The sequence below is a fragment of the Lampetra planeri genome, chromosome 9, assembly GCF_965212315.1.
Source record: "Lampetra planeri chromosome 9, kcLamPlan1.2.h2, whole genome shotgun sequence".
NCBI classification, from domain to species: Eukaryota; Metazoa; Chordata; class Hyperoartia; order Petromyzontiformes; family Petromyzontidae; genus Lampetra; species Lampetra planeri.
This window is the reverse complement of record NC_136115.1, coordinates 7437765-7726122: the sequence shown is the minus strand read 5'-3', so window position 1 is coordinate 7726122 and position 288358 is coordinate 7437765. Positions and strand designations below refer to the sequence as shown.

The following is a 288358-nucleotide window of genomic DNA, read 5'->3' as shown; positions in this document are numbered from 1 at the left end:
CTGAAAAATAGGTAAATTTCAAAATATCACTGTCCTGGTCCCAAAAGCAAAGTTTGTGGGGAATAATAGCCATTTTTTGTACTTTTGAGGCATACGAAATTAGGAAATAAAACTTACTACCCAGGATAAAAAATATATTTAAAAAATGGTTACACAGTGTTATCTCCCAGAGGGCTTTGCAGTTGCTCCCTCACACACATATATAAAAGCCAATCAAGTGCACCATGAAGTCAACATCAATTCCAGTTTATGAAACATACTTCAACGTGATAGCATTGTACTTTATTGCTTAGTATACCGTACATAAGCGAATATAATGTTTCATTTGTTAGAATTTAGTGAGACGTCTTTGTGGAGTACTTTATTTAAACTTCATTCATTTTTTTCAAGCATGAAAATTAAAAACGTTTGTACTTTTGACACCTGTCAATGAAGTTGCACGCAAGTTTAACATTTGTCTTGTCCCGTTGTTCGTGTTGATGATTCGCCATCTAGGTGACCATTTAACTGGGCCGTCCTCAACAAATGGACGGCTAGATGCATCTATGTAGTGTCGTAGGTCTCTTCTCCCTGGTCGAGGCTTGTGTGTGTGCGGATGGTGTGCGGCGCACACACTCAGTCGGAGACGAGGTAGTCGCAGGGGCTCCGTCCTTCCTTCATTACTTTCCACACCACCAACTCCAGCCCCCTCTCTCTCACGACCAAGCTGCCATACGACCCTGTCCACGTTGCACCGACAGCGTCGACCGGGACAGCCAACTACCCGGAGCTCTCGCTCTCCGCTACTTCTATTCCCCTTTGGCGCGGCTTGACTCCGCCCTAGCCGCGCCTCCCTTCTCGAACCCACCAGAGGGTTCCAGGGGCCTCTCCACGAGGTCTACCGTGACCCTTGCCCCAGTTCCTCTGCCCTGCCCGCACACACACCGTGTATATGCTCAACGGTGTGTGCGCTAAGTGTCTACCTGCAGTTGCAGCTGCTGTACAGCAGTCAGCGCTGTGTCACTACACATGAGATAATAAGTAAACGTGCAGTTGTGCATATCGGGTGTTACATTATCACCCAAAAACATACGCAAACAGATATGTAAATGCATCGTCTGCACAGTCGATTCATTCACACCTTCCAATGGATGCAGCACTCTCACTACGCTACTTTTGCCATGAGAATGTGTTCGATAAAGCCGCGTTGGGCTAGGTTTGCTTGTATTTATAAACTGTCAAGTACAATTGATAAATAACTTAGTTGCCCAGTGATCACTGATTTGACTTTCTTGCAACCCCGTAGCTTCACTTTACTTGTTAAACGCATGAACAGAATGAGTAATGACACAATCTGCTTTTGTCTATTGTGCATTCTGCTGTGGCTCTCACCCGCTGCGTATGAGGAAAGGCTTTGGTGCCTCTATCGTTTCATTGTACGACTACAGACGAGCCTTTAGGCAGGCATATGCTGTTCCTCAACTGAAGCAGACATGCAACAGGCACGTTCGTTTTATGGTTATGGCATGGTTGCTAAACTGGCAAAGGAGGCGGAGGGGGCTCTTACTCCAGAACGGGGCTCTTACTCCAGAAGGGAGGCTGTTACTCCAGAATAGGGGGCTCTTACTCCAGAAGAGGGGCTCTTACTCCAACAGAGGGGGCTCTTACTCCAGAATGGGGGCTCTTACTCCAGCAGAGGGGGCTCTTACTCCAGAAGGAAGGGCGGGGGGGGGTCGGCCCCCTCCAGCCCCCCACCACCCCGACCCCCCTCCTCATGATACAGGGCCGCTTCCTGGGATAAATATGCAAAGGAGAAAGGGATTTAATACAGCGAGTGGCCTTATCTCTCCTGCTGTCTGTTCTAGAGGCAATTAAACCAACCTCCGTGATTTTTGTCAGGTATACTTCAGAAACTAGCTGTGTTTTTGGTAATTACTTTTTAGCTCAAAATCATCACGATGTTATTTTTAAAAATGTATTTTTATTAATTACCTTGTAAAACTCATACATTTTGATTTATTCATACACCATTACCGGTGTTTACAATGCAGTCCAGTGTATGAGCACACACACATATATATACAGTACTGGATATGCATTACCCTTTGGCCACTCTTGACATTTTTAGATATTTCATGATCATGATGTCATGTGGGATTACTCTACAAACCAAAGTTAAAGGTCAAGATCACAATGCGCTCTTGAGCTGTCACAAGGAAAGGGGTTATAGAGGTTATGAAGCTGCTTCTGCCACTTCTCTCTCTCTGTTGTTCAACTCAATTACTCCTTCGTTGTTTGCCTCAATGCGAACAACTACAAGAATGAGCCGAGTGGCACAGAGGGTTATGGGCACCGAGGGATATGAGGGTTATGAATGAATACACATGGAATTACTATCTGCGTTTAGATTTACGTTTTGTCATTTTGTTTCACAAAATGGTCAGTGTTGGATTGCTGCATCGCAGGAAGGGAAGGCATGCGGAGGCCTTTATCCAGCAGTGGATTGTTCACGGCTTGATGATAGCCAGTGCTCGTCTTAAGTCAATAAACAAATGTAACTTCTTTTTTACTTACTGCGTGTCAATTTAAAAAGGAAGAGTCATGGTCACATATATTTCCTTTAGCAAAGTGGTATATGTTTTTCAATGTCATAATTATCCATAATTTATGGACACGCTATCGTTTGATAATTATTCCTACAAAACAACCCATTGTGAAACATTATTTGTACACAGTTATAAATTAATATAAAAACAGTAATGTAATGACTAAATTACATCCCGTTGTCAATACACTGCTGGATAACGGCCTCCCCACACAGTTTGAGTCATGGGGGTTGTTTGACCATACTTCACCACGCTAGTCAGTGTGACTTTGTGAAACGGGTGTCCAAGCAGGGTTCAGATATCTCTTGCCACTGATTTCAGCAAATGTCTGGAAATTGAGCTCGGCACATCAGATGCACAGTGCAGTGTGCAAACCAGAGTGCCACCGTTCCACCTCCAGTAAAGCAGTACGTTTGAATCATTATTCAAAACACCCACTACAGAATGTATACAACAAATCTCCCATACGCAGCATTGTTTTTACGTAGCTGCTTTTTAATGGCAGCGGCATTTGTTACTCCTACATTATGATGCCGAATTAACTATCCATATGCGGCCTCAGCACTCTTGCGGTTGACATCCTCTTTGTTTCATGATTTGTGCAATCGGCCCTCAGGGAATGGTGTGTGTTATTGTCCTGGGGCCATCGCGAGACACCATTGCACCTGCGATCATCAGTCTGGCAACTGCTGATGCATGGATGAAACAAAGGGCACTGACGGATGGCTTGTCCTCCGGTCGAGTGCTGGATACCTTGAACAGGGGGAATGCCACTGCAAGTCGATACACCCAGTGCAATGAGGTCATACGATGAGTAGATTGGCATTGTCATGACAGTCATCAGCATGCGTGACATTGCTGGTGAGGGAAGATACCCGATGTGATGCCAACCTCACCATCACTAACTCTCCCGGCAATGTCATCCGATGTCGTAGAAGCTAGTTGTAATTATTGGTAAAACGTCGTACTCAGATTGTAATTCTTGTGGCTTGGCTGTCCAACACACCGGTGTGCTGTACTAGTAACTAATTGGCACGTTCTGTTTACGTGACAAACCTTACTAATGGGCTGTGTCGGATGGTGGCGGGTTTAACGGCACATTAATATATTTACGCGATCTAACCCAAAAAAAACCCTGTATTATGGATGATATTTGTCGCAAAAGCCTACGTGTTAAAAATATGCTATATTCCAGTTAAGTTCAGCCACAACCTGTGCGAACTCTAGCGAGACGATGTTTTCTGCTGTCTATGTTATTATTTGCCACCCAGAGTATAGTCACGTAGATAGAAAATAATAAAAACCATGACGTTTCGATCGCAACACAAGCAATGGTCTTCAGGTGAGAAATACAGCAGGCGAACTGCTGAGGCAGGAGAAATATCGCGGGAGAGCTGCTGCAACGAGAGGTTATATAGGTTTGAGATGGGTACAACCCAAGGGTAAGTGGGCGGGGCTAGAGATGTAATTTGCATGTAAATGTAAGATCGGAGCCTTATATCCCTCACGACTACGGTGCTGAAGAGACGGTCATTGTATTGCTAGAGATTAGAGATTGGCATGTCAATGTGAGACGGCTCCCGCAGCAGCGGCTGTGTTAATGAGAAGATTGGCATGTCAGTGTCAGAGAACCGGACACAATGCCACCTCGTGGGCAACAAAAGCTGCGGCGTTGGCCGCTCCACTGTGAGAGACCAGCATCTCAATGCAAGAGAACCACCGCAGCCTATTAAACAACGAGAGCCACCGCCACATCGAGGAAAAGGGAGCAGCGGCTATGTTAGTGAGACATTTAGCCTGTTAATGTAAAGACAATCTTGATTTGAAACTTTCGTGACTGCAGGAATCCATACTCACCTGATGACGGTTGCGATCGAAAAGTCGTGATCTAATAATTTTCTATCTACGTGACTTTACTGAAAAAAACAAAGAGAATGTAAAGACATTTAACAAGGTAATGTAACTCAAACAGTCGGAAATAACTGTTAACATCGGCTGATAGGATGGAAGCCAGTTATGACTTTATCTGGTTAATAACGTCCTTCCAATGATTTCTCAGTTTGTACCCATCTTCTCGGTTGAAATTGTGTCTGTGTTTATATATCTGGATGGCTTCATGAACAAATCTTTGTTGATAACCAGTAGGTTTATATAGTACCTTCGTCTTGGAGAAATTAATTTCATGTGTACCTACAGCGTTAAAACAATGATCAGCCACGGGCGAGGTACTGGTCCTACCGTGTTTAAGATCCGCCTTATATTCACGAACACGGTCTGAGACATGTCGCTTAGTTTCCCCAATGTAACCACTGCCGCAGGCACAACGTAGTTTGTAGACACCGATTTAGCGCACTAAAGCCAGTCTGTATATGATCACGTTTCTGTACCAGCATATGAGATGTTGCTGTAGCATAACGGTTGGCGCGCTGGACTTCCAATCCAGGAGGTCGCCTGCAATCTCCTGGCGCGGCAGTTGAAAAAGTGAGTACGTTTCGTGAATGCCCCTACGTCTGTCAACCCAGCAATATACAGGTAGGAACAACAGTTCCACACTGCCCACCAGGGATTATTTGTCTGTCGTGCATAGCCCCTCCAAAATATGTACGCTCCCGGATTGGTTGAAATGCGTCACGTGACCGCGAGCTTTCTGTCGTGCACGAATGCGCTGTCCAACCAAGTTCCTACCTGCCCACTCCGAAGGAACGTGTTATATGGTGCACCGCGGTTCGTAGATGGAGGCGCAGAGAGGCCATATGAATAGCACAGAATGAGTTGCCACGCCCAGTCCGTGCTTCCCTTAGAACGCTTCCCCCCCCCCCACCCCCCAACATGTTGAGCAACGCGTTTCTGCTACTGGTATAGCACGACGGCATTTGCAGCAATATTCCACACGTTTGTGGCTTTGCCCTAGCCCCTCTCAATTTGAACTATTCCACCCTATCTCCAAATGGCGAAATCAGCCCCACATAGATTTGCAAATTGCGGCATGGGGGCCCGACTTTTCTGCACAAATGGCCATAATTGCACCAAAACAAAGCCGAATGATGGCCACAAAATGTTCATGAGTTGGGCCCAAACGGTTTTAGTTGTCCTCTTGTGGTCGAGGTGTTGTCTGTACACGCTCGTAGTTTGTCTTTTTCACGCAAGGCTCGGCCTGGTCCATCCCTGTGCAGCATGTGTGCTGCACACGTCTTGTTGCATACTGAGAGCGAGCATACAGGTGACTGGATATCAAAGTTGCTAATGTGCCCGATATATAGAGCGGTTTGCACAGAGGTGGTGTTTTGATTCATTTGATGCAAATGTAATGCTTCTAGATATTTAAGAGAGCACAATTTATTCCGTCAAGTGAGTGTTAACCCCCCACTGACAGCTTTTTCTCAAGTAAGACATTTGGTGGCTTGTGTCATAGCTCAAGCCCTTCATTTAAATTGACAGCTAACAACAATAATAATACAAATTTCGGTATTCCTCTTATCGTTACTCAAGCCTGGTTTATGAGAGATATTTTGCATCAAAGGCCTCTCACGTAGCCGTTGAAACATTCATCATTAGGTTTATTCTACCAATATTACTCTCCTTGATTTGAAGACCAGCCAGTTTTTAATTGTAAATATGGGTGTATCATAGTATTGGAAATACATTTATGAAACTGAATAATGCAAGTCATGCATGCAATTGCTCGTCTCCTGCAGATGCAATTTTAAAATGTAATTAAAATGTCCTTGAGCAAACAATGACACAGTAGTAATAGGTATTTTATGTGCAGATGGCAGGAGAACATAAAGCACTTTAAGCACAATCCCTTAATCACTTATAGAGATGGCTTTAAATGGTGTATGCATTGGAAATAGAGCCCACTGATTAGATCTTGATGCACACACTAGCATTTACTATGTCTCGTGACAGTTGCCTGCTGCAACGGTTGCGAGATGTTAACTACCTCGCCTGTTATACAGGGAGGTCGTGGGTTCGATCCCGACCCTGACACCTGTATATTTGAAGTTTGCGTGTCTCTCTCCCCGTAGTCGCGTGGATTTTTTCCGGGTCCTCTGGTTTTTCCCTCCACATTTATAATCGACGTGCTTTTATAATATTTGGCCGCTGCTATACATTTCTAAGCAATAAGCCACTTCGTTGGGATATCATTTATGATGGCCAGGTAGCTTCTAAACATAAGCTCTATAGCTCAGTGGGTCATACCTGGTAAAATATAAAAAAAAACAGTTACAGTTTGTTAGTAAGTGAAGCTTACAATAATTATTAGAGGTTTAAGTTCGTGCAAAAAATACATACAATACAAATGTGTTAAAACAAAAACGTGTATCTTTATTTTTTTTATTTTTTTACATTTGTCAAAGTCAGTTGTGCTATTTTTTTATTCCCATGGACTGTCAGGCGTGTTATTTGGCAATCTAGGTGGATTTTAATTGTTGTGTTAAAATATTTATATTAAATAGGTCCCTGTGGTATAAATACCACTCAGTTAAATGTGATCAATTATGACATATAAATTGTCCCTTAATGTTGTCTAACCATAAACATAAACACTCAACATTAAATGCTCTTCAAGAGAGGATTATGCCTACTCTTCCATGCTGGCCAAACGTCTCGGAAGAGATGAGAGTACTGACATTTTACCCCACCACATGTGGCCTGCAGATCAACTAACTGTGGTGCATTATACTTGGTTGTCTTTGTATTGTCCTTGAGACATACTACTACGTGGACAGATACGTGGGGGCATTTAAGAAACTTGCCTATTTCAAATGCCAAGATGAGAAATTGAATCTAATTGGTGACCTCTAAATTGAATATCCAGTGTACTCAGTTCGTTTACCATTACAGCATCCTCAAGGTAAAATAGTCGCCGTAATCTTTATGTGGGGATCCACATTGCACTGCTGCAAGGATGATTTTGTGAGAGGGTGGGGTGATGCTGTGACACAGGTCAGTAATACAATTGAGCGAAATGCAAGATCTCTGTTTTGCTCCACTCTGCAGATGGAAAAGCTCTGAATATTGCTGCTGTCCAGACGACTTGGCAACAATTTACACTTAGTGTCCGTGAGCTTCCCACACACTGGCTGGCTGATGTTCAACCACGTGTGTGGTGTGATACATCATCATACTGCTGATTAGAACCTATGAGAAAATTGAATTAAATTAAATTAGTGTATATGTGATATATGTCTGGGTGTGGATTACAGGGAAATGTTGCTGGCATTCACAGTTCATTACATTTCAGGCTGCTAATTGAACCATTACGGCGGTGTTATTCTCCTTGAAAATACGGGTTATTGTGGCATTTCGTGTAAAAATATTTTAAAGGTTATTTGCTGAAGTGTCTGGGGACACTTTTATTTTTATAATGAAGGTAAATAATACTTCCAATTTGCAAATTGCTATTTATATAAAAATATAAAACATGGTAACATAACTATAATTCATTTTGGAAATGGTAATCAGAGACTGGGATAAAAGTGAATTACAATGTATGTACTGCACAAGTTAGTATACGTTATGTGCTGCATTTATATTAGTTAGCTTTTGTCAAATTACTGGACAATTTCTAAAACTGTATGAGGCTTATGGTTTGATATTCTCACTTTTAAGGCAAACATTTTTTTTTCTGGTATCAGCAGTAAATAAATTGCGAGTACAGATGTAGTGACATAGCGCTGACTGCTGTACAGCAGCTGCAACTGCAGGTAGACACTTAGCACACACCCCACTGAGCATATACATGGTTGTGCCGGCAGGGCGGAGGAACTGGGGCAAGGGTCACGGTAGACCTCGTGGGGAGGCCCCTGGAACCCTCTGGAGGGTTCGAGAAGGGAGGCGCGGCTAGGGCGGAGTCAAGCCACGCCAAGGGGAATATAAGCAGCGGAGAACGAGAGATCCGGGCTGCCGGTTCTGGGGTTGGACTCGTCTCATCGTCGCTGCCCCCGTCGCTGCCGCCTTCGCGTAATCATTGCGCGGCTGGACAGTAGTGGGCTGTCTTGGTCAACGCTGTCGGTGCAACATGGACAGGGTTGTGTCTGGACCGGGTCGTACGGCAGCTTGGTCGTGAGAGAGAGAGGGGGTTGGAGTTGGTGGCATGGAAAGTAATAAAGGAAGGACGGTGGCTCTTGCGACTACCTCGTCTCCGACTGAGTGTGTGCGCCGCACGCCACCCACACACACACACAAGCCTCGACGGGGGAGAAGAGACCTACGACACTACATATATGCAAACGAAACATAGAGCAACATGGATCATCTGAAAGATAATAACATACAAACACGTCACCAACCAATGAATCACATACATGCAACAGTCGTATTGGATAATTAAACATCTGAAATCTAGGCACGTAACGAAACTACTAGAATTGAATCACTGTAAATACGAAAGAAAGATAAATACAATAACTCACTCCAAAACACTGGCTGGGAAGATAATTCATTATCAAAATGAAAAAAAGTAACATAGCATGCAGCAATTTTACAAGCACATATAATATAACCTGTGCCAAAACACTTGAAAATTACATGTTCAACACTCCTGCCCAGGGAAATGTCTCAACACCAGCGAGAAGGGAAATAAAAGTAAATATTATATTAACCTTGGTGGAAGTCATTGACTTCAAGAATGGGTCCCCATGCGCATTTGTCTTTTTCCCATTGAAGGCCTAAAGACAAACGACAGGAGTAGAAAATAACTGATGCAAAACACATACAATAAGAGTATTGAATGGTGTTTGAATATATATTCTGAACATTTTGGCTCGGCCAAAAAGTGTACTCACTTTTTGAACTGAATAGGAGTGATTGGGGTAAGCTGGGTCCAAACAAGATGTTAATTTTGGCCCCATGTACAGGTGTAAAGTATAAATTGCAGAGGCGTGTATATCGCTATCAAATACCATGAAAAGAGGTTTTCCAAATGAGAGGCCAAAGTTGGATTCTGCCAGGTATGATTTTATCGCATGAACATATCGTTCGTAATCTATGCAAGGACCTGCGACCCCCAACAGTGAGTGAGGGATATCCTGAGGCGTAACCGACACTTGACTGAATAAATCGAGGGTCAGCCATGTCTTACTCTCGATGTGTCTACATGCAAATGCAAGGGTCAAGTCAACTAAAGACGGTCCTCGCTTCCATTGTTAGATAATAGGCACAGAAATCTGGGACAGCCAACCCTCCTTGACATTCAGAATTAGCCAAGATTAGAAGCTCAAACTGGGGGAGCTTATACTGCCACATAATAGAGGAAACCTCGTTGTTAAGCTAACAAAAGAGTCTGGCTATTAAAGCCATATATTGTAAAGATTGTGCAGCAGTCTTGCATTGGATAGATATTACCACATGCTGCGCTTTTCTTCCTTAATAGTGCCAATTAATCCATTAAAAACACATTTTGGATTCCAGCTTGCATTGCTAACAAGATTAATGTATTTTCAAATGTGTTAATCTTGCAACATTAACATATAGAGACGAAACTTTTCCTTTTAAAAAAGTGCATTCATATCACAAGTCAACAACAGATGGGATGACAGCAAACTGTCACTTTAAAATATCCCAGAATATAACTTGAACAGATTTCATTTAGCATGCTACCTCTAAATGCACGCCAGCCGTGATCCATGATTAACCTGTCTACAGGAAGGTTCATACACAATGTTTTATGGCACTCTCATTGCACCGCAGCCTTCGCGGATAATGATTTGTCAAGCTCTGCTCACGTCTTACCACTCACACTTATTCGGGTAAAAATCGTACAGGAATGAAAAAAGGTATCGGACCCATTGATTTTATGCATCACGGCATTATGATTTGCTGATGTGCTTAAAGCAGGCACTAGAGAGAGCTTTTTTGAGAAAGATCAGGGCCTGATTCGGGACAGGGCTGCATACAACAGTGCTCCAACTCCACATATCCACGGGATGTGATTGGCAATATTTATGGGACAAATTTCCAAATTGTATTCGCAAATATTTTTAGCGTGGCCTTTCACAGTTTCCAGTAAAGGGTTGCGTGAATAGCATCAACTCTACGAAGGTGGTAGGCTTGGGACATCACAGCCCGTTATGACTTAAACTGGTTCATAAAAATAACATTACGATGAAACTAAATAATACTGTATTATGATGAAACAAAATAAAGAATATTATAATGAAATAAAATAAATTATATTATGATGAAATAAAATACATGTACAGTATTATGGTGCACTGTGGGAATGATGTCATACATGTGTTTGATACGTGTGGAATGCTGCTGTGCAGTGTCATAGTACTGCGTGTAAAGTATGGTATCATTATTTTAAGTCAGAGTTTATTTATTTTTACATAAGCTGCAAATATGCAATTACATTTAGAAATGACAACACGTTTAAAAAAAGAGCTCAATATGTTTAGAAAATGCTCGGATGTGGTTTTGTAAAGACGCAAATTGCCCATTAAAGACAATGGTTAATGAAATGGTGTTTGTGGAAAATTAGGTAGCAGTAATTTGAAGTCAGAAGCGCATAAACAAACAACATTTTGATGTACGAGAAGAAAAACATTTCATTTACATTTTTTGTTGTTTTATTTTTATGCCAGGATATCATTGTTTCATACAAGAAAACGATGTTTTCCTTATTAAAACCTGTACTTTGCAAAGACTGCCTTTGCTGACTTTGGTAACAACTTGTCTCATTTGAAAACTGTTTATTAAACAATTTATTTTCATGGTGTTACATTGTATTATATTTTACCTGCATCCACTTTCAGTTATTGCTATGTTTTGGAAAACGTTATTTTAAGTGCATTGGATGATATTCAGAAACACAGTACATGACGTGAAGATTATATGTATTTTCTTGGGTTTCATAGAACTGCACTTAAACGCACTCGTGTCCCTTTGAAGCCACTTTTGATGCCACAAAGGTCAAATAATAGACACGTTAGTCCTTCCTGCCAATAGTACCAATGCAGCAGCCAATGCCAGCACTGCTTAATCGAATGGAGAAGATCGATGTTTGCATGCATGGTAATTGTTTATTTTAATTTCAAGTAGCCATTTCAACGATTGGCTTGTGCAGGGTGATCCATGTATATATACTGTACCTCACTTGTTTATAATGACCCGATTACATCTCAATATGTGACTGAACATTGTGAACGCAAAAAAAAGGTGTCAGTTTTGTTGCCAGATAAAAGGGTAAAAAAACAATTATCATATTTTTTACTGGCAAATGAGGTTCCAAAGGTGTAAATGATTACCCCCGAGCTCTCATACTCTGATGGTGCATTGTCTTTGAGTTGTGCGCCTTTTGGCGTCATCTGGTCCAACCCGTGTGAGACTAGGCTCTAAGGAAAGCTGTCTCGGGTGTGGACCAATCAACTTCAAGGACAGTGCATACATTATCAGAGTTATGCTTTTTGTTTGCATTATGACTGCAGGTATTGTGGTCTATGCAAACATGACTCCTCGTAAAAAAAGGTGTCAGTTTTGTTGCCAGATAGAAGGGTAAAAAAACAATTATTATAAGCTTTAGATTATTTCGATAAAGTCACGTAGGTAGAAGAATAATAGATCACGACGTTTCGATGGCAACACATGCAATCGTCATCAGGTGGGACAACCACAGCGCCTACTTCAGCAGTTTTTTCTTGCTGTGGTTGTCCCACCTGATGACGATTGCTTGTGTTGCGATCGAAACGTCGTGATATATTAGTTTTTTTCTACCTACGTGACTTTACCCAAAGAACCACAGAGTATGGATTCCTGCAGTCACGAAAGCTTCAAATCAAGATTAAGCTTTAGATGATCTCTGATTTTTTAAGGCCTCAGCTTATGAAAACTGTTTCAATTTCCACTTAGTCAAATACCTTTTCCATAATATACAAAGACTAGCCAAGGTATTTGATATTAATCAGAATGCTTAAAGGTTCTGATGGATAACGTGTACGGACAAAGGTAGAGAAAACCTTTCCCAAACCTGGCTAACGCGTCTGGTTGGATGACTTGAAGTTGTCTCTTTGGTTCTCGATTATCTTCACGAACAATTGATATATGCGTGACGATAGGAAGGTGAGTCTCTATTTTTTCAAATCCATTTTGTGTCCCTTTTTGAATATAAAATGTATTGAGGCGTGATTGAGTTATTTATCTTTTTGTACAATGTGTGTCAATAAGTCTGCTAATTTTGATCAAATTGTTCCTGGCAGGCCTTTAAAAAATCAGCATTAGATGATCGACACCAATAGCACCACTATCTCTTGTCGGCTGTTTCATTAGAAGAGAAGAAAGGGCCTCTTGACTGCTGAACCACAGTGGGGAGTTTGGTTAACCGCACGTGCCAAAGGACAGGTTTTTTCGATTGAAATGCCCACGAGGATAAAGTCATTGACATTCGAGAAACTTGGTGTTGCGTAATTTGTTGCATCAAGCATTGACTTGTTTATCTGTGGGCTATTCATAATGTATATGCCTATTGGAGCACATCTGCCAGGGACAGAACTTCGTATTTCACCAGAGCAGACCCCTTTCTGAGAGAGTTAGGAAAACAGATAAGTGGATTGAAGATGGTGGACAGAAAAGAAAAAAGATTATTGTCCAAAAGCTTCAATAATTGTTGGTAAGGGAAACATAACCGTTGCGATTTCTCCATCGCTCTATAATTACCCTAAAATCCCGACCCTTGAGATCCTGCCTCCAGCTGTACCTGGACACCCACCTACTCGGGGGTGTTCTCTGCCATGCAGTCCAAGGCCAAATGTAAATGCGGTCCCCTTGTGGCAAAGAATGCTGCCCATCAGAAGCTAATGGCAGAATCGGGACAATTTCCTGCAAAATCAGCCTCTGATCTGCAACATCCGTGTAGAAAAGCCTCCGTAGAAATGTTGTCCATCACAACCATCTAGTTTCCCTTGACACCAATAACACCACCATCGAAAGAACCGAAAGAACCAAGAATATAACTGAAGCTGTTTAACAATGAGATCTTATCGAGTCAATGCACAATAATATTTTCATGGTTTCGTGTTTGGTCTTACGATTCTCAATTTTTTAAGCTTTAAACCTTTGTCAATGATGTATTTTCTGTCAGTAATTCGCCTACAATGTTAGCAACACTGTGCCAATGGTATATTTTAACTTGAGTTTCTCCTGAATGAATTACGGTGTTGCTTTCAATAATGGCTGAATGATGATGCATGATTATTGCCATAAATTTTATGAGATATGCATGCCAGAATAATTAAAACGTAAGTTCATAGTAACGTTTTATTCTCAACTTAAATAGGTTATGGATAAAAAGAGAAAGCTTGTTCTTTCGTAAAATTAATTCGACAATTATCTCTGGTGTAATGTTTCATTCTCGTGTAATTAATTTTGTGAGCAAAATGACAGATGCAAAGCTGCATGTAACATTTCAGAGCACTTGTACGGGATCTATTACGCGCCCCCAGGTTAAAGGTTCATGGTTTTAGACCATCAAGTGATGTAATGTAACAGCAACTTATCGTTGATTCAATTGGTACATATTCTTGGTTCTTTCGGAAAAGTCATGTAGAAGGGAAATAATACAATAATATTAATATTATAGAACCAAGAATATGAATCCCTGCAGTCACGAAAGCTTTAAATCAAGATTCAATTGGTACAGTTACACTGCATACTACACACACTCAGCATGTACACGAGTGCACTTGAAGTGTTTTAATTTTTAATCTCTACCAGAATACAGCAGAAACACAAGAAGCCTGCTGTCAGGAGAATGGGAAGTTCTCCTGTGTAAAGCATACTGGTTGATGATGGGTGTCCAAAAGTAGGGTCCAGTGTGTGAGTTATGGTCAAGCCATGTTAGCTACCGCTACCGTTCAATGAATGTGATGATTTCACGTGAATTGTAATGGTCACCACTGCCTTTTAAAACCCCGACGACAACCGTTTTTCTTGTCCCTTTCAACTGAGAGTTTCCATTTCGTCCAGTGCCTAATATTTAGCATCCAGTGACATCGTGGTATTCCCTCTATCACCATCCTTTACAGCCAATCCTCCTTCATCCTGGTAAGGTGTCTGAGATATTGCAGTTTCCTGTATTTGACCTGACCCGGTAGCCTTGATTCTTTGTCTGTGCCTATTCTCTCCAGGACGTATGCATTTGGCTCTTTCCAACACGCCAAAACACTCATTAATTGGAATGATCGCCCTCCTGGAAAAGTCTTGGGAATCAGTCGAGCTGTCATGCGTCAATGAAGGACATACTATTTATATTGGATTCCTCATGTTTATTTAACCATGGTTGTAACCCAAAATCTGCACTCTATAATATCGTTACGATTGTAGGATACCCACGACATAGAGCCTAAAAGCTCATTGGGCCCTTCCTGCTGAAATAAATACAATCAAAATATCTAAATATTTTCTTTAGTTAATTCAGAATATTTCAAGTTAATTAGTTGTATGATTATTCTTATACATAGTGGGATAAATTGTATCCAAAATATTTTTATTTTAAATTAGATGTCAAATAAGTATATGTAAGTATAAATGTACGTGCAGTGGTGAGTGCAAAGTTTATTATGAACGAAACTTAGCCTGAATAATAGTAAAAGGATAGCATTGTTAAAAAAAACCGAAATATGATCTCCTAGACTATTTACATTGTTATTATTTAGTGTAATATTCTAGAGTCGTTCCTGTGTTTTTTTAAACTAAATTTCTACACTGGATAGGATAAATGAGCTGAAATATTTGGTATTATATGTGGACGGACACTCTTTTCATTTTATTATTGGCTTCACATGAGTGTCTTTGGGCTACGGATGCACTATGTTTTTATTATTAAACCCTGCTCACTAATTAAAAAATGCCATTGTGACCAACATCTGACAATCATTAATTAATATCTAATTAGCATTTCCAAATTGTGTGACTAACCTGAAATAGGTTCCTCCTTCTGGTATGCTCCGATAACCATGGGCTGATTCTTGATGTGAGTGGCAGAACAGATGGAGAAATATTCACTTTTAAATTAAACCGTTGTAATTGTCCATTATTTGGTTGTTTGTGATGCTAATACAAATTTTCAAGACAAATTGAGCCATCATGCATACAAATTCACGTACAATTTCAGGAAAAATAATTGCATAGTTTGTCGTTTGCAAATGCCTTATAGTCAACAGTGCAATGAATATAATTTATAAGTTTTACTTAGCCAATTTTGCATTTCATTAAATTAAGCCATTAATGAGAGCATGCAGAGATAAATTACCATTTCATTCGTTTATGCTGATTGGGGCCTGCGTTTGGATGTCGTTATTGTATTATTATTCGAGATTGAAAACTCATTTCTTCCTAACTGCTTTGTGTGTGTAGTGTGTTGTCCTTCCCCCGCACCTCAGATTTTGCGCGGTTGGCTAGGTACAGTGCGAAATAAGTTCAACAGAGTAAATACATACGTACCAGAGGAGAAAACCGAGAACTGGTACTGTCAGTGTTTGTCCTGGCTGCAGCTACGATGGAATGAGGTCATGCGTTGAGTTCTCCGAGCTCAGTTGGCACCTCATGTGGCAAAGTCCACTTTGGTTTATTGGCCCATATTGACAGATGCATCTGAGTTGCAGACACTGGACCCTGAGTTGGTTGGGCATGCTGTGCCCATGATTATTTCAATCCTAGAGATAGTATAATAGGATAATGTATACATTTTTCTTTGCTAAGCAACTTACATTTCTATGCATTCATTAACAATAATAACTATTAAATATTTTTTGGACCATTTCAGAAAAATATGTCATTTTGTGTGGTATGTAATGTTGTTTGTTCAATGTTATTTATTTTATTATTATTAATTTTCTGTACCTACTTCAGAGAGCTTTCTGTTAACCATTTTTTTATTTGGACATTTCCATTAATTATTACAAAATCTATTAAAGATATATTTCAATGTATATTTTGATTGCTAATGAGTTAAAATCCAATTTACAATTATCACGTTTCAGACAGGCTTATCTGTCCTTCATGAATCTCGGCCTCTGACGAAGGACAGATAAGCTTGTGTTTGGCCCCTGTCTGAATCTTGTAAAGCAACTTTGACCACCTTTTCTTGACTCCGGCGGGTGTCTCCCAATGCAGATGCATCTTGCAGTGCTATTTTCACCATACATTAAGGTGTTATCGGCCAATTGACGAGTCCTTACAAAATGCACACGGCATTACACATGCATTATGGTTATGCATTTGATTCGGTTCAGTGTCACCCTTGGACAGTGCTAAAACTGTCCCGACAGTGATAAGGAAGGGCTTGTTCACGTATGACCCCTGAGGCACAAGACAGCAGTAGACAACGATGACTATATTGTACTAACCATTTAAAATCAGGCTAAAACTGCAATACGGTCGTCTAATGTTCCTGTTGCAAGGCACGATGGGAAGACCCATCTTACGATCACAGTTGTGTCTTTTGCATTCTATAAATTGTATTTTTCATGTTTTAAATGTTGTATCACTGCATTTGTACTCAATTGAGGAATGAGTTACAAGTGAAAGCAATTTATAGTCCATAAAATAATATGATATTGAGTTGTAACTGTTTTATGATCTGAAAATGGTGATTGGTGGTAATTGTGGTGCATTACTCTATTATTTTCTAAATTTATGGCATATTTGTAATTAGTGATGATGGGTTTGTTAATTATTTTTTTCAGGCAGTTCATTAACAACTTTAACACTGTTGGCCTGGCATGGTCTGAAAACGTTTTAATTGCACAAAGGCTTATTTCACATTTATGGAACTAGTTACTTTATCAACAGGATTCTCACTTAACGTGGTTGCTTGCCCAGATTGTTTTATTTGTGTAGTGATGTTAAATGGATCACTCCAGCGCGTAGCGCTAAGTGCCGTCGAACAAGTAAATATGGGTGCAGAGGCTGGCACACCGTGCAGTACCATACAGTGGGTCACTAGGGGCGTGGTACCGGGTACGAGCAGAGAGAGGCTGATGAGTCCTACCGACAGAGTAGGGGATTGCAGCCAATCTGCCAGCGGAGCGAGTGAATGCCACGTGATTGGTCACTCAGGAGCGTGGTGCGGGCTGCCTGCGGAAGGGGGCATATGAGGACGAGTCACACCGGCAATGGGTGAACCACGTGATCGGCCGGGGTGAGGAATGTGGGGCAAAGGTGACCGAGGGGACACGGGAAGAGTAGCCGGGAATCTTCTGGAGAGTTCCCGAAGGGGGCGTGGTTAAGGGCGGAGCCAGACAGGTGAGAGGTGCAAGGTATCCTGGAACCTTCGGGAATGTTCCAGAGGGAGGCGCGGCCGAGGGCGGAGCTAGGCCGCTCCAATAGGGGTAAAAGGGAAGCCCCGATCGCATATCGGGGCTGTCTGCAGGTGAAGTGGAACTTAAGTGCTACGTCTCCGACGTCGTGGGTCAGACAGCACGTTGGGAGCCGTCCATAGATGACGTCACGCACCAAGGGGGGGGGGGGTTCAGACATTTGTGATGATGTGTGACGAGGGGGGCGGGGGTTTGAGAAATGTGACGTCACATCAAAATGCGCAACTTTAAATTAATATGGACAACACGTTCTGCTTATTAATTAGACTTTTTAATAAATGTTTTCTCCTACAACATCAGAGTGCAGCGCCACATTAAATAAGCACTACAATGACAATAGTTTAAAGCGATTTGAAGCATGTTTATTTTGGGGGGGGGACGGGCAGAGCTTTGTGACGTCATATTTGAGGGGCGGTCTGACTTTTTGTGCCGCCGTGTGACGATGGGGGGGGGGGTCAAAAATTGTCCAAAATCGGACGGCCCTTTGGCAGCTCTGAGCTCTGACCCCGTGTGCGCAAGAGATAGGCATGTTATAGTACCGTGTGTAACGAGTGTAAAAGTTAGCTGCATGGTAGTCCTGTGTGTAACAGTGTTATGTAGTGTAGAATAAGCGTTGTTTCCTCCTAAATAGTGTCGCCGGAGTGACTCACTAGATTTGCATCAAGTTAAACAGTTGAATACAAGGAGATATTCCAGGCACTCCTAGAGAAATGCCCTTTGATTTATAATATTTCATTATTTAGTTTGACTTCCCTCAGTCTGGTTTTAAAGCTCCCTGAAAAAAAAACACGGAATGTGCAACTTGCTGTGGCTGAGTGTGCGTGTGTATGATATATTTAGCCTTGTGCTCACACTAGTTTAATGAAAAAAATTGTATTTGACATCCACAGAAGCGGATATAATTCTGAAAAACATTTTGCAGGGCAACTACTACAAATATATGAGCTAGTAATACTAATTCTGATCACATATTTGCATTTTAAGCTTTGTATTGATAACAATTATATATTAATTGGGTTGTTTTACCCAGTAAAATATGGCTACTGCTTGTGAGAGCAAACGGAATTATCCAGAGGAAACCCACGCATCATAATCATAACAACACGATCAAGTTATCCTGGAAAGTCTCAGGGAGTCTCATGGCTCTTATTTCGGAGTTAGGAGATTCCTGCATGGAAGGTTTTGACGAATTCCATTGCTGCGTAAGGAGGGAGGGGAGAGACAACTGGAGTACCCAGACAAATACCATGCATACGGAAGGGTTATGCTGAAGGCTATGCACAGATAGCCTGAAGAAACCATAATTTCACTGCCATTCCCTCCCCAGTCCATGCCTGTGTAGGGGTGTTACGGAGGGGCTGTTATAGAATGGGATCAGATAGTAAAGAAACACAGTGGGCGTGGCTATGTCGGTGCACGGGAAGGTGCTCCCAGCGACGTCCGCATCGGGCAGCCTGGGGGGGCTGACTCGGAGCTGGGATCCCCCGGGGCCCCACCCCTCAGCGGGGGTTTTGGTATAAAAGGGGATGAGCCGGAGGGCTCAAGGAGAGATGTTGAAGCTAACCAGTGAAGGCTGAAGATCGTCGTAGATAGAGCCCTGGACTCCCCTGGATCGCCGCCCTTATCAGGGCCGAACAGGATCGAGCCAGCGGCGTGGTCCCGAGAGCCAGAGCCGGTGCTCTTGTAAGAGCTGGTCTAGGACTCCGGGTACCGTGAGCCCGACTTACCAGTGTCGGGCTAGCTAGCCTCCCTTAGCCCGTTAATGGAGGACCCAGAGGTAGGCTAGGCGTAGCTAGAGAGTGTATCCCCAGTTAGACGGGTGAGGGGGCCGATACCCCCTCCAGTGTTGTATGTCAGTGTTGTGCTGTACCGACACGGAATAAATACGTGTGCCTCCAACCCCGGCGTCCAGTCTCCTGGAACATTATTACACCTGTAACACTTCCTGATATGATATTGAGATCGGGCACATCAGGGCGATTTGGTCGTGGGTTTATGTAATGAATTGCCATGAGAAATGTGAGACTATAGGTCCACATCTTAAGTGCTAAGACGCACACTCGTGATCTCCGCGTGATCCATCAACTCTGCCACAAAGTCACTAAATCAGAAACAGGCATCACCACACTCTTTGGTTCTTTCGGTAAAGTCACGTAGGTATAAAATAAAATAAATTAAATCACGACGTTTCTGGCGCAACACAAGCGTCCATCATCAGGTGGGACAACCACGGCAAGAAACAATTGCTGAAGTGGGCAAAAGGGCTGCTGCAACAGGAGGCTATATAGGTAAGAGAGGGGGAGGAGCAAGGGGGGAGAGATAGAGAGGGGGGGTGTGGGGTAGGGGGAGGGGAGTGCTGAAGTGAGCGGGGCTGGGAGTAGTAAGCTGAAAAAGAGAGGGGGGAGGAGCAAGGGGGGAGAGATAGAGAGGGGGGGGGGAGTGCTGAAGTGAGCGGGGTTGGGAGTGAGAAGCTGAAGAAGCTGGAGATGCGGAAAATGAAGGCAACACCATAAAGCAGTTAAGGTTTTACCTGGTTAATAACATCCTTCTAATGATTGCTCAATTTGTATCCATCTTCTCGGTTGAAGTTATGTCTATGTTTATATATCTGGATGGCTTCATGAACAAACCTTTGATAGTAGCCTGAAGGTTTGCAGAGTACCTTGGTCTCGGAAAAAAACAATATCATGAGAGACCACAGGGTTATCGCTGTGTGTTGCGCCCGACACGAATCACGTCATGATTAAATTTATTTTATATTTTTTACCTACGTGACTTTACCAAAAGAACCAAAGAGCATGGATCCCTGCAGTCACGAAAACTTCAAATCTAGGCATCACCACATCTAGACAATTTCACTTGCAGCTGATTCTTTTTGCTCAAAAGTAGCTACATAAAATAAACCAAGGATATGTGGTGTAAAAAAGGGGTGGTCCTCGGGAAAACTAGCAACTTCTATCCTGCAATTCCAAGGGACATTTTACTTCCGTGTTTGCCCCTGCGGTGCTCAGGAGGTGAACCATGATAATCCTACCCAAAAAAAGTTGGTTTCAGATTGTAGCACAGGCGCGGAACAGAGAAGCCTGGGAATAGAGGGTGGCACTCGAGTACTTTGGTGAACCTAATCCTCCCTACAGCATCTCTCCACTCGTCCCCACTCCCTGCTGTTCACAATGCTTCTACCAATTTGTATCTTTCAGAGCAGGTAACTTATTCAACTCAGAATATCACAAACTCTTGGCCATCTGAAAACAGATAACGTTACGAATCGACCTATTCAACGATGCCACTGAAGTGTGGCGTTTGCAGAACTGTTGGCTCGGAGCAGACACCTTTCATCTATCTGTTTCCTGGAAGCACGAGCACCTGGGCATGCTTCAAAGAGGCCTCTCTGCATTAATTCATCAGGACGCATTCTTCACATTCCACAGCGTGTCTGCAAGCAGAACTCACACTGGAATTTATGCTGCAGGCAGGGGGTACATTGCTTTGCTTAATCCAGCACACTAAAATTGCAAATATGTTTACTTAGGCCTTGTTCCAAATCTTTGGATTGAAAATTAAATAGACCAATCATTTTTCCAGATGGGAACCCGGCAAATTATTATATTATGCACGGAATGTGTTTTAGCCAGTCAGGGGTAGACTATTGCAGTTGAGTTTTGGGCATGAAATGGTCATGCTGCCATACATACTAATGACTGAAATTCTCATAGATAAAGCAATTCTGCTCTTTGTTCGAAGTCAGAATAGCTTTTGTGAATATGTTATTTATGAAAGTGTTCATTTTACAAAAAACTACCTTGAACCAAAACCTTGTTTTACATTTTGTTAAGTCTATTTATTAATAGCCAGTGAATTCCCCAAACTAATGTTCGGATTTAAAACTTTATTTTGCCCTTATTAATTCTCAAACACAATTTATGAAACCTCGTGTTTGCAGATATTGCACAAATATGCAATCTATTAATACGCGAATTCCTTTAACTTGTAGGTTATTGGTGGTTTACCGCTACTCTCGTAATCTGTGGCGCTCCACAGCGGATTTAAAACAATGCGAGCACCACAAACCGCAATGTATTGGGATGTACGGGGCTTAACGCAGAGCCTGCAGGAGTGGAGAGGCAGAGTGAAGATGCAGATATTTTAGATTTGCACAGTATTTTTTTATATTTGGTTTAGGTTGCACAGACTCACTGTGCTGATGTGATGTGTCATGCATTCGATAAAAAGCTTTGCTTGCTGGCTGGCTGGCATGCGGGCGGGCAAGTCTGTGGCGTTTACGTCACCTGCATCGCGCTGACGTCGTCACGCACCCACCCCCCACCCAGGACGTGGATCTTTGTGCAAATGCATGAACAGAGGTCGGCAACATGCGGCATGCGGCTCTTTAAGGACTGTTTCGTGACGCCATTTATTAAGGACCGCCGTCTCGTATCCACATGCATTGTGGCCCCTGAAAGATTGACGTTTTTTTCTTTACCGAATTCGAAAAAATGGCCCTTATTGTTATTTTGGCTGCCAATCCGTGTGCATTGGACATTGCTCGTTGATATGGGCCCCCGAATATCGACGCGGATTATTGAATTTCTGCTGTAACAGGTTTCCCTCGCCTTACGCGGGTTCGGTTTGTGCGAGTTCGCGTAAATGTGGCGAACCTACTTCTGTCCAAAATTCACGATATCTGGTTTGAATTCACTCATATGCGGCTATGCTGTCGGACATGGGACAACATTGCGTGTCCTATTGTACACGCTACTCGGCAGGCAGCTGCCACGTGCGGTTCCGCTTTGTGCGCCATTGTCTTGGAACGCATCTACTACCGCATAAAGCGAGGGAAACCTGTGCAGGCAGTCCCATGGGTTACAGAAGGGTTAGGTTCCTGAGCACGTTCCGTAACCCGAATTTTCCATATGTCGAAAACTGAACAACAGTCCCCCAAAATCAATGTTAAAATCCCATAGCCGGAAATAGTTGTGCCTCCCCTACCTGATTGCTAGTTCGTTGTCTCTCAGTATTGTCGTCCACTTTCTATCGCTACCTGCATCGTATCGCCGCCGTACATGTGCTCTGCAGTTCCTATGATTCTTTCATTTAATCGAATATCTACCCTAATGCTACCCGTAAATAAACTAATGGAACATATACTGTATCCAGTTTATGAATAGGCCTAGCATTAGGCTAAGCATAGACTTTTCCGATTGCTGTTGGCTGAAACCATAATAAATCAACGTGTATTTGTGTTCAATAAAGTACATACAGTAGATAACTCATGAACTAAACTTCAAATGAAGAAAACTAGTAATAGAAACTGAAAGTTAAGAGACAATGTGGCAGGTATACGCACGGTAACAATGTAACAGCGTGACTGAGTGCAGAGCGGCTTTGACACCGCCGCCTTGGGAAAGATGCTGCCTGCCTTACGCCTCGCTCCACGGTATTCATCTGCAACCTCATTGCGCTGCACTAATTGCGCTTATGTAACTAACGCGAAAAAATGCGTATATAGTTTGATTACGTGATTTATGGGAGCATTTACATAAGGTCGGATTTCCGTAAGTCTGGTCTTCCACAACCCGGAGACTTACTGCACTTTGAAAAGCACAAGGCTCAATGCAAATACGCCTTTTAAATTTACTTTGGGCAAATGTTAAATATCAAACGCAAGCATGATAGCTCCGAAACTAAATGTTTAAGTTCACAGAAGCAATGGGTTTTCTGTGCACTTATCTCTCTTCTCGTCCAAAGCAGTTTCAAACAACCATCAGAAACCTGTCTTGTGAAAAAAATATGAAAATTATATAATATTTAACCCTGTAATCACATCCAATAGACGCAATTACTATTGAGATGAACTCATTAGGCTGTACTACATTTATACATTTCTTATCTCTATTTAACTTTTCTTTGTGAGCCTTTCAGAATTATTACGAGTGTTATACTGATAGGAACCTCCTGGTTACACCAGCCCACAGGGGATTATTGTGTCTGTCCGTCCGTCGTGCAGGGAGGGGCTGGGTGGGGAGGGAGGGGCTGGGTGGGTGGGGAGGGGAGGGTGGGGAGGGGCTGGGTGGGGAGGGTGGGGAGGGGCTGGGTGGTGAGGGTGGGGCTGGGTGGGGAGGGGCTGGGTGGGGAGGGTGGGGCTGGGGGGTGGGAGGGGTGGGGCTGGGTGGGGAGGGGCCCTTATAAAACTCAACGTTTAACCTACTCACGCCGGCTTGTGCCCGCCCTCACAGTCGGGCATATTTGCGGAATACACCACGCCGCCGTTGACCCTGGCCATTGACCGAGCAACCCAACGTTCCTACCAGCTCCCTCCGCAGGAATGTGTTACAGGGGTGTTACTTGTATCGAATTCATGTACAGCCTGTTTATAAATCAACTCCTCAATGATGGTATTTGACCATACTTCACCATGCAGGTCCGTGCAAGTACTGTAGATTAAGTTGTGGGGATTATTGAACAATACAGTACTCTGAACTGCCCTCTGCTGCCCACAATGCCTACTGCACCTGAATTTTAATCACGGTGGTCACCAATCCAAGCGACTATCCAGGGTTCAAGCTTGCTTCGCATATGAGGTCTGATGGGATTGTGTGAATTTATGATTACTTATTTGGTCATGTATACAGTTTCATTTCAGCTTGGTTTCTTCAGCTGAGAAATTTGATTCGTGGCGTATGCCTTTTTGTATGTTTAGCATAGTTACTTAAAAAAGGAAATGTCAAACACTGAGCGATCGCCCTATTGACTCTTATTTGACCCGTTTGTGTATTATAATAGTTTATTTTGTTATTCACATATGTTTCACCCACTAGCCAGACCCATTTTTATGAAAAATACAAACCGTGCCATGTGAATAACTTTGTAATCAAATGTATGTAATTTATATGTTTTGTGAATACAAATACATCAACCGTTGCTTGTTACCAAAAATTGAAAGCTTATGATTAAAACTAAACACCCTTTGGTTCGGAGTTGTGGAAGAATGCATGACACGAGCAGAATACACGACTCACAGACAAAACAATACACATTTGCAGCATCTGGGTGGTCTTAAAGTGGAAAAGTTAATTTCTGCTTTGCTCCATTTATCTATGGGTTAAGATCGCTTGCCACATGCCCCCCATGTTATTGTCTATAATTGAAAGGTTCTTTGTGTGCCCGATTCAGATGCAGCTCATTAAAAATTAGTCCCAAAGCTCCAACTGCTGTAACGTGTTAACGAAAAAGAAAAATCAGCAGAGCCAATGGATTGTTAGGAGCTGTGGCCCCATAACATTGTATGCATTTAGTGGCCACACTCAAAAGCTACAGCAATAACCGTTAATCAATCGGTATACACCTGTACCATCACCAACATGTTTTTTAATCTGAGATTTATTCTCAAAGTGTAATAAATGGCATTCAAAATGGCCGTGCCAGCATTGAACATGTACTCTATATCTTATAGAATAGTTGTTTTCGACCTGCACTGAATCTTCTACGCATTTAGAGTCATTTCTATACCTTTATGAAGTGTTCGTAATAGCTTAGAGCCACAAATTAGAGTGGGAGAGTGTATTCGCTGTGAGGGATTGGTTTGGTTGTTGTTTCACAAAGACTTCAGCCCAGGGACATACATCTTTCGGCACGTGCTAGTATTGGTTACAGCCATCGAAGTCATAGGAACAAAAACACGTTATCTTTTTCTCTCTCTATGCTGTAATAAGCAGGATTCTCCTTCCATCCGCTTCCATGTAAACCAAAAGGGAACATTCAAATGTATATATTTATGCCCCACCTTTTCTAGGGTATGGTGTACAGTCATTGGGTTGGACCCACCCTCATTTCCAGGACACAAGACCATTGTACGATCAAAGCATTGACTGAGGGTAATCATCCTGATATTTTAATAGATATTTCCCTCCACAGTTGGGTTACAAGGGCGGAACAGCAAATGAACTTTGAAAAATACTTTTCCGCTACAAGTTTCCAGTCTTGGTATGGTAATTGGAATGAATTGGAATTACAATTGCATATCATGCATGTCTTTAGAATGAGGAATGATCTTACATGTGCGAGAGTCCGTCAGGCCTTAACTGAGATGTGAGGTATAAACTTGAATCCAAGCTATTGCCAAACAAGGGGGCGGGAGCACTGCATTATCAACACCAACACACAAATGAATTATTGTGTAACCACAGCCGCTGTTGCTAATGTTATGCATAGGACATGAGTTTTTTAAGGGAGTTTTCTTTTCATGACATGAGACACACTTCTGAAATCCGGGGTCCAAACATGGAAACCCATTTGAGAATGAAATTATACTGTGATACAAGGAGTTTAAGGGTGGAGCAGTAGCGCAAAGGTTAGGAGAGCACTGCGTTATCAATTTGGCCAAACTGAGTTCGATTCCCATTCACGACGAACATCAGTGGCGAGTGATATCTGTATCAATCCTGGACCTCCCTCACTCTACCAACCTACGCTGACCAGTGTGGTGAAGTATGGCCAAACAACCCCAACGACTAACATGGCATGAGGATGCCTTCATTCAGCAGTGGAATTGCAAAGGGCCGTCGATTATTTAATGGCTTAATTATCTCAGTGTAGTCACGAATGGCTGTGTTGAACTATATATTTTTGCATTTACGAGTAATTTAACCTCTCTATGCTCCGAGGGCTTATTTGACATTTCACTCACAAAGCAAATGGCTCGCTCATTTGCACATCCAAGGAGTGAAATCTACAGGCTGTGATAATTACACCCCCCAGCAGTGTCTCGCAAAAACCTATCATGTACCTTCCTTCTCACTCCCCAGTGTCAAATGTGGCTCTGTCGTCAGGAAGGGCTTAGAGATGAAAACTCTTGGCTCTGCCTGGATGCTGCTGAAGTAATTTGGAACATGTTATGAGCAAACAGTGAAACAATAATATAACCCTAAACCATAATTAAATATATATAAAGCAACATTTAACAAAAAATTGCGGAAATCTACGTGATGTGAATACCTGACTGAATTGTGAACGTGACGTTTGGTTGCTGTTATAGTGGGTGAGTAAGCCTGGGGACAGGGGTTGGTTCCCAAAATAACAACAAGAGACATTTTTCGTCGAATTCGGTTAGAAAAATTGCGGCATTTCAAGAGCCGCAATTGCACGTGAATATGCGACGGTGGCCCCTAATAAATAACGCCACGAAGCGGTCCTTAAAGAGCCGCCGGTTGCTGATCCCTGGCCAAGGAACTATGACGCTGCACACTGTGCCATTCTCTGGTTCAATGGGAGGTAAACAAATGCAACTTGTAGAGACATGAAAATGACAATGCAGCCCTTTCATGGAATTTTCTATAAAACAAATGCAGAGGTGTCCTTCGTACGTGGTGGCGTGGGATGGATGACGAGCAGCCTTCGATTGAAGGTGTGTTTGGTAGTGAGACATACAGCAACATGAATTGTCTGGCAGTTGCATGGGGAGTATGTATGACAATAAATGTTGCCTGGGTGTTGAAAGTGTCCCATGGGATAGATGGAGGAAAAGTGATGATTTACTTGGTAGTGTGAGACTACACACAATGTTTTATCCTTGGGCGCCCCAGGCCTTCTTATCTCGACTCATGGAGCAGTGCGTATTCTCGATACTACTTTGCCTTTAAGCCCTTAAGTTTGCAAAGGTTCGAATTATAAGATGGATTTCACACATTCCTCGTGATTTGCTCATTGGCACATATGCCCAAATCACCCGAAGTTAAGCAGTGCTTGTAAGCCTGGCTGCTCCTAGGAAGGACACCCACCGTGCATATAGGCTGCTGTGGGCTGTATGTATGTGAATAAATTATACTTTTTACCGATTGAATACATATTTTAACAGGGTGCTGATATGCATCTGTAGGAGGTGTTTTTTTTATTTGGCACGATTTGGCCTCAGATGGTGGTTAGTCTACCGTTAAAGGCTGTCATGAAGTGTGCTATTTTTTTCATCCTGGAGTAAAAATAAGTAAATCAATTGAAGTCGACACGTGCACTGCATACAAAGATAATATGATATTGATTTATAGACCAATCGTACAGATATAGACTCTCCACGTCACTGAATTGCATCTTTAAATTGAGCATGTGTTTTGGCAGTGATAGCGTAGCTTTAGCAGATATTACCAGGCGATACCTGTTGCATTAAAATCTCTTGGCTCCCCGTTAACTTACCGCATATTTATATTGTCCATAATACTACATAGGTACACATTTCAATTAACATGTGAATGAAAGGCAACAGAATATAAATAAATAACTAACGTGTGTGAACATGTCTCTGTAGAATGAGAAGTGGCGTGAGTGGTTTGTCCCACCACACTACAACCTCCGAGTTTGACTTTGTATAAAATTAGTATTTTTCATCGTGTGTAAACATCTGGTGGTGAGACAAAGGTGGGCAGGCGTGGGGCTGATCACACCACGCCCTTGTGTCCCATGCTTAGGGCTCAGTAGATCCTCGTGTCATTGAGATGCGTTGCAGTAGCAGAATTTCAATGGTGAATTCACCAGTCATTGGTGTTGATTTTTTCAAAGCTTTTGTCTTGTGACGGTATTTTCATTTGCCACTAATTTTACCTTTGTAGACCTACTTAAATCAAACGGTGTTCTTTCATTATCGCTATTTGCAATCCATTTGCTATTCGTATTAACATGGCATCTTCAGAAACAGTTTCATATCTATCGTACGCAAGAGGCAGTCGTCAGCCACAGGCAGAAGACAAAAGGAAGGTCTCGAGCCTGAACTTCACCAGGAGCAAGATCTTGACAGCACAGGCGGCCAGGGGGATTGGAGTTTCAGGCTGAGGGCAGTAGAGGGGAGACACTCCTTCTTGCCTGAGCGAAATTTGACTGGAGTCGTCAACAGAAACCGTGGTTGCTGGAGCAGAAAGTGCACGCATAGGAGTAGGGTGATATGGTGGGTACAGGTCCATAGATGATCTTGAAGACCGAGAGTGTAATCTTGAAATGCATCGAGGATTGGATTGGGAGCCAGTCGTGGGTTCGGAGTATTGGGGTGAAGCGGTCTCATTTATGGGGGTGGGAGAGAGTCTTACAGCAGTATTTTGAATGCTCTCGAGTTTGGAGATGAGAGAGTTTGGGCGGCTGTAGAGGAGATAGTTGAAGAGATGAGCCGGGATGTGGCGATTGCATAGACGAAACTCCCGGCAGCAGTAACTGAAATGAGGAAATGCTAGATGTTGTGCAGATGAAGGTATGCGGTCCCGCAAATCTGGCATTTGTTGGAAGGGAACAGAATCCCATGCTCTGTACAACCTGCACTCTCTGCCAAAGTACTGTGAGGGTTTGAGAGAGTGTACATTCAAACGGTTACCTCCACCTTTCATTGAATCTACGCGTGTGCCGAAGGGTGTGTGTGTGCATTCGGTGCAAATGTATTTCAAGAGGCAAGGCTTTCCAGTTTCCTTTGAATAAACAACATACTTGCAGAATAATATTTCAAGGAGGAAAAAAAGTCTGCAAATTCATGGATGCGCACATTTATGAACTATAGTAGGAATCTCATTATCTTTAGCTTGTGGAAACACGACTATATACTCTACATGTATGCGAAAGGTACTCAGAAGTTAATGCAAACACTAAAATAAACTAGAGATATCTATTTATATAATAAGACGACCTACTAACTGAACCCAGCATGCATCTAATTGAAAATTACAAAAAACATTCGCTTAAATTAGAGCTATCTCTTGAGAATAACAGTATCTGTTTGCCTGCCTCTGCGATGTTTTTCCATTAAACATGGAGTACCAGCAGCCATGTGTGAAGTCAGTACCCTCTGCCACAGCCTTGGCAATGAATAGAAGTCCTGTTTTTATGTTGATTTCCAAAAACATGACCGCTTTGAAATGCTGAGAATGATAATTGCGTGTCGCACTGTCGAGTGGGACACTGCCTCTGAACAATGCATTCATAGAATCGTCCTACAAATTGGATTTTTCTTTTTTTTACATTACATATGTAGGACTTATAATCTCATGATATTCATGCAGAGTACTGGTTTACATATATATACGATGTTAAAATACTAATAGGAAGTCATCACTGGTCATCAAATATCGATACATTCACCTCTGACCTAGAAATATGGATTTTATAATGCTGGCTCAAAGCTGGCAACAGAGATGATGGATGTACTACTCCCATACTTGTCAGAACAGGAAGGAACTTTGGATTAAATATTATATAAATACGGCGTATGATGATCTGTTTAAATATGGATGATATAGGAACAATATTGCGTGTGTTCCAGTTATATTATTGTACACTATTATATCAGCCTTGATATATTACTTTATTTTATTTTACCAGGTAAGGCCCACTGAGCTAATAGCACTTTTTCAGAAGTGACCTGGCTTCAATTGATGTCAACGAAGTGGCTCATGTGGAAATTTATAGCGCAAAATACTCTAAACGCATGTTTATAAATGTGTAGGGAAAAAGTGGAGTACTCGGATAAAAATCCACGTGACCACGGGGAGAACATACAAACTCCAAATATATACAGGCGTCAAGGTTGGGATGGAACCAACAACCCCCTTTATACTAGGCGAGGTAGTTAACATCTCGCCAACATGGCGTCTATACAATAATATAATACAGTTACAATAATTACAGTGCTTTGGATTCCACTGTTTGATGAAGAAATTCCCCATGTCATATCCAGCCATAGACATTGTTTGATAATACTATAGTGGACAGTGCAGATTGGTTTAAGAGGCCCTCGGACCAGTTCAGATATCACGCATCACAATTGTTAGCTGTGGCCAGAAAGTAAACTCAGGACACCAAGATTATCGTGCAAAGCACTAACAACTGTGCCACCACTCACCGATTTTTGTGTGTGCTTAGTTTGTTGTCCTTCCCCCACACCCCCAATTTCCATGGTTGGCTACGTACGGTGTGAAGGAAGCTCAACATATGTACGTACATTATGTAATCATCATCGTCGTCGTCCTTTGGAGATGCACTTCTGGATAAAGGTCTCAGACAGATGATGGCACTTGCGGTCGTCCATTGCTCACCGCACCCATGTCATTCATGTATCGTTCCTCATCTCGTCTCTCCGTCTGGTGAGTGCTCAGCCTCAAATGTGTGCGGTTTGTGGTCTCTACTCGGTTGGTATTTTTTTCCCCCACCAACCACAGGTCTTGTGTTCATACAATATGTCCTACCGACTGCGATGTGATGTTCTTAACTTCCTACATCTATCACATTGGTCACCTTTGTCTATCATCTTATCCCTTCATTCCTCTTTCTACCTTTTGTTGTGATGCAAATCATGAATATATCGATGGCAAGCTGGACTGTTGTTAGCTTCTGAGCCGACATAGTTTGTTTTACATCATATTCATCATTGACCGTAGCCAATCGACTACTGGATGAAGGCTTCCCCGATCAGCCACCATCGAAAACAAACCTGCGGCACAATAATCCACTTCGCACCGGCACACGAGCCGATTCCATCGCGCCATCTCCTTTGTGGATCGGTGGATGTCGTTTATACAATACTGCGCAGAAAAGTGTGTGTTTCGTGTTCATTCGTAATAGAAATAATTATGTACTGATTTTATTCATACGTTCGATTTGTGTAGAGTCGGTCAAATAATAAAAGATCACATACCTAATGTCACGGTTATCTTAACACACTTTTCCTGTGCGAATGACTCACATTATGATCAACGTATGAGGATTACGGATAAATGACATTAAAAAGTAATGGGTGGGTATTTGAACTATCCCTTGTGTATGCTTGTTTGCTAGTACGACAAAGGTGGCACATCGCGAACTGTATTGTTTGTTCTTGGGATCATGCTGGTGCTTTTTGTCCACTGCTGTAACTCAATTTTAAACTCATTTCAACAGGCACTGTTGTGATCGCTGCAAACGCTGCATTTAGCAGCCTCTCTCAAGCACTTCACACAGCACGCAGTGGAAATGGTTTAACCCGCATAGACATCAAGATATGAATTTGCATCTCAATTCAAGGACACATTTAATCAGCGGCCTTTATCAAGTGCTGCTGGATGTGTTGCCACTGTTCAAAATAGACTGATCATTATGAGTCGGGTTTTTTTTATATAAAAAAATTTTTGTAATGTAATTCTTATTAGATGGATTCACATTTGTACAGAAATCGGTTTACTTTGCCGTAATTAAGACATCAACGTAATGTGTATGTCCTTATGCACTTATGTGCATGCCAAATGTGGGTAATAGTGGTTTGCTGGTTATCGCTGTGGCCATGCATAATGATGACAAGCGATATTTGTTTCTGGAATTGGTTTGTGCGGTGTTGACTCGGCTTAAGATGAGCATGCAGTGCGTTTACGAGCACTGCTTCCAAAGAGATGAAAGTGGTTTGGTGTGATGCTGAATCCTTTCTAATATATGCTGTTCTGGCCAGTATATGTACTCGCTTACAATGCCTTCCTCGGCAGTCAAACAATGCTGACAAGGTAAGTGCATCATTGTGTGTGTGTTTTGTGACGGGGAGTAGCGGTTGTAGTGGTTAGCGCACTGCCCTATGAACCCGGCGAGTTAGGTTCGATTCCCAACCATGGCTAACGTCAGCGGAGAGTGAAACTGAAACTGGTCCTGGGTCTCCCCTACGAAGATTCTGCCTTCAATGAATACCTGGTGCAGTGTGTGTCAACATGAGCACTGGAGAGACAAAAGCAGGCTGGTGTGGTACTAGCTACACCGCCCCCTCTTGCACCATGCCAGCCTTCATAGGTGCTCATGAACAAAACTTGTCCCGACAGTAGGTAGTATATTCGTGTTTGTGAGCGGTGGATGTGTGCACGCTACTGGCTACGGTGAACACGATACACTGTTAGATGTCAACCTGGAAATTCAGATGCAATTCCCAACTATGGGTAAAATCAAGAACAAGTATCTAAAATTGTCCCGTGCCTTCCGTTGGTTGACTCCACTTAAATTAGTACCTCGTGTGGGGTATAAAGCATTTCGGGAGGCCAAGATGGTCCAAGCGTGGTTCTTGAGCTCACAGTACCCTGGGAGGACTCAGTAGATGAGGCTTATGAGCGAAAACATCTGCGCTATGCCGATCTAGCTGCCGAAGCACGGCATCATGGCTGGAACACAGAAGTCCGACCAGTGGAGGTGGGCTGCAGAGGTTTTGTGGCAACATCTACAACCAGACTGCTTAGAGACCTGGGAATTAAGGGCCAGAGCCAGCGTTCGGCAATCAAAGCTGTATCGGAGGCGGCAGAAGGCAGCAGTCAGTGGCTCTGGATGAAGAGGAAAGACCCCAGCTGGGCCCCAAAGTGAGAGGGCCAGGAGGTATGCAGTCAACAATGCTTGACTCAGGGAGGAGGACGCCCCTGCCATGCATAGTCCCATGGGATGTTGGCTACCAACAACAAGGCAACTCCTATGACTAATTGGGAATGGGACGCAAGCGTAGGATTGATCACCCTGTCGCTGGCCGCCTTTGGGGAGGGTGTATAGTATGAAAGGCCGAAACACCCTAGGAACCAAAGGGTCACTACTGACGATGCGCTCCCCAAATTTCACCAGGCTCACTGTTCATGAACTCTTGGAAGTGCTTGCACAAAGGATAGTAACATCTCATCCTGTGTTCTTTGGAATCTGAATATCTGGACTTGTCCAGTGACTGCTGAGAAAGATCAGCTGACAACAGGGGAAAGTCCTTGTGGCGGCACGGAGAGACGGCTGACAGGAGGGAATAGACCCCACTGGGACAGTCATGGGTTAGCTTCCCATTTCTGTAGTTTCCCATGCTTCGCAGTATGTTGGAAACACCCGATTTAGCTACAGAAAGTCAACATACGAGAATACCCCTAGAGTCTGCGAGAGCGGGGGCGGAAGATGACTCATCGACTGACAACATGGTAACGACTGGACCGGAAACGACTACGAGTAATGAGAGCACAGCACAAGAGAACACCACAGCAACTGTCACAAGTTCCGCTGCAACAGCAGGCCACAAACAGATGCAGGTATGTGTCTGTGGTTGGAGGAAAGTTACAACACACCATGGGTTGAGGATCCACCAGGGGAAGAAGGGGTGTTTGGGTAAAGAGAGACAGAGGCCTCGCATTGATTACTTTCTGCGAAAGCGATCAAATCAGTCGAATGAAGCACAGCAACTGGACGCAAACCATAGTTTGCAGTGCATCAGTACCACTGTCATGGAGGACGTAAACTCAAGCACCGAAGTAACAACTGAGGTGGAACCAACAACAGGAGTGGAACTCACCCAGCCTCCGAGACCTGCAATCGAGAGGAGACTACCAGGGCACAGACCGTATGTGAAGTGGCCTGGCGCCAGTGACAAGAAGTTGTGGGAAACAGTGAATACTGACCTCACCTTGACCCTCGAGAAACTTCGAGGCACAGTGGAGAAGAAGTTGGAGAGGATGGGGGACATCATCTATGAGTACGGGGCAGAAAGCTTTGGAGTGCAAGAGGCAAAAGGCGGGAGAAAGGTTCCAACCCCACCAGTTTCCAGGAGGCAACAAGAAATCAAGCGCCTCGTTCAAGAAAGGAGACAGCTTAAGAAACAGTGGAAGAAAGCCTCGGAAGTGGAAAAGGAGGGCATAGAGGCACTTCAGGCTGACATCAAAACCCGGTTGGCATCCCTCCGTAGAGCAGAGAACCTACGGAAGCGCAGAAGGAAGAAAGAACAAACTAGAACTCGATTCTATAAAGATCCCTTCAAGTTCCTTAAAAGTCTCTTCATGAAAGAAAAAAGTGGAGTTCTAAAAACAACAAAGAAAGACCTAGAAGAGCACCTGAGAACAACAAACTTTGACTCAAAGCGACATGAACATCTGGCCATCCCATCAGATATCCCACCCATTGAACCCCCGGAACATCATATTGAGACCAGCCCTCCGACATGGAAAGAGGTGGAAAACACAGTTCGAAGGGCAAGAACAGCATCAGCCCCGGGGCCAAATGGAGTCCCGTACAAAGTGTATAAGAACGCACCAGACGTCCTGAGGTTCCTCTGGAGGCTTATGAGAATAGCTTGGCAAAAGAAGATAATACCCAAAGTGTGGCGTAGGGCAGGCGGGGTCCTGATCCCTAAGGAGAAGGATGCAGTGAACATCAACCAATTCCGCCCAATCTCCTTACTGAATGTCGAGGGTAAAATCTTCTTTAGGATCATTGCCCAGAGGATGGCCGAGTACCTGCAAAGGAATGCCTACGTCGATACATCTGTACAGAAGGCAGGAATATCAGGGTTCTCTCGCTGCTTGGAGCATTCCAGCATGATCTGGCACCAGATCCAAATGGCCAAGGTGGAGAAAAGGGACCTCCATGTAGTCTTCCTCGACCTCGCCAATGCATTTGGCTCTGTGCCCCATGAACTCCTGTGGTCTGCCTTCAGATTTTTCCACATACCGGACACCATCACAACCCTGGTGAAGTCGTACTTTCAGGATCTGCAGTTCTGCTTCACCACCTCAGAGTTCACCACCTCATGGCAATGCCTGAATGTAGGTATAATGGCGGGATGTACCATTTCTCCATTGGCATTCATAATGGCAATGGAGGTTATCATCAGATCCTCAAAATGGGTTGCTGGTGGACAGCGAGTCGACTCTGGTTTTCGCCTCCCTCCACTCAGAGCCTACATGGACGACATTACAACATTGACCACCACTGTCCCATGCACCAGGAGACTGCTCAGAAAACTCGAGGAGAACATCAGCTGGGCCCGTATGAAGATTAAACCATCCAAGTCACGCAGCATCTCGATTGTGAAGGGAGTACTCTGTGACCTGAAATTCTTCATCGGAGATGACCAAATCCCAACAGTGTCTGAGCAGCCGGTAAAAAGCCTTGGAAGGTGGTATGATGCAAGCCTGAAGGACAAAGACCAGGTGCAACAGCTGCGCAAAGACATCAGTAGTAGCCTACAGTCCATCGACAACACCCAGCTACCTGGAAAGTTAAAGGCCTGGTGTCTGCAGTTTGGTCTCCTACCCCGGGTGTTGTGGCCCCTAGCAGTGTATGAGGTTCCAATCGCAACAGTGGAGAAGATGGAAAGAGGAGCCACGAGCTACTTAAAGAAGTGGCTCGGAGTTCCACGATGCCTTACCACCATAGGCCTCTATGGAGATGGTGTCCTCAAGCTGCCCCTCACCAGTCTAACCGAGGAATTCAAGTGTGCAAAAACCAGGCTCCAGATGACACTGAATGAATCTCGAGACCCAGAGGTGAGCAACAACGCGCCGACCTTGGCAACTGGGCGCAAATGGAGGCCAGGAAAAGCAGTCCAGGAGGCAACAGCAGCCCTCAGACATGCTGACATTGTGGGTCATGTTCAGCAAGGGAGAGGAGGCCTTGGGCTAACTAGCCGTGCTGCTTGGAGTAAGGCCACTGCACCAGAGCGGCGGAAGATGGTAGTGCAGGAAGTACGCCATCAGGAGGAGGCTGCAAGGTGGGCCAAGGCAGTCTCTCTTGCCAAACAAGGACAGTGGACTCGATGGGACAGTGTGGAGAAGAGGAAGATCAGCTGGAAGGATCTGTGGGCCATGGAAGCGAGGCGGTTGAGCTTTTCCATCAGAGCAACATATGACATCCTTCCAACACCAGTTAATCTTCACCAATGGTATGGTGAAGATCCGGACTGTGCCCTCTGTTCCATGCCAGCCAACCTCAGGCACATTCTCACAGGGTGTAAAACAAGCCTCACCCAAGGACGCTACACTTGGCGTCACAACCAAGTCCTTAAAAACCTTGCGTCCGCCCTGGATGACAAGCGAGCTGCCACCAACTCCCTACCACCCCCAGCAGCATCACACCCCTTACGGACGACCTTTGTCCGCGAAGGGGCTAAACCACCGAAGAGCGGCTCTACACCAATAGAGCGAGACCAGCTGCGCTTGGCCCGCGACTGGAAAATGCTAGCTGACATTGGCCGGCAACTTGTGTTTCCTCCGGAGATCGCAACCACCACCCTAAGACCTGACATGGTGCTCTGGTCCCGTTCGCTCAAGAAGGTCTTCATCATTGAGCTCACAGTACCCTGGGAGGACTCAGTAGATGAGGCTTATGAGCGAAAACATCTGCGCTATGCCGATCTAGCTGCCGAAGCACGGCATCATGGCTGGAACACAGAAGTCCGACCAGTGGAGGTGGGCTGCAGAGGTTTTGTGGCAACATCTACAACCAGACTGCTTAGAGACCTGGGAATTAAGGGCCAGAGCCAGCGTTCGGCAATCAAAGCTGTATCGGAGGCGGCAGAAGGCAGCAGTCAGTGGCTCTGGATGAAGAGGAAAGACCCCAGCTGGGCCCCAAAGTGAGAGGGCCAGGAGGTATGCAGTCAACAATGCTTGACTCAGGGAGGAGGACGCCCCTGCCATGCATAGTCCCATGGGATGTTGGCTACCAACAACAAGGCAACTCCTATGACTAATTGGGAATGGGACGCAAGCGTAGGATTGATCACCCTGTCGCTGGCCGCCTTTGGGGAGGGTGTATAGTATGAAAGGCCGAAACACCATAGGAACCAAAGGGTCACTACTGACGATGCGCTCCCCAAATTTCACCAGGCTCACTGTTCATGAACTCTTGGAAGTGCTTGCACAAAGGATAGTAACATCTCATCCTGTGTTCTTTGGAATCTGCCCTCACACGAACCTTACATGCGCCATGCTGGCCTTCGGAGGTTGCTTGCTCACATAGCTTTCTCTAATAACCTCTGGTTCATGGGAGATATTTTATTTTTGCACGTGCATAAGGGGCCGTCCATAAATGACGTCACGCGATTTTGGACGATGTTTGACCTCCACCCCTCGTCACACGGCGTCACAAAAAGTCAAACCCCCCCTCAAATATGACGTCACAAAGCTCTGCCCCCCACCCCCAAAACCACATTTCCATTTTGAAAAAAAACGTGCTTAAAATCGCTTTAAACTATTGTCATTGTAGTGCGTATTTAATGTGGCGCTGCACTCTGATGTTGTAGGAGAAAACATGTATTAAAAAGTCTACTTAATTAAGTAGAACGTGTTGTCTATATTTATTTAAAGTTGCGCATTTTGATGTGACGTTACATTTCTCAAACCCCCCCCCTCGTCACACATCGTCACAAATGTCTGACCCCCCCCCCACCCCCAGGTGCGTGACGTCATTTATGGACGGCCCCTAAGTATTTGTGTTCTCGTGTTGCTAAAATGTACAATACAGTTAAGCTTACATACTATTGCACAGATCAGTTGTGAATGCATTCCTCTATCAATAAATAATGAAATTCTGTAATTATTCATAATATCTGTTTTTGGGTCAGATCGCGTTATTTATAAATGTGTCGTAACCCTCCACCACCCGACACGGCCAAACAGTAAAAAATGTGTCATGTTTTCAAAGAACAAATTAATTGACTTCTTTAGCCCACCGGTGTGCTGAAGAGAGAATCAACCGCATTTTTTAATTTGAATACGACGTTTCGCTGATAATTGCAATCAGCTTCATCGGGCAAGAATGGTAAAGCTCTCCTGCATTTTTTACTGTTTGGCCGTGTCGGGTGGTGGAGGGTTACGACACATTTATAAATAACACGATCTAACCCAAAAACCTATATTATCAATAATATTGGTCGTGAAAGCCTACGTGTTAAATTCTGTAATTATATTTACAACTATAATGAGCCAAGAATATCTGTGTCCCACGCGTGACGTCACTCCACGTCGGCCAGCCCCCCTCATTAATAATCATGAAGAGGTGACGTCTTCCAAATGGACACCTCCGGCATTAACATTAGTAGGCGGGTGACGTCACTCCACATGGGGGGGCGAGGCGCCTCCTCCCCCTCCTCGGCGTCAACTTACAACCCTCACTACAAAGGGAGCCGCCCGCTTCCACCACCGCACTGCCCCCCATCACCCCCCCCACATAAGCACGCACCCGCACCCACGTAGGGCCTTGTGGTCGGGTCACCTACCCTGAGTTTTCACCCGAGGGCCCCCTCGGGGGGTTACCCCACGGTTTCTCAGGGCCAGGGAATTGGACAGAACCCTTCCCAGGCCAAGTAACACTGCGGCGCCGTGGGCGGATTTGAGATCGCACGACCACGGCGAGCTCAGAGAGCCCCGCAGTTAGAAACGCATACAAACACAAACACGGGTCAGCAGGGCAGATAGCTGGGATCAGGACCCGGGGCGACTGATTGGTCGAAAGGTCAAAGGCCGGCGGGATCGCAAAAGAGCGGGAAATCCTAGGCTCAGGATTGGTCGAGAGACCAAGGCGGTCGGGACGGGGGCGCCTAGCCTTTGATGTGAATAGTTTAAAAGAAAACGCAGGGGCAGTAGGGAAGTCTCTTCTTCTCGAGTTTTGACACGGAGTCAGCGACGAGGGAGTCATCGGGCGAGCCGCTAGATTGTCTGCAGGACGATCTGAGCGCCGCAAGGTCACCAAGAACTACAGACGGTATCGTATTACGCGCCTTACAACACCTCAGAGCGGAGAGTAGGATCCGTAGGAGAGGGTTAGTTCGGGGTAAGGACGAGTAGGAAAGCGGTTTAACAGAGAGCGCAGCATAGAATAGGGCTGCACGCCACCAGAGAGTGGGTTAGAAGCGCCTTGCTGGCCCGCACACACACACGGGTGGCTCGGTGGGTTAACAAGGGCTAATAAAATCTCGAGCGTAGTAACAAAACCGTGTTGTTGGGTGTTTTTGAACGTGGTATTAGCGTGCACTGCATTCGCGGGTGTGTGGTCGTTGTATGCGTAAAGGCCGTGGTCTCTGTACGATTGTGCGGGTACGGAGGTGTGTGTGTTAACGCCCGGGGAGAGCACTTTTGTGTGTTGGCGTGCCTACGCCGCCGTGTGAGAGGAGAATCGTCCTTGTACGATACTTGTGTTGACGTGCACGCGCGAGTGCGGGAGGGGACGAGTCGTCGTGTCGGCGTGCGCCCCGCTCGCGTGTGCGAAACCGCGGTGCGCAGTGAAGCTGTTAGCTTTGTGCGAGCTTGCGTGTGCTCGTTACTTGCGTAAAGTGCGGCGCGGTGGTGGGCCCCTGACCCCCAACCCCGCGGCTCGAGCACGTAATCGGCTGCGCATTGTTGTACGGTTTGTCTCGCGCACACGGCGGCGGCAACTTGAGTCGTTGTGTCGGCGTGTGCCCCGCTTACGTGTGCTCGTTACTTGCGTAAGCTCTCGGCGTGCGTAATCGGCGTACCCCAGGTGCGCGATCGTAACGTGCGCGGCCAGCGCGGCGCAGAGCGGCGAAAGAGTGGGTATCGCGTGTGGAGCTGTGTGTGGGTGTGCGCGTACGTAATTAACCATGCCTGCTACGCGGACCCGCGGTGGAGGGGAATCCTCGGGCGACGGCTCCCACACCATGGGTGAGGAACCTAGCAGCGGTTCGCTTAGCAGCGGGGGGGCGATTGATGATGTTAGCCCGGCCGTTGGCATTATCGAGGGAGGGATCTCGGGGGCTAGCGACCCCCACAGATGCAATGAATATCACGTCGCGGTCTGCTTTTCGCTTGCAAGTATCAGATTTACTGCAATACACCCGTCCTTGGACGGGCAAAAGGCTCGTGGTTAATATTAATGTACATAAAATTGTGCATCTTTTAAATGTCTGTGATATATCACAATATTACGAAATTAGAGTTAATATCAGAGGGGTGTGCAGTGAACGGAGGTCAACCTGTTATCCCTTGTGTCATTCTAAAGGTCTTTATCAATCGATATTTTGTATTCATCTTTTTAAACAAAATATACGTGAATATGCATTCTTCTCTTCTGCTATTGATTTAAAAAAAAAAATCTATTTTGCACCAGTATGTTATATACACATGTAGAGTATTCATCTCTTGTCTGAGCATTTTAATATCCCGCGTATGATACGTACTGAATGGAGCATTGCCTATGCTAATGCTTATTAAATATTGATGGCACCAGTTCTACTGCAATAGCCCCCTGTTGGGAGACATTCAATCGCTCCTTTAACCAATGTTTCCACAGTATGCAGCAGTCTACATTCTCTTTGCAAAATAGGTAAGAGTGCAGCTCTGGAATATCTTCCTCACAGCGCTGCTGGAAGAAGGGCATCCTCCACCAGTGAGCTTTAAAGAGAGGGTATCTTGGCCTACTCTTCCATGCTGGCCAGACATCTTGGAAGAGGTGAAAGAAACCCATACTTTACTCCCACAACACACGACCTGTCGATCACTTAACTGGTGTACCCATTTACACTTCAGGGTAGTGAGAGACGGGGAGAGATCAAACTGGTGACCTTTGGATTGCAATGCAGTGCGCTAACCAATACACCAGGGCAACATCGGGCTATGTTAATGCTTATTAAATATTGATAGAACCAGTTCCACTAGAAGCTCCCTGTTGGGAGACATAAAAAAGTTATTTTGACCAATGTTGTCATGGTATGTTTCAGTCTCGCTTCTGTTTACAAATGAATGATCGTGTATATGTACACAACAAAAGCACGTTCTGTTAGCTTGAATTAATTTTCACTTATCATCACTACCCCTGGAAACAGGTAGTATTCAATCAAGTAATTACGTGGAGTCTTTGAATATCAAGCGAAATTCCATGCATTATAAAGTTAACTTGCCCTGTTGACATTAAACGGGAATATATCACTCCATTAAAATGTAGGTTGCTGTAAGCTATGGGATATAAACAATGTTGCTGAACAATGTTTTTGCGAAATGAAAGATGTTTTTGTAATATTTGAGTGCAAAAATAATATGACATTTCATTATCCCATCCGTACCATTATCCATTGTTTTGTGGGCTTCTCTATTTCCTCGTGCACAGTCGCTTTTGTGAATTTTCAACAAAACATTCTGATCAGCATCTAGGGAGTCCTTAAAAATGTTGGCATATTTACTGGGAATGCAAATGTTGTGTCTTGTTCATGAATAGTATGGCAACAAAGACATTTAGATATGTACTTTTTGAATACCGAGTTGATTGCATTATATATATATAAGTTTACATTAGAGAATTATATTTTACTAAGATTGTGTTTGGTAGGTTTCATAAGTAAACTTTCAATGATGGCCAAGTTGAGCCACAATAGCCTCCTGTTATGTGAATCCTCGCGTCACCTATTCAGTTAGTGTCTTAAAAGAAAAGCATAATTATGTGCTAATGTCGGTGCCTGGTCCATCCAGGATCTATTATTGAGATTCATGTTATCTAAGACATTGTTATATTGCTGCAGTGTTCATTCGTTGTATTGATATTGCAAATATGAACAGATGCTGTATTTTGTGCTGTGTTTTTCCATCAGTTTAACCTCATTCTATTCATTAAATACGTTTGAGTCGGATGTTCACCCTGGCTCTGAAGGTTTATTGAATGCGAGGTTAACGACCTGGATAGTGGTGCAACGCAGCGCACAGCGAGGCCGAGACAACTACTCTACATTTGTAATCCTGAATATTAATGTTAGACAACTCAAAAAGACTATAACATGATTCTGAACTGTTTGGCAAGTGATTTTAATTATAGATTCAACATGCATCGATGATTTATCCAGTTATGTTTCATATTATGTTTTCCTCCAGGGAGAGTAAGCGAGTTATGATTGGCAACACATCTCTTGATAATAGGTTTTTCCCCTTTTTTCTGGCAACAAAACAGGTGTTAAGATGTTAAAGCATCAAACTGAAACCTTTTACAAGGATTCATGTCTGCATTAACCACAATTCCTGTGGTCAGAATGCAAACAAAAAACATACTCTGATAATATTTGCATTGTCCTTGAAACTGATTGGTCAACACCAGAGACAGCTTTCTTTTGAGCCTCGTCTCAAACGGTGTTCGACCAGAGGACGCCAAAAGGCGTACAGCCCAAAGACAACGCACTATCAGAGTCATGAGAACTCGGGGTGAGCATCTACATCATGGGACCTCCTTTGCCAGTACCAACATATGATCATAGGTTTATACCCCGTCTTTCTGGCAACTCTTGTTAAACATAGATTTCCTATCCAATAAAGCATTCATGAACTGAACTAGGTGAACAGTAATGTCAAAATGGGGCCATGTGTCACTTGCCTTGAATCCACGACGTTGCTGCCTACATGGAGAACGTTAAATATTAAACCATGCATGTTTTTGGTAGTTTTATGGAATTATTTAACCTTTGATATGTGCCACTAGATTTACTGCGTGGAAAGTTTTCACGCGTTTAAAAAATACATATTGCTTGGGGCAACGCAATACACAAGTAATACATCATGAGCAATTAAATAGTATTATGCATTGAGATCAAGGCTGCGCTGTGTAATTTTATATTACAATTAAATGAGGGCGCCTATTACCCTGTCTTGCAACTGAAGAATAAATTCATGTTCACCGAAGGGACTGTGGCCAGAATTGGAGTGTAAGTGGCTCGGGGCAGATGAACCCTAGCGCAAGGCTGCATCACAGGGTGGCATCGTTTGTTACGACAAAGTGAACACAGTGTGAGTGTGCGGGCGCGAATCCACGTGGTGACATGCGCATCTGGTGCCAGAGTCATCACACGAACCAATGAAATAACAATAATTTTAAAATGTAGTTCAAAGAGGCTCCACTGGTAGGTCAGTAAATGAGTTTAAACTGCACGCGTTAAAAATGAGAGGCTGTCAAGCCTTCAGGGTACAGCATAGGGTGCTAGAATAAACATTGCACACCCTCATTTTATCATTATTTCTAAGCCCTATATTTATGGAGTAACGTTGTCGTACAATAAGTGCATTGGTGTTGAAGGTTAATAATACTCTGTGGTTAGAATTAAAACAATGTGGTTGAGTAGATACTGATGTCCTGTTCTCAAGGCCTTTTGACTTCATATTTATCGGCAAATGCGTATTGTGCTTGTTTGTACGCAGGTTCGACAGTATGTGCACCTGTTTTACGGGAGAGTATACATGCTGTACCATGCTGAGAGAAGTGGTGTGACGCTTGGTGCACTGTTTACCATCCAAGCAACCCGGGCTCAATAAATCACCTCCCACACCAAAGGGAATTGGTACCTGATCCTAGCATGAGTTGAGACGTCATAACTTGAGTGTCAGCACTAAGCGCTGATTTCACAAAGGGTGTTGGATCAGGTGTTGGAAACTCCATTCCCTAATGTGCCATGCTGCGGTGGAACACCTGTGTCAGATGCCTGAGGCCAATTATTGAGACATTGGAGTGGCACACAGAGGGCAGCTACTAAGGGGTAGACCTAAAACAGATGTGGTGGTGATAAGGCTGTGAAAGCGATCCTTGAAGGATTAGTCCACTGCATATTAAGAGGTCGACCTAAAGCCAGACGTGGTAGTGCTGAGACAAAAAGCGGGCCTCGAAGGTCAGACGGCAACATGATGACAACAACAGGGAGCAATGCGTAGGTGTGGTGGCTTCATCAGGCTGTCAGGCTATAGCCTGATAAAGCTAGTTATAATTACTGGCGAAACGTCGTACTCAGATTGTAAATGTTGTGGCTTGGCTCTCCAACACACCGGTGCGCTGGACTAGTAATGAATTGGCATGTTCTGTTTACGTGATAAACCTTACTAATTGGCTGTGTCGGGTGGTGGCGGGTTTAACGACACATTTATATATTTACGCGATCTAACCCCAAAAACCTGTATCATGGATGATATTGGCCACGAAAGCCTACGTGTTAAAGCGAACTATATAGGTACGTATTATATAGACTGTATTATGCACATGCAGTATATACATACTTAATATGCAACGTATACACACAGCTTTTACTTTGGCCTTGGGCCAGCTATAAGACCGTGGGTTTAAGCCGCATGTGCTGTCCCTGCAGAATACAGAAATGCACCACAACCCACTGCTCCAAAAACATGCCTGGGTTAGCAGCCTTCCCACAACCTTCCCTCTGCCTTCCTCCACCCCCCCCCCATTCTGTGAGAGCCACGCTTCCCACAAAAAAAACATTTGGCGAGCCACATCCAGCGATCACTGGGGAATGCGAAGTGCAACGGCGCAAACAATGCGAAGCCATCGGGGATGCTGTCACGGAGTGCAAGAAGTTCACATTTCTTTTTGCGAGCAGAAAGAACGCAAATAAATAAACAAACCGCGTGCATGTTGTGTTTGTAAATGTTTGCGGTGAGTGAATGCGAGAGGTTTTTAAAGTTACACACGTGGTCTCAGAAATGGGTATAATAACAACGATAGTAAGCATATCTTGATTTGAAGCTTTCGTGACTGCAGGAATCCATACTATTTGGTTCTTTCGGTAAAGTCACGTAGGTAGAAAATAAAATAAAATAAATTAAATGAATAATCCAGCAGTTCTACTTCTGGATTATTTTTTTTGCATGAGGACGACCGCTTGTGTTGCAATCGAAACGTCGTGATCTACAATTTTTTGTTTTATTTTATTATTTTTCTACCTACGTAACTTTACCGAAAGAACCAAACAGTTATAGATAGTAAGCATACTTTGAAATTAATCGAGATGTTCCATTTCAAGGTGTTTTCCAGGTAAAACATATTTTTAATGTCAAGTAAAAAATGTGTTTCCACTTGGTGAGTAAAAGCATTTATTATTTTTACATAGCATTTGTTGACCACTGAAATAAAAAAAAAACCCGAATCTTATCATAATACAACATGTATATGAATCCACAAGTCAGCCGCTGTTGGATCCTTGATAATTAAATCTCTTCTTGACCTCACACGTTACAGCTCATCTTTCACAACGGCAGGGCAATATGACTCAGTCGAAACGGGGAATAAAAAACATGGCATTTAGTTATATATACATGTAAAAACTAACTTTTACCTCTAGAGTATAAGCTCTTGAGCTTTTTTTCAGGAATGTAGCTACCCTCTACACGACGTGTCGCAGAAGTCGCTCATTATCTATATATATAAAATCGCAAATCTGTCTGTCTGTCTGTGTGTGTGTCTGTGTGTCGCCGGACCATACGCAGTTTCATTGGACGGCGGTTGCCCCTGGCAACGGGTAGCGACGCATTCGCTGCCGGGTGTACGCCATTTTTAATTCCCGTTAAAAATATGCGCACGCATTTGTGGTATAAACTCGATATACCCAGCGTTGCCCGGGGGGAAAATACATTTAAAATCTTATGAAAACTTTCAAACATTACATACCAATGAAAAAACAACTGTGTAATTACTTTTAAACCGACGCGCCAAGAATCGATTCTCTGAATCGCGCAAAGGAATCGAAGGTTGTAGATTCCTTTACATTCGGACGATTCCCGTTTACTATAAGTTGCTTAAAGTCGATATAAACTGCTACGAACGGGAAATATCCGGCGTTGACCGGGACAAAAATGTAATTAAAAACTCCTGAAAAAATAAAAAACAATGAAAATGAAACTCTATCATTCAAAATGTAAACCCCCAACATGCCAGGAATCGATTCTTTGAATCGCACAAAGGACTAATCGAAGGTTGTTAATTACTTTAGGATCGCGCTTCCTGTTTAATATAAGTTGCTTATAGAGTTGATATAAACTGCTACGAATGGGAAATATCCGGCGTTGACTGGGGCAAAAATATAATGGTGAGGGCGGTTGTGAGTGGCGATTGTGAGTGGTGATTAGTGAGTGGTGAGGGGAGGTTGAGTGGTGACGGTGAGTGGTGAGGGTGAGTGGTGAGGGTGAGTGGTGAGGGTGAGTGGTGAGGGTGAGTGTTGAGGGTGAGTGGTGAGTGGTCATTGGTGAGGGTGTGATTGGTGAGGATGAGTGGTGAGGGACAGTGGTGAGGGAGAGTGGTGAGGGTGAATGGTGAGGGTGAGTGGTGAGGGTGAGTGTTGAGGGTGAGTGGTGAGCGCGTGTATGTGTACCTATGGACGGGGGGCGCGTGTGTGGGGCGAGCGGTAGTGTAGTGGTTAGTGCGCTGCGCTATGAACTCGGCGACCCGAGTTCGATTCCCACTTACTACCACCACCTGTGACGATCATTTGAACCGGTCCTGGGCCTCCCCTACGTCGACTCAGCCTCAAACGAGTAACCGTGGTGTGAACATCGCCACTGGGGAGACAAAGACGGCCGGGCGTCGAGAATCCAAGTCCCGGGCGAAGCCGGGTAGTAAAGCTAGTATCTGTATAAACCTGTATACAGGGTACAGCATTTATATGTTTGGATACAGAACATTATGTTTAGATACAACAGAAGCATCAAATTGCTTTCCTCGGACCAGACATGTACTTTATTTGTGAACGTATTGCCCAAAGGTTTAGCCGCACAAAATTCTTAACCGGGTGTATAAAAATCATGATCAGTGGTGCATCAACATCACAAACAATCCCAGCGGTAACTTGTAATTGCATTCACTTGATGAGTCAATACGTGATAATGGAACCCAGGTTGAGGTCGGATTTGTTGGAAGTCCATTGCAAATCATTTTACTTGGGTGCATATTTCTCTTCAATTGCAGCAACATTGACTGTCTTGACATCAATGACTGTGGATATTGGCTCATGGAACAAAGTTTGTAGGTACATTGACGTCATAGTTTAATTGTCATCCTTGACACACATCCTGGGTTTCTGAGAAATCCACGTGTGGGTTAAGATGTCCTGGATGGCTCGGTACTGCAGAAGTCCCTGTCTAAAATAGAAGACATCAATCCTTCAGGCAGCTTTGTTCATCTCCGATTGCTACTTTCACCCACCACTGATGACTGTTTTTTGGAAAGCAAAAACTGTCACCCTCTTGACTGGTTTTGTGTTTTCTTGGAATAAAATTATAATTTTGTGAAAATGTAAGTGCAATGGTAAAATTGTGCGCCTTTATGTGCGGTGTATGTTAAGTGTAGCATATTGTGCATGTGTGTTAGAGATAACAGTTTTCTGGTAATATTCCCGTGCCCCAGGCTGACAACATATTGATTTGTGATGTGCTGCTGTTTTTTTGTATTTCTAAGGATTACTGAAAGGTTTAATTTCAATTGTCTTATGGAGGTGCATCTTTGCATAAAGACCCATAATTATATTTCCCTTCATAATACAATGTTTGACTTAAGTCAATCATTGTAAAATGATACGGTATTTTTTTTAAAGGAAAACAATCACAAAGGCAAGCTTTTACAACACAATGGGTTTAGCTGTTTTTAACACATAAAAATTACACATTTTAATTGGCATAACATTTCGCTTGGGTATTATTTTCCATGTAAGACATTTTGTTGATAATGATGGAAAATGTATACAATTTAATAGGCAGCCCTTAATAGTAACCTTGGAAGCCAAAATATGTTGTTTATTTCATGCCACACGCAATTTCTTGTGTAGTTAACATTTTCCATCCTCTGCAATTTGTAGCTCTGTGACAGGAAGTGCCGTTCACAGAAATAACGAAATCTTGTGCCAGAGTGGATGATCCCATTGTGTCGCCATGGCTCGGGGGGTGCAGCAAGCGTTCACATATTCCGGAGCGCTGGGCTCAGCGAACTGAGAGAGACATCCGCGAAACGAGAGATTGCTGCGCGCTCTGTAACGCAACCGCAAAAACTGTGCTGCAGACAGCCGTGGCTTACGGCCACGGTCTGTTGCGTGTGTGTGGTGTTTTTTTTTACAATCCTTCTTGCCTCCGAGCGCATTCGTAATAGCTACGAATTGACCAAACCTCACATCCCCCGGCAGCTAGCTCCTATAAAATGTTCCTGTACCCATTGGCCAGATGGGGGGTCAGACATGCTTCGGCTTGCCTATACACGCACGTGGCCCTCCTCCCTCTCATCCTCTCGCCCGTGCTGGCTTTCTCTCTCTCTTTTCTTGCCGTCTCGGCAGAGGCAGCCCAGAAGGGCAATGCATTTGAGTGCTGACTACACGCACAGAATACGTTCAAGGTTATTTGTTAAATGTTTTTTCTCTCTCTCGCTCCTTCTTTGCTACAGCTCACTCCAGAATTTATGTTAACGACCGCTAACGTAAGTACGCAACAGACTGTATTGGATTTTGAAATTAATTTAAAAAATGTTTGCAATCTAATTATGCTGTGAAGCAGACTTTTACCATCATGGGAACTCACAGTAAAATAGAATTAAGTTTGGTTTGTGTAGCAGATCACGCCGCAGAATTATAAGTCGCAGCTTTAATTAAGTACTTTGGTTATCGGATTTATCTGTGCATTTAATTCTAATGCTTAAGTTCCTTCTGCTCACAAACATACACACACACGTATGGACCAGTGACTTTGCGGAAAGATGTGTTTGCATTTAACTTTTTTTGTATTACATTGAGAAATACAAGCATTTAACTACATTAATCTTTAAGCATGTATGCTTAAAAAAAACATAATTTGTTGTTTATATTTAACTGTCTGTCTGAATGATCACACTACAGGTCTGTGTCTTACACGGCCTATCTGTTGCTGCCTATCAACCTCTCTGCTTGCCTGTCCCCTATCTTTCTGCGTGTCCCGTCTTCCTGCCTGTGTATATGTCCGCACGAGTCCATACAGGACTCTGCACGTCCCTCGGTATCTGCCTATCTTTCACTCTCGTCACCTCCACTGTGCCGCCCTTTCCCCTGCCCGCCTTATTATCTCTGCTATTCCACATCTGTTGGCATGTTACCTTCATGCGCTGTTATTACTGCGCGCGCGCTATTCTTCGTCTGCGTGTGGTTTAGCAGCGCAGAACAGAACTCTTGCATTGACAGGCGTGCCAAAGTACTTCGCTCTCTGTGCCCTCAGATATGAACGAGCTTTGCCTCTCCACTGACTGAGGCCACTGTTGCTGGTCACGTTTTTTTGTCGGGCTGGGGGGACACCTTGGTGTGCAAGGAATCATGCGGCTCAGGGCGCGTCCTTCGCCACGGCATAACCATTGTAATGCATCTCGACAAGCAGAGCATCTACGAATCTGCTTTTAGAGTATGCATATAAGCATAGCTTCTTAACATATTTTTTGTCTGAAGCCGGCAACTTGAGTTTGACTCCCGACCATGGCTAAAATCAGTGGTGGGTGACGTACAAAACCCGTTCATGAACCCGCACAGACCATCGTGGTGAAGTATGGTCAAACAACCCCCCACCCTTATCCGACATGGCATGGGAAGGCTTTAATCTAGAATTGGATTGACAAAGGACTGTACATCATTATCATAATAAGTTTACATGTCCGACATGGATGTTACAAACCATATCGATATTAATGAAACTTAAATGGTTTGACCTTATACCGTAAGCAATGTTATCCCTCAGCGCGTGCACCTTAAAAATGACAGCATGTGACGACAGAATATGCCACGTGAGTCGTATTTTTGATAACTTTACGCGAGACTCAGTTTGTGGCCATGGAAAGTGCACGTTGGTGTCATTAGACACGCAGGAGATGACAGAGCGCTATTCTAAGATCACGCACTCGTCGTTGTGGATTGATTCAATCTGAATGCGGCATTCCTGCTGTGCATTTCACACCTTCGAGGTGAGCCGCATATAAATTGAATGGATTTGGGGTGGGAAGAGCAGCTGTCTAAAAATGGCATTGGCTCCGCCAATTAAATCAATGTCAGGCTCGAGGAGTTGCTCGCTCAAGCGCATGGCTTCATTGGCTTTAATAAGACGTTAGGTTTCCAAAAAAAACTACACATTTTTGCAATGTTTTTAACGGCACTGGTAAAGTATGTACCTGATGACGACTGCTTGTGTTGCAATCGAAACGTCGTATTCTATTATAATTTAATTTCTTTCTACGTGACTTTACCGAAAGAACCAAAGAGTATGTTTAGCTTGTTATTCTGCACAACTACCAAGACAATATCTGACATTGCATATGATATTTTAATAAGTCATGATTTGCATATGGCATCTTATTTGCATGCTTCCACACCTCTTAAGGAAGGTGCTTTAAAATGTTATTCACACATCTTTCTCCTTTAAATGAAAACGTATTGTAATGTATTGCAATTTAATAGATTTGACAATGTTATCAGCAGGTGTTGATTGTACAGAGTGACGGCTCACTGAAGGGCTTTCACACATTATTCTGCCTATTACTGATAGCCAATTGAACTAATCTTAGCAAGAAATGGCGTGCCACGGTGACAAGATGTTAACTACCTTGTCTGGTAAACAGGAGGGCATGGGTTCGATCCTGGCCCTGATGCCTGTATATTTGGAGTTTGCATGTTTTCCCCGTGGTCACGTGGATTTTTTTTCTAGGCCCTCCGGTTTATCCCTCCGCATTTAAAAACATGCGTTTACAGTATTTGGCTCCTATAAATGTCCACATGATTAGCGACTTCATTGAGCTATAATTTGCAATCAGGTTGTTTCTGAAAAAGAGCTATACAGCTCAGTGGACCTTAACTGGTAAAATAAAAATTGTTTAGTTTTGTTTTTTGCAATATCCAGCTGCACATCTCCAGTGTACATCTGCAGTGTGATATTGAATCTCTCCCACTCCCATTTAAATGCCCTAGACATCTTAATCAGCAGGCCATTACATGCTCTAATTTGCAATCTAATAGTTCATTGTAAATTATCTAATCAACCGCAGGAGCTACTCGTTTGCAGAGGAGAGGACCGCTACCGATGCAATTGTACCGACTTGCTTTTGGATTTTTGGGCTAAATGTATTGTCAGTGATGGTGCAATGAGGAGTGCCTCGTGACAGATGATCTTGTTTGTCCAAAGTCCCAACCCATTCTGCCACCACAACTACCCTCGTCATTCCAACTAGCAGTACGAAAAGAGCCTGTCTTTCCTGACATTAAAAAGAGGGCTTGTGTCGTCTATGTAGTAGCAGGCAAAGTTTGCAAGATTGGCATATCAGTACACCAATACCACACACTAAATCACGCTTTGATTTACCTCCTCCAACTACAGTTTTTTTAAACAATGTAGTAAAGACAGTGAAACTCCTCCTATCCAGAGGCTTTTTATTCACAGGTCAAAAATCTAAATTGTTTACCATTAAAATCAACATCGAGGTGGTGCTCTTTTCCTCCTTAGAACACCGATCCATTAGTTGGAATTCCACAATCCTATGGCAGGGGTTGATTTCTCCACACAAAGTGGTACTTATTATTCACAGGACTAAGGTAATCCAAAGAGTCGTCACGTTCACTCGGGATCGGATCTTCATCATGTCTGCTATTTCTAGAAAAGCAAAAAGGTAGCGGAAGGAGCCAATGGGCAGGCACTGACACCTTCCTAATATACACCCCGTGCAGTGCACCTCGTCTGCAATTCCATGCACACACCAGTGAGCTAAGGAGCACTAAACTCTCATCTCACTCGTGGAGATTTGTGGGTGCGATGATAGTGGGCATGACATCCACATCGTTATCGGCAGTTCCCCGCGTCTTTGAGGCTCGTATTGAAGCTACAATTTTAGCTCTCTATGGAAATATTGTGACAGACTGTAATATGATTGTACATATTGATAGTTTGTGTTATTATCATCGATGATGATGATAATGACGAAAGTGACAATGGCGATGGATAATAATGAATAATGATGATGATTCGGGATGATGAGACGACACTGAACATGTACATGTGCACTTAATTATCAATCCATTGCTGGATGAGGACCTCTCCACGCCACATGGGTCATGGATGTTAGCAGACCGAAGTTTGTACATTTTGCATCATGCTGATTCATGCGGGTTAATGAAAGTGGGGGAGCATAGATAAGGGAGCATAGAAGCACAATATAGTACCACAGTGTATTTTGCTGCACTGCTCTCTGCTGTCCACCATGCAGCCCTCCTGTCCACATTGTCTCGTGTTTCATGTCGTCACCCGTGACCGTCACAGGAAACAGTTGAAGATAGCATGATTTTTTTCCATGTGTAGTGACATCGCGGGATGTCACTGTGCTGTGCCGGCCCTAGAGAGGCACGGCGTGCCATGTAACGACATCGCGGACACCACGATGATGTGGGTGTAGTACCAGCCCTAGAGAGGCACGGCGTGCGCTGTAACGACATCGCGGACACCACGATGATGTGGGTGTAGTACCGGCCCTAGAGAGGCACGGCATGCGCTGTAACGACATCGCGGACACCACGTGGTGTGGGTGTAGTACCGGCCATAGAGGGGCTCGGTGAGCGCTGGTTGATAGCGCGAGGTGGCACCACGCTTTGCGTGCAGTGCCAGCCCTACAGGATAGGGTGTGGGTGTGCCGGGGTTACTAAAGCCCATGGGCACTCTGGTTGACCCGAGAGGACACGTGACCGGTTAAGTCTAAAAAGGGGCCCCGAAGTGGGGGCTCGGGGTGGTCACGTGGTCCGGGTCCAGATCCTGCTCGAGGATTCTGGAAGGTGGTCGTGGCCAAGGGCGGAGGCAGCCACGCCGCAGAGAATATAAGCCGGGTCCCCCAGAGGGACCGACGTTGTTGTTCATCTTCAAGAAGCCTTCATCTACGTTCTACCGAGTCTCCAACACGTGGACCGGGACCCGAACTACGGTCCGGTCCATTGTAGCTAGTTAAGTTGTAATTAGTGTAATTCACCTGGTGGTCACCACCATAGGTTGTTATTTTGATGAGGGGCAGTTACCCCGTGTGTTGGTGTTAAATAAATGTGTTGCCTCCAAGAATACGTCTGCGACTCATTTGAACTCACTACACATGCATAATAGGAAGAAACGGTAATTAATTTGATAGAAATGCTCTTTTTCTCAGGAAAGTTTGTGCATTTGCATTAAACTCAGACATTCAGAAAATGTGTTTCAACATGGCATAATTGTGTGTGCATTTCTTGAATGTTATGTAATTTTCAACATTAAAATATATCACTGAAACTATCCAGAGTTCAGAAATGCTGGACTAAGTAAGAAGCACAGTATAACAACTCACGTTATCTACAAGCTATAACACCACCCACATGTGCGAGATTGGGTAAAAGCTTTACATTTTCTAGAAACATTACTTAGAAATAATTTCGCTTGGCAAACTTCACATTGACATTTTCAGACGTGAAGTTTGCCAAGCGAAATTATTCCTAAATCATAATGGCGATACGCTTGCTTGTACATACTTTTTTTTTTAAATAAAATCACTCCCCTATCAGGGTGGGGAATAAACTACTTGCTCCAAGAGGCATAGATCAGATGCTTGTGGGGAACGCAACTTAACAGTGTACAGCTGCAAACAGATGCATAGCCCAGCTTGTCGTTCCAACACCCAGTGATGAGGCGGTTCTGCAGCTTGGATTATAACCCCATGCCATAATTTAATATTTTTTCAGGGCAAGTGATTATCTGCTAACAGTGTCACCAACGCAACTCACCTCCTACAGAGTGGATACCGAGGACGTTTTTGGACATCGTTTTTCAAGGGTAAGCTATTGTTTATTCAATGCCGCAGTAACGGAAATCGAAAAAGTTTTTCTCGCTCGTGGTAGGGCTTTGCAGTAATATGTTAGTGAAGCTGAAGGGAAAAAATGGTTTTCAATTTTGATTTGAAGCTTTCATGACTGCAGGTCTCCATCCTCTCTGGTTCTTTCGGTAAAGTCACGGAGATAGAAAAAATCATCAAAGAACACGACGTTTCGGTCGCAACACAAGCGTACCTAAATAAAGCCACAACAGCAGATCATTCTTTCTCACCTGATGACGGACGCTTGTGTTGCCACCAAAACGTCGTGTTCTTTCATAATTTTTTCTATCTACGTGACTTTACCGAAAGAAGCAGAGAGTATGGTTTTCAATACAGAACCTCAGGTTCCTGCCAGTTGTTAAAGCCAGGTGACTTCATGAAATTAGTACAATTCACGATTTGTGCTACACACGTGACTGAAATATCTGCCGTGTTTGACCTAAATCTCGTACGAAGGTCTACATTTACAAAACGGAATAATTTTCGATTTAAAGCTTTCGTGACTGCAGGAATTCATCTTCTTGGTTCTTTCGGTAAAGTCACGTAGAAGGGAAGTAATAAAATAATAAAAATAAAACATAATAAAATTATTCTCACGTTTCGGCCACAACGCAAGCAGCCGTCTTCAGGTAAAGAATGAGAACCTGTCAAGCTGGGAGCTTATATCTACGCTGAGTTGGGTGTAAGATATGCACATCCCTTGGTTGAGGCGCTCCTCTTACACCCCCCCCCCAACTCAGCGTAGATATAAGCTCCCAGCTTGACAGGTTCTCATTCTTTACCTGAAGACGGCTGCTTGCGTTGTGGCCGAAACGTCGTGAGAATTGTTTTATGTTTTATTTTTAATATTTTATTACTTCCCTTCTACGTGACTTTACCGAAAAAACCAAGAAGATAAAAACGGAATAAGTGTTTTGCATGCCAAATGTGAATGGGTGCCACACAGTAAATTAGTGATACCATCATCTGCACCTCTGATTAGCACGGTTGGCTAAGTACGGTGTAAAATAAGTTCAACAACATACATACATTCCCATCATAACTCCACACTGATATTCCAAAGTGTGTATATATATAGATTTTTGCGACAGCTACATACAAATCGTAGCAATCATTGAAAACTAAATAATTATATAAGTAAATCAACAAATATATACAGTGACCATGGTAATCTAAATCATCTCAATGCGTTTAAAAATTGTTACTGCGTCAACAGGAAATTGAATTGTGCATGAAATTAAATCGAACTGTGTGAGACTAGAAACACTTCCATCCCTTTAGTACTTTCTCAAAGCACAATTTGAATAATTTTCTCAGAAAGAAGGTTAAAACTGTTACACTTAATTTGTATGCAAAGTGTTTGTAGGTAAAACAAGTTGTTAAGGTGCTGCCTGCAATTACTTGCTGATGGCACAACTGGCAAAATGGCCTCCACTAGAGAGGGTATTTGACCTCCTCTTGCATGCTAGCAAGATCTGTTGTAAGAGGTTCGTGTAACCCCACTTAAGCGACACCACACACGACCTGGCGATCGACTAAGTGTGGTAAATTAATTTGCACTGCCGGATGGACAGAGGCAGAGGGATTTAAGAAAACTGCGCCATTGTTTCAACTGCCACGCCAGGAGATAGCATTGGACAGGTGACCTTTGGATTGCAAGTCAAGTGTGCTAACCATTACACCGTGGCAGCATGCGGTATTTTAGCAGATAGTATTTGTTGGAGCCATGTGTACTTGAGCGTATTTGTAAATATACACAATTCCAGCTACTGTCGAATATACTGTACTCACTTTTGCTTCCTGGAAAATTTATAACATTGAGCTCTGCATCCAGGCCTTCCTTCCCTACAAGTAAATTACAGTATAAGGAATGAAACAGTTAGACTTCTCCACAAATCTGGCTGTCGCCTGATGAAGCTAGTTGTAATTACTGGCGAAACGTTGTTGGCTTGGCTCTCCAACACACAGGTGTGCTGTACTAGTGACGAATTGGCATGTTCTGTTTACGTGACAACCCTTACTAGTTGGCTGTAGCAGGTGGTGGCGGGCTTTAATGACACATATTTACGCGATCTAACCCAAAAAACCTCCATTATGGATGATATTGGTCGCGCGAAAGCCGACGTGTTAAACTATATTACAGTGTATACAATATATACTGGAGTAATATCATACTATCTTAGAAAACGAATGTCTGGCTGTATGACCTGGGTGGATTCCTGTCTGGCTGGGTGCTGCACTCCCTAGAGCGAGTGTGTGGTAGTGACATCCCGCGGCCATCTGCGGGATGACGTTACCCACAACCCCACAGTGTTGAGCCGGTTCATGTATATCCCACACAAATTTGCGGAATACTTTATCATGCTATCATGTCGTCATAGTCTCGCTATCATACTCATGCTGCCATAAAATACGAGAACAAAGGAGGGAGGTGAGGAAGGGAGATAGAGGAGGGAGGTCGGGGAGGGAAATGGAGGAGGGGGGAAGAGACGGAGAGATGGGCAGGAAAATGAGAGGGGGGGGGAGAGCAAAACAGAAAGAGGACAGCGAGGAAACGTGACAAGTAGTGGGAGAGAGCATTAGAGAGAGAGTTTGAGACAGGAAAGAGAGAGGTGTGAATGATGAGAGTAGAAGTGAGAGAGAGAAAGACGAGGAGAGAGATAGGGGGAGGGGAGTAGGTGAGATGCACTTGAGGTAGGAGAGGGGACAGATGAATAGACAGAAACAAAGACAAAGCGAGAAGTCAGGATACATTGTAATGCACAGTATAGAGAAGGCAAGATAAAGGTGTAGAGAGACAGGGTTATTTTACTGGTAGGAACCACCTGGTTCCACCAGCCCACAGAGGATTATTGTGTCGGACCGTCGTGTGTCCAAAAATGGGAGGGGTGGGGCTGGGTGGAGAGGGGAGGGTGGGGAGGGACTGGATGGGGAGGGTGGGGAGGGGCTGGGTGGGGAGGGGAGGGTGGGGAGGGGCTGGGTGGGGAGGGTGGGTGGTGGAAGGGGTGGGGCTGGGTGGGGAGGAGCTGGTCACCCCGTGGTGCCCTTATAAAACTCAACGTTTAACCTACTCACGCCGGCTTGTGCCCGCCCTCACAGTCGGCCATATTTGCGGAATACAGCACGCCGCCGTTGACCCTGGCCATTGACCGAGCAACCCAACGTTCCTACCAGCTCCCTCCGCAGGAATGTGTTTAGCAGTAAACTTTTGCTGGCCGGGAGGAATGGACGGTCGTGTCCAAAGGATGTGCGTGTTGCTATTTAATACATAAATTGCTTGACCTAGCACACTGCTTATGCGTGCAACATACACCAAGTTAAATCTATTTATTACCGTTGAGAGCTACCAATGCGTCACAGATCATGGGGCAGGATTATAATAAAGTTATGCTGCTATTTGCCCTGTTGGAACTCACTTAGGTTAATACAGGATAATAACAATCTGAAATGTGGACGGTGATCATTTGAGTTCTGTGCTTTTCCAAACAGCGTATATACAACTTAAATAAATAAATAAACCCCTCTGACAATAATGCATTACTGCATGAAGCGCAGGTTGCAATTTTCCAAAATGATTTGCATTACATGGCCCCAGGTGACAAATGTGGGTCCTAGCAATGACATTTTGAAACGGTAGGTTTGGATGCATTTGCATGATCTCTGGATTATATCGTCAAATATAACTGCATGTGTTTGTGATTGTCATGGGGTGAGTGACACTGTCCTCATTGCCACCCATTCCTTTGCTTGCAATCGAGTAGCACGATTGCCAGCTCTTGTGCTTGCTGCGTTACCCTGAGATTAAAAACTGTGTTTTTTTAATTGGGCAAATGTCCGTCATTACCATGTCTCTTGCTCGACTGTATCTGTCCTCTTTAGGTTGTTTCAAAAATCTTTTTTTATCAGGTTATATTTTCTGCTATACGACATATGGATCAGAAGCGTGGAAGTCAATAAAGAGTAGAGAATAAGATCCAAGCGTGCACAAAGCATGGACAGGTGTACTACTAATGTACGCTGAGGGACATTAAGAGGAGCACGTGATTAAGAGCACAGAAACCAGTTTTGAAATGACAGCAGACTTAGGACGGGTGGCTAGATAGGGTGATGACGATGAGGTCTGTTGGTCGAGAAAAACAACACATCGTTCCCTCTTAAGATGTGCATGCATTTTCGTTATTCATCTGAATAATGTTACTTTGAAAATGGCTCCTCACCATCACACGCTGTTACAATGTTACAACAGGGTGGGTGCTCTTGCTAAAACGATTGAGAGCTGTGCTTATGGGTGTACTACAGTAACAGACACAACACATTATGTTTTCCAGAAATGAAAACATCTAGGAAACACTTAGGTGGTGTGAACATTTGGGGTGAACTTCTGTTCAGCTTCGTCAGAATTGCAATATATTTATGTATATGTAACGAGATGATTAACTTTTTTAATTGGGGTTCAGCATATGAATGTGTGTGGCCACAATACTGTAACTGCGAAAGAAACCATTATCACTTCGGTAAAAATGCAAAAAAAACAGTGTGATGTTTCAAGATGAGTGTGTGAGGTTGAACAATGACAGGATGTATGCTATCATCTGAATTAAATATATACTTGGATGTGATACATTTTTTACTGGATGTCCATTTTACACTCAGTATCACTTTAATAGCCATGCATCTACAACCCAAGCCTTTGCATTTTATCTTTGACAACTCAATTCTCCTAGAAAAAAAATCCATACAAGTCATATGAGTTCAGATCAAAATGATTAAATTGTAAACAGCTGTTTTGCACATCTCATAGGCATGCCGAAGCACATCACAATTGGTTGTGACTTGCAAACAAATGCACTTTTATATTTAACTTGTGATATACATAATGAACGAAACAACTGATGCACTGCCAGTTAACATGGCTGTAAATGTATTACTATATGGATAACTCAGCTATTGCATCACTAAATCAGGAACATAGGAAATTAATGAGCAAACAATTCTGCTCGGTTTAATGCAGAAGAAAAAAAAACCTGCTCAAATTTTCATCAAGGTAACGTCTGAATAAAGGTAACGTCTGTTCATCAAGGTAACGTCTGAATCAAGGTAACGTCTGAATAAAGGTAACGTCTGAAAAGAAGGTAACGTCGAAACGTATACAAATGCTTATTTTCACTTTCAGAGTTCCCTTGCACATACTGACTTTATTCCTAAAGTATGTGCTCCACTCACGAATCTTACAAAAACATAGCTTGGTGCCTCGATATTCAGAGGCCCAAACGTATCTTCAAATTTCAGGGTGTGGATATTCAGGAAGCTTATGATGGGCCTTGTGTAATGACAAGTCCCATTGTAACTTGCTATTAGTATTAGCATTGAGTGAAGGTAATTAAAAAATAGTGCTCTTCAATTAAACCTTGCACCATGCTACTGTGCAGTGTGTCACGTAGTGTATGAATTTTTAATAGATGAAGGAGCAAGATAGATGGCTCTGAATTTGAACATCGCTTCAAAGGTAATAATAGAGGGATGGAATAAGGCTGTTATACTCTTTGGATGCTGGCTTTATTATAAGAGCCCGTCCTACATTTGATTTATGATATAGTTGGTGACCCAGTGAATTGACCTGCAATGGATTTTGTTAATTCAATATGCCATGTGCAGTCAATAGTGTTATTGTGAACACACTGTTATTAAGCCCTTCTGAAGGAGTGTATGTATTTGTTTGCCTATTTGCCAACTTATCCAATTGTTTTTTGGTTTAATTCCAGAGTTTTTCTTCATTTTAACAATATGTATTATATATGGGAGAGTATATGTGTTGATGTGTATTACATGCAATCTTGGACCAAAATGATCTCACACATTCAAGCTACAGAGCATCAATACCTTCAGGACTGTGATATTGCAGTGGCATATACAAAACTGTTATGGAGTAGAGCAGCATAGGAGAACATGTTATTGTTTCTGTTACATTGGTCGTGCAGAGATTGATGTGAAAACAATATTATAAACGTAAACATGTTGCATATATATGTGTTGTCTCCATGGACCTCAGGTAACTTCAATCAATATTTTTAACATGCGGTTTTAGTGAATGTGAAATGCAGGTACTTACCAGATCGTAATTGCTCAGAAACTGAATTTCAATTTGTGGCCACATTAAATCTCAGCCCTTCTCTAACTACCCACGCGTCTTGTACTTCATCACTGAGCAGATTTAGCTAATCAATATCACATAGTGTCCTGCAATTAGGGATTCTGTGCACGGAATGCTCCCGTATTAAATGACTGGAGGCAACATTTACAAATTGGACAAGGAAAAAGTGCATATGGTGAGTTTAGAATGCGATTCTTTTTTCAAAAGGGCACTGACGTTTGCAGTAACCTGGAGTATCTTTGGCTCAGATTCCTTTCGTTGAGTTGAGTTAGAAATGCCCTGAGCAGATAGCTGCATTACAGAGCGTCACATATCCAGACTTGATTCAGCCTCGTAATATATTCAACTGAGATACATTGCTCAACCTTCTGTTCGTCGTATTAAACCTGGATTTCAGTGCTCAGTTTTGATCTTCTTGTGTTCATACCTTTACAGTCAATCCCATACTGTGCATTTTAAAACCGTTACATTTTGCAGTGCATGTCAGAATCTGACGTGAATCCATGTAAAGCACATTTTACATGTTGTACTTAAAATAGACCATGAGCATGGCACGCAGCACACGCTAATATTAATTGCCAATTCCAGACACAACATGCCAGTGCGAATGATTTAAAACCTGACAGTGATTGATTGATATTGCATGGTTTTCATTTAATTGGCTCAGCTTTGAGATCGGTGCTGTGAATTTGCTTTCAAGTTCAAGGTTTCCCGCTCAAGCTCCCATCTTATTCCCCTAGGACACACTGACAAAAATACAATGAAATTACTGCACTGTCCTTCAGAGAAACATTCCACATGTTTGCTTGAGGTCTTGGAGGGCTGAAACGATGTTTCCAAGGGTGAACCATTGTAGGCTGCAATGTTTGTTCGGTCTAAATTCTCACAACTCGCAACAAATCTCTAAGAAATGTTCACTCAGTATTTGTCATTATTGAGCCATGTAGGTGCAACAGTGTATGAAATATGTTATCCCTGCAATGCTTGGAAGGATTTGTCAATACAGTTCCATATAGATAAATCCAACATAACAACCTTTTTCCCAATGTGAAACTTTGATTTAAAAAAATGTATCTTGCCCACATGGCCAAATATACGCTGGGACAGATTTATCATCATAACTAGCCGTGATCTGTTCTTACATCTGGATGAACGTTTCCCCAAGCTGGCACATCTCCCTTGCTCTCGTACTGCAGAAATGCATCGAGCATCATCTTGAGGTGCATTGATATTTTGCGTTTACTTTAAATGTAAAAATGTTTTCCCCATCTGACTTTATTTCATAATTGTAATCCTGGTCCACCTTCAATAACCACTCTCGGTATAGATATGTAGTGTAATAGCGCTGGCTGGTGGACAGCAGCGGCAGCTGTCGTGGACAGACAGTACACACGCCGGTGAGCGTGAGCACGGGGTGTGTTGGCAGAGCGGAGGAACTAGGGCAAGGGTCACGGAGGACCCCATCTGGAGGCCCCTGGAACCTGCTAGCGGGTTCGAGAAGGGAGGTGCGGTCAGTGCGGAGCCAGGCCGTGCTGGAAGCATAAAAGGAGCCGTGAGCGGGAGCTCGAGGCTGCCGGTTCTGGGAATGGACTCGTCTCATTGTTGCTGTCGTCTCGTCGCTGTCGTCACAAACGTCTCCGCTAGATATTGCTCTATGAAGGATAGTAGTTGGCTATCTCAGTCAGCGCCGTCAGTGTTAGACGGCTAGTGTTGTGTACAGGCTAGGCTGAGCTACTGTGGAGAGTGTGTGGACGAGACCGTGAAAGTTGTTAATAAAGAAAGTACCTCCTAGAAACTCTGTCTCTGAATCGTTGACACCACACATACACTGTTGTGTTTTCCAGTTGTGTCCCTCCAATATTTATCAAAGCTACTTCACATTACGTTTGTTTGTGTATATATTTATCTTGAGACCAACTTTGCAGCCTTCTTCATTAAGTTATTCAATAATTACTGAAATTAATTTCCATTGATTATCATAATGATGATGTCATCAGTAAATCTGAGATGGCTAATATTTTTTCCATCGATATTAAAAAATGCTTTAAAACATTCTCATGTCACTGTAAAAATAATTGGAAATGCGTTTTCAAGTTTCATATGTCATATTTAATAGTATGAAAATGGGGGGAGCTCTTAGACCAAATGATATAGCCGTAAACATCAAAGAAGCGGGACCAGTTGTTGGAATAAAATTAGCAGGCCTATTCGCTAACGGATTACACAAAAAATTAAATACCTCAATCACTGAATAATAATTCGACTATTCACAAAGGGTGATGCAATTGATTTGAAGAATTACAGACCCGTTAGCTTGTTGTCACGTGTACAAGCACAAATGTTCATGAAAATCAATGGAAGACGAATAGCAGAATATTTAAAAGCCAGCCAGCCACAGGAGGGTGAGGCAGGATTAGGAAACATTTCTCTACCCTTGAGCACATACATACCTGCCATCAATCAGATGCTAGAAATACTATTTGGTATCAAATAGCATTATGCCTGGCCTTTTTAGACCACGAAGAGACATTTCACTCAGTGGAAATCGATTCAGTTATCCAAGCTTTCACAAACTGAAGCCTAAATATAAAAAAATATATTAAAAAAAATTATATAACATCTTTACAAAAATGCAACATTACACGTATATTGCATGAGGAAAGTAGCAAAATGTATAGCACCAGCCTTTTGCTCGTCCAAGGACGGGTGTATTTCAGTAAATCTGAAACTTGCAAGCGAAAAGCAGACCGTGACGTGATATTCATTGCATCAATTCGTGTGCAATTTGTAAGGGCGCGGTGCCACAGACCTATTTCATTTTAAGGTTATAATCCCTTGTTCATCACGACGTCCTTTTTACTTTGATGTCTCAACAGCGTTACGGAGATCACGTGACGTGAGGGTTCTGCCTTTGTAGTGAGGGTTGTGAGTTGACGCCGAGGAGGGGGGAGGAGGCGCCTCGCCCCCCCCATGTGGAGTGACGTCAGCCTCTAATTATTATTAATGGTAGGGGGGGTGTCCATTTGAAAGACGTCACCTGCTCATGATTGTTAATGAGGTGGGTGCTACATGTAGAGTGACGTCACCCGCTCATGATTATTAATGAGGGGGGGGGTGGTCCATGTGGAGGATGTCACCTGTTTATGATTATTAATGAGGGGGGCTGGCCGACGTGGAGTGACGTCACGCATGGGACACAGACACTCTTGGCTCATATTCATATTGGACAAAAGCTAGATTGTCATGTTGGATCATCTCTTTTTTTACTGCAGATATGTTAATTACAAAAATGCAGAAACTAAAAATGGTTAAGTATTAATGATCCTTCATTAAAAATATGTGTCCTGCCTGTTGTGTGGTAAGTATGGGGACAGAACAACTGGTCCATTGGGAAATGAACAGCTGTGCATGGAGAGAGCAAGTGCAAGGGTCAGTGTGCATTTCATGTACTCTTAGACCAATTTGCTTTTGTAAAAAAAGTGTCTTCGTGTTTCCATAACGAGCCAGAGTCCAGGAACAATGTTCTATTTTATTCTTCTCAGCCACATCAATAAGCCAATACTAATGCAGGTAAAACACCTCATCAGGGCTCCCCATAATATCTGATCAATAAACTCCTTGGCTAGTGAGTGTCAATACCCCTCTTGTTGCTGCCGCCGTATGGGGGGGTCCACTATCCTGGTGTTGCAAATCCACAAACATTGTCACCGACTTTTTTGCTATGACTTGCTATCGTTGACTTTTCGTTGATCTCCTGCGCATGGAGTCATTTTGCGGTGAGAAGTGAATTTTGGCTGGCCCTGGACGAGTGGCCAGGAACACGGCCGTACTATCCAACAGGCCACAGTAGGCACTGTGCCTAAGCCCTGCGAAAACTAAATGGCCTTTACACCATTGGTACCTCATTTGCCAGTAAAAAATATATGATAATTGTTTTTTTACCCTTTTATCTGGCAACAAAACTGACACCTTTTTTTGCGTCATCTGGTCCAACCCATGTGAGACTAGGCTCTAAGGAAAGCGGTCTCGGGTGTGGACCAATCGACTTCAAGGACAGTGCATACATTATCAGAGTTATGTTTTTTGTTTGCATTATGACTGCAGGTATTGTGGTCTATGCAAACATGACTCCTCGTAAAAAAGGTGTTAGTTTTGTTGCCAGATAAAAGTGTAAAAAACCAATTACCTAAATGGCCTTGTGAAAACAAATTATCATGTTCTTTTTTTGTTTGGATGATAAATAAAGGAACCAAGATTTCTTCTTGAATAAATTTATTTCTTTATAGCAAGGATAAGCACAGTGTCAATGTCAGTCATTTTTTTTTCCACAAGGTGAGAGAAATTAACACCGGAGATTAACTTTGCGAGATTTTTCATTTCAAAATTAGCAATCACATCTTCAAATGGTTATTTTTTGCACAATCTCATTCGCAGGAGAGTAGTACAAGGGAACAGAAGTGCCGTTGTCCTGTGGACGAGTATGCAGTAAACAAGCGACTGACAGCAGCGGTGGTAGTAACAAGGGGCAGCTGTACCAACTGTCGAAAGTTATCATTGAATGCCTGCACAACAAGTTGCCTAGGGCTTACAAGAGCCTTACTCCTGTAAAGGAGAGCCGACACAAGGCTGTAGGGGGTTCGTCTTTTAATCCTTTTTCCCATCCACACCTATCCCCAGCCGTCCCAATCTCGTTCTCTCCTTATATCTCCTCGCTTACCCCTCTCCCTTCTCCTGTCAGCGTCCCACTAACCCTCCTATTGGTGGGAATCCTTCCCCTGACACCCCTACACTCCGGCCCTGCAGGAACACATGGGTCTGGAGGAGTATGGAGGAATACTAGAAATGCATTTTCCCTGTTGAAAAGGCTGCAAAATCAAACAAATATTTGTTTTCCAAATTGTATGTAAATTGTGCTATATCAGCATCATTCCACGAGTAAAATAAATCTCCATTCAAATCTCCAAAGCTATTGCAAGCAGTGCATCACCCCGTATTAGAGAATGCCCCATGGAAGGTGAAATCACGAATCTAATTATGAGATTTCACACCACGGAGCGCTACACAGTCCCACTTGCTCCGCTTCATAGAAGTTCTCCTCTCGTGACATTTAAATATAAATTTAGAAGAAAATATATACATATATGGCTGGAGATTTGACATATGTGAAATATGAAATATAAAATGTTGGTGTTTTGTGTCGCCATTTGTGAGATCACAAACTCAATACACGGGTTGTATTTTAACGAGATTTCAGTGATACTGGCTCATTGAACCTGAGCCACCAGGCTAACATTGCTGTAATATTATTAAGACAACAATTTGTTGTATTGCCATTGCGTAATCACAGTCCAAGTAACACTGAGCTCAAATACGAATGTAACTTGATACCACCCAGCCACCTCAAAGTGCCTCACGTGCACTTAATTTTTTTCTGACTGAAATATTATCCCCTTTTTGTATAGGTTACAAGGAGGGTCGACTCAGTTTGAGGATGGAATAAAGAATCTGTATTTTGGGATGTCCATGGATTTATGTAATGGGCAGTTGAGCACGTACAAACCAGAAGTATTTGTTGTGAATGATTTGTGATCACGTAAAATGCAATCATCCATGGTAAAGGTTTTTGGATTAGATCGCGGAAGTATAAATGTGTCGTAACCCTCCACCACCCGACACAGCCAATTAGTAAGGGATTATTTACGTAAACAAAACGCCAAATAGTTACTACTTCAGCCCACCGGTGCATTGGAGAGTAAATCCACAACATTTACAATTATGAATAATATTGCTCGCGAAATCCTACGTGTTAAATGTTATCATCATCAGCCACGGTCAATCCACTGTTATATGACGGCCTTTGCAAGTCACCGTTACAATATTTAGAGCTATAAAGGTTAAACAAATTAAAAAAAGGAAGTAGGAAGCATAAAGCAAAAAAGACGTTTTTTTTAAAAACAAAAAGTAATCCTTACCCCTTTGTACGTGAAATTTACAATGCATGTCAATCTATTTGTTTCCGTACTGACAGAGGAGAGAGAGTGTTCGGAGTTTATAGTTTTTTTTCAATGTACTGTCGTTTCTTATAATGCCACTTGTACAGTGCTTGCTGTGGTTTTGAGGGTTAAGACGACGAGATTGCACTTATTGTTTAAGATCGCTTGAGATATCCAAGGAAAATAGACCAAATGCTTGAGTGATCACCTCACACCAATTCGAGCGCCTGGAGGTTTGCCCAATGGACGTTGGTTATCTTGGCAGGGTTGTGGACGATCCTATTAGCATTCTCCTGAGATTCTCCTCGGCAGGTGGGTGGTACAGGTCCTAGCCCACGTGACCTCCATGTCTTTGGATGCGCAGATAAAGTACAACTCGCGTGGATTTATGGCTTGCCTTTTTAAGCAGCCTTGCAGTCCGTGTCCTTTTATTCCCGGTCAAGGTCCTACAGCACCTTGAGAAGTCACGTTGTAATCCGCAAGGACGTCAGTTTGCCAGGCCTCCACAAGCATTTCTCTGTGCTGCAGTGTCAAAAAATGTCGGCCCTCGTTCCCCAGTGGCCAGATTTCACAATCACGTGTTGTCAGGAGCAGCACGCCTCCTGCTGTAGTCCCCATATGTCACCATCGACACATTTCACCTTATCTTGCCATCGAATTACACAAGTGTCTGGGAATACATAAATCCTTGCCTTCTGCCACACTAATGTACGGATAATGCTTTCAACGGAAGGCTTTCCAGGCAGTGAACAATGATATATTTGTTTAGTTTTTTTTATACATAAATCGATAGGCAACATAATTTACTGTACTCAGATGTCTTATTGGCTGGTAAAATACTTAAGTAGGTATGTTCTATCCACTGCTGGATGAAGGCTCCTACAAGTCATTGTCACTCTTCATATGTCCTTGTGATGCAACAATCCATCTCGCTGCTGCACGTGAGATGATCTCATCACTCCGTCTCCATGGGGTTCACCCTTTCAGGCAAGTGCCCTCCTTTAGCTGCCACTTCATTGTGAGTCTCGACTCTCAGCTATCAGCCCCTCCTCGTGATGTTGTCCTGCCCAAGCGCATTTATTTCCCTTAATACAGTTAATGTGGTGTGTTAAATACATCTGCAATTGTTCTGCTTGTCTTATTTCACGTTAAAATTTGCATTCTTTTCCAGAAAAGTATTCATCATGTGCACGTGGTGAATGGTTGACAAAAAACATTCCCTAAATCCTGTTTCTCATATTGGCCTCACTTGTCCATTAAAGTATTATTTATTCAAATCATCTTTGTGGAAATGTATTTGCACAAGCTAGGAGGCTAATGATTTGTAATTCTTCAATTCCGGTTTGTGTCACTTTTCGAATAAATGAATGACTGGGACATCATTTCGTGTTTGAAGTACAGTGCATTGCATTTCTGTTTAAAAACCGTCCTTATTTATTCCAGCTAGTCCAGGAACTTTCCTTGTTTCATATTGAGGAAGGCAGTGTTTATTTCTTCAAGTGTGACATCTGGTTCTTTCACCTATTCATCTTACAAGTGGTTTGATTTCTGGAACATGTGTTTTTGTTTTGCTATAGAGACCAGCAGTAAAAATCTGGACTCGATTTATTTAGGTATTTTGGCCCTTATTTAGCCAATTTTTGGCCGTCATGAAGAAAACATTGCAATTCAAATGTATATGATTATACACAAAATGCACCCATTCTGCCATTTTTCATCCCACCATTGGGGAATGGGCAAGAGTGGTCGGGGTTATGGCATATCCAATTATGGTGGTGAGTTTTTCGCTGCTATGGGGATTTTTTTTTCCATTGTGCAGAGTCACAACATTCACGATTGTGGGGCGTGTTTTATAACGCCATTTATCATCACACGCTGCTTATATTTGAAGATGGGTAAACGTGGAAACAGGAACTGTGGAGGGATGTTGCTTACTGAAGTTTAGGAATCTCAGCCTTTGTCTTAAATGTTTTGTGGATGTTATTTATTTGTACAATATATCAACATTTATTTTGGTCATTTTGTTCAGTTATTTATATAACACTTTTCAAAATGTAAAAAAAGTGTCAACTGTTAAATGCAAGTATGGCACATGAGCAAATCAATATGAAGCATTTAAAACATTGGAATAAATGGCACAAACTCAAGATTATAAATAATATGTAGTATAAAGTAAAATGAGATTCATGATGAAGAAATTTGAGTGTCAACATTTCCACTATATAGTACTATCTTCATTTTTCTAAATTAATAATACGTGCAGGTAATTTTTCGGGCTATACAGGAATGCCTAATCACTCTCAAAATGAACTGCTCATACAAAAAACCAGATTACTGCACAAACCTACACAAAGAGTATATGCGCGAACCAGTCCAGAATTTGTATTTTTTTTAAACAAGCTCTGCTCGTTAACATTAAACTGGAAGGCCAAGAGGTCGATGCAATCACGACATTTTATTTTTATGTTGAGATACAGAATGGAAGCTGATTATTTCATACATTACTCGGAAATTCTCGACTAAAGTGGAAGGGGAGGCTTTGTATATCTATTTTTAGCCGACAGTTCAGGGTGTAGAAAACGGGCACTTCCCTGTAACATGTGATAAACTAGCAGTTTTTGAATAGCACACCTTGACTATGCCAATGAGTCCCAGAAGGAGGTAAAAACTGGTCCAGAGTTTACATGCTTAAACGAATTCCTATAGTAACACGCCGTTTCAGGCCTTTCGGCTGATCGGCTGAGATATATTTTAGTTTTACGTGGTGTTATTGAATGGAAGGGGCTTTATTGAATTCATGACACTAATATTACATCATTTTGCAAAGCTTTGCTATAATTGCATGTCAGTGGCCTGTGACTACATAAAACACATTGAGAGGGTTGGCCCAATATTGTGGCATGGGAGTTGTAATTCCGTTCTGCTCACACAGCATGCTGTATTGATCGGACATGGCTCAGCGCTGTGCTTGGTTCATCCATTCATCTGTTTGGTTGGCCTCTGTTCACTGCCTACATTGGTTATAGCCTTGATGGATTTGATCACACTTGTCTGTGCTTTTAGGATCTTTATGCTCTTTGCAGATTTGGGATGTACCTAACAGAGGGAGAGAGAGAGAGCTTTAGGGACACAGAGAGTTGAATGAACAAAGGGATAGGAGATTCGGGTTGGGGAGTGTAAGAACCCCTATATTAAAGGATTGGACATTTCCCTAGAGTGATGTCACAAGTGGTCTTTGTCCCCAGCAGCTGAATACATAAGCAGAGTAAAATCATTTGAAGGTCTTATAACGAGTTACCTTCATATTGTATCAGGCAAACCTCGCCGAACACAGGGGTTACGTTCCTGGAAAATGCAGTGTTGGACAATACCGCGTTCAACAAATATTATACCTTATTGGAAAACTAGGGTTCCATTCCTGGGTCTGAAATGATCAACCCCTCCCTATTTGTTTCACTAATTCTACATGATTCCCCCCATTGTTATTGGATTAAAGGACGCCGAGTCACTCTGCATTTCTTGTTTGTATGTACACGATCTAATTTGCACGTGACCCCCCCCCGCCTGTCTCCATTACTCTTCCCACACCGTGGCACTAACGCTCGCAATTGACACCGAATTGCCAGCAACTGACACCGAATTGCCAGCAACTGACACCGAATTGCCAGCCCCGACGCTCGCAACAGACACTGTCAGTCGAACGTTAATAATTCGCCATCGAGGCGTCCATAGGACTGACGTCTTGAATGAGTGGACGCCGTGACATATACAGCAATGTGAACATTTGTGTTGTGCGTATTGAGTGTGGCATTTATCACGCAAAAAAAAACATAGGCAAAAAAACACACGTGGGGCCGTCCATAAATGACGTCACGCGATTTTTGACGATTTTTGACCCCCCCCCCCCCCTTCGTCACACGGCGTCACAAAAAGTCAGACCCCCCCTCAAATATGACGTCATAAAGCTCTGCCCCCCCCAAAAAAAAACATGCTTCAAATCGTTTTAAACTATTGATTATTGTCATTGTAGTGCGTATTTAAAGTGGCGCTGCACTCTGATGTTGTAGGAGAACACATTTATTAAAAAGTCGATTTAATTAAGTATAACGTGTTTAGATTTATTTAAAGTTGCGCATTTTGATGTGACGTGACATTTCTTAACCCCCCCCCCTCGTCATACATCGTCACAAATGTCTGACCCCCCCCCCCCCCAGGTGCGTGACGTCATTTATGGACGGCCCCTGTGGTAAAAAAATCGTTCTCACAGGCGATTCATTGACACCTTTTCAAAGGATAAAGCAATCTCGCGGCACTACTGTTCGAAACAAAGGAGGGAATCGTAGCATCAAACCGCGTAGAGCCAAAACATCACCGCCGTGTCCCAGAAAATAGACCTCGTAAGGTCAACCGTGTAGAGTCGACACACGCTTTCGATAAAGCCACGTTGGGCAAACTTTTCCTGCAATACGGTTTCCAGAGTACAATATTTTTATTTACTGAAAAAAAATAAAGTTAATTGAACACTTGTAATGTACAGTAAATGTGGACATAATCGCACAATTACATGACATTCATTTCAGGCATCACAGATTCACACTGTGCTGAATAAATAAGTGGAATGTCTATGCGATAGTCTCCACACACGGACATACATCTCAAACAAAAAGTTGCCAAAAAATCGAAGTGACATGTCTTCATGAATTACTTCAACTATTTCTTCCAAAGAGTGTGATTACATATTCTTAAGATACAACAAGACCACGCTCGCTACTCGGAGGGGTCAGACTTTATTCTTTCCATCTGTGGAAGAGGCACCCAGCAGTTGGAGCAAACGAAAACCGAGAATGAGATTGACTTGAGCATGGTTCTTCACCCATGACACATTGCTCCCATTTGCCCTGGTGTGTGTTGTCCAGCACACTGGATGATGTTTGGTGATGTATTTGGTCAACTGGTTAGCCACTGGTCAGACGGATTGGTCTTGCAAGCAGCAAAACCATTGCCTATCCATTTTTTTATGCTTGGATACACAATCTGACACGGACGGTATCATGGCTCTCTCCATAAGTCACAGTGGTCTCATCACATCTTTGAGCCTGGATAGTGCTTGCATGGAAAAGTGGCTACCGTGGGCAAAATACAGGTTATTGGGTGTTGTGGGCACCTCTGATTAGCTCGGTTGGCTATGTACGGTGCGAAAAGGGTTCTACATACATAGATACATTAATAGGAAACAGTGCTGCAAAGATTACATTCTCACATGTGAGACATTACACATAGGATTAACATGAAGCAGAGGGGAAATGTGCCCGAGAGAGCACGCCATCATGGAGATCAGGGATACCATTCCACATATATATAATTAATATGCAGTCTATTAAATATACTGCAAAGTACACAATAAAATATAGGGCATGATATGGGGTGCTGCCGTGATGTCATGGTTCGCGCACTGGACTTGCATTCAAGAGGTCACTGGTTCCATCTCCCGGAGCGACGTTTGAAACGAAACGCACACTTCTTGTATCCCACGCCCCACTCAACAGCATATGTCCACCCAGCAATATAAATGGGTTCGCCACAGGTAGTCGATCGGCAGGTCACGTGTGACGGCTGTCCGACATGGAATATGTCTGGCCAGCATTTTAACTCGACTATTTTTTTTATTTTGCCAGGTCATGCCCAGTGAGCTATATAGCTCTTTTTCAGAAGCGACCTGGCCACAATTGCTCGCTCAACGAAATGCCTCTTCATTATGTGCAAATTTTCTAGCAGACCAAATACTCCGAACGCATGTTGATTCTAAATGGGAAGGGAAAAACCGGAGGACCCGGACAAAGATCCACGCGACCACGGGGTGAGAGAGATAAATATACAGCAGGCGTTAGGGTCGGTACCCTCTGGAAGCGCTCTCTTAGCGTTCCCTCCAGTGGAGGCCCTTCTGCAAGCAGTGTGTGTGAGCGACCAATTGTAGGGCTGCATCTTTGTCAATTTTATAATGTGCATGGTAACATACAGGGAAATTTCCTTCAGCTCTTCAGTGGCTTTCTCAGGTTTTATGCGATGCGTCTTCTTTGCTTTTCAGAGTCCAAAAGTTGTTTACATCATCCAGTTTATTTTCGTGTTCATTTACATCGCTGCTCTAGCTGTTTTGATTTTTAAAAAAGCATATCGCATACGTCTGTTTGCATCTGGTCGTGCGATATGTTTTTGCACATAATTCTAACAATTTTTTTCACCGAGAGAAAATGTACGTACAACAAGCATCTGCGAATAATGTACTGTACGTTGAGAAAGGGAACACGATAAATGAATCAGAATTAGAATCAGTATTTTGACTGGAGGAATCCGATGGGCTGTGAAGCTCTTATTCACAAATGTCCAGTATAGGCGGTTCAGCTAGCTACAAGAGCAAACAAAATAAACAACGATAGGAGTGCAAAATAGAGAAGATGGTAAGCAAGTCACGAAATATAAAAAACGTCCGATTTATCGAGGTCAAGCAAGGCAGAAAAACAACAACAAATGTGAGAGTAAGACCATGTCAAGACAATAGACGAAGACAGAGAGGGAAAGAGCAGACAATGTACATAGTGTGTCTCGTGAGGAGGGGTCCAGTCAGGGGGATTTCAGAGAATCCAGTCAAAAAATGAGCCGCTGTATCTTGTACATTGCAGACAATTTATACGCTGAATGTTAAAGTATTTTCCTTGATTCTTCCCGACTCTGCCAGGATCTCGTAAGGATACAAATCTGTCTTTGAGTTTCAATTCACCCCAGGGCATTTATAGGGTCTCGGGGTCACTTGCCATGAGGACTCGTTATTAAAGCCCGGCGCATGGGCTGAGGCTTGACATGCCTTCAGGAGAGTATGCCTTCAGGTGTATTTTTAGCAAATATATGAACAACAAAGGTGCAGCGAATAACTTCTCTCTGATGAAACTTTTTGATGTTCCTTTTGAACTTCTAATAGAGTGCATACTATTTCATATTTATAATATAGAATATCATCTATAATAAAGTATATGGGCAATGAAATATACTTTTGCGTTTTTTTATCTCTCTGAACATTGATGTGAGGGCACTATAATCAGAGAATGGTCATAGAGGGCAATTTTGATATGGCAGTTAATATGAACTTTTATTGGTATTCATAAAATATTTCCCAAAACCAATTAATTTGGTATTAAACATTGCAGTATGTGTATTACTGGTAGGAACCTCCTGTTTACACCAGCCCACAGGGGATTATTGTGTCCGTCCGTCCGTCGTGCATCCAAAAATGGGAGGAGTGGGGCTGGGTGGGAAGGGGAGGGTGGGGAGGGGCTGGGTGGGGAGGGTGGGGCTGGGTGGGGGTGGGGAGGGTGGGGCTGGGTGGGGAGGGGCTGGTCACCCCGAGGTGCAAAACTCAACGTTTAACGTACTCACGCCGGCTTGTACCCGCCCTCACAGTCGGGCATATTTGCGGAATACACCACGCCGCCGTTGACCCCGGCATTGACCGAGCAACCCAACGTTCCTACCAGCTCCCTCCGCAGGAATGTTGTTAATGGTTTGGTCGTGGAATGGTTAGCACACTGCATTGTGAACCCGGTGACCTCAGTTCAACTATCTCATTCTGGAATTTAGCCAATTTGAGTGCCTATCCAAATGTAATGTGATGGATTCATTTAGTGCAGTCATTGGTAAACAAGACCACCAACTCACTACACTTGAGAATTTGGTTTAATTACAGGTGGCTGCCTTGTAAATCAAATCGAGCGGTGCTAGCCTCACGCTCTGACGTGTGAATCACCCAATCGCCTCTGTTCTTTACATTGCTTGAGGGTAAACACCTTTGTGACCCTAAAACTGAAATTAACTCAAATAGACCTTCGCCCAGTTTATATATACTCTCCGTAAGGCATTGTCATGGACAATTGTTTGATTCTAATTTAAACCTTTTGGCACCATGTAATGAATATCTAACGCATTTTTTGGGATGTTTGCTCAGTTATGGGTCTCATACCATTCTCTTTACTATCCATGTGGCCTCATGATCCGTGTAATAGGTATTTCGCATTCTCTCAAGTCCATTGTCATTCTCAAACTAGATATCTATGTACAGTCGTTATTACTTGGAGAAATACCAATCGGGAGTGAGTTCGCAATGATGTTAACATCATTCTCGTACGTGGAGACTGCATTGCTTTTGTTTGAGAACCTCTTTACAGTTTACATAAAAATGTTGTACATACAGTGATGTGACATTACCGTAAATGGAAATCATTGCCAAGTTTAAAATTGAAGTTACTTAATAAAAAAAACAATATTGTTATCAAAAGACTTCATTTTGCACCAGACAAACTCCACTCAACATCCTGGCACCAGACAAACTCCACTCTACATCCTGGCACCAGACAAACTCCACTCTACATCCTGGCACCAGACAAACTCCACTCTACATCCTGGCACCAGACAAACTCCACTCTACATCCTGGCACCAGACAAACTCCACTCTACATCCTGGCACCAGACAAACTCCACTCAACATCCTGGCACCAGACAACCTCCACTCTACATCCTGGCACCAGACAACCTCCACTCTACATCCTGGCACCAGACAAACTCCACTCTACATCCTGGCACCAGACAAACTCCACTCTACATCCTGGCACCAGACAAACTCCACTCTACATCCTGGCACCAGACCAACTCCACTCTACATCCTGGCACCAGACAAACTCCACTCTACATCCTGGCACCAGACAAACTCCACTCTACATCAAGGCACCAGACAAACTCCACTCTACAACCTGGCACCAGACAAACTCCACTCTACATCCTGGCACCAGACAAACTCCACTCTACATCCTGGCACCAGACCAACTCCACTCTACATCCTGGCACCAGACAAACTCCACTCTACATCCTGGCACCAGACAAACTCCACTCTACATCCTGGCACCAGACAAACTCTACTCTACATCCTGGCACCAGACAACCTCCAATCTACATCATGGCACCAGACAAACTCCACTCTACATCCTGGCACCAGACAACCTCCACTCTACATCCTGGCACCAGACAAACTCCACTCTACATCCTGGCACCAGATAAACTCCACACTACATCCTGGCATCAGACAACCTCCACTCTACATCCTGGCACCAGACAAACTCCACTCTACATCCTGGCAACAGACAAACTCCACTCTACATCCTGGCACCAGATAAACTCCACCCTACATCCTGGCACCAGACAAACTCCACTCTACATCCTGGCACCAGACCAACTCCACTCTACATCCTGGCACCAGACAAACTCCACTCTACATCCTGGCACCAGACAAACTCCACTCTACATCCTGGCACCAGACAAACTCCACTCTACATCCTGGCACCAGACAACCTCCACTCTACATCCTGGCACCAGACAAACTCCACTCTACATCCTGGCACCAGACAAACTCCACTACATCCTGGCACTAGACAAACTCCACTCTACATCCTGGCACCAGACAAACTCCACTCAACATCCTGGCACCAGACAAACTCCACACAACATCCTGGCACCAGACAAACTCCACTCAACATCCTGGCACCAGACAAACTCCACTCAACATCCTGGCACCAGACAAACTCCACTCAACATCCTGGCACCAGACAAACTCCACTCAACATCCTGGCACCAGACAAACTCCACTCTACATCCTGGCACCAGACAACCTCCACTCTACATCCTGGCACCAGACAAACTCCACTCTACATCCTGGCACCAGACAACCTCCACTCTACATCCTGGCACCAGACAAACTCCACTCTACATCCTGGCACCAGACAAACTCCACACTACATCCTGGCACCAGACAACCTCCACTCTACATTCTGGCACCAGACAAACTCCACTCTACATCCTGGCACCAGACAACCTCCACTCTACATCTTGGTACCAGACAAACTCCACTCTACATCCTGGCACCAGACAAACTCCACACTACATCCTGGCACCAGACAACCTCCACTCTACATTCTGGCACCAGAAAAACTCCACTCTACATCCTGGCACCAGACAAACTCCACTCTACATCCTGGCACCAGACAAACTCCACTCTACATCCTGGCACCAGACAAACTCCACTCAACATCCTGGCACCAGACAAACTCCACACAACATCCTGGCACCAGACAAACTCCACTCAACATCCTGGCACCAGACAAACTCCACTCTACATCCTGGCATCAGACAAACTCCACTCTACATCCTGGCACCAGACAAACTCCACTCTACATCCTGGCACCAGACAACCTCCAATCTACATCCTGGCACCAGACAAACTCCACTCTACATCCTGGCACCAGACAAACTCCACTCTACATCCTGGCACCAGACAAACTCCACTCTACATCCTGGCACCAGACCAACTCCACTCTACATCCTGGCACCAGACAAACTCCACTCTACATCCTGGCACCAGACAAACTCCACTCTACATCCTGGCACCATACAAACTCCACTCTACATCCTGGCACCATACAAACTCCTCACACCATCCTTGCACCAGACAAACTCCACTCTACATCCTGGCACCAGACAAACTCAACTCTACATCCTGGCACCAGACAAACTCTACTCTACATCCTGGCACCAGACAACCTCCACACTACATCCGGGCACCAGACAAACTCCACTCAACATCCTGGCACCAGACAAACTCCACTCTACATCCTGGCACCAGACAAACTCCACTCTACATCCTGGCACCAGACAACCTCCACTCTACATCCTGGCACCAGACAAACTCCACACAACATCCTGGCACCAGACAAACTCCACTCAACATCCTGGCACCAGACAAACTCCACACAACATCCTGGCACCAGACAAACTCCACTCTACATCCTGGCACCAGACAACCTCCACTCTACATCCTGGCACCAGACAAACTCTACTCTATATCCTGGCGCCTGACAAACTCCACACTACATCCTGGCACCAGACAACTTCCACACAACATCCTGGCACCAGACAAACTCTACTCTATATCCTAGCACCTGACAAACTCCACACTACATCCTGGCACCAGACAACTTCCACACAACATCCTGGCACCAGACAAACTCCATTCAACATCCTGGCACCAGACAAACTCCACACAACATCCTGGCACCAGACAAACTCCACTCTACATCCTGGCACCAGACAACCTCCACTCTACATCCTGGCACCAGACAAACTCTACTCTATATCCTGGCACCTGACAAACTCCACACTACATCCTGGCACCAGACAACTTCCACTCTACATCCTGGCAACAGACAAACTCCACTCTACATCCTGGCACCAGACAAACTCCACACTACATCCTGGCACCAGACAAACTCCACTCAACATCCTGGCACCAGACAAACTCCACTCTACATCCTGGCACCAGACCAACTCCACTTTACATCCTCGCACCAGACAAACTCCACTCTACATCCTGGCACCAGACAAACTCCACTCTACATCCTGGCACCAGACAAACTCAACTCAACATCCTGGCACCAGACAAACTCCACTCTACATCCTGGCACCAGACAAACTCCACTCAACATCCTGGCACCAGACAAACTCCACACAACATCCTGGCACCAGACAAACTCCACTCTACATCCTGGCACCAGACAACCTCCACTCTACCTGCTGGCACCAGACAAACTCTACTCTATATCCTGGCACCTGACAAACTCCACACTACATCCTGGCACCAGACAACTTCCACACAACATCCTGGCACCAGACAAACTCCACTCAACATCCTGGCACCAGACAAACTCCACTCTACATCCTGGCACCAGACAACCTCCACTCTACATCCTGGCACCAGACAAACTCTACTCTATATCCTGGCACCTGACAAACTCCACACTACATCCTGGCACCAGACAACTTCCACTCTACATCCTGGCACCAGACAAACTCCACTCTTCATCCTGGCACCAGACAAACTCCACACTACATCCTGGCACCAGACAAACTCCACTCAACATCCTGGCACCAGACAAACTCCACTCTACATCCTGGCACCAGACAACCTCCACTCTACATTCTGGCACCAGACAAACTCCACTCTACATCCTGGCACCAGACAAACTCCACTCAACATCCTGGCACCAGACAAACTCCACTCTACATCCTGGCACCAGACAAACTCCACTCTACATCCTGGCACCAGACAACCTCCACTCTACATGCTGGCACCAGACAAACTCCACTCTACATCCTGGCACCAGACAAACTCCACACTACATCCTGGCACCAGACAACCTCCACTCTACATCCTGGCACCAGACAAACTCCACTCTACATCCTGGCACCAGACAAACTCCACACTACATCCTGGCACCAGACAACCTCCACACTACATCCTGGCACCAAACAAACTCCACTCAACATCCTGGCACCAGACAAACTCCACTCTACATCCTGGCACCAGACAAACTCCACTCTACATCCTGGCACCAGACAAACTCCACTCTACATCCTGGCACCAGACAAACTCCACTCAACATCCTGGCACCAGACAAACTCCACACAACATCCTGGCACCAGACAAACTCCACTCAACATCCTGGCACCAGACAAACTCCACTCAACATCCTGGCACCAGACAAACTCCACACAACATCCTGGCACCAGACAAACTGAACTCAACATCCTGGCACCAGACAAACTCCACTCAACATCCTGGCACCAGACAAACTCCACTCTACATCCTGGCACCAGACAAACTCCACTCTACATCCTGGCACCAGACAAACTCCACTCTACATCCTGGCACCAGACAACCTCCAATCTACATCCTGGCACCAGACAAACTCCAATCTACATCCTGGCACCAGACAAACTCCACTCTACATCCTGGCACCAGACAACCTCCACTCTACATCCTGGCACCAGACAAACTCCACTCTACATCCTGGCACCAGACAAACTCCACACTACATCCTGGCACCAGACAACCTCCAATCTACATCCTGGCACCAGACAAACTCCACTCTACATCCTGGCACCAGACAAACTCCACTCTACATCCTGGCACCAGACAAACTCCACTCTACATCCTGGCACCAGACCAACTCCACTCTACATCCTGGCACCAGACAAACTCCACTCTACATCCTGGCACCAGACAAACTCCACTCTACATCCTGGCACCAGACAAACTCCACTCTACATCCTGGCACCAGACAAACTCCACTCTACATCCTGGCACCAGACAAACTCCACTCTACATCCTGGCACCAGACAAACTCCACTCTACATCCTGGCACCAGACAAACTCCACTCTACATCCTGGCACCAGACAAACTCCACTCTACATCCTGGCACCATACAAACTCCACTCTACATCCTGGCACCATACAAACTCCTCACACCATCCTGGCACCAGACAAACTCCACTCTACATCCTGGCACCAGACAAACTCCACTCTACATCCTGGCACCAGACAAACTCCACTCTACATCCTGGCACCAGACAACCTCCAATCTACATCATGGCACCAGACAAACTCCACTCTACATCCTGGCACCAGACAAACTCCACACTACATCCTGGCACCAGACAACCTCCACACTACATCCTGGCACCAAACAAACTCCACTCAACATCCTGGCACCAGACAAACTCCACTCTACATCCTGGCACCAAACAAACTCCACTCTACATCCTGGAACCAGATAAACTCCACCCGACATCCTGGCACCAGACAAACTCCACTCTACATCCTGGCACCAGACCAACTCCACTCTACATCCTGGCACCAGACAAACTCCACTCTACATCCTAGCACCAGACAAACTCCACTCTACATCCTGGCACCAGACAACCTCCACTCTACATCCTGGCACCAGACAAACTCCACTCTACATCCTGGCACCAGACAAACTCCACTCTACATTCTGGCACCAGACAACCTCCACTCTACATCCTGGCACCAGACAAACTCCACTCTACATCCTGGCACCAGACAAACTCCACTCTACATCCTGGCACCAGACAAACTCCACTCTACATCCTGGCACCAGACAAACTCCACTCAACATCCTGGCACCAGACAAACTCCACACAACATCCTGGCACCAGACAAACTCCACTCAACATCCTGGCACCAGACAAACTCCACTCAACATCCTGGCACCAGACAAACTCCACTCAACATCCTGGCACCAGACAAACTCCACTCTACATCCTGGCACCAGACAACCTCCACTCTACATCCTGGCACCAGACAAACTCCACTCTACATCCTGGCACCAAACAACCTCCACTCTACATCCTGGCACCAGACAAACTCCACTCTACATCCTGGCACCAGACAAACTCCACACTACATCCTGGCACCAGACAACCTCCACTCTACATTCTGGCACCAGACAAACTCCACTCTACATCCTGGCACCAGACAAACTCCACTCAACATCCTGGCACCAGACAAACTCCACTCTACATCCTGGCACCAGACAAACTCCACTCTACATCCTGGCACCAGACAACCTCCACTCTACATGCTGGCACCAGACAAACTCCACTCTACATCCTGGCACCAGACAAACTCCACACTACATCCTGGCACCAGACAACCTCCACTCTACATCCTGGCACCAGACAAACTCCACTCTACATCCTGGCACCAGACAAACTCCACACTACATCCTGGCACCAGACAACCTCCACACTACATCCTGGCACCAAACAAACTCCACTCAACATCCTGGCACCAGACAAACTCCACTCTACATCCTGGCACCAGACAAACTCCACTCTACATCCTGGCACCAGACAAACTCCACTCTACATCCTGGCACCAGACAAACTCCACTCAACATCCTGGCACCAGACAAACTCCACACAACATCCTGGCACCAGACAAACTCCACTCAACATCCTGGCACCAGACAAACTCCACTCAACATCCTGGCACCAGACAAACTCCACACAACATCCTGGCACCAGACAAACTGAACTCAACATCCTGGCACCAGACAAACTCCACTCAACATCCTGGCACCAGACAAACTCCACTCTACATCCTGGCACCAGACAAACTCCACTCTACATCCTGGCACCAGACAAACTCCACTCTACATCCTGGCACCAGACAACCTCCAATCTACATCCTGGCACCAGACAAACTCCAATCTACATCCTGGCACCAGACAAACTCCACTCTACATCCTGGCACCAGACAACCTCCACTCTACATCCTGGCACCAGACAAACTCCACTCTACATCCTGGCACCAGACAAACTCCACACTACATCCTGGCACCAGACAACCTCCAATCTACATCCTGGCACCAGACAAACTCCACTCTACATCCTGGCACCAGACAAACTCCACTCTACATCCTGGCACCAGACAAACTCCACTCTACATCCTGGCACCAGACCAACTCCACTCTACATCCTGGCACCAGACAAACTCCACTCTACATCCTGGCACCAGACAAACTCCACTCTACATCCTGGCACCAGACAAACTCCACTCTACATCCTGGCACCAGACAAACTCCACTCTACATCCTGGCACCAGACAAACTCCACTCTACATCCTGGCACCAGACAAACTCCACTCTACATCCTGGCACCAGACAAACTCCACTCTACATCCTGGCACCATACAAACTCCACTCTACATCCTGGCACCATACAAACTCCTCACACCATCCTGGCACCAGACAAACTCCACTCTACATCCTGGCACCAGACAAACTCCACTCTACATCCTGGCACCAGACAAACTCCACTCTACATCCTGGCACCAGACAACCTCCAATCTACATCATGGCACCAGACAAACTCCACTCTACATCCTGGCACCAGACAACCTCCACTCTACCTCCTGGCACCAGACAAACTCCACTCTACATCCTGGCACCAGATAAACTCCACACTACATCCTGGCATCAGACAACCTCCACTCTACATCCTGGCACCAGACAAACTCCACTCTACATCCTGGCAACAGACAAACTCCACTCTACATCCTGGCACCAGATAAACTCCACCCTACATCCTGGCACCAGACAAACTCCACTCTACATCCTGGCACCAGACCAACTCCACTCTACATCCTGGCACCAGACAAACTCCACTCTACATCCTGGCACCAGACAAACTCCACTCTACATCCTGGCACCAGACAAACTCCACTCTACATCCTGGCACCAGACAAACTCCACTCTACATCCTGGCACCAGACAACCTCCACTCAACATCCTGGCACCAGACAAACTCCACTCTACATCCTGGCACCAGACAAACTCCACTCTACATCCTGGCACCAGACAACCTCCACTCTACATGCTGGCACCAGACAAACTCCACTCTACATCCTGGCACCAGACAAACTCCACACTACATCCTGGCACCAGACAACCTCCACTCTACATCCTGGCACCAGACAAACTCCACTCTACATCCTGGCACCAGACAAACTCCACACTACATCCTGGCACCAGACAACCTCCACACTACATCCTGGCACCAAACAAACTCCACTCAACATCCTGGCACCAGACAAACTCCACTCTACATCCTGGCACCAGACAAACTCCACTCTACATCCTGGCACCAGACAAACTCCACTCTACATCCTGGCACCAGACAAACTCCACTCAACATCCTGGCACCAGACAAACTCCACACAACATCCTGGCACCAGACAAACTCCACTCAACATCCTGGCACCAGACAAACTCCACTCAACATCCTGGCACCAGACAAACTCCACACAACATCCTGGCACCAGACAAACTGAACTCAACATCCTGGCACCAGACAAACTCCACTCAACATCCTGGCACCAGACAAACTCCACTCTACATCCTGGCACCAGACAAACTCCACTCTACATCCTGGCACCAGACAAACTCCACTCTACATCCTGGCACCAGACAACCTCCAATCTACATCCTGGCACCAGACAAACTCCAATCTACATCCTGGCACCAGACAAACTCCACTCTACATCCTGGCACCAGACAACCTCCACTCTACATCGTGGCACCAGACAAACTCCACTCTACATCCTGGCACCAGACAAACTCCACACTACATCCTGGCACCAGACAAACTCCACTCTACATCCTGGCACCAGACAAACTCCACTCTACATCCTGGCACCAGACAAACTCCACTCTACATCCTGGCACCAGACCAACTCCACTCTACATCCTGGCACCAGACAAACTCCACTCTACATCCTGGCACCAGACAAACTCCACTCTACATCCTGGCACCAGACAAACTCCACTCTACATCCTGGCACCAGACAAACTCCACTCTACATCCTGGAACCAGACAAACTCCACTCTACATCCTGGCACCAGACAAACTCCACTCTACATCCTGGCACCAGACAAACTCCACTCTACATCCTGGCACCATACAAACTCCACTCTACATCCTGGCACCATACAAACTCCTCACACCATCCTGGCACCAGACAAACTCCACTCTACATCCTGGCACCAGACAAACTCCACTCTACATCCTGGCACCAGACAAACTCCACTCTACATCCTGGCACCAGACAACCTCCAATCTACATCATGGCACCAGACAAACTCCACTCTACATCCTGGCACCAGACAACCTCCACTCTACATCCTGGCACCAGACAAACTCCACTCTACATCCTGGCACCAGATAAACTCCACACTACATCCTGGCATCAGACAACCTCCACTCTACATTCTGGCACCAGACAAACTCCACTCTACATCCTGGCAACAGACAAACTCCACTCTACATCCTGGCACCAGATAAACTCCACCCTACATCCTGGCACCAGACAAACTCCACTCTACATCCTGGCACCAGACCAACTCCACTCTACATCCTGGCACCAGACAAACTCCACTCTACATCCTGGCACCAGACAAACTCCACTCTACATCCTGGCACCAGACAAACTCCACTCTACATCCTGGCACCAGACAAACTCCACTCTACATCCTGGCACCAGACAACCTCCACTCTACATCCTGGCACCAGACAAACTCCACTCTACATCCTGGCACCAGACAAACTCCACTCTACATCCTGGCACTAGACAAACTCCACTCTACATCCTGGCACCAGACAAACTCCACTCAACATCCTGGCACCAGACAAACTCCACACAACATCCTGGCACCAGACAAACTCCACTCAACATCCTGGCACCAGACAAACTCCACTCAACATCCTGGCACCAGACAAACTCCACTCAACATCCTGGCACCAGACAAACTCAACTCAACATCCTGGCACCAGACAAACTCCACTCTACATCCTGGCACCAGACAACCTCCACTCTACATCCTGGCACCAGACAAACTCCACTCTACATCCTGGCACCAGACAACCTCCACTCTACATCCTGGCACCAGACAAACTCCACTCTACATCCTGGCACCAGACAAACTCCACACTACATCCTGGCACCAGACAACCTCCACTCTACATTCTGGCACCAGACAAACTCCACTCTACATCCTGGCACCAGACAACCTCCACTCTACATCCTGGTACCAGACAAACTCCACTCTACATCCTGGCACCAGACAAACTCCACACTACATCCTGGCACCAGACAACCTCCACTCTACATTCTGGCACCAGACAAACTCCACTCAACATCCTGGCACCAGACAAACTCCACTCTACATCCTGGCACCAGACAAACTCCACTCTACATCCTGGCACCAGACAAACTCCACTCAACATCCTGGCACCAGACAAACTCCACACAACATCCTGGCACCAGACAAACTCCACTCAACATCCTGGCACCAGACAAACTCCACTCAACATCTTGGCACCAGACAAACTCTACTCTACATCCTGGCACCAGACAAACTCCACTCTACATCGTGGCACCAGACAAACTCCACTCTACATCCTGGCACCAGACAACCTCCAATCTACATCCTGGCACCAGACAAACTCCACTCTACATCCTGGCACCAGACAAACTCCACTCTACATCCTGGCACCAGACAAACTCCACTCTACATCCTGGCACCAGACCAACTCCACTCTACATCCTGGCACCAGACAAACTCCACTCTACATCCTGGCACCAGACAAACTCCACTCTACATCCTGGCACCAGACAAACTCCACTCTACATCCTGGCACCAGACAAACTCCACTCTACATCCTGGCACCAGACAAACTCCACTCTACATCCTGGCACCAGACCAACTCCACTCTACATCCTGGCACCAGACAAACTCCACTCTACATCCTGGCACCAGACAAACTCCACTCTACATCCTGGCACCATACAAACTCCACTCTACATCCTGGCACCATACAAACTCCTCACACCATCCTTGCACCAGACAAACTCCACTCTACATCCTGGCACCAGACAAACTCAACTCTACATCCTGGCACCAGACAAACTCTACTCTACATCCTGGCACCAGACAAACTCCACACTACATCCTGGCACCAGACAACCTCCACACTACATCCGGGCACCAGACAAACTCCACTCAACATCCTGGCACCAGACAAACTCCACTCTACATCCTGGCACCAGACAAACTCCACTCTACATCCTGGCACCAGACAACCTCCACTCTACATCCTGGCACCAGACAAACTCCACACAACATCCTGGCACCAGACAAACTCCACTCAACATCCTGGCACCAGACAAACTCCACACAACATCCTGGCACCAGACAAACTCCACTATACATCCTGGCACCAGACAACCTCCACTCTACATCCTGGCACCAGACAAACTCTACTCTATATCCTGGCGCCTGACAAACTCCACACTACATCCTGGCACCAGACAACTTCCACACAACATCCTGGCACCAGACAAACTCTACTCTATATCCTAGCACCTGACAAACTCCACACTACATCCTGGCACCAGACAACTTCCACACAACATCCTGGCACCAGACAAACTCCATTCAACATCCTGGCACCAGACAAACTCCACACAACATCCTGGCACCAGACAAACTCCACTCTACATCCTGGCACCAGACAACCTCCACTCTACATCCTGGCACCAGACAAACTCCACTCTACATCCTGGCACCAGACAAACTCCACACTACATCCTGGCACCAGACAACTTCCACTCTACATCCTGGCACCAGACAAACTCCACTCTACATCCTGGCACCAGACAAACTCCACACTACATCCTGGCACCAGACAAACTCCACTCAACATCCTGGCACCAGACAAACTCCACTCTACATCCTGGCACCAGACCAACTCCACTCTACATCCTCGCACCAGACAAACTCCACTCTACATCCTGGCACCAGACAAACTCCACTCTACATCCTGGCACCAGACAAACTCAACTCAACATCCTGGCACCAGACAAACTCCACTCTACATCCTGGCACCAGACAAACTCCACTCAACATCCTGGCACCAGACAAACTCCACACAACATCCTGGCACCAGACAAACTCCACTCTACATCCTGGCACCAGACAACCTCCACTCTACCTGCTGGCACCAGACAAACTCTACTCTATATCCTGGCACCTGACAAACTCCACACTACATCCTGGCACCAGACAACTTCCACACAACATCCTGGCACCAGACAAACTCCACTCAACATCCTGGCACCAGACAAACTCCACTCTACATCCTGGCACCAGACAACCTCCACTCTACATCCTGGCACCAGACAAACTCTACTCTATATCCTGGCACCTGACAAACTCCACACTACATCCTGGCACCAGACAACTTCCACTCTACATCCTGGCACCAGACAAACTCCACTCTACATCCTGGCACCAGACAAACTCCACACTACATCCTGGCACCAGACAAACTCCACTCAACATCCTGGCACCAGACAAACTCCACTCTACATCCTGGCACCAGACCAACTCCACTCTACATCCTCGCACCAGACAAACTCCACTTTACATCCTGGCACCAGACAAACTCCACTCTACATCCTGGCACCAGACAAACTCTACTCTACATCCTGGCACCAGACAAACTCCACTTTACATCCTGGCACCAGACAAACTCCATTCAACATCCTGGCACCAGACAAACTCCACACTACATCCTGGCACCAGACAAACTCCACTCAACATCCTGGCACCAGACAAACTCCACTCTACATCCTGGCACCAGACAATCTCCACTCTACATCCTGGCACCAGACAAACTCCACTCTACATCTTGGCACCAGACAAACTCCACTCTACATCCTGGCACCAGACAAACTCCACTCTACATCCTGGCACCAGACAACCTCCAATCTACATCATGGCACCAGACAAACTCCACTCTACATCCTGGCACCAGACAACCTCCACTCTACATCCTGGCACCAGACAAACTCCACTCTACATCCTGGCACCAGATAAACTCCACACTACATCCTGGCATCAGACAACCTCCACTCTACATCCTGGCACCAGACAATCTCCACTCTACATCCTGGCAACAGACAAACTCCACTCTACATTCTGGCACCAGATAAACTCCACCCTACATCCTGGCACCAGACAAACTCCACTCTACATCCTGGCACCAGACCAACTCCACTCTACATCCTGGCACCAGACAAACTCCACTCTACATCCTGGCACCAGACAAACTCCACTCTACATCCTGGCACCAGACAAACTCCACTCTACATCCTGGCACCAGACAACCTCCACTCTACATCCTGGCACCAGACAAACTCCACTTTTCATCCTGGCACCAGACAAACTCCACTCTACATCCTGGCACTAGACAAACTCCACTCTACATCCTGGCACCAGACAAACTCCACTCAACATCCTGGCACCAGACAAACTCCACACAACATCCTGGCACCAGACAAACTCCACTCAACATCCTGGCACCAGACAAACTCCACTCAACATCCTGGCACCAGACAAACTCCACTCAACATCCTGGCACCAGACAAACTCCACTCAACATCCTGGCACCAGACAAACTCCACTCTACATCCTGGCACCAGACAACCTCCACTCTACATCCTGGCACCAGACAAACTCCACTCTACATCCTGGCACCAGACAACCTCCACTCTACATCCTGGCACCAGACAAACTCCACTCTACATCCTGGCACCAGACAAACTCCACACTACATCCTGGCACCAGACAACCTCCACTCTACATTCTGGCACCAGACAAACTCCACTCTACATCCTGGCACCAGACAACCTCCACTCTACATCCTGGTACCAGACAAACTCCACTCTACATCCTGGCACCAGACAAACTCCACACTACATCCTGGCACCAGACAACCTCCACTCTACATTCTGGCACCAGACAAACTCCACTCTACATCCTGGCACCAGACAAACTCCACTCTACATCCTGGCACCAGACAATCTCCACTCTACATCCTGGCACCAGACAAACTCCACTCAACATCCTGGCACCAGACAAACTCCACACAACATCCTGGCACCAGACAAACTCCACTCAACATCCTGGCACCAGACAAACTCCACTCAACATCTTGGCACCAGACAAACTCTACTCTACATCCTGGCACCAGACAAACTCCACTCTACATCGTGGCACCAGACAAACTCCACTCTACATCCTGGCACCAGACAACCTCCAATCTACATCCTGGCACCAGACAAACTCCACTCTACATCCTGGCACCAGACAAACTCCACTCTACATCCTGGCACCAGACAAACTCCACTCTACATCCTGGCACCAGACCAACTCCACTCTACATCCTGGCACCAGACAAACTCCACTCTACATCCTGGCACCAGACAAACTCCACTCTACATCCTGGCACCAGACAAACTCCACTCTACATCCTGGCACCAGACAAACTCCACTCTACATCCTGGCACCAGACAAACTCCACTCTACATCCTGGCACCAGACCAACTCCACTCTACATCCTGGCACCAGACAAACTCCACTCTACATCCTGGCACCAGACAAACTCCACTCTACATCCTGGCACCATACAAACTCCACTCTACATCCTGGCACCATACAAACTCCTCACACCATCCTTGCACCAGACAAACTCCACTCTACATCCTGGCACCAGACAAACTCAACTCTACATCTTGGCACCAGACAAACTCTACTCTACATCCTGGCACCAGACAAACTCCACACTACATCCTGGCACCAGACAACCTCCACACTACATCCGGGCACCAGACAAACTCCACTCAACATCCTGGCACCAGACAAACTCCACTCTACATCCTGGCACCAGACAAACTCCACTCTACATCCTGGCACCAGACAACCTCCACTCTACATCCTGGCACCAGACAAACTCCACACAACATCCTGGCACCAGACAAACTCCACACAACATCCTGGCACCAGACAAACTCCACTCAACATCCTGGCACCAGACAAACTCCACACAACATCCTGGCACCAGACAAACTCCACTCTACATCCTGGCACCAGACAACCTCCACTCTACATCCTGGCACCAGACAAACTCCACTCTACATCCTGGCACCAGACAAACTCCACACTACATCCTGGCACCAGACAACTTCCACTCTACATCCTGGCACCAGACAAACTCCACTCTACATCCTGGCACCAGACAAACTCCACACTACATCCTGGCACCAGACAAACTCCACTCAACATCCTGGCACCAGACAAACTCCACTCTACATCCTGGCACCAGACCAACTCCACTCTACATCCTCGCACCAGACAAACTCCACTCTACATCCTGGCACCAGACAAACTCCACTCTACATCCTGGCACCAGACAAACTCAACTCAACATCCTGGCACCAGACAAACTCCACTCTACATCCTGGCACCAGACAAACTCCACTCAACATCCTGGCACCAGACAAACTCCACACAACATCCTGGCACCAGACAAACTCCACTCTACATCCTGGCACCAGACAACCTCCACTCTACCTGCTGGCACCAGACAAACTCTACTCTATATCCTGGCACCTGACAAACTCCACACTACATCCTGGCACCAGACAACTTCCACACAACATCCTGGCACCAGACAAACTCCACTCTACATCCTGGCACCAGACAAACTCCACTCTACATCCTGGCACCAGACAATCTCCACTCTACATCCTGGCACCAGACAAACTCCACTCAACATCCTGGCACCAGACAAACTCCACACAACATCCTGGCACCAGACAAACTCCACTCAACATCCTGGCACCAGACAAACTCCACTCAACATCTTGGCACCAGACAAACTCTACTCTACATCCTGGCACCAGACAAACTCCACTCTACATCGTGGCACCAGACAAACTCCACTCTACATCCTGGCACCAGACAACCTCCAATCTACATCCTGGCACCAGACAAACTCCACTCTACATCCTGGCTCCAGACAAACTCCACTCTACATCCTGGCACCAGACAAACTCCACTCTACATCCTGGCACCAGACCAACTCTACTCTACATCCTGGCACCAGACAAACTCCACTCTACATCCTGGCACCAGACAAACTCCACTCTACATCCTGGCACCAGACAAACTCCACTCTACATCCTGGCACCAGACAAACTCCACTCTACATCCTGGCACCAGACAAACTCCACTCTACATCCTGGCACCAGACCAACTCCACTCTACATCCTGGCACCAGACAAACTCCACTCTACATCCTGGCACCAGACAAACTCCACTCTACATCCTGGCACCATACAAACTCCACTCTACATCCTGGCACCATACAAACTCCTCACACCATCCTTGCACCAGACAAACTCCACTCTACATCCTGGCACCAGACAAACTCAACTCTACATCCTGGCACCAGACAAACTCTACTCTACATCCTGGCACCAGACAAACTCCACACTACATCCTGGCACCAGACAACCTCCACACTACATCCGGGCACCAGACAAACTCCACTCAACATCCTGGCACCAGACAAACTCCACTCTACATCCTGGCACCAGACAAACTCCACTCTACATCCTGGCACCAGACAACCTCCACTCTACATCCTGGCACCAGACAAACTCCACACAACATCCTGGCACCAGACAAACTCCACACAACATCCTGGCACCAGACAAACTCCACTCAACATCCTGGCACCAGACAAACTCCACACAACATCCTGGCACCAGACAAACTCCACTCTACATCCTGGCACCAGACAACCTCCACTCTACATCCTGGCACCAGACAAACTCTACTCTATATCCTGGCGCCTGACAAACTCCACACTACATCCTGGCACCAGACAACTACCACACAACATCCTGGCACCAGACAAACTCTACTCTATATCCTAGCACCTGACAAACTCCACACTACATCCTGGCACCAGACAACTTCCACACAACATCCTGGCACCAGACAAACTCCATTCAACATCCTGGCACCAGACAAACTCCACACAACATCCTGGCACCAGACAAACTCCACTCTACATCCTGGCACCAGACAACCTCCACTCTACATCCTGGCACCAGACAAACTCCACTCTACATCCTGGCACCAGACAAACTCCACACTACATCCTGGCACCAGACAACTTCCACTCTACATCCTGGCACCAGACAAACTCCACTCTACATCCTGGCACCAGACAAACTCCACACTACATCCTGGCACCAGACAAACTCCACTCAACATCCTGGCACCAGACAAACTCCACTCTACATCCTGGCACCAGACCAACTCCACTCTACATCCTCGCACCAGACAAACTCCACTCTACATCCTGGCACCAGACAAACTCCACTCTACATCCTGGCACCAGACAAACTCCACTCTACATCCTGGCACCAGACCAACTCCACTCTACATCCTGGCACCAGACAAACTCCACTCTACATCCTGGCACCAGACAAACTCCACTCTACATCCTGGCACCAGACAAACTCCACTCTACATCCTGGCACCAGACAAACTCCACTCTACATCCTGGCACCAGACAAACTCCACTCTACATCCTGGCACCAGACCAACTCCACTCTACATCCTGGCACCAGACAAACTCCACTCTACATCCTGGCACCAGACAAACTCCACTCTACATCCTGGCACCATACAAACTCCACTCTACATCCTGGCACCATACAAACTCCTCACACCATCCTTGCACCAGACAAACTCCACTCTACATCCTGGCACCAGACAAACTCAACTCTACATCTTGGCACCAGACAAACTCTACTCTACATCCTGGCACCAGACAAACTCCACACTACATCCTGGCACCAGACAACCTCCACACTACATCCGGGCACCAGACAAACTCCACTCAACATCCTGGCACCAGACAAACTCCACTCTACATCCTGGCACCAGACAAACTCCACTCTACATCCTGGCACCAGACAACCTCCACTCTACATCCTGGCACCAGACAAACTCCACACAACATCCTGGCACCAGACAAACTCCACACAACATCCTGGCACCAGACAAACTCCACTCAACATCCTGGCACCAGACAAACTCCACACAACATCCTGGCACCAGACAAACTCCACTCTACATCCTGGCACCAGACAACCTCCACTCTACATCCTGGCACCAGACAAACTCCACTCTACATCCTGGCACCAGACAAACTCCACACTACATCCTGGCACCAGACAACTTCCACTCTACATCCTGGCACCAGACAAACTCCACTCTACATCCTGGCACCAGACAAACTCCACACTACATCCTGGCACCAGACAAACTCCACTCAACATCCTGGCACCAGACAAACTCCACTCTACATCCTGGCACCAGACCAACTCCACTCTACATCCTCGCACCAGACAAACTCCACTCTACATCCTGGCACCAGACAAACTCCACTCTACATCCTGGCACCAGACAAACTCAACTCAACATCCTGGCACCAGACAAACTCCACTCTACATCCTGGCACCAGACAAACTCCACTCAACATCCTGGCACCAGACAAACTCCACACAACATCCTGGCACCAGACAAACTCCACTCTACATCCTGGCACCAGACAACCTCCACTCTACCTGCTGGCACCAGACAAACTCTACTCTATATCCTGGCACCTGACAAACTCCACACTACATCCTGGCACCAGACAACTTCCACACAACATCCTGGCACCAGACAAACTCCACTCTACATCCTGGCACCAGACAAACTCCACTCTACATCCTGGCACCAGACAATCTCCACTCTACATCCTGGCACCAGACAAACTCCACTCAACATCCTGGCACCAGACAAACTCCACACAACATCCTGGCACCAGACAAACTCCACTCAACATCCTGGCACCAGACAAACTCCACTCAACATCTTGGCACCAGACAAACTCTACTCTACATCCTGGCACCAGACAAACTCCACTCTACATCGTGGCACCAGACAAACTCCACTCTACATCCTGGCACCAGACAACCTCCAATCTACATCCTGGCACCAGACAAACTCCACTCTACATCCTGGCACCAGACAAACTCCACTCTACATCCTGGCACCAGACAAACTCCACTCTACATCCTGGCACCAGACCAACTCTACTCTACATCCTGGCACCAGACAAACTCCACTCTACATCCTGGCACCAGACAAACTCCACTCTACATCCTGGCACCAGACAAACTCCACTCTACATCCTGGCACCAGACAAACTCCACTCTACATCCTGGCACCAGACAAACTCCACTCTACATCCTGGCACCAGACCAACTCCACTCTACATCCTGGCACCAGACAAACTCCACTCTACATCCTGGCACCAGACAAACTCCACTCTACATCCTGGCACCATACAAACTCCACTCTACATCCTGGCACCATACAAACTCCTCACACCATCCTTGCACCAGACAAACTCCACTCTACATCCTGGCACCAGACAAACTCAACTCTACATCCTGGCACCAGACAAACTCTACTCTACATCCTGGCACCAGACAAACTCCACACTACATCCTGGCACCAGACAACCTCCACACTACATCCGGGCACCAGACAAACTCCACTCAACATCCTGGCACCAGACAAACTCCACTCTACATCCTGGCACCAGACAAACTCCACTCTACATCCTGGCACCAGACAACCTCCACTCTACATCCTGGCACCAGACAAACTCCACACAACATCCTGGCACCAGACAAACTCCACACAACATCCTGGCACCAGACAAACTCCACTCAACATCCTGGCACCAGACAAACTCCACACAACATCCTGGCACCAGACAAACTCCACTCTACATCCTGGCACCAGACAACCTCCACTCTACATCCTGGCACCAGACAAACTCTACTCTATATCCTGGCGCCTGACAAACTCCACACTACATCCTGGCACCAGACAACTACCACACAACATCCTGGCACCAGACAAACTCTACTCTATATCCTAGCACCTGACAAACTCCACACTACATCCTGGCACCAGACAACTTCCACACAACATCCTGGCACCAGACAAACTCCATTCAACATCCTGGCACCAGACAAACTCCACACAACATCCTGGCACCAGACAAACTCCACTCTACATCCTGGCACCAGACAACCTCCACTCTACATCCTGGCACCAGACAAACTCCACTCTACATCCTGGCACCAGACAAACTCCACACTACATCCTGGCACCAGACAACTTCCACTCTACATCCTGGCACCAGACAAACTCCACTCTACATCCTGGCACCAGACAAACTCCACACTACATCCTGGCACCAGACAAACTCCACTCAACATCCTGGCACCAGACAAACTCCACTCTACATCCTGGCACCAGACCAACTCCACTCTACATCCTCGCACCAGACAAACTCCACTCTACATCCTGGCACCAGACAAACTCCACTCTACATCCTGGCACCAGACAAACTCAACTCAACATCCTGGCACCAGACAAACTCCACTCTACATCCTGGCACCAGACAAACTCCACTCAACATCCTGGCACCAGACAAACTCCACACAACATCCTGGCACCAGACAAACTCCACTCTACATCCTGGCACCAGACAACCTCCACTCTACCTGCTGGCACCAGACAAACTCTACTCTATATCCTGGCACCTGACAAACTCCACACTACATCCTGGCACCAGACAACTTCCACACAACATCCTGGCACCAGACAAACTCCACTCAACATCCTGGCACCAGACAAACTCCACTCTACATCCTGGCACCAGACAACCTCCACTCTACATCCTGGCACCAGACAAACTCTACTCTATATCCTGGCACCTGACAAACTCCACACTACATCCTGGCACCAGACAACTTCCACTCTACATCCTGGCACCAGACAAACTCCACTCTACATCCTGGCACCAGACAAACTCCACACTACATCCTGGCACCAGACAAACTCCACTCAACATCCTGGCACCAGACAAACTCCACTCTACATCCTGGCACCAGACCAACTCCACTCTACATCCTCGCACCAGACAAACTCCACTTTACATCCTGGCACCAGACAAACTCCACTCTACATCCTGGCACCAGACAAACTCTATTCTACATCCTGGCACCAGACAAACTCCACTTTACATCCTGGCACCAGACAAACTCCATTCAACATCCTGGCACCAGACAATCTCCACTCTACATCCTGGCACCAGACAAACTCCACTCAACATCCTGGCACCAGACAAACTCCACTCAACATCCTGGCACCAGACAAATTCCACTCTACATCCTGGCACCAGACAGCCTCCACTCTACATCCTGGCACCAGACAAACTCCACTCTACATTCTGGCACCAGACAACCTCCACTCTACATCCTGGCACCAGACAAACTCCACTCTACATCCTGGCACCTGACAAACGGCACACTACATCCTGGCACCAGACAACCTCCACTCTACATCCTGGCACCAGACAAACTCCACTCTACATCCTGGCACCAGACAAACTCCACTCTACATCCTGGCACCAGACAACCTCCACTCTACATCCTGGCACCAGACAAACTCTACTATACATCCTGGCACCTGACAAACTCAACTCTACATCCTGGCACCAGACAAACTCTACTCTACATCCTGGCACCAGACAAACTCCACACTACATCCTGGCACCAGACAACCTCCACACTACATCCGGGCACCAGACAAACTCCACTCAACATCCTGGCACCAGACAAACTCCACTCTACATCCTGGCACCAGACAAACTCCACTCTACATCCTGGCACCAGACAACCTCCACTCTACATCCTGGCACCAGACAAACTCCACACAACATCCTGGCACCAGACAAACTCCACACAACATCCTGGCACCAGACAAACTCCACTCAACATCCTGGCACCAGACAAACTCCACACAACATCCTGGCACCAGACAAACTCCACTCTACATCCTGGCACCAGACAACCTCCACTCTACATCCTGGCACCAGACAAACTCTACTCTATATCCTGGCGCCTGACAAACTCCACACTACATCCTGGCACCAGACAACTACCACACAACATCCTGGCACCAGACAAACTCTACTCTATATCCTAGCACCTGACAAACTCCACACTACATCCTGGCACCAGACAACTTCCACACAACATCCTGGCACCAGACAAACTCCATTCAACATCCTGGCACCAGACAAACTCCACACAACATCCTGGCACCAGACAAACTCCACTCTACATCCTGGCACCAGACAACCTCCACTCTACATCCTGGCACCAGACAAACTCCACTCTACATCCTGGCACCAGACAAACTCCACACTACATCCTGGCACCAGACAACTTCCACTCTACATCCTGGCACCAGACAAACTCCACTCTACATCCTGGCACCAGACAAACTCCACACTACATCCTGGCACCAGACAAACTCCACTCAACATCCTGGCACCAGACAAACTCCACTCTACATCCTGGCACCAGACCAACTCCACTCTACATCCTCGCACCAGACAAACTCCACTCTACATCCTGGCACCAGACAAACTCCACTCTACATCCTGGCACCAGACAAACTCAACTCAACATCCTGGCACCAGACAAACTCCACTCTACATCCTGGCACCAGACAAACTCCACTCAACATCCTGGCACCAGACAAACTCCACACAACATCCTGGCACCAGACAAACTCCACTCTACATCCTGGCACCAGACAACCTCCACTCTACCTGCTGGCACCAGACAAACTCTACTCTATATCCTGGCACCTGACAAACTCCACACTACATCCTGGCACCAGACAACTTCCACACAACATCCTGGCACCAGACAAACTCCACTCAACATCCTGGCACCAGACAAACTCCACTCTACATCCTGGCACCAGACAACCTCCACTCTACATCCTGGCACCAGACAAACTCTACTCTATATCCTGGCACCTGACAAACTCCACACTACATCCTGGCACCAGACAACTTCCACTCTACATTCTGGCACCAGACAAACTCCACTCTACATCCTGGCACCAGACAAACTCCACACTACATCCTGGCACCAGACAAACTCCACTCAACATCCTGGCACCAGACAAACTCCACTCTACATCCTGGCACCAGACCAACTCCACTCTACATCCTCGCACCAGACAAACTCCACTTTACATCCTGGCACCAGACAAACTCCACTCTACATCCTGGCACCAGACAAACTCTATTCTACATCCTGGCACCAGACAAACTCCACTTTACATCCTGGCACCAGACAAACTCCATTCAACATCCTGGCACCAGACAATCTCCACTCTACATCCTGGCACCAGACAAACTCCACTCAACATCCTGGCACCAGACAAACTCCACTCAACATCCTGGCACCAGACAAACTCCACTCTACATCCTGGCACCAGACAGCCTCCACTCTACATCCTGGCACCAGACAAACTCCACTCTACATTCTGGCACCAGACAACCTCCACTCTACATCCTGGCACCAGACAAACTCCACTCTACATCCTGGCACCTGACAAACGGCACACTACATCCTGGCACCAGACAACCTCCACTCTACATCCTGGCACCAGACAAACTCCACTCTACATCCTGGCACCAGACAAACTCCACTCTACATCCTGGCACCAGACAACCTCCACTCTACATCCTGGCACCAGACAAACTCTACTATACATCCTGGCACCTGACAAACTCCACACTACATCCTGGCACCAGACAACCTCCACTCTACATCCTGGCACCAGACAAACTCCACTCTACATCCTGGCACCAGACAAACTCCACACTACATCCTGGCACCAGACAACCTCCACACTACATCCTGGCACCAAACAAACTCCACTCAACATCCTGGCACCAGACAAACTCCACTCTACATCCTGGAACCAGATAAACTCCACCCTACATCCTGGCACCAGACAAACTCCACTCTACATCCTGGCACCAGACCAACTCCACTCTACATCCTGGCACCAGACAAACTCCACTCTACATCCTAGCACCAGACAAACTCCACTCTACATCCTGGCACCAGACAACCTCCACTCTACATCCTGGCACCAGACAAACTCCACTCTACATCCTGGCACCAGACAAACTCCACTCTACATTCTGGCACCAGACAACCTCCACTCTACATCCTGGCACCAGACAAACTCCACTCTACATCCTGGCACCAGACAAACTCCACTCTACATCCTGGCACCAGACAAACTCCACTCTACATCCTGGCACCAGACAAACTCCACTCAACATCCTGGCACCAGACAAACTCCACACAACATCCTGGCACCAGACAAACTCCACTCAACATCCTGGCACCAGACAAACTCCACTCAACATCCTGGCACCAGACAAACTCCACTCAACATCCTGGCACCAGACAAACTCCACTCTACATCCTGGCACCAGACAACCTCCACTCTACATCCTGGCACCAGACAAACTCCACTCTACATCCTGGCACCAAACAACCTCCACTCTACATCCTGGCACCAGACAAACTCCACTCTACATCCTGGCACCAGACAAACTCCACACTACATCCTGGCACCAGACAACCTCCACTCTACATTCTGGCACCAGACAAACTCCACTCTACATCCTGGCACCAGACAAACTCCACTCAACATCCTGGCACCAGACAAACTCCACTCTACATCTTGGCACCAGACAAACTCCACTCTACATCCTGGCACCAGACAACCTCCACTCTACATGCTGGCACCAGACAAACTCCACTCTTCATCCTGGCACCAGACAAACTCCACACTACATCCTGGCACCAGACAACCTCCACTCTACATCCTGGCACCAGACAAACTCCACTCTACATCCTGGCACCAGACAAACTCCACTCTACATCCTGGCACCAGACAACCTCCACTCTACATCATGGCACCAGACAAACTCCACTCTACATCCTGGCACCAGACAACCTCCACTCTACATCCTGGCACCAGACAAACTCTACTATACATCCTGGCACCTGACAAACTCCACACTACATCCTGGCACCAGACAACCTCCACTCTACATCCTGGCACCAGACAAACTCCACTCTACATCCTGGCACCAGACAAACTCCACACGACATCCTGGCACCAGACAACCTCCACACTACATCCTGGCACCAAACAAACTCCACTCAACATCCTGGCACCAGACAAACTCCACTCTACATCCTGGCACCAGACAAACTCCACTCTACATCCTGGCACCAGACAAACTCCACTCTACATTCTGGCACCAGACAAACTCCACTCTACATCCTGGCACCAGACAAACTCCACTCAACATCCTGGCACCAGACAAACTCCACTCTACATCCTGGCACCAGACAAACTCCACTCTACATCCTGGCACCAGACAACCTCCACTCTACATGCTGGCACCAGACAAACTCCACTTTACATCCTGGCACCAGACAAACTCCACACTACATCCTGGCACCAGACAACCTCCACTCTACATCCTGGCACCAGACAAACTCCACTCTACATCCTGGCACCAGACAAACTCCACTCTACATCCTGGCACCAGACAACCTCCACTCTACATCATGGCACCAGACAAACTCCACTCTACATCCTGGCACCAGACAACCTCCACTCTACATCCTGGTACCAGACAAACTCTACTATACATCCTGGCACCTGACAAACTCCACACAACATCCTGGCACCAGACAACTTCCACTCTACATCCTGGCACCAGACAAACTCCACTCTACATCCTGGCACCAGACAAACTCCACACTACATCCTGGCACCAGACAAACTCCACTCAACATCCTGGCACCAGACAAACTCCACTCTACATCCTGGCACCAGACCAACTCCACTCTACATCCTCGCACCAGACAAACTCCACTTTACATCCTGGCACCAGACAAACTCCACTCTACATCCTGGCACCAGACAAACTCTATTCTACATCCTGGCACCAGACAAACTCCACTTTACATCCTGGCACCAGACAAACTCCATTCAACATCCTGGCACCAGACAAACTCCACACTACATCCTGGCACCAGACAAACTCCACTCAACATCCTGGCACCAGACAAACTCCACTCTACATCCTGGCACCAGACAATCTCCACTCTACATCCTGGCACCAGACAAACTCCACTCAACATCCTGGCACCAGACAAACTCCACTCAACATCCTGGCACCAGACAAACTCCACTCTACATCCTGGCACCAGACAGCCTCCACTCTACATCCTGGCACCAGACAAACTCCACTCTACATTCTGGCACCAGACAACCTCCACTCTACATCCTGGCACCAGACAAACTCCACTCTACATCCTGGCACCTGACAAACGGCACACTACATCCTGGCACCAGACAACCTCCACTCTACATCCTGGCACCAGACAAACTCCACTCTACATCCTGGCACCAGACAAACTCCACTCTACATCCTGGCACCAGACAACCTCCACTCTACATCCTGGCACCAGACAAACTCTACTATACATCCTGGCACCTGACAAACTCCACACTACATCCTGGCACCAGACAACCTCCACTCTACATCCTGGCACCAGACAAACTCCACTCTACATCCTGGCACCAGACAAACTCCACACTACATCCTGGCACCAGACAACCTCCACACTACATCCTGGCACCAAACAAACTCCACTCAACATCCTGGCACCAGACAAACTCCACTCTACATCCTGGAACCAGATAAACTCCACCCTACATCCTGGCACCAGACAAACTCCACTCTACATCCTGGCACCAGACCAACTCCACTCTACATCCTGGCACCAGACAAACTCCACTCTACATCCTAGCACCAGACAAACTCCACTCTACATCCTGGCACCAGACAACCTCCACTCTACATCCTGGCACCAGACAAACTCCACTCTACATCCTGGCACCAGACAAACTCCACTCTACAATCTGGCACCAGACAACCTCCACTCTACATCCTGGCACCAGACAAACTCCACTCTACATCCTGGCACCAGACAAACTCCACTCTACATCCTGGCACCAGACAAACTCCACTCTACATCCTGGCACCAGACAAACTCCACTCAACATCCTGGCACCAGACAAACTCCACACAACATCCTGGCACCAGACAAACTCCACTCAACATCCTGGCACCAGACAAACTCCACTCAACATCCTGGCACCAGACAAACTCCACTCAACATCCTGGCACCAGACAAACTCCACTCTACATCCTGGCACCAGACAACCTCCACTCTACATCCTGGCACCAGACAAACTCCACTCTACATCCTGGCACCAAACAACCTCCACTCTACATCCTGGCACCAGACAAACTCCACTCTACATCCTGGCACCAGACAAACTCCACACTACATCCTGGCACCAGACAACCTCCACTCTACATTCTGGCACCAGACAAACTCCACTCTACATCCTGGCACCAGACAAACTCCACTCAACATCCTCGCACCAGACAAACTCCACTCTACATCCTGGCACCAGACAAACTCCACTCTACATCCTGGCACCAGACAACCTCCACTCTACATGCTGGCACCAGACAAACTCCACTCTACATCCTGGCACCAGACAAACTCCACACTACATCCTGGCACCAGACAACCTCCACTCTACATCCTGGCACCAGACAAACTCCACTCTACATCCTGGCACCAGACAAACTCCACTCTACATCCTGGCACCAGACAACCTCCACTCTACATCATGGCACCAGACAAACTCCACTCTACATCCTGGCACCAGACAACCTCCACTCTACATCCTGGCACCAGACAAACTCTACTATACATCCTGGCACCTGACAAACTCCACACTACATCCTGGCACCAGACAACCTCCACTCTACATCCTGGCACCAGACAAACTCCACTCTACATCCTGGCACCAGACAAACTCCACACGACATCCTGGCACCAGACAACCTCCACACTACATCCTGGCACCAAACAAACTCCACTCAACATCCTGGCACAAGACAAACTCCACTCTACATCCTGGCACCAGACAAACTCCACTCTACATCCTGGCACCAGACAAACTCCACTCTACATTCTGGCACCAGACAAACTCCACTCTACATCCTGGCACCAGACAAACTCCACTCAACATCCTGGCACCAGACAAACTCCACTCTACATCCTGGCACCAGACAAACTCCACTCTACATCCTGGCACCAGACAAACTCCACACTACATCCTGGCACCAGACAACCTCCACTCTACATTCTGGCACCAGACAAACTCCACTCTACATCCTGGCACCAGACAAACTCCACTCAACATCCTCGCACCAGACAAACTCCACTCTACATCCTGGCACCAGACAAACTCCACTCTACATCCTGGCACCAGACAACCTCCACTCTACATGCTGGCACCAGACAAACTCCACTCTACATCCTGGCACCAGACAAACTCCACACTACATCCTGGCACCAGACAACCTCCACTCTACATCCTGGCACCAGACAAACTCCACTCTACATCCTGGCACCAGACAAACTCCACTCTACATCCTGGCACCAGACAACCTCCACTCTACATCATGGCACCAGACAAACTCCACTCTACATCCTGGCACCAGACAACCTCCACTCTACATCCTGGCACCAGACAAACTCTACTATACATCCTGGCACCTGACAAACTCCACACTACATCCTGGCACCAGACAACCTCCACTCTACATCCTGGCACCAGACAAACTCCACTCTACATCCTGGCACCAGACAAACTCCACACGACATCCTGGCACCAGACAACCTCCACACTACATCCTAGCACCAAACAAACTCCACTCAACATCCTGGCACCAGACAAACTCCACTCTACATCCTGGCACCAGACAAACTCCACTCTACATCCTGGCACCAGACAAACTCCACTCTACATTCTGGCACCAGACAAACTCCACTCTACATCCTGGCACCAGACAAACTCCACTCAACATCCTGGCACCAGACAAACTCCACTCTACATCCTGGCACCAGACAAACTCCACTCTACATCCTGGCACCAGACAACCTCCACTCTACATGCTGGCACCAGACAAACTCCACTTTACATCCTGGCACCAGACAAACTCCACACTACATCCTGGCACCAGACAACCTCCACTCTACATCCTGGCACCAGACAAACTCCACTCTACATCCTGGCACCAGACAAACTCCACTCTACATCCTGGCACCAGACAACCTCCACTCTACATCATGGCACCAGACAAACTCCACTCTACATCCTGGCACCAGACAACCTCCACTCTACATCCTGGTACCAGACAAACTCTACTATACATCCTGGCACCTGACAAACTCCACACTACATCCTGGCACCAGACAACCTCCACTCTACATCCTGGCACCAGACAAACTCCACTCTACATCCTGGCACCAGACAAACTCCACACTACATCCTGGCACCAGACAACCTCCACACTACATCCTGGCACCAAACAAACTCCACTCAACATCCTGGCACCAGACAAACTCCACTCTACATCCTGGCACCAGACAAACTCCACTCTACATCCAGGCACCAGACAAACTCCACTCTACATCCTGGCACCAGACAAACTCCACTCAACATCCTGGCACCAGAAAAACTCCACACAACATCCTGGCACCAGACAAACTCCACTCAACATCCTGGCACCAGACAAACTCCACTCTACATCCTGGCACCAGACAAACTCCACTCTACATCCTGGCACCAGACAAACTCCACTCTACATCCTGGCACCAGACAACCTCCACTCTACATCATGGCACCAGACAAACTCCACTCTACATCCTGGCACCAGACAACCTCCACTCTACATCCTGGCACCAGACAAACTCTACTATACATCCTGGCACCTGACAAACTCCACACTACATCCTGGCACCAGACAACCTCCACTCTACATCCTGGCACCAGACAAACTCCACTCTACATCCTGGCACCAGACAAACTCCACACGACATCCTGGCACCAGACAACCTCCACACTACATCCTAGCACCAAACAAACTCCACTCAACATCCTGGCACCAGACAAACTCCACTCTACATCCTGGCACCAGACAAACTCCACTCTACATCCTGGCACCAGACAAACTCCACTCTACATTCTGGCACCAGACAAACTCCACTCTACATCCTGGCACCAGACAAACTCCACTCAACATCCTGGCACCAGACAAACTCCACTCTACATCCTGGCACCAGACAAACTCCACTCTACATCCTGGCACCAGACAACCTCCACTCTACATGCTGGCACCAGACAAACTCCACTTTACATCCTGGCACCAGACAAACTCCACACTACATCCTGGCACCAGACAACCTCCACTCTACATCCTGGCACCAGACAAACTCCACTCTACATCCTGGCACCAGACAAACTCCACTCTACATCCTGGCACCAGACAACCTCCACTCTACATCATGGCACCAGACAAACTCCACTCTACATCCTGGCACCAGACAACCTCCACTCTACATCCTGGTACCAGACAAACTCTACTATACATCCTGGCACCTGACAAACTCCACACTACATCCTGGCACCAGACAACCTCCACTCTACATCCTGGCACCAGACAAACTCCACTCTACATCCTGGCACCAGACAAACTCCACACTACATCCTGGCACCAGACAACCTCCACACTACATCCTGGCACCAAACAAACTCCACTCAACATCCTGGCACCAGACAAACTCCACTCTACATCCTGGCACCAGACAAACTCCACTCTACATCCAGGCACCAGACAAACTCCACTCTACATCCTGGCACCAGACAAACTCCACTCAACATCCTGGCACCAGAAAAACTCCACACAACATCCTGGCACCAGACAAACTCCACTCAACATCCTGGCACCAGACAAACTCCACTCTACATCCTGGCACCAGACAAACTCCACTCTACATCCTGGCACCAGACAAACTCCACTCTACATCCTGGCACCAGACAACCTCCAATCTACATCCTGGCACCAGACAAACTCCAATCTACATCCTGGCACCAGACAAACTCCACTCTACATCCTGGCACCAGACAACCTCCACTCTACATCCTGGCACCAGACAAACTCCACTCTACATCCTGGCACCAGACAAACTCCACACTACATCCTGGCACCAGACAACCTCCAATCTACATCCTGGCACCAGACAAACTCCACTCTACATCCTGGCACCAGACAAACTCCACTCTACATCCTGGCACCAGACAAACTCCACTCTACATCCTGGCACCAGACCAACTCCACTCTACATCCTGACACCAGACAAACTCCACTCTACATCCTGGCACCAGACAAACTCCACTCTACATCCTGGCACTAGACAAACTCTACTCTACAACCTGGCACCAGACAAACTCCACTCTACATCCTGGCATCAGACAGACTCCACTCTACATCCTGGCACCAGACCAACTCCACTCTACATCCTGGCACCAGACAAACTCCACTCTACATCCTGGCACCAGACAAACTCCACTCTACATCCTGGCACCATACAAACTCCACTCTACATCCTGGCACCATACAAACTCCTCACACCATCCTTGCACCAGACAAACTCCACTCTACATCCTGGCACCAGACAAACTCCACTTTACATCCTGGCACCAGACAAACTCCACTCTACATCCTGGCACCAGACCAACTCCACTCTACATCCTGGCACCAAACAAACTCCACTCTACATCCTGGCACCAGACAAACTCCACACTACATCCTGGCACCAGACAAACTCCAAACTACATTCTGGTACCAGGCAACCTCCACTCTACATCCTGGCACCAGAAAAACTCCACTCAACATCCTGGCACCAGATAAACTCCACTCAACATCCTGGCACCAGACAAACTCCACTCAACATCCTGGCACCAGACAAACTCCACTCAACATCCTGGCACCAGACAAACTCCACTCTACATCCTGACACCAGACCAACTCCACTTTACATCCTCGCACCAGACAAACTCCACTCTACATCCTGGCACCAGACAAACTCCACTCTACATCCTGGCACCAGACAAACTCCACTCTACATCCTGGCACCAGATAACCTCCACTCTACATCCTGGCACCAGACAAACTCCACTCTACATCCTGGCACCAGACAAACTCCACTCTACATCCTGGCACCAGACAAACTCAAATCAACATCCTGGCACCAGACAAACTCCACTCTACATCCTGGCACCAAACAAACTCCATTCAACATCCTGGCACCAGACAAACTCCAAAATACATCCTGGCACCAGACAAACTCCACTCTACATCCTGGCACCAGACAAACTCCACTCAACATCCTGGCACCAGACAAACTCCACTCTACATCCTGACACCAGACCAACTCCACTCTACATCCTCGCACCAGACAAACTCCACTCTACATTCTGGTACCAGGCAACCTCCACTCTACATCCTGGCACCAGAAAAACTCCACTCAACATCCTGGCACCAGATAAACTCCACTCAACATCCTGGCACCAGACAAACTCCACTCAACATCCTGGCACCAGACAAACTCCACTCAACATCCTGGCACCAGACAAACTCCACTCTACATCCTGACACCAGACCAACTCCACTCTACATCCTCGCACCAGACAAACTCCACTCTACATCCTGGCACCAGACAAACTCCACTCTACATCCTGGCACCAGACAAACTCCACTCTACATCCTGGCACCAGACAACCTCCACTCTACATCCTGGCACCAGACAAACTCCACTCTACATCCTGGCACCAGACAAACTCCACTCTACATCCTGGCACCAGACAAACTCAAATCAACATCCTGGCACCAGACAAACTCCACTCTACATCCTGGCACCAAACAAACTCCATTCAACATCCTGGCACCAGACAAACTCCAAAATACATCCTGGCACCAGACAAACTCCACTCTACATCCTGGCACCAGACAAACTCCACTTTACATCCTGGCACCAGACAAACTCCACTCTACATCCTGGCACCAGACAAACTCCACTCTACATCCTGGCACCAGACAAACTCCACTCTACATCCTGGCACCAGACAACCTCCACTCTACATCCTGGCACCAGACAAACTCCACTCTACATCCTGGCACCAGACAACCTCCACTCTACATCCTGGCACCAGACAAACTCCACACAACATCCTGGCACCAGACAAACTCCACTCAACATCCTGGCACCAGACAAACTCCACACAACATCCTGGCACCAGACAAACTCCACTCTACATCCTGGCACCAGACAGACTCCACTCTACATCCTGGCACCAGACCAACTCCACTCTACATCCTGGCACCAGACAAACTCCACTCTACATCCTGGCACCAGACAACCTCCACTCTACATCCTGGCACCAGACAAACTCTACTATACATCCTGGCACCTGACAAACTCCACACTACATCCTGGCACCAGACAACCTCCACTCTACATCCTGGCACCAGACAAACTCCACTCTACATCCTGGCACCAGACAAACTCCACACGACATCCTGGCACCAGACAACCTCCACACTACATCCTAGCACCAAACAAACTCCACTCAACATCCTGGCACCAGACAAACTCCACTCTACATCCTGGCACCAGACAAACTCCACTCTACATCCTGGCACCAGACAAACTCCACTCTACATTCTGGCACCAGACAAACTCCACTCTACATCCTGGCACCAGACAAACTCCACTCAACATCCTGGCACCAGACAAACTCCACTCTACATCCTGGCACCAGACAAACTCCACTCTACATCCTGGCACCAGACAACCTCCACTCTACATGCTGGCACCAGACAAACTCCACTTTACATCCTGGCACCAGACAAACTCCACACTACATCCTGGCACCAGACAACCTCCACTCTACATCCTGGCACCAGACAAACTCCACTCTACATCCTGGCACCAGACAAACTCCACTCTACATCCTGGCACCAGACAACCTCCACTCTACATCATGGCACCAGACAAACTCCACTCTACATCCTGGCACCAGACAACCTCCACTCTACATCCTGGTACCAGACAAACTCTACTATACATCCTGGCACCTGACAAACTCCACACTACATCCTGGCACCAGACAACCTCCACTCTACATCCTGGCACCAGACAAACTCCACTCTACATCCTGGCACCAGACAAACTCCACACTACATCCTGGCACCAGACAACCTCCACACTACATCCTGGCACCAAACAAACTCCACTCAACATCCTGGCACCAGACAAACTCCACTCTACATCCTGGCACCAGACAAACTCCACTCTACATCCAGGCACCAGACAAACTCCACTCTACATCCTGGCACCAGACAAACTCCACTCAACATCCTGGCACCAGAAAAACTCCACACAACATCCTGGCACCAGACAAACTCCACTCAACATCCTGGCACCAGACAAACTCCACTCTACATCCTGGCACCAGACAAACTCCACTCTACATCCTGGCACCAGACAAACTCCACTCTACATCCTGGCACCAGACAACCTCCAATCTACATCCTGGCACCAGACAAACTCCAATCTACATCCTGGCACCAGACAAACTCCACTCTACATCCTGGCACCAGACAACCTCCACTCTACATCCTGGCACCAGACAAACTCCACTCTACATCCTGGCACCAGACAAACTCCACACTACATCCTGGCACCAGACAACCTCCAATCTACATCCTGGCACCAGACAAACTCCACTCTACATCCTGGCACCAGACAAACTCCACTCTACATCCTGGCACCAGACAAACTCCACTCTACATCCTGGCACCAGACCAACTCCACTCTACATCCTGACACCAGACAAACTCCACTCTACATCCTGGCACCAGACAAACTCCACTCTACATCCTGGCACTAGACAAACTCTACTCTACAACCTGGCACCAGACAAACTCCACTCTACATCCTGGCATCAGACAGACTCCACTCTACATCCTGGCACCAGACCAACTCCACTCTACATCCTGGCACCAGACAAACTCCACTCTACATCCTGGCACCAGACAAACTCCACTCTACATCCTGGCACCATACAAACTCCACTCTACATCCTGGCACCATACAAACTCCTCACACCATCCTTGCACCAGACAAACTCCACTCTACATCCTGGCACCAGACAAACTCCACTTTACATCCTGGCACCAGACAAACTCCACTCTACATCCTGGCACCAGACCAACTCCACTCTACATCCTGGCACCAAACAAACTCCACTCTACATCCTGGCACCAGACAAACTCCACACTACATCCTGGCACCAGACAAACTCCAAACTACATTCTGGTACCAGGCAACCTCCACTCTACATCCTGGCACCAGAAAAACTCCACTCAACATCCTGGCACCAGATAAACTCCACTCAACATCCTGGCACCAGACAAACTCCACTCAACATCCTGGCACCAGACAAACTCCACTCAACATCCTGGCACCAGACAAACTCCACTCTACATCCTGACACCAGACCAACTCCACTTTACATCCTCGCACCAGACAAACTCCACTCTACATCCTGGCACCAGACAAACTCCACTCTACATCCTGGCACCAGACAAACTCCACTCTACATCCTGGCACCAGATAACCTCCACTCTACATCCTGGCACCAGACAAACTCCACTCTACATCCTGGCACCAGACAAACTCCACTCTACATCCTGGCACCAGACAAACTCAAATCAACATCCTGGCACCAGACAAACTCCACTCTACATCCTGGCACCAAACAAACTCCATTCAACATCCTGGCACCAGACAAACTCCAAAATACATCCTGGCACCAGACAAACTCCACTCTACATCCTGGCACCAGACAAACTCCACTCAACATCCTGGCACCAGACAAACTCCACTCTACATCCTGACACCAGACCAACTCCACTCTACATCCTCGCACCAGACAAACTCCACTCTACATTCTGGTACCAGGCAACCTCCACTCTACATCCTGGCACCAGAAAAACTCCACTCAACATCCTGGCACCAGATAAACTCCACTCAACATCCTGGCACCAGACAAACTCCACTCAACATCCTGGCACCAGACAAACTCCACTCAACATCCTGGCACCAGACAAACTCCACTCTACATCCTGACACCAGACCAACTCCACTCTACATCCTCGCACCAGACAAACTCCACTCTACATCCTGGCACCAGACAAACTCCACTCTACATCCTGGCACCAGACAAACTCCACTCTACATCCTGGCACCAGACAACCTCCACTCTACATCCTGGCACCAGACAAACTCCACTCTACATCCTGGCACCAGACAAACTCCACTCTACATCCTGGCACCAGACAAACTCAAATCAACATCCTGGCACCAGACAAACTCCACTCTACATCCTGGCACCAAACAAACTCCATTCAACATCCTGGCACCAGACAAACTCCAAAATACATCCTGGCACCAGACAAACTCCACTCTACATCCTGGCACCAGACAAACTCCACTTTACATCCTGGCACCAGACAAACTCCACTCTACATCCTGGCACCAGACAAACTCCACTCTACATCCTGGCACCAGACAAACTCCACTCTACATCCTGGCACCAGACAACCTCCACTCTACATCCTGGCACCAGACAAACTCCACTCTACATCCTGGCACCAGACAACCTCCACTCTACATCCTGGCACCAGACAAACTCCACACAACATCCTGGCACCAGACAAACTCCACTCAACATCCTGGCACCAGACAAACTCCACACAACATCCTGGCACCAGACAAACTCCACTCTACATCCTGGCACCAGACAGACTCCACTCTACATCCTGGCACCAGACCAACTCCACTCTACATCCTGGCACCAGACAAACTCCACTCTACATCCTGGCACCAGACAAACTCCACTCTACATCCTGGCACCATACAAACTCCACTCTACATCCTGGCACCATACAAACTCCTCACACCATCCTTGCACCAGACAAACTCCACTCTACATCCTGGCACCAGACAAACTCCACTTTACATCCTGGCACCAGACACACTCCACTCTACATCCTGGCACCAGACCAACTCCACTCTACATCCTGGCACCAAACAAACTCCACTCTACATCCTGGCACCAGACAAACTCCACACTACATCCTGGCACCAGACAAACTCCAAACTACATTCTGGTACCAGGCAACCTCCACTCTACATCCTGGCACCAGAAAAACTCCACTCAACATCCTGGCACCAGATAAACTCCACTCAACATCCTGGCACCAGACAAACTCCACTCAACATCCTGGCACCAGACAAACTCCACTCAACATCCTGGCACCAGACAAACTCCACTCTACATCCTGGCACCAGACCAACTCCACTCTACATCCTCGCACCAGACAAACTCCACTCTACATCCTGGCACCAGACAAACTCCACTCTACATCCTGGCACCAGACAAACTCCACTCTACATCCTGGCACCAGACAAACTCCACTCTACATCCTGGCACCATACAAACTCCACTCTACATCCTGGCACCATACAAACTCCTCACACCATCCTTGCACCAGACAAACTCCACTCTACATCCTGGCACCAGACAAACTCCACTTTACATCCTGGCACCAGACACACTCCACTCTACATCCTGGCACCAGACCAACTCCACTCTACATCCTGGCACCAAACAAACTCCACTCTACATCCTGGCACCAGACAAACTCCACACTACATCCTGGCACCAGACAAACTCCAAACTACATTCTGGTACCAGGCAACCTCCACTCTACATCCTGGCACCAGAAAAACTCCACTCAACATCCTGGCACCAGATAAACTCCACTCAACATCCTGGCACCAGACAAACTCCACTCAACATCCTGGCACCAGACAAACTCCACTCAACATCCTGGCACCAGACAAACTCCACTCTACATCCTGGCACCAGACCAACTCCACTCTACATCCTCGCACCAGACAAACTCCACTCTACATCCTGGCACCAGACAAACTCCACTCTACATCCTGGCACCAGACAAACTCCACTCTACATCCTGGCACCAGACAACCTCCACTCTACATCCTGGCACCAGACAAACTCCACTCTACATCCTGGCACCAAACAAACTCCATTCAACATCCTGGCACCAGACAAACTCCAAAATACATCCTGGCACCAGACAAACTCCACTCTACATCCTGGCACCAGACAAACTCCACTTTACATCCTGGCACCAGACAAACTCCACTCTACATCCTGGCACCAGACAAACTCCACTCTACATCCTGGCACCAGACAAACTCCACTCTACATCCTGGCACCAGACAACCTCCACTCTACATCCTGGCACCAGACAAACTCCACTCTACATCCTGGCACCAGACAACCTCCACTCTACATCCTGGCACCAGACAAACTCCACACAACATCCTGGCACCAGACAAACTCCACTCAACATCCTGGCACCAGACAAACTCCACACAACATCCTGGCACCAGACAAACTCCACTCTACATCCTGCCACCAGACAACCTCCACTCTACATCCTGGCACCAGACAAACTCTACTCTATATCCTGGCACCTGACAAACTCCACACTACATCCTGGCACCAGACAACTTCCACTCTACATCCTGGCACCAGACAAACTCCACTCTACATCCTGGCACCAGACAAACTCCACACTACATCCTGGCACCAGACAAACTCCACTCAAAATCCTGGCACCAGACAAACTCCACTCTACATCCTGGCACCAGACCAACTCCACTCTACATCCTCGCACCAGACAAACTCCACTCTACATCCTGGCACCAGACAAACTCCACTCTACATCCTGGCACCAGACAAACTCCACTCTACATCCTGGCACCAGACAACCTCCACTCTACATCCTGGCACCAACCAAACTCCACTCTACATCCTGGCACCAGACAAACTCCACACTACATCCTGGCACCAGACAACCTCCACTCTACATCCTGGCACCAGACAAACTCCACTCTACATCCTGGCACCAGACAAACTCCACTCTACATCCTGGCACCAGACAAACTCCACTCTACATCCTGGCACCAGACAATCTCCACTCTACATCCTGGCACCAGACAAACTCCACTCAACATCCTGGCACCAGACAAACTCCACTCAACATCCTGGCACCAGACAAACTCCACTCTACATCCTGGCACCAGACAAACTCCACTCTACATCCTGGCACCAGACAACCTCCACTCTACATCCTGGCACCAGACAAACTCCACTCTACATCCTGGCACCAGACAAACTCCACACTACATCCTGGCACCAGACAACCTCCACTCTACATCCTGGCACCAGACAAACTCCACTCTACATCCTGGCACCAGACAAACTCCACTCTACATCCTGGCACCAAACAACCTCCACTCTACATCCTGGCACCAGACAAACTCCACTCTACATCCTGGCACCAGACAATCTCCACTCTACATCCTGGCACCAGACAAACTCCACTCAACATCCTGGCACCAGACAAACTCCACTCAACATCCTGGCACCAGACAAACTCCACTCTACATCCTGGCACCAGACAAACTCCACTCTACATCCTGGCACCAGACAACCTCCACTCTACATCCTGGCACCAGACAAACTCCACTCTACATCCTGGCACCAGACAAACTCCACACTACATCCTGGCACCAGACAACCTCCACTCTACATCCTGGCACCAGACAAACTCCACTCTACATCCTGGCACCAGACAAACTCCACTCTACATCCTGGCACCAAACAACCTCCACTCTACATCCTGGCACCAGACAAACTCCACTCTACATCCTGGCACCAGACAACCTCCACTCTACATCCTGGCACCAGACAAACTCCACTCTACATCCTGGCACCAGACAAACTCCACTCTACATCCTGGCACCAGACAAACTCCACACTACATCCTGGCACCAGACAACCTCCACTCTACATCCTGGCACCAGACAAACTCCACTCAACATCCTGGCACCAGACAAACTCCACTCAACATCCTGGCACCAGACAAACTCCACTCTACATCCTGGCACCAGACAAACTCCACTATACATCCTGGCACCAGAAAACCTCCACTCTACATCCTGGCACCAGACAAACTCCACTCTACATCCTGGCACCAGACAATCTCCACACTACATCCTGGCACCAGACAACCTCCACTCTACATCCTGGCACCAGACAAACTCCACTCTACATCCTGGCACCAGACAAACTCCACTCTACATCCTGGCACCAAACAACCTCCACTCTACATCCTGGCACCAGACAAACTCCACTCTACATCCTGGCACCAGACAACCTCCACTCTACATCCTGGCACCAGACAAACTCCACTCTACATCCTGGCACCAGACAAACTCCACTCTACATCCTGGCACCAGACAAACTCCACACTACATCGTGGCACCAGACAACCTCCAATCTACATCCTGGCACCAGACAAACTCCACTCTACATCCTGGCACCAGACAAACTCCACTCTACATCCTGGCACCAGACAACCTCCACTCTACATCCTGGCACAAGACAAACTATACTATACATCCTGGCACCTGACAAACTCCACACTACATCCTGGCACCAGACAACCTCCACTCTACATCCTGGCACCAGACAAACTCCACTCTACATCCTGGCACCAGACAAACTCCACACTACATCCTGGCACCAGACAACCTCCACACTACATCCTGGCACCAGACAAACTCCACTCAACATCATGGCACCAGACAAACTCCACACTACATCCTGGCACCAGACAAACTCCACTCTACATCCTGGCACCAGACAAACTCCACACTACATCCTGGCACCAGACAACCTCCACACTACATCCTGGCACCAGACAAACTCCACAATACATCCTGGCACCAAACAAACTCCACTCAACATCCTGGCACCAGACAAACTCCACTCTACATCCTGGCACCAGACAGCCTCCACTCTACATCCTGGCACCAGACAACCTCCACTCTACATCCTGGCACCAGACAAACTCCACTCTACATCCTGGCACCAGACAATCTCCACTCTACATCCTGGCACCAGACAAACTCCACTCTACATCCTGGCACCAGACAACCTCCACTCTACATCCTGGCACCAACCAAACTCCACTCTACATCCTGGCACCAGACAAACTCCACACTACATCCTGGCACCAGACAACCTCCACTCTACATCCTGGCACCAGACAAACTCCACTCTACATCCTGGCACCAGACAAACTCCACTCTACATCCTGGCACCAGACAAACTCCACTCTACATCCTGGCACCAGACAATCTCCACTCTACATCCTGGCACCAGACAAACTCCACTCAACATCCTGGCACCAGACAAACTCCACTCAACATCCTAGCACCAGACAAACTCCACTCTACATCCTGGCACCAGACAAACTCCACTCTACATCCTGGCACCAGACAACCTCCACTCTACATCCTGGCACCAGACAAACTCCACTCTACATCCTGGCACCAGACAAACTCCACACTACATCCTGGCACCAGACAACCTCCACTCTACATCCTGGCACCAGACAAACTCCACACTACATCCTGGCACCAGACAACCTCCACTCTACATCCTGGCACCAGACAAACTCCACTCTACATCCTGGCACCAGACAAACTCCACTCTACATCCTGGCACCAAACAACCTCCACTCTACATCCTGGCACCAGACAAACTCCACTCTACATCCTGGCACCAGACAACCTCCACTCTACATCCTGGCACCAGACAAACTCCACTCTACATCCTGGCACCAGACAAACTCCACTCTACATCCTGGCACCAGACAAACTCCACTCAACATCCTGGCACCAGACAAACTCCACTCAACATCCTGGCACCAGACAAACTCCACTCTACATCCTGGCACCAGACCAACTCCACTCTACATCCTCGCACCAGACAAACTCCACTCTACATCCTGGCACCAGACAAACTCCACTCTACATCCTGGCACCAGACAAACTCCACTCTACATCCTGGCACCATACAAACTCCTCACACCATCCTTGCACCAGACAAACTCCACTCTACATCCTGGCACCAGACAAACTCCACTTTACATCCTGGCACCAGACACACTCCACTCTACATCCTGGCACCAGACCAACTCCACTCTACATCCTGGCACCAAACAAACTCCACTCTACATCCTGGCACCAGACAAACTCCACACTACATCCTGGCACCAGACAAACTCCAAACTACATTCTGGTACCAGGCAACCTCCACTCTACATCCTGGCACCAGAAAAACTCCACTCAACATCCTGGCACCAGATAAACTCCACTCAACATCCTGGCACCAGACAAACTCCACTCAACATCCTGGCACCAGACAAACTCCACTCAACATCCTGGCACCAGACAAACTCCACTCTACATCCTGGCACCAGACCAACTCCACTCTACATCCTCGCACCAGACAAACTCCACTCTACATCCTGGCACCAGACAAACTCCACTCTACATCCTGGCACCAGACAACCTCCACTCTACATCCTGGCACCAACCAAACTCCACTCTACATCCTGGCACCAGACAAACTCCACACTACATCCTGGCACCAGACAACCTCCACTCAACATCCTGGCACCAGACAAACTCCACTCTACATCCTGGCACCAGACCAACTCCACTCTACATCCTCGCACCAGACAAACTCCACTCTACATCCTGGCACCAGACAAACTCCACTCTACATCCTGGCACCAGACAAACTCCACTCTACATCCTGGCACCAGACAACCTCCACTCTACATCCTGGCACCAGACAAACTCCACTCTACATCCTGGCACCAAACAAACTCCATTCAACATCCTGGCACCAGACAAACTCCAAAATACATCCTGGCACCAGACAAACTCCACTCTACATCCTGGCACCAGACAAACTCCACTTTACATCCTGGCACCAGACAAACTCCACTCTACATCCTGGCACCAGACAAACTCCACTCTACATCCTGGCACCAGACAAACTCCACTCTACATCCTGGCACCAGACAACCTCCACTCTACATCCTGGCACCAGACAAACTCCACTCTACATCCTGGCACCAGACAACCTCCACTCTACATCCTGGCACCAGACAAACTCCACACAACATCCTGGCACCAGACAAACTCCACTCAACATCCTGGCACCAGACAAACTCCACACAACATCCTGGCACCAGACAAACTCCACTCTACATCCTGCCACCAGACAACCTCCACTCTACATCCTGGCACCAGACAAACTCTACTCTATATCCTGGCACCTGACAAACTCCACACTACATCCTGGCACCAGACAACTTCCACTCTACATCCTGGCACCAGACAAACTCCACTCTACATCCTGGCACCAGACAAACTCCACACTACATCCTGGCACCAGACAAACTCCACTCAAAATCCTGGCACCAGACAAACTCCACTCTACATCCTGGCACCAGACCAACTCCACTCTACATCCTCGCACCAGACAAACTCCACTCTACATCCTGGCACCAGACAAACTCCACTCTACATCCTGGCACCAGACAAACTCCACTCTACATCCTGGCACCAGACAACCTCCACTCTACATCCTGGCACCAACCAAACTCCACTCTACATCCTGGCACCAGACAAACTCCACACTACATCCTGGCACCAGACAACCTCCACTCTACATCCTGGCACCAGACAAACTCCACTCTACATCCTGGCACCAGACAAACTCCACTCTACATCCTGGCACCAGACAAACTCCACTCTACATCCTGGCACCAGACAATCTCCACTCTACATCCTGGCACCAGACAAACTCCACTCAACATCCTGGCACCAGACAAACTCCACTCAACATCCTGGCACCAGACAAACTCCACTCTACATCCTGGCACCAGACAAACTCCACTCTACATCCTGGCACCAGACAACCTCCACTCTACATCCTGGCACCAGACAAACTCCACTCTACATCCTGGCACCAGACAAACTCCACACTACATCCTGGCACCAGACAACCTCCACTCTACATCCTGGCACCAGACAAACTCCACTCTACATCCTGGCACCAGACAAACTCCACTCTACATCCTGGCACCAAACAACCTCCACTCTACATCCTGGCACCAGACAAACTCCACTCTACATCCTGGCACCAGACAATCTCCACTCTACATCCTGGCACCAGACAAACTCCACTCAACATCCTGGCACCAGACAAACTCCACTCAACATCCTGGCACCAGACAAACTCCACTCTACATCCTGGCACCAGACAAACTCCACTCTACATCCTGGCACCAGACAACCTCCACTCTACATCCTGGCACCAGACAAACTCCACTCTACATCCTGGCACCAGACAAACTCCACACTACATCCTGGCACCAGACAACCTCCACTCTACATCCTGGCACCAGACAAACTCCACTCTACATCCTGGCACCAGACAAACTCCACTCTACATCCTGGCACCAAACAACCTCCACTCTACATCCTGGCACCAGACAAACTCCACTCTACATCCTGGCACCAGACAACCTCCACTCTACATCCTGGCACCAGACAAACTCCACTCTACATCCTGGCACCAGACAAACTCCACTCTACATCCTGGCACCAGACAAACTCCACACTACATCCTGGCACCAGACAACCTCCACTCTACATCCTGGCACCAACCAAACTCCACTCTACATCCTGGCACCAGACAAACTCCACACTACATCCTGGCACCAGACAACCTCCACTCTACATCCTGGCACCAGACAAACTCCACTCTACATCCTGGCACCAGACAAACTCCACTCTACATCCTGGCACCAGACAAACTCCACTCTACATCCTGGCACCAGACAATCTCCACTCTACATCCTGGCACCAGACAAACTCCACTCAACATCCTGGCACCAGACAAACTCCACTCAACATCCTGGCACCAGACAAACTCCACTCTACATCCTGGCACCAGACAAACTCCACTCTACATCCTGGCACCAGACAACCTCCACTCTACATCCTGGCACCAGACAAACTCCACTCTACATCCTGGCACCAGACAAACTCCACACTACATCCTGGCACCAGACAACCTCCACTCTACATCCTGGCACCAGACAAACTCCACTCTACATCCTGGCACCAGACAAACTCCACTCTACATCCTGGCACCAAACAACCTCCACTCTACATCCTGGCACCAGACAAACTCCACTCTACATCCTGGCACCAGACAATCTCCACTCTACATCCTGGCACCAGACAAACTCCACTCAACATCCTGGCACCAGACAAACTCCACTCAACATCCTGGCACCAGACAAACTCCACTCTACATCCTGGCACCAGACAAACTCCACTCTACATCCTGGCACCAGACAACCTCCACTCTACATCCTGGCACCAGACAAACTCCACTCTACATCCTGGCACCAGACAAACTCCACACTACATCCTGGCACCAGACAACCTCCACTCTACATCCTGGCACCAGACAAACTCCACTCTACATCCTGGCACCAGACAAACTCCACTCTACATCCTGGCACCAAACAACCTCCACTCTACATCCTGGCACCAGACAAACTCCACTCTACATCCTGGCACCAGACAACCTCCACTCTACATCCTGGCACCAGACAAACTCCACTCTACATCCTGGCACCAGACAAACTCCACTCTACATCCTGGCACCAGACAAACTCCACACTACATCCTGGCACCAGACAACCTCCACTCTACATCCTGGCACCAGACAAACTCCACTCAACATCCTGGCACCAGACAAACTCCACTCAACATCCTGGCACCAGACAAACTCCACTCTACATCCTGGCACCAGACAAACTCCACTATACATCCTGGCACCAGAAAACCTCCACTCTACATCCTGGCACCAGACAAACTCCACTCTACATCCTGGCACCAGACAATCTCCACACTACATCCTGGCACCAGACAACCTCCACTCTACATCCTGGCACCAGACAAACTCCACTCTACATCCTGGCACCAGACAAACTCCACTCTACATCCTGGCACCAAACAACCTCCACTCTACATCCTGGCACCAGACAAACTCCACTCTACATCCTGGCACCAGACAACCTCCACTCTACATCCTGGCACCAGACAAACTCCACTCTACATCCTGGCACCAGACAAACTCCACTCTACATCCTGGCACCAGACAAACTCCACACTACATCGTGGCACCAGACAACCTCCAATCTACATCCTGGCACCAGACAAACTCCACTCTACATCCTGGCACCAGACAAACTCCACTCTACATCCTGGCACCAGACAACCTCCACTCTACATCCTGGCACAAGACAAACTATACTATACATCCTGGCATCTGACAAACTCCACACTACATCCTGGCACCAGACAACCTCCACTCTACATCCTGGCACCAGACAAACTCCACTCTACATCCTGGCACCAGACAAACTCCACACTACATCCTGGCACCAGACAACCTCCACACTACATCCTGGCACCAGACAAACTCCACTCAACATCATGGCACCAGACAAACTCCACACTACATCCTGGCACCAGACAAACTCCACTCTACATCCTGGCACCAGACAAACTCCACACTACATCCTGGCACCAGACAACCTCCACACTACATCCTGGCACCAGACAAACTCCACAATACATCCTGGCACCAAACAAACTCCACTCAACATCCTGGCACCAGACAAACTCCACTCTACATCCTGGCACCAGACAGCCTCCACTCTACATCCTGGCACCAGACAACCTCCACTCTACATCCTGGCACCAGACAAACTCCACTCTACATCCTGGCACCAGACAATCTCCACTCTACATCCTGGCACCAGACAAACTCCACTCTACATCCTGGCACCAGACAACCTCCACTCTACATCCTGGCACCAACCAAACTCCACTCTACATCCTGGCACCAGACAAACTCCACACTACATCCTGGCACCAGACAACCTCCACTCTACATCCTGGCACCAGACAAACTCCACTCTACATCCTGGCACCAGACAAACTCCACTCTACATCCTGGCACCAGACAAACTCCACTCTACATCCTGGCACCAGACAATCTCCACTCTACATCCTGGCACCAGACAAACTCCACTCAACATCCTGGCACCAGACAAACTCCACTCAACATCCTAGCACCAGACAAACTCCACTCTACATCCTGGCACCAGACAAACTCCACTCTACATCCTGGCACCAGACAACCTCCACTCTACATCCTGGCACCAGACAAACTCCACTCTACATCCTGGCACCAGACAAACTCCACACTACATCCTGGCACCAGACAACCTCCACTCTACATCCTGGCACCAGACAAACTCCACACTACATCCTGGCACCAGACAACCTCCACTCTACATCCTGGCACCAGACAAACTCCACTCTACATCCTGGCACCAGACAAACTCCACTCTACATCCTGGCACCAAACAACCTCCACTCTACATCCTGGCACCAGACAAACTCCACTCTACATCCTGGCACCAGACAACCTCCACTCTACATCCTGGCACCAGACAAACTCCACTCTACATCCTGGCACCAGACAAACTCCACTCTACATCCTGGCACCAGACAAACTCCACTCAACATCCTGGCACCAGACAAACTCCACTCAACATCCTGGCACCAGACAAACTCCACTCTACATCCTGGCACCAGACCAACTCCACTCTACATCCTCGCACCAGACAAACTCCACTCTACATCCTGGCACCAGACAAACTCCACTCTACATCCTGGCACCAGACAAACTCCACTCTACATCCTGGCACCAGACAAACTCCACTCTACATCCTGGCACCATACAAACTCCACTCTACATCCTGGCACCATACAAACTCCTCACACCATCCTTGCACCAGACAAACTCCACTCTACATCCTGGCACCAGACAAACTCCACTTTACATCCTGGCACCAGACACACTCCACTCTACATCCTGGCACCAGACCAACTCCACTCTACATCCTGGCACCAAACAAACTCCACTCTACATCCTGGCACCAGACAAACTCCACACTACATCCTGGCACCAGACAAACTCCAAACTACATTCTGGTACCAGGCAACCTCCACTCTACATCCTGGCACCAGAAAAACTCCACTCAACATCCTGGCACCAGATAAACTCCACTCAACATCCTGGCACCAGACAAACTCCACTCAACATCCTGGCACCAGACAAACTCCACTCAACATCCTGGCACCAGACAAACTCCACTCTACATCCTGGCACCAGACCAACTCCACTCTACATCCTCGCACCAGACAAACTCCACTCTACATCCTGGCACCAGACAAACTCCACTCTACATCCTGGCACCAGACAAACTCCACTCTACATCCTGGCACCAGACAACCTCCACTCTACATCCTGGCACCAGACAAACTCCACTCTACATCCTGGCACCAAACAAACTCCATTCAACATCCTGGCACCAGACAAACTCCAAAATACATCCTGGCACCAGACAAACTCCACTCTACATCCTGGCACCAGACAAACTCCACTTTACATCCTGGCACCAGACAAACTCCACTCTACATCCTGGCACCAGACAAACTCCACTCTACATCCTGGCACCAGACAAACTCCACTCTACATCCTGGCACCAGACAACCTCCACTCTACATCCTGGCACCAGACAAACTCCACTCTACATCCTGGCACCAGACAACCTCCACTCTACATCCTGGCACCAGACAAACTCCACACAACATCCTGGCACCAGACAAACTCCACTCAACATCCTGGCACCAGACAAACTCCACACAACATCCTGGCACCAGACAAACTCCACTCTACATCCTGCCACCAGACAACCTCCACTCTACATCCTGGCACCAGACAAACTCTACTCTATATCCTGGCACCTGACAAACTCCACACTACATCCTGGCACCAGACAACTTCCACTCTACATCCTGGCACCAGACAAACTCCACTCTACATCCTGGCACCAGACAAACTCCACACTACATCCTGGCACCAGACAAACTCCACTCAAAATCCTGGCACCAGACAAACTCCACTCTACATCCTGGCACCAGACCAACTCCACTCTACATCCTCGCACCAGACAAACTCCACTCTACATCCTGGCACCAGACAAACTCCACTCTACATCCTGGCACCAGACAAACTCCACTCTACATCCTGGCACCAGACAACCTCCACTCTACATCCTGGCACCAACCAAACTCCACTCTACATCCTGGCACCAGACAAACTCCACACTACATCCTGGCACCAGACAACCTCCACTCTACATCCTGGCACCAGACAAACTCCACTCTACATCCTGGCACCAGACAAACTCCACTCTACATCCTGGCACCAGACAAACTCCACTCTACATCCTGGCACCAGACAATCTCCACTCTACATCCTGGCACCAGACAAACTCCACTCAACATCCTGGCACCAGACAAACTCCACTCAACATCCTGGCACCAGACAAACTCCACTCTACATCCTGGCACCAGACAAACTCCACTCTACATCCTGGCACCAGACAACCTCCACTCTACATCCTGGCACCAGACAAACTCCACTCTACATCCTGGCACCAGACAAACTCCACACTACATCCTGGCACCAGACAACCTCCACTCTACATCCTGGCACCAGACAAACTCCACTCTACATCCTGGCACCAGACAAACTCCACTCTACATCCTGGCACCAAACAACCTCCACTCTACATCCTGGCACCAGACAAACTCCACTCTACATCCTGGCACCAGACAATCTCCACTCTACATCCTGGCACCAGACAAACTCCACTCAACATCCTGGCACCAGACAAACTCCACTCAACATCCTGGCACCAGACAAACTCCACTCTACATCCTGGCACCAGACAAACTCCACTCTACATCCTGGCACCAGACAACCTCCACTCTACATCCTGGCACCAGACAAACTCCACTCTACATCCTGGCACCAGACAAACTCCACACTACATCCTGGCACCAGACAACCTCCACTCTACATCCTGGCACCAGACAAACTCCACTCTACATCCTGGCACCAGACAAACTCCACTCTACATCCTGGCACCAAACAACCTCCACTCTACATCCTGGCACCAGACAAACTCCACTCTACATCCTGGCACCAGACAACCTCCACTCTACATCCTGGCACCAGACAAACTCCACTCTACATCCTGGCACCAGACAAACTCCACTCTACATCCTGGCACCAGACAAACTCCACACTACATCCTGGCACCAGACAACCTCCACTCTACATCCTGGCACCAGACAAACTCCACTCAACATCCTGGCACCAGACAAACTCCACTCAACATCCTGGCACCAGACAAACTCCACTCTACATCCTGGCACCAGACAAACTCCACTATACATCCTGGCACCAGAAAACCTCCACTCTACATCCTGGCACCAGACAAACTCCACTCTACATCCTGGCACCAGACAATCTCCACACTACATCCTGGCACCAGACAACCTCCACTCTACATCCTGGCACCAGACAAACTCCACTCTACATCCTGGCACCAGACAAACTCCACTCTACATCCTGGCACCAAACAACCTCCACTCTACATCCTGGCACCAGACAAACTCCACTCTACATCCTGGCACCAGACAACCTCCACTCTACATCCTGGCACCAGACAAACTCCACTCTACATCCTGGCACCAGACAAACTCCACTCTACATCCTGGCACCAGACAAACTCCACACTACATCGTGGCACCAGACAACCTCCAATCTACATCCTGGCACCAGACAAACTCCACTCTACATCCTGGCACCAGACAAACTCCACTCTACATCCTGGCACCAGACAACCTCCACTCTACATCCTGGCACAAGACAAACTATACTATACATCCTGGCACCTGACAAACTCCACACTACATCCTGGCACCAGACAACCTCCACTCTACATCCTGGCACCAGACAAACTCCACTCTACATCCTGGCACCAGACAAACTCCACACTACATCCTGGCACCAGACAACCTCCACACTACATCCTGGCACCAGACAAACTCCACTCAACATCATGGCACCAGACAAACTCCACTCTACATCCTGGCACCAGACAAACTCCACAATACATCCTGGCACCAAACAAACTCCACTCAACATCCTGGCACCAGACAAACTCCACTCTACATCCTGGCACCAGACAGCCTCCACTCTACATCCTGGCACCAGACAACCTCCACTCTACATCCTGGCACCAGACAAACTCCACTCTACATCCTGGCACCAGACAATCTCCACTCTACATCCTGGCACCAGACAAACTCCACTCTACATCCTGGCACCAGACAACCTCCACTCTACATCCTGGCACCAACCAAACTCCACTCTACATCCTGGCACCAGACAAACTCCACACTACATCCTGGCACCAGACAACCTCCACTCTACATCCTGGCACCAGACAAACTCCACTCTACATCCTGGCACCAGACAAACTCCACTCTACATCCTGGCACCAGACAAACTCCACTCTACATCCTGGCACCAGACAATCTCCACTCTACATCCTGGCACCAGACAAACTCCACTCAACATCCTGGCACCAGACAAACTCCACTCAACATCCTAGCACCAGACAAACTCCACTCTACATCCTGGCACCAGACAAACTCCACTCTACATCCTGGCACCAGACAACCTCCACTCTACATCCTGGCACCAGACAAACTCCACTCTACATCCTGGCACCAGACAAACTCCACACTACATCCTGGCACCAGACAACCTCCACTCTACATCCTGGCACCAGACAAACTCCACACTACATCCTGGCACCAGACAACCTCCACTCTACATCCTGGCACCAGACAAACTCCACTCTACATCCTGGCACCAGACAAACTCCACTCTACATCCTGGCACCAAACAACCTCCACTCTACATCCTGGCACCAGACAAACTCCACTCTACATCCTGGCACCAGACAACCTCCACTCTACATCCTGGCACCAGACAAACTCCACTCTACATCCTGGCACCAGACAAACTCCACTCTACATCCTGGCACCAGACAAACTCCACACTACATCCTGGCACCAGACAACCTCCACTCTACATCCTGGCACCAGACAAACTCCACTCTACATCCTGGCACCAGACAACCTCCACTCTACATCCTGGCACCAGACAAACTCCACTCTACATCCTGGCACCTGACAAACGCCACACTACATCCTGGCACCAGACAACCTCCACTCTACATCCTGGCACCAGACAAACTCCACTCTACATCCTGGCACAAGACAAACTCCACTCTACATCCTGGCACCAGACAAACTCCACTCTACATCCTGGCACCAACCAAACTCCACTCTACATCCTGGCACCAGACAAACTCCACTCTACATCCTGGCACCAGACAAACTCCACACTACATCCTGGCACCAGACAACCTCCACTCTACATCCTGGCACCAGACAAACTCCACTCTACATCCTGGCACCAGACAAACTCCACTCTACATCCTGGCACCAGACAAACTCCACTCTACATCCTGGCACCAGACAATCTCCACTCTACATCCTGGCACCAGACAAACTCCACTCAACATCCTGGCACCAGACAAACTCCACTCAACATCCTGGCACCAGACAAACTCCACTCTACATCCTGGCACCAGACAAACTCCACTCTACATCCTGGCACCAGACAACCTCCACTCTACATCCTGGCACCAGACAAACTCCACTCTACATCCTGGCACCAGACAAACTCCACACTACATCCTGGCACCAGACAACCTCCACTCTACATCCTGGCACCAGACAAACTCCACTCTACATCCTGGCACCAGACAAACTCCACTCTACATCCTGGCACCAAACAACCTCCACTCTACATCCTGGCACCAGACAAACTCCACTCTACATCCTGGCACCAGACAATCTCCACTCTACATCCTGGCACCAGACAAAGTCCACTCAACATCCTGGCACCAGACAAACTCCACACTACATCCTGGCACCAGACAAACTCCACTCTACATCCTGGCACCAGACAAACTCCACTCTACATCCTGGCACCAGACAACCTCCACTCTACATCCTGGCACCAGACAAACTCCACTCTACATCCTGGCACCAGACAAACTCCACACTACATCCTGGCACCAGACAACCTCCACTCTACATCCTGGCACCAGACAACCTCCACTCTACATCCTGGCACCAGACAAACTCCACTCTACATCCTGGCACCAGACAAACTCCACACTACATCCTGGCACCAGACAACCTCCACTCTACATCCTGGCACCAGACAAACTCCACTCTACATCCTGGCACCAGATAAACTCCACTCTACATCCTGGCACCAAACAACCTCCACTCTACATCCTGGCACCAGACAAACTCCACTCTACATCCTGGCACCAGACAACCTCCACTCTACATCCTGGCACCAGACAAACTCCACTCTACATCCTGGCACCAGACAAACTCCACTCTACATCCTGGCACCAGACAAACTCCACACTACATCCTGGCACCAGACAACCTCCACTCTTCATCCTGGCACCAGACAAACTCCACTCTACATCCTGGCACCAGACAACCTCCACTCTACATCCTGGCACCAGACAAACTCCACTCTACATCCTGGCACCTGACAAACGCCACACTACATCCTGGCACCAGACAACCTCCACTCTACATCCTGGCACCAGACAAACTCCACTCTACATCCTGGCACAAGACAAACTCCACTCTACATCCTGGCACCAGACAAACTCCACTCTACATCCTGGCACCAACCAAACTCCACTCTACATCCTGGCACCAGACAAACTCCACTCTACATCCTGGCACCAGACAAACTCCACACTACATCCTGGCACCAGACAACCTCCACTCTACATCCTGGCACCAGACAAACTCCACTCTACATACTGGCACCAGACAAACTCCACTCTACATCCTGGCACCAGAAAAACTCCACTCTACATCCTGGCACCAGACAATCTCCACTCTACATCCTGGCACCAGACAAACTCCACTCAACATCCTGGCACCAGACAAACTCCACTCAACATCCTGGCACCAGACAAACTCCACTCTACATCCTGGCACCAGACAAACTCCACTCTACATCCTGGCACCAGACAACCTCCACTCTACATCCTGGCACCAGACAAACTCCACTCTACATCCTGGCACCAGACAAACTCCACACTACATCCTGGCACCAGACAACCTCCACTCTACATCCTGGCACCAGACAAACTCCACTCTACATCCTGGCACCAGACAAACTCCACTCTACATCCTGGCACCAAACAACCTCCACTCTACATCCTGGCACCAGACAAACTCCACTCTACATCCTGGCACCAGACAATCTCCACTCTACATCCTGGCACCAGACAAAGTCCACTCAACATCCTGGCACCAGACAAACTCCACTCAACATCCTGGCACCAGACAAACTCCACTCTACATCCTGGCACCAGACAAACTCCACTCTACATCCTGGCACCAGACAACCTCCACTCTACATCCTGGCACCAGACAAACTCCACTCTACATCCTGGCACCAGACAAACTCCACACTACATCCTGGCACCAGACAACCTCCACTCTACATCCTGGCACCAGACAAACTCCACTCTACATCCTGGCACCAGACAAACTCCACTCTACATCCTGGCACCAAACAACCTCCACTCTACATCCTGGCACCAGACAAACTCCACTCTACATCCTGGCACCAGACAACCTCCACTCTACATCCTGGCACCAGACAAACTCCACTCTACATCCTGGCACCTGACAAACTCCACTCTACATCCTGGCACCAGACAAACTCCACACTACATCCTGGCACCAGACAACCTCCACTCTACATCCTGGCACCAGACAAACTCCACTCAACATCCTGGCACCAGACAAACTCCACTCAACATCCTGGCACCAGTCAAACTCCACTCTACATCCTGGCACCAGACAAACTCCACTCTACATCTTGGCACCAGACAACCTCCACTCTACATCCTGGCACCAGACAAACTCCACTCTACATCCTGGCACCAGACAAACTCCACACTACATCCTGGCACCAGACAACCTCCACTCTACATCCTGGCACCAGACAAACTCCACTCTACATCCTGGCACCAGACAAACTCCACTCTACATCCTGGCACCAAACAACCTCCACTCTACATCCTGGCACCAGACAAACTCCACTCTACATCCTGGCACCAGACAACCTCCACTCTAGATCCTGGCACCAGACAAACTCCACTCTACATCCTGGCACCAGACAAACTCCACTCTACATCCTGGCACCAGACAAACTCCACACTACATCCTGGCACCAGACAACCTCCACTCTACATCCTGGCACCAGACAAACTCCACTCTACATCCTGGCACCAGACAAACTCCACTCTACATCCTGGCACCAGACAACCTCCACTCTACATCCTGGCACCAGACAAACTCTACTATACATCCTGGCACCTGACAAACTCCACACTACATCCTGGCACCAGACAACCTCCACTCTACATCCTGGCACCAGACAAACTCCACTCTACATCCTGGCACCAGACAAACTCCACACTACATCCTGGCACCAGACAACCTCTACACTACATCCTGGCACCAGACAAACTCCACTCAACATCATGGCACCAGACAAACTCCACTCTACATCCTGGCACCAGACAAACTCCACAATACATCCTGGCACCAAACAAACTCCACTCAACATCCTGGCACCAGACAAACTCCACTCTACATCCTGGCACCAGACAGCCTCCACTCTACATCCTGGCACCAGACAACCTCCACTCTACATCCTGGCACCAGACAAACTCCACTCTACATCCTGGCACCAGACAATCTCCACTCTACATCCTGGCACCAGACAAACTCCACTCTACATCCTGGCACCAGACAACCTCCACTCTACATCCTGGCACCAACCAAACTCCACTCTACATCCTGGCACCAGACAAACTCCACACTACATCCTGGCACCATACAACCTCCACTCTACATCCTGGCACCAGACAAACTCCACTCTACATCCTGCCACCAGACAAACTCCACTCTACATCCTGGCACCAAACAACCTCCACTCTACATCCTGGCACCAGACAAACTCCACTCTACATCCTGGCACCAGACAACCTCCACTCTACATCCTGGCACCAGACAAACTCCACTCTACATCCTGGCACCAGACAAACTCCACTCTACATCCTGGCACCAGACAAACTCCACACTACATCCTGGCACCAGACAACCTCCACTCTACATCCTGGCACCAGACAAACTCCACTCTACATCCTGGCACCAGACAAACTCCACACTACATCCTGGCACCAGACAACCTCCACTCTACATCCTGGCACCAGACAAACTCCACTCTACATCCTGGCACCAGACAAACTCCACTCTACATCCTGGCACCAAACAACCTCCACTCTACATCCTGGCACCAGACAAACTCCACTCTACATCCTGGCACCAGACAACCTCCACTCTACATCCTGGCACCAGACAAACTCCACTCTACATCCTGGCACCAGACAAACTCCACTCTACATCCTGGCACCAGACAAACTCCACACTACATCCTGGCACCAGACAACCTCCACTCTACATCCTGGCACCAGACAAACTCCACTCTACATCCTGGCACCAGACAAACTCCACTCTTCATCCTGGCACCAGACAACCTCCACTCTACATCCTGGCACCAGACAAACTCTACTATACATCCTGGCACCTGACAAACTCCACACTACATCCTGGCACCAGACAACCTCCACTCTACATACTGGCACCAGACAAACTCCACTCTACATCCTGGCACCAGACAAACTCCACACTACATCCTGGCACCAGACAACCTCCACACTACATCCTGGCACCAGACAAACTCCACTCAACATCATGGCACCAGACAAACTCCACTCTACATCCTGGCACCAGACAAACTCCACTCTACATCCTGGCACCAAACAACCTCCACTCTACATCCTGGCACCAGACAAACTCCACTCTACATCCTGGCACCAGACAACCTCCACTCTACATCCTGGCACCAGACAAACTCCACTCTACATCCTGGCACCTGACAAACTCCACTCTACATCCTGGCACCAGACAAACTCCACACTACATCCTGGCACCAGACAACCTCCACTCTACATCCTGGCACCAGACAAACTCCACTCAACATCCTGGCACCAGACAAACTCCACTCAACATCCTGGCACCAGTCAAACTCCACTCTACATCCTGGCACCAGACAAACTCCACTCTACATCTTGGCACCAGACAACCTCCACTCTACATCCTGGCACCAGACAAACTCCACTCTACATCCTGGCACCAGACAAACTCCACACTACATCCTGGCACCAGACAACCTCCACTCTACATCCTGGCACCAGACAAACTCCACTCTACATCCTGGCACCAGACAAACTCCACTCTACATCCTGGCACCAAACAACCTCCACTCTACATCCTGGCACCAGACAAACTCCACTCTACATCCTGGCACCAGACAACCTCCACTCTAGATCCTGGCACCAGACAAACTCCACTCTACATCCTGGCACCAGACAAACTCCACTCTACATCCTGGCACCAGACAAACTCCACACTACATCCTGGCACCAGACAACCTCCACTCTACATCCTGGCACCAGACAAACTCCACTCTACATCCTGGCACCAGACAAACTCCACTCTACATCCTGGCACCAGACAACCTCCACTCTACATCCTGGCACCAGACAAACTCTACTATACATCCTGGCACCTGACAAACTCCACACTACATCCTGGCACCAGACAACCTCCACTCTACATCCTGGCACCAGACAAACTCCACTCTACATCCTGGCACCAGACAAACTCCACTCTACATCCTGGCACCAGACAAACTCCACACTACATCCTGGCACCAGACAACCTCTACACTACATCCTGGCACCAGACAACCTCCACTCTACATCCTGGCACCAGACAAACTCCACTCTACATCCTGGCACCAGACAAACTCCACACTACATCCTGGCACCAGACAACCTCTACACTACATCATGGCACCAGACAAACTCCACTCTACATCCTGGCACCAGACAAACTCCACAATACATCCTGGCACCAAACAAACTCCACTCAACATCCTGGCACCAGACAAACTCCACTCTACATCCTGGCACCAGACAGCCTCCACTCTACATCCTGGCACCAGACAACCTCCACTCTACATCCTGGCACCAGACAAACTCCACTCTACATCCTGGCACCAGACAATCTCCACTCTACATCCTGGCACCAGACAAACTCCACTCTACATCCTGGCACCAGACAATCTCCACTCTACATCCTGGCACCAACCAAACTCCACTCTACATCCTGGCACCAGACAAACTCCACACTACATCCTGGCACCATACAACCTCCACTCTACATCCTGGCACCAGACAAACTCCACTCTACATCCTGCCACCAGACAAACTCCACTCTACATCCTGGCACCAAACAACCTCCACTCTACATCCTGGCACCAGACAAACTCCACTCTACATCCTGGCACCAGACAACCTCCACTCTACATCCTGGCACCAGACAAACTCCACTCTACATCCTGGCACCAGACAAACTCCACTCTACATCCTGGCACCAGACAAACTCCACACTACATCCTGGCACCAGACAACCTCCACTCTACATCCTGGCACCAGACAAACTCCACTCTACATCCTGGCACCAGACAAACTCCACACTACATCCTGGCACCAGACAACCTCCACTCTACATCCTGGCACCAGACAAACTCCACTCTACATCCTGGCACCAGACAAACTCCACTCTACATCCTGGCACCAAACAACCTCCACTCTACATCCTGGCACCAGACAAACTCCACTCTACATCCTGGCACCAGACAACCTCCACTCTACATCCTGGCACCAGACAAACTCCACTCTACATCCTGGCACCAGACAAACTCCACTCTACATCCTGGCACCAGACAAACTCCACACTACATCCTGGCACCAGACAACCTCCACTCTACATCCTGGCACCAGACAAACTCCACTCTACATCCTGGCACCAGACAAACTCCACTCTTCATCCTGGCACCAGACAACCTCCACTCTACATCCTGGCACCAGACAAACTCTACTATACATCCTGGCACCTGACAAACTCCACACTACATCCTGGCACCAGACAACCTCCACTCTACATACTGGCACCAGACAAACTCCACTCTACATCCTGGCACCAGACAAACTCCACACTACATCCTGGCACCAGACAACCTCCACACTACATCCTGGCACCAGACAAACTCCACTCAACATCATGGCACCAGACAAACTCCACTCTACATCCTGGCACCAGACAAACTCCACAATACATCCTGGCACCAAACAAACTCCACTCAACATCCTGGCACCAGACAAACTCCACTCTACATCCTGGCACCAGACAAACTCCACTCTATATCCTGGCACCAGACAACCTCTACTCTACATCCTGGCACCAGACAAACTCCACTCTACATCCTGGCACCAGACAAACTCCACTCTACATCCTGGCACCAGACCAACTCCACTCTACATTCTGGCACCAGACAACCTCCACTCTACATCCTGGCACCAGACAAACTCCACTCTATATCCTGGCACCAGACAACCTCCACTCCACATCCTGGCACCAGACAAACTCCACTCTACATCCTGGCACCAGACAAACTCCACACTACATCCTGGCACCAGACACCCTCCACTCTACATCCTGGCACCAGACAAACTCCACTCTACATCCTGGCACCAGACAAACTCCACTCTACATCCTGGCACCAGACAAACTCCACTCTACATCCTGGCACCATACAAACTCCACTCTACATCCTGGCACCAGACAAACTCCACTCAACATCCTGGTTGCGAGTGAAATTTAGACTGTGACGCTGGCACACAACGGCTGACTCTTCTTCGAGTGGCGTCACGGGATGTTTAATGTCCACTGCGTCAGAGTGGACGTAATTGGCTAATACACCTGGAGCATTAACCAGGGCGGCCTTCCGGATTCGCACCGTAAACCTCTGCAACAAGCGGAAAAAGCCCTCCCGCTCGATCACCACCAGGCTTCCCAAGCTTTCTACTGAAGCATAACACAAAAGGCAATGCATCAAATAGAGTACATATGTGGCATACACGCATTTTTGTTTGTTCATTTCGTTTGGATGTTTTAATTAACAAGATATCCGAAGGAAATGTTGATGCCACAATTTTGTTTGTTTTGAAGTCTGAGAAGCAACTTGTCATCTCTCTTCCTCGGCACTGCGCGCATATCTTTTCCCGCAAACAAATTATTAGTTTTTTTTGTGATCCAAACCCTTGTGATTTATTTTGTTGTACGGTTGCACTCCGTTAGAAAATTATTTTTTTCAGTAACAAAATAATATATCCCTATTTAATAAGCACAAAGCACATGAAAATGTACTGTGATTATTCTGATCATCAAACTAACCAGCTAAGTAGAAAGATCACATTGGAAATAAATAAACGTATACATTACAACTTTGTACTAAAAAGGCTGGAAAAATTGCCAATCGCTACTCAAAGCATCACAGCAGTGACCCCAATTAGTTTGTGTAACCCTGTGGCTTAGTGGACATGCACCCATCTAAAATTAGAAGAGCTATGCCTCCAATGTAGATGTGGTGCAACAATTAACTGCTAAATCTATACCAGACAGAGATATTGGTAATTAATGCCGACCAGCAGTCTTAGTTTTATGTGTTAAAGTCCCTTGCTTATCCAGATGACAGACCATTGAGTTGTATTATCACTTTTGCGACCACAACAGTCGAGGAACCACATGCCGTGGTTGTGTGACACGGTTGCAAGGTTCCGAATTCAAATTCCAGTAATTGGAGCCCCACAAATTCTGAAGACGTAACCCCTCTATAGGAATGTGGAATTTTCACCACTGACTGCCTCTACCATGTAAAAAAAATAGACTAAAACCACCACCAAACCTATTGGCCTCATCTTGTCACGAGACAGACATTCCCAATTGAAACTCTCAGAGCAAATAGTGGTTTTACCCAAAAGTCAGAGATATTTTCGAGTTCAAATCTCGGCCGGAGGTTGACCCTGCCCTTTTTCTGCCCGAGGTCGATACAATAAAGTATTGCGTTGTGTGGAAGTTAACAGCGGTTGTCCTGTGGATAGAGGAATGAGGAATTTCCACCACTAGCTCAGGACTCTTAACAGGAAATAACCACAGCCTCATGGACAAGTCCCCTGGTATCTATAATGACCACAAACATCTCATCTTATTTAATCATAAATACATCTCCTGTAAGCATGGTGCCACGACAATGCATTTAACTCTGGTTGGGCGAGAGCTCTCATTCATCATTCATGGCTACATAATATATACTGGATTGTGCCCATGAAAGTAATCACCAGGACCCACTTTGCTGAGGTTTTGAGATCCTGCGACAGGCCTGCATGGATGGCTACCATAGGCAATACAGTATTTATTGCTTCCAGATAATATGACAGTGCTGACACAGTGGGAGAGTGTGTGGAACATGGTGTCTTAAAAACACTCATAGCAATTAACGTTTATGTGTCCACTGCCACAAAGGAAATATTAAAAATGGCAAAGTTGTAAAGGCTGATGTCAACTTTTTTATGTTTATAGTCTCTGCCATGATATGCAAACAATGGGGTTCTACTCGAAAGGCATGAAGACAATAACATGTTCTGGACAATGCATGTTTACGCTGATGCGGGTTACACTAACCTAATTGGGGCCACACAAATTCTGTGTCAAACAAACCTATATAATGCTGTCAGAGACATTAAAAATGGAGATTGGTAGCTGTGAAAAAGTGGGTTGTGTTTTGGAGCTCTGTCTGGTCCGAAAGTACTGTATGTTATCAGTTTGCCTTTGTAGCACAGTTAATTGGTTTACAGAAAGCTATTAGGCAAGAACAATTGTGTGGAATTGGCTAAACACTTGTCACGTGATTTGCTTTTTTAAAGATAATATTGATTACAGCCAATCAATTTACAGTACTCGCATTTTGAGTGAAACAATGTAAACGTGTAAAGATAAAAGGAATAAAATGTGACGAAAGTGATTGATGAGATCACAAAGCATGCCCGTACATGTTGTTTTCCAGTTTTCATGTTCAAGCCTACATGAAAACATAGCTTTTTCAAAGCAGCGTTCATGGTGCATCACAAATAGATATGAAGCGTGTGCTATATTGGCATCAGACCGTTGGTAATTGCACCTCCAATGCAATCAACCGCTGTTGCATTTCATGCCCATTTTATTTCTTCTGACATCTTCGCTTTTAAACAAAGCCACGTCGAGACAACATTTATGGAACACTGGTGAAAGTACTCATGCGTGCATGTGTAACGATGTAAATAGTGCAGGAGACGGTTGACGGAGGCAACACGTATTTATTTATAACACTCTACAGTAACAGTCAGCTATACAGCCTAGGAACACAGCCTACGGCTACGCGTGCCTGACACCGGCTACGCTAGGTCCTCCGGCTATGTACTTCCTAGAGGAGGCTATCTGACCCGACCTAGCCAGGGTACGGGTCCCAACCACTGGCCCATCGGACCCGGCCCTGATAAGGACGTCGGGCCGGGGGTTCCCAGGGTCTCACCACTGAGCCACACAGAGTCCCGGCCCTGATAAGGGCGGCAGGGCTAGGGGTCCCAAGGTCCTACCTAGCTTGCTCCGTCTTCCTTCTTCACTGGCTCCTCTGCTCCAACGACTCCCTGAGCTCTCTCGCGCACCGCCTTATATACCCAACTGCCCCCCGAGGGGCGGACCTGTATGCGGACGTCGATGTAGCCACCCCACGCACGGACCGTGATGTAGACACCGCAACGTAATGGCTTGCTACACCCCGGTACTTACCACCTCTACATCTGTGCAAACGCTCTCTTACTCGCACTCTCTCACACACAGACATAAAGTAGCATAACGCTGAGCACGACGGCCCATTTTGTACCAATTCAATCATAGCAAATTCTCTCAACAAATGTGCCTCTTGATTGTCCAGACATTCTCAAAGATCGCCTCGACCCATGTGCATCACTGTGACTCACGCTTGCATTGCACAGGCATCAGCATTTAGCCACCATACATGCAGTATAACTTGAGATCATTGTTGTTTGCACAGTGGCATGATACTGCACTTGCTTTCAACGATACTTGTGAAAAGTATGTGCATTGCAACTCAGAATTAACATCGACTCTATGCCTAAGTGGTTTTCGTTACCATTAATTGTGCCTGGCATAGGGACCTTGAATGGCACACTTATGTGCGGAACTTTAGATAATAGCAGATGCAACACATATCTATTCATTTGGGTATAAGGATGAAAAGATTACAAATTTACATTTGTAAGCCTGGATAATAGAGTATTCTAAAGCTTTACATTTGGGCACCACTCTTATTTTCCCCTGCTAAAGATGTGAGGTCCATAAACAAACACTAAAGCATTGCATTATAATCACGTGACCGTATGTCGTGCATACAAATACTCACCAGGAGGATTATAGCAACATATATCGGCTTCATTGACTGAATTACGGATGAACTATTGTGGTGGTGTGGTCACATGGCGTTTCACACACTGTGCTACGACCCATCCACCCCAGCATTACACAATGCGCACGTGTGAAAGGGTGTGGTGAAGTTATATCCCGCGTATATACGCGGGCCGTGCAAATTTTGCACAATCATTGTTTCTCAACTACAGTCCATTCCCCACGGTACAGCGTTCCATGATTACCAACCATCAAATACATGCAGTGTGCAGTGGCTTTAATTGGGGGGTATCACAGGAAGGATTTGTAACCATGGAAATTGTGGACTGTGGGGGGTCGTGGGGACTAAAGTGAAGAGAGCCCGAGGCTTCTTAATACCAAGTTTTATTTCACAAGTAAAATGAAGCATTTCTAAACTTTAAGCTGGATTGCTCAGCGTAATTTAATTTATGGACATGTAAAACGATGCGATTTACTTCAGCCATAGTAATTTGCTATATATTTTTTTTTTATAATAGACGTGTATGAATGTATATGTTGAATTATAAATGGCATGGAAGGGATACTTTTAATCCTGTGATGATCGTAACAATGAGCCCACTAAAAAATGTACATAATGTTCCCCAAAAACGTGTGGCTTTGGTTATTACATTAATTGTAATCTCATATAAAACAATCAACCATTTAATTGGACCACTAAAAAACGAAATAACCCAATTTGCAAATATGAGCTGTCGTAATTCAACTGACACCTGCTCTCTTTTCAGTGGTTGGAGACAGAACGGTGCAATTGCCGTCACTTTTGAAATTCAATTTTTTTTTATCTTCATGAAGGCAGACCTGCATGTGCTGTTCGACTTATGAATCTCGTCTTTACATTCACGTGCTCTCGTAGAGCACGTGAGCGATTCAACAGATACGCCGAGAGGGAGAATTTATTTTACTGCACAATAACGACTGCAATAATCAGAGCAGTCGATATAATACATGGAGAGTGGTGTACCCCGTCCATTAAGCAGCAGTGCAGTAGGAATTTTGCATCATATAGCTGCCCTTCACTTTCACAGCTTCACATAATTTATTTTAATGTGATATATACATTAACATTTATTTTAATGTGATATATAGCTTAACATGTGTATATATACATGCGTGTGCATATCCTTTAGAGAGGTTCCTTTGAGTTATCTCTAGTGGAGGCCTAAGCAATTGTGGGTCTGTGCCTTCACATCATTATATATTTGTATGCATACACCACACACACTACATATTTGCATGCAGTTTATTATTCTTTGTGTGCATCTGTAGTGACTAACTCGGAGACAGTAAGACTCGGAAGCACTTCTTTTACTTAACGAGCACCATCGGGATAATACACACACTACGTGGGTACACGCTATTACTGTTGCTAGCCTACACACAACACTCTAACCGTCTAACACTGACGGCGCTGAACGGAGACAGCCAACAACTATCTAGCACCATTGGTACCTCATTTGCCAGTAAAAAAAATATGATAATTGTTTTTTTACCCTTTTATCTGCTTACCCCGAGCTCTCATACTCTGATGGTGCATTGTCTTTGAGTTGTGCGTCTTTTGGCGTCATCTGGTCCAACACCATGTGAGACTAGGCTCTAAGGAAAGCTGTCTCGGGTGTGGACCAATCAACTTCAAGGACAGTGCATACATTATCAGAGTTATGTTTTTTGTTTGCATTATGACGGCAGGTATTGTGGTCTATGCAAGCATGACTCCTCGTAACAAGGTGTCAGTTTTGTTGCCAGATAAAAGGGTAAAAAAAGGGCAATTATCAACTATCTAGCAGCGCAATGTCGAGTGAAGACGACAGCGACGATCGCGATGAAACGACAGCGACGATGGTGACGACGAGATGGTGACGACGACGATCTTGAACAGAACGATGGGGATCTCACTTCCAGCAACAGCCACGAGCTCCCCCACAGGGACCCCTCTTATACTCCCCACGTGACCTCGCTCCGCCCTGACTACGCCCCCTATCCGCCCTGGCCACGCCCCTCTCCACCCAGGCCACGCCCCCTTTCCGCCCTGGCCACACCCCCTTTCTGTAACCTAGCGGGTTCCCGAGGATTCCTGATGGGCCCTCCTCTGTGACCTTTCCCCCCTAGGTGCCCCCCTCTCGCGTCTATCGTGGCCTGCTGAGGTGGGTAAGGCCATACACCGCAGTTACACTTTTCCGCCAGCAGCCAGCGCTATGCCACTACACATCTATGCAGAGAATATTGACTATTAACCTGAATGTGAACAGTGGTAGATGGGTAATGCGCATTAAATAATCCCAGCAAGGTTGAATGTCCTATCATGCATTCAGTGCTAATTGGTATTTGAATGTGACAATGGGAATCCTTTATGTCGGCTTAGCCTAAAATGAGTACTATGCCTGTATGGGTATCGTCAGCAATATCGCTAGATAAATGTGGCTGGGTGTATGTGATGCTGTCCACACCACCCTCTCCATGTTCCCTCTTTCCCTTAATTGATACCAACAGCATTGGCTCAACATCACTGGTGAGTTATATATGAGCCAGTTCTTAGCGTTTTCCTGGGTTGCCTAAAATGAGCACCTGGTGCATTGTGTAAACATCAACACTGGGGAGAGAAAAGTGGCTGGGTATGGTGCTGGCCGCACCACCTGGACGGGCAATGTGATTGGCCTTAAAAGGTGAATGTTCGTTAACAGCATTCCCCCATTAGTTAGCATGTCAAAGGCTATATGGGGGACCATTGCCTTTGTGCGCATGTGTCCGTCATTTCCATCACCTCATTCTTCAGAAACCATGCATTTCCTATTAACTGTAACGATAACTGTGTGCCGTACCAGCCATGCTGGCTTCCATCTCTTGCGTGGAATGGATCCACGCTCACAGGTATGCGTTTATAATGGGAAGCACATGACGGTTTCACGCCATATGTTTAATGCCATACCTCTTCTGAGCCAGGTCTTGTCAGATCTCAGACGATTTTTGCGTTTCATGTGGTAAGCAGCACTGTACCTCTCTCTGCGAGGCACGATGCACGTAAAATTGGAGGGGGTTTTTTTTCTTCCACCTTCAGACAAGATGTTTCTCATGAGCGACACTCTTTTCTCTTGACATACTGAAGTGCAGGCTATTTGAAGAGGTGCTCCTTTGAAATGTTGAAGCAAGGTCTTGCCTGTTCTGAGAATGTACGGTATCTGGAGAGAGCAAAGTGATTTCCTTCGCCACATGGTTGTAAAATATTCACGTGCCTTTTATACTATCACCCAAAGATGTCAATTGGGATTTGTGGACCCAAGTTTATACCTCCCCTTATCCCTTGCATTTCCATAACGGTTACCTATAACTGAGTTGTATCAGCATTTGTTCTCTTCTTTGCGAAATAAGCATTCATAATGTAGCTATGCTGGCAACAGAATAATAATAATTACAGTCGAGTTCACTTCATCATCATATGAGAATTGAGGGGACACTAGTTTCTGTTGGTGGCTCTGAACCAGTGTTAGAAATTCCACATTCTCATGGTGGGAGCCAGTCTCTCCACATGAATTCATACTCTTAGTTCTTTCGGTAAAGTCACGTAGGTAAAAAATGTAATTAAAATTAATAAAAAATAAAAACAATAGTTTTCATTTCATTTTTTACCTACGTGACTTTAACGAAAGAACTAAGAGTAGGAATCCTTGCAGTCACGAAAGCCTCAAATCTAGAATCTCCACATGAACATAAAAAGGAGTTTATCTAGATAGAGACTGTAGCTCAATAAATGCCAAATGCTTCTGAGGAAGGGGAAATATTTAATTTGCTGCTGTAATTTTAACAACTGAAGAAGAGGGATGATGTTAACTGAATTATCCCATATATGTTTGTGCTACAGAGAAATAAAGTGAAGTGTCTCATGATCTGATACAATTTTATAAACCTTCCTTAGCAACGGGCAGAAATATTTCTAAAATGCTAAACCTTTTTTTGGACGATTGTGCAGGACCAGGGGCAAGGTTTAAATTAGTAATTAAATAGACAGACCAAGTCCATCTCTGCAGTAGATACAAATGATGTACTTTTATGACATTCACATATTCAGGGTGGCACAGGGGTAACACTCGTGCTCCACAGAAAGAAGGTACTGGGTTTAATTCCTGCCACGGGTGCCTTGCCATTGGAAGTTTGTATGTTCTCCCCCAGTTCTGCACGGGTTTCCTCAAGGTTCTTGTATTTTTTCCCCATAGGTCATATGAAACGTACAATGTAATTGATATTGACTAGACATCACAATGCTGAAAAATTACCTGCAAATTACTCAATTGGGATCACACAGCAGCAACAGCAACATTGCCTCCGATTGCGAAAACTTGGCAGGACCCTCCTGAAAAAAGAAGTCTTAAGACTTTGCGAGACCTTTCTGGGTAAATAAGCAAAATAATAAAACAAAACGAACAAACTAAACCCAGTGATTTATATGTGGACCAAATTTATGTGTGCCATCTCCTGGAACTTCGCAGTGATTTGTTGACAAAACCTGGTAGATGCAAAAGAGCAGAGTGCTTTCAGGGTTATTTGGATGCAGGCAAAAATATAAACATTCTTTATGATCTTGATTTGAAGTTTTCGTGACTGCAGGAATCTATACAGGTGGGACGGACGCTTGTGTTGCGCCCGAAACGTCGTGATTTAATTTATTTTATACCTACGTGACTTTACCGAAAGAACCAAAGAGTATTCTTTATGATGGTAAAACATTCGAATACAGCTGTGTCACCCGAGAAGTTTAACAATGTTAGTGGGAAACATGGGAGGTGGTGGAACATCTGCTATTCATTAGATACGTTGTACCAAACTATGAAGTTAGAATCTCTCTGACCCTACATGTTGGTACTCAAATATGGATCAGAAATATGTTCTTCTTCAGTGCAATACTCTATGAATGTATCATGAGCATAGGGACAGATTGTTATTGATTAATATATTGTTATATATCTAGTCAACATCAGCTATGGTCAATCCACTGCTGGATGAAGGCCTCCCCAAAGGCTCCGCCATCTCTAATGATCATGCGACTAAGAGTCCACCTTGCACTTGCACACAAGCTAATTTAATCGTTTGAAAATATACTAATTCATCAAGGCCAGTCGGTGTTTCTCTGTGAAGCTTCAGTCTTTTCGATCACCACATTATATTAAAGTTATTCTTGGCAAAATGTAAATTTCTATTTTAAGATTCAGAGGAAATCTTGATTTTAAAATGTCAAACTATGCAAGTTAATGAGACTAAATTGGACGACAGAAGCTCATGTTACGATATTTAAATGCACATCAGAGAATTACATTGTCAAATTCATAAAAACCTACGTAGTGTTTTTAAAACATGCTAACATAGAGACATCAACATTTAACACGTAGGCTTTCGCGACCAATATTATCCATAATATAGCTTTTTAGGTTTGATCGTGTACATATGAATGTGTCGTTATTTAAGACAGAAACAGAAGGACTTCTTCACAAATCTGGCTATCGCCTGATGATGCTCGTTGTAATTACTGGTTAAACGTCGTACTCTGATTGTAAATGTTGTGGGTTTACTCTCCAACACGCCGGTGTGCTGTACTCATAACGAATTAGCACGTTATGTTTACGTGACAAACCTTACTAATAGGCTGTGTTGGGTGGTGGCGGGTTTAACGACACATTTATATTTACGTGATCTAACCCAAAAAAACTCTATTATGAAGACATCAACATTCCTTATTTCAGAGCAGATAGTTGCGTAAACCTCACAGTAAATTGCACAAATTCATGGTGGCATGTGTGGTTACCTACTATCACCCTTTGCACAAAATATCTCCTTAGAGTTAATCGCGAGTCTGGTGAATGTGATCACGAGTTACATGTAGCAGCACGCACAAGCCCTTGTGAAGGCCAGCCTGGCTGTTGATAGCTATACTAATGAGCAGCCTTATGACATGCCTCCAATACTCCTGACGTTAGCACTGCCAGTTAAAAAAGAAAATGCTCCCACTGGGATAAGTGCACAGCTGCCATTTTGCAAAAGGTTTCTTTAGCTTTTGTTTTCCAACAGATTTATTTTTGCCCCTTGAGAGTGACAGACCTAATAAGCCTGCGGTGGGTCTGCTGCAGATAAACTGTGACCTTTTTTTCCTTTAACAAAATGTTACGAATGTTTGCTTATTGATTCTTAACAAAATATTATATCAGTACTGTCAGCATATAAGGCACATAAAGCTGAATCCTGGGCTCTAAGAACCACTTGTGAAGACGTTCTTGACTCTGGCAGTGGTGAGGCTGATTGTATTTGTAAAAATTGTATATGTATAAAACTAGTCTTAGCTTTGGATGATATAAACAACCATACGCATGCATTGTGCATGTATTTCACCTCGTAGATTGAGTCATTCTGCAGAAGGCCACGAGCATTAAATATTTCATTTTAGTTTCCTTAAAGTGCCAAAGAAAATCTAGTTTTTACCTGTCAAACTGCTTGTGCAGCAACTGCAAATTGGCTACCATCATAAGAGAGCCTGGTAACACAGTAATGTTTTACACATTTTAAAGGGTCATGTTCAAGCACATCCATAATTCATAATATGCAAATTTCGCTGCTGCTAAACCACAGAATGTATGTCATAATAGTAAAGCATCTCTAAGCATCTGTTTGAATGCCGATTTAAAATGTGATAATAACTACTCAAAGATGCAACCCTTGTTGATTGAATATATTTGGACGTGATTTTAGAACCAAGACCAGATGTTGAATAGAAATTAGCGAGCCTAATTACTAAATGTTTACATATAAATGAAATACCTAAATCATGGAATGCTTCAATGATTGCTATACTCGTAAAAGGTGACAACAATGATTCAAAGAATTACATAACTGGTGGCCTCTCATAACAAATATACACTGTTTCCTTTATGATCTCAAAGCACCACATCTTTTAGAGGCCAACTAACAATGAAAGCAAACTTGTTTGGAATTTTAAAAAAATCTGCCATTCACGAAATGCATACTGTCAATCAGATCCCATACTTATAAAAATATATATCATATTTCATGCATAGGAAACTGATGCAAACATTCAAACCCTTACTAACCAGTGTCCTAATACAAATATATATGTAGAATTTTTAAAAAACCATTTATACATATTCAACAGCACGACTGAGATGAAAGCAATGCAATAAAATTAATGAATACATTCCCACCAAGATTATGATGCAAGAAGATGCCTTCCAAAATTTGTATTGGAAATATAATCATAAGAGAGATACATGGTGAAAGTTCTAAGAGCAAGCCTAGTGACAGAAAGAGCAAGCCTAGTGACAGAATGGTGGCTAATAGCAGGACCACATCTTAGAGAATGTTCATGGAAAAACAAACTGATGAGATTAGTTCATCCATGGGGAGGCCTTCATGCAGCAGTGAGTAGAGAGCATGGCTGCTGATGATGAAGGCATGTAGTATGCCGTAACAGATACTCAAACACGTACTCTAAAAATATATGCCTTTAAACACATTTAGGATTAAGCCACATATCTAATATACGCACCCGTGTATATTTAAATTACAAGAATATGTACATTTAGAAAATTAGTGAACTATATTTAAAATTGTGCAGGTTTTGTGGAAGAGTGAACCTTTGCGTAATGGAATAAAGTATGCAATTTTAATTATAATCAGCATGCATGGTCAGAGATATTCAAATGGAAAAGCCATAAAAGGAAACTTAAGTTTTCCAAAGGAATATTTTAAATAGCTTTCTGGCTTAGCTTAGCCAAATATTATGCTTGTATATTGGATGATCAAACTAGCAATTTGTTCGTTTTGTCTAATTGTCTTTGGTCCGTCAAATTTTATGATAATCCACTCTCTATCACGGCAGCCACCATAAGTATTACTTGGTTAAATTAGGACCCAAACTGAGTTCCCTTCCTCCAAAAATTATCACCTCGCCACAGGAACCTCTGTGAGCAAATCACTGTTTTATATAAAACAGGCAACTGTGACTATTTTCAAACGAGTGTATTATTCTTATTTTTCGGTTTAAAGCTTTCGTGACTGCAGGGATTCATATTCTTGGTTCTTTCGGTAAAGTCACGACTGTATTATTATTTATTACTAGAAACAAACTTATGCTTCATCAGACTTTTTCCAAGATCACAGAGTAATTCCGGACAGCATTTGAAATCGTTTCGCTGAGAACCGAAGTTGTAATTTACATATCGAGTCCAAACTTCACATGTATTTTTTTTTGCAATTCCCCACTCCAGACGTTAAGTATGGGCTATGACATTTTCACGTCAGGTGCACAGAATTAATAACACGTATTGGGATTTGATAACTCACAGTATGTTGAGAGGGTACCACAGATTAATTCACCTTGCTGTTGACGTGCATCTTTGTCGTACACACATGTACCAAGCAGAATTCGACCCGTTTCACGATTTAGATCAATGTCTATCCTTCCCACATTGGCGCTTCGACTAGTTATGGATAATGCTTTTTATGATCTAATTTATGATCTAATTTATGATCTAATTTTCTGAGGCCCAGAAATGTCATTGCTTCAGAATTATTAGAGCAATGGAATATATTTAAAGATATTGAGCAGGTTTTGATGTAGGCCATTTCCCAGTTACATTATTTTGCATATAAGAATAAAATATAACATAACGCAGTGCACATTTGTGTTTGAAGCACTCAATTTATATTTCAATTGTGTAACTTACAGTTAAATCGAAATATAAATTACAGTTGCTTAGCAATGATTTGTCATAGCATTAGTAGTCACAACAAAAGTTTCAGGTGTTTGATATTATAGATTAATTACTACCCGGTTGTAAAACGAAATTTTGTCACGTAGGTGAAAATAAAAATAATAATAATAATAAATAATCATAAAAATAAAATAAAAATCACTTTTCAGACATATTCGAAAAACACTCTTAAATTCATGCCACACATAGTGGTAGTTTTCTTCAACTACTTTACTTCACTTGACTCCTGTGTCGTGTTCAAATCTTGTAATCAAAATTTAGTCTACTTCCTGTTGTCCAATCAATTCAAAATGTTGCACACCGCACTCAGATCCGGTGACAATGAATGTCTGTATCAAAATTGGCTTCAATTAATCAATTCATTCGCTACTATTATTTTTATATATATATTTGTGCAGGTAAAAAACGCTGTGGTCCCTAAACTCTCGAAACGCCTGGTCCGTGTGAACGAGTTACGGAAGTGATCAATTAATTCCAGTCAGCGTTGATGTGGGAGCAGGCGCTGCATCATTGACGTACTTCTCGACCGCGAGTTGAACTAAGTTGTGAATAAAACAGTCGTTTTTTTTTCATTCATTTTTAAAGGAGTTTTTATGTTGTTTATTCATAGTTCAAATGTACACCTGGGCAGTGACAAACACGTCAATGAGAAAATGCTCAGAATGTCCCTCTATGCTAACCACAATGTCCCCTGGCTCCTGCATATTGACAAATGGGGTCCACATGTTGGCTCTCTTTTGAAATGGGGAACAGATCATTACATTGGGGGAACCGGGTGTGTGGAATGTTGGGTAAGAAAGGCTCTCGAACCCACAGTGAGCCCAGAGGTACGCAGCCGGCAATGGAAGTCTTTGAGGGAGTTGGTGTGGCCCACTGGATGAGGCTATGTATGTTCTTTTACAAAATTAGGAACGATGAATAACATTTCAAATTAGCAGAGTAGCTTAACTCAGCCGAGTGATCACAATGGTCGTCTCGACTTAAGCGACAAAGAGCGTTATCCACTGACAGTCTGGTTTGTGTAGAGTATCTGCAAACCAGACTTTAATTGCATCAACTCCCTACAAATCACATTTGAAACTAAAATAGAGCGAATTATGCCGCACTACGCTGGGCGAAAACAGTCTTTAAAGTGTAAGCTTAAAATAGATGTTTTTTTTTTATTTCAAAGTGCTTTGAAACTACACAACAGAAGGAACTCGGAAAATTGTGCTGAGATGTGGGCAGCTGCATTGTTTTACCCATTGATTTGCATTCTATTTGGGCTCATTAACATGTTAAAACATATCAACATCACTCCTTTTTTTGTATGCAACTGCATGTGTTTGATTTTTGTACCACAAATGTCACCATGGGAATCTTGAGAACCAAAAGAGTCTCATGCCCGATGGTTTATGGATTGAAAATCCCCCCTCGTTTGAAATATAATAGAATAACAGATGAATGAAAAATAATAACAGGTGTTTCATACTATCACTGAGAGAAAGGAAGATATTGACATTTTGGTTGACACACCTTCAGGAAATATCGATTTTTTTTTTTTACAAAGAAAGAGGGCCTGATTCATGTAGGGTTTGTTTGACACTTTACCAGAAGTTTTGCTTGAAGGGAAAATTTAACAAAAGCGAATTTGCCAAATTTACGTAACGGTTTTTCTCTGATTTGCCATGTTAAACGGGTGGACCCCATTCTGCAAAAAAGCCCTGAAGCCAATCAGGAGTTAGGGATACCCTAGTTGATATCAGCATGCTCACCCCAAGTGACAGGCTAAGCATAACCAATCAGGCTCCGTCTGTTTCACACATGTGCTCAAGTGTGTATGTGAGACTTGCTTTGCCTTTCCGCCAAGGTGCTAATTACGCACAATGATGATGATGACAACGATGTTGCTGAAGACATCGCCATGCCATGTCGGTCGTGGGGTTGTTGGAGCATACTTCACTCCACTGGATCTATGTTGGTTGGTGAAGAGTGGAGACCCGGGATCAATTTAAATTTAAATAGCTACTTGTATTAGCTATGGTCAGTAAACAAAGTTAAGTCAATAGCCCATAAGGTTGCACAGGGGGTCATTTGAATATGTGTACGCATGCATGCTTGAATGTGTCTGTATATGGGGGAGTGGTAGTGTAGCCTTTACTGCACTTCATTGCGAACCCGACGGCCCAAGTTCGATTCCCGCTCACGGCCAACACCAGTGACAATTATCTCAACCGGCTCTGGGCTTCCCCGAGGTCGATTCAGCCTCAAATCAGTACCTGGTGCGGTATGTAAACATCACCACTGGGGAGACAAAGGTGGCCGGGCGTGGCGCCGGGCACCCACCCCCTCGCGTGCCGTGCCGGCCTGTCATAGGTGCTGCTCGCTGTTGGGTGTTTGTGTAACGTGGGAGCCCGGTGTCCGTGCTCCTCCAACCTGAGCACGTGGTTCATAGTGCAGTGCTGCGCCCTTCTGCCACCACACTGATTCGTGTCTAAAAAAAGAAAAAAAAGAAAATCTGTGTTTTTGTACGAATGTGAGTTTCTAAGTGTGTGTTTGTGTATGTGTAGTGAGTCACTTTGGAGACACTAGTTAGGAGGCAGCAGCGTTTATTCTACACTATATAACACCGTTACACACGGGACTACAATATGCCTATCTATTACACACCGTTACACACGGGATAACTATGAACGGGTCAGAGCAGCCAACGTGCTGTCTCACCCACGACGTTGGACTTGGAGACGTAACACTTAAGTTCCACTTCACCTGTAGACAGCCCCGATATGCGATCGGGGCTTCCCTTTTATCGTACTTGGCGCGGCCTAGCTCCGCCCTCGGCCGCGCCCCCTTCTGGAACGTTTCCGAAGGTTCCAGGCTACCTTGCACGTGCCACCGACCCGGCTCCGCCCTTAACCACGCCCCCTTCAGGATCTCTCCAGAAGATTCCCGGCTACACTTCCCGTGTTCCCTCGGTCACCTTTGACCCCACATTCCTCACCCCGGCCCATCACGTGGTTCACCCGAGGCCGGTGTGACTCGTCCTCAAATGCCCCCTTCCGCCAGCAGCCCGCACCACGCTCCCGAGTGACCAATCACGTGGCATTCACTCGCTGTGCTGGCGGAGTGGCTGCTATCCCCTACTCTGTCGGTAGGACTCATCAGCCTCTCTCTCTGCTAGCACCCAGTACCACGCACCCTAGCGACCCACTGTGTGGTACTTGCATGGTGTGCGAGCCTCTATACCCATACTGTATTTCCTCATTCTACCGTACTTAGCGCTACGCGCCATCGTGATCCATTCTATATCACTACATGCGGATGGAGCAGTGGCGCACTGCCCTATGGATCTGGTGACTTGAGTTTGAAATCTCCTGCTTTTTGGGTCAGGTGACAGAATGGCGTTAGGACATGCCATTATGTGACCGAGCCCAATAATCAATTGTGAATCATAATATTGACGGTGAAAACCTACGTGCTAAGATAAGATTATTTGAAGACTCTCCAAACGTAATTTTTTTCCCTCAAGATGGTCAATTGGCTGAAATATCAAGATCTTACTTTCCCCTCAGCGACTGTTGAATATTTTTTTTTAAATATTAACCTGTTATTTTATAGGTTTAGAAAATCAGCGACTTCATGAATATGATTATCAAAGTAAACATCAAAGGTATCTTCGTGAAGGTGAACGATGCACGGTGACAGGCACATCACTTCGCGTGAGTGTCACCACTCAGCTAATAAACTGCCGTGTTCACCCCCTGTTACCATTAAATCCAGTGTCTGAGAATAGTTTCAATTCCACATGATCTAGCTTTAACATCATAATTTAGTACAGCAACCACGCAATTGATACTTTTTCCTTCGGAAAAATTGGCGCATTTAAGCGTTGGTTTTTTTGGTATTGGAAATATCGATCCCTTCACCATGGATCCCTGTGCGTAGAGTGCACTGCAAAACATTTAACCAGGCAGATAGTTTTTTTGTATAATATATTTAAGAAATAGTACAGGAAAATACATATACATTATTTAACTCAATTAGCAGTATGCATCTGCAAATTTGCAAATACATTTTCGATCGGTACTTTGGGAGAAATAAAATTTCCAAAAAAATTCAAAGCACTAATTTAATGGGTAATAAGTATGCATAATTATACTGGTAGGAACGAAGTGGACCAGACCACCAATAGATTAATGTGTCCGTCCGTCCGTCCATCTGTCCGTCTGTCCGACAAGATGGCCGCCCGCTCCCCCTGCGATATGTGAACTAAACAAGATGGCCGTCGCTTCTGGCGCCTCACGGCAAAACTTTAAACTTCGCTTCAAATTTACTTTACTGAAACGCAGCACGTTTTTTTAACACAGATACATGTATTAACACAGAGACGAGATACATTTAATCGCCTTATTTGTGCACGAAAAGCACGGCGCGAGGCCTAGTGCGGCAGGCTTCGCGAGGCCTAGTGCGGCAGGCTTTGCGAGGCCTACTGCGGAAAAGGCATCGCGAGGCCTACTGCAGAGAAGGCTTCGCGAGGCCTACTGCAGGGAAGGCTTCGCGAGGCCTACTGCAGAGAAGGCTTCGCGAGGCCTAGTGCAGAAGGCTTTGCTAGGTCTACTGCAGAGAAGGCTTCGCGAGGCCTAGTGCGGCAGGCTTCGCGAGGCCTACTGCAGAGAAGGCATCGCGAGGCCTACTGCAGAGAAGGCTTCGTGAGGCCTACTGCAGAGAAGGCTTCGCGAGGTCTACTGCAGGGAAGGCTTCGCGAGGCCTAGTGCAGAAGGCTTTGCGAGGCCTAATGCAGCAGGCTTCACGAGGCCTAGTGCGGCAGGCTTCGCGAAGCTTACTGCAGAGAAGGCATCGCGAGGCCTACTGCAGAGAAGGCATCGCGAGGCCTACTGCAGAGAAGGATTTGCGAGGCCTACTGCAGGGAAGGCTTCGCGAGGCCTACTGCAGAGGCTTCGCGAGGCCTAGTGCATAAGGCTTCGCTAAGTCTACTGCAGAGAAGGCTTCGCGAGGCCTAGTGCACCAGGCTTCACGAGGCCTAGTGCGGCAGGCTTCGCGAGGCCTAGTGCGGGAGGCTTCGCGAGGCCTAGTGCAGAAGGTGGTGGTGGGGGGTGGTGGGGTGGTGGTGGTGGGGTTGGGTGGTGGTGGAGGGTGGTGGGGGGGTGGTGAGGGCTGGTGGGAGGGGTGGTGTTGAGGGTGGTGTTGGGGGGTGTTGGGGGGGGGGCTGTCAACTGCGCGTCAAACAAACACCTTTAATTAACGTTACACTAGAACACAGTAATTTTTTCTTTAACTCCTCTATACCCGGTCGATATCCCTGTACCAGCCCACCCCGCAGGGTCCTGTTAATTGTTAAAGCTTGATTTGAAGCTTTCGTGACTGCAGGAATCCATACTCTTTGGTTCTTTCGGTAATTTATTTTTATTTTATACCTACGTAGAACCAAAGAGTATAATTGTTAAGTGTCATTTCATGAATATCTCTTGTGAGGAAATACATATATATTTTTAAGAGAATGATAACCACGATATCACAATACAAGGTATTTTAAAATGATGGACCCGATTTGAAATCGCTATATATCTCTGCAACCACGAACTGCCCATGAATGAAACTCTTACCACTTGAAAGTTCGAGGAATAGAGTTTCAAATGATTACCGCCAGATGCCTCTCCCAGCACAGAAACAGCCCTAGCCTCAGTCATTCGCAAGACGGTGACCCCGCAAGGGGCGTTTTGCGTTCTGCAGTTAAGCAAGACTAAATCCGTAATTGCGGTGCAGCGTGCGTTGCAACGGCGTTTTGGCATTGATCCGCCAATGTCAAAGAGCATTCGTCGTTGGTACCGACAATTTGAGGAAACAGGCTGTTTATGTAAGAGGAAGAGCACAGGGCGACCACGCACCACAGAGGAAAACGTGAGAAGAGAGGCGTTTGGTACGAATTAAACTATCGTCTCGATGTTGTCCGTACAGCCGGTGGAGGGCACATAGAGCATTTATAAAATGGTTAGTAAAACTTGATAACTCATTAAACCATTTGTATCTTTTTGTGTAATTGTAACATGTTGCCATCGTGAAATATACTGATTTGAAATTGTGCCCATAGTTTTTAAACACCCTGTATTTTCTTAAACAGGTCATATAATTATCATCAATTGCTATATCTTAGTATTGAACCGATGACAGCAACCAAATTAATTGATTGTGAATTCCAACTTTTTTTTATGAACGACATAACAGAACGCAGACAGGACACAGACAGAACGCAGACAGGACACAGACAGAACGCAGACAGGAAAAAACACACACGAGTCAATAACCCTGCCTTAAAAGAATAAAAGCAGAGCATCGGTGATGTTTTGGGCAATCGGCCTTCACAGCACGTAACCGGTTTTACAGACTGGTAATAAAGTAGTGAAATACCTGTGAATCTGTATACACATCGAGAAACTATGTATTATTGTGATGCCACATTATGCACTTGGGTATGTAATTCTATTTTTGTTTCTTAAACATGCGCAATTCTACTGATGCAGGTTTTACCCTGCTACCTGTTAGGCCTCTATACAGTACCGCATATTGTGTGCAAGAGTTAGTTACACTCGCCAGCATTTCTACAAAAGCCATAGATAGCCATTTAAAATTGCCAACAACCAGAGAGCCACAGCCACAGCTCTGCCGTTCACTGTGTTGTGCCATTGCGTGGCAATGAACCCGTTCGCGGCAGTGCCTCGGTATCCAGCAGTGCAGAAAAAGTGATAAAAATTGTACTGGTAAGAACCTCCTGGTTACACCAGCCCACAGGGGATTATTGTGTCCGACGTGCAGGGAGGGGAGGGAGGGGCTGGGTGGGGAGGGGAGGGTGGGGCTGGGTGGGGAGGGGAGGGGAGGGTGGGGCTGGGTGGGGGGTGGGAGGGGTGGGGCTGGGTGGGGAGGGACTGGTCACCCCGTGGTGCTCTTATAAAACTCAACGTTTAATCTACTCACGCCGGCTTGTGCCCGCCCTCACAGTCGGCCATATTTGCGGAATACACCACGCCACCGTTGACCCTGGACATTGACCGAGCAACCCAACGTTCCTACCAGCTCCCTCCGCAGGAATGTGTTTATTTTGTACGTGCAGCGCCTGACGCATTCTCCACGATGGGCCAGACACGTGGGTTCCATTAAGCACATCTGAGCACGTGTGCACTTGCCAAATAGTCTGAAACAAGACCGGTATTTTGTGAGGGCGTTGCTTTCACCATCCCTATATGGTTGGTGCTCAGGATTTTTGTTGGACACAAATGCAAGCGTGCTTAGTACAGTTTAACTTTGAAATGCGTTAAACAGAAAATGTGCCACGAACATTTCAACAAAAACATTGATGTGTGATTAATACCTTGGAATTAGATGACCAAACACCTTTACGGGGATTGTATATCCAATTAAAGTAAGTTAACCAACTAATTAATATCTCGACTTACTCGGGAAGGAGCCAAATAGATTAATTAGTTACAATTTACAATCTGTTTTTGTAAATAATTTTTGTATGTATTGAGACATAATTTCCACCATCATCATGATAAGTCCACTGCTGGATGAAGACTTCAAGCAGCTGCCTTCTCTCATAATCCTGTGATGAATTAACCCAACTAACACTTGCAAACAAGCTGATTGTGTTGCTCCATCTCTTTGGCCATCGTCCTCTTGGGTGGCACTCTTCCATTATTCTTGACAAGCAGTTTTCATCTCTGTTCGTGACTTGTACTGCCAAACCCCATTTACTTTTGTTAACAGTTAGAAATATGTCTTTAACCTGTACGGTTTTTTTTCATCCAAATGTTCCTTTCTGTCTCTCAATGTTATTCTGAGCATGTGTAGTAACATCGCGGAATGTCACTCTGCAGTGCCGGCCCTAGAGAGGCACGGCCTGCGGTGTAACGACATTGCGGATACCACGATGATGTGGGTGTAGTACCGGCCCTAGAGGGGCCTGGTGAGCACTGATGGATAGCGCTCGATGGCACCACGCTTGGTGTACAGTGCCAACCCTACAGGACTGGGTATGGGAGTGCCGGCCATAGAAATGAGGTTACTAAAGGGCATGGCACTCTGGTTGACCCGAGAGGACACGTGACTGGTTAAGTCTAGAAAGGGGCCCAAGTGCAGGCTAGCGGTGGTCACGTGGTTAGCATCCAGATCCTTCCTGAGGATTCTGGAAGGTGGTCGTGGCCAAGGGCGCAGCCAGCCACGCCGCAGAGAATGTAAGCCGGTTGTTGTTCATCCTGAAGAAACCTTCGTCTACGTTCTCCGTTCAACGAGTCTCCAATACGTGGACCTGGACCCATGCTGTGGTCCCGGTCCGTAGTAGCAGTTACGTTGTAATTAGTGTAGTTAGCCTAGTGGTCACCACCATTGGTTGTTATTCTGTTAAGGGGAAGTTACCCCGTGTGTTGGAGTTAAATAAATGTGTTTCCTCCAAGTATACGTCTGCGACTCAGTTGAACTCACTACACATGTAACGCACGGTGATTTTTTATACATGTTTAGGGGTTTTTTTCTGTTCATCAATGTCCATGTTTTTGATCCATATGTCATAGCATCCACAATGAAGTTGGTGAAGTTAGCCCCTTGACTTCCAAGGTGAAGATATGAAGTCGGAAACTCACACAGATGCCACTAGTTAACACGATCAACCCTTGCCATGATGATGCAAATCACTTAAATACCTATATCTTGATGAGTTACATTATTTACAGTGAATGTGGGATTGCTCGTAAAACGTGTTTTGCCAACAAATGGAAAGTCATATGACTTGAAAATTTACACCAATGGCAACAGGCCCATGTACATTTTGTTGAATGAGTCGAAGCTGTGGTGCATGGGTTCAAAGTTCCCAATATAATAAGTATGTAACGCCTTTGCAAGGCATGCTGGTCTGAATGATTGTACTGTCACAGTCTAACGGGCTAATAGATATGCAGTGTAGGTTGAGCTCACAATCTATCACAGGCTGATTTAGTTCAGGTTAACTATAACATTAGTGTTATCATGATGTAGACTATAATTGTACTAATTTCAATGTGGCTTTGCTCTGGTCAGTGAAGCAATTATTAACTCAACCGCAAGACGTGCTGTATATCACTCCAGTTTATTGGCAGATGAAATATGCATGTGAGTTTGTAGCCATGTAGGTTGTATTCTTTCATGTATATGCAATAATCACTTTTCAAGTTTCACAAACCTTGTATCATGCTATTTTGGAAGTGGCATAATTTAAATATTCCTAAACGTGAAGAAAATCTGAATTTCAAAATACTCAAAACCTTGGCTAGAAAGGTCCCAAATGGGACACAACAAATGCCATGGCCATGAGCGAGGCTGAGAATACCACGTGCATCAATATTGCATTCACAACATGTACAGAATAATTGAACCAAAGCTGAAGGTCTACAGGGGAAAATAACTATAACGGTACTTATTTTTCAGACCTAAGAAGTATTTTATTTAGCATTTATAATTCTGATTGTAATTTTAATAACCTGACTTTGAAATGATTTAATACCTTCCCAAAAAAAGGAGGTGCTCGTGAAACAGGTCACGTGACCTTCAGTGATTACAGGCTAACACCTGGAGCAACGTTTTTATTGTTCAGTGACGATGGATAGACATTAAAATGTTATTGTATGGACGAGCCTTTTGCCTGGCCAAGGACAGGTGTATTTCAGTAAATCTGAAACTTGCAAGCAAAAAGCAGACTGCGACGTGATATTCATTGCATCAATTCGTGTGCAATTTGTAAGGCCGCGGTGACACAGACCTATTTCATTTTAAGGTTATAATCCCTTGTTCATCACGACGTCCGTTTTACTTCTATGTCTCAATAGCGTTATGGAGATTGCGTGACGTGAGGGTCCTGCCTTTGTAATGAGGGTTGTAAGTTGACGCTAAGGAGGGGGGAGGAGGCGCCTCACCCCCCAATGTGGTGACGTCACCCACTTATTAATATTAATGATGGGGGTGTCCATTAGGAAGACGTCACCTCTTCATGATTATTAATGTGGGAGGGGCTGTTTGATGTGTAGTGACGTCACCTGCTTATGATTATTAGTGAGGGGGGGGGTGCCACATGTGGAGTGACGTCACCTGTTCATGATTATTAATGAGGGGGGCTGGCCAACGTGAAGTGATGTCACGTGCGGGACACACAGACAGTCTTGGCTCATTATAATAGGAAATAATGTGTGCAGCATCCTGGTAGCATGCTTTGTGGACAAAATGGCGGGTTTTTTCTTTATTAAGTCAATCATGAAAGCACGTTTTTATTCTTTTCCGCAATTTTATTCCGCTCAGTGTCATGCCATGAGAATCACCAATTTAGATCTTCAGCGAAGCAATGCAACCCGTCGAGATAGAGGATGGCCCACATACGTGGATATCACAGAGCTACCTCTGAGATACCTCCAAGTGAGCTCTGGCACGTACAATAGAGGCCAGCACTGTACATATGGACAGTTGATTAGATGATGGCATATGTGTTAATCGGAGCTGAAATTTCAGCCAAAATTTGGTTAAAAACTGAAACAAATTTACGTGATGGGTTTTTTGTGTGGACAGTCATTGGTGACTCGGCTGAGACCACTGGCTCACTGCGCTGGAGAATCCCAGTGTAATCACAGGCAGGTGCCTCAATGCACCAGTCAGTTCTGTACCCTGACCTCTGAGCCACCTCACCACCTCCGCATTGATGCATTTTTTAAAAGCAACCAGTTTTGGTTTTTATGTTTTTTTTTATACAACATGGCCTCGGATCAAATTTGTAATATTCAACTCTGTTTGAAGCCATTCTGGTTCATGATTCCATGCACTATGTGAGAATTGGTCACAAGATAGAATCCAGCATGGTTCGGATCGGATTTAATACAAATAAAAATTAACTAAATCAAGCCGATAATTTACTACAAATACAATATACAACTCCTAACAGACATTTTATAAACTGTCCCATTAACAATGTAATTCTACATTTTCAAACCATTGAAGAGATAACATCTTTCCCTGAAAGTACTGCACATTCCCGGGTAATAAACCACAATACATGCAACTCCCATGATGCTTGCATGGCAATAGGCTTGGCTTGACTCGTTCACGATAATTAGTTGAATTATGTATGCATATAATCGAGTGTCTTAGAATTATATACAGTCCTATATATATGATGAATTCAAGTCGTGTATGTTGCATGAAGGCGAATGAAAATATGGAGAGATAAGAAGAAGACTAGATTTAATAAGATGGTAAACATGAGGCAAAAATAATAGATTCTTGAATTGATTGGTGATCCTAAATTGTGCAAAATCAATGTTTTGTGAGTAGGATGCACCGTTACATGATTAGCGTCATATTTAACCATTTGGCTTCTCAGTGTTCTGCAAGCCAGGACAAGGTAAAGTCCCGTTTGCTCTTCTATATTAACTGTTTTAGTACTGCAGTTACTATATTTAGCTTTCTACTTTTCAACAATTTAATTATAATGATAATCATGATCCATTTGTTTTAAATGTATCGTGTGATTAAAAACGTTTTAATATTGAAATTACTGCAGTTAAATTCATTTTCTAATACGTTCACTGTATCCCTGAGAGAAAAATCAATATCACTTTTTTTATTAGAAAGGACATAATCCGATGCGATGACTACGTTAGAATCCGATTTTTATTCCGATCAATTAAAATTGTGGCATTGTTAAGACAATCTCCTGAACCAGCATATTTGATGGGTCTGGGGATCATGCAATTAAATCCGATGGTACACCCCGAGCGTACATACAGCTGTATGTATATATACATACATATACAGCTGTATGTATATATACATACAGCTGTATATGTATATATACATACAGCTGTATGTATATATACATACATATACACAATCATAGGATGGAGCAGTAGTGTAGCGGTCATCGCGCTGCCCTACGAACTCGGCGACCCGAGTTTAATTCCTGCTCATGGCCAACAAGAAGTGACGATCATCTGAACTGGTCCTGGGCCTCTCCTTGGTCGACTCGGCCTCAAATGAGTACCTGGTGCAGTATGTTAGCATCACCGCTAGGGAGACAAAGGCGGCTGGGCGTGGTGCCAGCGACCCACCCCCTCGTGTGCCGTGTCAGCCTTCATAGGTGCTCGCTAACAGGACTTGGCCCAACAGTTTGCTAAGGATATACGGGTAATCTTTATCTTTATATATACAACTTATACATATATGTATATAACAATTGGCATGGCTGTTGCTTTAGTTACCATAGCCTGTCGTGGCTTAGTGCACCCAGCACTGGGGCAAGATCAAGAACGTGTGTGCAGAGTGTTTGGCCAGCCCTGGCTGCTGGTGTGTGAAGCCAGAGCCAAAGAGCATGCCACAAGAGACTAAAGTCCTGTGCCAGCTTCGTGTCTGGAGTTCCCTCCACTATCACGCACCATACATTTATATTGATAAATAAATCCGCTGCCATCAGTATCGTACATTTGGACAATTACCAACCAATGTTTTTATCGCACGTAATCATTCTCGCATGCATCTACAGGGCACGGTGTTCTCATTATACGTCTGGATGTCACAACACTCCTACAAGAAAAATACATGATTATGATGGGACGCATAATCTCTTGATCCTGCATAGTGCGTGGGCATGGTATGGGACGCAAATTGTTGTATTCAGCAGAATGTCTTGCTTCAGGGTTAATTCCGTGCAGGTCCAATTAAAGGCATCACCTGCTCACAGTGACGCACAGTCTGGCCGACTGCAGCGCTCACACCACAGACCTGTTTTGGGCAGAGCCTAATAGTGACTGTAAACAAGGCAGTAAGCACATGTCTTTGAAAGGAGTTAATTATTGTTATTCAGAGTTTCTGCCAGCTTTTCAGATGAAACCATTGATGACTTTCCAGCAATTAGGAAGGTACGCCATAAGTACCAACTAAATGTGTTTTTATAAGGCTTTTCAGCTTTTGAACAATGTAATAAACTGGATATTTACGTGGAAATGCAACCTCTTACGTAATTGATTTTTAAGAAGACAACCTATACAAATGGTGTGTGAGTCTCAAGCTCTCCATGAGCATCATCACTTTCATAATTATTCTCTGGCATTATCATACACCTCCATAATAATAATCACAATTATAGTCATTATAAATGTAATCGGTCCAGTATTCAGCTCAATTCACAAGGGTCTTGAATCATAATCTGAGTCAGCTTATCTTTTTAGTTTGTTTTGGTTTTTTGCCAATAACATTTTCCATTGTGTATTACAACAAAGACAGCTCTTACTAAATAAATAAACTACAGAGATTGAGGACAACCTCATTAATGAGCTGATAAATATCTGGACCCACGTAAAAAAAATGCCCTTTACATTATGCATGATGTTGCAATTCAGACGGTGGGGGGGGGGCAGTTAAGAGCCTTGAAGTGTGTTACCGCATCCTTTTTTTCTCAGCAAAGTGTTTCTCTTTTGTGTGATTTCGCATGGGTTTTTTTCCTCTCTCTCTCTCTCTCTCCGTGCAGAGCTGAGCAACAGACGCGCGCAGCAGAGTGGCTCCCGCAATCCGGCGGCGGCGGCGGCCAGCGCTCAATCCTCGCAGGACACGTGAACGCCCGAGTGGGCACCGCAGCCGTCGCCGTCAACGCGGATCCGAAGCGTGCCACCGGCACGGGAGATGCGCAAAAACACGCGTCCCGTCCGTATTTTTTTTTTACGAGCGACGAAGCCGTAGAAATTAAAGTGTGAATCGTTCCCCTTCACGAGGAACAGGGCGAGAGAGAGAGAAGCTGACAGCATTTTGCGCCGTTTTGAATCCCACTGTGGAACAAAGAGAGGACAACACCAGAAAAAGGCATCACTCTGCGGGAAGCTGCACATCGCGAGCTGGAGCGCTAATTATTATTCATGACAAAAAAATGCAACGTGAAGGGGGGGCGCCTGCCTAGGCGTGCAGCCTTTGTGCGGGAAGGTGTGTCTCCACGTACGTGACCGACTGACTGACCGACCTACGCGTGGCAAGCGGTGACAGTCGCCAGGCGGAGTGAGCAGCGGAGGAGGAGGAGGCTGTGTTTGAGCGATGGTTGTTTCACCTCGCGGAGAGTCATTCGTCTCGCTGTGACCCGAAAGCAACTCGGTACGCGATGCCTCTCCATCAGATATCCGTCATTCCTGCACGGGACACAGCCGCTTCCGCAAAGCCCAAAGACAAGGAGAGCCAGGTGAGTGCCGGCTACCTGTACACAGAGAGCTCGGTCTATGTATCTCGTCTGTGATGTTGCACAAAAGCGCGCGCGTGTGTGTGTGTGTCTGCATGCGTATATACGTGCACATTAAATATAAACCTAGCGGTCGACTGCTTGCAAGTTCTGCAGAGTGCAATTCCATTGCCACATTAAACAACTGTGTACAAATACTTTTGACTAAATGTTTGTATGCAAGTGAAGTATATTGAAGAACATGTTTTTGTACAAGTTTCATTTTTGGACATTCCATCAGTTGCACATGAATGGATGAGCCAAATGGATTGAAAACCGTTTCATCATTTGTTTAACTTTACATGTACCACGGTGGAGAGATGTTAACTACCTCGCCTCGTATGCAGGAGGACGTAGGTTCGATTCGGATCCTGGCACCTGGAAATTTGGAGTTTCATGTTCTTCCCATGGTCGTGTGAATTTGTGTCAGGGTCCTCCGGGTTTTCCCTACACATTTATAAACGTGTATTTATAGTATTTGGCTGCGGTAAATTTGCACGCAATAAGACACTTCGTTGAGCTATCAATTGTGGATAAGTTGCTTCTGAAAAATAGCTATATAGCTCAGTGGGCCTTACCTGGTAAAATAAAATAAAATGTTTATTTTTTTTATAGTGTACTATTAGTATTGTTATTCAGAAATGGGATCAATTAGCCCAGGCTTCATCAATGTTACAAGTTGGGTGATGCCTCGGTATATAAGGTGTGTTCATCACGGTAACTTACCTGCCAGTCATGGGCTGGTGTGGGGCTCTGATTACAACAGCAAACTTGACAATCAGAGCTGCCTTAATTTGCAAAAACTCAAAAGTATCGTTCAGACAATCATAAGTCTCTGACAAAGACAGGTTGCAGTAAGAGCACGGTGACTTGATTGTGCATTCTTAATGTAGTCTTCTTCTTCCACGTGTTTGGTCCCACTCAGGTGGGGTCTGATATCCTTGCCAACCTTCTTCATGCTGCCCTGTCCTGTGCCATCTCCATTTGTGCTCCTCGGTCCACCATCTCCGATCGCACCACATCACCCCCCCCCCCCCACCTTTTCTGCCTTCCTCTTAATCTCTTTCCTTCCACTTGCATCACTTGAACCTTCTGACCCACGTCATTTTCCTGTCGTCTCACAACATGACCGAGCCACCACCAGCCGTTTCTCTCGCATCTTCTCTGAGATTTCTACCACCTTCAGTCTTCCTCTCACTTCTTCATTTCTCACCCTGTCCTTCCTTGTTAAACCCAACATACGTACTCTGTATGCAAATGTTTAACCCACCGTAGTGTCTAACATCAGTTTCTTGTATACCAATTTTAAAATAGTCTTATTCCCACAGCAGTGTGGATAAAATAAGAAACTGTTTATATAACGGTATACCGTGGAATATTTGCAAACTATTTCATTTACCCTCTTCACTGGTGTCCGTCTTTGGTATGGCATTGGGGGGGAAGGGGGTAGCAACAGTTTGTATATACGCCATAGTTGAATGTTTAGATTAATTACACTGGTCAACAAAAAAACATTTTTTTCTGGCCTGGACTTTTGCAGCTGTTTTAGACTAATTTCAGGGTGCTGATTCCAAATATGATCTCAGATTTGCTGTATCACATCTCATTTTTATGCTTTCGGCATACCCCATTTTCATTGATTTTACCCGAAATTAACTCTGTCACTTATGATTGCAAGTTGTTGCGAGTTAGTGACTGCTTTAGTGTTAAAATATGGTGCTGTATTTTTAGGATAGTGTGTTTATAATATAATTTTATGTAAATATCCACATTTATTTAATATTTTTCTTCTGAAGTTTTTATTGAAAATGCAATATTTAATATCTCAAAAACCTGATGTGATAGACAAAAACTGATGCCAGATTTGGAATAAGCACCCCAAAATTACCTTAAACCCGTTGGAATACCTTATGCCAGAAAGAGCGTGTTGACCAGTGTTACTTAACCAATCCAAGGTGGCAGTAGATTGCTGTATGGATTGCAGCTAGGGTGTGCGTGGATGGCGGTGATGTGTGCTAATACCATAGATTCAGCCACGTGTTTGATCATTACTATACTTAAGCCTTTCAATGCACTCATATGATCTTGTGTTTGGTTCAAGGCAATGCAGAGTATACGATGTGTGCAATAAACACGTGATGTTTTACGAAAAAAGGTCACAGGCAAGCGCATGCTGACATGTTGCGATTATGTTTATTGCACATTTCGCCGTGGGTATCACCTGCATACAACATAGCCTCCAGGTCGTGAAGGCTGCTATTTAAACATTTGCCAAATTGTTGTTCCGTAAACAGCAGGGACGAATGTTTCCTTTTGAATACAATTGAATGTTTTTCGTATTATTATAGTGGTGCAGAATAAAAGTGTGCTTAGGCAATGTAAGCATGTATTGTGTCATTAGAACGGTATTCCAATTACTTTGTCACCAAGTAAAACAGTGACCATAGTTTTTCGAAAATATATTCATGAGTGTGGTGAAATCTATCCCAGGGTTAACTTTTTGTCGTCCTCACTTTTATAACACACAAAATACTTTGCCAATCACCGATACCAGCATTGACATTTCACTTCTGTTTACGATTAAAATCTTGACTTTTTATGGTTAGAGGTTGAATCTGCTGCTGAATACACACAATATATAAATGCACTGGGTCCAGTGTTCCATTTTTCTGATGTATATTAAATTTGGGCATGGAGATGTACGAATGTGGACCCAATTTGCCCATGAGCCAGTGCTGTCAGCCTAACATCGATTTGACCAAATATTGCAAACCATCTCCATGGCTTCCGTAGCACGTGGGAACATCCCTGGAGCGACAAAAGTGTCAAAAGGCATGAAGACACAATGTCTACCCCTGTGGTGTTACCTGAATTGGAGGCCTTGATGATGAGCCAATTAAATGTATTTTTTTATTCTTTGGGTCTTTGGGTAAAGCCACATAGACGTGACTTTACCGAAAGACCCAGAGAATATGAATTCCTGCAGTCACGAAAGCTTTAAATCAAGATTTAAATGTCTTTTGTATTGTTTTCTCTTCTGAGGGTACTGAATATGTCTTGGATGCAAATGTTTTCTCTTAATCTCTCCTGCGATGTATAATGTCCTTTCACTTACCATAAAATATACTCCCAGTGTCACCTAATTTATATTGATCGGTTGCTTGTTTAGCAAATCCTATAGCATTGGTCATCACCTTATCATAAACCGAGAAACTGTCCCGAGTGTTTTAGTTCTAGTTGTCCGGATGTGCTTTCGAGTTGTTTCACATCTTGTTCGGAACGATGTATTCGGTTTCCGGAAGAAGCTTCCAACACGTGGAGCGAAACGTCGGACATCGTGCCGAACTAAAAAGCGCAGTACAACCCGGAAACTCACCAGAGAGCGATGCAGCACAGTCGTGAGAACGAGTTGTTGTTGTTGTTATTTCAGTTCCTTCCGGTTAATTTGTTGCAATGTATCACATTTTAGCACGGTTGGCTACGTACGGTGCAAAGTAAGTTTAACATACATACATTTTTAATAAGAGTCCACATTTTTTTAACGAGTTTTTACTTTTTTTGGGATGGGGCAGGGTAAGAGTAAATTATGATATGATTTTAATGGTGCTGAAATGTAAAACAAAACCTAATCAACATTGTTTGGGAAAAGATACGTTTAAAGGATATCTAATTGTTTACATTAATTTTTAAAACTCAACAGTTTTGCAATACTGTATATAGATTTATATAACATCTAGAGACACTGTACGGATGCAGTGGGCATATTGATTTAATACAAAGAAAGAAGCAGTTGGTCATAGGCAGAATAAATATGGAATGTTTGAGCATGGACTTGAACCGGGCTGTGGAGTTGAAAGCACAGATGGCTAGGGGGAAGGGAGTTCCAGACTATGGGGTCAGTGGAGGAGATAGAGTGACCTCCCACTAAGAGAGGGTTGACTTGGGACTTTGACAGACAGACTTGGTTGCTTGAGTGGAGCAGGCATGGAGGGGAGCAGAGTGAGATGGTAAGGGAGACTAAGCAGGGGTAAGTCCATGAAAGATCTTGATGACTGAGAGTGCGTTATTGATATTAACCTGGATTTAGATTAGTCGCTTGTGGAGGGATCTTAGTATTGGGATGATATAGTCTCATTTGCATGTAGATATATTTGTATGTATATTGCCAGAAAGGGTAAGACATATTCTTACTTTTTCATAGATAGACATGTATGTTGAACTTCTTTCGCACTGTACATAGTGAACCGTGCTAATCTGAGGTTCCGGCAATGTATGAGTGAAAATCCTGGCAGTGGTATTACATCTGAAATTTGCAGGTGAGAGATTTGATAAGGCAGTAGAGGAGAGAGTTGCAATCGTCGAGTTGGGATATGATTAAGGATGAGGTTCTCAGTGGTTGCTAAGGTAACGGCATTGTGTCCTGCAGAGTTGAGATGTATGGGAAGATAAAGAGACCTTGGGTTCAAAGAAAACTCCAAGGTTTCGTGCACGCTTTACCAGTGGAATGTCAGAACTTAGGAGGTGTATGCTCAAACTGGAGGCTGTGTTTATACGCTTTCATACATATTTATTCAGTTGATTAGATTCCAGACATATTGAACCTTCATGGGCGTGATCCCAGTAATGGTGCCAACTTGTTTTTAACTTTATGCCAAGCCTATGGTAATCTTCAAAAAAGCCTGTAGGTGCCTCGCTCAATGCACACTTTCTTTACAATTCGTTATATGTTCAGAAACCTGCTCGCAGTCATACCAAAACCAGTCATGCTGTAAACAACTTTCCCCATGTTTTCTATGCTGCGTATCTGCTTAGTGTTTTCGTAATATAGTTACCATTATACAGTACAATACTGCAAGTAAATGCATTTTTATTCAATATTATATTCACGTAGCAAGGCATGTAATAATAAGAGTGTCTTGTGTTGTGGCTCATATTTCCCATCTCAGAGCTTGTAAATTTGATTTAAATACAGTGTAACTTTTTAGTAATGAAGAAAATAAACTTTACACTTTGTGTTACATAATTACATTCTAATGGTGTCTCATTTTCCATAATCAAATTCTGACATCTGGGGTATTTTGCCTCCATTTACAATACAGCAATTCTATCAGAATGACTTTAATAAGTATGTGTTTAACAATTATGTAAGTTATGTACCGTGTGATTTCAGGAGAAAAGAATGCATCATGAATGGTGCATGACCCTGATACTCAGGTGTCATTTTTCTTTTGCCACATTCTGCCCTTCGATGTCAGGCGAATCAGATGGCAGTGTGCTTGTGCAACTGTGCATGATAAGAGCAGCCAGCTCTTATGCGTTTTTGTCGTTGTTGTCAGGCGGTATGGAGAGACAAGTTGCATTTTTGTGAGAATGATCCATAAAAATGTTTTTTTTAATTGTAAATTGTAGACCACATTTACAAATGCATGAAACCACTTCAATCAAGGCGAGATCTTGTTTTTTGGTGACAACACAAGTGGTGGTAGCCCAGCCAATGTTGCTTGTGTTGTTGACAGATTTTTGGATGACGAACGATTAGGAATTAAGCACATGTCATCAGTCAAATTAATAATTGTGTGAACTGTTAATCCAACACTCATGACAAGATATTGTTCATTATTCCATGTTTTAAAAGAAAGTTCTACGTTCGAATAAAAATGTTCTGTCCTGTCTTGTGAGCGCAAGGATTAAGCGAGTCATGCATCGCATAATCCACGTGTTAATATACAACATGCAGGACATTACATGAAATTAGCACTTTATTGTTTGTCGATGAACGAATATTGTTGCTGCATTCAAACATGTATTGAGTCTTGTTCATCGCTCTTGGCAGTCCTGAGCCAGTGGTGTGTAATGTTCACATTGCTATGCCAGGGAAGTCTGTCTATTGCCATTCAGCCCAGTGGCACTGTGGCAGAGCACTCGTTTGCATTTCAGAAGATGAGTTACAACCCCCATTTTAACTCACCATCCCTCCCTCCAGGATGAATATAATAAGTATAAACTTTGTGAAAAGTCAATAGCAGCAACAACAAAGCAGTGTCAACCATACAGTAATCATTAATGCGAGTTGGCCTGTGGCCGCATCTGCGGCACTAAAGGTATGCTGCTGCTGCCTCCTGCTGCATGTATTTGAGTCGATGCTTTTATGCATTAAATCAATATGGAAGTTCAACCTTCATGCTCCTTCCTGATTAAGCCCCGCCCCCTTCTTACTTAGGCCCCACCCTCTTCCTGATTAAGCCCCACCCTCTTTCGACTCTGTGCCTTTCCTTTTTAGGAGCCACCTTTTCCTCTTTAGGCCCCAACTCACCGGCATGGGATTGGGCTGGTTTGGGTCGTGCCAGTGATGAGGACAGCAGGTGGTGGTCGACAGGGGCAGTAGGTGTGGGTAGGATGACTTGACAACAACGACTAATATCATTCTTATAGAAATATAATAATACTTTATAATATTGCACATGAGACATACACCTACCAATTCTAATACAATAACTATGATGTAGTTATGACTTGACGTGGTTGAGACTGCAACTTTTCCTGTTAAAAATGTGCACTGTACTCTATAGTTATTGATAATATGAAAACAACACGGATACTTTTGCAATCATTGTTGCACTCATGTTGACTCGTGGACATTTTAATAAAATGAGACTCGCAACAAGGAAATACAAAAATACAAATAAATAAATTGGAATACATATCACAAGCAATACACATTATAGTGTATAAATCATAAACCCCATGTATGGGAAACTAAACTTTGATATGCATACAACATGGACGATGACTGCAAAACATATAAACATTGTAAAAGGATAACTTAGTGGTTTGATCATCTATGAGATTCATTTTCAAATTCAGTCGACATGATACCTTTCCAGCATTTCCAGTTGGTAAAAGCATTTTAGTATTCATTGATGTACCGTGCAACACATTTCCTCAACATTAAAGAACATTAAGAGTGGTTGGCATGCAAAAGATGCCCTTGGGTGTTTGTCCTTGAAAGTTACTGGTTCGGGCATTGTTCCACCGATGGCACTGTATCAGCTGTAGGCAAAGGGCCTGCGCTTTTCTGAGTGTCTTGTACTGCGTGTTTGCGTGTCGTCTCCATGGTGTGAGGGACCTACGGTGTGTAAAACCTCATAGCATGAATCCTGGCTACAAGTGCGTTATTACAATTCGTCAGCGGCTTAGGTAAAGGTTGAGAATTTTAACGTCCTTCTTTATTTGAAGACTTTTTTTAAATGTGTCATTTCATGAACAATGTTTCAATTAGTGTTTTTCATTAGTTCCGAGTTTTATTTTATGTCTTTTTTCATTGCCACTAATTGGCACAGTCGTAGCCATCCACAATCACAGCAGACAATTACCTCATTGGTTTATACTTTCTTCCATCATCACGAGCAATTAAAAAGTGCACGAGAGTGGGAAAAAAATAGGTCTGTAACGCGGCTGGAAATGTGTCATATCCACCAGGTATACATGACCCTTCTTTACCTCCATCGCCTTTTAATAATGTGTAGCTTTGCTCTGCCCATTGCTCTCTGATGTGTTTTTTCAGGTTGTACCGAATGTTATTCGGCACAGTATCTGACATTTCGTGTAATGCGTTGGCAGCTTCTTCAGGAAGTGAATTGAGCAGCTCACGTTCTCATTGATTATGTAGTAATGCTTATATAGTAATGATTATATAGTATGCATTATGTAGTATTTCTGGCTGGTGGTGTGTTATTTGCTTCATCTGAAACACGTGACCCTGATTGGTGGCCATTTCTGCAAAGTGGTCAGCAAATGTTTTGTATTTGACACTTTGTTGGCTTTCGAGGTACATATTGTGCGGTAAAGTGAATGAGTTTTACTTGAAAATATTCTCACCATAGTACCACCGTGACATTGTTGGCCAGGTTCTTGATGATACAGCTGAAACATATCATTACCAGTCATGTTCTATCTACTGCTAGGTGAAGGCGTCCCAAAGTCTTCAATTATGTCCCCCTTTATTGTAAATAGTCGCGTTTTCGCCAGTCACAAAACGCACATGTTGGGCCATATATCTTTAAATCCAGTCATATATTATGGTTACCGGAAAATGCAAAAACACTCCACATAAATATAATTTATGTCAGCACATCGCAAAAGTGGTTTATTGTCACGTTAGTCTGTGATTCGTTTTAATTGTGCATTTTTTTACATGTTTTAAACAGCTCTCAGATTTATTTCAACACTTCGTTAAAAATCAAAATTTAATAAGTATCATTTATGGGGTTTTAATTGGGTGTCTTTTAATGCGCGTGTGTGGTGAGACATTTCGTACAGGACAGAATAATTAATTGGAAATTCTGTAAATCTACATTGCGGAATATCTAGGCCATCGCAGATGGCATTGCTTTCTCACTGTTGAAGGACGCGTGTCAGGGATTCAGGGTACACGAATTGGGTGAAAGGCAGAGGCTCAAAGAGAACTGGCTGATCAATACCTTTATTCTGCGAGGTTTACACGTGCTTTACTGGGCATGTGGTTGAGAGCCAGTGTGGCCGGGAAAGTATAATCATGCTCAGCCAAGCTTCCTCTATCATAAAAGTAAACTATTGATAATTTATCTCGTAACACCTACGGCTTCATTTCATATTTATCTATTTTTGACTAGGGCATTCAAGAAGGGTTCAGCCATGCTCTCTGGTGATAATTATCTGTGGACCATAGCGTGTTTTCAATTAGGCAAGTGTTGGTCAGAATTCATGACTAATCTCGATTTTGTTAAAGGCGAAAGGATAAAATTGCAATTAAGATCCACTGAAAGGCAAATTTTAATAAGTGTTTTATTAGCATATCACATTGGTCCATGATTTTCTTATGCGTGTTTCACTTTTACAATAATTGAATGTTCACGTCAACATTTTCCAGCGAGTGAGCACCATGTGCGAAAAGCCACCGATATCATTGGGGTTTTATGCTTCATGCTGCATCATATTATGTAGACTATCATTCGGATTGTTACGTTACAGAGGACTGTGAGAGATGGTAATTGCTTGGAGAGTCTTTCATCCAGCGGTGGAATGATCACAGCTGATGATGGTGACGGTGTTTCAAAATAAGGCCCAATCCTTCCTCCATGGTAATAGCAAGTGTAGCCACCTGCTGGAATGTAGATGTTACACCTAATGAGAATGGTTTGCGAAAATTATTTGTGTTTCAAGTGTATTTTGCCTAAAACTAACTCCACGCATCCTTTGGACGTGACTATCCATCCCACCCAGTCAACAAGGCAACACAACGTTTTATCTTATATCAAGCCCTGTCTCTCTCCACCCTTCTCTCGCCTTCTCTATGCTGCAAATCCACATTCATGTTGATGTCCTGCTTTGTCTCTGTTTATTTGTCTCTATTTTTCGATCCCCTCCTCTACCTCTCCCTCCCTCTATATTCCTCTCCCCCCTCCCCTCTATCTCTGCACCTGTATGGTGTGAAAGAGGATCAACATACATACATCTCACGACTTCCTTCCCGTGTCGGAGAGTGATGGCAGACACAAGTCTGTTCGCTATGACTCCTACGTCCGCGTGTACGTTTTCGCAATCCCCTTGCGTAAATGTGGTGGGGAATCGGAAATGTGACAAATCATGGTCTACGCAAGTTTTACAATTGTGGAAGCCTTGTGTGTACTCGGGCCCCTGGGTCTTACAGACTCAGATTCGTTATTATAACAGCCTGGCTTAATGAAATATGTGGCAATGATGGTGGTATAATAAAAAAACATAAAAACGCTTACCTTAATGTGTTAGATATTGTACGATACTACAGTTGTGTTTTTTTGCACACAATATAATTGTCATAAATGCGGTAGGAAATTAGATTGCGTCTAATTTACCATGCAAATCGGTGCTAAAATTCAGTGGAGTTTCACTCTATGAAACCATTGCTTAAGAAATTAAGGACTGTGAGTGCAGCTGTGGCAGACTGAGAAGAACACTGTGGCCCAGAGGTCGCAAACGGGTTTTGATTCCTTACCCGGCTACCCGTACCTGGCCGGGTACGGGTAGCCGGGTATCGGGTAGGGTACGGGTATCGGGTACCCGATTGCGACCTCTGCCATGGCCACAAGATATTGCCGGCTTCAGGTGGATTCCTGGCCATGTGCGTCACCAGTAACAAACACCATCTGAATGAACATGGTTTTGGTCTACCGTAGGTTTGACTCGGCATACATTTATTGCTTCCCGTATGTCTTACATGGTGCAACACTGAGGAGACTAAACTTGGTGTCGGCCACACCACTTACGAGTGTATCCTTTGGGCCCTTAAAAGATGCTCGCTAACATTACTTTGCCCGGGCAGTCTGCAAGGGTGAACAGTGGCTCTTTCTCTTTTTTTATGGCGTGGTTTATATGGCGAGACAGTGACGCAGTGGTTTGCCCACTGCACCACAAATACGGCTACCTGGGTTCGATCCCCAGCTGTGGCTAACATCAGCGGCTACGCACTGACCAGCATGGTTAAATATGGTCACACAACCGCAATCCAGCAGTGGATTGACATAGCATATTGACATTGTGCACATGGCCTCAGTGCGCACACATTGCCATTTCTGAGTACGAAATACGGAAATGAGGGACAATAACGACGATAATGTAGATGATAATGACATCGTTGTGATTGTATTCATGTGATGATTAATGCACGTGGGGATGAGAAGTCCCTGGAGATGCGCAACGTGACCTGTTTTTCGTGCACTCAATTTATCATCCACACCTCGTGCGATCGCGGGCTACTGGGAACGAACGCGGCCCCGTCGTTGAACGTCTGCCACGGTGTCTCAGGATAGCGGCGGAGTTTAACGAGACATTAACGATGCATTCAAGGGCCCGGGCTCTCTCTCTCTCTGCTTGCGGCAGGGCTCAGGGCGTGACACTCGCGAGCCACGGGGCTCTCCACCAGGCGGGCACAAGGTGACACGTGGTTCCCATTGGCACTGCCATGTGCAGCTTGGCACATGGGTAATTTGTGGTGATGCGGTTTTTTTTTTGGAAGCTGGTTTTGCCACTAGTCAGATGATGTTCCCACAAGTTGCTTGGCTTACAATTCCACCACTGTCATGATACTTGCATCATCATTCTGTGCGTATATTTTTGCTTTATCATGTTGTATAGTATTCTTTCTGAACAAAGCAGAAAACATCATGACTATACAGTACGTGCATGACCTTATGATTGCGTTCTATGCACATACATTTACAAGTACAGTCATTTTGTAGACTTGTTTTCCATCTCTTGAGGGAAAAAATAGAATTTCAATGGCCTGTTATGGTTTTACATTTGATCAAAATGTGTACTTTGAAATGTCACTACTGTTCTAAATATCAAGTGAAAGCTTTAACTGGGTGGGGGGGGGAGAAATAAACCTATTCTATGAACTCATCTGCATCTTAGCACAAGTTCTATTGATTTTGAACATAGATAGAGATATATAACAATAAGCCTCGCAGGACCAATACCGTCCTTTTTATCACGGGCCCCATTGTCATTGAACGCTTTGACCCACCAGCATGAGATATGGTGTGTTTTAATTCATCTGCGCACCTGCTTAAATATCATTGATTTTTAGATAGTGTGATGTGTAACAATAGACCACCTGAGGCCAACATGAATTACAATGACAGTATACATGCTGACCCACTGCATGTTTTACCATTGTGGCCGATAGCTGTACACTTTGAAACGGAGCATGATGTTTTGGTGGGAAGAGGCACGAAAGCAAAAGAACGAGAGCTAACACATTCCAAATGTTATAACGTTGTTAAGTTGAATATTTTTACCAACAGCATGCATTTTAATACACTTACAAAAAATTACAGCATGCATTTCAAATGTCATATTCTAGCAATTTCAAAAGGTACCTCTTTTTTAAATCACGTGTGAAACCCATATAACTTACAGGATAATTACAAATAAAATGGATTTGTACAGCATTCAAATGCAACCGGTTCGTATGGAACTGTTCAAAACAGTGGCACGTACGTCGCAGAGAGAAGGGAGGTAAGTGTATGCACACTTTCTCAAAGAGGACAGTCATACGTTATACAAAAAATAATGCCCATCATACCTATCGTGAGGTCATTCTTTATTTTTGGTCGTCCTTTTGCACTCGATTAAAACCAAACTGGATGGGAGTATCTTGTTTGAGAATAGAAAATTATAAAATATGTTCTGTAAATATTCAACATTCACCCCTGCTGATTTTGAGATAATTCTTAATTAGCATGTTAAAGAATGCATTTTAAAAGAAAGCGAACCTGATTTCGAAAATATGAAAGTGCTCGGGTATGAATCCTTTTGTTTCTGGTAAAAAAACTGCTTTTAAGATTACGATAATTCAACTTCAACTGTATTACAATAAATGGATGGATTACAATAGCTTAAACAGAAACACAATAAAAATGGAATTTTAGAGATTGCCACCATTATACGACATTTTCAAGTATTGAGTCTTTAGATTGTGTAAAAATATTCACTCTTATTACTGCTCTTGCACATTGTGTGCTTTTAATCGATTTCGCAGTGGAAGCTAAAATGTGCACAGCAGGCAGTGAGCGATTTTCCGCTGTTTCCTCGACTGGCATAAGTATTTCGGATTTTCAGTGACAATTATGCCCACTTAAGCTACATATAAACAGTAAATGTATACACTCAAATTGTTTTGTTAACAGGAAATATATCACCTTATTCTGGCTGAATTACTATTATGATTATCTGGTGTGGTGCTAACTCGCCCTCATTTAACTTTCAGGTCCTTTATTCTAAAACCACATCATCAATTCCTCAGCCTGCCTCTTGTGCCATACCTGTTCAGGTTTCCATTTACGATAGAAGGCTCCAGCTGAGCAAAGGGGATATTTTCGTTTTAAATAACCCATTTTAAAGCATGCTCTGCTTCATCCCCAGGACCCTACAAAATGAAAGATGTGTGTACGTGAGGGGACATCAGACGTTCTTGTTATGGAATGCCTGTGAACGAGAAGGGGAGGCTTTACCAGACGTGCAGCTGCCCAATGTGTAACTCTGTGGCTCATATCAAAATTACTGTTCAAAAAGTCTCACAGAGCTGCACCATATAGGCCACCAAAATGCAAGTGTTATCTTTATTAATCTGCTTACCTACTGGCAAACATTCAGTGCTTCCTTAATTTAAAGCTTCTTAAAGAATAATAGTTTTACTTTGTCAACCCTTAGCCGTTACTGTAATACAACAACTCTATTACATACATATTAAGCGTGCATTGTGAGCACTTGAGGGTTTTAGAGGGAATTATATAATTTTGGTTGGGTGAGGAGGTCCTCCATTTTATGTATTCGTTTCATATGAAAGTTCATTTAAACTTTTCTCTTGGTATTGCTTCACAAAACAGATAAAAATAATAGTGAAATTGCGGCACATTTAAGAATGTACTTAGATTGTATTGCCGGAGGTTAGCATTCGGTGTGAATTGTCACACTTCCCACGAGGCAGCTCCAGTACATTCTTGAACCCTTTAACCCTTGGGTCCGTTACACTAAAGTTGTACATTTATACGGGATTATAGGTTCGGTAGTAGGGTTTTACCCTTTTAAACTGGTACAAAACTGACACCTTTATTCAAGGCATCATTGAATAAAGGTGTCAGTTTTGTACAAGTGAAGTATTGGAAAATGACGGCAGGAAACTCCTTGACGGGAACACACTTCTTTTATTAAATCTTGACTTGTAACAATACAACGCGTGGCCTCTCTTCTTCACACCGCACTTCTCTTGACTCAGGATTCTGTGCTGCCGGCTCTCTGTGCCTCGTGTAGACTCCGCGCCTCGGCTACACTCCTCTCTCCGCCTCGTGTAGACTCTGCGCCTCTGCTACACTCTCCTCTCTCGCCTCGTGTGGACTTTGCCTCTCTCTCGCTGGCTACACCGTATGCATACTCGGCTCGTGCAGACCGTTCTCTCTCGCTGGCTACACCGTATGCATACTCGGCTCGTGCAGACCGTTCTCTCTCGCTGGCTACACACTACACATTACTCAGCTCGTGTAGACCGTTCTATCTCGCTGGCTACACACTATACATTACTCAGCTCGTGTAGACCTTTCTCTCTCGCTGGCTACACACTATACCTTACTCTCTTCTACTCTCCATTACTCCCCTCTCCGGGCTCTATCTCTACACCTTCGTCTTCATTCTTAGATGGTTCCACTTCTCCCCCCTGCTCCTCTGTGCATCACCTTATATACCCCTTCTTCCCGGGAGACGGAGCGGATGCGGACCTCAACGTCGGCACCGCTCCTCAGTTACCCAATCCCCACGCGCTATCCCTACGATCCGGTTCCGCTCAGCGCGTGTTTCCACTCCCCGACCAATCACACCGCGCTGCTACCCGATCACTCCCTCTGGGCGCGTCACCGGCACACAGCCAATCAGCAGCACTACCCCCACCCGCGCACTGACGCCTGCTCCTCCCCGTCAGCGCGCGTCACCACACACACACCCGTACATACGCGCTGGCACACGACATATACACCCAGCGCGTATCACCACTACATCACCCCCTCCCACATAGCTCGCAGCCGGCCCGGCTGCTAACAACAACCAACCGCGATGATAAAACGACAACCAACAAAAAAAACCCGTAACCCCCCGAGTGTGCCCCGTAACATAACACAACAACAACAACAACAAGAATAACTATGTACAGATTGACAATGAACACGAAAAGTCAACAATAACACGATACGAGCAAATTCGAAACGAACGCGCCCCACGTCCCTGCGACTACACGCAGTGACGAGGCGCTCCAACTGCCCCGACTCCTCACGAGGCAGGTCATGCAAAGTAGCACGACCTGGCGCGAGTCCGTCTGGCTGGTCCATCATATGGGGCGGGACACTGACGACCGTCCGGCGGTTCCGGTTGCTCCAGACGGCGCGGAACGGGCCTGAAGGGGCCGGCCCCGCCGCGGAGATCCGGCCGCCGGTGATCGGCAGCTGTCAGTTCCGAGACACCTGGGAGCAGATCAGGCGAAAATACGTGTGGATCAGGCAGAGACATTTCCCCCTCTGGGTCGCCGGTCACGTCACACGCCCGGCCATCACGACACACGGGGAGGCCATATGGAGGCGAGAACGGTTTCAGTCGGGAGGGGTGAACGTACCAACGGCGCTTTCCCCACTTTATCTGAACGCACTGGGGCCGCGCAACGCGCACGACCTCCACGGGTCCCCTCCACGGTCTCAACAATTTAGGCGACGTAGCCAAGGGTGCCTGAGGGCAATGCAGCCAGGCCCTGTCACCTGGTTTCCATTCGTGCATGGACACCTTCCGTGCCCGCAACCGTTCATTAGCAATTTGGCGAGCCCGCGAATTAAGCCGTGCGGCCTCCCTCGCCTCTGTCAGCTTATGAATATTAAACTTAATATGTTCTGCCAAATTAGAATTAGTTCGTGGAGCGGACAGGCCAAGTTGCGTTTCTATTGGCGGGTCAGCTTCCCGACCGTACATCAAATAGAATGGGGAAAACCCCGTAGCTGCATGGGGGGCCATTCTATACGCGGCAAGGACTCCCGGGACCTGCAGGTCCCAATCTACATGTGCCTCGCACACCTGCTGGCACAGCATGGAAGTCAAGGTTTTGTGGAGTCTCTCCACCATCCCGTCAGTCTGCGGGTGGTACGGGGAGGTACGCACCTTCTTGGTACCCAACAGATCGCACACCTCTTGCAACAATTTACTCGAAAAATTTTTACCTTGGTCGGTCAGCAGGCGTTCGGGAGCCCCCTTGTCCAGGACATAGCCCTGGACGAAGGCATCCGTCACAGCCGCTGCCGACTGGTTAGCGAGAGGCCACGCCATAGGCCATCGGGTAAAGTATTCGACCCCCACTAACAAATATTTATTCCCTCTCGGCGTGACTGGGAAGGGCCCCAAAATATCGAGTGCAACGAGCTCGTTGGTACGCGAGACCTGAATAGATTGCAGCGGTGGATTAGCTGCCACGGCCGGTGGTTTACGCCTGGCGCACTCAACGCACCCCTTCAGAATATGCACCACATCACTACCCATTCCCGGCCAGTAATAGTCACGCTGAAGCAGGGCAAGCGTCTTGTTAACTCCCAAGTGCAAGAGGCGTTCGTGTGCCGCCAAGACAACCCTCCCCCTCACAGCGGAAGGCACCACGAGTGCGTTCCGCCGGGACAAACTGTCCCATTTCAATAACACTCCCTGCTCAAGTACATAGGAGCCGGTACGCTCCTGGTCCCCCTCGGGACCCCCAACCTTGCGGCGCAATGCTAGCAGCGAGCTGTCCGCCATCTGGAGGCGGCCCCATTCGCTGAGCGACAGCGAGAGCAGCGAGTCCCGACCCTGAGAGGCAGTGGAATCATCCCCACTCGGTGCGCCCGCTGTCGCAGCCAGTGCCCCCATCTCCCCCGCAAGCGTCGGTTTACAGCGCGCCGATCCCGACAAACACGCGCATTCATCACAAGGCAACAACCGCGACAAGCAATCGGCATTCGTGTGTCGCAACCCCTTACGGTACGTAGTCGTAAACTGATAGTCCTGGAGGACTTCCAACCAACGCGACAACTGGCCCGAGGGCTGGGCGACCCTCAATGAATACTGTAGCGCCGCGTGGTCCGTTCGGACTGTAAATTGACGACCATAAAGATATGGCCTAAACTGCTGCACAAAAAAAACAATGGCAAGCAGCTCGCAACGGGTGACACAGTAGCGCTGCTCCGCCGGAGACAACACCCTACTACCGTAGGCGACAACTCTTTCGACACCCCCAACGACTTGGGATAGCACCCCCCCAATGCCCGTGTTGCTAGCATCCGTGTCCAGCAAAAAGGGACTGGCAAAATCGGGATAACACAAGGGTGGGGCACCCACCAAGGCGTCCCGGAGGGAGCGAAACGTGGCCTCCTCCTCCGGTCCCCATTTGAACTTCACTCCCTTCGCCGTTAGAGCGTGCAAGGGTTTTGCAATAGTGGCGAAGTGCTCAACGAACCGCCGATAATAAGAAGCAAACCCGATGAAACTACGCACGTCGGAAACGGACGTAGGTGTCGGCCACGAACCGACACAATCCGTCTTCGCGGGATCGGTGGAGATCCCCGAAGAATCGACAATGTGACCCAAGTATCTAACCGACTTCCGAAGGAGGTGACATTTGGCCGGTTTAAATTTCAGCTTAGCCGATCGCATTCGCAAGAACACCCCTCTCAATCGCTGGAGGTGTTCTTCAAACGTTTTACTGAAAACAATGACATCGTCCATATAAATCAAGCATGTATCCCACTGCAAGCCCGACAAAACCAACTCCATAAGTCGCTGAAACGTCGCTGGAGAGGAGTGAAGTCCCCTGGGTAACCGGTTAAACTGGAACAGCCCCCCTGGAGTCCGAAATGCTGTCTTAGGTTTCGACTCTTCGTCGAGCGGCAACTGCCAAAACCCCGATAACAAATCAAGAGTCGAAAAATATCGCGCACCAGACAATGCATCGAGGGACTCATCCATCCTGGGGAGCGGATACGCGTCAGCCACAGAGATCTTATTCAGGCGACGGAAATCAACGCAGAATCGCAGGGACCCGTCCTGCTTCTTAACCAGCACAATAGGCGCTCCCCACGGGCTAGAGGAGGGCGAAATAATATCGGCTTCTAGCATTTCGTTAACAGCCGACTGAACATGTTCCTTCTCCCCGGGACTCAGTCGGAAGGGATTTAGCTTGACCGGCGCCGCATCGCCCGTTTCAATGTGGTGGTGCAACAAATCTGTGCACCCAATGTCATACTCATGTTTACTGAACACATCAGAGAATTCTATGAGCAACTCGCGCAGCGCACCCAACTGCGCCGCCGACAAATCGTCCGAGGCGGCGCATAGCGAATGGACCCACTCAAGGTCTTCCCTTGGCTCAACGTTCCGCGCGGGGCTCGAGCCCAGCTGCGCAACCAACCCATCATCCACAGGGACCCGCGCCGCGTGAGCCAGCACGGTGCCCTGTGGAATGACAGCTGGCCGCGACCCCGCGTTCAAAACCATCACAAACGGATCCCTGTCAGCCCGCACCAAAGTGTGAGCCACCGATAAATCAAGACCCCCGACAGCCTTGTTAGAAGGACCCAAAAGCATACTTTGTTCCGAAGCCTCCCTCACCCATGGTTTCCGCAACCGGAGGGGAATCAACATCTGTGAACCCGGGGGCACATGCACGGTCTGTGTCGCCACCGCTTGTATCGTAGCGCACGCCGTCCGAATGTCAGTAGGGCTCGTCAAAAATGCAATCCGGCGACCCGATGGCAGTTCAATGCATCGTTGATCGATAAGAATTTTAATGGGCATTTTAGCCAAAAAATCAGTGCCCAAAAGACACGGAACCGCCAAAGAAGACGAAACGAAAACGGGTCCCGACAATTTGATATTTCCAATGCAAATGGACGCCCTAATCTGACCGATAATGCCCAACGATCCCCCATTAGCGGCGTAAAATGGCACATCCACTGGAAGCAGCGGACGACATTGGACTGGGAGAATATCATAAATGAGGTCCGATATAATAGTTGCCGATGCCCCCGTGTCCACTAACACCCTAATCTCGACCCCATCAATAGATCCCGTAACAACGGACGAACCCGCCGAAGCAGCCACAATTCTATGCCCCAATTCCGCCCATTCGATGTCTCCCTGGTCCCGGCCGAACCCCCCTCGCCGAACCGAATCCCCGAACCTTAACCGGCCCTCCTCCGCCGCAACGCGGCGTCCCATGTGTGCCGAATAAACAGGCCGAGCGTGTGAGGTGCCGCGACTTGCCGGGGATTGTAGAGATGACTTGGGATCTCGGTCGTCGTCCAGCCGAGCACCCATGGCGCGCTGACGCGGAGCGCGGCACCCGGACGCCACGTGGCCCCGGAGGCCGCAGTTATAGCACGTGACGAGGGTCGGAGTAGATCTTGGATGCTCCGACTTTCGGCCCGATCGCAGAGGCGACCGAGCCCCCGGCCTCCAGTCCCCTGGTCGTCCCGTGGCGAACGCCTCCTCTCGTGGGCTGACGACTTGGGGTTCGGTGACCACCGAACCCGGAGCTGCGACGACAGCAGCGTTGCAACCAACTCCTTGTTTCCGTTGTAGGGCCTCGTGCGCTTGAATACTCGTGGCGACTCTCAAAGAAGAAATATCAATCTCGTCAGCTGTGTTGATAGGGACCCCCAGGTCCTGCGCCAACTTAAGCAGCTGCTCCAAAACCATCGCGTCTTGGCCCTCCTCGTCCATCCGAGGGAACGCAGCATCAGCAAGAGCCAGCAACGCCGTGCGATAGGCCAGCGCGGTCTCCGTGGCCACTTTCCGTCTTGCGTAGAAATGATGGCGGCACGCCGAGGGAGGTCCGTAGACCCTGGCCAACAAACCCAGCGCATCCTTCAGCGTGGAGCGGTCCGACTTCCGTGCAGACCTGAAGGCCGCGAGCGCGTCGTCGTCCAGCAGGGCAGGCAACGCCCGCAGCGCCGTAGCATCGGACCACGCTGACATCTCTTGATGCGCCAAAAACCTTCGCTGAAATTTGCCCCAGTCTCCGCCTTCCGCCTTGAAGGCTGACAACGTGGGCAGACGCTGCTGAAAAATGAAGTCATCCGCCTCGTGGTTCCTCTCCGCCTCTCCGTCGGTGTGTAAGATGGCGGCTCCAGCGGCAGACGTAAAATGGCGGACCCCCTCGCGCGCTGATGACGTCGATGCGCGCGCTTGGGAACCCACCACCACGTGGCGCTCGCCGTTCCCGCCAAAAGTAGGCCCAGGCGCAATGGCGGGAATCCCCCATTCGTTTTGGCGGGAATCTGCGGGGCGACCTTGTAAAATGTCCCCCACCGTCCCCGCTCCTCCCGACGAGCTGATCTCCGCCAAGATGGACGCGGCGGCGAGCAGCAGCTCCGCCAGTCGGGAGTGCGCCTCACGAAGCACGGCCTCGGTCCCCGGTCGCTCGGCCGGCGCCGTCGACGGATCCTGTAGCGTGGGCAAGTCTTCCTCCTCGCCCCCCGCCACCAGCGGCCCCGAGTCGTCCAGGTTTTCCTCGCGGTCAATCCCGTGGGTCCTACGGGTCTTCCTTGTCTCCATGCTTGGAAGCCCGTTTCACTTCTGACGCCAGATGAAGTATTGGAAAATGACGGCAGGAAACTCCTTGACGGGAACACACTTCTTTTATTAAATCTTGACTTGTAACAATACAACGCGTGGCCTCTCTTCTTCACACCGCACTTCTCTTGACTCAGGATTCTGTGCTGCCGGCTCTCTGTGCCTCGTGTAGACTCCGCGCCTCGGCTACACTCCTCTCTCCGCCTCGTGTAGACTCTGCGCCTCTGCTACACTCTCCTCTCTCGCCTCGTGTGGACTTTGCCTCTCTCTCGCTGGCTACACCGTATGCATACTCGGCTCGTGCAGACCGTTCTCTCTCGCTGGCTACACCGTATGCATACTCGGCTCGTGCAGACCGTTCTCTCTCGCTGGCTACACACTACACATTACTCAGCTCGTGTAGACCGTTCTATCTCGCTGGCTACACACTATACATTACTCAGCTCGTGTAGACCTTTCTCTCTCGCTGGCTACACACTATACCTTACTCTCTTCTACTCTCCATTACTCCCCTCTCCGGGCTCTATCTCTACACCTTCGTCTTCATTCTTAGATGGTTCCACTTCTCCCCCCTGCTCCTCTGTGCATCACCTTATATACCCCTTCTTCCCGGGAGACGGAGCGGATGCGGACCTCAACGTCGGCACCGCTCCTCAGTTACCCAATCCCCACGCGCTATCCCTACGATCCGGTTCCGCTCAGCGCGTGTTTCCACTCCCCGACCAATCACACCGCGCTGCTACCCGATCACTCCCTCTGGGCGCGTCACCGGCACACAGCCAATCAGCAGCACTACCCCCACCCGCGCACTGACGCCTGCTCCTCCCCGTCAGCGCGCGTCACCACACACACACCCGTACATACGCGCTGGCACACGACATATACACCCAGCGCGTATCACCACTACACAAGTTTAAAAGGGTAAAAGGGTAAAAACCTACTACTATATTTTGCCACTGGTAAAAGAGATCTCATAGGATTATAGGTTTGTTTCATCAAGGATCACTTGAGTGTCTTCTTCTCTTTGTCCTGCCATCAGGGGGTTGGGTGACTGCGCAATTGTGTACAGCACCATCTTCACCTGTCCCAGGACTGTGCCGAGCCCAGGCTGACAGAGCCCACAGTTGTTTTGCCACTGCAGAAGCTGATCCGTGCCACTTGACCGTCACGCTCAGTGAAGGAGCGTGTAGATGACACGGTGTTGCTGAGTCCTCCTCGAGTGGTACTGGACCGTTGTCACAATGCGCCACACACCTGCTTGGACCCTGGTTTTAAAGTTACGCCAATCACATCATTATTTCGGTACAAACGAAAAAATATCGCGAATAACACAACCTTAAAACATGTACACGTAACTTGTTTTGTTGACAATGGCCCTTCTTCACAGCACGTAGAGTGACTCTTTCTCTCTTGCCTCTCTGTTTGCTGTGGCAGTGTTATTGACAAATGTGCAGAGGGTTTTTTTGTATTTGTGCACTACAGCCAACGCAAAATCGCCAAATAAGATGTTGAGTTGGTTAAGAGGTAAGAAATCAATAAATGATTAAACCTTATGCCAGATGACATGCAGCTTGAAATAAACGTGAGGGGCTCTCGCATTCGCTCGAGGGCTTCATTTCTTGCCTCACTTCTAGGAGAGGCTTGCATAGCACTTTGATATTTAATTGAACAGATTAACAGAAGTAGAAGCATAAGCAACCAAATAATCAATAAATTATGAATTTCACATTGGCAGTATCTCACGAACAGGGTGTTTTGCGCTTGTAAATTAAAAGTTGATGCGATGTAAAGCATTACTCATGAAATAAATATATTGATTTAATTTATCGTTGGCTTTTCGGGAATTTTAGTTGCTCATACACATCAATGGAATGTGCATTACTTGGCAAACCTCAATGAGTTTGAGATCTCTATTTATGTTTGGAATATTATGTGTGGGCAGAGCCCAGACACGTAGGTTTATCAAGCGGCATATATTTTTGAAGACTAACAACATCTGGATATTAATGCGATTGTAAACAAAAAAATGTGTACTCCTTAAAAACATAAATGATGACAAAAAAGTGCAAGATACCATACTCTTGTCCTTTACATCACAATGCAAGCAAATCGGACCCTATTTGAATCATTGTAGCACCAAGAAGAGGATTTAACGTCAAATACCAGTTTGGGTATTCCATCATCATCACCATAATAATAATAAGCAAATTTATTTGTTCAGCGACATATTTCAGAGACACTGTCGTGAGGCTGAGGCCTGCGGTAATGCTCGAGTGTGGACGTGCGGGTGAATATAATTGTCCATCAATAACTTCGCTCTGATTTCTTGTCCTAATGGATATGCAGTTTCTCCATGATTCACTGATATTTCACCGCATCCCAGGCAAACAGCAAATTGTGGAAACATCATCCATTGCCCGTCCATAAACAACTGCGTGTGTGTGCGCTGTTTGTGTTTTGTATTCGCGTGTTGTCTCAAAAGCGGTTCATGCAAGCCGTGTAGAACGTGTGCAATAACTGTGGCTCTTTGCAAAATCATTACCATGCTTTCTCGGAGTTGGTGTTTTTTTATGACATTGCAGCACCCTGCTGTGATGCAGACAATACGCTAAGCTGCACCTACAACCGTGAGTGCAGAAAAAACTGCACCTCGCAAGTTGAGTGTCGTTTGTATGCTCCCTGGCTCACCAAGAGTTGCTCCAACTTACATCATTTATTCTCATTGTATCTCCACTAGCAATCCATTGGCCCGGTGCATTGCCATTAATTCAACCACGACAGTGAATATTGCTCTTTTTTGCCAGACGAAGAGAGTGCACACCCCTTTCTGAACTATGTTACCGTCAGGACCCCGTAATCTGCAGGCATGCCTATTGAAATGGCAAGGGCTCATACCTCTCGAGTAAATCAAGTGATTACGGCATTGCATTACTACAATAATGTACGATCCACTGTTTTGCATTCCACATGGCACTGAGCCCTGAGGAGCTCCTCGAGGTGGGGTTTGCACTCTCTCGTGTGCACGGTTGCAAAGGAAAATGTGGACAACAAATAACATCCGTCGTATATTTAACATAGCTCCATCCTAATCAACGTAAATTTGAAGAACTAAAACGATAAATATAGATTTCTATTAACATCGTTTTTTTGAATTATATTAGAATACATTTTCCGATAATAATATTTATTTTAACCATTGTTATGCAGGGCAGCATGGAAGAGTAGGCCAAATACCCTCTAGGGAGGCTCTCTAGAGGCCACTCTGACAGAGACTCTTCTGCCAGCAGTGGCAATGAGCATTACATTGCAAGGCTGAACCTTTACCACGTGTTTGTTTGTAATGTAGGGACAGTTTTTATTTATTTCTGCACATTATTTTTGAGTGAAATGATTTTAAATTTGGCGCACACTGTCCTGCTCCTGCAAATAGCATCTGTTTTACCTTTAAAAGTGTCATGTGATGGGAATCAATCCATCGACTTTAATGCAAAATAAATCTCAGAGCCTAGCACACTGGCCAATAGGCCAATCAGCTATCCCCTAAGGCAGCATGCGCTGGCTTAGACCCAAGTAAGGCTTTGTAATTTCCTTTGATTTACGTTGTGAAAGATTGAAAGCAAATTTCGATTGAGACTTGCCACAGGACATGACTGGCACGGACCACTGCCTCAAGGTTGCCGCCTGCAAGGACATTTCACCCTCTGTAATCTTCGCCGCACTCGTGAATCACCTCCACGTGATTTGCAGGAGTGTGTTGCTGCAGTCAGAGAAAATTTCGTACGCATTTTGCATGATACTATACGTAAAACTACCTCATGACATTATGGTATCGTGGCCTACTTCAACATTCGATGGGATAAACACAGGTTTTGAGAGGATGATCAAAAAAGGGAATCTAGAGCAGAATTGTATAAGTGATGCCACTGGTGGAATTTTAGAAGCAGTGTTCTTACATCATAATATTGCACGCAAGATAGGCAATACACCTAGATGTGTATATACCCAAGAAACATGATGAACAATTTCTGAATTGTTTACTTAAACTGCCATTTTCATCAAGTGCATTGTACCAGTCATTTCCCATCCCTGTCTCCAAACCCACTGGCTTTCACGACACATACTGTATCATTTTAATGAGCAACCTATTATGGCAATGATTGGCAAATTACAGGGCAACTCTGCTGCATACTGCATAGCTCTTAACCGAATCCTTGACAACAAGCTGATGGTTTAGTTGCTCTTGTCATCCTGGTAATTTGTGTTTCTCTGGGATTCTTGAATTACATTTAAGATAATGAGGAGTAATTGTATTTAGTTTTACGATATATCTTGTGGAATTTTAACAGGCGCAAGTGCAGCCTCAAGATGGTGGGGGGCATCAAATGGGAAATGTAAGAATGGGGAAATGTAAGATATCAAAAGGAATTCAATAAAATGTAATCTCTGCTTTAGTCCTTGTCCAGGCTGTTTGAATGAAAGCAATTGACTGTTTAAAATAGATTTGAGGCTTTGTGCCAGATTTATAATCAATGGCTATCTGGAAAAGGTTTATATGTAGAACAAATATGTAATATAGTATAAACGTCCATTATAATATGTTCTGCTAATTATTTGTCAGTATATTAGTTTTTCAATAGGGTTTTAGTACTGGTATATTGTATGATATAGTAACAACATATAATACATGTCTGTTGCAATTATACATGAAAGGTTTATTTTATCTTTTAGCAACATGCAAAATGAAATATATTATGGATGTGCCTCTGATATTTAGATTTATCTGGAAAATCCAAAAATCGGATCAATATTAAAACAAATGCTGGGCGATCTTCAAAACGTTTATTTCAGTTAAATCCAAAAGTTTAACGTCACAGGAAGTAGTCACACATTACATAACTTCCGTGTTTTCCTACCAGGAGAGGTGTGATAATGGCATTGGTATATGTTAGCACGAAGACAAGTAACATTTTTACGTAATATAACGTTTAAAAACTCTGAAAACATATCCTAACTTGTCATTAGAAATATTTAAATCCGAATCTCATCCATTTACAGTAAATCATATAATTTATGATAAAAGATATCTAAAATATGTGTACATTGTCAGGAGAAAAGAGTACAATGACCAGTCTTAAAATCAACCCAATATACTATCCTTGCCTTATATTCGTGGCCAACATGCAAAACTTCACTCCACATTGGCAAAGATGCATTACTTAAAAATCACAACACATTTACATTTCGATTTAAAGCTTTCGTGACTGCAGGGATTCATCTTCTTGGTTCTTTTGGTAAAGTCACGTAGAATTGAAATAATAAAATAATAAAAATAAAACATAATAAAATATTATTAATAAAATATGATTTTATTATTTTTATTTTTATTCTTAATAAAATATTATTTTATTATGTTTTATTTTTATTCTTTATAAAATATCATTTTATTATGTTTTATTTTTATTCTTTTATTATTTGCATTCTGCGTGACTTTACCGAAAGAACCAAGAAGATGAACACATTTACAGTTTACAACAGAGCTCACATAATCCAGGGTGATGTAAACCGTGGTGAAAAATGTCATCCCATCACAGTGCGCTGCGGATATTGGGAGGAATTAGCCGTACCATCTCCATTCACCTGATAAAGAATTGCAGATTTAAGGGGAAGTTTGGCACATTACTAAGGGCTCTGTTCATCCGTGAGAAATTCAGTTTTTTTCATGGCGTGCATATTATCGGTTCTGAATACACAATTAAGATACCATTACAGCTGAATGGTCCCTAATGCAGTACAGCTCTGCCTAATTCTGTTCCTATCATCCACAAATCCTGTTATCCACAATGGGGGTTTCCACCTCTCTTGGGGTACACAAACCGGGGAATATGGAAAAGAAATATTATTTCTCAGAGTCTCAGAAGAGGAAGGAACTACTCCGATATGCATTGTCTTAGTGGTATTATTATTATTATGCAATGGACAAAAACAGGGACTTTGAATGTCCCAGCATGGCTTACAGATTTCTCTGGAAGAGGTGCCTGAAAAAGAGAACAGAAAACCAGGACAGCTGTCAACCCTAATCCGTCACCAGAATCTATCTACAGAAATCCCTCTTAGCTGCGAACAGATTGCCTCAACCATCCAATGCCGATTTCCAGATAACAGAAGTCTCACACGAGTGTCTGTTATTTACTTTGAATTCATAATAAGATTGAGATAGAAATGGGGTGAAATATGCTGGCTACTTGCTCTGGGCTCATCAAGGATAGGCGTCTCTTGGACTCGAGAACGCATGGCTATGGCTTACTTAAATAAAATAAATGTACAGTTTACTGTAGTGGCTGAAAATTTAATTATTGAATATGTGAACTTCAGCAACATGCACATAATTGAATCCTTTGGACATATGGTAAATGTGAAAAAAAACAATGAGACAATTACAACTACAGCTTATGCAATGTTGTGACATTACAATCATATATGAATATATGTTATCTTTTTCTTGAGCGTTTGCTGAAGTGTTCCTGGCAATACCTTGTGAATGCTGTTGAGCTCATCTACCCAACTGTGATAAATGAGTTTCATGAGCAATCCTTTCGTTAGCATTGTGCCTAAAGATACATCCAATTCTTTACAAAGCCCTCATGTTAATATGAATATATTCCTGGGCAATTCATGTTCATGTCTGCTCGGCACAAGGTACACTGAGGTGTGGTGAAGCCAGAACCACCTTCGTCTCCCTATGTGCTGATGATGCAGCGCAACACCAGGACCTCATTGCAGGCTGTATTAACTTTAACGAGGCACAGCAAATCTACAGGAGCTATTAATGGATATGGCCAGAAAGTATTTCTTAAAAATTTGGGAAAACTCATGAAGCACAAACATAGCTGCACACTGAAACAGTCATGGACACAAAGCAAAGATCACCATCAGCCATAATCTATCCACTTCTGGATGAAGGCCTCCCAATACTCTCGTCCTCCCTTGCGGTCCTGCGATTGCACAATCCATCTTATTCATGCACCACAGATTTCATCACTCCATCTCTTTCAGCGGTCGTGCTCTCGGGGGAAGGTTCTATCCTTTGCTTTGGCAGCCATTTCATCACCACATCTTCACGTTCACTGGCCATCATCCCTTATAGTGACTGTCTTGCCCAAGCACACTTGGGTTTCTTGCTTAAATATGCTCTCTCTGATTTGTTGTTTGTTCCCTGATTCACGTGCTCCTCCTCTTGTCGCTTAAGTGTAGTTCAAGCATGCACCTCTGTGCTTCTTGAGTAGCAAAGATAAAAGCATGGAAATTTCCTTTCGGAGTAATCCATCAGATATGTGCCCTAATACACATTTATATATATTTTCTTAAATATATTTGGTGGGTATAGACTGAAGCAATACAAGCACGATAATACATGTTTTAACGTTTTCTGTCAAAAACAAAGCAAATAACCTTATATAATTCACTATAAGCCTTCTTATGACAACAGTAATTGTGATCAAATGTCTATTTGAATCAGCGAGCTCTACGTTTACGACCATTTTCCCACGTCTTTAAAGTTAATCAAACATCTAGTGCCATCAGAACAAGAAAACATTTGAATAACATGTTTCATTAGGAATGTGCAGATAATAATCTCTCTTATTTCCCCTGGAGAATTACTCAATTGTCCTGATTTTGGTTCGTAATTTGATTCAAGAATCTGTTCTTTTTTGCCATTGTAGAGTCCATGATTGAAAACTCATTTCTTTAAAACTGCTTTTTGTGTTAAGTTTGTGTTCCTTCTCCCGCACCTCCGATGAGCACGGTTGGCTATATACGGTGCGAAAGATGTTCAACATACGTACATACATACATGATGGTCGTGGGGTTGTAATTTTTGTTTTGACATACCTCACTCTGCTGGTTGGTGAAGGTGAGAAGGCCCAGGGCCTGTTCAGATATCTCTTGACACTGATGTTAGCTCCAATTCTTGTCATACATAGCGCAGCGCTCTAACCACTGTGCCTCTGCTCCATCCGTTTAGCGCATATACTGTGGGATAAATTGTATGAGCACGTGTGCTTAAATGAGTACATTTTATATACATATATATATACCCTCTATGTGCATTGTGCAAGGAGTTTGTTGTTTACGGTGGACTGGATTTCTGGTTGTCCTCTTGATTATGGCTCTGCATGTCTGTCCTATAAATTTAAATTCATCTTTGTACTACGTTAATTTCACAATAAGTTTTCTTCATCACCTTGTCAAGTTTAGGCATTCATAACTGCAAAGGTCTGACGCTTAATTAGCAAGTAAGGCAGTGCGAACATAACACTAAGAATGGACTGAGGAGAATCAGCACCTGTGACTATCCAATTAAACACTATTATTTGCATATTTCATACTTCGGTGTCATTTGAGCAATGGATATTACAGTCTATAATTATTTTCACGGAAAAAGTGGAAATAATGAATGTTTCCCGAGATATTTTTTATCCATTGAGACTTGTCTTAAAAATAACAATGCAATTGCATTCCATGTGTAGTGGATTCAACTGAGTCGCAGACGTACTCTTTAGAGGCAACACATTTATTGATACCAACACAAAGGGGCAACTGCCCCTTCACCAGATAACAACCTATGATGGTGGACCACCAGGCTAACTACACTAGTTACACTGGGAGTAGCTACAATGGACAGGACCCCGGCTTGGGTCCAGGTCCACGTATTGGTGACTCTTCTTGGACGTAGAACGTAGATCTACAGGATTACAACAGCAACGCTGAACCCCGGTCCCTCTGGGGACCCGGTTTACATCCTCACTGGCTGTGGCTGGCTCTGCCCTTGGCCATGACCACCTTCTCTAACCCTCTAGCAGGATCTCGCCCCGACACGTAACCACCCCCAGCCCCCACTTGGGGCCCCTGTGTAGATCTTACTCGTCACGTGCCTTCCAGGGTCAACCAGAGTGCCATGACCCCATTCATGGCCGGCACCCTCACACCCCCTCCTATGGGGGACAGCACTGCACGCCGAGCGTGGTGCCACTCGGCGCTCTCTGTCAGCGCTCACCGAGCCCCTCTACGGCTGGTACTCCACCCACATGTACGGGGTGTCCGCGATGGCAACACATCGCTCGGAATCCCCTCCATCACCATCATCTCCCACCCTCACCGTGTAACAACACCCGCAAGCACAATAAAGGCCAGGTTCAGCCAATAGCCAATACGGCCTACCAGGTGCGACAACCAACTGACGGGGTGGGAGTGTGTGTGCATGGGGATCACAAAACCTGAAGAGTTTTTGATCGAGCCCACGTGGCCGGGCCTCCAGGGTAGGTGGGCTCGCTCTCCCTGGAGGTCCCGGGGGGAATATGCAAATGTCCCGTCGAACCCAGCTCCTCGCGAAGAGCAGTAGGCCGGGATGATGGGTTCTCTCCCGAATCCAGTGGAGACGGCGCAGGCGGCGGCTCGGGGGACGTCAGGCGCGCGGCACCTGAGGACGGGATCACACGACTACGCTGAGGACCAACCTCAGCGGGCACACACCCCAACTCGCCGGACACATCTGACATTCGGCGGTCTGGAGATGGAACGTACTCGCGTGGAGCGATGAAAGGCTTGAGGCATGAGGGATGTACAAACCAACTCCGCCGCCCCAAGCGGATCTGGACACACTGTGGTCAAACGACCCTCCCCCCTCTCTTACCTATATAGTCTCTTGTTACAGCTGCCCCTTTTGCCCACTTCAGCAATTGTTTCTTGGTGTGGTTGTCCCACCTGATGACGGGCGCTTGTGTTGCGCCCGAAACGTCGTGATTTCATTTATTTTCTTTTATACCTACGTGACTTTACCAAAAGAACCAAAGAGTATGAATCTTAAGTGTCCTACGCGCAAGTGCTTGCACGGTAGCATTAGCTGTGCATAAGCGGGTGAGAGAAGGTAAGAATGCCATTCGATGGTCAATCAAAATTTTCAGGGGCATCCTTCCCAAAAAAGCAGTCCCGAGCAAGCAATGAATAGCAAGGGACGTTGAAACAAGAACCTGTCACGTTAATTTAACATCCGCAATGCACACCTCCGCTGTTATTCTCCCAATAATGCCCAATGAGCCGCCGTTTGTGGCTAAGCACGGAGCTTCGACAGGGCATAAGGAACGACCCTGGCAATCTGTTGGATTATTTGCAGGCAGCTGACCCTGCTAGGTGTGTTATGTCCTCTAAAATGTGTATTTATATTGTGACCTCAATATACATATGTGTGATTGTATGCAAAATATTGCCGAGGGAGCAGTGGTGCAGTGGTTATCTCACTGCAGCTCTCAGTTCAGTTCCCTGGTCTCGCTAGCATCGGTGGCGTTGATATCTGAACCATCCCTCTTCACCAATGCACACTGATCAGAATGGTGGAGTATGATCAAACAACCCCCATGACACAGCTTGGGGATGCCTTCACCCTCCTCTCACCTCACTCTCGTCTGCCATGTGCCGTCTGCTCCAGCCGACAACCATGGCCGCCTTTCAAAGGCTCCAGTCAAGCTCCAGGCAATGGGAAGTCACGGCCCTCTCTGCTGCTGTCCCTCCTCTGCAGGATCTTTGATCTGGCTCTCTCCACGTGGCTCTCTCCACGTGGCTCTCTCCACGTGGCTCTCTCCACGTGGCTCTCTCCACGTGGCTCTCTCCACGTGGCTCTCTCCAATCCTATTTTCTTTTGTGTTCTCCTCTGCCTATCACTGACCTTGCCCATCTGTCCAATTGTCGTAATCAGCGTTGGGATTATATTCCACAGTACCCTGCTTCTCCTTAATCCTCCCACTCGATCTTACAAAAACATCCCTGGTCTCTCATAATCAACGTTTTTGGGTTTAGATCGCGTTATTTATAAATGTGTTGTAACCCTCCACCACCCGACACGGCCAATCAGTAAAAAAGTGTCACGTTGACAAAAGACAAATCGTTTGCTGCTTTAGCCCACCGGTGTGTTGAAGCGTGAAACCACAACATTTACAATTTTTTAGTACGACGTTTCGCTGGTAATTGCATCCAGCATCATCGGGCAATTCGCCAGAATGGTGAGGCTCTGCTCTGGCTCCCAGTCTCAAATAGAGCAGCAGCAGGGTGACGTCATCATTAACTCATCCCTGGTCTCTCTCCACCATCTACGAATGAGCATGGTTTATACTCGCCTGTACAGCACGTTGAGATGTGCTCGCATTTTGACACTCATCATAAAAGTGGATTGTATATGCAGAAGTGTGTCATGTACATATAATGACTATAATCCCTTCCTCAATTATATATTGTAAAATATTGCCACTCTACAGCAGAGTTTGGCTGATACAGCTATGTTCCAGTTCACGTCTTTTAATCTGTGTCGATTTTAACAAGGTTCGATTCTTCAGACGAAATCTGCAACTAGTCTGTAGCAAATCAGCTGGTACGCTGGCACGATGTGGATTATTACGTGATAGAAACGTGAGATATCGCAGCCGATTGAGGAGGCCTTCATCCAGTCATCGATTCATTGCGGCTGACGATGGTGATGATGAATAGGCCTGTGGTGTTTAGCGATTCTTACAGTCCGTGAAATTGAGTGGCTGATTATATTTTCTGTTATTGTAGAACGAGGCTACTTCTGAATGTTTACGTCACTCCTGTCTGTGGCCTCTTGGATCTGGTTTCTAAAATGAGCAGGTCATTGGCACTCCTCGGGGCCTGTGCCACACATTAACCCAGATGGCACCTAATGTAGAAAAGCGACTGCCTAGCACTCGTAGGCTTAGGCAGCTTTCAGCGAATTTGCAGGAGTGCAGGGCATATTCTATTATCACTATTTGACAATGGGCTCAGCTCTTAAAATCAGAATAATATGAACACTCACGTTTTAGGGTGACATAAAATATAAAATAAACAAAAGCCAGTATTAATTACCCATTAATCCGCCACTAAATGATTGAATGTTATAATTTGCATTGCAAGTACTTGTTTTTGTAAATGGAGATAATAGACGCCCTAATGTTTAAATATTGCACATTCACAATTCAAAGTAATGTGATGCATTTGTAGGTCATCTGATAATAAAATGAACAAACATTACAATTTTCAGACAGGCTCTAACACATTAACGTCAGCACATTTCAACACACGACGTATCGTGTTGGAGATGACTAATATGTAAAAAAAATCTGAGAGGATAATTAAGTGAATGCGTGTGCGAATGAAGGTGCAAAATATCGTGCTGGGCATTCAGGTTATGGTGATCTCAACGCACACTTGGCTTCATCCAGTTCATATCGTATGAAAGTTTAATGAGCTGGTAAACACCCTGTTGAGTATCATGTATAACCACCAAGGGAAAATAACCAAGAGCACATCGGGGCATTCATGTATAATAAAACAGATGGATGCTGTATTCAGGGAACATGTTTCATGTTTATGCTGTTTAATACGTTGGTTGGGAGTGGCCAATATAAAAGTTGCGGCTTCTACATTATATTTATCATGCTATCATGAATAATTATTTGACTGTCATTGTGAGGAACTCAATTACTACTGCATGTGTAAAACCGTTCCAAGTAAAGCTTATGAATGTCAATACAATAGAGTCGTTGTCAGTGCAATAAACCACAGGCTGGTAGTGCAGGTGTGCAAGGGACAGAATAGGACAGTATTTCCATTATACAATATGCACTTTGTCCCAGAAATTGCTAGGAAAATGGATTTCAGATGATATCGAGATTTTAATTATTTTGGTTGTATTTTATATTCGTGTGCATGATAAAAATGAACATTCAACTGTACCTTACAATGCTTTAATCCAGAAAATACAATATTTATGAATGTGTTTTATATTGATAAGAAATATCATAATAATTTTAACCATCGGTGTACCACCGAATATTTAACCTCGTTTTACAGATGTCTTTTCCTTGCCTTTGTCATAAATTTTATTCCATTTGTGGTGTGAGCGTCATGGCACGAAACACCCATTGGGAATTCACACTGCCCATGTGTTTGAGAATGGCACCTGGAAGTAGACTTCGCAGAACAACCGTCAGAGCTCCCTACCTATTCAAATGTATTCATCTACACACTATAAGCCCCGCTAGAGAGACACGTTTGTCTTTATTTTATTTTCAACTGGAATACAGCCCAGATTTGGTAAAACCCTGCCAAGACAAAACGAGAGGTGGGCCATGCAGCCCTTGGTGACCGGGCTGAGACCACGTTCAGTGCTTTGACCCCTGAACTTCCCAGTCAACTCTCGTCTTACCATCTGTGCGACAGTTTTAACCAGCTGAGAGTGCGTGATACGCACGCGCACATCTTCTTGGTATCATGACTGAAAAGAGGTATGGAAATGGTGTATTGTATCACTCAGTATACTCTTGATTTGAAGCTTTCGTGACTGCAAGAATCCATGCTCTTTGGTTCTTTCGGGAAAGTCACGTAGGTAGAAAAATTTACAGATCACGACGTTTCGATCACCACACAAGCAATCGTCTTCAGGTGGCGATTGCTTCAGAAAACGATTGCTTGTGTGGCGATTGAAATGGCGTGATCTATTCTTTTTTCTACCTACGTGACTTTACCGAAAGAACCAAAGAGTATGCACTCAGTATACATTTCTCCACTTTGCCGTACGCTTCATTTTCTAATTCATACGGAACAACTGCACCTCCATAAGAAAGAATACATTTATTTAAAAGAAGAAAGAATATCAGCTATACTTTGGGAAGTGACAGCAATGATGTGTGAATTTATCTCGCCTGCGTGTGTGTATATGCTATTCTTTATAGCGTATTTTATGGGATTGCCATCATAGTGGTTCCTGTGCTGTGCTATGATCTCGGTGAAATAGGTGCAGTTGTAAAAACTGTTTAGCAGCATTCTCCATGCTTCAGAGCAAGCCGAATTTCGTACATGAACTGAGCCCGTGGATTAGTTCAACCTAGAATGGATAGATACGAAGTGCTAAAATACATGACGAAAGAGCACCGTGAATGATACGGTGAATGTTAAAGGCTTCGACATGATACAGGTAGGAACAACAGGTTCCACACTGCCCACCAGGGATTATTTGTCTGTCTGTCGTGCATATTTGTCTGTCGTGCACGAATGCGCTGTCCAACCAAGTTCCTACATGTCCACTCCGAAGGAACGTGTTTGGCTTGGCGAATCCATTGACATTTCCACTTGAGCTACTTTGGGCCATGACCCAAAGTAGCTCAAGTGGAAATGAATTGCTGTAAATAACAAATATAATTGCTCCCCTTTTCAATGCATGGTGAGGGCCACCTCGTGCCCGGCACAGGGCACTCCCACATGCACTCCGCACCTAAATTGGAAATATTTAACTCACGACGTACTTCTGTGTTAGTTTCCGCTGTATTAAAATGAAATCCGGGTAATTACAAATGATGTGTTTTACAATTTGCAAGGCCATTGTTTTTGGTTGCCCATTTTCTCCGATACCTTCTTATCCTCTGAAGAGCAGTGCATGAAGAATGACTCTTAAATGATGAACATTTTCCTCAATACAGATTAAGAAGGCCCCAAGTCTGTGTTGTCCATAGCTAAGGAAAGGGGCCGGTGATGTGTGCAAATGTTACCCTGTCTCTAGAAATACTGTCGATGTAAACACTACTTAAATAATAAGTCATATTTTTTAAAACTTTTTTTTAAACACACTTTAATGAAATGTACTAGTAATGGCAGAACTCCACGACTCCAGGAAGTGGCCCCGACGCTTGCCACAATGTAAGGGACCGTGGCCAATTACAGCCAACGTCAGTTGACCGTGGACAATTAGACCCAAGCCGAAACATAACATATAAAAAATAATGTTTAAAAAATATTTTATTATAATAGAATATGGTATTGTCATCAGTATGACATAAGTATACCAAAAGATTTGAGGATACAATAACGACAACAACAACAGAGTGAGTTAAAAGAAAGCGTGTAAAATACACGCACTCAGTAAGGAACAATTTGCAGAATAGCTGCACAGGCTAATGTTGCTCTTGTGATCCCATATCGCTTGAAGATTAACACGATGCAGATATTTATATATATTTTCCTGGCTTGGTTTGCAAATGCACAAGAATCCAAACTCAAAACTCAATCGATGAATTTGTTGACTTCAAAATTTACATTTTATGTATTCAAAAAGGTATGAATTAAATCGTTGTTTTTTTCTGGAAATTGATCATGTACATGAAAGTCGCTCGCTTTTCCAGTAGAGGGCAATCCATGGTAAACAAGGCAAGTAAAAAATTAACGACGCCATTGTTTTACAATTTTGTATCTTTCAAACTACACATGGTTCCACGTGATCAAGTCATGAATACATTTACAGACCTTTATCAACCCAGGTTATGAGAATATTCTTGTCTCATGTGGTTAAACAAAATACATTAGAATCCGCTGCTGGATGAATGTTAGTCTTGAGGTTTGACCATACTGAAAATCAGCATGTGGCCAATGCTGGTTAATCAAGAGGGAGCATCAGAGATCACTCATCGCGAATGTTTGACGTAGCTAGGAAACAAACTCAAGTTTATAGCTTCATAGCACAGGGCACTAAGCCACTAACTACTGCACAACTGCTCTATCCCAATGCATATTACTTAACCCATATGGTAATGTATATGTGCTGCTGATGTAATAACCCACAGCTGATGCATGTGGAATTTAATACCAGTAGCTTAAGCAAATGTTTTTTATTTTAATAAAGATGTTGCTTAAAAGACGATCCTTATAACTTGATTAATGTCTCTAAATGTACTCCGTGCTTGGACCATTGTAAGAGGAAGGACACTTAGTCTGCCCTTCTATATGTTCATTAAAAAAGGCAGACATTTATTCCAAAGCACTGCTGACGTCCATTTTGTCAACCAATCCAACCCATGTACTGCCATCCTCTCCAGAATACAAAAATCACATCCTCTGAAATAGTGAGTCCAGTTTCTGCACCACAGTGGTTACCCCCTCTGCCACCTTTATACAAAGAATCCCTACTGCAACATAAAAGAATCCACAAACATTTGTACGATCTGATGAGATGGTTTCACTTTGGATGTAAATTGCTCCTGGCATTAAGACAACTTAAAATGAATTAGACCAGCCAGTGAACTTTTTAAAAACGATTGACCTTGAAATAAATGAATTTAACATTGAATAAAAAGCTATGCCCTTAAAATATAATTTTCGATGTTAATTTTATACTGCTGAAAAGTGTCACCCGTTTATACAAAAAAACGAGTTTTTACTTTGATAATACCGTCATGGCATTACAGGCAGGCTCTCCGTAGGCAGTGTTTTGTGTCCCGATTGAGATAGGTGTTGGGAAGATGTAATCCCTCTGTTAACCTCTTACATGCCTCTTGGAAATTAAAACGATTACAAGGATTTGTGTGTGTGAAATATAGGTGTTTGCTTATAATTGAAAGTACAAATTGCTGTACATACTAAAAATATAAAACTGCAGTATATGTAGTGACATATTCGAGAATGCATTTGAGAAAACACATGAAAACATAAATCCTCACAATGCCCCACACACAGCTGTGTTGAAAAAAATGAATTACATCATTCATCATGCTTTGTTTAATATAATGCAAGATAATGAAGCAGGAAGTTTAGTTGTTCTATTCAGTCCTTTGGTTAACCTCGAATTTAAATACGATATTTATACAGCATGTACAAAATTAATGTGGGAGTGTAGCTATGCAGCTGTTGTTCCTCACAACACGGCTCCTCCAGGGGCAAGTAGACCATTGCATGAAGGGCATCATACAAATAAAAAAAATCTCCCACAAATGACCAGATTGGAATAAAATGTATAGCAACATTGCTCCCTTACTGGCAGAGTATATCTGGGAAACGTAGCCCCTTTGTAATAGCCCTGCGCTATCGTAATGGCGCGAATATCAAATGTACTAAATTATTCCTGATTTATGCACTCCATCCGGTTACCCGCGTAACCAGAAATCTGTGATGCAAATTAAACTCATGCTTCCTGGAGAAATTATGCACATGGACAGCCGGGCATTTATGTCCCCCCACCCCCGGCTGAATTTTCTATTCTGGGGTCTCGAACCCAGAAACTGGTTTACCTCCCAGACCAGGAAAAGTTTACTAAAAAGTTAGCCAGCAGGTCCGAATTTTTAAGCAAACATCAGTGACGAATGACCCACGTGCTTTCCGGGGGTCGTTTTCATTCACTCAGCAGTGGTCGACACGCCATTGGTGGTCGGTGGGACCTGGGGTCCACAAGTTTATAATCTTTACAAACCATTAACAAATACTTACCTGCTCGTTGTATGCCACGGTGGTGAGATGTTAATGACCTCACCTGATACACAGGAGGTCGTGGGTTCGATCCCGATCCCGACGTCTGTATATTTTGGAGTTTGTATGTTCTCCTCTGTGGTTGTATAGATTTTTCTCCGGCTCCTTCGGTTTTTCCCTCCACATTTAGAAACATGTGTTTAAAGTATTTGGCTGCTTTACATTTCCACGTGATAAGCCACTTCGCTGAGCTATCATTTGTGGCCAGGTCGCTTCTGATAGAGAGCTATATAGCTCAGTAAGCCTTACCTGGTAAAATAAAAAAAAGTTTCATAGTTTTAATAGTTTTAATTGTAAAGATTTCAAACTGTGTACGCTCCCCTCCCTCTCCCTACCTGCCTCACAACCCACTTTCCCCTTCCTTCATCCCCCACTGGCTTCCGTACCCCATCAGTAAATTTACCCACCGGACGCAGTGGCACTGAGGGCTATTTAGCTGAAGAGATTGGCCAGAGGGGGAGAGAACCCTACCCACGTACTTGCAGAGCCCATTCGATTATGGCGAGGTGGTCTCGTGAGCAAATACCACCACAATGTCCTCGTCCGAGAACTGTAGGGTAGCTACATGGCACTTTGCTGCTGGTCACCTTCATGAAACATCACAGGCTGTGGACACACTGCCCTGGAGGGAGGTCACCTTTGGGAGAGCGGCTCTGTCAGCAGTGATCAAGTAAGAGGAAGTGTTTTGGTAGTTGAGAGGCCGGGAAGTGTTGGTCTCTCCCCCTCCTCCACCATAGTTGCTATGACATCGGTTCACATAGAGAGAGGGTCATGTCAATTTGACAGCTGCCGACTGCTAAACTTGGCTGTAGTGCTCAACGTGAAGCCTGGTTCCCTGAGGTGGACACGTTCACTCCCACCTTTCCTCCCCGCAGGAGTCTTTGTCCAAAGGAGAGTGAGGTGGTAGGGGGTAGTGTGGCTCACGGCTAATTTGGTAACAGTTGTTTTTGCAGTTGCCACTGGTTCATTATCCTTATGCTTTTCTGACTTGCAACCTGCCCATCTTCTTGACGTCGACATGTGACTAACGTAAGATGGGCAGAAGTTAAGTTGTGGCCTCGCCTTGCATGTTCACAATGCCCCCTGGGAGGACGTGTTTATTTTTGCGTCATGGACTTCTGGTGCGGTGGCCGCGGGCTGCAGTGCACATTGTGGGGAACGTGTTGATGGCCACCTTGGAATGCCAGGATTAAAGGGAACCCTAATGCCTTGTTTATGCGTACGCTAGTTTATTCGGAATATATCACCTATACCCCCATCCAATACTGAGCACCTTAATCTGTACTTTTAGTATCAAATTCTGATTAATATTATTTCCCCACAGCTTGGCATGTCATATGCCGAATTAAAGTTAATGAAACAAAAAAAATTATTAATACGGTATCTTCTGCAGTGTTTATGAAATAAATTGTGGCTTATACAAAAAAAATCCCCAATGTGGATCGACCAGCATTGTGATTATCAAATGAGGTGCATTTTTGGCCCGCAGGAAAGATCTGGTATTCTTGTACGTATGTGCCGTTCATTACGAACGCCAAGTGTTTTCTCAACCCTAACCAGCCACCGTTTATAATCATTCCCCAGTCATATCGGCATCAGTTAATGACCAATCAGTTCAAGAGTGATGGGCAGACAACCAGAAGGTGGGCGTCTTGAAGTGGTGCTCGAGGCAATGAGGGCGCATGTCAGAATACGTGTAAGTGCTGCAAAGTCAGAACAAGTGATTCATCGCTTTTTTTAAACATACAAACCAAAGGCTGACTCAGCCTATGTTGTTGCTTAGTGGGTGCATGCAGATGTCCAACAGTCACTCGTAAAATAAAATAATCTTACGTGGAGATAGTCCCGTTTCCATAACTGACGAAGGCATATTGTATTATATTAATAATTACAATATGCTACGCATTGCCGTGATTGTTTCTGTGAAATGAATTAATTAGATTATATTACATGGAGTATGTTTTGCTAATCTAACAGGGGGTTTGTCCTTAAATTGATATATTCAAGAGGTTAAAGACAGTAAGTTATAACTGAAATGTTTAAGTAAAAGAACCAAATTTAATATTATTTTTTTATGTTCTGTAAGAATATCTGTATTTTGTCATTTACAGAAGTGCCCTGTTTTTCATGATTTCCAGCAGATGGCTATTGTGGAAGTAAAATTAGCACGTATTGGGCTACTCTTGAGAATATGGCCATTGAATCACTTAGTCGCCATAAGCAGATGATACAGCAGGCTTAGCTGGGTGCCCGGCTCATTCAAGGTTAATCCAGCAGTGCCATTATTTCAACGAACCCATGATGACCAAAAAAATCACGATGACGCGACATTCGGGGCATAGGCTGAAGAGTAAATTGTTTATTTAATTCTGGAGTGAATCTTCCATGTGACAAAGCAATGAATACACTTTGACTATAAAAAAAAAAATTCACGAACAAATCAATTTTAATTGTTTTGGATCACGAACAAAATAGTAATTTTACATTGGTGAGAAGTGGCTTGTGCAGCTCCAATGATATTGTCTATGATCAAGATTAATAGCGATTCTTAAACTACCTACCCTATGTACCAAACACACCTTTAAGGCCTCAACCTCAATTATGTTTTAAATCAAGTGCCTTCTCACCGACAGCCCTTTTCACAGTCAACACTCAAAAGCAAAGTCCACTAATGCTGGCAGGACGTGCTGAGCCTTGCTTGCACAGAGTTTAACTTGTCACGGCATTGATCTGACGGCATGCTGCATTGATCTCGCTGGCAATTCCTCGAGCTGTATCTCTGCAAGCCACTTTTATCGCTATAATTAGCTGATCCCAGGACTAGCTGAGATTGTAGATAGTGGTTAACAGCTGTGTGGATTGTTACATCTGCCACGCCAGATAAACCGACAATGATTTGAAGCATAAGTGAATAAAAGCATGATTGTTTCGTCAATATCTCCCCTTCCTCACTTGTACAAATTTAAATTAACTTAAAAGCAAAGAACAATCATTGATATATTACTGCATACAAAAAAATCACTTGCGACATCTTGCAAAATTCAAGAAATTACCTCCTTCGTTAAAGCAAGACGACAAAACACAGTGTTGTTTACAAATCAAAAAGGAAACATGTTTGTATCTTGGCCGAGTGAGATTGCCCAAAGTGGGTTATACAGAACCTGAGGGTGTTAACATTCGCAGCATTTTACTCCACGTCCTTGTACTGCGAACTCTCCCGAGGTTACCGGCTGGGGGAAGAGGGTGTGGACGTCAACACCCTTGACAGAGACAGCAAGGCTGTGGCCAAGTTTATGAGGACCTCTCCCTCTTTAGCGTGACTGCGGTAGTTACATTGGAGACAGTTCTGCTGCTGACATGCCTATCGTCTGAACCACTGTTCCATCGCCATTCCATCCACTCTCACACCTGAGTCCACAACGACCTCCAAATAAATACGTACTCCGTGGGTCCAGGTCTGGAGAGTTCTTCTGACATGACCATATTTTAAAAAAAAATTACATGATCATCTATATCTACATCTAGATGAAAGCCATCCTATGATGTTGCAATATCTCGTGGTCCCGTCACTCCTGCACCACAGTTGATGTCACTGATCCTCCTCTGTGATCGTACCTGGACAAATTTTCTCTTTAGTCATCTTCTCCGTTAGCCATCCTCACTCGTTGCGATCAATTCTACCCAAGCCCACTTCCCTTCTAACAGTTAAAATGGTATCCCTGATCTGCATATGTTTCCTGCTCAATGCGTTCCTCTTCCTGTGTCATAATGTAATTCCGAGCATGCAATCTCACCGTGCTTCTTTGCACACTTTTCAGCCTGCTGTTTCCTTATCTTAGTTACTGTCCATGAGTCTGCTCATATATCGTACTGAACAGAAACGCTGACTGAAAAAAAAATGCAATAACATTTGTATGCTGCTGTTCACCTTGGAGTTAATATTTCCCAAAGCACTCCATCGTTCTGTCGTTTATTTGTCTATTTATATTCCATCACATCCACATTTGCTTTTAGTAATCGACATAGGCATACATAGTCTCCTGTGCTTTCAAGTGTTGTCCCTCTAACAGGCATTTGATTTCGCTTCATGTGACATGAATGTCACTGTTTATCTTAAGTCAAACTCTATAGCTTTCATTTTGCAGTTCTTCAATAATTTCCTGGAATTCACTTGCATTGGTTGTTAAGGCAACTATGAGTGCATCAAATATACTACGGATAAAATGTAATCCATTTGTTTATGTATAACTCTCGTCTATTTTTATATATATATGTAACATCTAATGTAGCTGTATAGATCTTCTTGTTTTTTTCGGTAAAGTCACGTAGAAGGGAAGTAATAAAATAATAAAAATAAAACATAATAGAATGAAACAATTCTCACTAGTGAGAATTGTTTCATTCTATTATTTTATTCTACGTGACTTTACCGAAAAAACCAAGAAGATGAATCCCTGCAGTCACGAAAGCTTTAAATCGAAATTTAGCTGTATAGAGTTTTGATAATTGCATGCCTTTTTAAGTTTGGATCTCTGTTGCACATTCCATGCAATCTCTATCTAACACTTCCTTCTTTGCATAGGATTTTGAGGATTTCTATAAACTTGTTATTAAAGCTTTGGTTTGAGACAGATTGGATGACACCACCTGTCAAATTAAACCTTGGCAAAAAACCAGAGAAATGTGACGACGTTTTGCTTTGATTAGAACCTTCACTGGTAAAGGAATATATATATGTGTGCATGTGCATTTTGTATCTATAATAATACTGTATTCATACATTCAGAATCTATAATGAGTTTTGCCTAAAAACTGGTGATATTAAAACATTGGTGGTGTTTTCCTTCAGCAATAAATATACATGACGTTTTTTTTTTAAACCTGTTAATGTATCAGCATTTGTGCAATTCTGCAGCGTCAACAGTTTAAATACAAGTGTTATTGTAAACGTTAATTTAGTGTCTGTGTGTGTGGTAGTGTAGAGGTTAGCGCACTGCGCTATGAACCAGGCGACCCGAGTCCAATTCCTGCTCAAAACCACCAACAACAATGACGATTATCTCATCCAGTCCTGGGCCTCCCCTAGGTGGTTTCATCCTCAAAGGAGTAATTGGTGCGATGTGTAAACGTCTCCACTAGGAAGACAAAGGCGGCCGGAAGTGGTGCTGGCCCCCTTCCCCCTCATGTGTTGTGCCGGCCTTCATAGGTGCTCACTGACAGCACTTGCCCCAACAGTCTGTTAAGGTTTTACGGGGAATCTTTGCATTTGCATGTCTATATCACAGTCTCTTTACAATACAATCCACCTGTGCAGACGTGAAACACACGCGGAAAAGTTAAGTGGGCTCAAGAGCTCATTGTAATTTCGTCTCACAATCAGTATAGAGCATGGTGCCACACCAGTGAATACCTTCTCCTTATGCTCAGCCGATATTCTTTATCCTGGTTTCCAAAGTGCCTTCTGCTCTGCGATCAGCAGCTCATAATCGTTACTCCCTTGCGGCGACTGAGCCTGGCAAGCCTCTCGGAGAAGCGTCCACTAAACCGGGCATTGCCGCCCACACATGGGAAATGGTTTTGAGCGGTGGATCAGATTCCGTGGATGGCTGAGCTAAGAGCATCACATGTTGCATTGCGTGGGGCCTCCCACAGCCACAGCGGGCAGCAGAGTTGCCACCTGTCCTGGTTTTCTAAGAATGTTCTCTTGTTGAAGTAGCTGTGCTGCGAAATATCCCAGTCTTCCGAGGACATTGAAACTACAAGATGTCAGATGTTTGTCATTTGCATAATAATATGCCAGTCATGTCGTTATCCCTTCCTCTGATATTGTGAGATATTTGTCTTTCCTTGATATGTCCCAGTTTTTTTGTACCTCAGAGGTGGAAATTGTAACAATGGGGTATATTTTGACATTGCCGATTGAATGCCCGTGACTGCTTAATATAAATGTTATCCGCGATTACATCATGACAACACAATATTACAGTGTAACACTAAACATGTATTTTTTTACATTTTGATGCTATACATAGAGGAGGCCAGTACAGTATATCATAAAATTGGTGGGAAGTCAACAGTGATGGTTGTTTCAAACTGGCCCCTGTCATAGGAATATGGAGTTTGCACCACAGACTCAGGACTGTCAACAGAGATGAGCACCACCCAATGTGGATACTAACTTTTTTAGCCATAGCAGGAGTGGTGTTTTTCATGTTCACATGTGCACTCATAATTTGCTACACAACTGTGGACTGGAAAGCATACTCTCAACCATAGTTAACATAGAATCGTGATCTCGCAAGGCATATGACAAAGACTTGAATCATTCTCAGGTAGAGTTGCCACCTGTGAGGTACAACAAACCGGTGACACATCATGGGAAAAATCATATCTGACAGGAAGATGAGATAACTACATGGGGATGGATTGTCTTGATTGGTCTATTATTATACAAGTGACAAACTTTGCTACTTTTAATGTCCTGGAAAGATGGATTTCACAAGATAGCTGCTACCTAAAAAAGTTGGCGATTTTGCAAAATCCATGACAGGTGACAACCCTATATTCGAGTAGACCAAAGTGTTCCTAAAACACAGTGCCCAGGACCGAAGTACCATTTTGTATTCGTTCCCGGGAAACAAGAACCAAAAACACATCGGAGAACTTTACAGGGCAACCGCGAAACCCTGAGCAAGTGGTACTCCTAAACACAACTCGCATTCAGCGCAGTGACCCATGTCATGTTACCTTATCACATGCACCTTTAAAATTACACCGAGGCTGACGAACATTTGACTCGCTTTGGGGAACATATTTCTCGCGAGGAAACTCCTCGTAGCATTTTTTAAACGGAGTACACACCAGCCTTAAAGAGCACCGCATTTAAATTAGATTCCAGAGTGTTTAATTTGTGCTCCGTTACTTGTAATGACCTCTTTGTGTTGCAATTACCAAAGGTATAATGTTTTAATTAGAGTCGGTGTCTAAATGAGTGGTGCAGTGTCACGCAGGTTGAATTAAACCTGCACCGTGTACACCTCCCATGATATCATCGGTGTTCCCAACTAATTCACACTAATAGGGCCCAGAACAGTGTCGTAGGATGACCTTGTCAAGTCGATGCTTATGGTGTACGCTTTAAAAAATACCTGTTGCCAATTTCCGTCGTGTGTATATATAGAGCAGGCACCTCCAATTAACATGATTGGCTACATACGGTGTGAAAGAAGTTCAACAAACATACACATACACACACATACATAATCAAATGTTTGGAATTGTAATAAAAATTAAAAAAATAATGGAATAAAATGGACAACCACAATTGTTTATAATTCACAATGTATACAAATTCTACAGTGGCTAAAGCACCCCTCCCTTTAACACACGAATAATATTGCTGTTTTTAAAATGCAGGGTCATTTTATCACCAAACAATGAAACATTCAACGATTGCCGGTTCAATCTCCCGGTGCGGCAGTTGATACACTCCACGGGTTTCCTTACTTCCCAATACCTCTGTCCAACCAGCAGTTTAAATGGGTACCACCACATATCGTCGCCTGACAGGCCGCGTGTGTGGTGGGATAAAGTGGGAGTATCCCTTCCTCTTCCAGGATATCTGGCCAGTGTGGAAGAATCGACCAAACACATTCCTGCGGAGGAAGCTGGTAGGAACGTTGGGTTGCTCGGTCAATGTCCAGGGTCAACGGCGGCGTGGTGTATTCCGCAAATATGGCCGACTGTGAGGGCGGGCACAAGCCGGCGTGAGTAGGTTAAACGTTGAGTTTTATAAGGGCACCACGGGGTGACCAGCCCATCCCCTTCCCACCCATGCCCCACCCCTCCCACCCCCCACCCAGCCCCACCCTCCCCACCCAGCCCCTCCCTACCGTCTCCTCCCCACCCAGCCCCTCCCCACCCTCCCCTCTCCACCCAGCCCCACCCCTCCCATTTTTGGATGCACGACGGACAGACACAATAATCCCCTGTGGGCTGGTGTAACCAGGAGGTTCCTACCAGTAAAATTACCTCTAAGAGCATAGATGAGGCTCTCTTGAGCTCTCTCCTTTTCTCTCCATCTAGAGCTCCCTTCTGGAGGTTCTTCTGCCAGCAGTGGCATGAGCTCAGTAATTACAGAGCTGCACCATTACTATAATTTACATTTTCCAAAGTGTGTACAGTATTTGAATGAAATGTTGTTTCGTGAAATTATCTTGTGGAGCTCCTTCATGCCTCCTATAGCTTTGTTAATTGTTTCATGCAATTTGTTTTCCACGTGACTTTATTCCAAGGAACTAGGGGTGTTTCACCCAATTAAGCCTCCCAGACAGGCCCCATAATTCTCACACGGTTCACAAAAGCTGTCCTAGTCCATCACAGAATGCCTTCAACCTCTCCCGTTCTCACCATACGGTGTTAATTGCTGCCATTTGTTCAGAGTACAATAGCCAGCGTGTGTAAATGCCTGTGTTTGATGCAGGGGCGGATGGTACATCCAAATCAAACGAGGCACAGGATCACTACAGCACACAATACAATGTTTTTCGGCCTCTCTTCTCGCTTTCCACCGATTCGCGTTTCCTTTGGGTACAACCAACGTACACGTTTTATTTTCTACCGTATCTAAATGCAAATAGAGCAATAAGAACTTTGGTTACGTCTGTCAATTTGTGAACATTGGACAGATTACGGGGACCTGTATTTTCAAACACAAATGACACGGTACTTTTCCAGTCGCCATTTTTTTTAGAAGCAACCAGGCTTCAATTTGACTTTCCAAACATTAGCCAACAGTTGTTTCAAATGCAGTACTGATTACATTTGTAATGGGTTCGATTGAGGCACACTCGACTTGGAGGCAACACTATTTATTAACACATAACATCAACGTGAACACTATACATAAGGTGGTGACCACCTTCCTAATCTCACTAACACTCGGGGAACATTTTTCGATTTAAAGCAATCGTGACTGCAGGGATTCATATTTTTGGTTCTTTCGGTAAAGTCGCGTAGAAGGGAAATAATAAAATAATAAACTTAACAAATTTACATCATACATTTTTTATTATTTCCCTTCTACGTGAGTTTATCGAAAGAACCAAGAATACTCGGGGAACACTACACAGCGTGACCCAGGGCAGGTGACGGCTGCCTGGTCACGGACGACGATCGGAGACTCGAGGACTTCTCATGGCGTCTTCATTCCGGAGTAGAACAGCCCAGATCCCCGTTCACACCCCGCTTATAACCACTCCGGCGTGGCCGGCTCCGCCCCAGGCCACGCCCCCCTTCTCGATCCTTCGGGAAGGTCAGGGCCCCCAACCACGTGACCCCCAAGCTTCCCCCTGGGGCCCCTGGCCCCCCTTTATCCGGTCACGTGTCCTGTTGGGTTCACGCGGAGTGCCACGGCCTCACACGACCCCTGTGACACCCGCCTACAGCCCCCATACTGAGCCGACACGGTAGTGACGTCAAATATCCCTACACTCGTACAGTCCCGACATAGTAGTGACGTTATATGTCACTACAAATTGCTTCATGGTCTCGTCGTGTGCTATGACAGCACAACATTGCTTTGGTTAGGATGGTTAGGATGTGAACACATCCTAACCACAGCAAATGTAAGATTGCTGCAAGGCTGTGCTTTGTCCACGGTGTGCCACAGTGTGGACTGCTGTGGGTGATTCCAAAATACAACATTTAGAGTACTTACACTCACGCTGGTGTTTTGAGATTATGTTTCCAACTGCTGAGGCTATGTATGGATTGGAAATAGATGCAACCAAATTACACATTGGGGAATTGCAGCAATGGATATATCCTGCACTACCCAGATTATACCAGATAAGTCAATAGGCCGATAATGGCATTCCTACTTGTAATGTTTTATACAGTAATGTTGTTGAAAACCCTCAATTTATATATTTTAAAAAGTTGTATTTCCATTGCCTATTATAGTAGAACTCCACTCATCCGTGGCCTATTACCCACAACTCCTATTTTCCACAGGACCAAAATGATCTGCAGAAAATCCCTTCATCTGTGCTCTTATTCTGCATATTATCTGTGATCTCCATTTTAGTCGTTCATCGGTCATTGCAAAATGGTTTAACTGTTGCTTGTGATTTTTGTGAGATGATAGAAGTTGATCTGCAATTTCTCTGATCAGCTGTGGGTTACCCGCAAGACTTGAGCCCACACCGGTTCTGCGTGGCACACCCTGCCCTGGCCATGGGAGCGTGTGCCGCATTGGTGAAATGTCCATGCCTCTCTTGCACTATATGTATGTTGAACTTCTTTCGCACTGCACGTAGCCAACCGTCCAAATCGGAAGTGCACGGGAAGGACAACAAACTAAAAACAAAAAACAGTTCTAAAGAAGTGAGTTTTCAATTTAGATTTAAACATGCATCGCTCCAGTGGCTTCCTAACATTGGAAGAGCTTTCCAGACGGCCGCAGAAGCGCATCTGAAAGCGCACGTCTTTGTTCGATGGCTTGCGATATGAAGATAACCTGCAGATATTAGGATTTTGGATGTTAATCCTCCACATCACTCTCGATGAGAGTTGTCCAGTTAATGAACTTTAATTCCAGTACAGTACGAAACAAGGCAGTGATTTTCTATTCAAATTAACATTGAAGCAGTGCTCATCTCATATTTACAGCTCTGAGGCAGTTGTGGAAGTGGCACATTCCTATGACAGGGTTGAGTATATCCGGCTTTGCAACAGAGTCGTATTCATGTTGTTAAGCTTCTGAGAGAAGGATGAAGTGCTGAGTTGACCTCCAAACACGGTTTGAACTGGCAACCTTCCAATTGCGAGCGGCTAAATCTAAAGTTCAGCCGCCTGGGGATTGAATTCAAATACTGTACTCTAATGATAAAAAATAAAAACAGTGCTGTCTTAATGTTTCAATGTAATCTGTTATTCTGAGCCAAAGTGCCCTACATGTCAATGTGCCCTACATGTCTATATATAGGTTAGATGAGGCAATAAGCACATCAAGAGGCGCTGAATAGTGTGTTGTTAACACACTGCCTACTCTGTAACACATCTCTCATATGTGTTGCATGTAAAATTAGATATAATTCCACCCTGTAAACAAAATATAATTTTCTGAGCAGAATGAACTGCTTTTAATCTCTGTGAATGTTAGTGAGTAAAACAAAAGTCATGAAAACACATTCCTGCGGAGGGAGCTGGTAGGAACGTTGGGTTGCTCAGTCAATGGCCAGGGTCAACGGCGGCGTGGTGTATTCCGCAAATATGCCCGACTGTGAGGGCGGGCACAAGCCGGCGTGAGTAGGTTAAACGTTGAGTTTTATAAGGGCACCACGGGCTGACCAGCCCCTCCCCACCCAGCTCCACCACCTCCCACCCAGCCCCACCCTCCCCACCCAGCCCCGCCCTGCCCGACGGACGGACGGACACAATAATCCCCTGTGGGCTGGTGTAACCAGGAGGTTCCTACTAGTATTATTCAGAAAATGCATATACTTTCCTCCTGTGTGTATACAGTATATCGCTCATGCGAAACCACAATTGTTGTTGTTTTTGGCGTGTTTTACTTGTCCACAAAACATGAATTACCAGAGAGGAGCAACGATTCATTATGAGAGTGGCACGAATACCAAATGTGCTTATTATTTAACATGATGCATTGAATCGTTGGTTTGTATACCTGCATCAAATATTCTGTGGAAATCTGACGTTTCTCGATTCATATATGTTGTATGGAATGGGTGCACATGAATCCTCCAGAGATGGTGTTCAGTTCATCATTTATCATGCATCATACTGTATTGTTGTGGCCTGCGTGTTTTTGTCTTTCTGCATGTGGCACAGCAGTTAGCGCGTTATTCTACGAACCCGGCGACCCGAGTTCGATTTCCGCTCACCGCCAACATCGGTGACGATTATCTGAACTGGTCCTGGGCCTCCCCTAGGTCGACTCAGCCTCAAATAAGTACCTGGTGTGGTGTGTAAATATCGCCGCTGGGGAGACAAAGGCAGTCAGGTGTTGTGCTGGCCACCCACCCCCTCGTGTGCTGTGCCGGCCTTCATAGGTGCTACTCGCTAACAGCACTTGCCCCAACAGGTCTGCTAAGGCTATATGGGGGGGGGGCTCTTTATCTTTGTGTTTGTATCTAGGCAGATGTGGCTGCAATTATTGAGCTCTACCAGGAACAGTTCAATTTCTTCCCGTAAGCGACCTTGGACTCTTTCCCCATTGTGTCTTGCATGAATGGCGAAGAGAAGAAAAATTTCGAACACTCAGTGTGTCAACCAAAACAACTTGTGTTGGGTACATGCGTATAGGGAATTAATATCGAGATACGCAATTATTGGCTCCTTTGAGATTTGACGGGTATTTTACAAATTGCATGTTGTTGTAGAATGTAACATGAGCTTTCCTCTACAATTAAAATAAATACAATAACAAATTAAATTAAACTGAAAAATACAAGTGAATTAATTTTTCAGCTGTCTTTTTGAATGAATTACATGTATAGTGCTTTGGATTTGAGTAAAGTCCAACTCTTGGAATATAAACTCTTGAATAAATATACTCATATGAGAAGCAATTATTATGCAGAATATTTTTGTCAAACATCAGCTCAGGAATTGGGATGTCACGAAGCTTAAATGTCTATAATTTTAAACATGTTTGTCTTTCGCCTACAATTACCACGCATGGTTATTTATCTGCACTAGGAAATGGTGCATGACAGTTGGTAGACAATGGATGTGTATGAAATATAAAGTGATCTGTAGTGCATCGTTTAGCTGTTTGAGAACAATAGCAATTATTCCAGGTCACGTCTTATTTTACTCATGCGACATTTCACAGGTGGCAAGATTTAAACGGCTTCTATAATTTCACATTTCCACTGAGCGGGCCACAATTCATGTGCAAAGTCAGTCAACGTGGTTATTTCCACTGTAAAGTGAGTGCGTACTGAGATAGGGCCAGAAAATGTATTGTCTAAATGGCTTCCTCAGGGCATGCAAGACCAGCAATATTAAATGTAACAGTCCTAAGGAATATTGGTATTCTTGTTGAAAGCAAAAAACTCTTCACTCAACCATACATGATCACCATTTGCAAGGCAAATTCGTATTGAGTAACCCACTTCAATTGTTCTGTTAAGCTGTATATTGCAAACTGACAAACTACGGTGACAAAACTGCCGACAACCATATCATTATTAATTCATATAATCTCATCGGATCTCGGAAGCTAAGCAGGTTTGAGTCTGGTTATTACTTGGATGGGAGACTAACTGGGTATAACAGGTGTTGTGGGCTGCAATGTGGCCATGGAGATACCAGAACATCAATGGATTATTGAATCTATCTCTGCACAGCTTTGAGTGACAACCCCCCTCGTATGCATGGCAGGTTTTATCCAGGTACTGCAGTTTCCGCCCACTTCTCAAACACTCATCAATGCAATTGGCTTCACATCCCAATGCAGCACCATCCTTCAGAAGAGTCTTATGACTCCACGAGGCATTGAAGGGTAAGCACAGGCCATTGTTTTTTTTTAATTTCTATTGTTTCAAAACACGGGCACGGCATACAGTGACCGAATTACCATGAGCACAATACGGACTTTTAATGAACAATTTCTTGATTAAATGCATCATTGCATCACAATCGACCCTGTTGCGTGTTCTATATAGATGGCTTGATAAAGGGAATTACATAAGTCGACATGTGTGTCTGTGTTGAACTTAATTCGCACCGTACGTAGCCAACCGTGATAATCGGAGGTGCGGGGGAAGGACAACAATCTAAACACAACAATCAGTTATAAGAAATTAGTTTTCAATCTAGATTTAAGCATGCCTTTTAGATTTAAGCATGGCTATGAGGAAATTTTGTATTTTGCACGGATATATTTGTGAAAGCAAATATTACTTTTTGATCAAGTCTTTTGGCTTTTTACAATGACATAAATTAGAAAGTAAAATATAAGTTAACGTTTTTTTATATAAATGCAAAAGCAATTGCACAAATTAATCCAAAGGAAACTGGTGCATGCACTGTAGATAAATAAGAGAATCGTTGTGAATTTTTTAAAGATTTGCTCACATTTAATTATTTTGGAGTGAAGCAGTCGCAGTCCAATTCAAGCAGCACTATTGACCCAGCGACGTGAGTTGGATTCCTGGCCAGAGCTGGCATCAGTGGTGATTGGTGTCTGAGCCTGTCCTGAGCCTGCTTTGTGCAACCTCTTCTGACCAGCGCGGTGAAGTATGGTCAGCGCCCATGAATGGCGGGTGCCTGGTGAGGCTTTCATCAATCGGTGGATTGAAAAAGTGCTGTAAAATAATATTACAGAGTTATATTACATTATATAATTATTGGTTTTTGTATTTAGTTTGTCCTTCCACCGCACCTCCGATTAGGACGGTTGGCTACGTACGGCGCAAAAGAAGTTCAACGTATATGTTGAATTCAAATACAGTACAAGCAGACTATGCCAAACACGAGAGATATGTTCCTAGAAAATGCCTTTTTGACAAAACCGCGTTCGACAAATAATAGACCTTGTTGGGAAAATGAAGTTCCATTCCTAGATCCGAAATGATCACCTCCTTCTTCTTTGTTTAACTAATTCGACATGATTTCCGCTCTTCATATCGTGCTCCAAGGATGTTGAGTCTCGATTTCTTGTGTGTGTTCACTCTTTATTTTTCAATGTGACCTCAACGCACAATCCCCGTCTCCATTACTTTTTACCGCACCTTGGCACTCACACCTAATGCTCGCCTCTAACACTGTCACTTGAACGTTAATGATTCGCTATCTCGACGTCCGTGTGACTGACGGTCTCAACGATTGGACGACTGGAAGATGCGTGTGGCAATATACGAATACTCTTTGGTTCTTTCGGTAAAATCTTTACCGAGTAAAGTCTTTACCGAAAGAACCAAAGAGTATGAATTCCTGCAGTGACGAAAGCTTTAAGTCAAGATTTATAATACGAATATTTGCGTTGTGCCGTCGTGCGTGTTGAATGTGTGTTACATAATTATCACAAACAAAAACCATACTTGGTAAATAAATCGTTCTCACAGTCGATTCATTCAAACCTCACAACGAATGCAGCACTTTCAAGGCACTGTTTTTTGGCGTGGACAAAATAATCTAAGCAGCATCAAACTACTTAAAGTCAAAACATCACCCCAATGTTCTAGATAAGAGCCATAATTAGGTAAACCTTGTAGAGCCTAAATGTGTTCGATAAAGCCGCGTTGGGAAAGGGTTTCCTGTACATAAAATAATATGAATGTGATACATATAAAAAAAAATTGTATACGTAAAATTTTCAGATTGTAAACAGAAATTGTCATGAATAAATAAAAACACAGACATACTAATATTGATTTGAAGCTTTCGTGACTGCTGGTTCTTTCGGTAAAGTCACGTAGGTAGAAAAATTAAAATAAATAAAAGAAGACATACTAGAACAGTACATACAGTACCGTATTGTATTAAAATCACTGGCATCTCAGTGATGCATTTCACAAATTAAAATAATGCGCAATTGTTCAGGTCTATGGTATTTGCATTTTGATAAATTGTCCTCTGACCTTTCCTCTCATTTATTCATGACTCCTTTTTCCCTCCCAATATTTCTTTGGGGCCGTCCATAAATGACGTCACGCGATTTTGAACGAAATTTCCCCCCCCCCCCTCGTCACACGGCGTCACAAAAAGTCAGACCCTCCTACAAATATGACGTCGCAAAGCTGTGCCCCCCCTCCCCCCAAAATAAACATGCTTCTAATCGCTTGAAACTATTGTAATGCGTATTTAATGTGCCGCTGCACTCTGATGTTGTAGGAGAAAACATTTATTAAAAAGTATATTTTATTAAGTAGTTGTGTATTTTCATGTGACGTCACATTTCTCACCCCCCCCCCCTCGTCACACATCGTCACAAATGTCTGACCCCCCCCCCCAGGTGCGTGACGTCATTTATGGACGACCCCTAATAACTGTAATGAGTCAGCATTGCCAGCAATGACTTATAATCACCACAGTGGTGATGTCTGCCTCAATGTGTTTATTTTTACCATATCAGTTGTTTAGTATGTTGGCTTAATGTTTGTCTACAGTTAATGATACAGTACATGTATTCGTAACAATGGCGATGAATTCCTAACGTATCAGTCGTTGCATTGTCGGTGAAGCCATTGTCTTGAATGTATAACTGGTGGTGCATGTGCTCGAGTATTACGCTGTGCTACAAACCACACACCTAGGGGGTTGTTTATTGTCTCCTAATTAAACTATAGAGAGTGCGATTTACCCGTGCAGGAGCTTTCTAACGCGGTATTCCCATTCCACTCCTGTCACACACTGCCAGCATGCACGATCCCTACTGAGCCAACAACGTCTTTTAACAGTTCAAAGAAGTGTCACTGAATGCCTCAGGATTGGTGTGCGTTTAACATAATTTTGAGTCCCACGCTCGAAATGCAATGCTTGCTTTTGGAATTGGGCAATACGCCACACGAACAAAGAGTACAAGGATGTATATCATGGGACCTCCTTTGCCAGTACCAAAACATGAGAAGAGATTTTCCTCTTTTTTCTGGCAACAAAACAGGTGTTAAGATGTTAAGACACCAAACTGAAACCTTTACTAGGAATCATGTCTGCATTAACCACACTGCTTGTGGTCAGAATGCAAACAAAAAACATACTCTGATAATATATGCATTGTCTTTGAAACTGATTGATCCACACCAGAGACATCTTTCTTTTGAGCCTAGTCTCAAAACGGTGTTAGACCAGAGGACGCATGTGTTGCAAGCATGTGTTGCAGATCTCATATTATCACTTTGAAGCAAGGTAATTTTCCCGAACAATACGTAATAACAAGCATGCAAGTTCAGAGTAGTCAGGTTGTATAGTCTACGGTGTAGTCTTTGTAAACAACGGTGTCTCGAGACGCAGTGCTATGCGTACACAATCCGCACCAAAGATATTTGTGACCATTTCGCTGATATTTTACTTCATGGCGAAAATACCGTGGGAGCAAGCAAATTTGTTTTTCCAATACAGTGAGAGTCTTCATTTTACAGAATGCAGCAGTCAGTGCACTCACGGCTGCGTCAGTTTGCACCGAGTTGGCATTTCAAATCCCCCGATGCTGCCTGGTAGTTTAGTGGGGGGGGGGGGTTTAGCAAACACACCATCTGCTCTGAATACTGCCATGGTGAGATGGTTAGCACACCGAACTTGCAATCCAGAGTTTGCTGGTTTCGTTCATTCCCGACGCGACGGTTGAAACAATGGTGCAATTTCCGTGAATCACCTCAAGCAATTAACTTGATTGACAAGGAGGTCTTCCTGCCAGCAGGGACATGAGCACACCATTTTTGGGCTGCTTCTTTACCTTTTACCACCTTCACAATCTGCTAGGAAGTAAATATTAAAGAACCTGGTGTCATGCCCCACACCTTAGATCTCAAAGTTATTTTCTACACGAGTAAATTAAAAAAAGATATGTACCCTCGTAGCTATGGTTACCCAGGCCCTTCTTATACAATGGATAACAGATGACAATGGATGATTTATTATTCAGTTAAAATACAACTAAATTTACCTGCTGTGTGGCATATAGGCTTTTTAAGACATCAGCGTGTGTTCCTGCGTTATTTTTGGACACAGCACAATTTCCGCTCTTAATTCAACTTGCCTCTGCCATCCTTGAAAGTGGAACAAGAAAATAAGCAAAATGTACATCTTTCACACAATTTCTGAAGTAGCTATAGATTGAAAGAATGTACAGTCACACCCCCGATTTGCGTAGGGGTTCCGTTCCTGGAAGGTGTGACGAATATCGAAACGACGTAAATCAAAATCATTTTACAGGGTAGGTGGAGGCAAATCGCTGAGACAATGGATATGTGAAAAGACGGGTGATGCTATCAGCGATGTAAGTGTGCGTGGAGGTGACACAAATCAGGCCGTGGTATCAATAACGTGATGACGAATTTATGAAACGACGTAAAGGGGGGGGGGAGACGTAAATCGTGGTATTACCGTCCATGTACGGTAATATGAACTGTGGCATCAATAGAAATTAACAAACAAAAAAGCAGTTTCCCCTGCGGAAAATAGATAATGATGATATATCATATTCGGAACGTAATATGGGAAGGAGCGAGAGTGATGCATTAATAAAATGTTTTACTGGAGTTAGTTTGCTGCTAAACTGCACTGGGTTATATCAGCATGAAAACGTATTTATATGCTTATGAATGGATAGTGATGAGTCTTGATTTGAATTACATTTCCATTTATATCACGGCAAGTTATGGCAATATTTACCTAGCACATTTGGGTTTTTTATTTCAATTTTGTTTTGCAATGTTTACCGTCAGTGTTCGTACATTCTGAAATTGAGTATGCAAGGGATGTGTTCTGAACATCAGGATAGATACAAAATGTAATATAATCTGAAAATATATTTTCTTTAAATCCATAAATGGAAGGGCAAATTATCTCAGTGTAAAATCTCTTCCTAAAACATGGACGGCACATGTGTTTGAAATAGTGTGTGTGTGAGTGACATCTGAACTGGTCCTGGGCCTCATGTAGGTCAAAGTCAGCTTTAAGTGTGCACCTGGTGCAGTGTGTAAAACGTCAACATTAAAAAACAAAGGCAGGCGGGAGTGTCTAAACATTTTGTTGGACACCCTTATGAGTGCGGGCTATCAGGAATTCACCTCAATTTAGCAAAACTGGCTCCACAAATGGTTCCAGGTCTTTGGGTCACAGACCCCAAACTGCGTTGGCCATATTGCATCGCACAAGCTTTGCTCGCGGGCAATGCGGTACCGGTCACACCATCCCCTCTGTGCGCTTATCCCACAACACCTCACATCAGCGGTAAGTGATATCTGAGTCAATCCTGGGCCCTCCTTTACATCCCAGTTAGAATAACCTCCATGACCGGCACAGTGTGGGGGAGGCCTTCATCCAGCAGTGGATTGACACAAATATATACATGAGTTATTGTTATTTATTTTACAGTGGTTCAACTGTACCGATTATTTATTCAATATAGTGTTTAATTCCATTGACTCAGATCCTTATTATCATTTCATTCGAGTAAAAATATGTTGACCTATTTGTAGTTGATGAATACACACGTTTTGTTTTGTTTAGAATGTAAAATGTATGCGTGTTCCAAGTAATAACAATCATTAATTCATGTTCCACTGGAAAGGAGTGTAGTGATTTATGGCTATTAAAAAAACACTGGCATGTCACCAATAACGATTATGATAATATTGCCACAGCGCACAAAAATAATTACAGTTTCCACAGATAATCGTTATTTATACTCTGTCAACAATACCTACCAACGATATAATAAGCAGAATCATGAATTAATGGAATGATGATTATTTATTTCACTTACATATACAGTTATTGAAACATAATGTTGACGTTTCATTTGGTGGAAATATCAAGATAGCATCCACGATTAATTGTATCGATCCACTTTGCATTTTAACGTCAAATAAATATTTGTGGCAGACGTTTGGAATAAGGCACAGTACTCAGAATTCTATTGCCTATGAAAAGGGTAGCCTAGTTAGTCATGTTCTTGGTTCTTTTGGTAAAGTCACGTAGAAGGGAAATAATAAAATAATAAAATTAAACATAATAAGATTCTCACGACGTTTTGGCCACAATGCAAGCAGCCGTCCTCAGGTGTGGCCGAAACGTCGTGAGAATTTTGTGTTTTATTTTTATTATTTTATTATTTCCTTTCTACGTGACTTTACCGAAAGAACCAAGAATATGAATCCCTGCAGTCACGAAAGCTTAAAATCGAAAAAAAATTGTTAGTCATGCTTCACAGATCCACATCACCCCATCGCACAGCCAGATACAGGTATGCATTCGGGATTGCAGGGATATTTCATAAGCTTGTGTTTAAAAGAGCACCCTTCATGATTGTAACATCATGTTCTTCCTCTTATTACGTGGCCGCTCAACATATCTTCATCCAGTATATGTGTTAATGTTAAATAGTAAGCTGCAAAAACGTAAACCTCTCAAAACAAGACATTTTCAACATTTTATTCCGTTTACAGCATCACTCAGTCAAATTTCCTGGAAAGATAATGGTTGAGTCAGTCAATACTAGAGGTGGCACCTCAGTTCAGTTGCATCGGAGTGGAGTGAAATAATGAAGTGCTTAATCAAGCTGTTGAATTGTTAATGGTAGGTTTTTACCCTTTTAACTGGTACAAAACTGACACCTTTATTCAAGGCATCATGTTTGCAATGACCACAGCACAAGTAGTCAATAAAGCAAACAAAAAGAAGCAACTCTGATAAGGATAATAATATGCACTGTCCTTGAAGTTGATTGGCCCACACCCGAGACGGCTTTCTTTAGAGCCTAGTCCCCATTGGTGTAGGGCCAGATGACACCAGAAGGCGTACAACTCAAAAACAGTGCAATATCAGAGTATTGAGAGTTCGGGGTAAACATTTACACTATGAGATCTCTTTTACCAGTGGCAAAATATAATGGTAGGTTTTTACCCTTTTAACTGGTACAAAACTGACACCTTTATTCAAGGCATCATGTTTGCAATGACCACAACACAAGTAGTCAATAAAGCAAACAAAAAGAAGCAACTCTGACAAGGATAATAATATGCACTGTCCTTGAAGTTGAATGGGGACTAGGCTCTAAAGAAAGCCGTCTCGGGTGTGGGCCAATCAACTTCAAGGACAGTGCATATTATTATCCTTATCAGAGTTGCTTCTTTTTGTTTGCTTTATTGACTACTTGTGTTGTGGTCATTGCAAACATGATGCCTTGAATAAAGGTGTCAGTTTTGTACCAGTTAAAAGGGTAAAAACCTACCATTATATTTTGCCACTGGTAAAAGAGATCTCATAGTGTTGAATTGTTATTCATATGTTTAGTTATTCTGTTGTTGTAGTAGTTGTAGTTTGTAACGTAAAAGAACACAATACGCTGTGTATTATCGTGTATTGATTTCGTAATTGGCTTTTCAAAAATATATTGAACTTTTATGGGATTTTATTATTATTATGTTTGCTCCAAATTAACTTTTTGTACACTATTATACATTCATAATCAATACGGAAAATACTCAACTAAAATAATGTTGATTTATTATTCTCCGCGATAGAAAAAAAGACCTGGGAAAGCCAGGGTGAACGTGACAACGATTTAATGCACAACCCATTTTCAAAACGCAGAAACATCCAGGAAGTGTTCTATTTTCAAGTTATTTAACACAGTGAAGGTGATTAAACGTTTTACGTTTAGCCTTCTTAGGATTGATATACGGTTCTTTTTCTGGAAGTCTTTGCTGTTTTTTCCTGGTTTGTTTTGTTTGCGCATAATCACTTTAAGATGTTTCTTGTTCATGTTTTTGTTTGTTGCGGTTGCACCCGATTCAAGAGCCGAATGGCTCACAGGGCTCTACCAAATAAATGAAACTGAAAACTGAAGGTTTCTAAAGGGGCCTTTATGAGTCATGTGGTTATTTTCATCGTTTTCAAACAGACAGAAATTGCGTTGTTACCAGGTCCCAATAGCAGCTGCATTGCATCTTTGACATTCACTATTTTTGAGTTGTGCTCGAATTGAATACTATTTTCCTATGAAAATTTAAGCAAATGCCATATTAATAACTCATAAAGAATGTTTTTTATGCAGCATATTACAGCGAAATACCTTCAATAAATTATTTCAAGTGACGAGCACAGCAATCAATGTTGTACCTTGGCCTTAAGCTCAGTTTGTGCGTTTGCAATATTTTTAGTCTTAAAAAATTAATTAACACGCGGAATCAATTCAAACAATGCCTGCCAGGAGCACTTAAAAACATTTCCATTTGATTTGTTGCAGGATACCCTCAGACAATGAGCCCAGTGAATTATTGACTATTGTAGGCAAAGTGCCGCTCATTTTCATATATTTCAGATGAAGCCAGAACTTGTCACACTGTCCTTCGCATCCTAGTGCCCAACTACGATTTTCACCACCAAATCTCTTCCCCATCACATATTCATGCTTCTTCATAATGTCATTGTCCTATGGGAATCTGTCTCTCCTCTTATTACCTCTCTTCCTCCGCACCCCACCTCAAGCACCACCTGTGAAGACACTCCTCACCCCTGCCATAACTGGGCAAGCCCCTGCATACATTCTCTGTGTCACGTCTGTGATTGTTTTTTACAAAAATCTGCTGAATTTCACGTGACATTGTAAACACATCGTTACCTTTTCTGAGAAAAAAAAACAGATTCCGTACATATCAACTCCATTTGCCTCAGTGTTATGCCAAGTCGCACAAACCTAAGTACTTTTCATCTTCTTGGTTCTTTCGGTAAAGTCACGTAGAATGGAAATAATAAAATAATAAAAATAAAACATAATAAAATAATTCTCACGACGTTTCGGCCACAACGCAAGCAGCCGTCCTAAGGTGAAGAATAGGTCTGTCGAGAAGACAGAGTATGAATGAAACAACCCCAGGCTTGGAGCGTCTATTTAAGCTGGGTTGGAGGGGGAAGAGCGCCTTATTTCCATTCTACGTGACTTTACCGAAAGAACCAGGAAGATGAATCCCTGCAGTCACGAAAGCTTTAAATCGAAATCGAAGTACTTTTATTTAGGTCTACAAGCTTAATTATATTGATGCGTTCCATGATCTTATCTAAAATAATGTTCCAGCTTATTTAGTCACCATTCGATGGACGTGCGAGTGTGTTGTTGTTGGTTTTTTGTGCTGTCCTCCACTCCGTGTTTTTTTAAGGGACTGGTTTTAAATCTATTGCTCCACAGGTGTAGGAATCGACACTGTGTGGACAGAATACAAAACTATCGCGGGTGCTAGATATAACTCTCTCGGCAATGTATTGCCACCAAAGTGAAAAGCAGCACCCTTGAAGGCAGAGCATGAAGAACTCAAATGCTTCCATAGATGTGTAATAACAGCTATAGTGGGTTCACGTGGGGGATTGGCTTGCCGATCCTGCTTGTAGCCAATAAGGGTCGAGATAGGGAGCGTGGGGCCGGCGTGATCACGGCATGTCATCAGGGGTGATTGGCCCAGCCATTGGGGCCCCAGCTAATGGGGATCCGGATAAGAGGCGTGGTCCCGGGAGTGACAGGGAACCATCGAGAACGGTCGAGATTGCCCATAAAGGATTGGCTGGGGGGACCACGTGACGAAGGGATTAAGAGGGAGGAGAGGGGGATGATCGAGAGGAGACGGGGAACTGAACGGGGTGAGAGCCACGCGCGAACGGGGCTCCGGGTGCCACGTGCGCGGTGGGAGTTGTGGGAGTCTGCCGCTCTCCGTTGTCTGCCAGCAACGGAGCGTGTGGGAACAAGTGTACCGTGAAGTGAAAATAAAGAAGACCGATTCCGAATCCGTCTCCGGAGAATTATTACAGATGCATACTTTTTCTTTTTTGTAACAATCGGGAAACGGCTGTGTAAAAAGTTCACCTGATAGCTCTTTTGCCAAGAGATGCCTCCTATGGTTTCATTGCCATCTGCCCTTCGTCATGTTAAAAAAGGCAGCATTGTTAAAGTATACACAGTGTAATACTGGTAGGAACCTCCTGGTTACACCAGCCCACAGGGGATTATTGTGTCCGTCCGTCGTGCAGAGAGGGGCTGGGTGGGGAAGGAGGGGCTGGGTGGGGAGGGGAGGGTGGAGAGGGGCTGGGTGGGGAGGGTGGGGCTGGGTGGGGAGGGTGGGGCTGGGTGGGGGTTGGGAGGGGTAGGGCTGGGTGGGATGGGGCTGTTCACCCCGTGGTGCCCTTATGAAACTCAACGTTTCACCTACTCACGCTGGCTTGTGGCCGCCCTCACAGTCGGGCATATTTGCGGAATACACCACGCCGCCGTTGACCCTGGCCATTGACCGAGCAACCCAACGTTCCTACCAGCTCCCTCCGCAGGAATGTGTTAAATGACTTAACTGTCCAGCTCATATGCAAGATGAAATCGCTCGTAACAATGTAAATGGAATGTAAGTGAAAATGCACCCATGGTTCATATCCAGTGTCAAGTGACCAAAACATAAATAATTAAAGGTAGCATGTTTATTCTGCACGTTAAAATGTGTTTGTTTTCACATTTGATTTTCATGTTAATCCTTCAGAAATTAATTTTATACATTGGAGCTAACTATTAATTCATTGGCCTGCCCTGCACAATTTCTGACACATTGCCCCATTTTATATTTATGCCACTATAATTATCACTATTAACTGGAGGCCTCAAATCCCAGATGTTTATTTCACAATAAATACCCAAGGGGATGAGCTGTATTTTAATAGCCTGCCTCTTAAATCTGATAGAATCACATTTGCTCGCATTTTTCAGAAAAGCAGAAACATCATGGGTGATGATTATTTAAAACAATTCAAAAAGGACTCAATAACATCCCCTGTCATCGCTTGAAGTCACGCAAGCCCTTTTGGACCAACGTGCTTTAACCTTAAACAATGCGAATTCAACCCCGATGAAGCCTTGGATAGCTGAATGGAACTCAAAGGAACTCACAAACACATTGTGAAAGATCCAACGCAGAAGATCCCTGGCTTTGATCCTCCACAAAGTTCATGGTCCACCTTAAATCACATCCGCACAAACCTTGGCAGATGCAGATAACTGATGCACAAATGGAAAATTTTAAATTATCCATTATGCAACTGCGGTGATGCAGAACAGACCATACAACATATAATGATGTCACAATGCCCGATCCACAAATATGAAGGAGACATTACAGCGATTCACTTCGCTGCCCCTGACACGGTTATCTGGCTTGACCAAGTGAATGTGAAATGATAGTTGTTGCTCTACATCTACATCAGCTATACAACTGAAGAAGACTAAAAAGCTAAATAATTAAAACCGTACAAAGTCTATTTATTTAAATCCGCGTGCATGGTGACTCATGTGCGTATTAAAAGCAACACAAGGTCCAGCACTAGTTAACATCTCCTGCGGTAGCACAATGACAATGTCATCTGATATCTACTTGTCGCCGTATTTTAAATGAATATCTACTGTCTCCTTGTGCCCAATAAGAAGAGGCTCGTGCATTTTCGTACATGCGGACAAAGTACTACTCTTCATCATTTGAGCCGTGAACAAAAATCCGATCAACAACATTTTGTTAATTATTTTCTATGTAGTGAAATTGGTCCATCATCACCCCGATCTCAACATTATAAGAGTGTCAGATAAGAATGGGGTTTTCCACACATTTGCAGGATGTCCTCATTTATTGCAAAGGCCCGTGCCATGTGTCGGTGCCATAGCAATGTGAAATGTGTCTCCAGAGCTGCCTCCCACAGTCACCAGGCTATTTCCTGAGTTGAGACATCTTTATCTGGGTATAACTTTGCTTTATTTGAATATTCTTTCAAAACACTTCCGGATTTAGTCTAATAACGTGTGACGCTGTGTTTGCCTAGTTTCAGATTTTTTCGCTTTTTTTATGCCGAATACATATCTTTGGAAAATCATTGAAAGCATTCATGTTCATTTCTTCCTTCTCAATATTTATTTTAGTCACAATGTTAGGATTCCAATGTGCAGGTGGTTAAAATGTGGTGCATTTAAAATATCTTTGCAACAGCAGCCACACAGCTGTGAGATCCAATGCAATTAAAAAATATAATGGGAGGACAATGTAACGTACATTGTCCACACTTTGCGATTTCAATGAATGGTGCTTGCCTAATCTGCAATGCATATTCTGCTTTGCTTGTAGGTATCTATTTAACGTTAATTATTTGCTCTCTACACAGAACCGTGCAGTGTGTATTTTTAGGCTGCATGACCTACTCTCATCTACCAGAATGCAGCGAACATCAGATATATTTTATATTTAACAGGGTCACTTATTTCATGCAGAATGAAATACACCATCTTATATTTTGTTGATTAAAGCATATATTTTGTTAATATCTCAATATATCTGCTGCTACATACACACGGTTGCTTGCATTTTATATATTTGTCATGCAGCCATTGTATTTGTGTGCTGAGCGCAAAGGCTTATTTACCTGCCCTGGAGAGTCTGTGTCGGTTAGCAGAGAGCGTGGAGGACAAGTTCATCAAGATACCATGACACTGGCAGAGTATTGGGCCCAAGTCCCTTTAATAGTGAGAGACTCCCTTTGCCTAATTTACTGAACAATGTATAGCTCATGTTGCAAGCTCATGTGTCTATCCACTCCTGTAGTATAGTAACAATTTGCAGCGTTTATCAGTCCGCTGCTGGATGATTTCCTCCCCACAGCTTGTCGGTAATGGGAATTTGGTTGACCATATTTTACCATGCTGATCAATGCTGAATGGTTAAGGATAACCCAGGATTATTTCAGATACCACGCATCACTGATGTTTCGCCGTGGCTGGGAATCTAACTCAGCTGCCGGGTGGATGTCTCCAGTTCCCACCTACAGGATCGCCCTGTTGTTGAAGTAGCTTAGCTGGGAAATCTGTAACGTTTTCTCAGGACATTCAAAGTCGCAGAGATTGTCAGTTAAGTAATAATCCACCACTCAATATAATCCATTTTTATTTCGTTCTCCCCCCTTTCCTGGTATTATGACAAAAAACATTTTCAATGATATATCCAGACTTTTATGTACCTAAAAGATGACAACCATATGGATAGTGAAGTACTGTACGCTAACCACTGCGCCACAGCCATCCGCTTTCAGCATATGAATGTAGAATATGTATTATATATATTCTAATATAACATTTTGTGATTTTTTTTTGGTTTAGGTCTGGGATTACTTTCCAATTAGGCAATTCTGTTAGCGTGCTTAAATTTACCGTCCTTGCTTTCTTGTGTTAACCGCTGAGGATCGTGGCGGGTTTCCTTTCTGTTGCTCTATGCCCCCTGTACCGTTCCCATTCTGCTGCAATTTGCACTGATGCCGACATTATTGAGGGCGATATCGGCACGTGAAATAAAGGTTGATTGTTTAGTAGTTTATCACAGACAAAACATTATTAAAGTCTCTGTGACGAGGGCACATTTATTTGAGCCCACAAAATAAATCCCGGTACTGATCTGTTGGCCACCCTGTGTGCTCAAAGTCATTGGGGATTTATTGGTTTAAAAACCAGAATCATATCTCGCCATTGTATGGCAGAGGGAGGGTGGCTAGAAGGCATCTAAATCACACTGCAACCAACACGACTACAATTAGCCATGCTGGAAATAATAAAATTACTATTGTCGGTCTTGCCGGATAACTTCCTCCACAGCTACACATGCACTGGATTCGTAATTTGAAATTTTCCATTCATGACACCAAAAAAGCTTTAGGGATTTTCATTGCTGCCCTTGTTGCCAATTTGGTAACGTCCATAGCTAGGTGACTTAACACAAATGCCACGCGTATTGCATGCTCTGCCAAAAGATGCACATGCATGCAAAAGAGGAAAGCTTAGCAGTTTATAAATGTCTGTATATGGCAGCAGTGAACCGTATTTGGCAATTGTGTTTCTTCTTGTGTATTTTTGGAAACAAATCATGGTCACATAATAGTGACAAGGGGCAGCCAAAAGACTAGTAGACTAATTTTTATGACGTCCTTTTCCTATGTCATGTGTCAACATCCACAAACCCTAAACAACAGCGTTTTTATCCCAGCATTTGTGCCAGGTTTTTTTTTAAACAAGCTATTGTTCACCAACCATTTTTATTTTTTATCAAAGGCTTGAAAATAATAGGAAAATGCCTGTCTGGCATAACATTACTTCACGCGAGAGTGGTCTTACAATAATATGCATAGTATGTGTGTATGTGTTTTTTTTTAATAGATGAATTGTTTATAAATTTCGTTATTCACTATCGCTGTCTGCACATTTGAGTTGGGATACACGCCCCGGATGGAGGGTGGGGGCAGGGTAGGGGGGGGGTGTGACGTCAGCACGCACGAACCCTGCTCCACGTGGGATAGTGCGAGGCGATGTCACCACGCGCACTTTTCCCAGCCAGCCAGCAAAACTTGTGTAATTGATTGCTTGTGTTGCAACCGAAACGTCGTGAGAATTTGTTTTATTTTTATAATTATATTATTTCCCTTCTACGTGACTTTACCGAAAGAACCAAGAATATTGCGTTTTTGTTGTTTGTTAAATACAGTACTATAGTACTAGAAGCTTGTGATGGCAGGTTTCAAAAGAATGTGATGATGGTTCACTCGCTTGCAAAATGAGAACGGTGCGTGTCAGGTAAACGCACTGCAGGTCAGAAATTGTTTTGACTCGTTAATGGAAATAAATACACAATAGTGAGTAGGCATTGAGATGTTTCCATTGTCGGAGTATTGACATTGTTTCATGTGTATTTGTTTATTTATATACGTGCCTTGCGTGCACGTATTGTGAACGAACATGTAGATTATACGTTTATATTATACACGTGCGCATACGACATGCACATCGTGTGTCACAGACAAAGATCCCCCCGTGTAGCCTAACAGACTGTAGGGGGCAAGTGCTGTTAGCGAGCAGCACCTATGAAGGCCGGCACGGCGCACGAGTGAGTGGGTGGCCAGCACCACGCCCGGCCGCCTTTGTCTCCCTAGTACACCAGGTACTCATTTGAGGCCGAGTCGACCTAGGGGGGAGGCCCAGGAACCGGTGTTGTGACCGCTGTCCACTGACGGCGCCACACGGCGACTAAGCGGCGTGTTTACATCTCAGCCACACACGACAATCGTCAGCTAAGCCCGAGCGGGCGAGCGGGTGGGTGTCATCAGACCGGGTGGGGTGTGGGGGATGTGTGTGTGGTGTGTGTGGGGTGTGTGGGGTGGTGTGTGTGGGGGTGTGTGTGGGGTGTGGGGGGGTGGTGTGGGGGGGGGGTGTGTGTGGGGTGTGTGTGTGGTGTGTGTGGTGAGGGGTGTGTGTGTGGGGTGTGTGGGGGGGGGGGTGTGTGGTGTGTGTGGGGTGTGTGTGTGTGGGGTGTGTGTGTGGGGTGTGTGTGTGTGTGGTGTGTGTGGGGTGTGTGGGGTGGGTGTGTGGTGTGTGTGGGGTGTGTGGGGGGGTGTGTGGGGTGTGTGGGGGGAGGTGTGTGGTGTGTGTGGGGTGTGTGGGGTGGTGTGTGTGGGGGTGTGTGTGGGGTGTGGGGGGTGGTGTGGGGGGGGGTGTGTGTGGGGTGTGTGTGTGGTGTGTGTGGTGAGGGGTGTGTGTGTGGGGTGTGTGGGGGGGGGGTGTGGTGTGTGTGGGGTGTGTGTGTGTGTGGTGTGTGTGGGGTGTGTGGGGTGGGTGTGTGGGGTGTGTGGGGTGTGTGGGGGGGTGTGTGGTGTGTGTGGGGTGTGTGGGGTGTGGGGGGTGGTGTGGGGGGGGGGGGGTGTGTGTGGGGTGTGTGTGTGGTGTGTGTGGTGAGGGGTGTTTGTGTGGGGTGTGTGGGGGGTGTGTGTAGTGTGTGGGGTGTGTGTGTGTGTGGGGTGTGTGTGTGTGTGGGGTGTGTGTGTGTGGGGTGTGTGTGTGTGTGGTGTGTGTGGGGTGTGTGGGGTGGGTGTGGGGTGTGTGGTGTGTGGGGTGTGTGTGGTGTGTGTGTGGGGTGGGTGTGGGGGGGGGTGTGTGTGTGTGGGGTGTGTGTGTGGTGTGTGTGGTGAGGGGTGTGTGTGTGGGGTGTGTGGGGGGGTGTGTGTGTGGGGTGTGTGTGTGTGGGGTGTGTGGGGGGGTGTGTGTAGTGTGTGGGGTGTGTGGGGTGTGTGTGGGGGGGGGTGTGTGTGGTGTGTGTGTGGGGTGTGTGTGGGGGGGGTGTGTGTGTGGGGTGCGTGTGTGGTGTGTGTGGTGAGGTGTGTGTGTGTGGGGTGTGTGTGTGGGGTGTGTGTGTGGTGAGTATGTGTGGGGTGTGTGTGTGGGGTGTGTGTGTGTGTGTGTGGGGGTGTGTGTGTGTGTGTGGTGTGTGTGGTGTGTGTGTGTGTGTGGTGTGTGTGGTGTGTGTGTGTGGGGGTGTGTGTGTGGGGGGGTGTGTGTGTGTGGTGTGTGTGTGTGGTGTGTGTGTGTGGGGGTGTGTGTGTGGGGGGGTGTGTGAGGAGGGAGGGGGGGGTAGCTGAGCCGAGCAGCACCGACGACGACGCTGCTGCTGCTGCCCGCTCGCTCCCAGTGACGTCACCGGGCAGAACAAAAGACTCGGCGAGCAGCTCGGGCTGCAGCAGTCGCAGCTGGGTTGGTGGTGCTGCTGCTGGTGGTGGTGGTTGTGGTGGTGGTGGTGTCTGAGCCGAGCAGACGGAGGGGGGTGGTGGGGGGTGGTGGTGGTGGTGTTCGAGAGCGCATGTCGCAATCGATCACCCCACGGGCTGCTGCTGCTCTAGCGGGCGTCCGAGTTGTGGTGTGGAGGATGTAGAGTTGTAGTAGTGTCAGAGAGGAGTCGTGGTGTAGAGGATGCTACTTCGGGTGACACGAGGACGCGTCCCTAAGGCAGCGAACGATGCTCGGGGCCGAGGTGAGGAACGCGGCCGCGGACCGACTCGGCGAGAGTTTGAATGGGTGGGATGCCGGTGGTGGTGGTGGTTGTGGTGGTGGTGCAAGTGTTGTGGTTGCCGGTGGTTGTGATGCCGGTGGTTGTGGTGGTGCAGGTGCTGTTGGTGATGCTAGTGCTGGTGGTGCTGATGGTGGTGGTGCTGGTGGTGATAGTGCTGGTGGTGATAGTGCTGGTGGTGGTGGTGCTGGAGGTGGTGCTGGTAGTGTTGGTGGTGCTGGTGGTGCTAATGGTGGTGGTGCTGATGGTAGTGGTGCTAGTGCTGGTGGTGCTAGTGCTGATGGTGGTGCTGATGGTGGTGGCGCTGGTAGTGCTGGTGATGCTGATGGTGGTGGTGCTGGTGGTGGTGGCGCTGCTGGTGGTGGCGCTGCTGGTCGTGATGGTGGTGGTAGTGCTGGTGGTAGTGCTGGTGGTGGTGCTGGTGCTGCTGGTGATGGCGCTGCTGGTAGTGATGGTGGTGGTGCTGGTGGTGATAGTGCTGGAGGTGGAGGTGGTGGTGGTAGTGCTGGTGGTGGCGCTGCTGGTGGTGGTGATGGTGCTGGTGATGGTGGTGATGGTGCTGGTGATGGTGATAGTGCTGGTGGTGGTGGTGGTGCTTGATGGTGGTGCTGGAGGTGGTGCTGATGGTGGTGGTGCTGGTGCTAGTGGTGGTGGTAGTGCTGGTGGTGATGGCGCTGCTGGTAGTGATGGTGGTGGTGCTGGTGCTAGTGGTGGTGGTAGTGCTGGTGGTGCTGGTGGTGGTGCTGCACCGTGGCTTTGTTTACAGGGGTTGTCTTGGCCGCTCTGCGTGGTTTTGCCTTCTCCCTACGCAGTCGTCAATGAGCTGAAATCATTTGTAAGCCTTGGCTGCGACTACGACTACTTGTGGCAGCGTCATCAATAATGTATTCTTTATTAAAATATACATTGTGAGACCGATGCGGTTATTTTATACAAGAGAGGCATCAAAAAAGCATAATTTGATCACATAGTACTATATTGCATTATGATTGGTATTATACATTATTTCATATTTTATTGTGAATGCAGTTACATGTATAACATGTTATCCTCACACTAAATCAATAAGAGTATTATAGCGTGGCTATTTTGTGGCTTACCGATTCTGAAATGTTTAAATTTGCAATGTGAACTGAATTCTGAAGTTACACGTGAAGCTGTTTATGTTTGTACTGACTCTACACTGGTAGGTAGTTGTCGTACAGGCTGTTGTATCATGTCGGGACACGAGAAGGATTCATGTTGCAATTACAACAGCGCTATACCGTATATCCTGCAAATATTTCATATTCAGAACTCTATTTGGCATACGTCCTTGCCAAAAAAAGATACGGTCAAGTTCCTTTACACACACACTACTCATCCTCTTACTATTCATTGTGAAATATGATGTGAAAAAACATGGTGTATGTATGTTACTTAATGTGCATACTTCTCTTATATACAGGATATAGCCAGTTTGCAATCGTCTCGATTCCCACATAAAAATGAACCCTTTAGCCACATTGGGGAATTACGAGATTGCTGTGAAATAATCGTTTTCAACAAGTGTATAACCATTACGTTTCATTACCCATTAGACTACTAGCCGGCATCTCGTACATTAAACGTATCTGTAAGAACAGACATTGTTCAAATGAACATAAACCGTGCTTGTGTGGCTCCACAGTTACGTCGGTCTAAATCCCCTCTCTGCGAATTAGCCTCGTACGACCCTCCCATGGATGACTAAGGTGTGAACATATCGTCTCCACACACACAGTACTTTACAAATTATAATCGGACTTCTTCCCCAAATTGGGAACCTTGGTTCAACTGCTCCGGATGCAGAGCCACAAGACCTTTATCATCCGCTCCGGACAGGCGGTTAGTAGTATTACATATTGCGTAAGTGGCTGAAATTCAATATTCTCTGAGATAATTGCATCCGATATACGTGTGTGTGTGTGCGTGTGGGCTGACAAAAACTCCACGTTACCAAGGAACCATAACTGCTGCTGCCTTACTCCCTCTGATTATGACCCGCTATTGACATTCAGGGCATCTGTATTTATTCCTCCCCAAAAAGTCACAAAGCCCCTGGCTTTGATGTTGCGCGTGGCGGGAGAGTGCTTCGACAACGTCCCGAGTGCCTTCGACAGCTTCTGAAGTAGCGAAGGTTGCAAGGGAGATGCCAACCGAAGGGAAGAGCAGCAGGGGGTGGTCGTGTTGCTCGTCCATCAGCGAGCTGGGACAGCCACTTGAAACCAGAGGCGATGTCATCAGCACCAGCGGGTTCTGTGAACATGCCCCTGGCTGGGTTTTGCGTTCCTAGAAGAAACAAGGTGGGGAGGGGGAGAGGAGGGAGGGGGGGTGGGTGCCAGGTGCATTTACACAACAAAAAATGGTGAGGACAATTTGATCACGTGAAAGCCGGGCAGGGAAGGCTTAAGAGTGGGGGGAGGCTAGGCATGATGTGGGAGCTGCATACACCTGTCCCCCGCTAGGGCCAGGCACAATGATGATGTAACTGTAACAAAATATGCCGCTGTGCTGAGTAAATAGGCGCAGCAAGACGACGTCGGATGGAGTTGTGCTTGAGTGTCGACGTTTCACTGCCCAGCAATAAATGGCAGATGCAGTGCGGGTTCAAAATCACTGTTTTTATGGGTGGGTGGTGGGGGGGGGGTTACAGTGTCTGTATTATTAAATCGAGTTTTGCCTTCAGTCCTCGTGTCCCAGTAATTTCTATAGGGAATTGCCAAAGGCAAAACATGCATTAACACCAAGAATGTCACTTCATTAGTGGCAAAGAATAGGCCATTAATATGCAGGGTCTCATTGTTTAATTAGTACTCCAGTAATAATACTCCAAACGTAGGTGTGGGTACCTTAGAGATTGTCAATAAGCTGTTAAATAAATAACATAAATCAATATGAATTCATCCTTATTTAATTGGCTGGACGGTATGCAATGTTACAACTTCGGAAGGTACTTGCGGTGTATAACATGCTCTCATATTATCGCCGTGAAGGTCAGGATGGGACTAAATTATGTCTGAAGCCAGAAGGCACATTTTTCCAATAATGTTAATGTGTTCTCTTTGGTTCTTTCGGTAAAGTCACGTAGGTGAAAATAAATTGTATTTATGAAAAAAAAAAATTTAAAAATAAAAAATAAAATAAAACTATTTTTATTTATTAAAATACAAATATTTTTTTTTTTCACCTACGTGACTTTACCGAAAGAACCAAAGAATATGGATTCTTGCAGTCACGAAAACTTCAAATCTAGAATGTGTCTTTGTTTTGATGGGAGAGGGGACATAGAGTATTTAGCAAGGTGAGTAACCAGACGGAGAAATAAAATAAATAAAAGTGGTGTGCAGCCCAGACAAGAGGTAACCTCTGACACAATCTCTCCTTGGCCTTTGACATAAAGGGACATAATGAGCTAAGCTACTCTTTTTTTCTTTTCACCCGATCAACAAGCAGCACCTTGAAATGTAAAATGATGAATTGGGTTCCAATTCTCAGTGTGTCATAAAATATGTAAGTGTACCTCCACTTATTTTAGAACATGACAAGGGCAATGATCTCTTATACAGAAAATGGTGCATTGTACAATTAGCGTGTCACATCTGTCGTCAGATGTTTAAATAAAACCTTTGCACATCTGCCAGCGGCTGTGCTCATCATCAGGTGCGCAATCGCACACAATCCCGTTTGTAATGTATGAGCCTTGGGATAAGACGCCACACGCAGAGTGTAAATGCCTTAATGCCATTTCCTGCGTGAGAATAAGGTTGCGTAGTCCACCATTATTTACACGTCGCAAGTTATTCTCTGACATTTGTCGTGCTAGACACGTTGTTGTGAGCACGGGGGCACCAGCTCAGTTTCTGAACACTGGTGGCATGTTTCTTATACCAGAAAAGAGAATTACTTGTGTGTGTGTGCATATATACATTGCATGGATACTGACAATACAGCAAAGCCACATGTTTAAAAGTACAGCGTGTTCCTTACACAGGTGTGAGATTTCAAAAAAATCCTCAATGTATTATTCCCCATGCATGTTTCTCAGGGTCACCAAGATATATCTGTTGGTGACATTTATTGCTTTGTTAGGCAAGCAATGCAACAACTGCTGAACTAACAAAGCCAGGTTTCAAGGAAACTGTGATGGAAAGTTAGCTATCATTGACAGGCGTGAATACAAATGTGATTTTGCAAGTGAAAAAGTGCCGTTGTTTCACCTCGTCAAATATTTTAGCTTCTTTTCCAGACTCTGAGCATATGCATTCCAGTTAACATAACTTTAACTTCTGATGGCACACAACTAAACTTGCAGCAATGCAGGCGTTGCTTGAAGCTTGTTTGCATGAAAATATTTAGAAAAAATCATGGGCCTACACCTCTCCTATTGGCCACCACATTTATGGTGTCAAGTATCATTCCCTACTCTTCATTTACATTGATCCCATCAATGCTTCTGGCCTCGAAGATTTCCGAGTGCACCGCCACCTTGTAGCAGTGGTTCTGGGTCGAGGGCCTTTCCTTGAATGCTTTACATATCCAAAGCTGACCTGATCGGCCCCAGACCGCGACTCGCCACGATCACCAAACTTCCTTCTCGAGCAGTGTTTCTCAAATGTTTTTGGCCCGCGGGCCACTCAGCCGATGCAAACATTTACGAGGACCACCTAGCCCTCCCACCCCTGGTGACAAAAAGCATTCACTTTTTTCTAAATACCAGTAAATATAAAATTATTCATTTTACCGGAACATGAAAAATGTTTTTAATGCAGCTATAAGTTTTTTTTTAGAGTGGCCTTTAGACCTTAGGGTTAGCGTAGTTTAATCATGGTTGTTTACATTACTACATTTTAAAAATAAAATATGGTAAATAAAATATAAATCGATGTCCGAAACAAAAGGTCATATTTCCGGATCGGCCTGCATTTGCATCACAGCCCACGGACCACCTGGAGGACCGTCGTGGACCACTGGTAGTGTGGGAACCACGCTTTGAGAAGCAATGTTCTAGAATCTTAACGGCTGGCTCCACTTTTCATTGCTCTACGACCGCATCAAGTTCCACGGCGTCACTTTCGATTCCACCTCATCCTCCAACAGCCACACCAACCACATCATTGCATCTTCCAGCTACCACCCCAGGAGCCTCCGTCACTGAGGTCCCCTCGTCACCACTGAAAAAAACCCAACACCCTCACCTGCAGCATAGTTGGCTGTCACCTCAGCTATTGCAACTCTGTCCTTGTTCAGTCATTGTCAAGTAACCTCAAGTAACTCTAATGGTTGCACAGCAATAAATTTGGTGAAAGGCAGCTGAGACAGCCATGTAGAAAAGCCCTCTGAAGGGAAATTACAACAATACATTCTATTCACTGAATACCAGTCACCTATTTTTTGCTAAATGTTTCCCCCTGTTGACATTTGGTACCACAAACAATGCGTGTGTATTCCACACAGAAACCGTATGCCAGAGAGCGATGATTTTACTTTCCTTGAGTCTGATTGGAAAACACCGTAAAAATGTCAAATGGCAGCTCATTAAGGTTATCCTGCACCTAACAAGATGACGAAAAGGACATCAGGCTCTGTCACTCGGCAACCAGTGATGTCACGGCTAGTAAATTCCCATAGGGCTATCAGATTTGGCTGAATGAACCAAAGGCCAGATCAAAATGAAAATTCTGCCTATGTGCAACATAACTAGAGTTTTGATGTCCAGAACACTGTATCATGCAATAACCACAACGAGGCAGGCTATTTTGTTAATTATAATTCCAAAGCATGTGGGATTATAATGGATTGTCTGATGGATCCCACAATTTAAAACAATTGAAAAGGCATTAAAATATGGAGATCAAATAAAGCATTGCAGGTTACTACATTTGAAATATAGTGTATGACTACAAAACGCAAATACTCTATGACCTTTACCATAGGTCATGCACATATGCAATACAATTAGGGGTTCTATGTGAATAAATGGCAATACAATCATTGCAGAATAGTATTCCACTACCTTTAAGCCCAATATGTACCTGGAATGACTACATGAATGGGGGAAATAATATGGGCCTGTTCACATGCTACAATATTTTCAAATGCACCATTTTCCCCTGACAAAGGGTGACACGTGGGCATTTACCTCAAACATTTTTCACCCCATTCACTCCACTCGCCTAAAGGTGTCCAGGCCTCGGCGTGAAACGTGGGGGCAAAGGTGACAGATATTACGCTTTTATTTTCTGTGTCACCACGTGGTAAGGATGGTCAAGACTTTTTTTAAAGCTCTTTCTTTGCTTTCTGGATAGGTCACCGTTGTCATTGTCGGCATCATCTTATTTTATATTGGAGATGAAGTGATGATATTAGCCCATGTGCAGGAGGAGCAGGTGGATTGTTGCATTGTGAGACCTTGCGGGATAGCAACAACCTGGGTAGGATTTCATCCAGCAGTGGACAGATCATGGCTGATGATGATACGGTAATATATTTTTTAAAATAATGGTCATGCATAACAACATAACCCAAGATCACCAACATGCGGATTTCCAAACTGAAATCGAAAAGGGTTTCATTATAACCAGGCCAAATCACAAGGTCGAAACAGTAGTCGGCTGCTAATATTTCAGTTCTTCACCTGAGGACGGCTGCTTGCGTTGTGGCCGAAACGTCGTGAGAATTATTTTATTATGTTTTATTTTTATTATTTTATTATTTCCCTTCTACGTGACTTTACCGAATGAACCAAGAAGATGAATCCCTGCAGTCACGAAAGCTTTAAATCGAAATTTAATATTTCAGTAGTTAATTGGATTTCAGTCCTTTGTAAATCCACTGCGAGATGAAGGTCTATGATGAGCCAGTCATGGGGGTTGTTTGACCATACTCCATGTTGGTCGTCGGTGCCAATTGGTGAAGGGGAAGGCAGGATCGATTCAAATATAAGTATTCACTAATGTTAGCCATGGCTGTGAATCCAACTCGGTGCATAAACCACTGTGCCACTGCTCCAGGTGCTCTCTTAAATAAGACCGGATTGGTTTCTGAAAATAACACAATCGAGACTGAATCTTGTCTACTTATTTGGTGAATAATTCACCTTCCACGAAACAATCTTACCTATAAAAGCACTTACATTGCAGAATTAGTATAAAAACAAATGGAATATTTATATATTCACACCACAAAGATATGGCTCCAGTAAGTGAATCAACCTGATTCACCTGCTGTGTAAATTAGCCGAGCTTAAAATGAAAACGTGTAAGCTGAGGTTTCCCTGTAGCTGGTGTGGGATAGTTTGTGCGACAACACTTGACGTTGCTGTAGCTGACGCAAACCTTTTTTGAAAACAGCTATAAATATTATTCATAAGCGTATAAAGATGTTGACATTTAAATATAGTACAGTGCATTTTTGTTTAATTTCGTTTTGTTACAAAGGTTGGCAACCAATGAAGGTATTTTGGATACTAAGCACTTGATTTGTGTCGAGTTTCATTGCATGCATTTTCAGAATTCTGTCGTTCAGAAATTCCACAATTCATGTTTTATGGCACGATTCGCCATGCACAATTAGCGGAGCTACATTCTGTAAATAATACCACAGCCGGGAGAATATCGAGGAGAATCCACGTTAGACGTGCTGATGCCACGCACACCGCGTCCATGGATCAAGCTGACCAGACAGACTCCATCCGTGCTATAAAGTTTCTGTACCAGTGTGGAAAAAGTTATAAAAACTTGGCCATGAATCTGTGCAGAATGGGTTACCGGGCCCTCTCAGAGCTCCCCACACAAGCCACATACCCCCATATCGTGATTTGTGCCGTTCCACAATCAACATTTTTTTTATTTCACCAGGTAAGGTCCGCTGAGCCATATTTTTCAGAAGCGACCTGGCCAAAAATGACAGCTCAATGAAGTGGCTCGTCATGTGGAAATTTATAGCGGCCAAATACTCTGCAACGCATGATGATTCTAAATATGGAGGGAAAAGCCGGACGACTCGGAGAAAAATCAACGTGGCCAGAGGGAGAACACGCAAATTTCAAATATGCAGCAGCAGGCATCGGGGTCGGGATCGAACCCACGATCTCCTGTATACCAAGTGAGGTATTTTTAACATCTCGCCACCGTGGTACTCAATCATCAACTTTGCCGTACACCCCTCTCACTTTGGGCCATTCTACAATTGTGCCATGGGGAGTGGAGGAATGGTTTCACTTTGATATGGAATTGGCCTACGTGAATTGCATTATGCAGGAATTTTTCCATGTTTATGAATACCCGGCCGCCATTCTGCCAAAGAGTAGTATATTGACGGACAAAACAGCTACGTGAATTGGGTCCCGTGTGTCTTGACCTTGTTTGACTTCGACAAGTCATCGTGCATGTTCAGCCTTCCTGTTGTGGTTTTAAGAAACTATGGTTCATTTAAGACCAAAATAGAGTATATAAAAAATAAACCACATGATATTAATTATATGCAGAGGCTATATTCAGAGGACATTGACTTACTAACAATGTCTATAAGTTTGACACGTGGTATATAAGCCAATGAATTGTCAGCACAAATAGTTTTAAATCAAAGTTACTTACGTGTTTGGTGCTTCTGAGTAAATATGTTAAATGCACAAGAACTCCAGGCATGAAGTGGTATTTGCATACAATTTGGCCACTCCTTGCTGTCCTTACCTGTTCTATATGGTTGCACAATATAGAATGAGGCTAAGATGGTTATCAAATATGCAGCAGATGGTTATCTTAGCCTTATTGTCTAATTACAGAGTTGTATCCTGTTCAGTGGAGTGACATTTGAGCTTTTTTCTTTAACAGACACTTGCAGCAGAATCTTGTGACACAGAAATACAAAACAATAGATAAAATACACCAATGTCACCATCATCTGGGTGACGGCCTCGCCACCAATCACGGTCTTGTGATACCAATATGCATTTTTCTCCTGCACGTGAGCTCATCTCATTGCACGCTCATCCATCTTTAAACGTATTGTGACTTCCATTTGTTCTCTGATCCGTGTATTCTTCTTTCTGTCTCGCAAAGTAATTCCCAGCACACATCTCTCCATCCTTACTCGTCGGTATTTGTTCTATTTTCAAAATGTCCATGTTTCCAAACTATATGTCATAAAAAAATCAATGTGCACTGATTCGAAATCTTCCACTTAAGGCACATTAGCATGTTGCTTTTTATTAGCAAATATAAATATCCCAAAACACTTAGTCCTGCTCTAACTCACCTATTTCATCATTTTGATCCTGTTCTGCCTCCAAGAATGGCCCATGATATACATACTCGTTTGTGTTTTCCAGTTGTGACCCTCCGACATTTTTTCAGTGAACTTGTTGAACATGACTTGTGCTGAAATTTTGTAGACTGATCTTGGATTTGATTCCGTGAAGGATAATGTAGTCTTCCAGTAGTTTACAAACCGAGGCCTTCAGAAAATGTATATGTATAATATAATTTATGAAGATAGAACGGCACTTAAATTGCAAGTAGAAAGTAGAATATGATCAAATATTAGTCTGAAGTCAAGCACGGAGTTGATGCACTATCATCAAGGCTATGTTACATTAAATATTTCTCAATATTGCATTGAAGAAAAAGTGCATTACCATGTATGGAAAATGTATAAACAATTCATTGGGCCCTTCCTGTGGAAATAAATACAATCTCATTTTTTTTCACGAAGTCGTAATACTAATCAATGGATATTAGAGAGAGAAATGTATTGAAAAGCTTAACAAAAAAGGCTGCAATGTTCAAATAGCAAAACAAAAGTCACACAGCAAGAGAATGCACAGGCATGAGGAATGCTGGAGTATTTGTGGCACAGGACATGCTCAAGCATAACGTGTGTGTGTGTATATGTGTGCTGCAGGCCACTCTTTGTTATATTTCTTCACCTCGACCAGGTCTTCTAAGTGCAGGTGAAATACTGTTAATCGACCCGCATGTCCCATTGCCATTACACAATATTAATGCAGGGCGAATAGGGTAAGCACTGTCTACGGGCCAAGGAATATTGAGTGAATCTAAAAGGATATAGGGCGATCTGATTACAGTGTTGTGCCAACATTTAAGCCCTGTATCTCATTCATAAAATTGGCAAAATCCTTCGCTTACCTGTTTACCAGTGATGGGGTGTGTGGCTGGTGAATGAGGAGCACTAGGCATGACTCCACATACACTTTCATACAATGAGGTCATTCGAAGGCCATGTCAGCCAATCTCTGCTGGCTTAAAAGTCAATTTATAGCAAGGAGGATCATTCATTATCCTATTTAAATTCCCCATGCCAGAATCGGCCAATGGAAGTAATTAGTCAATGGTTGTATAACAATATTATAGTGCATTTCAACGTCTTATTTTAACCACACCTGATTTGGTGAAATGTTAATGATCTGTAATGGATCACTCTGCCTTGCCTAATGGGAGTGCATTGGCTGAGTCTGCATTCTCCTTCCCCTTAACAACCTCCATAGCCACGAGCACACTGGAGACAACCCGTCCGAGCACTCCTAGAAATACCCCACTCTCTCTTGCCTTTCCCTTTGTTGCCTAGCACACGCTGCAGGATACAGCCACGCTGCCATAAACTCCTCCCAACCCGATACCTGAACTCGGCGTTTGTAATGTTCATTCGTAAACGGGTGAAGATGTGACCTGTGCGCTAGAACGCAATGTGGGGGGGGGGGGGGGGTGCGCGTTATTTGTTGTTTTGCAGTGTGATACCAGATGATGGGATAGAGCAGTGGGGGGCGGTAAGTGGTCCCGCAATTGAGAATTGTGCTCGCGTGACGGCACGGGCTCAACATCTGACCACCGCAAAGCACTTAAACAAGTGGGGCTCCATGCAATGTTGTATTCTCTCTCTCTCTCCAGTTTACAGTTTTGTCATTCAGAGGAGGGGTGGGGGGGGTAGCCTTCCACTATCCTGGATTAACCTCGCATTAAGAAGCTTAGGACTAATTGTGGTGGAGGAAGATTGGCAATGACGTGACCTTGACCCCAACAGAATTTTGTTGACAAAACTACCGTAGACGCCTTTGCGAGCGCGCAGCTCTTTGCGCTCCCATTGGTTCACGTCCCCCCCCCTCTCACCCAGGTGGGTCGCTGTGGGTGCCCTACGTCGTGCGTGTGCCAGAGGTCGCAAACGGGTTTTGATTCCGTACCCGTACCCGGCCGCACCAGGGTCGCAAATGAGTACCCGTACCCATACCCGGCCGGGTACGGGTAGCCGTTCCCTACCCGTACCCTACCCGAAATGAGTGACAAACGGTTACTCACCAGTGACTCACGGCCTACCCGTACCCGGCCGCACCAGGGTCGCAAACGGCTACCCGTACCCGGCCGGGTACGGGTAGCCGGGTATCGAGTAGGGTACGGGTATCGGGTACCCGGTTGCGACCTCTGGTGTGTGCCCATCGTTGCTTCTTTCTTGCACGATTCGGACGCAATGCATCACCACCCTCTTCTTTTTGTGCGTTTTTTTTTCTTCTCAGCATTTCTTCCCACATCCCCTGCATTGTGCCACCTTTCGAGTGCCACGCTCTCACAGCGGCGTTCACTTCCTGCTCATTAAGTGTTGTCGAAATCCTCCTGCCCCCCAATTCTTGCCACGTTGTGTTTATGTTGACACACGCTTCCTGCAGTCAACATACACAACATTTTAGCTGCCACCTCCTCTCCCCAGCTGCAACTGGTCTCACGGCACCCGCTGGCCAAGCCACACACTTGACTCATCCTCATGCTTGAGAGCTCTGAGCCAGGAACAGATTATAGATCTTGCATTGCGAATCCGCTTTGCGATAGTGGAGCCGCACATCGTGGCATGGAGCAACCCAGAAATAACATCGCGGGGATATTTTCTCAGTACGTTATACGGCACTGTACGTAATCTGTTTTTTTACGCAGTTGCCCTGGTCGAAAGGGGACGAAACGTCATGTAGCCAGCAGCAAACAGCACTCTTAACGTTGTAATAGATAAGTGTGAAAACGTTTCTTAAATTGAGTTGGGGACGTAAGACGGTGAGAGGCAATTTTCGTCTTCATGTGAACAAACAAAACAACATAGCACTGTTACTTCATTACCTCAAATTTAATTACCTAAAATTAATACAGTGCCCTTTTTTATTTGCAGATCAAGCCGTATGTAAAATATCACCAAACGATGATGAAAAATGACCTTGAGAAGTCAGTTATTGAGTCTGGTGCCAGGTGGTACAATTAACTTTTAATTATGATGAAATAAGCCTTCCTATGTAACAAATACAAATTAACGTTTACTTTAAGCCAGTATTAGGCTATACATTCTACTTTTCAAGATGTACCCACGTTTGTGTGTGGATTACGTTGGAAATTCGAATGTATTGCATTGGCTATTGATGTCATTTTCATCGGCCAAAGTTAAGTGCGATACGTTCCAAAATCGCATTTCACGAAGTTTAATTTTACACATGTAATCACATCAAACAAATCCAAAGTATGCAAGCGGGCAGTTTGTGTAAGTGTTGTGTCTACTGTAAGCTTGAATATGCAGGTATTAACGAATCATAATAAAATAACATGTGACAAACGGGAAAGAAGCACATTAGCTATTAATTGGCCACACTAAAAAAAAGTAACGAGATGGTTTTTATTGTAAGAGTGAAATTTCAAGTCAAAACAGCACACACATCCCTAATCAGTGAATGTCGTTTGTCAATCACCTGTAAGCAACGTGGGATGACAACGCCCTACAGTAGAGGTGACACTATCCACAAGGCCGTCCAGCCACACGTTGTGTTTTGCTGCTTTGAAACACTTGAAATGCATTTCTTTTAATTTACTTGTTTTTAATAAAACTTCACGGGTCCGTTATAAATCATCTTTGGCTGAGGAGGCATGTGGCAGCTGATTTTATCCAGTGTTGCAGAGCGTGGTCCAGGAAGCAGGCCCGTCTTCCTGTGTCTCCTTCGCCAAACAATGTCCCGGAAATCACTAAGGGCAAAATGTCCATCTGTCAAGGCTTGGAAGTAAGATAGCGTTATTATTTATGCTGGGGTTAAAAAGATACCAGTATCGTACCTAATTATTCAGTTTGGCACATAATTGAAGCATTCCATCTTGGGAATTCGGATACAACAGCCACTGTCTCTGGTAATTAATTACTTGGGCACATGGGAAGATTCTTGCATAGGTAGAGCTGTTGTCTTTCATAATCAAACATTAGGTGATTCATTTCAGGCATGCCATTGGACCATCACACTTCTGTCAAATATAACTATTCTTCTTACAGAAAATTGAAAGCAAACACAGCCACAGTCCTTATTTTCTTCCACAGCATATGTGTAAAACTGCCTTTGTTCCCACGGACACAAATTCCTGAACGGTGTGCACTGGGCATGCAAAATATAGCATAATAACAGGAATTTTCTTGATTTCTCCTCAATTAGCCCAATGCTCAAGCATGGATCTTTCACTTTGTACACTGAAGTCTATCTAGTATTTTATCAAATGCCCGGGGCAGAAAATCATAACTTGTAGGACACACACACCTACTGTAGATAGAACACAGGGTTGTAACATCAAGTGCAGGTTTATTCATTTGATTTTGTTATTTTGAAGACTGACCATTATTATTTCATTGCAGGTCATTGCTTTTTAATTTGCGTAGTAATTTAGATGTACAAACCACTCCACTACATCACTTAACAGTTCCAGTTAAATAGAAGGTAATGTCATTCACGTTATGTTTTACTTCACAAACGCTGTCTATTTTGGGTTTTGACAGATGACAGCTTCCAGACAGAGCTGAATTAAAGGCTGTATTGTATTTTTTTCCGTTCTGCTTTCTATTGGTATTCTATTTCATCCCTACATGCTAAACACTCATTAATGGAATTTACCAAAATCCCAATGCAGCACTCTCCTGAAAAAGAGACTGACGAACCAATGAGGCTTGGCTGGAAAAACAAAAGGGTACTGTTATTCATGTATTCGTGAAAGTGTTGGTGGACTGGTCACGTGGTAGTTAACACACTGGACTATGAACCAGTTGAACTGAGTTTAGTTACTCGCCGCAGCTCAAGTCAGTTGCGAGCGATATTTGCCACGGTCCTAGCCTCTACTTAACGAACTCGCACATTCCAGCGTGGTTAAGCATGGTCAAACGATATCAATGACCAAGATGGCACACGGATTCGGCAGGGCTTTCATTCAGATATAGATTTACAAAGAGATGTAAAACGTCATTTGTGTCTTTTTTACCATACTTCACTAAACTTGTGGGTTGGCGAAGGGGCAGGAGGGCAAGACTAGTTGTGTAATATCATTTGGCACTTATTTTATCCGTGGCTGGGAAATCGAACTTTGGTTTGTAGCACAGGATGGTTACTTTCATAATGTAAGAGAAACATCTTTTTACATGCATGTTGTAAAGTTAAACATTGGTCATACGTGTAAGCTGAAAAGACATAGGCCGTAATTTAATATAAAAATTGAGCGGCTACGAAGCAACGCAAACTTTGTTGTTTAAGTGCTGATAAACAAAATGGACCCCCTCCGGTGGTTGGGGACTAACTTCAGGACAACTTGAACTGTGGAACCTCTCGACACGAATTCCCAGTGCATAGTGGAACAACGGAGGGACGTTGTCAAAAGCAACAGCCCTACCCAGGTTACAACACCGCTGGCCACTTGGGGCTGTCACTACTTGGCAATGGCCCGAATGGGGACAGTAAACCCCATAACGTGAAATAATCGGTTGTGTGAATGTTTTTTGTTTATCCACATCGCTGTATGTGTGCTTATTTTCTGGCACTTCACATGGCCTTAACGTGCACATAGCCTGGCACAAGCGCCGTGGTGACGTCACCGCGACTTAGTGGCGAATGACGGTTGTTGTTATTTTGTGGAGAAGTCGAGGGAAGCAGGCCATGGCGTAGGATGGTGGACTCGTACTCAGGGTGTATACCATTTTTTTTACCATGCCAGGCTCACTCAGCTGTATAGCTCTGTTTCTTCAGCAACCTGGTCACAAATGATAGCTCAACGAAGTGGCTTATCACGTGGAAGTTTAAAGCAGCCAAATACTTTAAATGCACGTTTCAAAATGTGGAAGGAAAAAACCAGAGGACCCGAAGGAAAATGCACGCTACCACATGGAGACCGTGTAAACTCTGACGACTCAGGGGTCAGGGTTGGGAACTAACCCAGGCGAGGGAGATAACATCTACCCACCACATGGCTCTCTGTGCTTACTTGCTTTCAGCTATTGACACAGCTCAGTCCTTGGCTTTATTGACATTTCCAGAACATGAGCACATCTGATGATAAAGTCAGGTGAAGTGGACATTCAAACAACTTACACTCAAGGAGCTTAATGAATTAGCATTCACTTGGATTTGTTTAGAGCCGGATATCCAATTAGTTCAGTAATCAATTACTCTAATAATTATTGGTTTGATTACACTGTTTAACGAAATATTTTTGTTTGTCCCTGGGTAGTAAGTGTTATTTTCTAATTGCGTATGCCTCAAAAGTATTCCCCACAAACTTTGCTTTTGTGACCAGGACAGTGATATTTTGAAGTGTACTTATTTTCAATGTTCAAACGTGTTAATTTGTGTCATTCCTTCACGTAAAGTCTTGGTCACAAAAGCAAAGCATCTTTCTTCCCGCATGTGCCGCTGGATGGAAGGTAATAAGCGGGGCTTGGTGACATCTTCGGCATAATCAGCCGTATCATGATGGGCATGGTTTTAGGGGGTTTTCTGCCTTTAGGAGGCAGAATGGAAGGGCGACCCACATTTTTTTATGCGCCCAAGTAATTGATCACAAAAAAGTACAGTACTCCATAAAAAAAAGTTTAGTTCATTCATCAGCTTAATCAAATAATTGTCCCAGCTTTGAATTTACATCTGCACTGATACTGATTTTCATAAATTGGAGATCACATATAGCTATTGAGCTAATCAAGCACTGGAATAGAACACCAAAAAATTGGTAGCAGTTATGAAGAGCACGTTTGCTTTAGAAAACCACATGGGAAAGAATATGAACTTGCGATTGATTGCTTTGCTCTGGGGTGATGTGATGCAGAGGCATGGGTGATCTTAATCAGGTTAATGGGGTCCCTTTTGGGAGCCATTGACTAGACCTCGAGCCACCTCTGAACCGTTTGCAGAGTGCCAATTATGTGTGTATAAAACAGGGCTGGATTCTTTTAGAATTTGTTTTGATGCTTTTGTAGAATTTTGACCGCCAGAATTTCCACGAAAAAACTATTCTGCCAAATTCGTGAAACAACTGTTTGTCTATTTAGTGTACGAGTATGATGTCACAAGATGTGTATACTGCACATGCTTTTTGGAGACTAAACACAAATTGCAAAATTGGTAAAAGAATAACTGCGAGTGTGTTATTCCGGCTCTGCATCGTTTAGGGACCCATGCACAGCCACAGGGGCCTCTTGTTGCCGCGCGCCTTTCTGCCGAGTAATCCAAGGGCTACATCTACAATAGAATAGAGGGCCTTGCCCTTCAGACTCCCCTCTGTGGGCTTGCCACTGAGAGTCAATGCCGCGTGACGCACCCTGCAGCCCAAACAAAGTAGCAGATTTCAGAGAAAAAATGCACAGGATCCACGCTCAAGCTATACATCCCAATGTTCTCAATTGATCAACATTCTTATTTAGCAATTGAAAAGCCTAAGCTAATTTTCTTTGCTCTCCAACACAACGGTGTGCTGTACTAGTAACGAATTGGTATATTCTGTTTAAAGGACAAACCTTACGAATTAGCTGTGTCGGGTGGTGGCGGGTTTAACGACACATTTATATATTTATGCGGTTTTACCCAAAAAAAAACATGTATTATGGTTGATATTGGTCGCGAAAGCCTACGTGTTAAACAATTTTTCTTAATAACAAAAAAAGTGAAATATTGGTAAATAACACTGCCTGATTAAACGTTATACATGACTGACATTTCAAGAAATGGCTCTTCTTTGCTTGCTGAGGGAACACTGCTAAGGAAAAATGGGCAGTGATACGCTATGTCCAATCCCAATTTGAGCGAGAGTCATTTGGCAAATGTGGACAATGACGCCCGCACACAGCGCCCCTACTCGCTTCGGCACGGTTCGAACGTAGCAATCAAAGCCCCCTCTCGTGAAACTACCACAGACCGTGCCTGTGAAACATTGCGCCTTTGTGTTAGCCAAGAACGGTGGCGCAAGTATCACATTTGATTTATAAATAAGTGTTATTTCCAGAAATGTCGCCACTGCTATGTTTTATTCGTTTATGGCAGTGATTTCATTTGTGCCTTTGCACCTCTGCCACAATTTTCCCTCCTCTGCTGGTTATAAAATTAAATAATAAAAATTAGGTTAATACAGTATTTTTTTACTTCATGGGCGAAAATCTGGGTCCACAGCCAGATGAACGGGATTAATACTTTTGCGTGACTATCATGTCTGTGTTACAGTTCTCCTGTGCCGGCTCCACAGCTGCTGTGTGTGTGTGGCTGCTGTGCATGCGTGTGCTGTATATGTATTGATGCCTCATGTCTTTATGTTGGCAGGGCGAGAAATCTCCCGGCCGCTCCACGAGCCGTTCGAGTAACATCTCCAAGGTAGGGTCACGGCCTTCCCAAAGACATGAAGATGCAGGTGGCAAACATGCCTTGGTTAAACATAGCGACGAAACGGCTTCTGTGCAAGATGTCAAAGTTGCATGCTTCAGTCTTGTTGTTGTTGTTGACCTGGTCTCCCCATGTCCTGTTTGTTAAAAGGAACCCCCCCCCCCCCCTAAGTTTATTGAGTGGCATGATATGCGGTCCCAATACGATTCAAGACGTGATTATTTTTGTTTAATTTGTACTGCCTAGTTTATATTGTCTGTCTCAGCCTAAATGTATAATTTGTTTATACAATAAAACCCCAGCTCTCTAGGCTCTGGCTGGCCAGATTCTGTAGTTAACAGGATCAAGGTGCCTAAGTAAAAAAAAATCTGCAATCTTAATGATGAAAAAAAATGGCAAAATAATAAAATGATGTGCATAATATATACTGTACCTTGGAATATTACATATAGTATATGTTTATTAAAATGCATTGGAACATGGTATAATGTGTATCACGTGTAGCATACAGAGTTAAACTGTATTAAATGTACCTAAGGCAATACATCTGGGTTAGTAGGGGTTTTTCTGGGAGGGATGATAAGGGATGGGCTTAAGTGGGGATTGGTGGGGGCAGTAACGCACCCTTACAACCGTTAGATAATTTGTGTGCAGGCGATCACAGAGATAGCTCGAGCCATGGAATAAACAATCCACATCGGGAGCACCGTGACCTGAGGTGGGGGATTTGCTCTTCAAAACGAAATCTTGTCTGCAAATAATATGGGGTTCAAAGGTGATTTAGTAACCAACCATGCACAAGCATCGATGTGAAGCCCTGCGTGTATAACACCTACACTGAGCATGGCAAGTAAATATTTAATACGAGCAACATCTTAAGTACAAAAGAAAACTAAAAAAATAATATTAGTCATTTGCAGAGCTTTGGCCATTCAATGATTTTATGAATTGATTATTTTACTGACTATTGGTTTGATTACGTGACTAGTCCGATAACGTGAAAATAGAACAACAACAAAAACCTTGTTTCCCCTACTGGATGGAACGTGATAGAAGGTGGCCCTTGTTGCCGCAATCGGCATCATCGGCCGCGTCCCGCTTGGAGTGGCTCGTAGGGGGGTTTCCTGCATTCGGAAGGTAGGATGTTTGGAGGCGACCACCATTTATTAAAGGGAGCACGCAATCAACGTTAAAAAGTAGACGATAATGATTGGTCAATTGAATCAAGAGCTCACAATTCAAACAAAACTGCAAGAGCTAGAGTGGATCATTCTGGGAAATATAAAATGTATTGTCTTTCATTCCACATCTTCACTTGTAAATAATATATTTCATATTTTGCCCAATTGATTTTCCCATACGTACTTTCAACGTGCAAATGTTAGACTGGTTTTATCCCTCTCGGGCTGGTCAACAGTCAGGAAAATTTAAAAAGTACTGCTGATTTACCGGATGTTATCGGTAGGTGCCCTCTCTTTACCATAGGCTATCAGAAATAAATGTACTGTACTTGTAAAAAAAACTCATATTTTGATGAAGGGGAAGCAATTTGGGCGAAAAATCACGTCATTCCATATCTCCACGTAAAAAATATAATGGATTTTGTCTCTTGGCCTTCCTGCCTTATATTAGCCTTCAGCATTCATTTAAACATACAAACTCCAGTATATTCTATATTCATGTGAGGATATATGAAATTGTATTTATTTAATATAATTAAAACATGTTTGTTTGTAAACAGATTCCCTTGCACTGGGAAAGACGTAATAAAATAGTATCCCTCCCCTTTATTAACCCACACTGACCCATTCACTTGTCATATCCCAAAAAATCATAATGGATCATAGTTGCTGACATGCAGCAATGCTATTCCGGGAGTCAATTATATTTAACCCTTTTCATTCCAACAAGTTTTTGGTCGTTGTGCAAGTTGGCACTGCAAAGTAAATGTCTCATTTTCAACAACATTCCACCTTCGTGCCAAGCTGCATAATGCCCAGATTAAGCAATGCTAATTTTTTTATGTTTTAAGCGGGTGACCCAGATTTCAGTTTTTAATTTCCATAGCTGTGACGTCAGAAAAATACCTCGTTTCTTAGTGTCACAACATCAAAGCAGCCCCAAAAGAGCCTTTTAATCCTAATTTCCTGTCCAGTGCAATAACAAAGACTGAAGAGATCCGTGAGAATGAATTCTAGGCACATCTCAAAAAAGGACCCACAAATGTATCCCTCTTAAGCTGGTTGAGCCCATGGCTGCTAAAAATATCCCACGAACAAACATCAGTGCTGCCCATTCCTACAGACCAGATTTTCTTGTCACCAATAAAGACAAAGTTCACATTTTTTTGGGTATGGTGATTTAATTTGAATTACATACATGTGATTGGGAAGGAGAGGTGACGCAATGGTCCACGTGCTATGAACACAGTAACCTGAGTTTGATTCCCGGCCATGGCTAATATCAGTGGTGAGTGCTATCTGAGTTGGTTCTGGTTCCCCACACTGACCAGCATGGTAAAGTTACGATCCAACATGACTCACATGGCATGGGGAGGTCCTAATTCAACAGTGGATTGACAAAGGAGCTGTACATACACAGGCACCTTGGGTTACAATCCCATTTTATACTTTCGTAAATATTTTTTGCGGCATTTGTTTTTTTACATTTGATATAACGGTGCCTTAGCTGGCAGATATATACCAAAAATGTGCCACAGAGTGATTAAACATAACATTTACTCAACTATTGGACGAAACTTTTCTTAAACAAATTAAACGTAATGCCAATGACAGATTAATGTGGGCAGGTAAGCCATTTTTCTTGTTAAACATAGAAAATAAGTTAAATTGTCATCGAGAACTACCTGCAGTAGGACACCAAGTTCTCTTGCAAGATAAATGGCACACTAAGACAATACTGTTGAGCACATTTCTGGTAATCTTACCATTTCAGGCATTTGCTGGCATGGCTATTATTACATTACAGCTGCAAGTAGGTAGTGTAAAGCTCTGAGTTTGTATGCAGTCTACCACTGAGCATGTAATAGCATACACAGTTTTTTTCCTCTGTTATACGTTTTGAAGGAAATATTTACCGTAACGAGTGTAGCCCTAACCACACAACTTCCGGGGCTTGATTCATGCAGTCATTTTGGCCCTCACTCGGTTACTTTTTGGCGGAAAACTGCCATTTTTTGCATAACACAGACGAACTCATGAGGCAATATTCTGGTGGATTCACATTAGTCTGCCGAGAAGTCTATTAATTGAGGCCACAATGGCCATTAAATGCTCTATTGTTTTTTAAGCCGTCGTGTGCGAGTTCAGTCTGAGGCTGACTTGAAGAGCGCGTTTGCATGCTTATGAGACTGTTGGTCAAAGTTTGTTAAACTAAGCAAAGCCACGTGTCAGGGGTAGAAACCTCTAATAGGTCACATTTTCGATTTAAAGCTTTCGTGACTGCAGGGATTCATCTTCTTGGTTATTTCGGTAAAGTCACGTAGAAGGGAAGTAATAAAATAATATAAATAAAACATAATAAAATAATTCTCACGACGTTTCGGCCACAACGCAAGCAGCCGTCCTCAGGTGAAAACCAGGTCATTCAGACGCTGTCGCCTCGACAGACCTGGTTTTCACCTGAGGACGGCTGCTTGCGTTGTGGCCGAAACGTCGTGAGAATTATTTTATTATGTTTTATTTTTATTATTTTATTACTTCCCTTCTACGTGACTTTACTGAAAGAAGCAAGAAGAGGTCACATTTTGGCAAACGACCCTTCTTCATAGCACATCATCTATATGCCATATTTTTTTCCCGTTTAAGGCAGTGTTATTGACGGATGTGTTGATTTTTGTTTGTTATGTGTGCTTGTACACCACTTGTACAACGCTGCCAGTGCAGTGGCCCCAAATAATTTGTCGGGGGGGTGGGGGGGGAGAGGTAATGCTATTTCAGTCTTACATCAAAACCAGGAACCGAGTGGCACTGGCAAACAAGTTTGAGAGAACCGCTCGCAACAGCCTCGATGTCTGCCCCCCTACCACCGTGCTCTCACCGTGGTGGGCGGTGTGATAGGGCCTTCGCAGTAGCTGGTGCTGAGAGAGGCCGCTTCTGCCAAGCATCATTAGAACTTTGTACCGGCGTTAATTAGGATGTAGTGGCCTCAAATAAGTGGTGTCGTGATAGGGCGTCACACCAACATCGGCCCTCTGAAGCTGTGCCAGACTTTAAATCCAGTTTGACTGGATAAGATCACCAGAAAAAGCAGTGCCAGTGCGAAAATAAACTATTTTTTCAATTTCTAGGTAAACATTTGAAGTGAAAAAGGTTCCACTCTACAACAAGTGTAATCGTCTTAAGCCTGGCCACAGATTATCTGACAGCTGGAATGTGTGATTTCACCGTATTCTTATTGGAGGGTACAAAACCTTCAGCAGCGGTAGACTTGCGGTATTTGCCTCCACTCCTGCAGTATATGTATGTACGCTCCCTACAGGTTGCAAATGAAAGAAATACACTGGATTGAGTTAACATGCTATGTCTTTTGGTGATCTAGTCCGAGGATGTTACTAAACAGGAGGTGCTCTATGAATTTGGCAGGAGTTCTAACAAGTGTAAAAAAAAAATCGGCAGCTGGCATTGCTAATAATACTTTGGCAAAACACTTGCCTATGTGCAGGTGGCACTGGGCTCTTTATTTCTTACTAAACCTAGCACAAAAGACAAAGATCCCCCATATAGCCTTCACAGACTGTTGGGGCAAGCACTGTTAGCGAGCACCTATGAAGGCCAACACGTCACGCGAGGGGGTGAGTGGCCAGCACCACGCCCGACCGCCTTTGTCTCCCCAATGGCGATGTTTACACACACCACACCAGGTACTCCATTTGAGACTGAGTCAACCTAGGGGAGGCCCAGTACCGGTTTAGATAATCGTCAAAGGTGTTCACCATGAGCGGGAATCAAACCCGGGTGGTCAGGTTCGTGGCGCAGCGTGCTAACAGCGACATTACCGCTTCCCAACATAACACAGGCACACAACTCAATTAATGTCATGCTGACCTGTCTCATGTGGATGTTAATCCGCAGGCCCCTTTTGAAAACTGAGGCAAAAAATATTACACGAGCAGAATATTACATGATTAGCACCTCGAAAAAAGGTGCTACGTTTATCGGCTAACAGAATATAGCACATTGGGGTGCTTCCGTTGGGACGGAGGTGGCATTTTGCTGCACCACGTGTGCACTGCACAGTAATTTTTTTTGGCTCCTTTTGCTCGCCACGGCAGGATCTTTGAAGCTGTACAGGTGGGTGACATTCATTTGAAAGTGGTCTCTTAAATTGGGAATTCGCATAACTGGTTACCAGAGCTTGCCAAAATGGATCATTATTTACATTGGAATTCACATTAATACAAGTTTGAAAACCACAGCGGATATAAACACATTTTAATTCCTGATGAATAGCCAAGATAGAATATTTAATTTTGGTTAGATCATAGTGACTGCATAACACTGCATACCCCTGTGCATTTTCGATGCATTGATGAAAGTTTTGAATCGTTACATTGGATTTTTACTGATTCTAGAAACGTTGAGAAGACCCCAGGGGACTCCCTTTAATGTTGTGCTTGGCAATAGACCTGCCTTTTTTCAAGACACATGTGTAGGGGTGTTACGGAGGAGCTGTATGTGTAGGGGTGTTAGAGAGAGAGCCGTTATGCATGGCAGCTTATGGGAAACAAACACAGTGGGCGGGGCTACGTGAGTGCACGGGGGGGGGTGCTCTCAACGACGTCCGCACCAGGCCCGGGGCCCCACCCCTCAGCAGGGGTGGAGTATAAAGGGGAATGTGTCAGAGGGCTCGGGGCAGAATGTTTAAGTAAACTCTTGAATACCGAAGACTGCCTAGCTAGAGCCCTGGACTCCCCTGGGACGCCGCCCTTGTCAGGGCCGCGCAGGACCGAGCCAGCGGCGTGGTCCCGTGAACCAGAGCCAGGACTCTGGGACTCCGGGTACCGTAGCCCGACTGACCAGTGTCGGGCCAGACAGCCTCCCCTAGCCCAGTAATTGGAGGATTAGGAGGCAGGCTAGGGGTAGCTAGCCGTGTGTTCCCAGCTATCCGGGTGAGGGGGCCGATACCCCCTCCAGTACTGTATGTCCCCAGTGACTGTTGTGAAATAAATACGTGTGCCTCTACTCGGGTGTCCACGCGTCCTCAACGGTACTACACATGGACAAGGAGGGATAAAAAGACAAACATACTGAAAGTAACTTAACATCGCTGAGGTGTGGCTATGAAGAGGCAGAGAGATGTTCCTCTGTGGGGCAGTTTTCTTAATGCATTTTCTACGCGAAAGTCAAGAGCTAAAGTGGTTTCCCGTTCAATTGAGAATGAGGCAGTGTTCAACCGGTGCTCAATTCAACTCCTGTTTACAGCCCTTAGCCAGTGGTGGAAATTCTTTATTCTCCACAACCCACAACTTCGCACTCACTTTGTTGACCCTGAAAGAGATGAATGACCGAGTTGACCCCAACCAGGATCTGAACTCTCAACTTTTTTTTATTTTATCCCACACGCTGTACCACCACTGCACCACCGGGCTGGTTATTTCTACGTACCAGGCTGCTATATCGTGTATAATACGTTTTTGGTTGCCTTCTGTGCCCCTACCGTATGGCTATTTATCAGTGCTTGTATTGCACTATGCACAGCATGTGAACTGTGAACCACATGAGCAGACATTGGAAGTGTTCACTGCCACGTAAGCAAGCCGATTTCCGTTTTTAGTCATCGTGTAATGGACTTCCACTGAGCAAAATGTAAACATTTAAACATTGGTTTGGAGGGAATAGTTGGTGCATTGTACACGATGCCATTTTGGGAAAGTTCCCATCACCAATTTAAACAAATGCTTTCCTGTGTATATTGGCTGCATGTCATTTGCAGATATCACTCACCTTCGTTTTAGCGCAAGTAATAACAACAATAAGTATAATATAATGGGCGCAAAACTCATGCAGTGAGTCGCTAAAGTGAGAAGTTGGAATTGACTTGCAATATTGTATTTATTTTATATACATACTATTCATGCATGCGTGTACTCGCACATATGCATATACAGAACCAACAAAGTAATTTTATACATTTTTGGAATGAGAAATTTGGGCCCTTTTCCATGTATTTTAAGCCTGCTATTTTGCAGTTTCCAGTGATCATGGAAATATAGACAAACTAAATAAATAAGGAATGCTTTCATTTAGGGATAGTCGCATTCCCAGTATGACTCTTATAAATAAATAAGGGGACACTTAGCAGGCACGCACATGAGTGTCATTCTAAAAATACGAAACACAGTGCATATCTTCCAGGGAGGTCACATTTCAGCACAAGGTGCATGGCTGCCCTGTGACTAGCACCTGCAACCGCAGCAGTACAGTAGGTGCAGCATCTAATTGTCTTCTTTTTTTTTAAACAAGGATATGAAAGTAGAATAAAAATACACATCTGCACACCAGTATGAGTCACTGCTGTGCGCATGCCTGGCCTGTGTCGAGCACTCACTGCCAAAGTTCTGTTGACAGTCACGCTTTTTTTTGTGTCGCTCAAAAATAAATGTCGGAACCCAAGAGAGGGGATGTGCAATAATCTTCGTGTGAGCGTTTGAGGTCACGCTGCTTTTTATATGCTAAAATAATATTGAATGCGTTCTTAATTTTGATTTGCTGGGAAAACCTGCACTTTAGTTTTGATATAATCAAACTTGCCTAGATACAAACAATGCTCTCCGTTTCGAACCTTGTAGGCGTTTTTTCACAGTTGTGTTCTTGCAGCGCTCCGATGCGTTTTCGGGTTGTGCCATGCATCGTTCTGCATGATGTCTGACGTTTCGCTCCGTGTGCCGGGATCATCTTCGGGAGCTGATTTCAGCAGTAAAAACATCAGGAACTGGTTTGAAGAAGCTCCCGGCGCATGGAGCAAAAGCTCAGACATCGTGCCGAGGTGCATGGCTGCCCTGTGACTAGCACCTGCAACTGCAGCAGTACAGTAGGTGCAGCAATAACACGTGCCATAACCCAAAAGCACATGGCAGAGTTATAATGCTTACTCTTGTATTATATTTGTTGCTTATTCGTTTTACAATATTTCACTCTATTCAGTCTTAACTCAAGATAAGGCTTTCAAGATGTTTCAGACAGCTGTAATCTTACCAGTTCTTTTTCAACTTGTCACAGGAAACTTATAACATAACATGTGTGTGGGCCCGATTTGTGCAGAGTTTGTTTAAACACTTTTGCATTCATTGCTAATGAAGGAAATCCTGCAAAAGTGATTCCGCCCAATTGATGTTGTGGTTTTTGCCCATTTTTTTTTGCGAGGAATAGCTTCCATGCATTCAGCAAGGCAAAATATTCCGTAGTGCATCAGTCGCCAGAGGAGTGCCAACGCGAATTGGGGCTGATGCCATGCAAACAGATGAAATACCACTTCTAAAGTTTGTCTAAAATAGCACAATCACTGAGATGCATTCATCACCGGATTTAAGAGTACATCTTTCCCTAATCCCAAGTGTACATTTAGACTGCTTGCCACTAAAATATACCCATTTCTAACCCAGCGTGACAACAGCTATGTGGAAACAAACCCGCGTGCAAAATAATGAAGGAAAATGCTTGAGTGTGGTGAAAATGAAATTTACCCCTGCAGACCCAGCATATCTGGGGAGTCCAAAGGACATGGCCGCTGCAGGTTGCCTCTAATTATTTTTGCGTAAATGCTTTGATTTGACAGGCGAGCAGCCCCACGTCGCTGACTGTCCCACGCAGTGCCTCTCGCGCATCTGTCAGCCCTTCCAACCAGGACATCTGCAGGTGAGCCAATGGGTCTGTTCACACACCCAGGGAAACAACATTGTGGTAAATCCAACATTGGAAAAGTTACAAAAAAAAATCACTCAGTTGGGATTATGCATAGCAATCATCACCCCCCTAATGGCAGACTAATGCCTGCTTGCAGGGCAGGTGTTGAGTCACCCGGTGCTACGCAGGGACAGCTGCCATTGTGGAGGGTACCCTTTCAAATGTTTTTTATGAGATCTGATGCCAGTCGCTTTTTGCATTTAAAGTGCCCTGTTTTTATTATTAAGTTGTAGCCAGTTGTTTGTTAACAAAGCCACCCAAAAGTTGCTTGGATAATTGTATATTAATTTTGGCATGCCTGGGAGCAATTATTATTTTAGATTTATGATAAGTCTGCCAATACATGCATGTATGGGCCTGTGGAGCATTTTACCTGCAATTGAAACAGGCTGTTGGTATGAATTTATTCATACTGATGCATTCTTGGAGCCAGATTTGGATGCAATTTTGCCCTACGGTGATGCATTACTTATGACCTTGCTTGCCTATTAGAGCCAGCATTAGTGATACAGGCATATCATCTTTGGGGAGAGGTCTTTTCAGATCTCACATACCAGCATGTGACACGAGCAAATTAAATAAGTGTTTTAATTTGAATGTGCCAAATAGTACATTATGCATGCGGCTAACAAAATTTCCCCTGGTGTTACATAGCCTCACAAGAAAAGTGCTATCGGCCAACATTTATGCGTGGAATCCACCATTTATATATTTGCCCAGGGGTTATGTTAGCAAGGGCACATTGGGATGCCCTACTGGGAAAGTGTACAAGGAAATATAATAATTAAAAGGAATTCATGACCTAATTTATATCTCACAAGAGGCCCATCGTGATGGATGTATAATTACTGGCAGCAGCAAACCTGAACTGTGAATACTGCATAGTCCCTTGATTTAGTAAACGATGCCAATGATTGGAGTATATTTAGCAGCTGAATGGATAACTCGCGTTGTAAGGCAACAGTATAAACAGCACTATCCCGAAGCCTTGGCTTTGAAAGTAGCTGTTGTGTACCCACATGCCTTTTTTTACACCGGCTTTGCAAAAGTAGGTGATTTTATCACACAGCTTTTCACTACATTACATTTTAACTGCATCCCATGTTATTCATAACGTTGGCTAACATTTAGAAACCTCTTACGATTAAGTAGTAAGTTGACACACTCAATATGAATGCTCACGGCACTTTAATTGAGCTGTTTTAAGTAAAATAAATTTCAGGTGCCATGAATCTGTACCAATCTACTTGCCATATGGAGTGGTGGCACAGTGGTTAGTATACCATGAATCTGGAATCCTGAGCGCGATATATGGCAATGGCTAACATCAGTGGTGAGTGATACATGTACCCATCCCGGAGGGCGTCATCAACCTGTACTGACCAACGTGGTGAAATATGGTCAAAAAACTCCCATGACTGAAAGGCTTTCAGGAGACGATCCAGCGGTGTATTTACACAGCTGCACATTATTTTCCTTTTTTTTATAATTTATATTATTATAAAAAAGCCCCAACATTCACCCTTCGAATTATTTGTGGCTCAGAGCGCAGATGTTGGAGGTAATTAAATGTTACGTACAGTTCAAAGTTATTGTCCGAGTCATTTTAAAAAGGGGTTGCATGCCATTTACTGAGATAGAAATGTTCTACACATGTACTGGTTTTGAGGAGCTTAATAGACATTAAGCAGTAGTAATCAGTGCATTTTAATTCTGCATTAGTAATACTTAAAGACATTCTGTGGAGACCTGAATTAATATGCGTAATGCTGAAGAAAAGTTTCAATATTAGCTGCTGAATGGTTTGTGTCAATTTATGGATTTTCATACCCGATGAAATAAGTGCTGGAGCATTTTTATTTAATAATATTTCACGAGACCCGAAGAAAGTGATTTAATATTAATGCCAACACCAGATGAATATAAATCGAGCTCCTAGGGTTAGGCTCAGGGAATAGAAGGAGAACAGTTGATAATCTCGTATTCCCTTGGTCGGCATTGGTTCTGGTGCGAGGTGGTTTGTATAATCCAGCCCAGTTCAGGTGGTTTTTTCACATCACAGGATTGTAAGCGATGGCAGCGTCTTGGTGAAATATTCATCTTGCAGTGGTTTGCTTACGACGGATGATGATTACATTTGTTCTAAAGTGCAAATGGACTGGTGGAGTAAAAATGTGACGACACAACGTGACTTGCCATTGCCTCGAATTGAAAGTGGAAGGTGCCTTCTCGATGGCGATAAATAGTGGGTTGATATCTGGTGGTGAAACTCAAAGCACGGCCGATCACTTGGAGGTAGACCTAAGAGAAAATACTGGCAAGGACACTTGAAGGCAATGTCATTCCCAACACTTATTTTCTACCTTAATTTTCTTATTCAGTGTATAAATGTATTAAGGACTACCTAAGAATGGCAAGCATTAACATTTCAACGCTGGAAGAGGATTGCAGGTGGTATTTAATTATTCTCATGGATCAACAGGTGTTTTAAAATAGGTTATACATGTCTTTAGACAGTTTCATCGATGAATGTTCATTCTCTCACCGCCACTGAATCTGCAATCTCATTTTGGGAAAACATGTACTTGCTGTGGACTTTTGCAATTTTCCTACTGCAGACCTTGCCAATGCATTTTGACTGTAATGCAAGTGGTCTTGCGCCGAAGCCAACCTTTGATAATTATAAATAATCTCTGCTGACCACACCCGATATGTGGAAAATTTAGAAGAAATCCTTAGGCGCTTCACCCTGTCTCCTTAAATTAGCGCGGGGTAGCTGTCTCCAGTGAGCGCTCATTTGCATATTGATGCGCGGTTGTCTTCCATTTCACCGTGCTGCCTGCCTGCCGTCTTCTTTATCCAATTATTTTTCCCTTCAGTTTTCAGCTTTCTCGATTTCACAACAAGCGCTTCTCTCTATCGCTGAAGACCGCATTGTCATTTGCTGTTCCAACTTTACAGCTTTGCATGCACCTTACATAAATAATGTATCGCTGCTGCCAACAGCACTGATGGAAATCTGAAATAAACAGCGTCTTAAATTTACAGAATTTCAATCATCTGTGGATTGACATTTAAAACTCTGAACCTTTTTTTGTATTTGTTTGAAATCTTCTGCACATCTTTTGCTCGGTCCTTTAATATCTTACTTTTTAACATTCAGTAAATCATTTTATTGCCCAAAATGGTTGTTTGTTAAATAGCTGCATTTTTTAGGTTACAAACTGAAGTATAAAAAAAGCTACGTAAGTTTAAACAACATCTAATATTTTATCGTCCATACCTGTACACCATTGCGTAATTGAAAATGCTGTACTGACAATACTGCAACATTGTTGCGTAAAAAATGTAACTCCACTTAGCAGCTTGGAATAGGCGATCAGAAGGTCGCATGTAGTAGTGTAATATGTGGGCATTACCACATCTTCTGAGACGTCTGGCACATATGGAAGAGGCCAAATACCCTCTACATGAGCCCTCTAGAGCGTCCTTTAGTGGAGGCCCTTTCACCAAATTGGCATGACCAAGCATTAGTCGTCTTGCACCTTTATCATTTTACTTTAAGACAATTCCTACCGACGGTTGTGAAAATTATCGCCTCTGAGTTAGCAATAACATTTGGCAAAACATTGTTTCATTTAGTGTAGAATGGAATGGATTTATATTATCCCTAGTCATTATTCTCCATTACTTTTCTTTCTTTTTTAACTTTCTTCTTTTTTTGTTCTCCTATCTTTTTTTTCCCCCTCCATCTTCTTCTCCTGCTCCATGTGTGATCGTGTGCAGATGAAGTGGGTTTAGATGCAGGAAAAGTCATGCAGTCTCAGACCATTTTCCCAGCGAACGCTGTGATGCAAAAACCAAAAGCTTCAAAAAAGAAGCAAAAGGAGAGTGTTGAGATGGTAAATGTTAGAAGCAGTCCTAAAACGACATCGGAGTGTCGCAGTGACACCCGCAAGCAGTCTCCTGCATTCATCTCAGAAACCTCACTGCGTGCAAATGGCAACGCTTTAGAAACATCAAAGCGTTCTCGCCAAAAGAAGTCAGAGGAAAAGGACAAAAAGCCACAGGTACGCAAATCCTCCGGGCAAAGCGCATTGCCACAAATTGCAAAAGGGGACAAACGGCAGAAAGCAGATCGGCAGCGGGCGGCCGTCGGGGGTCTCTGCGACTCCTCAACGTCGTCCTCCTGCGATCACGAGCCGAAGAGGTCGTCCAGAGAGACGCGGAGGAAACGGCCGAGCTCTCAGCGGGGCAGCGGAACGTCCTCGGAGCGTGGCACACAGACGAGTGTGGTCATTCGGGAAACCCCCGTGCGGCCCGTCATCAAACGTCCGGTGGCCGGTGCGTCGTCCGTCTCGGCAGGCACCCGCAGTGAGTCAAGCAGCCTGTTTCACACAAGCAGAGCCAACTCGCATCAACGCATCACGCACGTGGAACCAATCCAAGTGAAGCCGGCTGCCACCTTGCGTAAGCAGTCCTCAGTGCTGACGCTAGAGAGCTTGGACTCGGAGTCGTCAGAATCTCACGGTGTCGAAGATGACTGCGCGAACACGGCTTTAAATGCTGCGGCAAATAGGGCAACGTACCGAGACGCAAAGATAGGGTGTGTTACACGCGGCAGTGAGGCTAAACAATTACAGATCACTCCAAAAAACATCCGGCGTAGCAGCAACAGCAGTGATGATGATGACGACGACGACGATAGCGAAGACGACAATGGCAGTGAAGATGAAGGGAAACGCAGCAGTGACGATGATGTTTATGAAGAAACGCCTGCGATGGGGGTGCAAAGGAGGAAGCAGAGAAAAGCTGTTGCTGCCAAGGTCTCCGAGCATTCCGACGTGTCGAGCGGCAACTCCTTGACAAGTGGTCACTCGTTTCAACCGAGCATCAGGAGGAAGTCCTCCACTGTCAGCTTTGGAGATCTGTGCAGGTCAGGAGTTTTTCTCAGGATTTGTAAGCCATTAGGTCTTCCGGGCTCACATACACAAGGAGCCTTTGCCAGTAGACTCGGAAGGGAAAGAACAGTTGAGAATCGGGATATTTTACGGCCGCGCTGGGTGTCGACATGAAGTGATTGTTATTGTTCACAAGTTTTGGGGGGTTGGAGAGAAAAAAGGCACGAGTGTTTTTGGCTCATCCTCTCCTGTTCTCAAAAAACATCCTGTGTGAGATGGTGACGCACTATAAATGCATGTAGTCATTTCGCCTCGGTCCAAAGGATTTGTAGGGAAACCTGAACACGATGATCCATCACGCATTTTTTTTGTTTGGACATTTAAAAACTATTGTTCGTTGTTCCACTGGACAGGTTTATGTGCATAATGTATCCAAGTTCTGTCAATAAACTGCGAGGTTATCAAACTTGACACCCTTTAGTATTTTCCCATAGTTTCATGTTTTGCAGTCGGTTATGGCCTTTATATGAACAGACATAAACACGAAGGAAGAAGTTACTAAGTTTTTCATGTTTTATAGTCCTCTTAAATTTTGACCAAGTTGACCCATGCAAATGTGTGCGATATCTTCCACCTGCTCATACATTTATAAAAACCCTCCCCTCCCATGTAAAAAGCAGTGGCATATAAAGGTACATTAATGCATGAATCGAATATTCTTATCACACTCATGATACATGTGTCCAATATATTTAAGAATATATTTGGAATAATGTCCATTCATATATACTGTTCATGAATAGTGTTTCACATGAACTTTGCGGCCATGGTGTATTCTACTTGCAGCACAATGGCAAAGAAAGAGAATGGATTATTAAATCAAATCGCAAATCCACATTCTGACAATCCGATCACGATGGGGGTGAATCGTGACATGCCTAGCGGATACTGATCGGGAAATGGGTGCAGTTACGAGTGCAGATTCACAATGTTCGCCACAGAAAAAGATTGCCCAACAACACTTCACTAAGGCTTAGATTAGATTTAGTTAATAAGAAGCAAAGCGAAGAGTAAAGTTGAAAAGCACTGCCTTAAGCTGGCCAGTCACCCAAGCCACCCTTTGTTAATAAAACCTCCACGGATCTGAGAGTAATTGGGGCCACGCTTGTGAGAAATGCAGGGACATACTTATCAATGGGACCCTATGCTCTGCCCAGGATGCTCAGAACAGTTACATGTAAACATGTACATCCGTGTTGACAGGAATCTATAATACAGCCTAGGAGTTTTTTTTGCCCGTAAGCCAGTGTTTTATTAGTCTTTCCATTAAATGGCTACAGAAAATCTGGAAACAATCCAAATAGGTTTCCCTGCCAAGATATATGAATTTATTTTCTCAGAAAACCTTTGCTTGACCTCTTGCATGTAACAGAACTGTGGCTCCTCCTGTGTCTGCTACATTTCCTGTGGCTTGTTATTCACAATCCCTAGCTTTGCCTTGTATGGCTTCTTGCATTTGTCAATGCAGTGACATTCTAAGCTTCATTTCTCATGTGGCACTCAAATAAAGAGATATCACAAACGTCGTACTATTTGGGTGGCCAACTTGGAATGTATAACTACAAGATGTTCAAATCAGCTTACTATGCAAAATCATAATTAATTAAGAATAGTTAGATCTCAGCAAAATAAATGTCTTACTTTGTCATATGGAGAGATTGGCATCTGCCACAGTCATGTGGAATGTGCGTCATTAGCTTACGGCTGCCACTGGAGACGAGCTGTGTGCCACAATGCCAGGGAGACACTTTGAATCAAGTTTTACTTTTTATGCATGTGACATTGGCAAAAATTTAAGTGGCCTTCACTCAACCACGCCACGAATAACAGTAGGGCCCATTCTTGAAACCAATGTCACGGGACATGCTGTATTAGAAAGTGGATAAGACAGCCAGTGTAGCTTTTGATGAGCAGTGCCCAAGTTTAAGCCTGCTCCAATGCAGCTCATCATTTTCTCTGCTGACTTGGGCTTGGCATTAAAACATATCATTTTGCTTAAACAGTTGTGCGTAGACTAACCTGAAATAATTATCAGTCAAATATAGCTATGACTTACAACTGTGATTGAAACACAATGTTTATTCTTTTATAAAAAATGCTACAAATATTCTCACCACAGCAGACGATTATTTATACAGTACAGTTTGAATATGTTGAATTTATTAAATGTATGTATATTTAACTTATTTTGCACCATACGTAGCCAACCGTGCTAATCGTAAGTGCGAAATAACAAAGCAGTGATAGTAAACATTTGAGCTAGGAACATTTTGCACCGATTTGCATGTACGAAAAACTTTCGTTGCCACCAAAAGAAAAATACATGATATCGATTAAGACTATTATTATCATCCCCACGTCATGAAGTCGAGGGTTGACTTTGCAAGCAAGGCCACGTTTCCCAGGCAAGACTCGAGGCAAATTTGACTGACACGCTTTATCCAAAGCAAACGTCTTGTTAATTTCCTTCCTTGTTTCTCATGAGTGTTTTACAGAATGCCGTGACCCCACATTTTAAATCGGCAAGTGCTTTGTTTAAAAAAAAAATATGTACCTTGATGAACGTGAGTGGCGTGTATCACTTAAACCTGAAAATATTGGATCCATCCAGAGTTCAGAGGCTTACAGGTTTGCAAGTATTGTGATTGCAGTAAATAGCTGTGAAATCACATACAAAGCTGAAGTTCTCAGCCACTCTAAGATAATGATGAGAAAATTAGGAGGAAAAGACAATGATGAGATTTTGTAGGAAGAGGTTCACAAAAACAAGATTAAATTGAGCCAGCATTTCAGTATTCACCGCAGAGTAATAATCAATTATGCCTAATATTGCAGGCCACAATAAATTAGTCTGTGAGAAGAATTTGGAGTGCATGTCTGGAATGTTTGTGGACTGCCTATATATACTTGTGCTGATATCATACATGCATTAATGCAACCCTGCATGCATCCTTATCTCTCAATGTTTTTTTGTAGTTTTTTTTTTCCAATTTGCATGTCCATCAATACCCATTCACGCTTCTCTATATTCGTCATCTTTCTATGGTCCATCCATTTATCTGTTCTTTCCGTTCATCTATTATTGTTTCATATCTCTGTCTATCCATTTGTCAACCGTACTGTCCCGGGCATTTATTTATCTTCATCCGTCAGTCTTCATGTCTGCCCACACAGCTTCCTTATCAGTTCAGCTGTCAATCCACCTGTCTGTTTTATCTAACAGTTCATTCACCTGTGCGTCTGTTCTATTTATTATTTATTCATGTAGCCATTACATGATCTCAAATAGAACTTGTTCCCATTATATTACATGGACCTTGTTGACATGAAGGCTGTCTTGGGGGGAACTTTAGCTTCCTATGATATCCTTTTGACATTAATGAAAATACAGTAAGCTAACCTTCAAGCAAAGAGCCAGATAGACCCACGTCCTTCCTACGTGATGGCATGCTCTCAGACTTTTTATTCCCAGCAAAACCACAAATGCTTGAGATGGATTTCTAACTGTTAAGCCTCGGGGTGGAGGCATGATGGCAACCAGTTTATACGACCGAATCTTTGTTAATTAATTCAAAAAAAGTTAACAAACGTAATATATTGTTCATGCTTCAGTGTTATAGTGTCGGCTTATATACACGAGGGCTGTTTGAAGCTTTCTTTAAACGTGTCTTGATGAAAGTGTCAAGGTGACGGTGTCTTAGTCATGAAGCCTTTGCCAATGGAGGCTGTTGGATCATTGTTTATTCTTTCACAGAGAGGTGTTCTCTGAATGTCGACCTTGCCACCCTTAATGATTGATACATTTTATTTATCCAGGTCAGAAACCATTTGGATTTTCGATCTTTTTCGTTACATAAACCTAAGCAATGGTTTTATAAAAAAAAAATCAGTTCACAATTTTGACCAAATGTCATGGGTTAATTTAAAAGTAGCATTATGGGGTCAGTGGTAACATATACAGCATCGAAAACAATGGCACGGGTCTTAAACATCCTGAGATGTCCCGCCTATAGCAAATGGGGATACTTTGGCAATGCCTTATAAAAAGGAGCAGATGGCTGCAGGAATATAGGAGCTGACTTTGAGCAAATTCTTTCAGCGGTGGGCATGCTCCCCAAAGCTATTTAAATGCCCGCTCAAAATTCCCTGGCTAAATCGTCAAAACGGATTCACCTGTTCATGCATTTATTCATTTAATTACTTTGTAGACTCCAGTTATGGTATGTTCTGATGAAATTAGTCAGCCTTGACATAATTCCCAAAAGAGAACTTTGTTTGATTGCTTAACTTAAATAATTTGTAGCAATGGTCTGGTAAAGCACAGCCAAAACGTCACCATGATGCTGGCATACAATGGCCTTTCTTCAAGCAAGCTTCTGTAATTCCCTGAGGCTAGCTCAACACACACACAAACATGCATCATCACTGGGGCTCAGAAGTGTGCTGAAAGCAGTGGACCTTGGACTTTGAGGTGAGTGCATGCCACCTGAGATGTAGCAGGGGAGGAGCTCATGGCTGTTTCACTGCGTGAGTACACGGCAGTGAAGAGATGTTTTCGCCCGTCGCCCAACGCTTTGCCGTCGCTTGTGTTGGACGCCATGCATATCTGCATTGGAGGGAATCTTGCAGAAACAAATACCCACGAGAATACATGACTCCCACCAGAATACGTGTACGGGACACCGTGTAGCGTGTACGTTCTGCCATTAGGCGATGTGTGGCTGGCACAGTGGCACTGGTGAGAGCACATCCTTTGGAGTGAACATCAAGTGAAAATCAATTGTCACTGCTGCGTTTTCCAATCGCGCGTGCTCTGTGTATTTATTGCCGCGCTTATTCCATCGAATGGATTATCATTGGCTTGTGGAGTTGATACAGTGAAGCTTCTCTTCTATCAGTTTTCAAGTGGTGTGGTGGTTCTGTTTACTCATAATTAAACTCACAGATAACAGTTGTCAAACATTGCACCTCTCCTGGCCTTGACATTCGTTGAAGACACTGGTATAGCCATTGACCAATCAGAAAATTAACACCGATGTGCACATCTCCTTCATCAATGAAAATCAAAGACAGGCCACAATGCGAATGTGCATTTAGGCCCTGAACATATTGCCATCCTCACGAGCAATTTTTTTTTTAATCTGTGAAAATAACTCTGTTTATCCGTGATATTTTTAACATATTAAGAAATTAAGAATTGGTATAGCGTCAATGTCCCTCAACTGTAGCTTTCATAGATACAGCAGCGCCAAAGGTCAAGTATTTGATCATACTTCACCGTGCTGGTCAGTACGAGTTGGTAAAGGCAGGGAACATAGGCAACACAGCATATTTTGCTTACCGTGGAGCCTGACCCCCAGCCTGCACATTTTATGCCTGGTGGCTGCCCATCCAAACACTATTGCTGAGCTCATATGCGTTGCAATTGGGGCATATTCCAGGTGATTTGTTCATAGGCGCCTAGGCATTCTCTCATCCACAGGAAATTGGAAATCTTTTTTAATGAGATAAAAACCAGGTGCTCCTAATCGCCCCTATTTGTCCACCGCAGTCGGTTGCATTGCAGCCTCCCTGTCAGGGCTGTGACACCCATTGATAAATCAAACCCCACTTACCCATGGAACCCAATACTTGTACAAGGATGCAGTTATATGATGAATTTACCACCTGCCACAATCACTTCTGGGTAATTGCTCTTGTGCGAATTAGAAGAATCAAGCCGCAGATAATGGGAATTTTCACAGATTTATTTGGACCACAGATAGACATTCTGGATAAAATGGTCACCTACAGGAAGAGTTTAACTGCGTTGTTTAAGCGCTAATGCTTTTAGTTGTTTCATTTTAGAGACATTCTAATTTTTTGGTTCTTATGATAGCCATCCTTAGGCATAAAAAGACAGTGAATAACTGACTCATACTGATGATGCTGAATAAGAATGGAACCATTATGCAGCTGAAACATTTCCATTGCTGTATTGATTTTTGATGACTGCTTTTATTAGCTGAAGTCTATTGGGGGCTGTGTTAACAACGTGCACTATGAGCAGGTGAGACACAGCGTTGACAGCATTATAGATGGTGTTTGCCAACTCCTTTGTTGTGCACGGCTAGCAATGCAAATGAACATAAGCCTACTGCCCCATTCGCTCGTTGATATCGCACACCCCCATTATAATGTGCTACAGTGAGCTATTGTATACTGCAGCCATTGCAACCGCTCCCATTCCTTCTATTAAAATATAAAATACTAGCATAAGTACCCGGCGTTGCCCGGGTGAAAAATATATTTCTTAATAACCTTACATATATACACAGATGGGCTGCTACCCCTGCCCCCCCCCCCCCCAGGCACGATCTCCTCGGCCGCTGTGCAGTAATATGTACGGCCTATAGTGTGGTGGGGTGTCGAGGCCTAGTACCGTGCAGAGCCTCCGGCCTCGCCTAGATTGCCCACCCGGCTGAGACTGGGTACCGGGGCCGTTACCCCCCCCCCCCCCCGCGCTACAATAATACTGTCTAATCGCTATAATTGTATAATCTACCGACCCTATAATAGTAATTGCACACATTGTGGTGGGGGGGGAGTGAAGAGGACGTGAAACTTTGATGAATTTACCTCAGAGTCGCGTGTTAATGCGTGCGCATATTTTTAACGGGAATTAAAAATGGCGTCCACCCCGCAGCGAATGCGTCGCTACCCGTTGCCAGGGGCAACCGCCGTCCAATGAAACTGCGTATGGTCCGGCGACACACAGACAGACAGACAGATTTGCGATTTTATATATATAGATCTATGCTGTGCGATAATTCTCAGTGCTTTCTAGACTGTAAAGTTTGAACAAATTAATCAAGGCTCGCCATACCTTGTGACACTTGAGTTTAATGCAACGCCTTGTTCAGGTTTTCCCCAATCCTCACTTCACTTTTATCAAAATTGGTGCAATTCACAAAACATATACTTTGTTACCTATGTAGCGACCGGTGTGCTTTGTGTGACAATTTTAGGTGGGGTGAGTATTCTGATATTGCACATGGAGTAAATTCCTGTATAACAAAGGTGACATGAGAATTTTAGTTACTGAGAATGCGTGCCTACATTATATACCATTCGCAGATGAGAATGCAGTATACATGTGCACGGCCATGATTTGACAATTCATTATACTATTCAAAAGCTACACAGCCATAGCCTATTGAGCAAAATGATGGCATGCTCCAATATCAAGGACATTGAGGCAATCAGAATTGACGTACATGATATTGTATAGCTTAATCAGTAGTTAGCATAGAAACATTCAACCCACTGGTAAGTTTATGAATCGTCGTGATCCAGGATGACAATTATAATAATTAATTATTTTTACATTGTTTGGCACTGTAGCACTTCTAGTGACTGCAGAGGTGAATCGATTGCCATACAGCAAAATGATAATCATACTCCAATAATCCTCAAGTCTCTAAAATTAGCGGATTACCCATGGTTGGTGACTCCTCCCGTAATCCGTGGGACAACTGATCCTGAAATGATGGATTTCTGGATCACTTCCGGGAGGGACTAATCCCTGCCGTATAGTGGGGTATACTGCATCGGCAGCATCTGCTGATTATTAGATTTTTTAAAATAATTTTTCTTAAAAGCGCTGAACATTGCAAAGGGGCTGCCGGTCAGTGGTTAGTGGCACTGCTCTGTAACCACAGCGACCTGAGCTTGATTACTGGCCAGGGCCAATATTGGTGATGCATATCTGAATTGGTCCCGGGCCTCTTCGAGGTTGACCCAGTCCAACATGTGCACCCACAGTACGTTGTGTAAACATCTTAACTGGGGAGACCAGGTTTGCCTGCAATGGTGCTGGTCGCCCCCCACCCCCCATCCGTGAGCTGTGCTGGCCCTCATAGGTGCTAGTTAACAGAAATTACCCCAACAGTCTGTTAAGTATATACAGGGGACATTTGTCTTTGTTATTGCACCATTCCCGCCTTGAATAATTCTTCACCAACAGAGGTGGGGGGGGGATCTTCTCTCCACCTACTCACATTTCGCTGCTGTGCCCGTGTTGCGCCAGGATCTGCCACTGCGAGGGTGAGGAGGAGAACGTGCTCATCACGCCGTGCCACTGCACGGGCTCGCTACGCTTCGTGCACCAGAGCTGCCTCCAGCAGTGGATCAAGAGCTCGGACACTCGCTGCTGCGAGCTGTGCAAGTATGACTTCATCATGGAGAGCAAACTCAAGCCCCTGCGCAAGGTGTGTGCCACTTGGCTTCGGCTCGGTCCCAACGAGGGCGATCCGCCTTCGTTAACCCATTCAGGGACCAGATGGGTTGGGGGGGGTGAAACGCCGGTGCAGCGGCGTTTACCGGACGGAGACTGAGTCACTGGCTGCCTCCCCCATTACCGACACGGTGTGGGAAGGCCTTCATCAATTCGTGGATTAACACAGGGCTGTATTTCTTAAAGACTGGTATGGTGAACATTAAAAAATAAGATGTTGTGTTGATTGTCGAAACATAAGAATACATACAGTATTGTATATTTAATAACACAGCGATGTTATATTTTTTATTACATGCTACTCTGGGCCTTGTCATGACCTAAACATCCATTCCAAATACAAGTTACATTTTATCTTCATATAATGGCGATCATACTTTTGAAAAATACCTCAATCTTCTTGTCTAAAAACGATTAATTTCTAACGTATTGTGCCTGCTAACAATGCAGGTATGGCATTATGGAGAGCATATTCACGTGCACGCAAAGTAATGTTTCACGGTGTTGACTGTCAATAACCCACTGCGGTACTGGATACCAAGCAAGTCTGAGAAGCACACACACACACACATTGCCATACACTGATTGGGCAAGTGGTGTTTGCGAGTGCCTATTGAAGGACAACACTCTACATAATAATGGGGTGGTGTGGCCAGGATCACACCCGGCCACCTTTGTCTCCCCAGTGCTGCTTTGTACACACTGCATCAGATACTCATTAAAGGCTGAGTTAACTTAGGGGAGGCCCAGGACCGGTTGAGATATGCATCACCGATGTTGGCCATGAGTGGAAATCTTATTCCAATCGTCAGGTTCGTAGCAGGGTGCCCTAACCACCGCTACCGTTCCCCACGCACGCGCGCACACGTGCATACAAACATGGCTCAGTGGGCATGATTGAAAATGATACATATTCCTTTCACCTTTATATTCAGTGGACAGTCCACCTAAAACCACTTCACAAGTGATCTTTATCCGCGTCATTACTTGACATTCACCTCTGTCAAGCATTGTGGTTTTAGCCATTGCACTTGGCATGAACTTAATTAGTTTTTTCTTTTCTTCGCTCCTCAAGTTCAACCAAATCTGAAGCTCCAGTGTAATGACTTTCCGCTGTACCTTAATACGCATGATACAGAAGGTTAGCTTTGCAGCCTGGTGAGCTATGAAATATCTGGAAGTCGCCAACTAAAAATCGTTCAGAGATGTCATGTTAACAGTGGAGCTAGCACCTTTGAAGGTACATACAAACCAGGGCATGTCATGGGAATAAAAATATCTCACGATTCCTGAAGAGGGGAGAACAGCATTTAAAGACATTGTCTTGAGGGATGTATTATTTAGCAACTTCTAATATCCTGGGAACAGCTGCTTCAAAAAGAGAGCTATCTTTTTGGTAACCTCTGCTATGTACGGGTTACCAAAAAAAATTCCAAAAACTTAAACAGACACAAAATCCGTGATTTAATCCCATCTGTAAAGGATGTGATTCCTGACATGCAATACCCTGGTGTCTACAAACTGAGTTGTGGCTGCGGCAGTAGTTACATTGGGGAAACGAAATGACATGTCTCGGACCGCGTTCGTGAACACAGATCTGAAACATGGTAGGACCAATACCTCTGCCGTTGCCGATCATTGTTTTAACAATGTGGGCTCACACGAAATGTATTTTTTCAAGACGGAGGTACTCTGCAAACCTACCGGCTACCTTCAGAGATTTGTTCATGAAGCCATCCAGATATATAAACACAGACACAACTTCAACCGAGAGAATGGGTACAAACTGAGCAATCATTGGAAGGACGTTATTAACCAGGTAAAGTCTTAACTGACTGTGATGTTTCCATCCTACCTGCCTATGTCAGCTGTTATTTCCGACTCTCTGTGTCTCTCTATACCTCTCTCTTAGATCTCTCATGCTCACCCTCCTTTTCTACAATTACATGCAAATTTCTCACATTAGCATCATCCTAATCTCTCAAATTAACATAGCCACTTCCGTGCCCTCTAATTTCTCACATTAACATCATGCTAAGCTCTCATATTAACATAGCCACTTCCGTGCCCTCTAATTTCTCACGTTAACATCATGCTAATCTCTCACATTAACATAGCCGCTTCTGTGCCCTCTAATTTCTCACATTAACATCATGCTAATCTCTCACATTAACATAGCCACTTCCGTGCCCTCTAATTTCTCACATTAACATCATGCTAATCTCTCACATTAACATAGCCGCTTCTGTGCCCTCTAATTTCTCACATTAACATCATGCTAATCTCTCACATTAACATAGCCACTTCCGTGCCCTCTAATTTCTCACATTAACATCATGCTAATCTCTCACATTAACATAGCCGCTTCTGTGCCCTCTAATTTCTCACATTAACATCATGCTAATCTCTCACATTAACATAGCCACTTCCGTGCCCTCTAATTTCTCACATTAACATCATGCTAATCTCTCACATTAACATAGCCACTTCTGTGCCCTCTAATTTCTCACATTAACATCATGCTCATCTCTCACATTAACATAGCCACTTCTGTGCCCTCTAATTTCTCACATTAACATCATGCTCATCTCTCACATTAACATAGCCACTTCTGTGTCCTCGTCTATAGGAGGCCGCTTTCCTATCTTACAGTTACATGCTAATTTCTCAAATTAACATCACTAGCCCCGGCTACTTCTTTATGACCCTTGGGCTACACCCATTTAAAACCTTTTAAAACAGTCTGCCTCAGCAGCAGACCATGCTTTCCCACCTGATGACAGACGCTTGTGTTGCACCCGAAACGTCGTGATTTATTTTAATTTTATTTTCTACCTACGTGACTTTACCGAAAGAACCAAAGAGTATGGATTCCTGCAGTCACGAACTTCAAATCAAGGTTTTATGTATACTTTTACTTTTCATGAATGTAACTGAAATCACAGTAATGCAATGTCTGTTTCATTGCACAAAACTCATTACACGTTCTACAAAAGGTTTGGACATTTGGAGTAAAAATCAGGTCAGACGAGCCACGAAGGGCAGTTATATTTCTAATGAGACCAAGACCTTTTGAAAGAGCTCTGTCATTCATCAAAATTCATGCTGTAGTTCATGAACAGGATTCAAACAAAGGTTAAATCGTACCCTAATAACATAAGTACTCTAGATTGTATGAGAAGTAAATATCACATTGCCATTATCTATAGGCCTTTCCATTACAATACATTAATATATAGCTACGCAATGCATGCTGCACTATATATTTAAGTCGGCGTACGGTGCGAAATAAGTTGAAAGTACATATATTTTAGTATTTTGTGGTGCAAAAAAGAATGGGTTGGAGAATACAATTGGTATTAATGATAAGATATGAGAGTATAAAACGTAAGAAGTGGATTAAAAGGCATTACAATTCCACAATGCTACTTAAGTCTACTTATACCCTGCTCTACAGTATCTGTTTGAGATGCTGACATCACAAGTACCCCGTGCGCAAGCTAATGTAGCCACACAAAGCTTTACACTGATCGCCAGTTGATGTATGCAGCTTCAGGTTGTTTGCAGACTGCTAAGAAGGTGACCTTGACAGCCATCAAAATGACTTCTATTGCAACATATTGTAACCTTCTGAAAATAAAAAGAACTACGGCAGCCTTAGCACTGAATAGAAACCAACAAGAAAGCTGAGAAAGTTGAATGTGCAGCCCTGAAATTACTTGCTCTGGCCACTGCTGGAGGAAGAGAATCTACTAGAAGGAGCTGTTAGGGGAGCTTCGGACAGCCTCGATCGCTTATTCCACCTACTCTTCCACACTAGACAGACTTTTTGGAAGAGGTAGCAGTACCCACACTTTACCCCACCACACACTACCTGCTGATTGACTGTGGTGTACTTATTTATATACTTCTGGGTGGACAGAAGGTGGGGTGGGGGGTGGGGATTTAAGAACCCTGCCCGATATTTCAACTGCCACGCCGGGACATCAAACTGCTGGCGACCTCTGAATTGTCCAGAGGTCGCCAGTTTGAGGAAATGGAGCAAAAATACGGTAATAGTTTAAACCAGTGGTTTTTAACCTTCACTGCAGCTTTGTACCCCTTTGGTTCTCAATCGTTAAAACATTCATAATGTTAATAAATACATGTGTTTGAAACAAAGTAGTTGTACTTACGTGCCCATGCTTAATTTGTGTTTCGATGATTTACCTTCTAAAAAATATGGCCATGTCTCGCATCCCCAGGGGGTGCGTGCACCCCAGGTTACAAACCACTAGTTTAAACACTTTCTTATATGCATTTGTCTTTGTTCATTCATTATATGCCAGCTTAATATTGCACGTAAAAAAACTACGGGAACTCTAATGCGCTGCACTGCCTGATGTAACACGACTCGTATTATTACTGCATTCCTACAAACGCTTAGAAACCAGCTCAGTCCAGTTTGTGAACCAGGCTGATGAGCATGACCTAAATTCCGACAGCAGCCTGACCAGCCAAGTGAGTAGGGTTTGCCACCTGTCCTGGTTTTCTCAGGATCATACTCTTATTGAGGTTGCCATCCTAAGAAATATGAGTTTTCCTGGGACATTAAAAGTCCTTGTTTTTGTCATTTGCATAATAATCCACTTCGCAAGGCAGTACATTTATATGTGGTTCTCCCCTATTCTGTCATTATAAGATGTTCATCTTCCCTTGATTATGTCCTTGGAGGTGCCAACCCTTCAAGTGAGTTGTAACTCAGCAGTGTATCTCACTTTGCCAAGGGGTAGCGAACCACTTCCAGCAAGACCATCATGGGATACAGCTGTGATTGTCACAGTCAACGCAGACGAGACATTCGCTGTTAATGGCATCTCTCGTGCAGATCAACGTCAAAGCCTTACAAAATATTCAACTTGGATCAAACTTACAAAAATCCTAGATTATTGCTTGGAATAACTCTTTCTGAGGTATGCATTAAACCTAGTTAAGAGTGTAAAACATAAATATAGCATGTGTTCTAATCTAGCTGACCCGATGTATATGCAGAAAGGTTGCGATGCCCATTACTTTTGTACCTACATTTTTTGACTTGACCGTACATTTTTTTAAGGGGGTGCTAAGTCTTCAGCCCCCCTCCTCATGCTATGCATTGTATACCAGGGCATCTGGACAACCTGCTCATGGGATTCTGTACTTTCTCCTGCAGTGGGAGAAACTGCAGATGACCACGAGTGAACGGCGAAAAATAATCTGCTCCGTCACATTCCACATTATCGCCATCACCTGTGTGGTGTGGTCACTGTACGTGCTCATCGATCGGACAGCGGAGGAGATACGGCACGGGCAGGAGAACGGTGAGAGTCGTAATCATAGATGTCTCGACCAGTTTTGCAGACATTGAGTCGTGTGGGAGAAATGGCAGACTACCTGAATTCCAGCCTGTTTAACCAGTCTACTTGAGAATAATTCTGCAGATGAAATGTGAAAAACAGTCACTGTTGGTGATGGAGTTACTTGTTTCATTTTCAGCATAATATATCTTTAGTGGATCAGCATTCCTACTTTAGAATTTAAAAATAAATACATTGGTCTATGGTTTAACGATTACTTCACATTTTACCAAACTATGACAGCCAGCTTCTCTAGACATAAGCTACTCTAAACGCACACAGTATATACAAAAAACAGCCATTTGCAGGGGGGGATGCTGCTGATACATATTTACTATTCAAATTTTGGCAGATGAATTGGCCAGCGGCTACTTCCTTTGGCAGTATGGTAGGTTTCATTGTGAAACCGCCTGTAGAAAATTCCAGAAAGTTATTGTCTGCTGTAAAGGGGACAAACTCGACGATGTAACATAATTTTGACAAGAACATCGTTGTTTTTGATTTTTGACAAGAACATCTATATTTCAGATATAACACTGATATAGGAGTTACAGTCGTAACAACTGTTGATACATAGTGATTATTACCCAAGGCTTCATTGCCAATGAGAATAGATTAAACTCATTCGGCTCATGCATTTTCAAATAGAGTGTATTGAAATGATGGTATTAGTTATTTTATTTGACTGCACTGTTTTTATTATACATTTAGCATTGTTCAGTTGGCAGCTTTGACAATGCGAATATCACGTGGCTTGCAAATCCTCTTATCGCATGTCTTAGAATGAAGCAGTCATCCGCTTCTTATTCTATCGTATAGCTGATGTAGATGCAGAGCAACAACTACAATTTCACATTCAGGTGGTCAAGCCCAGACAACCAGGGCAGGAGCAGTGGAGTGCATCGCTGCGATGTCTTCTTCGTATTTGTGTTATACATTGTATGGTCTGATCCCGGATGACCACAGTCACACACTGGACAGTTTTTAATATTCCATTTGTGCATCAGGTATCCGCATCTGCCATGGTTTACACGGATGCAGTTTAGGGTGAACCATGAGCTTTGTGGAAGATGAAAACCAGGGATATTCTGTGTTGGATCTATCAAATGGTGTTTGTTTGTGAGTTTATTTGACCTCCATTCAGCTTTCCAAGCTTCATCGGAGTTGAATTCGCATTGTTTCAGGTTAAGCGCATGGGTCCCAAAGGGCTTGCGTGACTTCAAGTGATGACGACGGAAGTTATTAAGGTCCTGATGAATGGGAAGGGGCGACTGTTTTTCTCGATTCCCAAGACTTCTGGGAGGGTTGCAGCATTGCGCCGGATGGGTGGCGGAGAGATGTGTGCCAGGATGGGCAGCCAGGGTGTTGGGGTCGACTGCCATCAAGTGATACAATAATGTAAATGTTTCATTAATGTGAATCAGATGAGATATTTGCACTCAAGCAATCAACCAAAGAAGCTGATCTGTGTCATTTAGTTGAGGTGTGTGTGCTGTCATTATTTCAGGCATCTTGGAATGGCCGTTCTGGACCAAGCTGATTGTGGTGGCCATTGGGTTCACGGGAGGCCTCGTCTTCATGTACGTGCAGTGCAAAGTGTACGTGCAGCTCTGGCGCCGCCTCAAAGCCTACAACAGGGTCATCTTTGTGCAGAACTGCCCCGACACGGCACGCAAGAAGAGTCCAGACGACCGCACCATCGCTCTCTTTGAGCGTGCGGGATCAGAGCTCAAGGAGCCCGCCACCGTCGTCTACCAATCAGAGACGAGCTTGCAAGGCCCCAGGGCAGAGGGCCTTCCCATGTGAGGCATCCACCACATAAGTTGCCTGATGCGGTGGTGACTTTTGTTTTTTGTCGAAAATGTGTTTCCACGTCGAGCTTGGAAGGAGAGCGAAGTTTATTAATAGATGTGTGTTCGATTTTTAAATGAATGTGAGCGACTCTTTTTATGGGTTTTTTTTATTTAACTATCAAGAAGAAGCCACAACGGAAAACACATCACAATATCAGCACAGTGATCTAATAGGTCAGAAGAAGGCAATTGTGTTATTAAGGCTACATGGAAGTATAGAGAGCTCTACAGTGAGACGTTTATTTCGCTGTACATTTATATATGCTGATCAGGAAATGCAGTGTTTGGCAAACCATTGTGACTGTTGTCCCAGGACTTGGCTATTTTTGAGGCCAAACAAGACCTAATATGGAGGGTCGAATTTACACGAAGATTGTGAGGGGGTGTGGCAAATGTAGTGGGAAGTGATGAGGGGCCTGTGAAGTGCATCATGGATTTTGTCCTGTATGGAGTGAATTTAAGGCTCTTCAGATCTACAGCCGACCACATTGTGAGTAATGGACATCTACTGGCACCAAGCAAAAGCAAGACAAGGAGCATATATTTCCTTAGAAGTTATGTTAAAGGCATGACTTTGAAATGAACACACGCATACATTTGTTATTTGGAATTATGTGAATGAGTCAAAGCTTGTACAGTTAACTTGATTCAAAGCATTTAATGCTTTAAACATTGTTTCAATGTCTAGTGGCTTTTCTTGGTTTTGTACTGCTTATAACAGTGGTCAATCTATCATCAAAGTGATGAACTTTACATGATTTCATGAAGCTAAAGTAGTTTCATTGCAATTTCTTAAACATACCACAAACAATCAAAAAAGACCACTCACCTTCCTGTTTTCCATCTGTTCAATTTATGCACTTTTTTCGCATCAAAACATTACATGAATTTATTTTCGGTGGCTAAATGTGTACATTTGCATTTATGTTTGATATTACTGCAGTGTTTTATATTGTTTTACAACAAGACAGAGGCTTGTTCGTAGTAAAGATGTTGTTAGGTTGTCTGCCGATCTAAAACAATAACAGTTCAATAATCCTAGCACTATATAAGATGTCAACCTTTGCATACAGTAATTATGTAAAATGTGTACATTTGAAAAAAAAATCTAGCCAAATATTTTATTTATTGCTTAGAAAAAGGCGTAATTTACGTTGCTGAAAATAATAAACATCTTAGGTTTGATATGTCCAATCAAATGTATGAAATCTTGACTTAAAGCTTTCGTGACTGCAGGAATTCATATTCTTTGAGTTTTTCGGTAAAGTCACGTAGATATCGAAAAACCCAGAGAATACAAATATATGAAACCAAGTTATGCATACACCGAGGTATTCATTCAGTTGGGTTTATTTTGACTGTACGTGTTACTTTTGAGGGAATGAATTTAAAATAAATTTCCAGTTTTATGCGTGTTTTTATTTCCTTTAACGGGTGTTTCCCTACCAGTGTGATTTTGGTTGTTGTGCACACAGCCTGTGACATCTGTATATATGTACAACTTATGTCGGACCCGACGTAGCCAATCGTGCTAATCGGACCTGTCACAACAAACACTTATGACAACATGTCCAGCAATGCTTGACTGAACAGATACTGCAATTTTCATGGGGACCTCGTGTGTCATTAAGATGTCAGACACTTAATGCATTGGGGCAATGGCTTCAGCGTTCCAGTCTTGCCCCCTCGTCAGTACCTGGGGCTCCCCCAACCACGGTGAAGCTAATGATTCAACCAGAAGTGACCGAATTCTCTTAGCTCCATCTCAACCAATCCCAGTCTCAAGCTTACAAAGGATAAATAAATAATAAGCCACTTTAACTGAGGTTGTATGTGCTTTTTTTCTTTTCTTTTGATCAAATGCAGTAGCAATATTCCATAATATTGAGCCATGAAAGCAATGTGCAGACTCAATTGCAGTGGCAGAGGAAAAATAGAATCTACTTATTTTATGAATTCTCATTCTTTTTGAAACTACTGTTTGCCGACCTCCACACAATACATTTTTAAAGGAGTCTTATATTGTATGAGAGCAACTGTGGCATTGGATAGTTTTAATACAACATTTTTACTGTATAATATTGCAGCACGGATGCATACAAATCAGAATATTTGAGGCCAGAATAACACTTGGCTCACGAGTGAGATAATTTAGATATCAAAAGTGCACATTTCAGGTTAGGCTGGCAGCTCGTCATCATCCCTACGGGGATTGTACAATCGGTAGCGTCCGGTGGCCAGAAAATGTGTTATGAACAGATTGGTCAATTGGTGCTGTACTCATACTCTTAGTTCTTTCGGTAAAGTCACGTAGGTAAAAAATGAAATTAAAATTAATAAAAATAAAACAATAAAAATCACGACGTTTCGGAGGCAACACAAGCTTCCGTCTTCAGGGGAAACCGTCACAGCAAAATATCTACCTTATATAGTGATATCAAAAGTGCACATTGGTGCTGTGTTTTTTGGGTTCTACCGCACATTGTTCGGCACGATGTCCGACGGTTTGCTCCACGTGCTGGGATCTTATTCGGAAAATTAAATACAGTACTAGTGTACAGTTCCTGAATACGCTTTCATCATTAAAACAAAACGCAGCACAACCTGAAATCAAATCGTGGAGCTATGCAGGACAACCACGGAACACTATGTTGTAGATTGGTATCGACTGTAGCAAAACACAGGCTCACGCTCTGACCTTGTTACATTAACAGTCCCCTTATTATCCACATATCCAACGACTTACTATTTACATATCAATACCATCTAACGGACCATCTTCAATCCTTATTTCAGCACCATCTCTCTCGTAAGGGGCTTCACCGCACGGTTAAAAACAGTCTTTTAAAACGTTTCTTAAACGCAGAAATGTGAAATTGACGTTACAGTAAACATAGAACGTTGGTCTCATGGTTTAAAGCACATGCCAACGTGGGTCCCAAATTGCATGTTCACTGGGTTGGTGCTGGCTGATTTCAGGACTGGCACCTTCCCACAGAGTGCTGGATCCATGCGTTTTGGATCTGCCAAGAGTCAATGGATCCTGTTTGGTTCCTGCAAGCTCCGACGGCCAGCATGCTCAACGTCCCTTAATAACGGCCTGGTCCATGAACTAGCGACAGTATCGTCAGCTTCTCTTCTCGGACACGCACCTTCCCACAGAGTGCTGGATCCATGCGTTTTGGATCCGCCAATAGTCAATGGATCCTGTTTGGTTCTAGGAAGCTTTAAGGGCCGGCATTACCACGTCCATTAATAACGGCCTGGTCGATGGACTCGTGACAGAATCGCCAGCTTCTATTCTCGGCCATTAACAGGGTGGCTCTGAAACGGCTCGGCCTTCTTCGCTCAACACGCAGCCACCTGTAGTTTAACGGAGAACTGAGAGGGTTGACAAAACGAGTCAGAAGAGAGGAGCATCGCTGGAGGAAGTCCAAGGTAGTCTAGGATTAGATGACCATTGTGTATCATCAGGGGTGCACGAAAACAGCAATTCTGTGAGCTAAGAAGAATGTCTGTTGATTAGTATGTTTTGTGAAATTTGTATTTTAGAAATACAGGCATTAACGTACGTGGAGGAAACAAATATTCCCATTAGATTTTCTGATGACGGGCAATTTAGTAATAGTAACAACCAATGGAAATGAAACGTGGGATATGGTTGAAAAACTAAATACACTTTGCTCAACAATTGAAGGTGGTTGCACACAAATGCAAAACACGTCATAGCGGGTCTTGAAGGCTTAAATAGGATAAACAGAAATTTAAATAAATAGGCAAATAGCAGATTGGAACACATTCTTCTTGTGCTGTTTAAATTTGGTCCAAAGCAAATAACATTTACAATACACTCAGAAGCTGCTGTAAAACTGCATACAAGCGTCATCATTCTGATTACTTTTTTTTTTATATGCGTTCACATGCTGGGTGAAGGTGCTGAAATAATTTACTGTAAAACAAACAGCAATTTGCTCTCGTGCATCTTAAAGAGTCCTGTCCCACTTCTCACTTCCAGCTGAACAATTTTTTTCATGTTTGGACATGCACATTCGGAAAATGACATGTTTTATTTTGACTGCAGTAGTTCCCTTATCACTGGATATGCATGACCCAATTGTTGAAATTCATTGTATCACCACATAACGATTCAGCTGTATGGCAATACTGTAAGTTACAATTTTTGCTTCAATTTGATGATAGGACACTGGAAAGTTATATATCACGTCAACCAGTCATGGTTATGGACATCATAAAAAAGGCCTCTGCTTGATAATTAATTCATCAGCTAAAATTCTAATGAAAATCAGCAGCTGTGAAATCATGTATGTTTATAATGAGCTCGTAAACACAAATTATATGGCAATCAGCAACTAAATGTTGTAGCTAGTTCATGTATAGCTCTCTACAGTTTGGCAATACATCATTTCTTTGATCCGTTCCATGTCGGGTTGACTTTGCAAGTGACATAACAAGGAATTATACTACAAAACACAGTTGAGAGCTTCCAAGGATGCACCTGGGGTGTGCTCATTCAGAGGTGTGCATAGCGGTTCAGGCAAGGCTGAAAACATACAAGTGAAGTATTGGAAATGACGGCAGGAAACTCCTTTGACGGGAACACACTTCTTTTATTAAATCTTGACTTGAACGATACAACGCGTAGCCTCTCTTCTTCACAGTACGGTCACCATACCACGATACAACTCGTGACCTCTTCTCTCCGCTCCACACTTCTCTCGACTCCCGTAGATTCTGTGCTGCTGGCTCTCTGTGCCTCGTGTAGACTCCGCGCCTCGGCTACACTCTTCTCTCGTCTCGTGTAGACTCTGCGCCTCTGCTACACTCTTTACTCGTCTCGTGTAGACCTTACGCCTCCGCTACACTCTTCACTCGTCTCGTGTAGACTTTACACATCTGGCTACACACTCTTCAGTACCCGTCTCGTGTAGACCTTACAACTCCGGCTACACACTCTTCAGTACCTATCTCGTGTAGACCTTATACTCTCTCTGGCTACACCGTATGCATTACTCGGCTCGTGTAGACCTTACACTCTCTCTGGCTACACCGTATGCATTACTCGGCTCGTGTAGACCTTACACTCTCTCTGGCTACACCTTGTACATTACTCTCCATTACTCTACATTACTCTCCCTTACTCTCCATTACTCTCCTCTCCGGGCTCTATCTCTGCACCTTCGTCTTCATTCCTAGATGGTTCCACTTCTTCCCTCTACTCCTCTGTGCATCACCTTATATACCCCTTCCTCCCGAGAGACGGAGCGGATGCGGACCTCAACGTCGGCACCGCTCCTCAGTTACCCAATCACCATGCGCTATCTCTACGATCCGTTTCCGCCCAGCGCGTGTTTCCACTCCTCGACCAATCACACCGCGCTGCCACCCGATCACTCCCTCTCAGCGCGTCACCGGCACACAGCCAATCAGCAGCACTACCCCCACCCGCGCTGACGCCTGCTCCTCCCCGTCAGCGCGCGTCACCACACACACACCCGTACATACGCGCTGGCACACGACGTATACCCCCAGCGCGTATCACCACTACACAAGTAAAGAAGGCATGGACATAATTCTGGGCAAGCACATGTTTTACTGATTTAATGTCATCATTATCACATCTAATTATATGCAATCATCTATTCAACAAGCAGCGTGGAAAGAGGGTTTCACCCATCACTTCACACAAGATCAACTACACCTGGCACACATAATTCCCTATAATGTGGCAATGATGCCAACACGTTATTTCAAGTCATGCCATGGAAGCATTTATGCCATTGAAATTAAGCGCGGTGTCCATTTTATGTCTGCACATCATAATAAAGTACAATCAGGGTTATGAGGATATACAGAATTTAAAATGCAAATGTAGAAATGATCAATATAATCTATTCGCAAGAGACAATTACATTAACGATAAACAGTACTGCACAGCCATTTTTCAATGCACTGTTGAAGGCCACCCCAAACAATATCGGTCATGGGAGTTGTTTGACCATACTTCACCACTGATTTGAGTTACGGATGGGAATTGAACTCCTGTAGTCTGTCACCCCTCTGTAATACACGTTATTTACAGTAGCGTGAAATGCAGGACTATACTTGATTTAAGAGTAGAGAATATATGAATGAATAATGTATGGTCACGATGCAGGTGATTTACAAGTAGTCTTGAAACAGACCTCACAAGTGTGCAGTAAGAATAACAGGACAACACTTTGTATAGTTCAAACATGAGGACAGGTTGCAAGTGTTCTTTGAGCCTCAACCCCTTTCACCCCTTCATTACACTCAACCAATATTTTTTTTACACAACCCATACTTTTCTGTTGGAGCAAATAACGGAAAAAATTACTAAATATATTTTCAAAGCCCATTCCCAAACCTTATACACCACCGATTCGGAGACAATTGCGTGAACATTAAAACATTATTTTGTCCCACGTAATTACATCCCACCCCCCCTACCCACCATGTATTTTGCTGTCGTAATTGTTACCGTGTTTCAACAAAGACGACGGGGATTTTCATGCGGCATGTGTGAACCAAACCCGCCTGTTGCTACGACAACCGCCCTCGCTGTTTCGTGCCCCGTGAATCCCAAGGGTGTAGAGCCAAACATCCCATAACAAATGAAATCAGCCCATTTCAACTTGTGCCATTTGGGCCACTCACCGAAATGTACCACTACAGAACCCAATGTCAATTCCCCCCCCCACCCTACTGGTATATGGGAAACACTGAAAACATAGAAGGCTCACATTTGCTTAAATGGGTACATTGCACTGCAGATCAGTGAATGATTTGCAGTGGTGCTCTTAGATATCTGCTGGAAGCAGTGCAAGCCAGAGAGTGCACTTCACACTGAACAATGAAAATGCTGTACAGTACATCACTGAATGGATGCTTGCTGTCTTTCACAGGGTCATTTATGAGGCATGTTTGACAAGGTATTACAAGTATTAAAGAGATGTAATGGGTGATATTGTGTCTGTAAAGTTAGTCTTGTCTTTATTGATGTGTGCCGTCAACAATGGCATTTAAAATTTTACATTGTAAAAATCTTGCACTTTTTTAATGCATTTATGGTCAAGGCAATTTCTACGAGTGATGCACATATAACGGGATGTACATTAGGGCTTTAAACATGCAATAATGTAATAATGATTGGTCATTACAATAATTTAGATTTATAGAATGCAAATGCACTATATTTTAGCTTATTTATTGCAGCATTAACTTAGTCATAAAAATCAGGAATGCATTGCATAGTTACGTGAACAAAACAGACAGCAATTTTGCATGCATGCAACTCTAATGGCCTAATTTATGCCCGGCAATGTTCAAGTGCAGAAATTGCTTCAGAGAGAACGCACGTACATCACGTAGAGCTTTAGCTCAGCACAGTGTGGTGCGTGGCGTAGGTGTTTTGTCGGAAAGCCATTGTCAGGTCGTCCGGTTCCTGACGTCATCGTGAAGCTGGATATATTCCCACGGGAGGTCAGGCAGATTTGTCCACTGAGTATGAATGCTGCCTGGCCAGTGGGGTTTCTTTTTGTGATATTCCAGCATCGTTGGGGCCATTATTTACATACAAATCTACAGAGTGATTAAATTGTCTTCCTGAACAGTTTCAACCAGTGACATTTTTTTAAAGTGAAAATGTTTGCAATATATGAGCGTTAATTATGACACAGCTTGTGTTTTCGGAATGTGTCACTGCCCAGCCTTGAACCCCAACACAGCCCCCATCTCCCCAATGCTCGAATTGACTTATATTTTTACTTTCTCCACAATCCTTTTTTTGCGTTCTCTCCATCACTTGGCCTAACTGCCTCGTTATCTTAAACTAATTTTCTGACTTGCCCTCCACATCATTACTCCTCTTCCACAGAACCATTGCTCTAGTGTTTCAACATTTTCTCCACTTCCACGTATCCTCCACCGTCATTCCGTTCCCAGCATCGGATATCCTCCCCCGATTTTACATCATCATTGTCCCCTTCTCATGCACAGCATCTTGAAATACGATCGCATTTGTCCACTGTGTCATTTTACTTCATGTATAGTTTTAAAATGCTCTTTATTTTTTACAATATATTTTATTTAGGACTTGGTTTGTGACAGCTTAGTCAATTGGATCTGCAAAGGCTAGCCGTGATGTAATGTGATAATGCATTACTCTTCCTAAGATATAGGAATAACAATACAGTAACTATTTTTTTTACTATACTGGGAATGCACAAAGTACCAAAATACAGCACATGTGTTGTCAAACAAGGAGGCACGCTTTCAATAAAGTTGTTGGCAGCCACATTGCAAGATTGTTTATCCAATACAATTTTCCGAAAAAGATCCAAATATAAACGGAGATATTTGCCAATATTTGGCCTCAGATTTCCTGACGATAGATATAATAACGAACAAAAATTTATTGAGCACAAATTTGCAGAAAGATGTAAAGTAGAGCTATATATATGGGCAAAAGAGAAGGGAAAGTTCCATGCAAAAAGTTATATAAACAACTGAAGATACAGTATTTGTTAGAGGGACTCACCTGGAGAACACATGAGAGTATGTGTACCTAGGGCAGCTTTAATAGGTTGCCTGGGTTAAAAATTATGAATAAAGTGGATAAGAGTAGGTTGGAGTGTGTTTTATAAACTGAACTTAATGAAAACAATTCCACCTAAAGAAACCTTTTTAAAAATCAGAATCTTTATTTATACTAGAGGAATCCAATGAGTTTTCAAGCTCTTTTTCACAGATGTAGAGTAGTTAACAGATGTCCAGTAGTTTATCTTATCTGCTATGACATACGTGTGCAAAGAAGGGAGAGATGAATTCTTGAAATTACAATCAAACATAGAGAGCAAATGAAAAATACATACTTCGTATTGACTGACGAAACAAGTGGGCTTAGTCGGGACACGTTGCTAGAATAGATTACGGCTAGTGATCGAGACAATGGAGGGAATATACATAAGGGGACGTTCACCGCACAGATTGAGTGCTTAAATCAGCTGGGGTACAGGTGGCAGATGGATTGTTGCATCACAGGAATGTGAGACATGGCGAAGTCTTGGAAAGGCCTTCATCCAGCAGTTGATAGATCATTCTTAATTTTAGAACTTTCGTGACTGCAGGGATTATTATTTGTTTCTTTCGGTTAAGTCACGTCTAAAGATAAAATAATAAATTAAATTTAATAATAGAATAGAATACGACGTTTCAATTGCAACACAAGCAATCATCATCAGGTATAATGAAATAGCGACATAAAATTTAACCAGAAAACTATAGACAGACATATTAGCAGACAGATATCACCAAGATACATAGCGAGAGCAACACAGGTAACAGAGAGGGGTGATCGTCTCTGTGTGGTGGCCTTAAATAGACAGAGGGGGCGGAGGCAGAGAGAGGGAGGAGGGTTAGAGAAAAAATTAGCATATCAATGAGTGGTCAACAGACGTGGTGCTGCGAATGCGATGGCACGGCAAGCAAGCCTGAAAATCAGGAGGACACACTAAAATTAAATAACCTAGTAAAATATCGAAATGTAATGTAATACAACACAGAGGGTCGGTCAACACACAATTAACGCATAGCCTGGTTGATTACGTATTTCAAAGATTGCTAAGTTAGAATTTAAGTGTGAACAATCTAAAGAGAGGACACAGGCAGAGAAAACAAGTCGCCAGAGAGAGAGAAAAAAGATAAGCTTAAAACTTCCCTGTAGAAGTGGTTCAATCTTAATTTTAGAACTTTCGTGACTGCAGGAATTATTATTTGTTTCTTTCGGTTAAGTCACGTCTAAAGATAAAATAATAAATTAAATTAAATAATAGAATACGACGTTTCGATTGCAACACAAGCAATCATCATCAGGTATAATGAAATAGCGATAGATCATGGTTCAAGACATTCAGTTAACAAATGAACAAAGCATGCGTGGTCGATAAGTAGGTGCATACATGGTTTCGACCACAAGGCATATGGAGTCACTTTAAAACAATAAACATGTCCAGTTGGCCCTGAATGTACCAATGTAAAGCACAGGTAAAAAAAGTGCTGCTTCTCATCCATTAAGTCAAATAGAAGAGTGTAAAATGGCTTAAAAAAGACCATGACAGCTGGTTACTCAAGTTGTACATTCCTTTAACAATAGCAGTGTTTAAATGTCCCACATTTCAAATAAACACTGCCTTTAATCTAACATCCATAACCCCAATGTCAACACTTTACCTCCTGGAAAGGCCGTCCACTCAACTCGATTATCCGATTATGTGGAGGGAGAGGGGGGGTGGGTTGGGTAAGGGGCCGGATAATATCATGATCATAGATAATGCAACACGCCATGTGTAAATAAGGCTAAATACGTATTTATTGTTATTTGATCAGTCTTGAGAGATTAAATCGATAATCGGTAGATTAATCGATTACTTAAATACTTTGAGAGCCCAGCGTTTTTCAGAATTGTATTTGTATTTCATCACTTCGCCAATAACTTAACACGCAATACAGTCTTGACTTCAAGCTTTCGTGACTGCAGGAATTAATATTATTGGGTCTTTCAGTAAAGTCACGTAGATATGTTCAAAGAAAAAAACAAAAAATAACTACGACGTTTCGATCGCAACACAACACGGTCTTCAGGAAACTGCTTTTTTGGGGGGCAAGGGAGGGAGAATACCCCTATTTTAAATAATACTACGATTAATTATAACCATGTACTCGATCTTAACTTAATTCTGTAATTGAGGGGTAATACGGTACCAGATGTAATGTTAACTCCGTTGTTACATACTCTTAGGTTTTTTATTAGAAAAATAATAAATGAAAATAAATCAATTGATTTATTTACATTTATTATTATTTTGTTTATTATTCTTTTTTACCTACGTGACTTTACCGAAAAAACCTAAGAGTGTGAATTATGAATCCTTGCAGTCACGAAAGCTTCAAATCTAGAATCCGTCGTTACATTTCAGTCGACGCTCAAAAGCCACGTGGGTCACGTGCTCGCTGCGTGCCTCAGAATTGAATTGTCCCCCCCCACCCAACCACCACCGACGCGATTGGTTGATCCGCGTGACGCAACGCGGAGTTCACGACTGCGATTGGCTTGAGCGCGACGGTTTTGCCCAATGGGCGCGAGGAATACGGTTGCCAAGGGGACTCAAGCAGCGGTCGCCGTGGTAACCGCACTGCCATATTCGTACAGGGAGACGCGCGTTCAGTACGCGGGGATGACGCCTCTTCTGGCCTTAGTGACGACGACGAAAGGACCATTTAGATTTAAAGCTTTCGTGACTGCAGGGATTCATCTTCTTGGTTCTTTCGGTAAAGTCACGTAGAAGGGAAATAATAAAATAATAAAAATAAAACATAATAAAAAAATAAAAATAAAAAATAAAAGAAATAAAAATACAAATATAAAAAAATATATAAAAATAAACTAATTTACTTTTTTTTCCCTTCTACGTGACTTTACCGAAAGAACCAAGAAGAAGAAAGGTCCATTGCCCGAAACGTCTCTTGCCATGTATTGTTTTCCTCAATACACGGGGAAGCTCCTCCTGACGTCACGGTCGGGTTAGGCCCAGCAAGAGCCACTCCTGTAACATTGAAATACAAATTATAGAAACACACTACTGTAGATCCATTTAAAATATATACTGCCTCATAACAGACAGATGTCAGATATTGAAACGTAATT

The 288358-nt window shown here is 44.9% G+C and overlaps 1 protein-coding gene and 1 long non-coding RNA gene across 5 annotated transcripts; one reads left to right on the top strand and one right to left on the bottom strand.

Annotated features, from left to right (window-relative positions):
- The first annotated feature begins 48684 nt into the window (after nucleotides 1-48684).
- Nucleotides 48685-278024, top strand: LOC144720650 (E3 ubiquitin-protein ligase MARCHF1-like). 4 transcript variants are annotated; one of them, XM_078597567.1, is made up of 8 exons: nucleotides 48685-48829; nucleotides 54102-54192; nucleotides 160765-161460; nucleotides 247168-247218; nucleotides 256024-256103; nucleotides 269181-269361; nucleotides 274579-274726; nucleotides 276270-278024. In XM_078597567.1, the coding sequence occupies exons 3-8, from the start codon at nucleotides 161383-161385 to the stop codon at nucleotides 276566-276568; spliced, it is 837 nt and encodes a 278-aa protein (XP_078453693.1). In that variant the 5' UTR covers nucleotides 48685-48829; nucleotides 54102-54192; nucleotides 160765-161382; the 3' UTR covers nucleotides 276569-278024. The 4 variants fall into 4 exon arrangements, with proteins under 4 accessions (XP_078453693.1, XP_078453694.1, XP_078453690.1 ...); XM_078597568.1 differs by lacking the exons at nucleotides 48685-48829; nucleotides 54102-54192; nucleotides 160765-161460 and adding an exon at nucleotides 229309-229523; XM_078597564.1 differs by lacking the exons at nucleotides 48685-48829; nucleotides 54102-54192; nucleotides 160765-161460; nucleotides 247168-247218 and adding an exon at nucleotides 259938-261087.
- Nucleotides 187125-199620, bottom strand: LOC144720749 (uncharacterized). Its single transcript, XR_013585798.1, has 4 exons — nucleotides 198983-199620; nucleotides 190917-191119; nucleotides 189532-189672; nucleotides 187125-187676 (listed from the first exon to the last, which is right to left on the bottom strand). It is a non-coding gene; the product is annotated as an uncharacterized LOC144720749 (long non-coding RNA).
- Nucleotides 278025-288358: the final 10334 nt, after the last annotated feature.

Bases quoted from the DNA above. Each gene is read 5' to 3' on its own strand.
- LOC144720650 (XM_078597564.1), top strand. From the start codon at position 259,967: ATGCAGTCTCAGACCATTTTCCCAGCGAACGCTGTGATGCAAAAACCA. The intron at 261,088-269,180 runs GTCAGGAGTTTT...GTGTTGCGCCAG, and splicing joins AGCTTTGGAGATCTGTGCAG to GATCTGCCACTGCGAGGGTG. The intron at 274,727-276,269 runs GTGAGAGTCGTA...TCATTATTTCAG, and splicing joins ACGGCACGGGCAGGAGAACG to GCATCTTGGAATGGCCGTTC.